This window comes from Eurosta solidaginis, chromosome 3, assembly GCF_040869045.1.
Source record: "Eurosta solidaginis isolate ZX-2024a chromosome 3, ASM4086904v1, whole genome shotgun sequence".
Taxonomy (NCBI): Eukaryota; Metazoa; Arthropoda; class Insecta; order Diptera; family Tephritidae; genus Eurosta; species Eurosta solidaginis.
The window spans coordinates 116,945,330-117,172,505 of record NC_090321.1 but is presented as its reverse complement, the minus strand read 5'-3'; the positions used below and the strand labels follow the sequence as shown (position 1 = coordinate 117,172,505).

Below are 227,176 nucleotides of genomic sequence, written 5' to 3'. Positions count from 1 at the left end.
CAAAGAAAAGCATATGGTAACTCGCCACATATTGAAACGAAATACATATATACATTAAAGTAAGAGAAAATTCTCGTAATTCTTTCTGACAGCCCCTCGTTTAAGTTAGCATACGGGGAATTCTGGTATACCATTGGCTGATTACAGATAGCTAGTATTTAACAAATAAAGAAGCAAAGAAGACACAGAGAAAGGAAAAGGGAGTTAGAAATTGTAAACGTAGCCTAAGGTTAAGTCTGTAAATGTAAACGTAGCCTGAGGTTAGTCTGTGTAAAGCTGGAGTCATTGGTGCCGTATGTCGTATCGCTGTATCCGTATCCCTAACGTAATCAGCTGTTTATCGTTACGACGGTAAACCAAAACCCAATTGGTTGGCTACGATACGGTTACGACCTTAGCGGCACCAATAATCGATTGAATTGATTCTCATAAGGTTGGTCGAATCAGCTGTTAAAAGATTACCGATACGGTTACCGATAAAGCACCAATGTCTCCAGCTTAAAATAGTTTTAAGTCAAATGTATAGCAGCTCTGTAAATCGAAACAATTCCGCCCCGATTCTAGTGTGGTAACAACATTCTTCACCACGGTAAGGAAATCATGCGGCAACTTTTACACCCTTTTGGTATTCTACCTGCGAAAAAAGCCGGATAATTTTTTACCCACAAAAGTAGGTGGTTACATCGAAATAACAGCTGTTGTTTAGAAAGAGGCAAAACTGAAAAATAAAGAATTTAAAAAAAAAATGAGTAAAGATAATAATAAAAAACTGTTTCCTCTTGCTATACATATTTGTTTACATTATGTACTTTTACAGAATAAATTACAATATACCTATGTAGAAGCTTATCATGCATAATATGCATATACATACACATCGTTCCATTTATTCGTTAACCTCGTATCTACAAGTGAGACATTTTCGGTAAAGCGAACACGGTTGCCCCATCATGTTTACATTTGGGACCAAAATTCATCGAAAAAAACGACCAAATTTTTGTTTTATTTTATTAATATTGTTACGAATATTAGCAACACTAAGGTGTACTGCCATCTGCAGGCCGATGCTAAGCAGTGACGTGAATTCACATCAATAATTCAATCATTATGTATCTACATAAACGAATCAATAATTGCGTCTACACATATGTACGTATACGAGCAGCGGAGAACCAATGCACAAACACATGCATATATCTTATCTGAGTTGTCACAAGAGAGGGCAATAATTTGTGCAAGTATTACTCAAATGAGAAGTTATAAACGTAGTTGTGGCTGGCGATTTTGTAGCTGAAACTAACTAGTAAGTTCTGGAATGGAAGAGCCTGGAAGTATGCAATGAGAAATAAGAAGTATAAAAGGCGCGACAGTAGAGGCGAAGGGAAAGTTTCATTTGAGCTATCAATCAGTTTGGTTGTTAAGCAAGCTAGTTGCAAAGTATAAGTGTTATTGTGAAGTACTTTAATAAAGGTCATTTTTCCATTATTCAATATTGGAGTTATTTATTCAACAGTTTAGTGATTCGAACTTAGCAGAAGGGCAAATAAGAGGATTTGCGAGTAAAATCGCAATATTGGAGGCACTGAAAGGATCGCAAAAGCGGAGTGAAAGAGTTATCAAATGCTTCAAATGCGGGAAGCCCGGTCACATTGCACGTCATTGCGATCTTGATCCTAGTGGTTTCAACAGCATGGGTGGTCTTACTAACAAAGCTGGAGAGCACGAGCGAGTAAGATGTAGAGATCGAGAGCTAGCTCCAGCTATTGAATGTCCTGTGATATCTGTGTTGCAAATTGGTAGAAAATCGAGCAGTCTTACCGTCAGAGGGAATGTGGATGGTAAAGAACATGTACTGACTGTAGATACGGGCGCATCTCATTCCTTGATTCGATCTGATTTGGTCTACAGGAGAGTAAAGTCATTACCTGGAGCGAGGTTGCGTACGGTCACTGGCGAGTATAACCAAATTCGGGGAGAAGTGGTCTATGAAGTCTTAATTGGGAAGGTCATGGTTTTACACAAATTCGTTGTGGCGGAGATCGTTGATGAAGTCATATTGGGAGTGGACTTCTTGGTTGACCACGACATCAAGATCGATATGCAGAAAAGGGTGATGCGTTATGAGAACCAGGATATACCACTTAACTTCAAGTTGGAGAAAGGGTTCAGCAGTAATCGGGTACTGGTGGAGAAGACTCGACAAAGGCCACGAAAGTCAAAAGGAAAGGTTGATGGATCGAATGGGTCAAATAAAGCGAAATTAAAAGTACCTGTGAGAAAAAGACCGGCATCGGCAAACCCTAATGGACGCACTAAAACGACTGAAAGAATTTTTCAGAAAGAATGCAAGGGTGGTTTCAAGCCAGCGCGCACTACTGTTGTGGAACGTCCAGACGATAATGATGATGCAAAGTCAATCCGTCAAGTGTAAGCTCTGCGAAGAAGTTCATTGGCCAAACAACAGAGTGCGAGGAAACGATCAAGAATAATGAGTAGTAAGTGGAAAAGCAGGTACAATGAGAACAAAAATTCAGAAGGTTTCTTGGAGGGAGATTTGGTACTGTTATACAACCCTCACCGGCGGGAAGGTGTTCCATCCAAGATTCGGTGCAGTTGGGAAGGCCCGTACAAAGTTGTGAAGAAGATCAGTGATACCATCTACCGCATACAAACCACTGGGAAACCACAGAGTAGAAGAGTGGTACATTTGGAAAGACTGTCAACGTTTAGATCGAGAGATTTGTCTGATCGGGACGACCAGACTTAGGTGGAGGGAAGTGTTACGAATATTGTCAACTCTAAGGGGTACTGCCATCTCCAGGCCGATGCTAAGCAGTGCCGTGAATTCACATCAATAATTCAATCATTATGTATCTACATAAACGAATCAATAATTGCGTCTACACACATGTACGTAAGACGCCCATGTGGAATTTCCACCAACTGTTACCATAGCCCAGTTACGAAATTTATTGCAACATTTAGTGGGAGGACGTAGCAACTCCGCTGCTGAAAATTATTTTACTGTCGATGATGCAAATATGGATGCTAATGCCGATGGTGCCTCAAACGTGGGCAACTACGATGCCGATCCAAATATCTCTGCGAACATAACTGGGAATAATACTGCCGTCCCAATAGCTGCTATTGCCGTCGTAAGCCATGCCGATACAATAGGTCCTGCTACTAATAGGAGTGCTCACGTTGCCACAAATGCAAGCTTTTCTTCTGCCGCTGCCACAAGTGTAACCACTTCTTCTGCCGCTGCCGTTGCCGCTTTTATAAATGCCGTCACTTTATTTTTAACGTTGCTGCTGACACTGATTATATTACCGCTGCTGCCATCAATGATTCTGCTAACGTTGCTGCCGCCATTGTCGTTCCTCGCCTTGCCGACCTAGACCAAGAAGTACTAGCACTTCAAAGGAGACTAGAGATGTTAAAGTTCATGCAGCAAATTGATGAGCTAGAAACTTGATCTATGACAAAATCTTATCGAAGACTTGACTTCGGTGACATCGAACACGTACTACCAAAATTTAATCGTGATGATGTCGCCTACCCTGTGAGACATTTCATTAGGGACTTCGAAGAGATTATGCAGTCCACTGGAGCTGACGAAATTTTTAAACTTCTTGCTAGCGACGCTCGTTAACCGGTACGGCTCATGTGTTTCTTTCAACAACAACTCCACTAAATTATTATTTACGAAAAGAAGCACTAATAAAAGAATTCGACTTCCCAGTAAGGTTTTGAAGAAGAAAGAGAACGTGGCTGCAGTCTCCACTGAGGAAGATGCAGAGACCGTAGGAGAGTACAATTACGTAAGACTAGAGTTTAAGTTATTTAGTGATTTAGTTTCTAATGTTACTTTCTCTCTTTTTGACACCGGTAACCCGGTTAGTTTCATACGAGTATCTAACGTCCCAAAACAATTTCTTAGGAAAAAAAGGAGGGAAGCATTACTACATATAGAGGTATAGGCGGAAAGCCGTTAAAAATATTTGGAATAATCCAATGTAAATTTTTTTAAAAACAAAGTAAACATTCTTGAATTAAAAGTACTTACCGATGATTGTATGTCTTTGCCAGTTATTTTGGGACGAGATTTCTTGAAACTATTTAACATAAAATTAGCTGCTATAGATGGAAAATTTTTGAAAACCATTCGCAAACGACAAGATATATTTAAATAAGTTTCTAAAGACTGTAAGTCCCCTTAAGGCTGATGGAAGCATCGCTGACTCAAGTATTGATATACCAAAACGCCGCGACAGTGCCGTAAAATACCGACGTGAAACTGTCACTCCTAGCGCCGCTGATGTTCCCGACATTTTTGCATTGATACAAGGCCTGGATATTGATTCCAAATTGCCTAGAAACCACCACTCAGACATGAATAAGCCGATAGAACATACTTATCTAAATACAGATATTAAAGTTGAACCCTTTATGTATGAAATGAAGATACACTTGACGACTGATGTGCCGTTTCATTGCCCTCCATGGCGCCTTTCCTATTTAGATCGAGGTGACGTACAATCCATAGTAGATGCAAAAGGAGGGGTAATCAGACCCAGTAACTTACCATATGCCTCTGCAATCGTACTGGTACGGAAGAAAAATTGGAAAATTCGTATGTGCATTGACTATAGGGCCCTGAATAAAATAACCGTCCGAGATAAATACGCTCTACCATTGATTGACGACTGCATTGAATTCCTAGAAGGTAAAGAGATATTTTCTATTCTAGTTTTAAAGAGCGGGTTTCATCAAGTACAGATGTCACCCGAATCAATTCTGTACACTTCTTTCGTAACTCCTAACGGTCAGTATGTGTACCTTAAAATGTCGTTTGGTTTGAGGAATGCTCCTGCCGTATTCCAGCGCTTTATTAATAATATATATCGCGATTTGATCGAGGAAAGAAAGATAATTATATATATGGATGATATTGTAGTAGCAACGAGAGGGTTAGAAGAACACAAGACCTTACTCAAGATTGTACTACAGCGGCTTTCAAAACGTGGACTGAAACTTAATCTAGATAAATCAAAGTTTGCATACAGGGAAATAGACTATTTAAGGTATGAAGTAAGTAGTTCAGGAATCCGACCCAATGGATCCCATATTAGAAGCATCCGAAATTTCCCAATACCCACAAACCAAAAGCAGTTACAGTCCTGCATAGGGTTATTCTCCTAATTCCAAAGTTTTGTACCATCGTTCTCTCAGATAGCCAAACCATTACAAAATTTACTCAAGCGACATTCTACTTTTGATTTTAACGAGACTTGTCTCAGCGCTTTTAACGAATTAAAATTCTGATTGACCGAAGCACCGGTCCTAGCAATATATAATCGTGGAAAGGAGACTGAACTCCACTGCAATGCTAGTTCTATAGGATTCGGCGCAGTGTTGTTACAGCGACAGGGTGATAACAAATTTCACCCCATTTCATATTTCTCAAAAACTGCCTCCAGTGCCGAGTACAAATGTCATAGTTTTGAGCTTGAAACATTAGCAATCATATACGCTTTAAGAAGATTCAGAACTTATCTTTAAGGTATGCCATTTAAAATAATCACTGATTGTTACTCCTTGGCTATGACCCTCGAGAGAAAACAGTTGAATCCCCGAATCGCTAGGTGGGCTTTGGAGCTAGAAAATTGCAACTATACCATTCATCTATGGCGCATGTAGATGCGCTGAGTAGAGTGGAGATTGCACATATCATTAATACCGAAGAGGTTGACGAAACAATCAGTTATCTACGGAGCCGTCTTGAGGCTAGGAGGTCCCAGATTTCAATCTAATAGATGGTTTAGTATAAAGATTGAAGTCGGACGGTAAAAAACTGCTATATGTGCCCGGTGAAATGGAATCAAGCATTATTAGGCTAATGCATGAAAAAATAGGGCACCAGTCAGTTGACAAGACTGTGGACATATTTCTCAGAAATTGCTTGAAATGCTTGATGTACCCTACACCTCCACGCATTAGAGAAAGGAATTTTCATGCCATTCCTAAGACTACATTGCCGTTCGATACTCTTCATATCGATCATTTTGGTCCTCTGCCGTCTCTTAACTCAAAGTGTAAACATATTCTAGTAGTAGTCGACTCATTCACCAAGTTTGCGAAACTTTACCCAATCAATTCTACCAGTACCCGTGAAGTTACCTCTGCTCCAGAAAAATATTTTAATTGTTACATCCACCCGAGACGAATTATAAGTGATAGAGGAACATGTTTTACATCTATGGAGTTTAGCAGTTTTCTCTCTAAGCGAAATATTGACCACGTTAAAGTGGCGGTCGCCTCCCCTCAAGCGAACGGGCAAGTCGAGCGTGTGAATAGGGTCCTAAAGGCGATGTTAGGAAAACTGACTGACCCGAGTGAGGTATCAAAAGACGTGTATTAATCTCGAGAACAATAATCCGAAGGCGCAAAAGAAAAATTTTATCTCTGTCCGGAGATATTTGCAGTTGAACTTGGCGATTTTAATGTGGATGTTGTAGTGTTGTTACCCACAAAAAAAAAATTGTGCATCAAAATGTGTCAACAAACTAAGTCTTTATTATTGGTTTCCAAAAATGAGAATGAAAGTGGACATATTTCTCAGAAATTGCTTGAAATGCTTGATGTACCTTACACCTCCACGCATTAGAGAAAGGAATTTTCATGCTATTCCTAAGACTACATTGCCGTTCGATACTCTTCATATCGATCATTTTGGTCCTCTGCCGTCTCTTAACTCAAAGCGTAAACATATTCTAGTAGTAGTCGACTCATTCACCAAGTTTGCGAAACTTTACCCAATCAATTCTACCAGTACCCGTGAAGTTACCTCTGCTCCAGAAAAATATTTTAATTGTTACAGCCGCCCGAGACGAATTATAAGTGATAGAGGAACATGTTTTACATCTATGGAGTTTAGCAGTTTTCTCTCTAAGCGAAATATTGACCACGTTAAAGTGGAGGTCGCCTCCCCTCAAGCGAACGGGCAAGTCGAGCGTGTGAATAGGGTCCTAAAGGCGATGTTAGGAAAACTGACTGACCCGATAAACCATGCTGACTGGTGCTTGAAATTGCTTGAAGTGGAGTATGCCATGAACAACTCTGTTCATAGCACTTGCCGGGACACACCCAGTAGACTTTTGTTTGGCATAGAACAACGTGGAGCAATTGTTGACGAATTCACAGAATACTTTAAGGAGAAGACGAACTCTGATGTAGGGCGAGATTTGGTATCCATAGCCAGAGTTCTTCTGACGCTATCAAAGCTAGACAATATTATGATACCAAGCGTTTAGCCATCGACAGTGGAAAACAGGAGAGTTATGAGGTTGGAGATTATATCGTAATTAGAAATGTAGACAATACTGCTGGAGTTAACAAAAATTTCATTCCCCAATACAAGGGACCATATGTAGTGCATAAAGTCTTGGGAAATGAGCGGTATGTGATTCGTGATAATAACAACTGCCAATTAACCCAACTTCCTTATGATGGGGTAATTGAGGCCCACCGTATTTGAAGGTGGTTGGATAGAACAAGTGATGATCCTGTTGAGCGGGAAGATAAAGAGCAGGATCCCTTAGAGGTTAGATAGATATAAGAGCTATTATATATATGATCGAGGTCGATCTATTGTTAGATTGGCCGAACTGTAAACGTAGCCTAAGGTTAAGTCTGTAAATGTAAACGTAGCCTAAGGTTATTCTGTGTAAAATAATTTAAGTCAAATTTTTGGCAGCTCTGTAAATCGAAAAGATTAATGTAAATTATGGCAACACTAGAGAATAAAAAGGTGTGAGACTTCCACCCTACAAGAAGGGGGTAACTAGTTCACCCACACATTCAAAGCTTTTTTCGCTCTCCACTAACACATCGACGTTTCATGCTGTCATCGAAATGACAGTTCATTAATTATTCCGGGAAACTTTGAAACGGAGAAAAAATATCATTGTTTACAACGAAAAATATCTTGTGCTTTTAGTTGTGGCATGTGACGGAAATTAAAAATTTTGTTGCAGAGACCAACTTTTTGCATTGGCGGCCTTCGCCCAAAATAATATTATGGGGAACGTTTTAAAAGACGGTGCATCACCTAATTTAAAAATATCAAATTATAATAAAAACGGAGCTCGAGGCGCGTGGTGCACCGTCTTTTAAATCTTTACCATATTAAGTTGTATAGAATCGACGGGATGGCCTACAAGGTTTCATGTCATACTAAATCGCTCCCGATATGGTCGGGCTAGTACCTTAATGGTTCCCGGAACGTACCCGATCTGCATCCGGCAAAGGACCAACAAAGTCGGTAACGGGGAGTTTCCTTATCGCTACAACAACAACAACATTATTTACTTTCTGATTTTCATTCATACTTATGTGCATTTTTAAATAATAAAAAAAAAGTTATATTATTCTAATAGATAGCATGGTAATAGTGCAGTTTACGGTACCCACCGAAATTTGGGCCAAAATTTTCGAGTGAGTTATCAAAAGCTGCGTATTCACGTCTAGATCAAGAATCCGGAAGCGGAAGTTAACTTTTTTTACCCGTTCAAAAAATATTAACGAAAAACCGAAAAAAGACCCGCGGGTCCCTCCGAAACCGGAGGTGGGATTCATAGTATTTTTGCGCAGAGCACCTTTCTGCGTCGGCGGCCTTCGGCCGCGCTTATAAAAAATAACCCTGGGCTACGCCATGCCAAGTCCGGGTGTTTGGTATAACCGTGGCTACCGCCACGGTGATGCACAATTTTTTTTTTTTTTGTGGGTACAAACACAACAACATCCACATTAAAACCGCCAAGTTCAACTGCAAATATCTCCGGACAGAGATAAAATTTTTCTTTTCCGCCTTCGGATTATTGTTCTCGAGATTAATACACGTCTTTTGATACCTCACTCGAAAATCTTGGCCCACCTTTAGGGTGGGTACCGTAAACTGCACTACTACCGATAGCATCTCCGCCGGGTTGCGATTCAGCTCAGAATATGCCAAAATCAGAGGAAATCTACAAATAAATGCAGGTTTATCATTTGCCAAGGATACAAGGTACTTTACAACCAACATGCTTTGGAATACGGTACCAAACTGGTTGGATGTATTTCCCTAAAAAAAGGTGGAACTACGCATCTTGGTTTGCCAGTATTTGCTTCGGGAATTTACATTGATTTGTATTGATTAAACATTGCAATAAATTAAAATTGAATAGGTAGCCGGAGCAAAAAAGGCAACTGATCGGCATGCAACTTTTATTTGTGTGGCGCCACCGGGAGCTGCTGCTGTTATCCTAGAAGCATTAGAAGCAGAAATGTCTTTGATTGTTTGCATCACCAAAGGTGTGCCATAACATGATATGGTTCGCGTTAAGCACGCTCTTATAAGGCAAAAAAAATCGCGTCTAGTCAGGCCCGATTGTCCAGGAATCATCGCACCAGAAAGTGTAAGTAAATTGGCTACCATATTAAATATATAAGCAACATGTATGAATTTTTTAGTGATAATTTGTCATGCTTTTGTTGATAATCAACTGAAGAATGCAAATACGACAGAGTTAGAAGTTCATGGGAAAACCAATTAATTTTTTTAATTAGCGTTTGGAGAGAAAAATACATATGTATGTATGCATAGAACTGCATAGTGTTATATATCTATACCCATACTATTTATAACAACACAACTTGTACATGCATAAGTGAACTAGGCAACCCTAGTTCAGTTATTCATTAGAAAACACATCTCTATGTACAATGGCTAATCATTAAATAAAGCACGAGGTTGAAGTCAACACGTATTTATAACATGGTGTCAGGTGTTCGAACCATTTAATTAATAATAACTAAATTAAACAAGGCAAACGGAAAAGAAGAATTGGTGGCATATTCACAAAAGCCAGCAATGACTTTTGCTTCAACCATTGGGCCAATAAATTTAGCGGCAAGTAATTTGGCAGTAGAGTGGAAAAATTGGTCTACTCAATTCAAACTTTTTTACGCGCGTCAAATTTGGAGGACCAACCAAACGCGCGAAAAGTCGCTTTATTAATACACCATCTCGGGGCAGAGTCCCTACAGATATTCAACTCATTTAATGAAGATGTGGACACGGTCGAATACAGTGAGTTGATTAAAAAATTCGAGGGCTATTTTATGCCAAAAGCCAACATAGCGATGGAGCGCCACACATTTTTCACACGTGGTCAACTTACAGGCGAATCCAGAAATGAATATGTCTTAAACAATTTAAGTTCGACGTGCGAATTTCGCAGTCTCCGTGACGACCTTGTCCGGGACATTTTTATATGTGGCCTGTCACACAAATTTTCAAAAATAAGGGAGAGGCTTCTGAGCGAATGTGACATTCGCTTGCAAAAAGCACTCGACATAGCAAAATCCATTGAGTTAGCCACAGCTCACAAAAACGTCATTGAAAACCCGGGAGAACAAGAAGTGAGCACCATTGCGGCATTGACGCGTTCAAACAGCAAGTGCAGAAAGCCCTCTAAGAAGTAGCAAACGACAACAACGAAATGTACGAAGTGTGGACAGTGTCACCAAAACAAATGTCCAGCTACAGGTGACAAATATTATGCTTGCGGCAAGCCCAACCACTTCGCCATGTATTGTCACAACAAACAACAACGGAAGAAATACATAAAAAATTGACAGAGAGATGAAAGCGAAAGTGAAAGTGAAGACGAGAGCGAGGAACTTTTTGTGGGCGTCATGAAAAAACTAAAACCACGTCAGTCAGATAGGGAGTGGAACATCACCGTGCAAATTGGCAGCAGCAAGATTATTTGTCAGATAGATACAGGAGCAAAAGCGAATGTTATGTCATTGAGTATATATAATACATTGAAGCTAAACAATTTAAAAAAACATGTCAAAACCAAAATATTAACTTTTAGTGGCGAAAATTGTCAACTGTAGGCAACTGCAACATACGATTGTTTTTTAAACAGAAAGTATATTCACTTGAATTCTATATTATAAATATGAATTGCAATAATATTATAGGTCTACAAAGCGCCATTTTGATGGATTTAGTGAAACAGGTCAATATGGTAAAGTGCCTAAACAAAAAGTTCGAAGAATATTCAAATGTGTTTGAGGGTCTAGGGTTACTTAAAGATGAATGTCATTTAAAAATCAATCCGGAGGTGGAACCAGTAACAGATCCTCCTAGGAAAATTCCATTTACACTCTATGAGCCTTTACAAAATGAACTAAATAGAATGGTGGATTTAAAAGTTATTACACCTGTTAAAGAACTAACCGAGTGGGTGAGCTCAATTGTGTTAGTTATAAAACCTAATGGCAATTTACGCTTATGTCTAGATCCACGAAATTTGAATAAAGCTATTTTGCGACCACGTTTTGCGTTTCCGAATATTGATGAATGTAAATCTAAATTAAGCGGGTCTAACGTTTTTAGTACACGGGATGCGAATTCAGGGTTTTGGATGATGAAATTGGATGAACACTCCTCCAAGCTATGTACATTTAATACACCATTCGGCAGGTATCGGTTTTTACGCTTACCCTTTGGTATCAATGCAGCGCCAGAAATATTTCATGCCGAAATGGTAAAATTATTTTGTGACATTGAAGGGTTAATAATTTACATGGATGAATTTTTGATACATGCATCTAACATCGCGGAACATGACAGAATATTGAAGAAAGTACTGGAAAGGGCTCAAAATGTAGGTTTGAAGTTTAATAAAACAAAATCACATTTTTATAGACGCGAAATTAAGTTCATAGGGCATATTTTTAATGAGCAGGGAATTAAACCAGACCCAGAAAAAGATAAAGCCATAACAGAGTTACCAGCACCACGTTCAGTGCCTGAGTTACAGAGATTCCTGGGCATGATTAACTATTTAGGGGCTTTTATAGAAAATATGTCAGCCAAAAATAAAAACTTACGCGAATTACTGAAAAAAGATATACAGTGGCATTGGAATGATGCTCATGAAAGGGAATTCATTAATCTAGAAAATGAAATTACAAGAGCACCGGTGCTGACGTATTTTGATACCCGCAAACAGCTGAGGTTGTCTGTAGAAGCCTCTAAATTTGCAGTCGGTGCTGCTATTTTTCAAGAGGAAAACCCGATTGCGTTCGCCTCAGCCTCTTTGACTAGCTCTCAAATTAATTATGCACAAATAGAAAAAGAACATTTCGCTATTCTTTTCGGCTGCGACAATACGTTTACGGGTTGAAAGTTATTGTAGAGACCGACCATAAACCTTTAGTATCGCTGTTTAATAAACCTCTTTTTAAAATTCCACCACGACTACAATGCTTTATGATGCGTTTACAACGTTACAACTTACAAGTTGTGCATAAGCCTTGCAAATATTTATTTGTAGCCGATACACTCTCTAGGGTGCCATTGAGGGAAAAAACCAACCTTGATGTGGATAAAGAATTGGATTTACAGTGCAATTTGTTAATGTCTCACATAGGACTTTCAGAAGAGTCCATAAAAGAAATAAATAATGCCACGCAAGTGGATGAAGTCTTGCAAAAAGTGAAAAAGTATGTTAAAGACGGATGGCCATCAAATAAAAAAATAGTTGATCAGGCAGCCATGCCTTACTTTAGTTACAAAGATGACCTTTCAATTGTAGACAATTTACTTTTAAAAAATAATCGCATTGTTATCCCCAAGCTACTTCGTAAAAACGTTTTATTTAACATACATGAGGGCCATATGGGCGTGCAGCGCTGTCAAAGTCTAGCTAAAGAATCAGTGTTTTGGCCTAACATAAATAATGACATCTTAAACGTAGTCTCTAGGTGCGAGCTTTGCATGAAATACAGAGTAGCAAGGTAGGTAGGTTGAACTGGCCGGTCCATGAGGACCTCACATAGACTGATCGAGTCCGTAGTGTTACCAGAAGTTTGTTTTAACGACCAAACTGAAAAACCCTATCAAAAACCAGGACCTATGTTATAAAATAACTCCGTCCTCTTGGCAAATACTAGAAGCTTCCTAGGACTTAAGCCACTTGCTGCTTCTAGATCTGACAGCTGTATCACTCCTAATAGCTGGAGTCTTAGCCTGGCAAGTGCAGGGCACGAGCACAGAACGTGCTCGATCGTTTCCTCCTCCAACCCGCACTTCCTACACCTGCTATCACTGACCAAGCCTAATTTAAAGGCATGTGACGCCAGAAGGCAGTGTCCAGTCAGAATACCCGTCATGAGTCTACAGTCCTCTCTTTTTAATGATAGAAGCAACTGTGTTAGTCTAAGGTTGTAAGACCTACACATAATCTTCGACACTTTACAGCCCCGCGCTTGAACCCACGCCTTTTCTGCTTGGTCGATCATGTGCACCTCTCGCCTTCGCTTAATCTCGCCCAATCTAATTGGGACGTCTACGGAGCAAGCTTCAAGGGATGCGCCCTTTTTAGCTAATTCGTCCGCTTTTTCATTCCCATCTATTCCCATATGCCCTGGGACCCAATATAGATGTATGCTTCTCCCTGTCCCGATTCTCTCCAGAGACTGCTTACACTCTAACACGCATTTAGATGCTGTGCTATGCGAGATTATTGCCTTAATTGCTGCTTGACTGTCAATATAAAAGTTAACACGGTTGCAGCTTAAGCTATTCTCTTCCAGGGTTTCCACTGCTTTGGTTACGGCTAATATTTCCGCTTGGAAAACGCTACAGTAATCCGGCAGCCTGTAGGATCTGCTTAATTCCAGATCAGCGCAGTATACCGCAGACCCTACTCCTTCCACTATTTTGGAACCATCGGTGTACACATGTATCGCCTCGTCCGCCATTTGCGCACCCTTGCGCCAACCGTCCACCTCTATTGTGGCCTTAAGATCTCCCTCAAAGTGCAGGTAGGGAATCATGTAGTCTGTTCGTCTTGTGACTGAGGACGCTATACTACTATGGCCATATGGTCGGCGCTCAAGCTGCCCCGAAGCATCGAGCCTGGTTGCGGTCGTTAACGCTTTGTTCTTTGCTACCAGGTCTACAGGTGGAATGTGCAGAATGGCATACAGTGCAGCCGTCGGGGTTGTTTTCAGGGCTCCCGTAATGCAAAGCATCGATAGTCTGCATACCCCCTCTAATTTTTTGTGGTATGTTGTTTTTTGTTTGGCTTTCCACCAAACAAGAACTCCATAGTATAGAATAGCGCTTACAATCGCTGTAAAAACACAATGAGAAAGATAGGGCGATAGGCCCCACGTACACCCCAGCATTCTTTTACATGCATAGAGTGCCGTTGAGGCCTTCTTGACCCTCTCCTCCACGTTGAGCTTCCATGACAGCTTACTGTCTAGGATGATTCCTAGATATTTTGTGCAAGGTTTCTCCTGTAAGGTCACCGCTCCTAACTTAGGCCTGGTCCAATTTGGGACCTTGTACCTCTTTGTAAACAAGACCATATCCGTCTTCTCCGCATTGACTTTCAGTCCGACATTAGATGCCCAGGTATGAATATCCCGAAGCGCCCGATCCATCAAAGAACTATTCGTTGGAAGGCATTTTCCACTTATGACAATTGCAACGTCATCTGCGTAAGCCGTAAGTTTTACGGGTCCCTCATCGAATTGCCTGAGCAGTTGGTTGATGACCAGTGTCCACAGCAGAGGTGATAGCACCCCTCCCTGCGGCGTGCCCCTGTCCTCTGATTTCGTGGCCTCGTACAATCCCCATTGTGATGTAATCTTCCTGCAATTTAACATGCAGCCGATCCATCTTATTAAGGCAGGATGTACTTTAATGTAATTAAGACCATCCATAATCGCCCATTTTGCAACATTATTGAAAGCCCCGGCAATGTCCAAGAAGACTCCTAGAGCATACTCCTTATATTCCAGGGATTTCTCTATGCTTATTACCACCCTATGCAATGCGGTGTCTACCGACTTGCCTTTGGTGTACGCATGCTGTGTTGTGGAGAGCAGCTTTTCATCCACGTTGGACTTTATGTACACATCTATCAGCCTCTCAAAGGTTTTGAGCAGAAATTATGTTAAGCTAATGGGTCTATAGTCTTTGGGATACACGTGACCGATCTTCCCCGCCTTTGGTAGAAAAGCTACACGAGCAGTTCTCCAAGAGTGCGGTACATGATTCAGTCTTATGCACCCATCGAATATTATTTGAAGCCATTCCACGACCGCCCTACTTGAGACTTGTAGCATGGCCGGGAATATACCATCTGGGCCCGGCGATTTAAACTTAGAAAACGTCTTCACTGCCCACTCGATCTTGGTATCGGTCACCAAGCCCGGCACCACTAGCTCCGTGATCGAAGTGTGAGTGATGTCTGCTGGTTCTTCTAAACCGTCTCCCGATGGGAAATGTGTATCGAGAAGCACCTCAAGGGATTCCTCACTATCACGTGACCATTCCCCGTTCTCTTTCTTTATTAGTCCCTGGACTATGTTTCCCTTTGCTAGGACTTTTTTCAACCGTGCTGTTTCACTGGAGCACTCTATGTCCGTACAGAAACTTTTCCATGAGTTTCTCTTCGCCCTGGTAATTTCACGCTTGTAGATCCTCAGTAGATCCCTGTACTCGTCCCGACACGCTTCGCTTTCCGCGGTCTTTGCGAGTTTAAACATTTCTTTTACCTGTCTTCTTAGAAGACTCAGCTCATTGCTCCACCATGGCGGCTTTGCTTTTCCTCTGAATATTCTTAGAGGGCAAGCTTTGTTATACGCAGTCATAAGCGTCCTTGTTAGGAATTCATTCGACTCCTCCAGTTCCTCTACATTAGCAACCTCTTTGGGTTGTCCCAGAGTAGCAAATCGAAAACAAGAATTGATGAACCATGAGGTACCAGATATACCATGGTACAAATTAGGCTGTGATTTATTTGAGTTCAACAAAAGAACGTATGTACTGGTCGTAGACTACTATTCAAAGTATATTGAAATTGAACTTCTTAACTCGGGTTTCTCAAGCTTGGCTGTAGTAACTAAATTGAAATCTATTTTTGCCCGACATGGGGTACCGGGAATCCTTGCTGCGGATAACGGTCCACCATTCAATTCTATCACTTTTATATTACAGAACAACTCCGAAAAATAGCATGCCAAGCCCAAGCGAGTTGCTCATGTCTCGAAGACTGAGAACTAAAATACCATCAATGACACAAAATTTTGAAGCAAGGCTTGTTGATAAATCGGCGTATAGAAGGGAAATCGAAAAGCAAAGTCAAAAATCAGCTAAAAAGAGAACATTATGTATAAGAAATCTCCCACTTCTGTTTGGTATCTCGGTGTAATAATTAAAAAATGTCCAGAGCCGAGGTCCTATTTAGTTCAAGATATTGAAGGCGGTTTATATAGAAGAAGCCGAGAACATATTCTCAAAAAACCTTTAAATGAAGAAAATATAAATGAAAATAGCGCAATAAGTGATGATATGGCAAAAGACCGGAATGTAATAGATTACCATACACATGTAAATGAAAAGACTAAAATCCAAGAAAACAAGACTGTAGAAAATAAAAATATGAATTTTGAAAATACTAGTATAGCTAACCAAACTGATAAACCAAATGAAATGTTGAATGTTTTGTTTTGAGTGGTAAGTGACAACGTTCATATATTTTATACTAAAAAATAAAAAACACACACCTTAATGTCACTTAAATAATAATTTTTATTTTGTAACTTAAATTACAAAAACAATACAAATTGTTTCGACACTCGCGTGGTGCCTTATTCAGTTGTTTGTGTCAACTAACCATTGTCCATCAGATGACAAATAAAGCCTAGCAATACTTAACAATAATAAACAAATAATTTCCAATATTATATCATACAGTACAAAAAAGAGCAATAAGAGAATGCGCATTGGCAACGCAACAACAATAAAAAGTAAAACAGAAAATCTAATGCAAGGCTGAAAAAAGACTAGAGTACAATGGGCCACTATCACGATTAACTGCAATATTTTTATTAACATAGATGTGTAGTGATTCTAAAATATTTAATTTATTTATATTGGATTCTGATACAATTAATTTACAGTCCTCTTCACTTAATGCATGCTTGTTCAATAAAGCGTGCTCCGCGATTCCACTCCATGGATAAATATTTTTGATGTATTTTAGATGTTCATTCATCCTAATTCGTACAGTGCGACTCGATTGGCCTATATATTTCGCGCCGCATACCGTTCCATCGTCATTCATTTGTGAGCACGTGACGGAATAAACCCCCGGTTTATCCAAACTGTCACACTTGTCCTTCGTCGATTTAAGCAACGATTTCAATTTATATTTATTTTTAGGCGCAACGTTTACGTTTACTTTATTAAACAATCTTTTAATATGTTTTAAATAATGCGTATCATAAGTTATGCTACAAAAAACTTGTTTATCTTTTTTACCCACTGTATCGAAAAACGAGCTGCATTCCCTTTTTTCTTTTTTGCTTTTATGTTTGTTGATTAGCTGCAGGATGCTGTTAGGGGAGTAGCCATTATATTCAGCTATGTTTATTACTTTCTCTTTCTCTCTCTTAAATGCGATTTCGTTTAGCGGTACATTTACAAGACGATGAGTCATGGAATTACATCCAATCGCGTCTGTAATCTGGGATTATTTATTAACCAAGTTAAGTGCAAAACTAGACCGTGTTTCTCGACAACAAAGAGATTCAAGTTACGAAAACTGAAGGTAACAAAAACGCCGAAGTTATCATCTAGCAAATTCATACCTGATCTCATCATCAATAAGTCGGATGTGACTCTTCATGAAAATGAAATTGAACTTTTGAATAAAGGTCTGAATTTTGCGTTACCACATAAATCCTCACCTATGCAGGACATAATAGTTGACTCTGAGTTGGCTGTCGGAAGATTAAAACCCGAGGAAGCTGAAAATTTACGGTACAACATAAAACAAGCTTTAACATCAAAATCGTTTCCAAATAATCGTAGACAGTGTAGTAAGTTGCATGACGCAGTAAAATCGCTAAACCAATAAAACGTTTATATAACAAAATCGGACAAGGACAACTGTGTAGTTGTAATGAACCAAGACGACTACAACAATGGTATGAGCGCACTTATTAAAGAAGGAAACTACGTGAGAGTAAATAATCCCCTTCCAAAAATGAAGAGACAAGCTACGGAACATCGAAAAAAGTATGCGCAGTTGTTCGGCCGTCACTGGGATATCAAAATGAACAAATCCTATGTACGAGTCCCCTGTTTATACGGTCTATATAAGGCGCATAAACCTGGAAATAAATTTCGGCCTATTATCTCTGGATATACTTCCCCTATTTCCAACATTGCAAGATGGCTGAGTGATTATTTCAACAAACTTAAGAGTTTCGATAATTTTTTGATAAAAGACTCATTAGAACTGATTACAAAAATTAAAGATGTTCGGTTAAATTCGAATGAATGTTTTGCGTCATTCGATATCATTTCTTACTTCTCAAGCGTACCAAAAAGCGGGGCCTTGGACGCACTACACATTTGGCTCGACAGACAAAACTTAAATCCGTCGGTCTCCAGTGCTTTATTTGATCTAACAGTTTTATGCGTTAATCAATCCTTTTTCCAATTCAGAGGTGTATTCTACGAGCAAATCGATGGCTTACTAATGGGGTTAAATATAAGCCCCTTTTTATGCAATTTATTTATGAATACTATCGAAGAACAATTGACTCAGAGCTCATTGTTCCCACGGGTATACTATCGCTATGTCGATGATTGTGTAGTAATTATTGAGAAAGACAAAATCAATAGCATGCTTGACTCATTAAATTCGATAAATAGTAAAATTCAGTTCACATATGAATCTGAGGTAAATAATGAGCTGCCTTTTCTTGATTTAAAACTAATACATGGTACTGATGGAGTTATCGAGTTCGATATTTATCGAAAACCTTCATCGACTGAGCGTTTCATCCCCATAGAATCGAACCACTACTACTCCAACAAGTTAGCAGCTTTTAATTCCATGACTCATCGTCTTGTAAATGTACCGCTCAACGAAATCGCATTTAAGAGAGAGAAAGAGAAAATAATAAACATAGCTGAATATAATGGCTACTCCCCTAACAGCATCCTGCAGCTAATCAACAAACATAAAAGCAAAAAAGAAAAAAGAGAATGCAGCTCGTTTTTCGATACAGTGGGTAAAAAAGATAAACAAGTTTTTTGTAGCATAACTTATGATACGCATTATTTCAAACATATTAAAAGATAGTTTAATAAAGTAAACGTAAACGTTGCACCTAAAAATAAATATAAATTGAAATCGTTGCTTAAATCGACGAAGGACAAGTGTGACAGTTTGGATAAACCGGGGGTTTATTCCGTCACGTGCTCACAAATGAATGACGATGGAACGGTATGCGTCGCGAAATATATAGGCCAATCGAGTCCCACTGTACGAATTAGGATGAATGAACATCTCAAATACATCAAAAATATTGATCGAAGGAGTAGAATCGCGGAGCACGCTTTATTGAACCAGCATGCATTAAGTGAAGAGGACTGTAAATCAATTGTATCAGAATCCAATATAAATAAATTAAATATTTTAGAATCACTACACATCTATGTTAATAAAAATATTGCAGTTAATCGTGATAGTGGCCCATTGTACTCTAGTCTTTTTTCAGCCTTGCATTAAATTTTCTGTTTTACTTTTTACTGTTGTTGCGTTGCCAATGCGCATTCTCTTATTGCTCTTTTTTGTACTGTATGATATTATAATATTGGAAATTATTTGATTATTATTGTTAAGTATTGCTAGGCTTTATTTGTCATCTGATGGACAATGGTTAGTTGACACAAACAACTGAAAAAGGCACCACGCTAGTGTCGAAACAATTTGTATTGTTTTTGTAATTTAAGTTACAAAATAAAAATTATTATTTAAGTGACATTAAGGTGTGTGTTTTTTATTTTTTAGTATAAAATAAACAAATGAAATGTATACAACTCAAAGAGGAAGAAAAGTTAAACCACCAGACAAACTGAACTTGTAAAGCATAATATTTTATTTATTTATTTTAAAATTGTATTGATACATATTTTATAAAGGGAAGATGTTGTATATGTATACCCATACTCTTTATAACAACACAACTTGTACATGCATAAGTGAACTAGGCAACCCTAGTTCAGTTATGTATTAGAAAACACATCTCTATGTACAATGACTAATCATTAAATAAAGCACGAGGTTGAAGTCAACACTTACTTATAACACATAGAAGGGGAGGAATTAATTAATTATTATCAGTAGATTTACAAGATTTTTGTCATTTTCCCTGCATCGCAGTTGTCATTACATTGCGTTAAGAGAGGGCATCAACACCTTACTACCCACAGCCAGTTAAAATTATTTAGTAAATTTTGCTCTTTTCATCACTGTTTCAAAACGTGGAAAATTATATATCGAGCATTCCATGGAGAATGGTACATTTTAGCAGACTTTCGCATTGCGGTCATTATTAATATTCAATCCCTAGAAGGTTTAATGTAGTCATATCAATAGTTCCCGAGATGGTGGGGCTAGTACCACAATGGTGCTTGTTAACGGAACGTAGATAGATAGATAATTTATTGAGGATTGCACAGTGACTTGCACATCTCCTTCACAGCACCTCATCCTAGCCGACTTCCTTGATGAACCCCAGCAGGGTTCTTAGCTTGAGGGATTAAATGTGGGAATGCTCTGGCCATGGTGAGCCCATAAACTTAGCTCTACGTCTTGAAATTGCGCCGCAATCTAGAAGGATATGGTCCGTCGTCTGCTGATCCATCACAAAATCGGTATGTGTTATTCGATATTATACCCAGCTTTTGCATGTGACTGTTCAGTCTACAGTGTCTTGTAAGAATAGCCGTTAGGGTTCTTAGGTTATCTTTTTGAGAGGCCTATTAATGCCCTATATCGAGTTGTGCTGTAACCCCCTAACATTAACTTAGATTGACTCAGGCCTGGCATATTGCGCCAGTGTTCTCTCTTTTCCCTCCCTACTGCTATTAATGCCCCTGTGAGCCAACTGGCAGGAACGGCTCGGGATCGATGGGTCATGCAGTTGCTGCCTCTCTTTCCGTTTGTCCGCCTGCTTTTGTTGTTTTAGCAGTGCTTCGCCCAATCCAATAGGTGCGACCGATCACAAATTGTCATCAATGTCCTCTAACGAAAGTCCAAAGAAACTCTGTTTCAACAGGAGTGGACCATAATGAGAGGAGTGTTAGAGGCGTTTGTTCCACAATACAGTTAAAGGGATGGTTGGTGTCATGTGGGGACACATTACGAGCAGGACAATGTTTTGTATGTCGGGGTTGATTCTGGATAGGTAAGAGTTTAACCTGTTACGGTATCCAGATCGAAGTTGAGAGTGACTACCGGCTGAAAATACCGAATTCCAGGGAAATTAGTTTTTGGAACTGTTTGGAGTTACAGGTGGCGACCGATTTTCTTTTCCATAGGGCCGGATGTATTGTATTTTGCTGCTTCCAATATTACCATTCCCTTTTCGCGCTCCAGTATCGGATATATAATGAAAAAAATAAGAGGAGAAAAACTTTATCTTATTGGAAGGGTTTTACGTGCTCCAATAAACTTTTTTTAAAATTATTGAAGTTATTACTACTTTTTATGTGATTAGGAAGTTCATTGAAATATTTCAGGCCCTTATATATATGACCGTCCTAAAAAGATTCTTTTCCGGCAAACGCAGCAAACTAATTTCTCAGGACCGGGGTCAGGAGAAGGACCCGGATTGGGGTCGATACCTTCCCGGAAGAGGAGAGTATGGCGCAGACCCGCTGCAAAGATCTGCTGGGAGGATGACAATTTGTGGGAGGGACGTAACAAATTAAACACTGAGTCCGCCTGCTCATTACCCTCTACTCCCTGTGGCCTAGGACCCTGGGCAACAGTACTACGTTGTGTGCTCCTAATTGATTTAGCTTTTCTACACACTGAAGGACCAGTGACTTTATTTCGAACCTGACTGTCTGACTGAGTATGGCAATTGTTTCATTGGGGTATCAGCGCTGAAGGTTCAGCTTAGCGCACTAACTTATGGCGAACACTTGCACTTGAAAAATGCTCGGATGTGCTTTTAGAGGTACTGATATTTTGGCTCTGGGTCCGAAAACTCTTTCTCCAATCCCCTCTGGCGTCTTCGAGCCATCTATGTACCATACGATCTTGAGCAGACTAGTAATACATTGCACCCGCCCATACCTATACAACCGTAACAAGAGACGGAGCAGCCCATTACATTTTGGCACAACCGGAGCACTGCTGGAAATCCAATCTATAGGAAAGCTATGCATTCAAAAGTGTTTGTACCAGTGGCTGATGCACACCGAACTGGACCAATGTATGCTATATTGATGCCTGCACAAATACCAAGCTATGTTTGTGTGAATATATTTTTTTTAAATTTATTTATTATTACGGCTGTTTAGGCCTAAAACTTAAACTACTAAGTACAATTCATTATTATATCACTTATTTCTATTGAATATGCTGTTTGAATACCATGTGATTCCGATCAGCATATTTACTGGCGTGACAAACGGACGAGTCTAGGAGCCAGCCATTTAAGGAAGGTTGGAAAGGACGCGTTTCCAATCCTACAGTGCTCCCAGCTTAAGGCAACAAAATTTGGAACTTACATTTATCATTTATATTTGTATTTTAAGCTGTCGGAATGTATTGGTCTCCGATCAACACAGCTAAATATGTCTTTGGATGTTGGAATTTGAAAATAACGTGTACCCAATCACCCCTCAACTTTGTTTAGTAAAGGCGCTGTCGGAATGCATGAAGATTCCGATCAGCACAGCTCAAAATATAATGGGAGGTTGAAAAGGACGTGTTTCCAATCCCCCCTGCTCCAACTTTTGTCTGACCTTATTTTGGTTACACATTATATTATTTTATTGTTATTTTAATGCTGTCGGAATGTGAGTGATTCCGATCAGCAACAGTAAATATAGGCTGAAAATACCGAATTCCGTCTAAATTAGTTGTTGGAACTGTCTGGAGTTACAGGTGGCGACTGATTTTCTTTTCCTTAGCATTGTATTTTGCTGCTACCAATATTACCATTCCCTTTTCGCGCTCCAGTATCGGTATGTCATGTAAAAAAATAAAAGAAAACAAACTTTATCTTATTGGAAGGGTTTTGCAATGCTCCAATAAACTTTTTTTAAAAGTATTGAAGTTATTACTACTTTTTATGTGATTTGGAAGTTCACTGAAATATTTCATGCCCTTATAAAATATATTTTGCTTGTCCACTTCTGCTTTGAAAAGAGGTAATTTAAAATTTTTGTTTACTCTGATTACGTATGAATGTGCATCATTTACATATATAAGCTTTTCGCTGAGGTAGGTTGGTAATTTACCGTGCTTAATATTAATTACAAATTTCATACTGTGGTAGAATATGAGCTGTTTTATACTCAACCAGTTTAGTGCTTCTATCATGTTATTAATGGGAGTATCATACCTCCTGTTTAATATAAATCTCATAGCTTTATTTTGCATAACTTGTAGCTTATCTACCTGAGTTACATTGGCCATAAAGAATATTGTGGGACAATATATGAAATGCGGCTCTATGATGGATTTATATGCTATCAGTTTGTATTTTCTACTGATAAATTTGCATGACCTCTTCCAAAAACCAATTTTCTTGCCTATTTTGACAACTATATAATCAATATGATCATTAAATTGTAATTTATTATCAATCTGAACCCCTAAGTACTTGAAAGTTTTAACTTCGTTAATGTTTGAGTTCATTATTTTTAGCTCGATATTACAAGATTCCTTATTCCTCGCTCTAGATATGACCATAAAATGGGTTTTATTAACATTAAGTTTAAGCTTATTGTTACAAAGCCACCTGTATAGGGTTTTCAAGTCTTCCTGCATTTTGCTCCTAGCTAACATGATATCAATTCCACTTATTTCGAGAAATGCGTCATCCGCAAACAGCCTTATTTTACTATGTTTTTTATTTACGGAGATATTTGATTTCATGAAGCGGCACAACATTCGCATTGCTGCGATTCAAGAGACTAAACTCACTGCAAGATCTGCATTGCAGACCTGCTCTGGGTATAATGTCCACAGGAAAGACCGCCTCGCGTTTATCATACACCACTCTGTGCAATATTATATATTTGATCCTGGAATCGACCGCAGGGACAATGTCTTAGAACGTCAAGGCCTATCTGTCCGGTCAGGCGATGCAAACCTAGAAATCATCAACATCTACATCCCTCCTGCCACCTGTTGCCCCAGTGGAGCCGCCCTAATATCAGAGCCTTACTCACTGGCAACAATTGCATTATCTTAGGCGATTTCAATGCCCATCACGATTTATGCCATTCAAACTTGCGGGCGGACAGTAGGGATGTTGGCGGATCAAATAGAAGAAACGACGTTCTGCACAATAAACGGAGACGCCCCCACACGTATAGTAGGAAGCTGTCACAGTTCGGCAGATATCTCAATCGTGAGCTCAGAACTCGTAAACTGCGTCAACTGGCAGCCGATGGTAACATTGGCATCCGACCACCTGCCCATACTTATTTCGTTCGAGCGTACCGCCGACTTCATCGTCACCGAAAAACGCACTTTTATAAACTTCAAAAAAGGAAAGTGTGAAGAATATAAATCTTTTACAGACAACCGCTTCGCTGCCTTCCCTATCCCGACTGATGCCCGCCATGGGGAGCGTGCCTTCCGTAATGTCATTGAATCCGCCTCGGCACGTTTCATTCCCGACGGGAGAATTCCCGAAATCCGGCCCCACTTCCCGCCGGAGGCCGCAAACTTAGCGAGAGAACGTGACCTTATAAGACAGCTTGATCCAGGCGACCCCCAAATAAGGGATATAAACCAACGCATCAGATTGCTTGTGGACGAACACAAGCGGGCGAAATGGGAGGAGCACCTAAGAGGTTGTAACCTCTCTACCGGTGTGGGTAAACTTTGGTCCACCTTAAAGTCCCTATCGAATCCGACTAAGCACAAAGACAAAGTTTCCTTCGCCTTTGGTGACAAAGTGCTGTCGGATGCGAAAAACTGCGCGAGCGCTTTCTGCCGACAATATATAATGCATCCTACGGTCGAAAAAGATAGACGGAGAGCCAATAGATGCGCACATAAACACAAATTCAGCGCGTCACCAATCACCATCACCGCTAAAGAGGTTGAGGACGCCATTGGTCGCGCTAAACCATTCAAAGCAGTGGGCCCAAACGGCATAGCCATGCCGATGCTTAAAAGCCTAGGGAAAGAGGGTTTCAAATATTTAGCGCATGTCTTCAATCTGTCTCTTTCCACCTTTATCATACCCGAGAAATGGAAAATGGCCAAGGTGGTCCCGCTACTAAAGCCTGGGAAACCAGCTAACATAGGTGAGTCGTATCGTCCGATATCTCTCCTATCGCCAGTAGCAAAGACGCTTGAAGCAATTTTGCTCCCTTACTTCCAAGCAAATTTGCAGCTAGCCTCTCATCAGCATAGCTTCAGAAAACTCCATAGCACTACCACCGCGCTAAATGCCATTAGCACCCAGATAAATTGCGGTTTAAATCAATACCCCCACCATAGAACAGTACTCGTAGCGCTAGACCTATAAAAAGCTTTTGATACGGTCAACCATGGCTCGTTACTGCAATACCTGGAAGGGTCTACCCTTCCCCATGTCTTAAAAGGTGGACCGCAAATTATCTGGGTGGTCGGCAGGCATCGGTGAAATTTAGAAACGAAACATCAAAATCAAGGAGAATTAAACAAGGGGTGCCACAGGGTGGTGTCCTATCCCCACTTTTGTTTAATTTCTACATATCTAAGCTACCTTCACCACCGGAAGGAGTCACAATCGTTTCCTACGCCGATGACTGCACAATAATGGCCACAGGCCCAGGCCCAAAGATCGATGCGCTATGTAATAAAATAAACGGCTACCTCCCTGATCTCTCCAGTTTTTTCGCCTCGGGAACCTGGCATTATCACCGACTAAATCTTCCGCGACCTTATTTACAACATGGACGTCACAAATGTCGACCATTTGAACATCCACGTCGATGGCACTACGCTACCGACTGTCCTACACCCCAAAATCTTGGGTGTGACGTTTGATCAGGATCTACATTTTGGAGAGCACGCAGCCGCAATTGTTCCGAGAATTCAGAGCCGTAACAAAATCCTCAAATCCCTCGCTGGCAGTACCTGGGGAAAAGATAAAGGAACGCTCATGACTACATACAAAGCAATTAGCCAGCCGATTACGTGCTACACGTCACCCATATGGTCGCCAAGCCTAAAAAGTACCCACTGGAAGAAACTACAGGCCTGCCAAAATACTGCTCTCAGAATCTCCACGGGCTGTCTTCTTATGTCCCCAGAAAACCATCTGCATAATGAGGCGAGAATACTCCCCATCAGGGAGAGAAATGAGATGCTGACCAAACAGTTCCTGTTGAATACCCAGACTCCTGAGCATCCCAACAGACATCTGATTGATGAACCAGCACCGCCTAGGGACTTAAGGAGTCATTTTCGTAAGCATTTTGAGGAAATACGGTACCTGAGATCCCAGCCGTATGAAGCGAAAAAACACAAGCAGGTCCTTGGTGAACTCCATATACAGGCGTCGGACCTTTATGCCGGGAATTGCCCGGTGAATCCATTACTTAAAGAAAAGTATCCACAACTCGCGGAAGAGGAACGCATACTCCCCAGGGAAACGCGTGTCACTCTTGCTCAACTTGGTTCTGGATACTGTAACATGTTAAACTCTTACCTATCCAGAATCAACCCCGACATACAAAATGTATGCCCCGCTTGCAATGTGTCCCCACATGACACCAACCATCGCTTTAATTGTAATGTGGAACCAACGCCTCTAACACCACTTTCCGTATGGTCCACCCCTGTTTAAACGGCAAGTTTCCTTGGACTTCCGTTAAAGGATATTGATGACAATTGGCGATCGGTCGCGGCTGTTAGGTGGCCGAAGATGTATCATTTATATATATGTTAAATAGGACCGGTGCCAAAATCGATCCTTGTGGCAATTCAATTCCTGTCAATACCTCATCCGAGACAACCGACTCAATGGCTGTTGTTTGTCTTCGGTTACCTAAAAAGCTCTGCAAACACTTCATCTCGTTGCCCCTAATTCCATTTTTTTTCATTTTTTAATCATTATATTTCTGTCTATAGTTTCAAATGCTCTCTTTAAGTCGATAAAAACCGCAAGTATACTTTTCTTTTGATTTAGTTCTTCTTTCCAACTCGATATTACATAATTTAAAGCCGTTTCACAAAAGTGGCCTGCTCTGAAACCGGATTGTTCTTTAATTAGTATTTTATTTATTTCCAAGTAATTTATGAGCTGATTTTTTACTACTGTTTCTAGAATTTTTTCGATGTTCGGCAACGTGTTGATCGGCCTCATATCTTCTGCATTTAATAAATTTTTTACTTTCTTTATTGGCACTATTGTTGATATTTTTCATGCGTCGGCACTATTCCCTCTACTAATGATTTATTTATGATATCCGCATAGAAATGTCCCATGTATGACACCGAATCCTTAATTACTCCTTCTGATAGTTAATTTGTTCCTCCGATTTTATTTTTTAACCTTTTAGCTAACAATATGACATCATCAACCGTAACTTCTTGGAATTTCAGACATGTGCTAACCGTGTATTGCACACTGTCGCCACTATCAAAAGTTTCGATTTCTGGATTTATGTCACCAATACTATCAACAAAGAAGGAATTCAATGCTTGAGCTATATCTTCGGGTGTTTCATATCTTATACCATTTACAATCACTGTCAGGATATTGTCACGCACCTCAGTTAAGTTTACTGCTTGCTTGAGGTGTTTCCACATTAATTTCCTATCAGAAGAATTTAAGGCGATATTTTTCTCTATATACTTAATCTTTTTAATTTTGATTAGTTTCTTATAATACTTCGCAACCGTATTATATTCCGAAAATTCACCAGATCTTCTGGCTTGTGAGTGCAATTGGATTTTTAATTTGTTAATTTCGGTCAGTTCATGATCGTACCACTTATTTCTCAACCTCCCTATCCTGTCTTGTTCTGATGTTAATAAACCCATGCAGTGTGATAAGTATTTATATATTCAGCCGAGTCGTTGAGATGCATATTTTGTAATACGCTGATATCATAGTTTCTTAATAAGTAAATGAGGTTATCAGCAGAATAATTCTTCCAACACATTGTGGGTATCATTCTCCGCAGAGGATTTGAATTACACACTTTGAAAGCAAATGAAATGGTTTCGTGATCAGAAATTCTGTGATTTTCAAGATTAGTACAGGACAGTACATCAGCATTTGCATATAATAGATCTATTCTCGTTTGGGACCTCTCAGCAATCCTTGTATTGAAATTCACCATTTGCCTCATCGCGCTACGTGAAAATATCTCATTGAGCTTAGAACTCGTTGCGGTATTAACATTCATGTTAATGTTAAAATCCCCAATTAACAAGGAGTTGTACCACTCTCCAGTTCCTCAGAAAGTATAGCTTCCAAGTGATTTAAAAATTCGATGTCACTAGACAACACACATATTTGCCATTTAATGTCGAACTTTTTTAATTTAATTATAGCACACCAAACATTTAAATCAGTAGATCCATTTTACCTGACTTTGTACTCGATACCTTTTTTAATAGTAAGGCTGCACCTCCTGTATGTCTACTATGATAATCGCAACGAACCATTGTATAATAGGAATGTTTATTTCCGCATGACTAACATCCGGTGTTATACATGCTTCTGAACATAGAACGATGTCCGGATCTAATTCTTCTATAATTCTTTCGAGTTCAGATTTGTTGGCTAGAAAACTACAAATGTGTTACTGCTAATATCCATTTGCACGGTTGAGCACATACAGTACCTATGTTCATACAAGGAGGAACACCACACTATCTACATGGCGATGTAGCCACCGATAAGGTTGTTGTAAGAGATTAATTAAAATATTGTTACGAATATTAGCAAAACTAAGGGGTGCTGCTGTCTCTAAGCCGATGCTAAGCAGTGGCGTGAATTCACATCCATATATCAATCACTATGTATCTACATAAACGAAACAATAATTGCGTCTACAAATATGTACCATGTACGTATACGAGCAGCGGAGAGTCAATGCACAAACACATGCATATATCTGAGATACTCCTGAAAGTATGCAATGAGAAAAACTATAAAATTGAGCAATTGTAGTTACAGCTGAGAAGTTGGAGAGCTGCTGGACTAGTAGATTTTGGAAGCGCCTAGAAGATGCGAACGTTGAAATCCAAGAGTATAAAAGGCGGCAATTGTAGAGGCGCTGGAATTCAGTTTGATTTGAGATTTCGATTAAGACGCTATCTAGCGAGCAAGAGCAGTATTATTTTGAATAGTAGATTTTCATTTGAGCTATCAATCAATTTGGTTATTAAGCAAGCTATTCGTTGCAAAGTTTGAGTGTTATTGTGAAGTACTTTAATAAAGGCCATTTTGCATTATTACATATTGGAGTTATTTATTCAACAGTTTAGTGATTCGAACTTAGCAGAAGGGCAAATAAGAGGATTTGCAGCAAAATCGTTACAATATGTTATTCATAAACATTGATTCTAATATTTTCATTATCATTAAACTGTAGACTGTAGGCTCATACCGGGTATTCTTACTGGACACTGCCTTCTGGCGTCACATGCCTTTAAATTAGGCTTGGTCAGTGATAGCAGATGTAGGAAGTGCGGGTTGGAGGAGGAAACGATCGATTACGTTCTGTGCTCGTGCCCTGCGCTTGCCAGGATAAGACTCCAGTTGACAGCTGTCAGATCTAGAAGCAGCAAATGGCTTAAGTTCTAGGAATCTTCTGGTATTTGTCAAGAAGACGGAGTTATTTTATAACATAGGCCCTGGTTGTTGATAGGGTTTTTAGCTTGGTCGTTAAAACATACTTCTGGTAACACTACGGACTCATTCAGTCTATGTGAGGTCCTCATGAACCCGCCAGTTCAACCATACCTATATTTTGTTTTGGTTTTTACTTTAGAATCAACCGTTTAAGTAAGCGATGTCAGCTAACCAAGCGCCTTCAAATGTAGATCCATAAGGAACATGGGGTCGCCAGAGCCTCGGCTGTTAAAGAAACAGGATTCGCCACGGGTAGGTGAGGTTCACAATTGGGTTGGAGAAGCTATATATTGCGCTGGCAACCCATTGAACGGGTTGCGCTACACAACCCCCTGAACCAATTTAGTATTTTAATCGCCTCTTACGCAGACATGCCTACCGCGGGTATACTCTAAGCCCCCTAACCCGCTGGAGCCATGAGAAGCGTGAGTGCCCTTGGGTGTCCCAAGGCAAGTTCCGTCGGGCCTGGTGTTGTTGGGTGAGTGGCCAGGTAGCAGCGAGCACCAAATGCACCATTCAGTCGGATACCCTTGCTGAGCCCAGAAAATCTGGGAAAGTTGGATGTACTGGTCGGATGCAGCAAACGAGTATATTCTGTAATAGCATATGATCAACTTAGAGACAACGAAACGTTTATTTTCCTGTCCAACAGGGAACTGGTTCTAGACTCTTCTGCTAAAGAAGGATAACGTAGTCATATCAATTCGTTCCCGCGTTACTCGGGGAAAGCAGTTTTAGCAGTACTTTGCCTTACTGCACGTCCATACAAGAACTTCGGATAATGAATTAAACAGTTGTTGTTGAATTAAACAGTCATCTGCATTTGTTTGTTTTTGTAGCGCGTCTAATTTACTTCGTAACATCTTGTTATAATGTTGTCTTCTCTATGAATGCAACAGCGAAGTACCTTCGGGTACCCCTGATTCTAGTTATCTCCTTGAGTCCCTTGTGCCTTTGGCCTCTCAGAAAAGAGCTAATTGTGGAGCCCTATTTATAGAACACTTTTCGGGTTAATATATTAAAAACTTTAATCTATCCTTACTGATATTAGTTTCTTTCTCACTCTAGGTAATATGATTTTGACGATGTGCGCATAGCAATATTCCAGCGGTGGTTGAAGGAAGAACATAAATTTGCATTTTATAAGAAAACTGCGACAACTATCCCCCCGCCTTTTTAGTACCATATATAAGGCGCTAACAAGCATATTATGTGAAAGGGTCAAGACCAAAGGCTCAATATCACCTGTAAATCGACTTTGATAGCACGAATTGCGGCTTTCGGTATTATCCCTACAAAACTCATATGGCTCTGCAAACTGATGTTGAACAACACCACCAGCGCAGGCAAAATTGGGCATCATCACTGAGCTTCCAAAGTTTCAGAAAAGCACAGCTATAAAAAGACGTTAATGTACTTAATTAGCTTATCTTTTTTGGTTGATTTTCCGACAGGGTGGATAAATGATGTATATTGGAACGATTTTCCGTCATCCCTTGTCAAATTTGGTTTTGAGACAAACCGGTTTCGGCATTGTGCCATCATCAGTGTCGATTTTCGTTGTGATCTGTTGTCGTTTGTCCTGTATTTATAGTTCGTAGGTATATGAGCAGGTATTGTCAAATTGATGCTTGTGTATATTTAGTTATGTGTATGTGCTGTGTGTTCATTCAGAACCGAGGGTGGTTTACTAATCGATTTGTGTGGCTGACTGGGGTAGGTAGAAATCTGTGATTTTAGTCGTTTGACCTTCTTTGTCGGTTTTTTGTTTTGGTGTGTTAATTGTTTTGTGTTTATTTGTTGTTGTGTGTTTGTCTGTTGTACCTGTGTGATTAAGTTGTTTCCTGTAAACAAGTTTTAAAGCCTCGAATATTGTGTCAGAAATTGTGTTTATCTGTTCGTTTATTATTCTACCGTCGAATGTTTTCTGTTTGTAGATTTCCATGTTTTCGAGTACGTTGAGACGTCGGCCCTTTTCCTGTATGTGAAGAACCCTAACTGTTTTATTGATGTTTGCTGGGGAACATTCATTCTCGACCATGTGATTCGCGAAGTTAGACTCGGGTATAATGTTGGGATTCCGTATTTTTTTTTTTTTTGTTGTAATCTCTAATATGTTCTCTGAACCTCGTTATTATTTGCCGTCCTCTTTGTCCTATGTAACTATGCTGGCATCCGCAGGTAAGCTTGTATACGCAGTGGCTGCTAAACGGATCCTCTGAGTTAATGTTAGTTCTTAGTTTTCGCCCTAGATTGTTCGATGTTTTGAATGCTGTGCTAATGTTGTATTTTTTAAAAGAAGTTTGCCAATTTATATGTTGCTTTTCCAGTATGTCATAGTCGTCCAGCTATTATTTTCCTTTTCATTATTTCTTTTTGGTTCTCCGTTTGTCCTTCTGAGCTTATCTACTAGTGCTTTTTTATATCCGTTGTTTGCAGCGATATTATATATGACCTCAAGTTCTCTCTTATATGCCTCTTGTGTAAGAGGTGTTCTTTCAAGTCTAAGTACCAAGTGCCTTAATGCTGCATTTTTATATGTACTTAATTAGCTTGTACATATCAATATACACATATGTAAAGTTCACTGGAGTAATAAGGGAATAATTTAAATTGTAAAAAAAAACATTGTATATATGAATTATTAATAATTAAATATTATGTGAACATAAAGGACGAGTTTCATTCATGGAAAAAGCGATTTGTCAGAAGGTAACAGGTACGGGTAACCGATAGGCCAGTTACCCGTGTTGTTGTTGTTGCATATGTTTTGGTTAGCGATAACGAATACATACCTAATGAAGTAACTTAAAAATGTAAATAACATCGAGCGAGAAGGAATGTCGAAACACACCATAAGTAAGAGCGACAAAGCGAGTCACACGTACACTATTTTGAGAGAGCGCTTGCGTAACCTTTTTCACGACAGCAATTTAAAAGTCATTAAGACGATAGTTGGTGACCAAGTTATTGGTGACGATTAAGTAATCGGTTAGGTAACGGGTGCCTGTCTTGTAGGGCGGTTGGACATTGAAAACGACAACACGTAGTTTTATTAAATCAACCACCCTACAAGACAGGTACCCGTTCCCTAATCGATTACTTAATCGTCATCAATAACTTGTTCACCAATTATCGTCTTAATGACTTTTACATTGCTGTCGTGAAAAAGGTAACGCATGTGCTCTCTCAAAATAGTGTACGTGTGACTCTCTTTCTCGCTCTTACCTATTGTGTTTTCGACATTCCTTCTCGCTCGATGTTATTTACATTTTTAAGTTACTTCATCAGTTATGTTTTCGTTATCGCTAACCAAAACATATGCAACAACAACAATACGGGTAACTGGTCTATCGGTTACCCGTATCGGTTACCTTGTGTCAAATCGCTTTTTCTATGAATGAAACGCGTCCTTTATGTTCAGATAATATTTAATTATAAATTATTCATATATACAATGTTTTTTTAGAATTTAAATTATTGCCTTATTAATCTAGCGAACTTTACATATGTGAATTTTTATATTTATAAACTATATAAATACATTAACGTCTATTCATAGTCGTGCCCTTTCCGAAACCTTGTTTTGAAGTTCTTATTTTTCCTGCGCTGGTAGTGTTGCTCATCAGTTTGCAGTCATATTAGTTTGGTAGGTATAGTAACATCAGACGTAGGGAAATTAGGAAGCATGTCAGGAGTATCACCAGAATCCAAAGAAGCATGGTGATTCGTCACCTCCGTTTTCTTCCATATCCGTCTTCATTCCATACTAGTAATTATAAATATCTTGTAGATGCCACATAGGTGTAACCATACCCTCAAGATATTTCCGTTCAAATCTTGTGGTGTACACGTAAACTTGTATTTGTTCTAAATTATTCACCACATTCTAAACATAGAAAAGATGTATTAAGTGTTTGCGTAAATACCATTGTGATTACAATATGGACAAACATTCAATTCTAAACTTTTCGTTGTTACATCAATTGTTTCAGCGTGTTGTACACGTAAATAAAAATTCATACTTGAATGTATTTTCGTCTTCCAATCGCATAATTTACATTTTAAATAATGACTATTAGGCATATGAGAAATCTCATGGTCCAATAATTTGTTGAAGCTTGGTGTAGCTGCTTGAATAACACAAAATTTACATTTTGCACCACGTTCGTTATATTTAAATTGTAAATGTTCTGGTTTCTCTACACGATGCATAAAGTTTAGATGCTTTTTCCAACAATGTGCTGAATTTAATTGAAATACATACATTGGGCATTGTCTCATGATAAATTTTCCATAAATATACTGAGCCTCTTTATGTAGGCTCTTTTCTTAACATCTAATTCTGGCCGTACAGGATATGACAGTTTTGCTTCAGGTTATAATCCACACTCATACTATTTTCAGATTCTGTTTCATAATTTTCATCATTTTCAACATTGGACTTTGCATCAACATCATTATCATCATCGTCATTTTTTGATAACTCTGTTTTAAGCTTCATATTTATCAAAGGTTCATCTTCCTTAGTATTAGAATTAGAAACATTGTCATCTTCGGTTAAGTTTTTATCAAGTTTAGCTTTTTTCCTAGGTTTAAATTCTTTACTATCCGTACTAGAATTAATACCATCATCAACATTTTTCGTGGTCTGTTTGAGTTTTTAAATTTGCCAATGGTTCGCCTTTATCAGTATTAGAATCAGAATGGCCTTGGCCATCTTCACCGTGTTGCAAAGTAGGCGACACATGTTGGTGTTGATGTTTGCGCATATTGCGGATATGTTGGTGGTTCACTAGTCATTAATTGTTTAGAAGTTTCAACTTGTTGCGTTTGTTGTTGTTGTTGCTGGCTGATGATGTGGTGTTAACGTTTGTTGTACAATTTATTCGGGTGATTGCACATATTGTTGGTGTGTTATAGTGCTGGAAATCCTTCCGATATTGAAAGTCCTTGATTAGTGTAATCCCCACGTAGTGAACTACTCCTGTGACCGCGTCCGCGGTAACTATTACATCTGACGGCGCTTAAGTTACAGGCATAGCTGACATCGCTTATATAACAGGTTGACTCTAAAGTAAAAACCAAAACAAAATATTAGAATCAGTGTTTATGAATAACATATTTAAAATAAGCTCTTACAACAACGTGATCGGTGGCTACATCCCCGTGAAAGTAGTGTGGTGTTCCTCCTTGTATAAACGTAGATACTGGATGTGCTCAACCGTGCAGTTTTCTTCTAATTTGAGCAAATGTATGTTCTTACAGCCACAGCTGGAATATTTGGGATATTTCTATCCTCACATCTTCAAAATCAATTACCTAGAATGAAAAAGAAACTCATATCAGTAAGAATAGATTAAAAGTTTTTAATATAAGCCGAAAAGTGTTCCATAAATAGGGCTCCACACATAGCTCTTTTCCAAAGGCACAAGAGAAATTTCAGATAACTAGAATCAGGACCTGGTAAAGTAACTTCAAAGGCGATTTAGTCGCCACTAATTCGTATGCGCATTTCTCTACGCTCCCTTTCGGCATGCATCATCAATTTCGTCATTACTATAAAGGCCATCTTGCTCACAGCAATCCAACAATCTATTTGTCCGCAAATTCGTGGAACTAAATTCCTAATGGAAGGTTCCTCTCCAAAAAGTCTGTTTACAGACAGTCTTTCGCCGTGAAAACGAGGGCAGTGAAATATTACATGTTCTGCGCCTTCCAATTCGGACGGACAGCTTGGACAGAAAGGATCCTCCTCTATCCCACGCTTATGTAGATATTCCTTGAAGCCACCGTGCCCGCTCAATATCTGTGTGAGATGGTAATTTAGTTTGCCGTGTTTTCGCTCGTACCATTCCGCTATATTCCGGACTAGCATGAAGGTTCAGCGCTCTTTTCTCGAATCTTCCCGCCGTTCTTGCCACCTAACTATTGTTCGTGACCTTGCGGTTCTCTTAGCATCTTCAGATGGTCAGCTGAATCCAATGCCATACAGATCGGCCATTTCACCTGAGAGTAGATCTACTGGGATTTTCCTGGATAAAACATGGATCGCGTCGTTGGAACAGCACATGCTATTCGTATAGCAGTAATGCGGTAGGCTGCTAGTATATCTTTTTGGTGGACCATTTTAGATCTGTGCCATACTGGTGCTGCATATAATATTATAGAGCTGGTTACGTTGGATAATCGCCGACGGGTAGCTTCGCTTGGGCCGCCGATGTTGGGCATTATTCGCGTTAGGGTTCCACTAACTCTAGAAACTTTGTCCCCCACCGCCCTGAAGTGCTCCCTAAAAGTTAGTTTTGAGTCAATGCTTGGAGCAGATCAAGTTTCTTGGCCACTGCTACTACGACAATATCATCTGCATAGCCGACAATTTCCGTGCCTCCGGGAAGGTGGTTTTGTAGCACCCCGCCATACACCGCATTCCAAAGAGTTGGACCTAGAACAGATCCCTATCTAATCTATCTATCTATCAAATTATTCGGAGCAGGTACGGAACTTGTCTTGGGACACCCAAAGTGCACCCACGCTTCTCATGGCTCCAGCGGGTTAGCGGCTTCCTAGAACTTAAGCCAATTGCTGCTTCTAGATCTGACATCTGTCAGCTGGAGTCTTAGCCCGGCAAGCGCAGGGCACGAGCACAGAATGAAATCGATCGTTTCCTCCTCCAACTCGCACTTCCTACATCTGCTATCACTGACCAAGCCTAATTTAAAGGCATGTGACGCCAGAAGGCAGTATCCAGTAAGAATACCCGTCATGAGTCTAGTATACAGTTTAATGATAATAAAAATATAAGAATCAGTGTTTATGAATAACATATTTTAATTAATCTCTTACAACAACCTGATCGGTGGCTACATCGCCATGTAGGTAGTGTGGTGTTCCACCTTGTATAAACGTAGGTACTGTATGTGCTCAACCGTGCAAATTGACATTAGCAGTAACATTATTTACATAAACATAGCTTGGTATTTGTGAAGGCCTCAATATAGCATACATTGGTCCAGTTCGGTGTGCACCAGCCACTGGTACAAACACTTTTGAATGCATAGCTTTCATATAGGATGGATGTCCAGCAGTGCTCCGGTTGTGCCAATATGTAATGGGCTGCTCCGTCTCTTGGTACGGCTGTATAGGTATAGGCGGGTGCAATGTATTACTAGGCTCAAGATCGGAAGGTACATAGATGGCTCGAAGACGCCAGAGGGGATTGGAGCCAGAGTTTTCGGACCCAGAACCAAAATATCAGTAACTCTAAAAGCACATCCGAGCATTTTCGAGCGGAAGTATTCGCCATAAGTTAGTGCGCTAAGCTGAACCTTCAGCGCTTATACCCCAAAGAAACAATTGCCATACTCAGTCAGGCAGTCAGGTTCCACTAAAGGCACTTGCGGCGTTCGAAATAAAGTCAGCACTTGTCCTTCAGTGCGTAGAAAAGCTGAATCAATTAGGAGCACACAACGTAGTACTGTTGGCCTGGGTCCTAGGCCACAGGGGAGTGGAGGGCAATGAGCAGGCGGACTCCATGTTTAATTTGTTGCGTCTCTCCCACAAATTGTCAACCCCCCAGCAGATCCTTGCAGCGAGTCTGCGCCATACTCTCCTCTTCCGGGAAGGTATCGGCCCCAATCCGGGTCCTTCTCCTGACCCCAGTACTGAGAAATGGGTTTGCTGCGTTTGCCGGAAAAGAATCTTTTTAGGACGGTCATATATATAAGGGCCTGAAATATTTCAATGAACTTCCTAATCACATAAAAAGTAGTAATAACTTCAATACTTTTAAAAAAAGTTTATTGGAGCATTGTAAACCCCTTCCAATAAGATAGTTTTTTTTTCTTTTATTTTTTTACATGATATACCGATACTGGAGCGCGAAAAGGGAATGGTAATAATGGTAGCAGCAAAATACAATGCATCCGGCCCTAAGGAAAAGAAAATCGGTCCCCACCTGTAACTCCAGACAGTTCCAACAACTAATTTCGCTGGAATTCGGTATTTCCAGCTGGTATTTACTGTTGCTGATCGGAATCATTCGCATTCCGACAGCATAAATATAACAATAAAATTATATAATGTGTAACAAAAATAACGAAAATAAGGCCAAATAAAAGTTGGAGCAAGGGGGATTGGAAACACGTCCTTTTCAACCTCCCATTATATGTTGAGCTGTGCTAATCGGAATCTTCATGCATTCCGACAGCGTCTTTACTAAACAAAGTTGAGGGGTGATTGGATACACTTATTTTCAATCTCCAACAACCAAAGATATGTTTAGCTTCATTGATCGGAGATGTCTTCAGTGAACTCCACAAACAGGCGTCGGACCTCTATGCCGGTGATTCCTGTACTCAAAGAACAAAACTAGCAGAGGAGGAACGCACTCTCCCTAGGGAAACGAGAGTAGTCACTCTAGCCCAACTTCGAGCTGGATAACGTAACAGGTTAAACTCTTACCTATCCACAATCAACCCCGACATACAAAACATTGTCCTGCTTGTAATGTGTCCCCACATGTCACCAACCATCTCTTTAACTGTATTGTGCAACCAACGCCTCTAACACTCCTCTCATTATGGCCCACCCCTGTTGAAACAGAAAGTTTCTTTGGATTCCCGTTAGAGGACATTGATGACAATTTGTGATCGGTCGCACCTATTGGATGGGGCGAAGCACTGCTACTACAACAACAACAGGCGGACAACACGGTAAGAGAGGCAGCAACTGCATGACCCATCGATCCCGAGCCGTTCCTGCCAGTTGGCCCACAGGGGCATCTATTAGTAGAAGAAAGGGAAATAGGGAAGAACACTGGCGCAATATGCCAGGCCTGAGTCAATCTAAGTTACTGTTAGGGGGTTACAGGACAACTCGATATAGGGCATTAATAGGCCTCTCAAAAAGATAACCTAAGAACCCCAACGGCTATTCTTACAAGACACTGTAGACTGAACAGTCACATGCAAAAGCTGGGTATAGTATCGAACAACACATACCGATTTTGTGATGGATCAGCAGACGGTGGACCATATCCTTCTAGATTGCGGCGCAATTTCAAGACGTAGGGCTAAGTTTATGGGCTCACCATGGCCAGAGCATTCCCACATTTAATCCCTCAAGCAAAGAACACTGCTGGGGTTCATCAAGGAAGTCGGCTAGGATGAGGTGCTGTGAAGGAGATGTGCAAGTCACTGTGCAATCCTCAATAAATGATCTATCTATCTACGTTCGGGTAACAAGCACCATTGTGGTACTAGCCCCACCATCTCGGGAACTATTGATATGACTACATTAAACCTTCTAGGGATTGAATATTAATAATGCCGGCAATGCGAAAGTCTGCTAAAATGCACCATTCTCCATGGAATGCTCGATATATAACTTTCCACGTTTTGAAACAGTGATGAAAAGAGCAAAATTTACAATAATTTTAACTGGCTGTGGGTAGTAAGGTGTTGATGTCCTCTCTTAACGCAATGTAATGACAACTGCGATGCAGGGGAAATGACAAAAATCTTGCAAATCTACTGATAATAATTCATTTTTCCTCCCCTTCTATGCAGTTCTATGCATACATACATATGTATTTTTCTCTCCAAATGCTAATTAAAAAAATTAATTGGTTTTCACATGAACTTCGAACTCTGTCGTATTTGCATTCTTCAGTTGATTATCAACAAAAGCATGACAAATTATCACTAAAAAATTCATACATGTTGCTTATATATTTAATATGGTAGCCAATTTACTTACCCTTTCTGGTGCGATGATTCCTGGACAATCGGGCCTGACTAGACGCGATTTTTTTTTGCCTTAAGAGAGCGTGCTTAACGCGAACCCTATCATGTTATGGCACAACTTTGGTGATGCAAAAAATCAAAGACATTTCTGCTTCTAATGCTTCTAGGATAGCAGCAGCAGCTCCCGGTGGCACCACATAAATAACAGTTGCAGGCCGATCAGTTGCCTTTTTTGCTCCGGCTACCTATTCAATTTTAATTCACATTACATTATCTACTATTGCAATTTTTAATCACTACAAATCAATATAAATTACCGAAGCGAATACTGGCAAACCAAGATGCGTAGTTCCAGCCTTTTTTAGGGAAATACATCCAACCAGTTTGGTACCGTATTCCAAAGCATGTTGCTTGTAAAGTACCTTGTTTTTGTAGATTTCCTTTGATTTTGGCATATTCTGAGCTGAATCGCAACCCGGCGGAGATGCTATCTATTAGAATAATATAACATTTTTTTTATTATTTAAAAATGCACATACGTATGAATGAAAATCAGAAAGTAAATAATGTTGTTGTTGTTGTAGCGATAAGGACACTCCCCGTTATGGACTTTGGTGGTCCTTTGCGGGATGCAGATCGGGTACGTTCCGGGAACCATTAAGGTACTAGCCCGACCATATCGGGAGCGATTTAGTTGACATAAAACCTTGTAGGCCATCCCGTCGATTCTATACAACTTAATATGGTAACGATTTAAAAGACGGTGCACCACCCAATTTTTATCAAAAATTATCAAACGTGGAATCAAAAGGCGCGCTTCGAGCTCCGTTTTTATTATTATTTGATATTTTTAAATTAGGTGGTGTACCGTCTTGTAAAACTTTACCCTTAATATTATTTTGGGCGAAGGCCGCCAAAGCAAAAAGATGGTCTCTGCAGCAATATTCTTAATTTCCTTCACATGTCACAACTCAAATTAACTTAATGTTATTTTGGGCGAAGGTCGCCAACGCAAAAAAGTGTTCTCTGCAACAAAATTTTTAATTTCCGTCACATGTCACAACTAAAAGCACAAGATATTTTTCGTTGTAAACAATTTATATTTTTTTTGCGTTTCAATTTTTCCGGAATAATTAATGAACTGTCATTTCGATGACAGCATGAAACGTCGATGTGTTAGTGGAGAGCGAAAAAAGCTTTGAATGTGTGGGTGAACTGGTTACCTCCGTCTTGTAGGGCAGTAGTGGAATTCACTAACTTTTTTAACGGCATTTCCCATCGCTTTATTTGCTAATCGATAACTGTAACGATTTCGTTATTCAGTAACCAATTTGTATCGATATTCGTTGATCGACTATCAGCTGTGTTGTTAAATAAACGGCAAGTAAATTGGCTGCGTTAAAAATTACGAAATTAATATTACTGGCAATATTAGTTAAAAAAGAGAATCGGAACTTTAACTAAATACTTTCAAACACGAAAAGTTACTTTATTTATAAATCAAATCGCATTTAGAACTTGGCGTACGTTTTATCACAAGATGAAGAATTACTAAGTCCATCGCCAGTGGACAGACACCTTCTTAGAGAAGTATGTAGATAACACATTCGACTTGAATGCAATGGAGTTTCAAAAGCTGTACCGACTAACCCCAGACTTGGTTTATGATATTTCTCAACTTGATGGTCAATTAAGGGGTACAAGAATAACTGCGAAATCAACAGAGAAAAAAAAAGAAATTAATACCGCATTTACTTACCTTTTGTTAAAATATGTAAAAACTTGCACAATAATGACTTTTAAAAGCAGTTAGTATACGGAATTTATTTATTTTTGCATTCCTTTTGTGCTTTTCGCATTTTTTAGGTTTCGTTAAGCTGTGCAGCCACCTTTCTACTATTAAAACGAAATTTAAGCGTCATTTATTTCGAGTCGTTAAAACTAAGTTAGTGAATAGTACAATCGATAAGCTAGCGATAAAATCGCTAATTAAAATCTCGACAAATCGCATCGTTATAAGTTAGTGAATTCCACTACAGATCTGGAAACATCCACACAAATAAATTAACAATATTACTTCATTATAAAATGAACATTTTAACAACAACAAGCTGAGATTCAGTTTAAGAGTAGTTAAAAAATTATGTTAGCTCTTTCTTGAAGTGCAGAACATTACTTAAGACTCGGAGACTTGTAGATAGGGAGTTCCAAAGACGTATTACAGTAACAAAGAATTGGCGTTCAGAGGTTAGCGTGCGGTATCTAATGTGCGTAAGAAGAAGCACTGATCTTGATGATTGCAGTGTTGAAATATGTACATTTTTATTGCTACTATATGGCAACGCCATGATATTATTATATACTTGCATACTTCCGTGGTAAGAAAAAATGTTTCCTTTTTCAGAAAATCGTGTTTGGTGAACGCGCGTTTTTTTCCACAAGCAGAAATAAAATGAAATAAAGATCAAATTGAAATCCAAAATATATAAACTTTAATTAATTATCTTTACATGGTGGCAGAGCAAGGTTGTAAAAAGACTTTAAGAGTTGTTAAGTGTTAAAATATTGGGTTGGCAGTTTATCGGAAGGTAAATTGAGGTTAAGTTAAAAAGAAGAAACAAAATGGCATCTTCTGATAGTTAATTTGTTCCTCCGATTTTATTTTTTAACCTTTTAGCTACCAATATGACATCATCAACCGTAACTTCTTGGAATTTCAGACATGTGCTAACCGTGTATTGCACACTGTCGCCACTATCAAAAGTTTCGATTTCTGGATTTATGTCACCAATACTATCAACAAAGAAGGAATTCAATGCTTGAGCTATATCTTCGGGTGTTTCATATCTTATACCATTTACAATCACTGTCAGGATATTGTCACGCACCTCAGTTAAGTTTACTGCTTGCTTGAGGTGTTTCCACATTAATTTCCTATCAGAAGAATTTAAGGCGATATTTTTCTCTATATACTTAATCTTTTTAATTTTGATTAGTTTCTTATAATACTTCGCAACCGTATTATATTCCGAAAATTCACCAGATCTTCTGGCTTGTGAGTGCAATTGGATTTTTAATTTGTTAATTTCGGTCAGTTCATGATCGTACCACTTATTTCTCAACCTCCCTATCCTGTCTTGTTCTGATGTTAATAAACCCATGCAGTGTGATAAGTATTTATATATTCAGCCGAGTCGTTGAGATGCATATTTTGTAATACGCTGAAATCATAGTTTCTTAATAAGTAAATGAGGTTATCAGCAGAATAATTCTTCCAACACATTGTGGGTATCATTCTCCGCAGAGGATTTGAATTACACACTTTGAAAGCAAATGAAATGGTTTCGTGATCAGAAATTCTGTGATTTTCAAGATTAGTACAGGACAGTACATCAGCATTTGCATATAATAGATCTATTCTCGTTTGGGACCTCTCAGCAATCCTTGTATTGAAATTCACCATTTGCCTCATCGCGCTACGTGAAAATATCTCATTGAGCTTAGAACTCGTTGCGGTATTAACATTCATGTTAATGTTAAAATCCCCAATTAACAAGGAGTTGTACCACTCTCCAGTTCCTCAGAAAGTATAGCTTCAAAGTGATTTAAAAATTCGATATCACTAGACAACACACATATTTGCCATTTAATGTCGAACTTTTTTAATTTAATTATAGCACACCAAACATTTAAATCAATAGATCTATTATACCTGACTTTGTAGTCGATACCTTTTTTAATAGTAAGGCTGCACCTCCTGTATGTCTACTATGATAATCGCAACGAACCATTGTATAATAGGAATGTTTATTTCCGCATGACTAACATCCGGTGTTATACATGCTTCTGAACATAGAACGATGTCCGGATCTAATTCTTCTATAATTCTTTCGAGTTCAGCTTTGTTGGCTAGAAAACTACAAATGTGTTACTGCTAATGTCCATTTGCACGGTTGAGCACATACAGTACCTATGTTCATACAAGGAGGAACACCACACTATCTACATGGCGATGTAGCCACCGATAAGGTTGTTGTAAGAGATTAATTAAAATATTGTTACGAATATTAGCAAAACTAAGGTGCTGCTGTCTCTAAGCCGATGCTAAGCAGTGACGTGAATTCACATCCATATATCAATCACTATGTATCTACATAAACGAAACAATAATTGCGTCTACACATATGTACCATGTACGTATACGAGCAGCGGAGAGTCAATGCACAAACACATGCATATATCTGAGATACTCCTGAAAGTATGCAATGAGAAAAACTATAAAATTGTGCAATTGTAGTTACAGCAGAGAAGTTGGAGAGCTGCTGGACTAGTAGATTTTGGAAGCGCCTAGAAGATGCGAACGTTGAAATCCAAGAGTATAAAAGGCGGCAATTGTAGAGGCGCTGGAATTCAGTTTGATTTGAGATTTCGATTAAGACGCTATCTAGCGAGCAAGAGCAGTATTATTTTGAATAGTCGATTTTCATTTGAGCTATCAATCAGTTTGGTTATTAAGCAAGCTATTCGTTGCAAAGTTTGAGTGTTATTGTGAAGTACTTTAATAAAGGCCATTTTGCATTATTACATATTGGAGTTATTTATTCAACAGTTTAGTGATTCGAACTTAGCAGAAGGGCAAATAAGAGGATTTGCAGCAAAATCGTTACAATATGTTATTCATAAGCATTGATTCTTATATTTTCATTATCATTAAACTGTAGACTGTAGACTCATACCGGGTATTCTTACTGGACACTGCCTTCTGGCGTCACATGCCTTTAAATTAGGCTTGGTCAGTGATAGCAGATGTAGGAAGTGCGGGTTGGAGGAGGAAACGATCGATTACGTTCTGTGCTCGTGCCCTGCGCTTGCCAGGATAAGACTCCAGTTGACAGCTGTCAGATCTAGAAGCAGCAAATGGTTAAGTTCTAGGAATCTTCTGGTATTTGTCAAGAGGACGGAGTTATTTTATAACATAGGCCCTGGTTGTTGATAGGGTTTTTAGCTTGGTCATTAAAACATACTTCTGGTAACACTACGGACTCATTCAGTCTATGTGAGGTCCTCATGAACCCGCCAGTTCAACCTAACCTATATTTTGTTTTGGTTTTTACTTTAGAATCAACCGTTTAAGTAAGCGATGTCAGCTAACCAAGCGCCTTCAAATGTAGACCCATAAGGAACATGGGGTCGCCAGAGCCTCGGCTGTTAAAGAAACAGGATTCGCCACGGGTAGGTGAGGTTCACAATTGGGTTGGAGAAGCTATATATTGCGCTGGCAACCCATTGAACGGGTTGCGCTACACAACCCCCTGAACCAATTTAGTATTTTAATCGCCTCTTACGCAGACATGCCTACCGCGGGTATACTCTAAGCCCCCTAACCCGCTGGAGCCATGAGAAGCGTGAGTGCCCTTGGGTGTCCCAAGGCAAGTTCCGTCGGGCCTGGTGTTGTTGGGTGAGTGGCCAGGTAGCAGCGAGGAACAAATGCACCATTCAGTCGGATACCCTTGCTGAGCCCAGAAAATCTGGGAAAGTTGGATGTACTGGTCGGATGCAGCAAACGAGTATATTCTGTAATAGCATATGATCAACTTAGAGACAACCAAACGTTTATTTTCCTGTCCAACAGGGAACTGGTTCTAGACTTCTAGAAAGAAGGATAACGTAGTCATATCAATTCGTTCCCGCGTTACTCGGGGAAAGCAGTTTTAGCAGTACTTTGCCTTACTGCACGTCCATACAAGAACTTCGGATAATGAATTAAACAGTTGTTGTTGAATTAAACAGTCATCTGCATTTGTTTGTTTTTGTAGCACGTCTAATTTACTTCGTAACATCAATCTCTTGTTATAATGTTTTCTTCTCTATGAATGCAACAGCGAAGTACCTTCGGGTACCCCTGATTCTAGTTATCTGAAATCTCCTTGAGTCCCTTGTGCTTTTGGCCTCTCAGAAAAGAGCTAATTGTGGAGCCCTATTTATAGAACACTTTTCGGGTTAATATATTAAAAACTTTAATCTATCCTTACTGATATTAGTTTCTTTCTCACTCTAGGTAATATGATTTTGACGATGTGCGCATAGCAATATTCCAGCGGTGGTTGAAGGAAGAACATAAATTTGCATTTTATAAGAAAACTGCGACAACTATCCCCCCGCCTTTTTAGTACCATATATAAGGCGCTAACAAGCATATTATGTGAAAGGGTCAAGACCAAAGGCTCAATATCACCTGTAAATCGACTTTGATAGCACGAATTGCGGCTTTCGGTATTATCCCTACAAAACTCATATGGCTCTGCAAACTGATGTTGAACAACACCACCAGCGCAGGCAAAATTGGGCATCATCACTGAGCTTCCAAAGTTTCAGAAAGGGCACAGCTATAAAAAGACGTTAATGTACTTAATTAGCTTATCTTTTTTAGTTGATTTTCCGACAGGGTGGATAAATGATGTATATTGGAACGATTTTCCGTCATCCCTTGTCAAATTTGGTTTTGAGACAAACCGGTTTCGGCATTGTGCCATCATCAGTGTCGATTTTCGTTGTGATCTATTGTCGTTTGTCCTGTATTTATAGTTCGTAGGTATATGAGCAGGTATTGTCAAATTGATGCTTGTGTATATTTAGTTATGTGTATGTGCTGTGTGTTCATTCAGAACCGAGGGTGGTTTACTAATTGATTTGTGTGGCTGACTGGGGTAGGTAGAAATTTGTGATTTTAGTCGTTTGACCTTCTTTGTCGGTTTTTTGTTTTGGTGTGTTAATTGTTTTGTGTTTATTTGTTGTTGTGTGTTTGTCTGTTGTACCTGTGTGATTAAGTTGTTTCCTGTAAACAAGTTTTAAAGCCTCGAATATTGTGTCAGAAATTGTGTTTATCTGTTCGTTTATTATTCTACCGTCGAATGTCTTCTGTTTGTAGATTTCCATGTTTTCGAGTACGTTGAGACGTCGGCCCTTTTCCTGTATGTGAAGAACCCTAACTGTTTGATTGATGTTTGCTGGGGAACATTCATTCTCGACCATGTGATTCGCGAAGTTAGACTCGGGTATAATGTTTGGATTCCGTATTTTTTTTTTTGTTGTAATCTCTAATATGTTCTCTGAACCTCGTTATTATTTGCCGTCCTCTTTGTCCTATGTAACTATGCTGGCATCCGCAGGTAAGCTTGTATACGCCGTGGCTGCTAAACGGATCCTCTGAGTTAATGTTAGTTCTTAGTTTTCGCCCTAGATTGTTCGATGTTTTGAATGCTGTGCTAATGTTGTATTTTTTAAAGGAAGTTTGCCAATTTATATGTTGCTTTTCCAGTATGTCATAGTCGGCCAGCTATTATTTTCCTTTTCATTATTTCTTTTTGGTTCTCCATTTGTCCTTCTGAGCTTATCTACTAGTGCTTTTTTATATCCGTTGTTTGCAGCGATATTATATATGACCTCAAGTTCTCTCTTATATGCCTCTTGTGTAAGAGGTGTTCTTTCAAGTCTAAGTACCAAGTGCCTTAATGCTGCATTTTTATATGTACTTGATTAGCTTGTACATATCAATATACACATATGTAAAGTTCACTGGAGTAATAAGGGAATAATTTAAATTGTAAAAAAAACATTGTATATATGAATTATTAATAATTAAATATTATGTGAACATAAAGGACGAGTTTCATTCATGGAAAAAGCGATTTGTCAGAAGGTAACAGGTACGGGTAACCGATAGGCCAGTTACCCGTGTTGTTGTTGTTGCATATGTTTTGGTTAGTGATAACGAATACATACCTAATGAAGTAACTTAAAAATGTAAATAACATCGAGCGAGAAGGAATGTCGAAACACACCATAAGTAAGAGCGACAAAGCGAGTCACACGTACACTATTTTGAGAGAGCGCATGCGTTACCTTTTTCACGACAGCAATTTAAAAGTCATTAAGACGATAGTTGGTGACCAAGTTATTGGTGACGACTAAGTAATCGGTTAGGTAACGGGTGCCTGTCTTGTAGGGCGGTTGGACATTGAAAACGACAACACGTAGTTTTATTAAATCAACCAGTAGTGGAATTCACTAACTTTTTTAACGGCATTTGCCATCGCTTTATTTGCTAATCGATAACTGTAACGATTTCGTTATTCAGTAACCAATTTGTATCGATATTCGTTGATCGACTATCAGCTGTGTTGTTAAATAAACAGCAAGTAAATTGGCTGCGTTAAATATCACGAAATTAATATTACTGGCAATATTAGTTAAAAAAGAGAATCGGAACTTTAACTAAATACTTTCAAACACGAAAAGTTGCTTTATTTATAAATCAAATCGCATTTAGTACTTGGCGTACGTTTTATCACAAGATGAAGAATTACTAAGTCCATCGCCAGTGGACAGACACCTTCTTAGAGAAGTATGTAGATAACACATTCGACTTGAATGCAATGGAGTTTCAAAAGCTGTACCGACTAACCCCAGACTTGGTTCATGATATTTCTCAACTTGATGGTCAATTAAGGGGTACAAGAATAACTGCGAAATCAACAGAGAAAAAAAAAGAAATTAATACCGCATTTACTTACCTTGTTATGGTTACGCATCTACATTGGAATCAGTAAGGAAGGCGGTCGGCATGATATGTTGGTGCACAGTGGCTAGTCATTGTCGGCTGGGGCGGGTCCTTGCCAACCTTACTGTTCCTGCGCCATAAACAGAAAAATGTTCCTATCATGCCTATCAAAACGAGCAGCTGTCAAATTCAAAACAAACCCGACAGAAGCGCAGAGACCGACTCAAAACGCTTAAAATTCAAAATTAAAACGACATCCGGTCGAACCGGATGCCACGGACAAACCGTTGACTTTCCAACATTTAAAAAAAAAAAAAATTCAAATTCAAAAAAAACTGTCAAAAAAAGAAACTAACGATCAAAAAAAACTAACCGAACCGGAAACGACCGGTTACTAAATCTGAAAAATGAAATAAAAAAAGCTGAAATACAAAGACAAATAACCAAAAGGGAAATACACAAAAAGGGCCGAATATACAGAGGGGCGCCGCGGGTGGTGTTGCGACGCCCGGTGCTTTAACCCACCCTCAAATAACCATGGCCACCGACGCACCTAAATTTCGGTGGCCCCTTACCTGTCTTACCTTATGCCTTCTAAATAATTGGCGACGCCAGCATTCCCATTTCAATTACAAATTTATTTATAATTCATTTTCATTACGGCTTATTATTTAGGATTATGATTTAATTTATATAAGTTTACAGCTAGGTACATTAAAGTGAGCGAAATGATGCCGTACAAAAAGGAGGTTCACTAGGAGTGATTAGTAAGAAAAAAAGTATGTACATATATTCATTCCTTTTGACATAAACTTGATTTAGATCCAGGTCATATTTACTTTGGTACTGAATTAAAAAAAAGTAGACCATCACAATTGGAGGGTAGGCAGGGGTATACATGGAAGCTTCCTTATACCTGCTCACTTTGTTGTGGGCATATGCCGAATAGCATTGTTTTAAATGAATATGCTTAAATATACGTAAGGACAGACCTATTTGTTCTTACAAATCTCTCGTTTTAAACCACGAACTTTCTTCAAAATACCCTGAAACATATGCAGGTTAGGATTGACCAATAAACGTTTAGCGTTTGACGCAATACTTCAACGTCTGTACTTAAGATTTACATTTTTATTTAGGTGTACGGTGTAAATTAGGCTTTTATTTAAAATTTAAAATATATAAAAAATAAATAAATACTAGGCGCGCTATACCATCGGGGAAATACAGACCGACTTTCCTAAATTAATCATCTAAAACATGTTTACTTGCGAAGTTGAAAAATACAGAAAACTCCAATATACATATGTATGTATGAATACACTAATTTTCAATAAGAACAAATAAAAATAATCTGGCACCTTTTAAATATTATATTTAACTTTTACATTTCAAGTATGTGTATATAACATACAAATTGGCATGTCTAGTCCTTTAAGGCTAAATATACATACATAGTCAAGGTATTTATCATCATGCATATGCATCTGATATCAAATCTTTAATTGTATTTATCTTGATTTTAAATTTAATAATCCGAAATTTCCAAATTGGGTATGCCTTCTTGGTTGTCTTTCGTTAATGCAAACCTTACCTAATCTTAGTCAGAAAATTCTATACGAAATTGGCATAGCCAGGACATATGCGAAATTTTATTTAGGGTTACCACAAAGCATAGCATTAGTTTTGCGTATTTAACGCAAAGGTACAATAGTGGTGGAATTCAAACGTAATACAACGGCTGGCATTCTCCAGCTGACTAAACTTAGGCAAGTATTTCATAAGGGGGGGTTGCATACATATGTGCAACCTAAGTGGTCATATGCTTATATGTACATATACCCCTACTCACTACGCACCTTGGTACATTTTCTAGGTGGCTGCACTCGACGCGCACTCTAATTGGATATATGTCTATATATGCATATAACTATACCCAATTTAGGTAGCTAATCATACGTGTAAATGGGTGGCGATTAGATGTAAATAGTGTTTGTGTCGTATATCATGTTTCGTGTGCCTACCCTTATGTACGTGTACCTAGGAGTGTATGTAAGCTCCACTCAAGGGGCTTTGGAACGGACTCACCCCTTTATGTGGTTATTGCGGTAGTTGTTCTGGTTGAGGTGGCCGGCTCTGGGTGTGCCCGGCTTATTTCGTTGGGCCTATAGGTAGCGGCCTTTGCTGCTGCGGTTGAACTTGCTGTTGTTGATGCTGCTGATACTGCCGATTCAATTCATTGGCTGTTGTTGTTGAATTTTACCATTTGTTATTTGTGCCAATACGTTCATGTTGCCAAAGACCGTTTTACGTATTCAATACAAAATCGATTTTATAAAGTTGCAATTAATTTAAAAAAATTTCCCCGGTTTGTTGTTGTTGCCGGTTCAACGGGCCCATGAGCATATAAGGTGTTTGCCACAGGTGGTTGTAATTCTACTGCATCCACATTCATGTACACATAACCGCTTGCAAATGTGTGAACAAATTTTTCAATTGTAGTGAGACTCCTCGCTGTTTTTAATGCGTTCAGCAAAATTCGTATATTTTATACTTAGTAAGGTATGATTGATTGAACATAAAATGGAAGTGCGGCTTTTTATAGTTAATAGCAAAGAAATGTATTATAAAACTATTGCCAAATGTTGTCCTTTTTGATCACTTTTATTTTCCTGCAGATTGATTGATAACGTTGCCGATATCTTTCTGTAACTTCGGTAATAATTTTTTTTCTTTTTCTGCAAAGATATAGCAAATATCACTTTTCTGGTGTGTATCGGGCGGAAACTCATGCTAGAAGAGAAAAATTTTTCTTCCTCGTGTCTATCGGGCGGAAACTTCTGGTAGCCAAAAAAATTTTTCTCCTGATGGCCGGTCTGTCTGTTCCCTTCTTTTTCGATATTTTACATCGCAACCTTTGCCACATCGCTAGGTGTGTTCCCGTGAACACGCTCCCAAGTGGATCGCAGCCATACACCGTAGCAGCAGACCGTAACAAACCTGCTTCGCTTAGAAGGCCCGACGATGGAGCGAACAGGAAACCGGATCCGCTGTGGGAAGCCACTGCCAGGGGCCTCCAATGCCAATCAACGTGGGGCACGACTCACCCCTGAGATAAGAGTCTCAAAGTCCTACTACGAAGCTAGCCGGGCAACATAGGTCCATCAAAAAAAAGTTAAGTCAAATTTGGGAATTAATTCTGTTTCCTAGTTTAAAAGGGCTTTGCGGCAATTAGACATTTGTTATGGAGAACTCGTCAAAACTCCGAAAGGTTTTAGTGGTTATCGCCCCCACAAAAGGCAAGACAAAAAAAATATAGACATTTTGATATGGAGAACTCGTCCAAACTCCGAAAGGCTAGTGGTTATCGCCCCCACAGAAGGCCAAAACAAAAAAAAAGTGTAGACATTTTGATATGGAGAACTCGTCCAAACTCCGAAAGGCTAGTGGTCATCGCCCCCACAGAAGGCCAAAAAAAAAATTTGGATACTCAATGGGAACGCTGACATCTCCTGTTCCCCGAAGGCACTCGGGCTCCAAAAAAAAATAAAAAAAACATAAACTCATTCATTCTTGTCCCTAGTGCTCCCAACCGCAACGCATAAGGGGGTCTTAAGGACCTGCCTCTGGGACTGGTTGGGACCACTAGGGTCAATTCCCTACACACACAGGTTGGTCCCAACACACCCAGCCGCAACGCAGAGGCGGTCTCTGGGACTCGCTAGTGGGACTGGCTGGGGGTGTTGAGGCCTCCCGTCCATTCACCCTGGACACCCCTCCTGCCTCCGCCGCTATGGGTGGAGCGGCTTCAATGGCCGCTCCCCAGACTGGTGGGACAGGGAAGGGTGTCACTTTGAATCCCAGCTCAACCCGTCACAGTCCAGGTGGTATTCTAAACTACCACCTGGGGCGTGGGATGAGCTGGGGTTCTTTTTCCACATACATACACGCACTCACACTAACAACACAAAATTCGGCAAAAAAAAATTTTTTTAAAAAAACTATTAACTTTAAGCAAAAAAAAATTCAAAACCCAGTTAGCGGACAAAATTATTCCTTAGCCGACTAACGGACAACATTCCGGCGACTAAAATTCCCAATTACAAAAAAAAATCAAGTGCGTGCAGCACTGCCTCATCGGGTGAAAACAAAAACCGGATAACTTGACGTTCAGTCACGTGGAACCGTTGGCCACTGCCCCCGATGACCAGCCCGGACAACCTGATCCGTCCAACCATCCCACCGCAACGGAGGTGGCAGCTACTGTGGCTGCTCACTCGGACTGGTGGGATGGTCAACTTCACGGGTTGACCCGACTGACCCTCGCGGCCAGCGCCTCAGGCGCCACGTTGGGCGCCATCTGTTATGGTATCGCATCTACATTGGAATCAGTAAGGAAGGCGGTCGGCATGATATGTTGGTGCACAGTGGCTAGTCATTGTCGGCTGGGGCGGGTCCTTGCCAACCTTACTGTTCCTGCGCCATAAACAGAAAAATGTTCCTATCATGCCTATCAAAACGAGCAGCTGTCAAATTCAAAACAAACCCGACAGAAGCGCAGAGACCGACTCAAAACGCTTAAAATTCAAAATTAAAACGACATCCGGTCGAACCGGATGCCACGGACAAACCGTTGACTTTCCAACATTTAAAAAAAAAAAAAATTCAAATTCAAAAAAAACTGTCAAAAAAAGAAACTAACGATCAAAAAAAACTAACCGAACCGGAAACGACCGGTTACTAAATCTGAAAAATGAAATAAAAAAAGCTGAAATACAAAGACAAATAACCAAAAGGGAAATACACAAAAAGGGCCGAATATACAGAGGGGCGCCGCGGGTGGTGTTGCGACGCCCGGTGCTTTAACCCACCCTCAAATAACCATGGCCACCGACGCACCTAAATTTCGGTGGCCCCTTACCTGTCTTACCTTATGCCTTCTAAATAATTGGCGACGCCAGCATTCCCATTTCAATTACAAATTTATTTATAATTCATTTTCATTACGGCTTATTATTTAGGATTATGATTTAATTTATATAAGTTTACAGCTAGGTACATTAAAGTGAGCGAAATGATGCCGTACAAAAAGGAGGTTCACTAGGAGTGATTAGTAAGAAAAAAAGTATGTACATATATTCATTCCTTTTGACATAAACTTGATTTAGATCCAGGTCATATTTACTTTGGTACTGAATTAAAAAAAAGTAGACCATCACAATTGGAGGGTAGGCAGGGGTATACATGGAAGCTTCCTTATACCTGCTCACTTTGTTGTGGGCATATGCCGAATAGCATTGTTTTAAATGAATATGCTTAAATATACGTAAGGACAGACCTATTTGTTCTTACAAATCTCTCGTTTTAAACCACGAACTTTCTTCAAAATACCCTGAAACATATGCAGGTTAGGATTGACCAATAAACGTTTAGCGTTTGACGCAATACTTCAACGTCTGTACTTAAGATTTACATTTTTATTTAGGTGTACGGTGTAAATTAGGCTTTTATTTAAAATTTAAAATATATAAAAAATAAATAAATACTAGGTGCGCTATACCATCGGGGAAATACAGACCGACTTTCCTAAATTAATCATCTAAAACATGTTTACTTGCGAAGTTGAAAAATACAGAAAACTCCAATATACATATGTATGTATGAATACACTAATTTTCAATAAGAACAAATAAAAATAATCTGGCACCTTTTAAATATTATATTTAACTTTTACATTTCAAGTATGTGTATATAACATACAAATTGGCATGTCTAGTCCTTTAAGGCTAAATATACATACATAGTCAAGGTATTTATCATCATGCATATGCATCTGATATCAAATCTTTAATTGTATTTATCTTGATTTTAAATTTAATAATCCGAAATTTCCAAATTGGGTATGCCTTCTTGGTTGTCTTTCGTTAATGCAAACCTTACCTAATCTTAGTCAGAAAATTCTATACGAAATTGGCATAGCCAGGACATATGCGAAATTTTATTTAGGGTTACCACAAAGCATAGCATTAGTTTTGCGTATTTAACGCAAAGGTACAATAGTGGTGGAATTCAAACGTAATACAACGGCTGGCATTCTCCAGCTGACTAAACTTAGGCAAGTATTTCATAAGGGGGGGTTGCATACATATGTGCAACCTAAGTGGTCATATGCTTATATGTACATATACCCCTACTCACTACGCACCTTGGTACATTTTCTAGGTGGCTGCACTCGACGCGCACTCTAATTGGATATATGTCTATATATGCATATAACTATACCCAATTTAGGTAGCTAATCATACGTGTAAATGGGTGGCGATTAGATGTAAATAGTGTTTGTGTCGTATATCATGTTTCGTGTGCCTACCCTTATGTACGTGTACCTAGGAGTGTATGTAAGCTCCACTCAAGGGGCTTTGGAACGGACTCACCCCTTTATGTGGTTATTGCGGTAGTTGTTCTGGTTGAGGTGGCCGGCTCTGGGTGTGCCCGGCTTATTTCGTTGGGCCTATAGGTAGCGGCCTTTGCTGCTGCGGTTGAACTTGCTGTTGTTGATGCTGTTGATACTGCCGATTCAATTCATTGGCTGTTGTTGTTGAATTTTACCATTTGTTATTTGTGCCAATACGTTCATGTTGCCAAAGACCGTTTTACGTATTCAATACAAAATCGATTTTATAAAGTTGCAATTAATTTAAAAAAATTTCCCCGGTTTGTTGTTGTTGCCGGTTCAACGGGCCCATGAGCATATAAGGTGTTTGCCACAGGTGGTTGTAATTCTACTGCATCCACATTCATGTACACATAACCGCTTGCAAATGTGTGAACAAATTTTTCAATTGTAGTGAGACTCCTCGCTGTTTTTAATGCGTTCAGCAAAATTCGTATATTTTATACTTAGTAAGGTATGATTGATTGAACATAAAATGGAAGTGCGGCTTTTTATAGTTAATAGCAAAGAAATGTATTATAAAACTATTGCCAAATGTTGTCCTTTTTGATCACTTTTATTTTCCTGCAGATTGATTGATAACGTTGCCGATATCTTTCTGTAACTTCGGTAATAATTTTTTTTCTTTTTCTGCAAAGATATAGCAAATATCACTTTTCTGGTGTGTATCGGGCGGAAACTCATGCTAGAAGAGAAAAATTTTTCTTCCTCGTGTCTATCGGGCGGAAACTTCTGGTAGCCAAAAAAATTTTTCTCCTGATGGCCGGTCTGTCTGTTCCCTTCTTTTTCGATATTTTACATCGCAACCTTTGCCACATCGCTAGGTGTGTTCCCGTGAACACGCTCCCAAGTGGATCGCAGCCATACACCGTAGCAGCAGACCGTAACAACCTTTTGTTAAAATATGTAAAAACTTGCACAATAATGACTTTTAAAAGCAGTTAGTATACGGAATTTATTTATTTTTGGCATTTCTTTTGTGCTTTTCGCATTTTTTAGGTTTCGTTAAGCTGTGCAGCCACCTTTCTACTATTAAAACGAAATTTAAGCGTCATTTATTTCGAGTCGTTAAAACTAATCGATAAGCTAGCGATAAAATCGCTAATTAAAATCTCGACAAATCGCATCGTTATAAGTTAGTGAATTCCACTAAAGATCTGGAAACATCCACACAAATAAATTAACAATATTACTTCATTATAAAATGAACATTTTAACAACAACAAGCTGAGATTCAGTTTAAGAGTAGTTAAAAAATTATGTTAGCTCTTTCTTGAAGTGCAGAACATTACTTAAGACTCGGAGACTTGTAGATAGGGAGTTCCAAAGACGTATTACAGTAACAAAGAATTGGCGTTCAGAGATTATCGTGCGGTATCTAATGTGCGTAAGAAGAAGCACTGATCTTGAAGAAGCACAGTGTTGAAATATGTACATTTTTATTGCTACTATATGGCAACGCCATGATATTATTATATACTTGCATACTTCCGTGGTAAGAAAAAATGTTTCCTTTTTCAGAAAATCGTGTTTGGTGAACGCGCGTTTTTTCCACAAGCAGAAATAAAATGAAATAAAGATCAAATTGAAATCCAAAATATATAAACTTTAATTAATTATCTTTACATGGTGGCAGAGCAAGGTTGTAAAAAGACTTTAAGAGTTGTTAAGTGTTAAAATATTGGGTTGGCAGTTTATCGGAAGGTAAATTGAGGTTAAGTTAAAAAGAAGAAACAAAACGGCATCAATTAAAATCAGCGAAATAATAATACCAATATTCGACGCAGCTGATTATAGCAACTGAAGGTTGTGTATTTTGAAGTTCCTACAATTTAAGAAATGTAGAGAGGTAGCAGTCAGGGAAAAGACTGATGCAGACCAAGCTAATGAGTGGCAAGAAAAGATTCACAGGCAAAAAATTACATATATAGTGCAATCTCAAATAAACAATTAGAATACATTTGTGACCTTGATTCTACGTATAAAATCATGTTAGAATTCGACGAAATGTACCTAAAGAAATCCACAACCTTGCAAATTCTGTGCACAAATAACCTTGAGAATGTTAAATTAAAAAACTACTCGGATGTCAAAAAATTTTTTGATGGCTTTGAAAAGCAGGTGAACGGGCTAAAGCAATCCGGAGCCACGATAATTGAGCAGGTGAAACTAAATAATATGCTAAAATCACTACCAAAAAATTATAGTTACATTGGAGATCTTATTGACGTTCTGCCAGAAAAGGACATAACCGTAGACTATCTCAAAAGTAAAATCAAAATGAAGTCAATGGAAGGTACTCCAAAAAGTCCACAAGATGATTTAAATAATAAATCAAATGTATTCAAGGCGGATTGCAGCGCGCGTTCAACGTCTACAGAAAAGCCAAAATGCTATAACTGCGGAAAGCCAGGACATATTAAAGGAGATTTTTGGCTTGGACCTGTTAATAGTGGACGGACCGCGGATATAAGAACCGGGAACGTGGTGTACACAGCCAACGAAATTTTCAAAGAGGACGGAAAAGTTACCAAAGCCAATCGACTCGAGAATATCAAGGCAACACCTTCCATATTACTATAGCAAATAACATCGAAAGAAAACCGAAAATTGCAATTGGAATAGAGATGAAATAATATGGCTACTAGATAGTGGATGTACCGACCACATCATCAACAGCGATAAATATTATTATGAGTATGTGATGTTCAAAAACCCTATACAAGTTAAAGTAGGTGATGGTAGAGTATTGGAACCAACTAAAGTCGGAAACATAAAAACGATATTTCCAGTTAAGGATACACAATCAGAAGTTACACTAATTAATGTGTTTTATGTCAAAGATATGAAAGCAAATCTGTTAAGATACTCTAATATCACTGAAAATCACTCCATCATATCGAAAGGTCGACTATCGAAAATATACAATGGTTATCGAAATATTGTAGCCATCGCTACGAAAGAGGAACGACTATACAAAATAAAAAGTTACATAGCGAAATCAAATGTAGAAGTGAATGCTGCCGCTAATACTAAATTAACAACAAAAGAAAAACTGTATCGTACACTTGGACACGTGAATTTTAAAAATTCAGAGATAATGTGTAAAAACGAACTTCTAAAAGGATTGCCGCAGGGTATTGAAAAAGAATATATGAAATATGCCACATGTGCAGAAAATAAAATGTGTAATTTTCCCTTTCATAACGATAGGCACAAGGCCGGAGACATTCTGGAAATTGTACATACAGACTTAAACGGGCCGCATAGAATTGCTGGAAATAATGGTGAAAAATATTTCCTGAGCTTCATAGATGACTACAGTAAATTGGAAAAAGTATTCTGTATACAAACAAAAGAACAAGTGTACGAATGTATAATGCAGTACGTAAATGAGATACAAAACAGTACAGGAAAAAACTATAAAAGAATTGCGTTGCGACAATGGAACGGAATGTATAAATAAAAGAGTACATCAGTTTTTGATTGCAAAGGGTATTCGCTTGAAAACTTGCCCACCCTATGTGCACGAGCTAAACGGAACAGCAGAAAGGTATAACAGATCGATCATGGACACGGCACGATGTCTTTTTACTGAAGCACAAGCCGAACGAAAATATTGGCCAGAAGTGATAAAAGCTGCTGCGTATTTTAAAAATTGCATTTTAACGTGCACAATAGAAAGAAAAACACCGCACGAAATATTTTTCAAAGAAAAACCATCTATTAAAAATGTAAGAATGTATGGTACCAAAGTTTATGTGCGAATTCCAGAAAGAAAGAGAATTTCTAAAAAGGCTGAGCTCGGAACCTTACTGGGTTATACAGATGTTGCGTACAACAAGCAAAACAAATGTATGTTGGGTTATTAAATTATGATGTATACGACCTAAATGCAGGAACTACTTATTCTACGTAACTTTATGCATTTGTAACGATAGCGGGTGAAAATGGAGTAAAACACACTAGTTTTGTATAAGCTTTTAATTAATTACTTCAGCGGGTTGCACTATGTAAATAACATGCGGTGATTAGCAAAGTAAGAAGAGAACTCAAAAAAATGACATTTCATATTCATGTCTTTTCTTTCATTACATTCCTTCGCATTGGAATAACAGGGTTGCCAGATGGGCACGAACATACCGGCCGCCTTGAACGACCGATAAGAGTTCGAAATTAAATTCATGTTTACAAATTGAATTCACATTTCAATTACTAAAAATATCTTAGATAGTTAAATATCTACATTTCAAATACGTATGTATTAAGAGATCAACATTACAGTACAGACTCATCTTGTGTTGGCAGCAACATTAGTTTCGCTATAGGCCGAACCAATTCACCATCGGCAGTCTTCAGTCTTACTACACGTACTAATCCGTCTGCACCAGGATGACACTGAATGACACGTCCAAGTCGCCATTTAGTAGGTGGGCTAGTTTGATCGTGAATGATAACGACGTCATCTTCCTTTAGATTTGCGGAGGAACGAAATCATTTAGCCCTTTGTTGTAGGTTGACGAGATATTCGTTTCGCCAACGGGACCAAAAATGTTGTCGCATTGCGCTAATAGCTTGCCATCTTTGACGCAACCTTCCTGAGAAATTTTCGGTATCAGGTTCAGGTAGCGCCTTGATTGGCTCACCAATCAAGAAATGACCAGGGGTGAGAATTTCCAGGTCATCAGCATTAACAGAGTGTCAAGAGAGCGGTCGAGAGTTGACGCAAGCTTCAATTTCCGTCAACAGCGTAGAAAATTCTTCGTATGTTAATAATGAGTTACCCAGAGCTCGTTTCAGGTGATATTTAACTCGCTTCACCCCTGTCTCCCAATAGCCACCCATATGTGGCGCGCTCGGCGGGTTAAAGTGCCATGTCAATTGCATATTTGCCAGATACGTGGTAAATTTTTCATCTCTCAAGCAGCGGTGGTAGGCGGCATATACCTCTTTCTCAGCACCTACGAAATTGGTGCCGTTGTACGAATAGACATGCTGGCAATAACCCCTTCTCCGACGAGTTCGATATGCATCGCCCCAGTACACATGCATATGAAACTGCATATGTATGCCTTGCATGATTTAGCTCCTCTGCCTTGAGAGAACTTGATAAAAAAGGGTCCTGCAAAGTCGACAGCGCTGTGCAAAAACATCGATAATTTGTTAGGCGGCTGCTTGGCAGATCCGACATCGCTTGACCTAGCAGTTGACGGTTTATACGTTTACATTTTACGCAGTTGTGGTAGACTGCGCGAACGAGATTCCGAGAACTCATAACCCAAAACCGACGTTGAATAACAGTTTGCATAATTTGCGGACCGGCGTGAAGCGTGCTGCGATGAATGTCGAGGACTATTAGCTTAGCCAGTACTGAGTTTTTCGGTAAGATTATAGGGTGTTTTACGTCTGCAGAGACCGAAGCACGTTTTATCCTCCCGCCAACACGGAGAATGCCCTCAGGATTCAAAAACGGTTGAAGCAGGATTAGACTACTTCGCAATGGTATAGATTTGTTTGACCTGTAAGAGACAATCTCTTTCGGAAAAGCGTTAGTTTGGATATACTTTACCAGAGTATTTTCAGCGTGACGAATTTCACCGCAGGTGAGAGCCCCAGTAGTGCGTGGACTGCTGGTTGTTTGTAGATTTTTGATGAAGCGTATAGCGTAGGCCATAACCCTCTTTAGTTTAGTGTACGAATTATGTCCTGCTAATAGGTCCCACTCTTCCGTTGCTTGAGTGAGATACGATGCGGACTTGGTATTTCGTAATTCGGAACTAGCAGTTGGATCGAATTTCATCAGTTGTTCCAAATCTTCGTTCGTCTGATGTTGCCACTGATTTTCATCTTCGGATAACCAACTTGGGCCTTGCCACCAAAGACAATGCGCGAGTAGATACGAAGGAGTTAATGCTCTAGATGCGTAGTCCGCTGGATTATCCTCTGAACGGACATGTCGCCAACACTGAGGAGCCAAAATTCCTGCACAGCGGCTACGCGGTTCGCTACGAAGACTGACCATCGACTTGGATGACTTTTTAACCAAGCTAGCGTTATAGTCGAGTCAGTCCATGCATATAACTTTTTCATATTACCACCGAAGCTTAGCTGGATCTTCTTGACAAGTTTGGAGCCTAGATCCGCTGCGCACAATTCTAAGCATGGAAGAGTCCTACTTTTTAAAGTCGCGACTTTTGCGCGTGTGGCGACTAAAACTACTTTAAATTTTCCATCGAGTATTTGTGTGCGACAGTAAAGTGCGGCAGCGTAGGCGCGTTGCGATGCGTCCGTGAAGACATGGTACTCATAACTTGATCGTAAATTTCGCCGGTGCCAATCCAACGATTTAATTTGAGTGCAGTGAGTGTAGGCAACTGCTGACGGTAAGCAAGCCATTCCTTCGCGACATCGACAGGCACTGGTTCGTCCCAATCAACATCCTCTCGCCAAATTCGCTGCAGCCAAAATTTACTCAAGCTACATTCTCCTTTTGATTTTAACGAGACCGGTCCTAGCAATATATAATCGTGGAAAGGGGACTGAACTCCACTGCAATGCTAGTGCACAATTTGGATGCAAATTTAATGTGTCAAAATTGTTATTTGATGAAAAAATGAAGTGGGCTAATTGTTCCAAACCAAATTAGTATTCCAAAAAAAAAGGAATTGAATGCAATTTTGTACTTCTTTGACCGTGAAAAGCGTAATAAACTTATTTATTTTGATTTTTTTTCCTGCTTGATACACAATTTTGAAATTAACTTTATATGGACTGTAAGCAAATATTGTCTGCTACCAGCCACTAGCCATCCAATGGTGTTTATAAGTCGCAGTGGCTTGGATATTGTGTACAAGTGTATATAAACTGAAGTGAATCTGTGACAAGTTTACAAAAAACATCAACCAGGTGGAAATAAAGGTGTTGTGTACTTCTTATCGAAATTTCGAATGAAAGGAAACTATCCCTAAGTCTTATGTTGCACAGTGCAGTGGAAGTGAAGAAAAAAAATAAAAATTTAAATCACTGCCTGTCTGCCTTGAGCTGTGTCGGAGGACTTTTACCACTGGTGGGGGAGTCAACCGATAGTCAAAAGGCGATTGGTGTGTTTAAAAAACACGAAATTTCCACCTACTCCGAATTATAAATCTATCACAAGTTCACTTCTATACGTTCACGCATTGCAAAAAAAAAAAACAAATGGTGGTGCATGAACCAATAAAACCAAACGTACCTTGTATCGCTTAAGTGATGATGTGTTTTATGATATGTGGGTAGATGTGCGGACTGTATGAGGTGTTGACTATATGATGTGATGACTATATGATATGCGGACTGTATTATGTGATGACTATATAATATGCGGACTGTATGATGTGATGACTATATAATATGCAGACTGTAAAGATGTGCTTTGGTGTGCGTATTGAATGCTCGCTAATACCACTCGTCGCTAATGGCTGATCATTGGTATTTCTCACTAATTCCAAATAATTTTTATTGCAATTTCGCACCGTGAATTTTAAATTATCTTGATGATAAACTTGCATCTTGAAATTTAATGCGCTGGCTAAATTTTGTGTTCACTTCGGTTTTTCCTGGCGCGATAGGACCAATGATTACGTTTAGTTCGGGACGATGGGGATTCGTTTGCACGTAACACCAAAAAGAAAAATAAAAAGGAACTAGTTAGTGTCTTAAGGAAAAAACAACACTTTCACTAATCTAACTAATAAGAACTTTCTTTATTCGAGAATTCAAAAGTAAGTGGAAAATTTAAGTTTGAAAGTATTTACCGAATCACACAAGCTTAATCTTATTGAATTTACACTTGAAAAAAAAAGGAATTCTTACCTTCGGTTTGGTTGCTGGAGCTCACTTGCGGACGTTCAGAGAGAAAGTGAAGTGAAAAGAAATAGTCCATGGCACCCGCCGATTACTAACTTTCGCCGAGTTTTCCCCTACTCAATTAGTTCTCGGCGGTGCAAGGACAGTTACCGGTAATAATCAAAGTACGGGGCGCATTAGGGTGACCCGAAAGTTATTTTAAAAAATATTTAGGCTGGTGACCTAAACATATAGCAAACTCCCTTTTACGCTTCTCAGCTTCAGCACGCTTACTAAAAGGACTAACAAGGGGTGATTTGTGACTCAAGCATGCAGCAACAGTCAGCACACTATCCAAATATTAAATATAGCGTCATACAACATAAGTTTACCGATCAGTCACCGACGAACCTTCGCCGCATACAGTCGCTTTTTGTTCAACCGTGTGATTTTCTCGTGTGCTTACTTAGCCTTCGTTTCAGTACCTTTTGCATACCGCTACCAATTTACCGTTTTTTCTTTGCTTCACTATTTTACAGTAAAAAAATAAACCACTCGCAACATTTTCCTGTTTCGCCATCCACAAGGGATTTCAAGCTATTAGCAAAGAAATCAACAACATTACCGAACTTCGTGATGGTAACTTCTTGCTTCTTGTTAAAAATCAAAGATCGCCGACAGATTTCTAGCTGCTACACACTTGCCTGGAGTCACCAAAATATCAGTCAATCTACACGAAACCCTCAACTGCGTCAAGGGCACAATATACGCTCCCTACCTTAGCCACCTTCCTGCAGATGAAATCGTTGATGGCCTCAAATGATTTTCGCAATACTTCTTCTCGGTCACGTCAACCAAAAGTTGCTTCCACCATCTACAAATGCGCTTCTTTCGCCAAATTCAATAGTCTGCCCATCATCTTACCTACTCAACGTTCCAGTGTGCATCCTCCCTGGACTTTTAACGAATCATGTCTAGTTAAAGATTTAACTTTCCTGCGAAAATCTAACACTTCCATAGCTGAATACAAATCCTGTTTTTTGGAGGTTGCCGATCACCTTAAATCTACCAATTGGCATTTGATTTTCACCGATGGTTGGAATAATGTTGACTATATTTCCTACGCTGTAGTTAAAGAAAACGGAGATCCAATTTCATATGGTTTATTATTTTCCTTTTGTTCCACCTTTACTGCTGAAGCTACGGCGATTCTACTTGCCACTCAGTATGCCTCCAAGGCAAATGCAAAATTTACTATATGCACAGATAGTATGTCCTGCTTTGATGCCATTAACAAAATGAATAACGCGCACCATACTATTAAAGGAATTCGTAATATTTTAATGACCCCAACACATTTGCTGATATTACTGCCAAAGATATGAAAATGGTTCCTACAATTACATCAATATCATTCTGTAAAAACGATGTTCACAGACTCATAAAGCAGCAGAGAAAAATTAAAATAGAAGCACATTGGGTCACCTATAACCAATTCCAGGGTTAATCTTACCCACAGTAAGCCTAGTTATTAAAAACATATTCCTGCCAATTATATTACGCCTTACATTCGCCTTCGAATCGGGCATACAATAATTACAAATGCAAATTTACTACAAGGACATCCGCGTAGCCAATGCCTTTTTTGCAACGACACAGTCAGCGTATTACATCTTATTTCCTTCTGTTCCGGTTTGATCCTACAGAGACAACTTCATTTCGATAACTAAGATCCGATACTTCTTCTCAAGGAACCATCAGATTCCAACATAACTATATATATAAATTTTTAAAGGATTCTTATCTACTCCGTCTAATCTAAACCAACGTTCCTCTACCAGCCAGCTGTAAGCCTCCGTTTATATATTAATTTTATTTTTATATAAGCTTTCATAAATAAATAAATAAAAATAAAGTTTACCGATACGTACATCAACCGGTAACGCAGACAAATGATGTCCGAGAGATGTTAAATTTTGTGTTTCACCCATACTCCAACACCTTGCAGACGCCGTACAGCTGATAAAATATTTTCCTCCGTTGGTGGTTCAAGTGTGCGACCTAATACTTCGAGCGTATTCTTTGCACTAAACCATGGCAGGGTTTTTATGGGCAATACTAACTGCTCTGATGGTACACGGTGTATTTCGGGTACTGGTTATGCTAGGAAGTTGTGCCTATCACGGTGTCCTGTGAATATATGTATACAAACGCCAGGCATGATACGACCGGCACGTCCTTTACATTGTAAAGCATTTGCACGTATCTGTAGCAGCTTCGGGTATCGCTTGTATTTCCTGCAGACCTTGTAGAAATACTAGGATCGTGCCTTCTTTCAGCCAATCATGCTCACCCACCACAATAAATTTAAGCACAGATTCTACCAATTCTGGATTGATTTGCATTGGCTCCATTAAATAGATACTTTGACAACTTTTCTTTTTTGTCATCAGCGCTCTAGGTGTTTAATTTTTAATAGTTAGATATGAGCAAATAATTGAAAAGAAGTGAAATTAATCGATATATTTGAAATAATTGATCAAGAATTGAAAAACGGTGTATTCGTTACCAAGTACCAGTAACAAATAACTGTAATGTAAATTTAATTTTTTAATTACTAAGTATATTCATTACTGCGCAGCTCTGGTAATAAATCATGTAAAAGAAGGAGAGTTTACTTACTGTAAACGTAGCCTAAGGTTAAGTCTGTAAATGTAAACGTAGCCTAAGATTAGTCTGTGTAAAATAGTTTAAGTCAAATTTTTGGCAGCTCTGTAAATCGAAACAATTAATGTAAATTATGGCAACACTAGAGAATAAAAAGATGAGGGACTTCCGGTTGGACATTGACAACGACAACACGTATTTTTATTAAATCAACCAGATCTGGAAACATCCACCTAAATAAATTAAAAATATTACTTCATTATAACTTCAGGTGTGGAGTAAACTCATTCTCACTAAAATATTAAAAATCGTACAAAGATGGTAAGTCCGCGCTAAGAAATAATTGATGCACTTCAAGACGCCCATGTGGAATTTCCATCAACTGCTACCATAGCCCAGTTACGAAATTTATTGCAAATTTAGTGGGCGGACGTAGCAACTCCGCTGCTGAAAATTATTTTACTGCCGATGATGCAAATATGGATGCTAATGCCGATGGTGCCTCAAACGTGGGCAACTACGATGCCGATCCAAATATCTCTGCGAACACAACTGGGAATAATACTGCCGTCCCAATAACTGCTATTGCCGTCGTAAGCCATGCCGATACTATAGGTGCTGCTACTAATACGAGTGCTCACGTTGCCACAAATGCAACCTTTTCTTCTGCCGCTGCCACAAATGTAACCTTTTCTTCCGCCGCTGCCACAAGTGTAACCACTTTTTCTGCCGCTGCCGCTGCCGCTGCCGCCTTTATAAATGCCGTCACTGACTCTGATAACGTTACTGCCGTCTTTGATTCTATTAAAGTCGCTGCCGCCACTGATTATATTAACGCTGCTGCCACCAATGATTCTGCTAACGTTGCTGCCGCCATTGCCGTTCCTCGCCTTGCCGACCTAGACCAAGAAGTACTAGCACTTCAAAAGAGACTAGAGATGTTGAAGCTCATGCAGCAAATTGATGAGCTGGAAACTCGATCTATGACAAAATCTTATCGAAGACTTGACTTCGGTGACATCGAACACGCACTACCAAAATTTAATGGTGATGAGGTCGCCTACCCTGTGAGACATTTCACTAGGGACTTCGAAGAGATTATGCAGTCCACTGGAGCTGACGAAAATTTTAAACTTCTTGCCTTGCGACGCTCTTTAACCGGTACGGCTCGTGTGTTTCTTTCAACAATAACTGCACTAAATTATTATTCACTAAAAGAAGCACTAATAAAAGAATTTGACTTGGCAGTGACCAGACAAGAGCTTTACAAGATGCTTAGCCAGCGACGGTGGAAAAAGAATGCAGAGTCTATGCATTGTTATGTCTTATCAATGCAGGCAATTGCTAAAAGAGCAACCATCTCAGAGCAGTAGGTGGTTGATTTTAATATCGACAGAATTGGGAATAGTGTTCCAAACGTTCACCTGCTCCTTTCGGCAAGAAACATCGAAGAGCTAAAACAAATTATTAGCCGATATCAAAACAAATACTTCGCTACAAAGGTAGAGCAGAAGCCACCGACTACAGTAAGGCATAAACCCGAACAAAAAACACTATGCTACAACTGCTCTCAAAGTGGGCATATAAAACCCAATTGCCCATACCCGTTGCGGTCAGAAGGGTCATGTTTCCGTTGTTGGCGGATGGGACATGATGATCGGGCTTGTCCCAATCCCAGGAAGGTTTTGAAGAAGAAGGAGGGCGTGGCTGCAGTGCAGACTATGATGCCGGACGAGGATGATGCAGAGACCGTAGGAGAGTACAATTACGTAAGACTAGAGTTTAAGTTATTTAGTGAATTAGTTTCTAATCTTGCTTTATCTCTTTTTGACACCGGTAGCCCGGTTAGTTTCATACGAGTATCTAACATTGCAAAACAACTTCTTAGGAAAACAAGGACGGGAAGCATTACTACATAAAGAGGTATACGCGGAAAGCCGTTAAAAATATTTGGAATAATCCAATGTAAATTTTTTTTTAAAAACAAAGTAAACATTCTTGAATTAAAAGTACTTACCGATGATTGTATGTCTTTGCCAGTTATTTTGGGACGAGATTTCTTGAAACTATTTAACATAAAATTAGCTGCTATAGATGGAAAATTTTTGAAAACCATTCGCAACGACAAGATATATTTAAATAAGTCTCTAGAGACTGTAAGTCCCCTTAAGGCTGATGGAAGCATCGCTGACTCGAGTATTGATATACCAAAACGCCGCGACAGTGCCGTAAAATACCGACGTATCTGTCACTCCTAGCGCCGCTGATGTTCCCTACATTTTTTGCATTGATACAAGTATAGATAAATATTGCCTGATATTGATCCCAAATTGCCTAGAAGCCACCACTCAGACATGAATAAGCTGATAGAACATACTTATCTAAATACAGATATTAAAGTTGAATCATTTATGTATGAAATGAAGATACACTTGACACGGCGCCTTTCCTATTTAGATCGAGGTGACGTACAATCCATAGTAGACGAATTGCAAAAGGAGGGGGTAATCAGACCCAGTAACTTACCACATGCCTCTGCAATCGTGCTAGTACGGAAGAAAAATGGGAAAATTCGTATGTGCATTGACTATAGAGGTCTGAATAAAATAACCGTCCGAGATAACTACCCTCTACCATTGATTGACGACTGCATTGAATTCCTAGAAGGTAAAGAGATATTTTCTATTCTAGATTTAAAGAGCGGGTTTCATCAAGTACAGATATCACCCGACCCAATTCCGTACACTTCTTTCGTAACTCCTAGCGGTCAGTATGTGTACCTTAAAATGGCGTTTGGTTTGAGGAACGCTCCTGTCGTATTCCAGCGCTTTATTAATAATATATTTCGCGATTTGATCGAGGAAAGAAAGATAATTATATATATGGATGATATTGTAGTAGCAACGAGAGGGTTAGAAGAACACAAGGCCTTAATCAAGATTGTACTACAGCGGCTTTCAAAACGTGGACTGAAACTTAATCTGGATAAATCAAAGTTTGCATACAGGGAAATAGACTATTTAGGGTATGAAGTGAGTAGTTCAGGAATCCGACCCAATAGATCCCATATTAGAAGCATCCGAAATTTCCCAATACCCACAAACCAAAAACAGTTACAGTCCTGCATAGGGATATTCTCCTACTTCCGACGTTTTGTACCATCGTTCTCTCATATAGCCAAACCATTACAAAATTTGCTCAAGCGACATTCTACTTTTGATTTTAACGAGACTTGTCTCAGTGCATTTAACAAGTTAAAATTCCGATTGACCGAAGCACCGGTCCTAGCAATATATAATCGTGGAAAAGAGACTGAACTCCACTGCGATGCTAGTTCTATAGGATTCGGCGCAGTGTTGTTACAGCGACAGGGTGATAACAATTTCCACCCCATTTCATATTTCTCAAAAAATGCCTCCAGTGCCGAGTCCAAATATCATAGTTTTGATCTTGAAACATAAGCAATCATATACGCTTTAAGAAGGTTCAGAACTTATCTTGAAGGTATGCCATTTAAAATAATCACTGATTGTAACTCCTTGGCTTTGACCCTCGAGAGAAAATAGTTGAATTCCCGAATCGCTAGGTGGGCCTTGGAGCTAGAAAATTACAACTATACCATTCAGCATAAGAATGGTACATCTATGGCGCATGTAGATGCGCTGAGTAGAGTGCAGATTGCACATATCATTAATAACGAAGAGGTTGAATTCCAAGTGCAAATTGCCCAAGAGCGTGACGAAACAGTCAGTTATCTACGGAGCCGTCTTGAGAACGAGGAGGTCCCAGATTTCAATCTAATAGATGGTTTAGTATATAGATTGAAGTCGGACGGTAAAAAACTGCTATATGTGCCCGGTGAAATGGAATCAAACATTATTAGGCTAATGCATGAAAAAATAGGACACCAGTCAGTTGATAAGACTCTCAACAAACTAAGTGTGTATTATTGGTTTCCAAAAATGAGAATGAAAGTGGGCAAATTATCAGAAATTGCCTGAAATGCTTGATGTACGCTACACCTCCACGCACTAGAGAAAGGATTTCATGCTATTCCTAAGACTCAATTGCCGTTCGATACTCTTCATATCGATCATTTTGGTCCTCTGCCGTCTCTTAACTCAAAGCGTAAACATATTCTAGTAGTAGTCGACTCTTTCACCAAGTTTGTTAAACTTTACCCAACCCGTGGATTTACCTCTGCTCTAGAAACGTTAAAGTGGCGGTCGCCTCCCCTCAAGCGAACGGACAAATCGAGCGTGTAAATAGGGTCCTAAAGGCGATGTTAGGAAAACTGACCGAAACGATAAACCATGCTGACTGGTGCTTGAAATTGTTTGAGGTGGAGTATGCCATGAACAACTCTGTTCATAGCACTTGCCGGGATACCCCCAGTAGGCCTTTGTTTGGCATAGAACAACGTGGAGCAATTGTTGACGAGTTCACAGAATACTTTCAGGAGAAGACGAACTCTGATGTAGGGCGAGATTTGGTATCCATACGCCAGAGTGCTTCTGACGCTATCAAATCTAGACAATATTATGATACCAAGCGTTTAGCAATCGGCAGTGGAAAACAGGAGAGTTATGAGGTTGGAGATTATGTCGTCGTTAGAAATGTAGACAATATTGCTGGAGTTAACAAAAAGTTCATTCCCCAATGCAAGGGACCATATGTAGTGCATAAAGTGTTGGGAAATGAGCGGTATGTCATTCGTGATATTAACAACTGCCAATTAACCCAACTTCCTAATGATGGGGTAATTGAGGCCCACCGTATTCGAGGGTGGTTGGATAGAACAAGTGATGATTCCGTTGAGCGGGAAGATAATTTGACGTTCTTAACGTTAATAAACGAAACGAAATGACTTCGTTTCGTTTATTAGTGTTGATTATCGTAACGAAATGATATCGTTTCGTTCGTTAAGCATGCCTGGTAAATGTAAACGTAGCCTAAGGTTAGTCTGTGTAAAATAGTTTAAGTCAAATTTATGGCAGCTCTGTAAATCGAGACAATTAATTTAAATTATGGCAACACTAGGGAATAAAAAGATGAGGGACTTCCGGTTGGACATTGAAACGACAACACGAAGTTTTATTAAATCAAGAAGATCTGGAAACATCCACCCAAATAAATTAACAATATTACTTCATTATACTTACATTTAGCTTTCTTTGCTGGGATTGCCGCCGGTGGGGAGTTTTAGTTTTGCGCCTCCAATTTTTTGAAAATGTGCTCAAAAAGAACAAAATGTTAGTAAGCTAATAAATAAAAGTAAGGAAGTAAATAACTACACGCAAGTATGTAAAATTGGAATTAGAAAAAGTTTATCTGTTAGAGGGATACACATCAATTTGTATTCGACATCATCCAGATAAAATTCTTCTACAATAGGTGAAGGAGCGAGGTCGGCAGTGCATATTCCAAATGTAAGAGAGTCGATAGGTTCTGTGAAAAAGCTGTTTAAATTCAAAATTTCTTTCTTTCTTTAACATTACTAGTTTGATCTTTGAATTCTACTATTTCTACATAATCTTGTGATTTCAGCGAACAATAATTATTTGGACGTTGTGTGGATAGCATATATCCGTCAAAATAAAAACTAGTTATGTAATTATCTTTAGTCTTAAATCCTGAAAATTCAGAATCAGTGACGTTTGTTTCCTGCATTACCATATTTGATATTTGTCGTAATATTTGTCTTGGTTGTCTTGGTTACGTAAGATTTCAAAACTTGTAAATAATTTTCAAAAGAATAGGCGGAATAATTTGAAGGAATACCAAGTTCTTTAACATCTTCCGCAATATGCAGTAAACCATGCACATTCTAGTTAATGCTATTTTCTCCAAACACAGCAGTCTAATTTTTAACAAATAACTTTAGAATATCACTCGCTAAATCAATATTTGAGTCAAATTTTTAGGACAGAACAATAAGCGGCAAGCACAATGTTAAAGTGTGTAAGACGAATAATATTTTATTCAGAACATTTTATAACATGTTGAACCAATGCTTATTATGATCCAAATAAATTGGTATACAAAGTTGTTCATTTGCAAGTATATAAACGCATGTCTATATAATAACTTATCGAATAAGTTCAACACCTCCCCTCAAATGACAGCTCAAAACGAAAAATTATTTGGAAATGCTCTGACCCATCATATTTTTGCAATTTTCGTGTTTCAAATGCGATATTGCCTTTGTTAATATATCCGCTGGCATATTGTTAATGTCACCGTATTCGACTTGAATATCTCCTCTTTCTATTGCTTCTCGTATCCAATGGTAACGGATGTCGATGTGTTTGGTTCTGTTATGAAAAACTGAGTTTTTACAGTCTTCCGGCACTTTGGTCGTCATTAAAAATTACAGTGGGCTCTTGGGCATTTAATATTTTTGCTATAAAATTTCTCAGGTATATAGCTTCCTTCGATGGTGATCATATATTCTACTTCGGTACTTGACATAGCAACTGTTCTTTGTTTTCGCGATTCCCAACTAACTGCTGCAATGTAAAAACGTAGCCTGTATACGATCTTCTATCGTCTATGTTGGAACCCCAATCAGCATCTGCATAGCCTGTTAAACTTTTACCGCTCTTTTGAAATAGAAGTACTTGATCCTGTGTTCCTTTTAGTTAACGTAAAACTCGTTTCGGTGCTATCCAGTGACCCTTTCCAAAATTTGAATTAAACTGGCTAAGCACGCTGACATCATGTGCAATGTCCGGTCGAGTATATACAGCTAAGTACATTAGACATCCGATTAAATTTTGATAAGTTAATTTTTCAACTTTTTCCTCCTTTTTATCCCTTTTTGGACACATATTCTTCGAAAGTTTTTCATCTATATTCATCGGAGTACTAACGGCCTTGCAGGCATTCATGCTAAAACGATTCAATATATCTTTAATGTATTTAGTTTGGGTCATTGAAATCTGGCTTCGCCAAAAATTACATTTAAATTCAATTCCTAAACAGTAGTCCAAAATTCCCAGATCTTTCATTTCAAATGATTTGGCAAGTTCGAATTTTAATTTATCAAATTCATACAAATTATCTGACGCCAATATAAGATCGTCTACGTAGATTGTTAAGATAATAATATTATTACTTGTTTTCCTAATATAAACACAAGGATCTGTTTTCTGTGGGCTCAAGCTAAGTTCTTTGAGTTTTACGTCCAACTTCTTATACCATTGTCTTCCTGATTGTTTGGGTCCATACAATGCCTTTTTATTTTACAAACGTTGTTTCCCAAGTACTCAATCTTCTCTTTTTGGTCAAGGATTTCATTTAAATTCCATTATTATTTTCATGATTATTTCTTCCTCCATTTTCCCGTTTAAATATGCGCAAACAAAATCCAATTGGTGTACATGTAGTCCAAATTCCACTGCCAGTGCCATTAACATTCGAATCGAACCTATTCTAGATTTTACAGTCTTCTTTGCTTTAGGTCGATCAATAATTTCCCAAGTTTCGTTCTTTTTCAGTGCATCAAATTCTTTTCGTATTGCTTCCTTCCATTCGTATGCATCGTTCCAAGAATTTGCTTTTTTAACAGTCAACGGCTCATTGTCTTCTGCTAAACCAGCAAAATTAAAATCAACCTAATCTGCTTCTTCGTTTGTTGTAACCATTTTAAATAACTTCCTTGGTCTACCCCGCTTGCCTGTTAACAATTTCCTTGGTCATCCAGGACCTTGATGTCTGTGGGGATTGGAATTCTTGCTCTGATTCGCTGCTTTCACTAAATACCATTTTTTCTTGGGTTTCATTTTCTTCATTACTTATTGATTTGCTTTGTGAATCGTTGCTTTCATTTAGTAACACATTTTCTTGTTTTTCGTTTTCGCCAGTATTTATTGGATTGCTTTCGCACGTTTCTTCTTTAAAATTTATATCTATCACATTTCCTTTCCAGTAATCTATATCTATTAAATCTTGTACTTCGTTACCTCGCTTCTGAAAATGTTCTGTAAATATTACGTCTCTGCTTCGAAAAATTTGTTTAATATCAGGACACCAATCTATAAGCCTTGGACTGTAAGGAATAACCAATGAATAGGCATTTTCGAGATTTGGCTTCAAATTTACCTTTATTCCCTTTCTTATCTAGCATGTAGACTGACGAATCGAACTTTTTAAAGTAACTTACCACAGGACTGCGACCTGTCCATAATGTGTATGGTATTTGTCTATCTAAACTTCGCGATGGACATCTGTTTCTGATGTAATTTGCTGTTAATATTGCCTCTGCCCAGAAACCACTCGACAAACCTGATTGTAACAACATACATCGCGCCATTTCAATTTAGAGTTCTATTTTTCCTCTCACCGACACCATTTTGCTGGGGCGTATACTCCACTGAATATTCATGTTTTATACCTTCCTCTTTTAAAAAATTCTCTAGCTTCTGTAAGGTGTAAGGTATATTCACTTCCGTTATCTGATCTCAATGTGTCATAAAAGCAGCGCCCAACTACTCTATAAAAATATGCAATTTATTTTCACTATACATTGTCAAATATGCATTGTTTCTGTAATAACCCGTTTGACTTTTTTATCTATGTACGAATTCGTCAACTATGTTTTTGTTGTAATATTCCGTTTGTTAAATTCTTTCGTTTGAGTATGTACGTATGTATGCGTGTCACGTTAGCTATAAGTATACTTATGTACAAAAATTTTCCACTTGATTCCGTTTTAAATTTGGTACTTCGAATTAATCGTTGGCCAGCATACGGAGAAGAAACAGCGAAATAAACCACCACTATCCATCCATCATTGGATTATTTTAACATAAGAAGCGCCATTTCATTTCTTTTGGTTTGTATTGGATTTTGATGCGTTAAATTCGCTCACCCTTGGCCAACGATAACAAGCTTTATTTCGTTTTCTTAAAATTTAATGAAGGCGCGCCGCCTTAGTAATTTGTTTGTCAAATTTTAATTTGTGTTTACCATATTTGCCATCGTAAAATAAATGCAACGCACGCCACCTCGTAGAAGTGCACGATTAAACGCCACGAATAATGCAAATATGAGTTTACAGCTAGGCGGATTATCATCAATTTTAGAAGATTCGCCCTAAGTGCCGTTCCAAGCAGGGACTCAGCCGCCGCCGCAGCTGCTACTATGTTTCCCCACCAGTCGGAGATGCAACAGTTGGCCTTGCAATTGGGGACTCCAACGCCGCCGGTGCCTGCAAAGACACCACCTTTAGTACACCAGTTTACGAAGCTATAGATTTAATTGGTGACACACCAACGCCGCCGGTGCCGCTAAAGAAACCACATTGGGTACGTCAATCGATCTTCGTGCAATTGAAAAGCGCATAGCCATGCTGGAGTCTCAATTGAAGGTCACACAGGTGCAGCTAAGGGATAGGGAGGTGCAAAATGGAACCCTTAGAGCTGCCCTCCAAAGCAGAGGTAGTTCTGCCGTTACTTACGCCAGCAGCGTAGTCGCAGCCAGTGCTGCCACCGTCGACGCAAGCAGAGTTTACTGCACCGCCAAGTAACGGATTGCCGTTTCGTGAGTCTCGTTTTGCGATACCATATACTGCGGTGAATACACACAATGGAACGTCACAGCCAGTGCCTCGAAGTACAGCTCCAACCGCTAGCAATTTTTATAGCACATTTGCGCCGAATAATTTTTTGCCATCACATGCGTCGTATGCGTCAATGCCTGTGCATGGTGCTAACAGTGGCAGCACCCATGGGCAGCACTCACCTCACAGCTCGTGTTATCCGAGAAAGTTGTTGGACTTGCCGGAGTTCAGTGGTCGGTCAGAAGATTGGCCGGTATTCCATACGGCATTCATGGAATCTACGGTGGCGTACGGATACAGCGATTTCGACAACAATCAACGTCTTCAAAAGTGCCTTAAAGGGGACGCCAGAGAAACGGTGAAATCATTATTAATCCATCCATGCAATGTAAGTTGCATTATTGAGCAGCTAAAATTCCGTTTCGGGTGTCCAGAGCAACTGATTAGAAGCCAGTTACAACAGGTAAAAGAAATAATGCCAATTCCGGAAAATGCGTTAAACAAGCTGATACCGTTTGCCACCAAAGTCAAGAATATTTGCGCCTTTTTACGTTCAGCTGACGCAAACCACCACCTTGCTAATCCTACATTACCCGACGAGCTGATCTCAAAGCTGCCCATGACTAAACGTATTGAGTGGGGACGCTATGCAGTGCCGTGGAACCACGTGCCACAGTGGTTCACTTTTCCGATTGGCTAACCACTCTTGCCAACGTAATATGCACAATTCACGACGAAAATCAATTTGGGGCTCGTGATCCGAAACGCCGAGTAGTTCTTCATGTGGGTGATAAGCATCAGTCGCAAAAATGCCCGATTTGCCAGGGCCAGCATAAGTCAGCCGATTGTTCTCGCCTTGTCAATGCTACAGTAGCAGGTAGGTGGTCGGAGGTAAAATCACGTCGATTATGTTTCGCATGCTTGAATGTCGGTCATACAACAAGAGAGTGTAGACAACGCAAGGTATGTCCCATAGAGGGATGTAAGAGAGTCCACCACAGACTTCTTCATGAAGCAGAGCCAATGCCTTCGCCGTCACAGTCAGCCCAGCCGTTAATGATAACCAATCGGGATGCGTTAGTACCACTTGCTCAGCCAGACCACCAACAAGCGTCGAATGGTACAGATAATACAAAATTAAGTTGCGTCCAATCACAATATGAACAAGCTTCGAATGATAAGGGTGCAGCTGTTTTGAACTGTGCATCAAGCTCTACCAAGAATAGGCTACTTTTTCGCATCCTTCCCGTAACATTATACGGACGACAACTCCGAATCGACACGTATGCTCTGCGTTATGAAGGTTCATCTATAACCATGCTGGATGACAGTATCGCCAAGGAGTTAGACTTGCGATGCCGACCGCACCACCTCAGTGTCCAATGGTTCGGAGGACATGCTGTACGCGAGCAAGCAAACCTGGTCGACCTATCCATAAGTGGTCTTGGTATGGCAAAAAACCACAAGCTGCAAAACGTCTATGCCGTGCAAAACCTACAGCTGCCTATGCAAAGCCTTAGTTCAGCCGATCTACAGTGTGAGTATAATCAAATAAGTAAACTTCCGGTAGAGCCACTTATTGACGCAGGGCCAAAAATGCTCATCGGAATAGACAATTGCCATTTAGGTCTGGCATCTACCACCATCGCAATGAAACAGTATGGTCCATTTGCAGCAAACACAGAGCTTGGTTGGGTAGTGTTTGGACCAACTGGTAAGGAGTCTCAAGTGCCATCAAAGTGCTTATTCGTTAATACCAATGTGAATAGATCGATTCACGATATTGTAGCCGACTTTTTTGAAGTCGAAAGTTTCGGTGTAAGAGCCGCACCACCTATCGAAAGTGAAGCTGATGTTCGCGCCAGAGCAATACTAGAGGCAACCACACGTCGAGTTGGTACAAAATTCGAGACCGGCCTTTTATGGCAAAAAGACAAAGTCACGCTACCCAGCAGTTATGCCATGGCGATAAAAAGATTGGTGAGTGTTGAAAAACGAATGAGTCGTGATTCAAGTTTCGCTGCGTCGTACAAGCGAATCATTCAATCATACATCACTAGTGGTTATGCACGCAAATTAACGCCATCCGCAGCCGCCCTGTTAACGCCTCGAACTTGGTACCTACCGCACTTTGCGGTGGTTAATCCGAACAAGCCTTTGAAACTGCGATTAGTATTTGATGCCGCTGCTGAAGTAAACGGTGTGTCTTTGAATCGTTATCTGCTCAAAGGGCCGCAAGAGTATAGGCCATTGCCTGCGATCCTTTTTAATTTTCGTGAGCGAGCAATAGGTGTCTGCGGCGACATCAAAGAGATGTTCCATCAAGTGTTGATACGCGAAGAAGACAGGTGTGCCCAAAGATTTCTGTGGCGAGACGGGGACTCAAGCAAACAACCCGATGTATTTGAAATGTGCGTGATGACATTTGGCGCTGCTTGCTCACCCAGTGCAGCTCACTACGTAAAGATCCGAAAAGCCATGGATCACCGCAATGACGATCCTATTACAACTCGTGCCATAAAATCGATCGTAGACAACCATTACGTTGATGACCTTGTGGACAGCTTCGATACCACAACCGAAGCAATTGCCATCGCCAAGAAAGTTAAGGCCATTCACCTGGATGCCGGGTTTGAGTTACGTGATTTCTCGTCGAGCTCACAAGAGGTATCCGCTGCACTGGATGGGATGGATCTTACAAAATTTCTCGGTAAGAAAGAAGATTTGTCCACGGAGAGAGTATTGGGTCTGCATTGGTGCCCAACTACGGATTGCTTCAGTTTCAGTCCGAAATTCAATAACGTCAGCAAAGAGGTGTTGCGAGGTGACAGGCGGCCTACTAAGCGAGAACTCTTAAGTGTGGTCATGTCAATATTTGACCCACTAGGACTTCTCGCAAATTTCGTCGTTGGTGCCAAACTCGTCATGCGTGAAGTATGGCGCCATGAAACCAGCTGGGATGATCCACTGCCCGAAAACATTGCCGATTTGTGGGAAATGTGGTATAAGCAACTAGACGCCGTAATTGAGTACGCAATTCCTCGTTTTTATTTCCGGAACGGCAGTCCAGCAAAACTACAGCTCCATGTATTGGTGGACGCCAGCGAAAATGCATTCGCAGCCGTTGCCTACTGGAGAGCAACCAATTGTCATGGTGACGTCGAAATATCCTTTATATGCGCGAAATCAAAATGCGCTCCATTAAAACCACTGTCTGTGCCACGGCTAGGGCTCCAAGCAGCCGTTCTGGGTACGCGTTTAATGCAAACTATACGCGACGAACACAATCTAAAGTTTGAAAGGTGCATACTGTGGAGCGATTCTAAAACCGTCGTCTCATGGGTTCGAAGCAAACATCGCCGATACAAACCATTTGTCCAACATAGAATCGCTGAAGTCTTGGCCGCCACAAAGGTATCTGATTGGAAGTGGATACCCACCAAGGAGAACGTAGCTGATGAGGCCACACGCTTCAACAACAAAGTCGATTTCAGCCCAGCCGCCCGTTGGTTATATGGTCCCGCATTTCTTCGCCAGAATGAGTCTATGTGGCCTTACGAAGAAACCATCACCACGACTGATCAAGACTGCGAGGAAGAACTCCGCCCACGATATGCATTGGTCACTGTAAGTTGTGAATTTATATATTTTAATCGCTTCTCTTAATTCAACAGGTTGTTGAGAACTACAGCCTGGGTCATTCGTTTTGTTGAATCATGTCGCCATTGAGAGCAAGGCAATAATCAGTATGGGCTAACCTCCGACAATCTACAAACCGCCAAGCATCTTCTTTGTCGTCTTGTACAAGCCGAGTCATTCCGAGCAGAAATTTTTAGTATTCGAAGTGGGCAAGGAGTATCATCAGACAGTACATTGTTGCAGCTGTCACCCTACCTCGATAACGACGATTTACTGCGCGTTCACGGCCGTATAGATGCTGCCAGCTGGCTTCCAGCCGATACCCGGCGCCCCATAATACTTCCGTCAACACATCTGTTCACGAAGTTACTCGTAATGCATCATCATATACTCATGTGCCACCAAAACATAGAGGCGACTATATGCTCCATACGTCAGAATTATTGGGTACCACGTTTAAGAAGCCTCTTACGTAATATCATCGCCAGTTGCCTCGTGTGTCGCATTCGCAAGACATCACCCGTTCCTCCTTTAATGGGATCACTTCTAGTCGACAGTGTTACCCCGTATGTAAGGCCATTTACGTACACGGGGCTGGACTACTTTGGGCCGATTAATGTGGCAGTGCGGCGAAGTATGGAGAAAAGATGGGTGGCCCTCTTTACGTGCCTCACAATACGAGCAGTGCACCTAGAGATAGCGCATGACTTAAGCACTGATGCCTGCATCGTCGCAATACGTAACTTCGTTAATCGTCGGGGTGTCCCCATTCGCATAAGGTCCGACAACGGGAAAAATTTTGTCGGTGTCAATAATGAGGCAAAGCGTTTCAACGAGGTGTTCGATTGTGAGCGTATACAGAGCGAGCTATCTCAAAAGGGAGTCGACTGGATTTTCAACTCGCCGTTCAACCCATCTGAAGGCGGCGCTTGGGAGTGGATGGTACAGTGTGTTAAAAGAGTGCTGCGTCACACGCTAAAAGAGATCGCGCCAAAGGAGCACACAGTGAATTGTCTGTTAATCGAGGCAGAGAACATTGTAAATTCGAGGCACTTACCGAGGCCAGTGACTGCTGATCAAGATCAGCCGCTAACACCAAATGATTTTTTACTCGGAACGCCGAATACTGCCCAAACTCCCAAAACGACTGAATCGAGGCTACATGCGCACTTCGCCAACAATGGCGTATCGCCCGACAGCTCCGAGACCACTTCTGGAAGCGTTGGGTATTAGAGTATCTACCTACGTTGACACGGCGTGTAAAGTGGTGCCAGCGTACAAATCCAATGGTTAAGGGGATCTTGTGTTTATTTGTGACCCAAACGTTCCACGAAAGGATTGGTGCCGCGGCATAGTAGAAGAGGTGTATCACGGTCGAGATGGTGAAGTGCGTCAAGCTGACGTGCGCACAAGTTCAGGTTTACGGCGGAGAGCAGTATCGAGATTGGCCATTCTTGATATTGATAATGGTGAATCGAGTCGATCCACGGGGGTGGGGATGTCATAAAAGCAGCGCCCAACTACCCTATAAAAATATGCAATTTATTTTCACTATACATTGTCAAATATGCATTGTTTCTGTAATAACCCGTTTGCCTTTTTTATCTATGTACGAATTCGCCAACTATGTTTTTGTTGTAATATTCCGTTTGTTAAATTCTTTCGTTTGAGTATGTACGTATGTATGCGTGTCACGTTAGCTATAAGTATACTTATGTACAAAAATGTTCCACTTGATTCCGTTTTAAATTTGGTACTTCGAATTAATCGTTGGCCAGCATACGGAGAAGAAACAGCGAAATAAACCACCACTATCCATCCATCATTGGATTATTTTAACATAAGAAGCGCCATTTGTCGATTCATTTCTTTTGGTTTGTATTGGATTTTGATGCGTTAAATTCGCTCACCCTTGGCCAGCGATAACACAATGTTTTGATTTTCTGCCCAGTTTGTTTCTCTACTAAGTCCTTATATTCCTTAAATTTATCTGCAACTTCGTTTTTATGCTTTATAAAATATACCTCGGACCATTTTGTTTTATCGTCAATAAATGTGACCAAATAACGTGAACCTCAACAGAGTTTTTTCGAATAGGTCCACAAACATCGCTATGTATAAGCTCTAGAATATCTTTACTTTTAGATAATGATATACCATGATGCAATTACAAGGTGACTGACATTGGCAGCTTCTCTTTCTAACCCGCTATCTTGAACTCCCACTCTGAAATTCAATTTGCCTCTTTGCGAAACTACTTTTTCATTCAGAGCAAAAATCGTAGTAAAAATCACACAAATACATTTTCCTCGAAAAATATGCAACGGCATCACTTTTTTCTCTAATTCTGTTTTGTGTTGACTTTTATATGATCAGAAGTTGCTACAATTTTCATAAAATAATTTTGTTTATCTAACAAAATTATAGAAATTTGAGCATTTTTGATAAAAAATGAAGGTTTTTTGTTTGAAATAATAATTATAATACACATTAAAATTATTCTCCTAATTTGGGTCATTTGCTTTTTCTTTCCAGGTGTTTTTTCCCTGTTTTTGCCGTTCTAAGGCGCCTTCCGAAAGCACTACTTCTTCAGCCTATCGCAACATGGCCGGAAGACGAAACTATTGCTTTGCCAATATCTCAGAGGTTGCAAAATTGAATTGCAAATTCATTGGGTGGGATACCTTTGTTAACCCTCGCGTTAAAATCGGCAAGTGCGTGGTTTTATATACAAGTAGAAGTGGCGTTATGTACCTAGAGGCACAGGTAGTGCTTGTATGTGCATTGCAAGCGCTTGTACAATGCAATATTCTTCGTCGGTAGTGCGTAGATTAATGTCATAAAGAACTACCCCCGAATCCCACACCAAATTGAAGCTTATCTACCCCGGTCTACGAGCAATAGTGTTTGATTACACATTGTAATGCGGTCCATCAGAAAACCTTCAAATAGTTTATGACTGAAACACATCTTTATACTTATGGCCAGTTTAGGTAATTCGAGTTTCATACTTGTGTGTATTTTTTATTAAGGTTCAACATTCTTTAATTTTTAGCCCCGAAGATAAGGGGTTGTTGTTGTTTTCGTGCTTCGGGGCGAATCTCAGATGGGGCAGTGAGACGTTCGCCATATGATGTTGTAGTCACATGATTCAATACTCCACCCGACATGGCAAACTGCAATGATCGTATTGGAGCCGGCTGCCTGAGTAATTTTGGTAATGCCCTCGTTACCGGGTAATTGGATAGCCGGATATTATCCCAACTTTCTGGTACTCCGTAATAACTCATGCTCGGATTAATTTACAAATACATACGGTTATCTTTATTCAGAAAGGCCCAAACAATTTGCCGTAACTACATTGGTCACAGATTTTGCGTAATGCTCGGATGTCTGAGTTTTATGGTACTCGAGTAATACCCGGGCAGTTGGATCCCGACACCTGAGTACCCGGGTACCTCATTACTCAGGTAAAATTATCAGCCCTACCTCCCATTAGACGCATGGCAAACTATAGGAGCACACTGGTATTTTCATCTTCAGCGCCTCGGTATGGAACCTTATTCTCATACGTCATCTTGAAAAGGAGCTCTCACTGCTCTTTTAAACGTCCGTGATAGCGAAAGTTATTTCGGCAGAGTAGCTGCTTATTCTACGACCAGCTAACTCTAATATTTAAACTAACCGGCAGCATTACGGCAGGAGTGTGGTCTTCATTAAGTTGCTCCATACAGTGCGCTGTTTATTCTTCTTATAATTGACTAGCAGACACGGCAGACGTTGTTCTGCTCTAAATTTGGTCTATCTGCATACATTTTTTTTTTTTTGGTATGCATTTTGTTCCAGTCCCATTCAGAGTCCCACTCCGAGTCTCAGTGCCAGTCCTAGTCATAATCCCAGTCCCAGTCCGTCGCTGGTCTACTTCCCGGAAAAAAGGATCGTAAATAATAATATACGCAAATTTATATACCAAATTTCAAGCAAATCGAATAGGAAGTATGTAAATAGGTAATTCATGTCTTTATTTCCGCTTCGCATGCATATTTATCATATATATGCATATATATCATATCGCAATGAAAATTACTTTGAAGCTCTCAGCAACAGCTTTCATTTGATATCCATATTACACACAAATTATAGGGGTATCCGGGTCCACGTTTTGGCCTATATCTCGAAACCCTAGTCACCCAGCGGTATAAAACTTACTCTGTACTAAAGCACACATCAAGCGCTTCAATTCGATACCCGTAAGGTAAAAACACATCCTAGTGTTACCCTGATCCACGTTTTCGCATATGTCTCGAGACCCTAGTCACCAAGGGGTATGAAAACCACCCTCTACTAAAGCACTCATCAACAGCTTTCATTTGTTATCCATATTCTATAAACATATTCTAGGGGTACCCGGGCCCTTTTTTTTGCCTATATCTCGAGACCCTAGTCACCAAAGGGTACGAAAAATAAACCGTATCAAAGTACTCATAAACAGCTTCCATTTGATACCCATATTGTACAAACTCATCCCAGGATTACCCAGGTCAACGTTTTGATCGCAAGACCCTAGCATTTGTGCGTCGATCGCAACCAAACCTATGTAATAACCACCGCGTGAGGTGTGCGCAACTTATGTGAAAGTTTGAACAAAATCGACTGACGCATCTCTTCAAACACCGGCGACCAACTAACCATAGTACAGGTTTACAAGTATGATATGTATGGGAAGGAAACAATTCCTTTCTCTTTCTAACACACTGCCGTTTGACACTTCGGTCAGTGTCAAACTTTTGTGGAGCTCAGTGGAACCTGCGTGGAACATGCGTTTGACACTGAACGAAGTGTCAAAATTACCGGGGTTGCTGTCGTGGAAAGCAACGCAGGGAAACAAAAAAAGGACCGGAATATCAGATATGGGTTGCTGTGATGGTACATTTTTTTGAACGAATTTAGTAGGAAAATGTAGTGCACCTATATGGGTCCTACAGAAAATTATACAAAAGCCTTGAATTGGGGTATCTGAGGACGCGTAGTTATTCCAGTATTAAGAATACAAATACGGGGACTAAGTTTTTCTACGCGTTCAAAAGTTCTCCGCGAAACACAGTTTGAAACAGAGGTCGACTGCACTAACCCGCCCAAAAATGTGGAAAGAGAAATGAAAAGACGCGTTTTGTCCTGTTATCAATAGTCCAAAGGCGAAAAATTATTCGAATTATTGGAAGCGAGGCAAAAGCGCGTCTATTAATACCTCCCCCGACGGTTTTGGTCGTGTTTAGCAATCGTGCCCGGTAATAAAGTATCACAATTTGTTAATTAAAATTGTCCAAAACATATGGATTTTAAAGAGAGATGTAATTAAGGCTCGTTTGGAAGTAAATAAGTATATTTCTTTGTAATTTTACGATAAAAATTTTAGACTTTTCTTGGACCTAAGAAGTACAACAGTGCCAAATAGCATCCACAAAAAAAACGAAAAAGAACAAGCATTTTATCAGGTGAGCGTGGCTGTGTATGTGCGTGCTGCTACATATCCTACTTGTAGACCTGTACTATGGAACTAACACACATTTTAGCCTTTCTTTATATATATATAGATTTTGCCATTCGGAACACAAACTAAGCGACGCATCTCTGGTTTTGCTATAAAAAGTTTCTGAGCGAGAACTTAGCGGCCCTAGCAGATGCAGTTTGGATTTTGCATAAAACATGCAAGGCCGGCCACATAGAGATATATCTCTATTATTTCTTCAAATGCTTCTTGTATCTAATGTTCTTGAATTCATGTGTAGTATGGCAAACTTGAAGTATATTCGGAGAACCTGTCATAAACTTGTATTAACATTTTAATTAAAAATGTACAAAAAAAATTGTTTTAGTGCTTTGATACAAAAAAGACATATTTAATACTATTTCACAAAACGGCCTTTTCTGTTCTTCCCCTTTCTCTCATCATTCGTATTGTATGGGAGTTTTCAAAATGAGCTGTCACTACATATACCACTTTGTCTTTATTACATCATGATGATATACGATATGGAGCTTGTACGCGTTTTCCTTGAATACATTTTTCACATTTTGGAACGTCTACATTATTACCAATATTTACACCACGGATTTTATCCTGCTGAATGATTTCCTTCAAATTCTTGAAATTCAAATGCCGAAACGTTCGTGCCAATCAAGTAATGTCTGTGTAGACATCCGTTCTGCTTTCTTCATTTGATTCGCTTACAAAATACAAACCTTTGTGCTTGTGAGCAATCATCATAATTTCATCTGCCTCCGGATTTTTCACCACTGCCTATTTTTTCGTAAAGATGACTTCAAAACCGTGCTCTTTTTTTCCAACTGATAACAAATTTGAACGAAGATCCGGAACGTGCAATGTTTCAGGTGCCTTCCCTCTTCTGTCTGCAATTTTACGACTCCGTTACCAGCAATATTTCTTGACTCATTATTCGCTAAATTCAAAATGTTTGATTATGGTGGTTCAATCTTTAAAAATTTAGAATTCTGCGCACACATGTGAGACGATGCGCCAGAATCTAAGCACCGTGTAAACTTGCATAGCAATTTCAGCCGTTCTAGTAGATTCTGATTTCTGCTTACCTTGACTTTGGTTTTGCTTACCCTTTGTCCGTAATCTACATTCTTTTGCTTTATGTCCGATTTTTTCACATGCATGAAATGCATATTTCAGTGAAATGCATATTTTCTTCGTGAGATTTTTCTGATTTTTGAAACGTATACCCGTTCTTATTAACAAACAATGCACCAGCGACCGCTTCTTTTCCCGCACGCTTTCTTGCTTCGTACTCTTCTAGTAATCTGACCATCAACATTTCTATTTCTGGAAGCCTTTCCTGTGTCTCTATCGCAATTCTAAACGTTTCGCACTCATCTGGAATGCTATACAGAAGCAAAAAATTGAGCAGATCTTCAACAATTTTAACGTCCATTTCTTCCAGACGATCGACAATCTCGAAACAGTTACGCAAATTATCTCCTACATCATCACCATTCTTCATCTTTGACAAAGTTAAAGACTTCAGTAACAAGGCCTTTTAAGCTGGATTGATTGATATACAGCATGCAGCTTGATCCCTATATCTCTCGACGTAGTAGAATTCTTTATTTGCCTTTATTCTGGTGGTGAAAGCGTAAGAATTAAATCCGATCGTGCTTTAGCGTCCTCTGCAGATTCTTCTGGCTTCACACATGGTCCGGCCACACATTTCCACATATCATTCTTGATGAGTTGTGTCTCCACCTGAATTTTCTAGGTATCATAATTCTCCTTCGTAAGAGGTTCCATCTTGACGCTTGCGTAGCTCATTTTTTTTTTATTCGACCGGAAGCAAAAGAAAAAACTACTTTTTATTTTTGATATTTTACTGGGCCCATAACCTGTAGGTTTAAAGTGTGTAGGTTAGGTTAAGTTGAACTGGCCGGTCCATGAGGGCCTCACATAGACTGATTGACTCCGTAGTGTTACCAGAAGTTTGTTTTAACGACCAAACTGAAAAACCCTATCAAAAACCAGGACCTATGTTATAAAATAACTCCGTCCTCTTGGCAAATACTAGAAGCTTTCTAGGACTTAAGCCACTTGCTGCTTCTAGATCTGAAAATTGTATCATTCCTAATAGCTGCAGTCTTAGCCTGGCAAGTGCAGGCCACGAGCACAAAACGTGCTCGATCCTCCTCCAACCCGCACTTCTTACATCTGCTATCACTCACCAAGCCTAATTTAAAGGCATGTGAGAAGACAGTGCCCAGGCAGAATACCCGTCATGAGTCTAAAATCCTCTCTTTTTAATGATAGAAGCAACTTAGGTTAATCTCGCCCAGTCTAATTGGGACGACTACGGAGTAAGCTTCAAGGGATGCGCTCTTTTTAGCTAGTGCATCCGCTTTTTCATTCCCATCTATTCCCATATGCCCTGGGACCCAATATAGATGTATGCTTCTCCCTGTCCCGATTCTCTCCAGATACTGCTTACACTCTAACACGCATTTAGATGCTGTGCTATGCGAGATTATTGCCTTAATTGCTGCTTGACTGTCGATATAAAAGTTAACACGGTTGCAGCTTAAGCTATTCTCTTTTAGGGTTTCTACTGCTTTCGTTACGGCTAATAATTCCGCCTAGAAAGCGCTACAGTAATCCGGCAGCCTGTAGGATCTGCTTATTTCCGTATCAGCGCAGTATACCGCAGACCCTACTCCTTCCACTACTTTGGTACCATCTGTGTACACATGTTTCGCCTCGTCCGCCATTTGCGCAACCTTGCGCCCACCGTCCACCTCTATTGTGGCCTTAAGATCTCCCTCGAAGCGCAGATAGGGAATCAAAGTATGTAAGACGAATAATATTTTATTCAGAACTTTTTATAACATGTCGAAACAATTGTTTGCTTTCGTCATTAGGTAGGATCAGTTCTAATTGTTTTATATGCGTGTTTATCGTCCAAGAGGTCTTTCATTTTTCTTTTATATTCGAATTTAAACATTATAACTGTCCTATTCCCTTTATCCGCGTTTGTTATTATAATGGAATCCTTGTGCTTCTTTATAAATTTTTTAATTTTGGTAAAGGTCACTCACGATTTTGTTGTTCTTCCTCCTTTTATATGTGTGTTTATCGTCCAAGAGGTCTTTCATTTTTCTTTTATAGTTGGATTTGTACATCATTACTGTCCTATTCCCTTTATCTGCATTTGTGATTACAATGGAATCCTTGTGTTTCTTTATAAATCTTTTAGTTTCTTCGTATATTTGTAAGATGAATTGTTATAATAAATAAACTATAACAATTCATCTTACAAATATACGAAGAAACTAAAAGATTTATAAAGAAACACAAGGATTCCATTGTAATCACAAATGCAGATAAAGGGAATAGGACAGTAATGATGTACAAATCCAACTATAAAAGAAAAATGAAAGACCTCTTGGACGATAAACACACATATAAAAGGAGGAAGAACAACAAAATCGTGAGTGACCTTTACCAAACCCAAACCATAAGTATAAAGCAAAAGCTATCCTTAGTATGCCCAGCGGCTACAGCCCCAAGACTTTATGGATTACCGAAGGTCCACAAAGAGAACATTCCGCTGCGGCCTATTTCGTCTTCGATAAATGCACCTTGCTCGAAACTATTAAAATACGTAGGAAGTATTCTTAAAAACGTTATCTCTGAAGAAGTTAATATAAAAAATTCAATGCAACTTAAAGAAAGTATTAAAAATATAACCATTGACGACGATGAAATCCTAATATCTCTAGACGTTGAATCCTTGTTCACCAATATTCCGATATACTTGGCGATAGCCACAATAATGAAAAAGTGGCAAACTCTACAAATGCATACAAAAATGTCAAAAAGCCAGTTCCTATAAATTCTAGAATTCTGTTTGAGAGAGAACAATTACTTTGTATACGATAGAACTTATTACCAACAAACTTATGGTATGCCCATGGGCAATCCTTTATCGCCAACTATAGCTGACATTGTCTTAGATAAGATTATTGACAGCATCTCCGAGCTGCCTTAACAGTGCCATATTTTGCATATATAATCTTAGGTGAATATTTCCTCCATCTAACCCAACCGATTGCCGTGGGATATCGGTTGGATTTCGTCGTTTTTAGGCTTGAATTTAAACGGGCGCACAACAATATTTGCAGGCATAGTTCAGGCCGCAACAGCATCGCATATGAGTTGACATTAACGCCTAACTTGAAATTAAGGTGTCTCAAAGAGCTCGGATCCACACTTTTCTTGCTAAGACTACTGCAAATAATGGAGTTTTCTTCTTCTTTCTATATTTTTTTAACTGATCAGCTGTTGCTGAGGTAGAAAAGGGAGATATATGGAACCATTTTCTTCTGACAACAACTCGTAACTCATTACTGGAGCTCGACCCAATAAGTAAGGGTTTAATTAATTTCCGAGCGTTTGCATTTTTTGGGCGGCTAGCGTTGATATTTGCCCTGGGATCAGCATTGTTGCCAGAATTTTTGCAACAGATTTGAATTTAAATCGCTTTGGGAAGAATTTGCTGTACTAGAACCAGAGGACTTATTTTTGCTTTTATTAGACCTCTTTTTACGCACAGTGTTCCAATCAGTTTGGTTATCAGCAGCTGCAGATGGTTCATCTAAATTAGTTGCACTCATATGGGTTGGAAACACTGGCGGCGCAGTCGGAGTACCAGTAGCGCGAGCAGCAACATGAGGGGGTGGCAGCATTGTTTTTTGGCCAGTAGAAGCATAAGAAGAGGTATAAGAAGAGGAAGTATTATTAACTACACTAGTTGACAAAGCAGCGACGAAGGCGTATGGCATATTTGTTGTTGGAACAGAAGCTGTCTCAGCTGCAGAATAAGAAGTATTGACTGCACTGAGTACGCAATTACCATCAGACACAATTATTTCCTTTCCACTCTCTTTCTCTTTGGCCAAAGGGCCACTAACAATACCACACACTTCACTGAATTCAGATAGCAAGTGCGACACAATCGATTTATTTTCAGCAAGCATAGAGCGCAATTCAATGATTTCAGTTTGAAGAGTCTCAACTTTATTGCGAAGAAATTCATTATCTTCTCTCACAGCATTAACCACACACAGAATATGAGAATTAAAAACTTTAACTTCAGCGAGCTCATCGATCAACAACGCAAGAGATTGCTTGTCAATGTTTTGGTTGCATTGGCGCTCATTACTTGTTGTATTATTTTTAAGCGGAGATCGAAGAGAACAACGGCGCACAGCTTTACACTCATCGCACAGAAATGGGGTATTTGACCTCAACAGGTACTCTAAGTCAGACTGTTGCATACCAACACAATGTAGGTGGAAAAGCTCATTACAATTAGAGCACTGCACTTTGGCCTGAGTACGTTCCACTTTCGTCCCACAACGGCAGGTCATATTTAATTAAATAAAGAGACAAATCATGCACAAATGAATAGATATAATTACTAATTGTTTGTTGTTTTCTATACACACTGTGATCACAACGAACTATTCACATTATAAGAGTCAATATCTCAAACAGTTTATTATGCACCATGCATAAAAACATTGCAAAATTTCTAGTTATTAAGACATAATTAGGGCGCGATTAAAAAACACGTCCTCTCCGAATGACGACTGTTGATCATAACAACAACGACTGTTGATAAGACAATTTTTGATGATACTCAGACAATAAAAACATTAGGGTTGATAAGGGTTACAAAATGTGATTCTTTCAGATATAGTGTTACCTTAAAAGAATTACAATCGCGCGTAACAAAACACCAGTATTGTCAGACATATCAAAGATATTTGACCCGTTAGGATGGTTGTCTCCAGTAGTAATTTCGCTGAAACTTTTTATGCAGAGGCTATGGTTGAAAGGCGTTGGCTGGGATGATGAATTTCCTCACGACATATACACAAATTGGGGCGACTTAAGATTCAGTATTCATGGTATTTGTAATGTACGCATTCCTAGATGGATGGAGTATAATAAAGGCGAATTAATTGAGCTGCACGGATTCGCTGATGCGTCTGAATTAGCATATTCACCAGCTGTGTATTTAAAGGTTTATCATTCGGATGGCTCTACATCAACGAATCTCATAGCTTCCAAGACCCGTGTAGCATCTATCAAGCAAACTTCTTTACCTAGACTTGAGTTATACGCTGCAGAACTTATAACAAAACTCATTGTCAAAATTAAAGAATCTACATCTAATAGAACAACAGTGAATTTAAGTGTATCTGAGTTTAATAATGCGCATCATGTTTTAGTTAAGAAGGCTCAAATGGAGTCATTTTCTGCAGAAATTTCAACATTGTCGCTGGGTAAATCGCTTCCAGTGAAACACAAGCTGTTTGCTCTGACAGCATTTGTAGATCTAAATCAATTGTTGCGCGTAGGTGGTATTTCAAAACGCGAATATATCGTATGATCAAAAACATCCGTTAATTCTTTGTAAAGAAAGTGTTTTTACAAAACTTTTGGTTAGATATTATCACAATAAGTATTTGCACGCAGGTAGACGGCAAATGCAATATTTACTTGGTTTGAAATATTGGATTCCAGGTATCGTAAACCTAATAAAGCAGTGTGTACTGGCGTGGATTTTGTAGGTCCAGTACAGGTAAAGTCTTGGAGAGGTATAGGTAGAAAGCTCTATAAGTGTTGGATAGAAGCTTTTGTATGTCTTGTGACAAAGGCAATACATTTAGAGTTAGTTTCCGAATTGTCAACTGCAACATTTCTTGCAACTTTTTAAAGATTTTTATCTACAAGAGCAAAACCCATACATGTATATTCAGATAACGGGACGAAGTTTGTAAGTAGCAATCATCAATTAAAGGATATTTGGAATTTTTTACAAGAAAATTCTATTAGGGATGAAATTAGTAAGTCAATGTCAGAACAACAAATCCAGTGGCATTTTATCCTCCCTAGTGGTCTTCATTTCGGCGGTATGTGGGAAGCAGGAGTGAAGAGTACTAAACATCATTTAAGGCGATTTCTTGGAGATTGTGCAGTTACTTTCGAAGAAATATACACTGTATTATGTCAGATAGAATGTTGTTTAAATTCACGACCGATTTGCCTTAAATTTGAAGGAGATACAAATCCCCTCACTCCGGGGCATTTTTTAATTTTTCGAGCTTTTTCTGCAGTTCCTGATACTGATACTACCTCAACTAAGCTAAACATGTTAAATCGCTGGAATTATATACAAGTATTAGTACAACAATTTTGGAAAAAATGGTCTTTAGAATTCATCAGTCAACTGCAAGAAAGGCCAAAATGGGCTCAAAAGCTTAAAAATATTAAAGTAGGTGATATGGTCATTATAAAAGATGAAACACCAAGCAAATGGGCTTTAGGATAAGTAGTAGAAATATATCCTGGAAAGGATGGGTTTGTAAGAGTTGTTTCAGTAAAAACGGCAACGGATATACTTAACCGACCTATAGTAATGTTGTGTCCATTATTTTTGGAACTTTGAAAGTGGATCCTTTCAAGGAGGCCGGTATGTTTGCATTCGTCGTTGTTTATAGTACATCCAATTAATTTAATATAAAATTAATCAAGTATACATGAATTAACTATTTAATTTGAATAATGAATTCAGTGTGCCTATGTTATAATACTCATCAATACAACCCTGCATCAAATAGACGCCAACAGATATATGTAAATGTACTTTTAGAATGTACGAAAGAAGAAATAAAAGATGAGTTTAAAAAAGTATCCAACCAACATTGAAACAGCGTAGTTTTGAATTTATACAGTCCACTCGTGAGTTTCAAAAAGTACAAATTATACAAACAACAATGCTTATTATGATCCAAATAAATTAGTATACAAAATTGTTCATTTGCCAGTATATACACGCAAGTCAATATAATAACTTATCGAATAAGTTCCAACAGAAATTCATAGTATACATCTCCAGAAATTTCGTCTTTAAAAACATAGATTCCATAGTAGAGAAGAAACATACGAAATTCTGTAGCTTTCCAGTTCGCTATTTCAACCAAAGTTCTTGGTTTTCGAATATGAATTCCTTTGTTATATGGGGACGTAAAGCTACTAGTTTTGAGGATATGTTAATTTTTGCTTCTCTTCTAAATTTATAGTTTGACTCATTGCTAATAATGCGCATGATACATTTTCGCATTACATCTAGATCAATTAAGTGCATGACGTTTATAGGTACTTGTTTTACCATGTAAATGCCAATATTTTCTAAAGGAGATAAATTATTTCTAAAAGCAGACGCATGTTTATCAGGGTACTTTCGTTCTAAAAAATCTGCGTTAGAAACAAGCGTTCCAGCCTCTGTGCTATAAGTTGAGTCGCCATTAATTTTGTGTCCCACTTGAGTACATTTTGGAAAACCATGTCCTCCAGTATGCCCAAGTATTCCGCAAAGAAAAGCTTTTGCAGGCGCATCACAAAAAAAGCCCTCATTGCAAATGTGATACAGCGGCCATTGAAATCGAAGCCATTTTTCCGAAGTTCTGCAACTTTTTCAGTGAATTTCGCCAAAAATTGGGTGATTGAACATGGCTTCGATTTGTCTAGATAAATGCCAGTAGCGAAAACTGCCGTATTTGGTACATTAACTAAAAAAAAAATGTAAGGCGCGATAACCTCCGAAGAGCTTTTAGGCCGAGCTTCTCTTCCTATTTGCGTCGTGCTCCTTTTTAATTTATCCTACAAATTGGCGGGACGGGACCTATTTATTTTATCCGACTCCGAACGGTATCTGCAAGGCAGATTAGTTTTCACTGAGAGCTTTTCATGGCAGAAATACACTCGGAGTGCTTGCCAACGAGGGGCGACCCCGCTTAGAAACATTTTCTTTTAATTGGAAAATCTTGTTTCTAAAATTTTTGATGTTGCTTTGCCCGGGGCGTGAACCCAGGATCCTCGGTGTGGTCGGAGCACGCTACTATCACACCACGGCGGCCGCCACAACAAAATTGGCCAAACTTATACCATCGAACTGCGATATAATAGTAACACATCAATAGCCGTGTTTTTTAACACGCGTATATCCGTTTACGCTTAAGACTGCTAAGTCGCTTTTTGTCGCTTGTGAAATAGTAGAATATAAAATCAGTACTTCCAAGTTTCAATAAGTAGTTTTTATCGACTTTTATATTCAGTTTTACCATCCCTAATTAAAAAACAAAATGTCAGCAGGAGAAATGTAAGTAATTTTGTGTAAATATTATAAAAAATTTTAAATAATGCATATTTATTCAATTTCTTCAGAAAATAATCAAGGAAACGTTGGACGAGGGAGGAGACGCTTCTTTTGTTGCAGTGGTACAGTACCCGAAAGGACGAGTTTAAGCATAGCAGGAAAAAGAAGTATGCTTACGTGAACGTGTTGGAAGATATGTTTGGACGAGGCTTTTTGGTATGTTTCTTTTAGAAAATTTTGTATTCAAAGGGTTGATTATGTTTTATGTTGATTTTGTAGGATACCACTGTAACAATAGAGGCGTTGGAGGCGAAGACGCGTACACTTTTGATAGCGTATAAAAGCGCGAAGGACAACAACACGCAGACCGGTGCGACATATTGCAAATGTCCATTTATGGAAGAAATGAATGAGATTTTTGGTCGTGAGCCAATAATCTCAAATTCTCACAGCCTGAATTTAGGCTCAAGAATTCAAAGGCCATTATCTGAGCGCTGTTCGTTGGCTGCTGTTGGTAAATAATTCACTAATTGGTTATCTATTAGTTTCTCTTAAATACAATATTTGTTTATATTTATTGATAGAGTCATGTTTACTTCGTGATACCCTGTTGTTGTCCAGTGAAGACTCATCATCGAACACAGAGTCTCAGCGCAATATAGCTTGCACATCAAGGTGCTTGTCGAGTTGTAATCACGATCCTTTAGGAGATGTGCCAGCGTCCAGTGAAAACTCATTTGCCAGCCCAGAGTCATAGTGCTATGTAGCCTCCAACCGAGTACCTTTGACTATTGGAACAAGCAATCGCCGAAAAAAAAAGAGTGCAAAGGAGAACTATTATGAAAAAAAGTTAGAGTTAAAAAGAAAATTTTACGAGGATATCAAGAATATGATTTCGGAGAAATGAAATGCTCCTTAAGCCAAGGAATTCACACTTTTGTGTACTCAGTGCGTCTGTTGTATAAACTCGGGAGAGCGTGAGCATAATGTGTTGTGAAGTACCTGAAAAATGCTGAAATACATTGAATCAAATTCATTTGCTTAAATATATTAGTAAAGAACTTGTACGTATGTTACACTTACACTTCAATATTTCTACAATCATCTTCAATTGTTGCTAAATCGTGATAAATAGCATTTTTCAGGTACTTCACAACACATTATGCTCACGCTCTCCTAAGTTTATACAACAGATGCACTGAGTATACAAAAGCGTGAATATCACGATCGAAAAAATAAGTGCTTCTTCTTAAGATTTCTGAAACTTCACAAAAATTTTCTTAAGCAAAAATTCAAGTAGAAGGTCGGAAGTCTTAAGCTGAAGCAATTGCTCAATTTTTATTAAGATGCAAATGAATTTTAAAATTAGAAAAGTAAAAAAGAAAACAATGAATTTAAAATGTGATAAGCAATGAATTTAAAAACTTAGTGATAGTCTATTTATTTCGAAATTCAGGGCTAAGGGTAAATTAAGTATTTAAAAATAAAAATAATCGTTAGTATTTTAGAATTTTAAAATTAAAAAAAAACAACATTGAATTTAAAATGTGATGAGCAATGAATTTAAAAACCTAGTGATAGTGTATTCATTTCGCAGGGCTAGGGTAAATTAAGTATTTAAAAATAATAAAAATAATCGTTAGTATTTTAGGCAAGTAAGCGAATTTATAAACTAAAATTATGTTATGAATGTGTGTAAATATGTATGTAAATTTAAAATGATTGAATTGAGGAATTTAGTATTGTGATAATTAGACAAATATATTTTGAATTTGATAATTTAATTTTGTTACAAAAAACAAGGCTATATATAGACTACTGAATGGAATACCTCGGCTGCTAGTTCGAAAACTGTTGTCTTTTCTTACCCTTTTTCTTTTCCTTTCTAACTTTGCCTCTACTACTACTGTTGCCCTTAACATCTACCTCTACCTTTTATCTCTACCCCAGTTTAGGCCAATATCTCGGGAGCAGAATAAGATATTGAAATAAAAACCATCATTTGTCATATGTTTGAAACCCATATCGTTAAATCAAAAATCCTTGGAGGTACCTCTGGTATATATATAGCTTTCTATCTCCAGAACAGAGCAAGGGTATATAAACCCTCGTTGTATGGTCTTCGGGGTCCATATTTAGGTAGATATCTCAGGGCCTTGGTTACCCAAAAGTATGAAATATATTTAGCTACGTTCTCGCATACCTACCATATATACATACAAAATTCGGTTCAGTAATTTCTGGAGGAGTTGTTCCAGTAAAACCATGACACGAGATTATTATATATAATAAATACATTTTAATTATGATTTTCAGTCATACATTAAGCCAGCAATTTTTATTAGTTATGGCATTCAACGCTGTGGTGATGCTAGAAGATAGGGGTTTTTAGTGTAGTAAGGAAGTCTCATGTTGGGACTTTTGACCTCTAAAACTCCAGGCAGTGGAGTCATTGTGTCCTTAGCGATTAGCTTGTATTCGATTCCCGGATGAACTTTCCTTCGAGACTCCCTACAAGGGATATTTATTGCTTTCATCATATCTTTGTCGCTTCAACGTTCTGGTAGGGATACGCGTGTTGAATCATAACTATTGTTACGGTGATTTGATGCTGTAATAGAAAAAAAAACTCATTTAAATAATAATATGATAATGAGTGGTAGTTTTGACTTTAGGGCACTATTAACTTCATCGTTTTCAACATCAATTAAAAACAAGTAAGGACGGGACTGTCTTCGGCTGTGTCGAAGACTTCATACCTTTCATGAATGGGGCTGAACAATAATCTTATCTCGTTCGTAATCTCCAAAAAATAATCGGATGTATAAGATAAGATATATAGTGAACAGATGTACATACCTACACGATTTTTAAGATAAATATAAAATAAAAAATAGGTGGATACTTTGTTTGAGGATGCAAAGTTTCAGGTTTTTTGTGGTCTGCGTGTAAAAACTATGACTACGAATCACGCATTTCAACAATATATGACGTAAGCGTCATATGAAATTTGAAGTTTCTAGCCGTAAAAAAGGGACAAAAATGACAGTTTATATGAGGTATATAATATATATACTACCGATCTGTATGATTTTTTTCAGACAATAATATATACTATATATGTAAGCATTTGGTGAAATTTGAAGCTTCTAGCTGTTAAAATGGGGCAGAAATTGGGCAAAGTTTCTTATCTGAACAATCGGTTGTATGAGATATATTCTATATATATCACCGATCTCAATGATTTTTTCAGACAACATTATATGCTGTACACGTAAGCATTTCGTGAAATTTGAAGCTTCTAGCTGTTAAAATGGGGCTGAAATTGCGAAAATATATATATACTATATATACCACCGACCTTTATGATTTTTTCAGACAAAAATATATGCTATATACGTAAGCATTCGTTGAAATTTTTAAGCCTCTATCTCTTAAAATAGGGCAGTAATTACGAAAAGTTTCCTATCTGAACAATCGGTTGTGGGGGATATATACTATATTGTTACGAATATTAGCAAAACTAAGGAGTGCTGCCAGCTCTAAGCCCATGCTAAGCAGTGACGTGAATGCACATCAATAATTCAATCATGATGTATCTACATAAACGAAACAATAACTGCGTCTACATATATGTACCATGTACGTATACGAGCAGCGGAGAGTCAATGCACTAACACATGCATATATCTGAGATACTCCTATAAGTATGCAATGAGAAAAACTATAAAATTGTGCAATTGTAGTTACAGCTGAGAAGTTTGAGAGCTCATGGACAATGCTAGTAGATTCTGGAAGATGCGAACGAGGAAACCAAAGAGTATAAAAGGCGACAGATGTAGAGGCGCTGTAATTCAGTTTGATTTGAGTTGTCAAGCAGTTACGACTAAGACGATATCTAGCGAGCAATAGCAGTATTATTTTGAATAGTAGAGTTTCATTTAAGCTATCAGTTTGGTATTAAGCTATTCGTTGCAAAGTTTGAGTGTTATTGTGAAGTACTTCAATAAAGGCCATTTTTCCATTATTCAATATTGGAGTTATTTATTCAACAGTTTAGTGATTCGAACTTAGCAGAGGTTTGCAAATAAGAGGATTTGCAGCAACTTCGTTACAATTGGTGTCAGAAGAGGAATTGTTGAATAAACTCAAGAGGACAACAAGGACATGGCGAAGTTCAGTGAATTGAAGATCCAGCAACTAAAGAAGGAGTTGGAGAGCCGTGGATTGAATACATGCGGCGTTAAACTCGAACTTCAGGCACGGCTACGAGAGGCAATGGAGGCAGAAGGAATTGATGTGGACGAGTATGTCTTTTATCCTGATGAGGACGAGACAACAGCAAAAATTGAAGAGAAAAATGAAACACCGCAGACAATGGCGAACACAGAACTGAACATGATGTTGGCTGCAATATCGGCACAAATGTCCGAAATGTCATCACAAATATCTACCAACATGTCGTCACAATTGGCATCCCAACTGGAATCGCAAAAGACAGAAATAACATGTCAACTGTCATCACAGATGGAATCCCAACAGACACGTATAACATCAAAGATTGAAGCACAAGAAACACGTATATCCGAAATGTCGTCGCAAATGTCATCTCAGCTGGAATCGCAGTCGATACAGATAACATCCAAGATGGAAACACAGCTCGAAGAACAGAAGACATATATGGCATCCCAACTGGAATCACAGGAGGCACGTATTTCAGAAATGACGTCGCAAGTGTCATCTCAACTGGAAGACCAAAAGACATATATGGCATCTCAATTGGAAGCGCAAGAGGCACGTATATCTGAAATGTCGGCAGAAGTTTTGGACCAGGTATCATCAAAACTGGAAGCGCAGGATGACAAAATGGCTCAATTTCAGGCAGAAGTAGATGATTTAAAAGATCGTATGGAACAGCTACAACTAAATCGCCCAGCTGTTTCAGCAAATAATCCAAAGGTAAAGACACCATCCTTTGACGGTTCTGTTCCTTTTCAGGTCTTTAAGCTACATTTTGAGAAGACCGCAGCAGTGAATCAATGGAATGCTGAAGATAAAGTTGCAGCTCTGTTCGTGGCACTGAAGGGACCAGCTGCCGAAATATTGCAGACGATTCCAGAGTACGAACGGAACACTTATGAAGCATTGATGGCTGCTGTAGAACGACGTTATGGAAGCGAGCATAGAAAACAGATATACCAAATGGAGTTGCTGAACCGTTTCCAGAGGCCTGGTGAAACATTGCAAGAGTTTGCGTGGGATATTGAAAGGCTAGCACATTTAGCGAATGCGGATGCACCCGTGGAATACACTGAAAGGGTAAAGATTCAGAGCTTTATAAATGGCATACGAGATGTGGAAACGAAGCGGGCTACATATGCGAATCCAAAACTAACATTTGCTGAAACGGTATCCATGCTCTGATTCAGGAAACAGCGTCGCTTCTGTGTAAGCCAGTTTTCAAAGCACGCCGTGTTGAAGTAGAAAGGCCAGAGTGGGTAGACACAATTTTGGAAGCACTGAAGGGATTTCAACAGAAGAATGCCGGAGTTGTTAAATGTTTCAAGTGCGGCAACCCAGGTCACATTGCACGTCATTGCGATCTTGGACCTAATAGTTCCAACAATGTGGGTGGCCGTAAACGCAAAGCTGGCGGAATGAGCAAGAGCGTGTCGGATGTAAAGAACGAAAACTTGCCCCGGCTATTGAATGTCCTGTGATATCTGTGTCGCAGATTGGAAGGAAATCAAGCAATCTTACCATCAGAGGGAATGTGGATGGTAAAGAGCGTGTACTGACTGTAGATACGGGGGCATCTCATTCCTTGATTCGATCTGATTTGGTCTACAGGAGAGTAAAGTCATTACCTGGAGCAAGGTTGCGTACGGTCACAGGCGAGTATAATCAAGTCCAAGGCGAAGTTGTATGTGAGGTATTAATTGGAAAAGTCATGGTTCTACACAAATTCGTTGTGGCGGAGATCGTTGATGAATTCATAATTGGGAGTGGACTTCTTGGTTGACCATGACATCAGGATCGATATGCGGAGAAAAATTATGCGCTATAAGAACCAGGACATACCACTTAACTTTAGTTTGGAAAAAGGGTTCAGCAGTAATCGGGTACTGGTGGAAAAGACTCGACAAAGACCACCAAAGTCAAAGGCAAAGGTTGATAGATCGAATGGGCCAAATAAATCAAAATCAAAAGTACCTGTGAGAGAAACACTGGCATTGACAAAACCTAAAAGACGCAGGAAACCGAAGCAACGAATTTCCGAGAAAAAATGCGAAGGTAGTTTCCAGCCAGAGCGCACTACTGTGGGGAAACGTGGGAACGATACTGATTATGCAAAGCAAATCCGTCCAGCGCAAGCTCTACGAAGTAGTTCATCGGCCAAACAACAGAGTGTGAAGGAACGAACCAGGGTATTGAGTGGTACGATGAAACACAGGTACCATGAGAACAATAATTCGAAAAGTTTCTTGGCGGGAGATTTGGTACTGTTATATAACCCTCACCGGCGGAAAGGTATTCCATCCAAATTTCGGTGCAGTTGGGAAGGCCCGTACAAGGTTGTGAAGAAGATCAGTGATACCATCTACCGCATACAAAGCATTGAGAAACCACGGACCAGAAGAGTGGTACATTTGGCGATGCTAGCAGCGTTTAGATCAAGAGATTTGTCTGATCGGGACGATCTCATCAATTTTTTCAGACAACAATATGTGCAATATACGAAAGTATATGGTGAAGTTTGAAGCTTCAATCTGTTAAATTGAAGAAGATATGACAAAAAATCCTCTTTTGAAAAATCGGTTATATGGAGGATATATGCTATAGTGGTCCGATCCGGCTGGTTCCGACAAATGTCTAATCGGACACCTAAGTAAACCCGCTCACCAAATTTTATCGAGATATCTTAAAAATTGAGGACTAGTTTCATACAAACAGACAGACGGACAGACATTATGGTCCGTTAGAGGACATTGATGACAATTTGTGATTGCTCGCAACTATTGGATGGGGCGAAGCACTGCTACAACAACAACATCTTTCTAGTTTCTTCACCTCGTGCAACCTGGCATTATCACCGACAAAGGAACAGATGCCGCAAATATTGGACGTTCACGTTGATGGTGCCACACTACCAACTATCAGTCACCCAAAGATCTTAGGGGTAACGTTAGATAATAGTCTGGCCTTCAAGGCGCATGCCACCAGAACTGTATCCAAAGCACAAAGCCGCAACAAAATCCTCAAGTGGCTTGTTGGGGAAAACATAAAGAAACATTTCTAACCATGTACAAAGTAATTAACCGGCTGCTTATGAGTAACGCGTCACCAGTTTGGTCGCCTGATCTTAAAAAAAAAAAGACTACAGGCCTGTCAAAATGCTGCAATCAGACCTGTCACCTGATGTCTCCTTATGACCGCCGAACACCACCTACATAACGGGGCCAAAGAGCACACCCTAGGAAACAACTGCTTGATGTAGCGCCGTCTCCGAAAGGCTTAGGGGAACATCTCCATAAGCTCTTTAACGAGATCCGGCACCTGCCAACGCAGCCGTTTAATCTAGAAAAGTATAAGGAGGCCCTAAGCAAAATCCACACAGAATCGGTAAACGCCTTTGACTGGATACGCCTGGTGAACCGATCAATATATAATATCCTACTCTCGCAGAAGGACCAAACACACTACCAAGGGAGACACGAGTCACCCTGGCCCAACTTAACGTAATACATAGTGTATGTCCTGCATGCGATGTGTCCCCACATGTCACCAACGATATTTTTAATTGTAATGTGGAACCTACCTCTAACACCAATCTCCTTATGGTCTGCTGCTGTTCCAACTGCCAGTTAGCTTAGACTCCCGATACAGGACTTTGATGACAATTTGTAAGTGGTCGTGCCCATTGAATGGTGAAGCACTGTCAATACAAAAACAACATCAACAACAATACAACACACAACCTTAAATGGGTGTAGTGCGTTCGCCAACACTTTGTATTACCATGAATCGTGACGGAATATATCCACAACATCGCCCAAATGAAAGCCAGCTACCTCAGGCAACAGCTGTCGCTCTTCATCTGTGGTGGCCGCACTGGAGTGGAGAAAGAATGATAGATATGATGTTGGATCGAAATAATTTGATAATTTTTTACCTATGCTCTTGAAAAACAAAACGATTTGCAGAGGTCTCCGAGCCTAAGAATGTATCGGTAATTCTATACGACAGCATGACACTGCTAATACGAGTCCATAAATATCGAGAGAGGTGTCAAACGACGCGCCTTGACATCAGTATTAATAATTCGAAACCGGAAAATAAAAATTTTAACTCGTTCAAAAGATATTAACAAAAACCCGCGGTCCCCTCCGAAACCGGGGGTGAAATCCATAGTATTTTTGTGCATAACACCTTTCTGCGTTGGCGGCCTTCGGCCGCGCTTATAAAAAATAACCCAGGGCTACGCCATGCCAAGTCCGAGTGTGTGGTATAATGTGGCTACCGCCACGGTGATGTCCTTCTGCGTTCACAATTTTTTTTATGGGTACAAATTACAACAACCACATGAAAAGCGCCAAGTTCACTGAAAATATCTCGGGACCGAGATAAAATTTTTATGTTCCGGTTTCAGATTATTGTTGTCGAGATTAATACGCGTCTTTTGACACCTCTTTCGATACTTTTGGACGCGTATTAGCAGTGTCATGCTGTCGTATAGAATTACCAATCGATCATCCAAAATTTCGACGGCACACATCCATTTTGGATCACAACCACGTGATATCTCAACTTGCTTGTGTTGCAGTAAAGTCATTGAACGCATTAAATCGCCCACCAGTCACCTGAATAGAATAAGGAGTGTTATATATACATATTTATACATACTTCGTGAACTTCACTGCATTATAGCACACCTTTGGCTTTTAGATACAAATCAGATATATTATTTTGTATATTACATTCCATTCGCAACTCCTTTTCATTAGTCAATTCATAAAGGGGTACAAAACTGTTTATACCAGCCACCACTTTGCCATTGAATTCCACCAGAGAATGGCAGGATCCATCAATTTTTGTTAAATGCAATTTGTTTGACTCAATCTTACAAATACTAAATCCAAAAATTACTCTTATATGATCCAGCTGGTAAATTTTTTAAAGACAGCCAGTATTTCTGTTTAGTAGATTGCTAATCTATAAATAGTAAACAATGGGTAAGTTGTGCCAAATCCACATGTCAAATAATTGAATTGATAGAGTTGCCGTGTGTAAAAGATGCGCTACTCCAAAAGAAAAGTCGATGAGCAACAAGTCCTCATATGCATTCAGTGTGATTCATTATTAACACAGTTTTTATTTGTTCTGTGATAATTAGAACTAATGATCAGTACATTTTTTAAAACATGTACTTTATCCGCCGCTGATTGAAAGGACTAGTTATTTTGGTAAAGATAGTTAAATAATTAATCTCGGCGACTTAGGTGTGAACTACCAAAATCAACTATTTCAAACCCAAAATTTAAGCCCACTTGCTCTACATTTTCTTCTTCACCAATATCGTCTTTTATTATGCATATGTTATGCATAACACAAATACTACACATTAAATTCGTGACTGCATTTATATCAGTATGCTCTGTAAACTTTAGCAATCGTCGGAACCGTGTTTTGAACAAACCGAAAGTGTTTTCTACTGTCACACGCGTTTGTGAATGCCGCTGATTAAAACTTCTCTGAAGTTCCGTGAGGTGTCCATTGTCTTTATATGGACGCACTAACCACTTTGTACTAAAATATGCCGAATCTCCAAGTAATAAAGTTGAATTCGGAAACATTCCTCATAGCTTTATTCAGCATGTGCGAAAAGCGAGGATCTTCTAAGAACACGACTGTCATGTAAAGAGCCTGGTTCACCACAGTAAATATCTATAAGCTTTTTGTCTGCATCTACAGCCGCTTGCAAAACTAAACTGTAATTTTGCTTTCTATCAAAATAGTTTTCCTTTCCCACCTTAGGCGCTTTTATGGCTATATGTGTTTAGTCTATTGCCCCAATTACGTTGGGTATTTGTCGTTTTTCGTAAAACTTGTAGCAGTTCCTTGATATTTCCGGACCTTGTGGCCCTTTGATGTACTCGTGACTTATGGTAATAAGCCATGAAGTAACGCGTCGAACAACTTGCCATGCCGTTGATTTCGTCACTCCAAATAAGTCACCAAGTTGACGATAGATAGATAGATAGATTGATATTTATTATTAATATGTTTACATATTTTTTGATTTCACAATAAATTTTAAATATCACAAATTCATTTTCAATTAACAGACGTGTATGATATATATATATATTAAGTAATAAAAAGTAATAAAAAGTATTTTAGCCTCGAATAAGATCTATACATAGCCGTTTAAAATTCATAATATTATTCTCTCGTTTGATATAATCAGGTAACGAGTTAAATATGTTAAGGCCCTTATATAATAATGTGTTTTGGGCTGCAGTAGTCCGCTGTAATCCTAGTCGAAAGTCATTCGCATTCCGCACAGCATATTGGTGTGTATCTCTAACATACTGAATGCAACTTGTTAAATACATCGGCGCCCTGTTCTGTTTAATTTTAAAAATCATTATTAGTGTATTGAGCATCAGTTTTTTCTCAATATTTAGCCATTTCAAAGTTTCAAGCATGTGACTTATTGGGGTGTATTTGTGGCATTTTATTATTGATCTCATACATTTGTTTTGTAATTTCTGTATCCTTCCTATTTGTGATTGGTTACAAGATGTGTACAGAATTGTGGAACAGTATTCAAAATGTGGCTTTATGATTGTATTGTATATTTTTATTGCTGTTAAAGTGTCTAATTTATTTCGTATTCTGCTAAAGAAGTAAATCTTTTTTGCAGCTTTTTTACACAAATGGTCCATGAGCTCATTGTCTATTATTACACCTAAGTATTTCATATTGGTTACTTGCTCAATACTAGTATTATTTATCTCTAAATTTATTTCGCTATTTGTATTTATCACCATTACTTTTGTTTTCTGTTCATTTAATTTGAGCCTATTCATTTTAAGCCATTTCATAATTTCATCTATATCACATTCTAACTTTCGTTTACATTCTTCCACTGTTTCTGCTTCTGTATATACCAATGTATCGTCTGCATACATTACCAATTTGGATTTTGATATCACTTTTTCTATATCATTTATGTAAATTATAAACAGAATTGCTCCCAGAAGAGATCCTTGGGGCACCCCTGTATTCACATATGAAAAACTTGATTTTGTGGATTTTATTTTTGTTTGCTGTCTACGATTTGTAAGGTAGTCCTTAAACCAAAGTAGCTCTTTTCCTCTTATTCCATACATATACAGCTTTTTTATTAGAATACCTCTGTCTATTGTTTCAAATGCTCTTTTAAAATCAAGAAATAGAGCTGCTATTATTGTTTTTCGTGGACGCTTCTTCCACTCACTTACGACGAAGTTTATTGCACTTTCACATGAATGATTCTTACGAAATCCGGACTGGTTTAGAGACAGTATATTATATATTTTACTAAATGTCACGTGATTAATGTCCACATCGATATTTAGTCTTTCTTTCGCACGTATGCAGTTAATACATTTATTTGTTAATTCTCGGTTGCAATCCCTTGAACTATGTTTTTCTAAACATTTCACACAGATTTCTTCATTTTTACATTGTGCGGCTTTGTGGTTGAATCATCTACATTTATAGCACTGTTGTACCTCAAGGCCATCAAAAACTCTACATTTTTCCCAACCTATATTTACTTTTTCGGCGGCGATAGTCTTTTGGAACGTTTCCGGATCTGCTTCGATTAATGCATTGTAGTATATTACATTGAACTTTTTTGTTTCATACTGTTTTAAAACTTTCAGATTTCCATCCGCAATGTAAGTATTTTGTTTTTTTAACATTTCGATTATTTTTTCATCTGCATGTTTAAAGTTCATCCTCGATATTACAAATCTATGAGACATAACTTTGGGTATTTTTACTTCATATTTTTCGCCAATACGGTCCTCGATTGCACATTTTATTTTATTTCTTTCCGTGTCGTTTTCACTTTCGATTAATATCACACCATTTGCTCTAGACTGTACATTGCTTATTTTCAGTTCTTTTGGATCAACTTTTTCATTTAAATCGGTTTTTGTTTGATTGCTGTTTTGTTTTGATTTAGGCTTTATTATTAAAGGCACTTCTTTTCTAATATCTGGCATCACTCTCTTATCTTTTTTTAGTACTTTAGCAAATGACATTTGTTTGTTGGCGGCCTTCGTTTTACCAACTAACTCTTTTATTTCTTTTTGTGCTTTCTTATTCTCTTCGCTACTATTTTTAATTTCACTGCAATTTTTCTCGCTGTCTTTCTTAAATATCTCCGCTACATCTCTTATTTTCTTTACTTCACTTATATTTACTACACATTTTTCTTGCACCTTTTGCATTTCTTTTATTCTCTCGCTAAATTTAATTTCAATCGCCTCTAATAATTTTTTTATTTCATACTCGTTATGTTTAAGCGCCAATTCGAATTCACCTTTGTACTCTTCTAATAGGGCACCATTTTTGTTTATCACTGCTTGCATGTTTCGCATTGCAGAATCTATATTATATATATATGTAACGCAGTCGTCACACATAAATCTTAACAATTTATTTTGATTTAGCACAGTAGATGCATATTCATCTAGGCCACAACACTTTGTTTTTAGGTGATAAATCTTCCCGCAAACACCATCGCACCGTATTCCAGTTTCTCTGTTAATTGCTAATTTGCACTTATCACACGACATTTTTATTTTTAAGCTTTCGTGTATATTTGAATTAAAAAACAATTCATTGCTCGCTCGCACGTATTATAGTGTCTAAGTAGAAAGGTAACTGTGTTGCTAATATACCACATGTAAATATAAACACAACATTTGGGACTTATTTTTGACCTTCCAATGTATGTGCAACAAAGCCCTGAAAGGCTCTGAGAGTATCTTTCTGTAATTTAAGATTTTCATTAGACTTCGCGAAGCGATATGCATTTTTGCAAATTACCTATTAAGAAATCCGCAGTGCCTCGCTTGATTCTCATGTGGGACTTAAAATCTTTTTCGCTCATTGCATCAATAGTTCCAACAAAGTTTTGACATCTTCCAGGCGCGTCGCTCTCGCTACCAGAGTCTTCATCTGAACTGGATGAAGTTACCTCGTCGGCTAACTCAGCTATGTCTAGAACTTCATTGATAATGCGCAACATACTTTCGGAATTCTGAAAACGATTTATATAATAAATGACCGAATGTATGAAATTGTTGTATTACTCAAGAACTTTTCTGACCGCCTCCATTTTCAATTAAAAATCATAAATAAACCAAAAAAATTTGTATACGTATACAGTTCTGCCAAGTTTTTGTGGCATTTTGACATTTGCGGGGCAGTGCTGCCAAATGTTTTATATGGCTATGCGCAACTGTCGATGACCGTTTTTTTTGTTTTACCCGTAAACGTAAACGTATATACGCGTGTTAAAAAACACGGCTAATATTAGCATCAAGAGTTATGTGGTTATAGTTTCTCCAATTCTATTTAGTTGCGTTTTAATGCTTATGTTACAGTATAATCCCGGGCTCATATTTTTAACTAAAATTCCTGACTTATTTTTTAAAAGAGGTTCCGCACTTTTGGGTACATTCATACCTTCTTCTAAAAGAATCGTTAAAAGTTCGGAAAGACTTTTATATGTTATTTTGTTACGAATGCCCCATTTATTTTTTTCAGTTTTTAACAAAGATGTACTTTCTGTGAGCAACTTGGCTCATCAGGAAGCACTTCTTCAGTATCAACCGGTCTAGAAATTTGCACGGCCGGACCAGTTTCACTTCTATCCAAACTCAATTTTGCACGACCCTTTTCCCTTTCCTTACTAACTAATCGACGCATATGGCGTTTACGTACCTTACTCATTCTGCGCTCTATTGTTGATTATTTTATTTATTTAAAAATTTATTATTTAAACACAACATTTTTGTCTGATTTTCCACTAATCACTTTTATTTGCCAAAGCTAATGACCGCCAAATACCGATTACATTTCACGTAGATTTATCGATAGAATTGTGATAGCTCATCCACTATTCCGATAATCGGAAAAACGTATTACTGAGCCGCTGTGACAAATAAATTAAAAAAGGTACATTTTGACATTTATCCTTATGAATATGCAGCCAGAAATATTATTTGCTGGTAAAGTCTGGTCGCTTCAAACCGAAGAAAATGTCAAGGCGTGTCATTGTTATCTTATAAAAAAAAAGCTTGACTGCATACCAACTATATTGCATGCAATTTTTTGTACATATTTTAAACAATGTGTAAACTTGTATAGTTGAGATCATATGTCAAATCGAAGAACTGGGAAAAGGTTTTGGCAAAGCTGACACAGTCATAACCATATTTTTACTTATCCATATCAATTGGAATCAGTTATCGGCACCTTAACCTAAAAATCGTGAAATTTTCATAAAAATTAAGAAAACGCAAAAAATTGCATATGCCACAAAGAATAAGGTTTTTAGTCAAAACGTATCCAAAACAATAAATAAAATATACAAAGAGGTTAATAAATTCTCCAACGCAAATATTTTTAGATTATGGATATGGCGAAAAACCAATTGGTTGGCTATGGTATGGTTATGGCTAGGGCGTTATGGTATGGCACCATTAACCAATTACGTTGATTTCAATAAGGTTGGTTGGATCAGCTGTTTTATATGGATATGGATACGTCAAATTTAAACGGCCCTAAAAGCGCTCTATATAAGGAAGGATTTACATTCATATGTACGTACACGCACATACGGTCTACATTACACAAGTTTATATATATATTATATAGCAGGTGAAGTAACGCAACTACGCGTTTACATACAACGCTTGACGCGCCACTTCGCTTCAATGCTTTGACAATGCCATGCTAGCAGTCTCTCAACTTTATGTGGCTCTGGGCCGAAGTTCTGTGTAGTTTTTTTTTGTCAATGGCCAATAGTCATAAACTAAATAAAATAGGTATTAAAGTTAGTTAATTTTTTTTTTTTGGCCGAAAGCTCAAAGGAAATTATGTCAAAAAGCTGCAACTAAAACAGGTTTAAATTTTTCATTTTGATTATAAATATGCGACAATATCTTTGGATAAAGCAACAGTTTTACATGCCCACCTGCCTTTTTATGCCTTAACCGAAATAAAAATGCGTTGCGACAATGTATACTGTAACGAATTTACAGCAATTCCGCTTATTCCAAATTCTCTGCTAACGTTCGAATCGCTAAACTGTTGAATAAATAACTCCAATATTGAATAATGCAAAAATGACCTTTATTAAAGTACTTCACAGTAACACCTATACTTCGCGAATAATCGCTTGTTTAAATCAAACTGATTGACGCTCCTCTACTCTCGCTGCCTTTTATACACTGTGATTTCCTCGTTGCATCTTCCAGGCGCTTCCAGAATTTACTTAGTTACTGCTATAAAATTATGGAGCGTGTCATTATTCTGTATTACAAAATTCTGGGTGACAAAATTCTGTAAATTGCAAAAAAAATCTGCCTGAACAAAATTCTGCTTTTTTAAAATTCTGCTTTTTAAAATTCTGCTTTCTAAAATTCTGCTTTTCCAAAATTCTGCATGTTTAATTCTGGAAGTCAAAATTCCGGAATCATGGCATTGCGTAGCCGGTGTTGGATCGGCTAAGTGTTATTTTTTTAAAGTGCGGTCGAAGGCCGCCTACGCAAAAGGGTATACTACGCAGAAGGACATCACCGTGGCGGTAGCCACGGTTATACCACACAGCCCAGGGTTATTTTTTATAATCGCGGCCGAAGGCCGCCTATGCAGAAAGGTGTTCTACGCAGAATTACTGTGCATGGCGCACTTTTTCAAAATAATTACATGACCTATTTAACATTGTTAACATTATAGTTTAATACAGAATTTTGTAATACAGAATATTGAAAGCAGAATTTTAAAAAAGCGGAATTTTAAAAAGCAGAATTTTGTATATACAGAATTTCAACACCAACCCATAAAATTATAACTACAGATGCACGTGTATAGGTTCTCATATGCGCGTGTATTTGTGAGCGACACTTCCACAATTATAATTGCATACTTTTGGGAGCATCTCATATAAAATATTTGTACGTCTCTTCTCCGCTGCGTGTACGTACATATGTGTAGACATAATGATTGATCTATTGATGTGCATACAAGTCACTGCTTAGCATCGCTTAGAGATGACAGTACCCCTTAGTGTTGCTAATATTCGTAACAATACAAACGTCAAACCGAAAAGTCCCTCAAAACGAAAATTTGAAAACGCGTTAGCTTTTCCGCAGAAATTCAATTTCGGTTGCCCTCATACAATTTGTATGTGCATGAGATTAGGTCAAAACGCTCATGAGGTCGAAGCGCCTTTTTTCATACCACTCGCAGCATTCGACAGTAAAAAATCGATGGTTTTCTTAAAATGGAACTTTCGATAGTGCCATCGCTAGTTTTGCAGCTCTATGGATAACAAAAAACAGCTGTTATTGCGTTTCCGTGCATAAAAAAATTAAATATTCTTGTTGTTGTTGTTGTAGCAATGCTCGCCCCACCTAATAGCCGCGACCGATCACAAATTGTCATCAATATCCTCTAACGGGAGTCCAAGGAAACTTGCCGTTTCAACAGGGGTGGACCATAAGGAAAGGGTGTTAGAGGCGTTGGTTCCACATTACAATTAAAGAGATGGTTGGTGTCATGTGGGGACACATTGCAAGCAGGGCATACATTTTGTATGTCGGGGTTGATTCTGGATAGGTAAGAGTTTAACCTGTTACAGTATCCAGAACGAAGTTGAGCAAGAGTGACACGCGTTTCCCTGGCGAGTATGCGTTCCTCTTCTGCGAGTTCTGGATATTTTTCTTCAAGTAATGGATTCACCGGGCAATTCCCGACATAAAGGTCCGACGCCTGTCTATGGAGTTCACCAAGGACCTGCTTGTGTTTTTCCGCTTCATACGGCTGGGTTCTCAGGTGCCGTATTTCCTCAAAATGCTTACGGAGATGACTCCTTAGGCCCCTAGGCGGTGCTGGTTCGTCAATCAGATGTCTGTTGGGATGCCCAGGTTTCTGGGTATTCAACAGAAACTGTTTGGTCAGCATCTCATTTCTCTCCCTGATGGGGAGTATTCTCACCTCATTATGCAGATGGTGTTCTGGGGACATAAGAAGACAGCCCGTGGCGATTCTGAGAGCAGTATTTTGGCAGGTCTGTAGTTTCTTCCAGTGGGTGGTTTTTAGGCTTGGCGACCATATGGGTGACGCGTAGCACGTAATCGGCTGGCTAATTGCTTTGTATGTGGTCATGAGCGTTTCTTTATCTTTTCCCCAGGTACTGCCAGCAAGGGATTTGAGGATTTTATTACGGCTCTGAATTCTTGGAACAGTTGCGGTTGCGTGCGCACCAAAATGTAGATCCTGATCAAACGTCACACCCAAGATTTTGGGGTGTAGGACAGTCGGTAGCGTAGTGCCATCGACGTGGATGTTCAATATGGTCGACATTTGGGGCGTCCATGTTGTAAATAAGGTCGCGGAAGATTTAGTCGGTGACAATGACAGGTTTCGCGAGGCGAAAAAACTGGAGAGATCAGAGAGATAGCCGTTTATTTTATTGCATAGCTCATCGATCTTTGGGCCTGGGCCTGTGGCCATTATTGTGCAGTCATTGGCGTAGGAAACGATTGTGACTCTTTCCGGTGGTGAAGGTAGCTTAGATATGTAGAAATTAAACAAAAGCGGGGATAGGACACCACCCTGTGGCACCCCTTGTTTAATTCTCCTTTGTTTTGATGTTTCGTTTCTGAATTGCACCGATGCCTGCCGACCACCCAGGTAATTTGCGGTCCACCTTTTAAGACATGGGGGAAGGGTAGACCCTTCCAGGTCTTGCAGTAACGAGCCATGGTTGACCGTATCAAAAGCTTTTGATAGGTCTAACGCTACGAGTACTGTTCTATGGTGGGGATATTGATTCAAACCGCAATTTATCTGGGTGCTAATGACATTTAGCGCGGAGGTAGTGCTATGGAGTTTTCTGAAGCCATGCTGATAAGGGGCTAGCTGCAAATGTGCTTGGAAATGAGGGAGCAAAATGGCTTCACGCGTCTTTGCCACTGGCGATAGGAGAGATATCGGACGATATGACTCACCTACGTTAGCTGGTTTCCCAGGCTTTAGTAGCGGGACCACCTTGGCCATTTTCCATTTCTCGGGTATGACAAAGGTGGAAAGAGACAGGTTGAAGACATGCGCTAAATATTTGAAACCCTCTTTCCCTAGGTTTTTAAGCATCGGCATGGCTATGCCGTCTGGGCCCACTGCTTTGGATGGTTTAGCGCGACCAATGGCGTCCTCAACCTCTCTAGCGGTGATGGTAATTGGTGACGCGCTGAGTTTGTGTTTATGTGCACGTCTATTGGCTCTCCGTCTATCTTTGTCGACCGTAGGATGCATTATATATTGCCGGCAGAAAGCGCTCGCGCATTTTTTCGCATCCGACAGCACCTTATCGCCAAAGGAGATGGAAACTTTGTCTTTGTGCTTAGTCGGATTCGATAGGGACTTTACGGTGGACCAAAGTTTACCTACACCGGTAGAGAGGTTACAACCTCTTAGGTGCTCTTCCCATTTCGCCCGCTTGTGTTCGTCCACAAGCGATCTGATGCGTTGGTTTATATCCCTTATTTGGGGGTCGCCTGGATCAAGCTGTCTTATAAGGTCGCGTTCCCTCGCTAAGCTCGCGGCCTCCGCCGGGAAGTGGGGCCGGATTTCGGGAATTCTCCCGGCGGGAATGAAATGTGCCGAGGCGGATTCAATGACCTTACGGAAGGCACGCTCCCCTTGGCGGGCATCAGTCGGGATAGGGAGGGCAGCAAAGCTGCTGTCTGTTGCAGATTTATATTCTTCCCACTTTCCTTTTTTGAAGTTTATGAAAGTGCGTTTTTCGGTGACGATGAAGTCGGCGGTACGCTCGAACGAAATAAGTATGGGCAGGTGGTCGGATGCCAATGTTACCATCGGCTGCCAGTTGACGCAGTTTACGAGTTCTGCGCTCACGATTGAGATATCTGGCGAGCTATGACAGCTTCCTACCATACGTGTGGGGGCGTCTCCGTTAATTGTGCAGAACGTCGTTTCGTCTATTTGATCCGCCAACATCTCACCCCTACTGTCCGCCCGCAAGTTTGAATGCCATAGGTCGTGATGGGCATTGAAATCGCCTAAGATAATGCGATTGTTGCCAGTGAGTAAGGCCTCGATATTAGGGCGGTATCCACTGGGGCAACAGGTGACAGGAGGGATGTAGATGTTGATGATTTCTAGATTTGCATCGCCTGACCGGACAGATAGGCCTTGACGTTCTAAGACATTGTCACTGCGGTCGATGCCAGGATCAAATATATGATATTGCACAGAGTGGTGTATAATAAACGCGAGGCCGCCTCCATTTCCGCTCTCGCGGTCTTTCCTGTGGACATTATAACCAGAGCAGGTCTGCAATGCAGATCTTGCTGTGAGTTTAGTCTCTTGAATCGCAGTAATGCGGATGTTGTGCCGCTTCATGAAATCGACTATCTCCGTAATCTTCCCAGTTAGTCCATTACAGTTGAACTGCAGAATTCTGAAGTGCATGAGAGGTGACACCGCCACTCTAGGGGTAAGTGAGGGGTGACTACGCCTAGGTTGTGGAAGGCCAGGACGCAATTGCTGTTGTGGCCTTGGGACTGGGCACCCTTGGGCAAGCATTGGGGTACCCGGATGATTTGGGTTTGCGACCTGGCAACATGGCGCGATGAAACCCGTCGAGGGATTGCCGTCGCGGAAACCAGAACATCTAGGAAAGTGGCACCACCCAAGGCAGGAGCTGCATTGAGCGGATGTCGCAAACCTATATATTCTGTGCTGGCAGACGGTGCAAACGGAGGCAGGGACTAAGAGTCTGTTTCCCTGACCTGCACGATTGCTGCCAGAAAAGAGGGGAGGAGAAGAAGACGGAGGCAGGGGCTGATGCTCAGCATTGCTACCAGCTCTACTACGAAGGTAGTAGTTATGAGTGGTATCAGCTGTTTGAGTTGTTGGCGCCGTGGGGCGCGAGCAGCAGCGGGTACTTGTTGTGGCTTGCTGAGCAGCGAAGCTGCTGGAAGGTAGTGGGGATACGCTTAGGCGTAGACTACGGGACGCCCTTGGGCGTGAGCAGCAAGGAGCCACAAAAGATTTATAAAAGTTACGTGGACGTCGGGTTTTGGGATCAAGCCCAGAACAACCTGTCCGATGCAACCATCCCTTGCACGAGACACACTGAACAGAGTATGACCGTCCTAAAAAGATTCTTTTCTGGCAAATGCATCAAAACCATTTCTCAGGACCGGGGTGAGGAGACGGACCCGGATTGGGTTCGATACCTTCCCGGAGTAAGAGAATATGTAGCAGTCCTGCTGCAAGGAGCTGCTGAGAGGATGACAATTTGTGGGAGGGACGAAACAAATTAAATAGGGTCACACTGAAATGACAGTCCTTGGTCGGGAAAAATCCCGAGTCGCTCCGGTACATAGAACCGACTGCCTTGGGAAGCGTCTTGTACTTTGGTCTTGTTTACATTATTTTGTTGCAATATTTAGTGGGTTTATAAAACTTTGCGTGAAAATTTGGACGCGATGAATTGATTCGGTAGACGATGATCAGCCGTCAACCGAACAAACATTTACTCAAGTTTTTGAAACCGAGAAAATACGTTTCTGTGAGTAAAAGCTCAGCAAAGGAGGAACTGGTGGCCAGTTTTTGGAAGAGCCATGAGAAACCTAATTACATGGAAGGATTATAAAAGTGCAAACACGCAGGCCTAAATGAGACATTGTTGTGATATTAAACAATGATTTACCGAGAAAGTGTTTGTTTTAGTTCTCTAATATACTAATTTTCCGAACAAAATTATATATTGTATTAACTCACCTGTTATTTATGCTATGCCAAACGAATATACAAAATGCTGTGCTTTATAATATATATATTACTGTTAAGTTCTCACAACCACACTGGTCAACTGCCGTATATCAACTAACTAACTCTACACTCGTTAATACATCAAATATCGCATACCCACATACACTTGTGTATATAGGTCTCTACAGGTCTCCACATCTCTCCCTTATTTTCGAGTCTTCCTTCCAACTCCGTGATTAAATGTAGTGAAGATTGTTGATGATACTGCCTTGGATCTATGCTGTAAACGACGTCTATGACGGCCTATTTTGTGAAGACCTGTCGCCCATGATTTGTGTGGATGGTGTTGTTATGGTCGCAGTGGTGGGGGTTGGTCCCTCGGTATACTCTTTTGAGATAGGATTTTTGTTTCCGATAACCCGCAGTCTTTTGATGTGGCTTATATTTCTCCTGGAGGTCTTTCCGTTTGCAGTTATGGTTACCTCGTTCCAATTTACTTTTTATACTTCATACTCGGTTTCGTCAAACGTCGGTGTAAGCTTGGGCAGCGATTTAGTTTAGCACCCCCCGAGTTCGGGGTTAAACTTGGTATCAAATGAAAGAGGGAGTTTTCCCGATCACAAATATATATAACTTAAAGTGCGCAGACTTATACTTTACGAGTTATTTGATGTTAAAATTTGCAAATTTAGCAAATTTCTATAGCACTTTCAGTTACAATTTACACATCTTTCAAAACCTTTATGCACATAAATATCTATATAAATTGGCAACGATACACTTAAATTTCATTTTAGTATATTTCACATATAATTCTTGCATTGTTTTTACTTAATTTAAATGTTTTTATTAAATAAATCGCGCTTTTGTAGCAACATTCACATTTATGTATGTATATATTTTATCGATGACATTACAAAGCTGTGCTGCCACATCAACAAAGAAAAAACAAATATAAATATTAACGTGCCACCTTTCAGTTAATAAAGAAAAAGGAAAATATATATTTTTACTACTATGCGGAAGGACATCACCGTGGCGGTAGCCGCGGTTATACCACGCACCCGGACTTGGCATGGCGTAGCCCAGGGTTATTTTAAATAAGCGCGGCCGAAGGCCGCCTACGCGAAAAGGTGTTCTACGCAGAATTACTGTGCATGGCGCAGCCGTTGTTGGATCGGCTAACATAACAATAAACATAAGAGTTATAAGGTAATATGCGGAAGGACATCACCGTGGCGGTAGCCACGGTTATACCACACACCCGGACTTGGCATGGCGTAGCCCAGGGTTATTTTAAATAAGCGCGGCCGAAGGCCGCCTACGCGGAAAGGTGTTCTACGCAGAATTACTGTGCATGGCGCAGCCGGTGTTGGATCGGATAACATAACAATAAACATAAGAGTTATAAGGTAATATGCGGAAGGACATCACCGTGGCGGTAGCCACGGTTTACCACGCACCCGGACTTGGCATGGCGTAGCCCAGGGTTATTTTAAATAAGCGCGGCCGAAGGCCGCCTACGCGGAAAGGTGTTCTACGCAGAATTACTGTGCATGGCGCAGCCGGTGTTGGATCGGCTAACATAACAATAAACATACGAGTTATAAGGTAATATGCGGAAGGACATCACCGTGGCGGTAGCCACGGTTATACCACACACCCGGACTTGGCATGGCGTAGCCCAGGGTTATTTTAAATAAGCGCGGCCGAAGGCCGCCTACGCGGAAAGGTGTTCTACGCAGAATTACTGTGCATGGCGCAGCCGGTGTTGGATCGGATAACATAACAATAAACATAAGAGTTATAAGGTAATATGCGGAAGGACATCACCGTGGCGGTAGCCACGGTTATACCACGCACCCGGACTTGGCATGGCGTAGCCCAGGGTTATTTTAAATAAGCGCGGCCGAAGGCCGCCTACGCGGAAAGGTGTTCTACGCAGAATTACTGTGCATGGCGCAGCCGGTGTTGGATCGGATAACATAACAATAAACATAAGAGTTATAAGGCAATATGCGGAAGGACATCACCGTGGCGGTAGCCACGGTTATACCACGCACCCGGACTTGGCATGGCGTAGCCCAGAGTTATTTTAAATAAGCGCGGCCCACCGTGAACCGGCTGATTGGACCTTATCAGTGCGGCTTCAGACCTGGTAAATCTACCATCGACCAGATTTTCACAATGCGCCAAATCTTGGAAAAAACCCGTGAAAAGAGAATCGACACACATCACCTCTTCGTCGACTTTAAAGCCGCCTTCGACAGCACGAAAAGGAGCTGCCTATATGCCGCTATGTCTGAATTTGGTTTCCCCGCAAAACTTATACGGTTGTGCAAAATGACGTTGAGCAACACCATCAGCTCAGTCAGAATTGGGAAGGACCTCTCCGAGCCGTTCGAAACTAAACGAGGTTTCAGACAGGGTGACCCCCTATCGTGCGATTTCTTTAATTTGATGCTGGAGAAAATTATACTAGCTGCAGAACTTAACCGCACTGGAACAATATACTATAAAAGCGTGCAATTACTGGCATATGCTGATGACATTGATATCATCGGCCTAAACACCCGCGCTGTTAGTTCTGCTTACTCCAAGCTGGAAAAAGAAGCGGTAAAGATGGGTTTGATGGTGAATGAGGACAAAACGAAGTACCTGCTGTCATCGAGCAAAGAGTCAGCGCATATGCGCCTTGGCAACCACGCTACTGTTGGCAGCCATAATTTCGAAATAGTAAAAGACTTCGTTTATTTGGGAACCAGCATCAACATTAGCAACAACATCAGCACTGAAATCCAGCGAAGAATCAATCTTGCCAATAAATGCTACTTTGGACTAGGTAGGCAATTGAAAAGTAAAGTCCTCTCTCGGCGAACGAAAATCATACTCTACAAGTCACTTATCGTACCCGTCCTGCTATATGGGGCAGAAGCATGGACCATGACAACAGCAGATGAAGCGGCTTTGGGAGTGTTCGAGAGAAAAGTTCTTCGAAAGATTTATGGACCTCTACGCGTTGGCGATGGCGAGTACCGAAGAAGATTTAATGATGAGCTGTACGAGCTATACGCAGACATCAACATAGTCCAGCGAATTAAAACGCAGCGGCTGCGCTGGCTAGGCCATGTTATGCGAATGAAAGATGATGCTCCGGCCAAGAAAGTGTTTCTATCGGAACCCGCCTATGGAAGCAGAGGTAGAGGGCGGCCCCCACTCCGTTGGAAGGACCAGGTGGAAAACGATTTAAACTCCCTTGGTGTGACCAATTGGCGCCGGTTGGCGGAGCGAAGGAGCGACTGGCGCGCCTTGTTGGACGGCCATAACCGTTTAGACGGTTAAGCGCCAATTAAGTAAGTAAGTAAGGCCGAAGGCCGCCTACGCGGAAAGGTGTTCTACGCAGAATTACTGTGCATGGCGCGGCCGGTGTTGGATCGGCTAACATAACAATAAACATAAGAGTTATAAGGTAATATGCGGAAGGACATCACCGTGGCGGTAGCCACGGTTATACCACGCACCCGGACTTGGCATGGCGTAGCCCAGGGTTATTTTAAATAAGCGCGGCCGAAGGCCGCCTACGCGGAAAGGTGTTCTACGCAGAATTACTGTGCTTGGCGCAGCCGTTGTTGGATCGGCTAACATAACAATAAACATAAGAGTTATAAGGTAATATCAGCTCGTTCACGAATGCAAAAAAGAGCTTTTTCAAATTTTTGGTAAATAAAGACTAGAAAAGTTAAAGATATATATACATCAGATGAAATATATTTTTATAAGTTATTTTTCGATTCTGCACTTGTTCCGTTTTTTAGATGTGGCAGCACAGCTTTGTAATGTCATCAATAAAATATATATACACATAAATGTGAATGTTGCTACAAAAGCGCGATTGATTTAATAAAAACTTTTATATTAAGTAAAAACAATGCAAGAATTATATGTGAAATATACTAAAATGAAATTTAAGTGTATCGTTGCCAATTTATATAGATATTTATGTGCATAAAGGTTTTGAAAGATGTGTAAATTGTAACTGAAAGTGCTATAGAAATTTGCTAAATTTGCAAACTTTAACATCAAATAACTCGTAAACTATAAGTCTGCGCACTTATATATATTTGTGATCGGGAGAACTCCCTCTTTCATTTGATACCAAGTTTAACCCCGAACTCGGAGGGTGCTATTCTAAAATTTTCCCTAAGCTTGTGTGGGAATACCACATTTCGCAAGAGGACTTTGTCACCCATTTCGTTGTCGCGTTCTTTTGTTCCTCGCTTCATATCTGTCTTCTCTTTCCCTTTCCAATTGTTGATCATATCCATGGTATAAATATTACCAGGTAAAACCATTTACTCTTCTTAGCGGCCATATTGGTTTTTTGATTTTTAAAAAAATTTTTAAATCACTCTCTTAAACTTTGTGGAAATGCCAAACCAAAGTAAACACAAAAAAAATTTTGATTTGACATTTTCATTTTTTTAATGCCAAAAAATAATTTAAAGTATGGGCCACACAAGAATGATGACGTTTCTGCAACAGTTCAATGACTGCTTTTTTTATATTACTGGCATTATCAATGGTAATGCATACAACTTTACCAAACATTTTCCATTCGTCTTCAAGAACTTGTCGCAGTAAACTTGCTATGTTGTCAGATGTATGACTCTCTTATTTCTCTATTGGACAATACCCGAGATTCTGACTGAACTTGATGAATGAAATGGATTGTCAAAGTCAAAAAATTCTTATTGCTGTCAGATTTCCATAAATCAGTTGTGCCTGCTACAAAATCCATCCCCTGAAACATTTCAGTTAGAGCTGCTTTTGAAATATCATATTGTTGAGGTAGTAATTTTTTGGATACAATTTTTCTAGAAGGCAAATTATAGTTGGGGTTTAGCTGGTAAGTATAGCTTCGAAAACCTTCATCTTCCACTATAGGTAGTGGTTGCAAATCTGCACATATTATATTTACAAGTTCTCTGCTGACATTACTTGAATTGACCTCTACTGCACCTTTTGATAAAAATCTCATCTGCAACTGTCTTCTCTTACTTTGAGCGACATTACTTTGACCTTGGTTTCCATTTTCATGACTTGCTCCTGCTTCTTGTGATTGACTGCTAGTGGCAACCGAATTTAAATCCGAACTACTGTTTGGGCTTTGATTTTGAGTATCGGTTCTTTCTATATATATCAAATATAGAAGTGAATGCACTTTTCTAAAATTTTTAAACAGTGTTAGAAATTAGCAAGTAAAATACGCTTCCCAAGGCAGTCGGTTCTATGTACCGGAGCGACTCGGGATTTTTCCCGACCAAGGACTGTCATTTCAGTGTGACCCCATTTAATTTGTTTCGTCCCTCCCACAAATTGTCATCCTCCCAGCAGCTCCTTGCAGCAGGACTGCTACATATTCTCTTACTCCGGGAAGGTATCGAACCCAATCCGGGTCCGTCTCCTCACCCCGGTCCTGAGAAATGGTTTTGCTGTATTTGCCAGAAAATAATCTTTTTAGGACGGTCATACTCTGTTCAGTGTGTCTCGTGCAAGGGATGGTTGCATCGGACAGGTTGTTCTGGGCTCGATCCCAAAACCCGACGTCCACGTAACTTTTATAAATCTTTTGTGGCTCCTTGCTGCTCACGCCCAAGGGCGTCCCGTAGTCTACGCCTAAGCGTATCCCCACTACCTTCCAGCAGCTTCGCTGCTCAGCAAGCCACAACAAGTACCCGCTGCTGCTCGCGCCCCACGGCGCCAACAACTCAAACAGCTGATACCACTCATAACTACTACCTTCGTAGTAGAGCTGGTAGCAATGCTGAGCATCAGCCCCTGCGCCCGTCTTCTTGTCCTCCATTCTTTTCTGGCAGCAATCGTGCAGGTCAGGGAAACAGACTCTTAGTCCCTGCCTCCGTTTGCACCGTCTGCCAGCACAGAATATATAGGTTTGCGACATCCGCTCAATGCAGCTCCTGCCTTGGGTGGTGCCACTTTCCTAGATGTTCTGGTCTCCGCGACGGCAACCCCTCGACGGGTTTCATCGCGCCATGCTGCCAGGTCGCAAACCCTATTCATCCGGGTACCCCAATACTTGCCCAAGGGCGCCCAGTCCCAAGGCCACAACAGCAATTGCGTCCTGGCCTTCCACAACCTAGGCGTAGTCACCCGTCACTTACCCCATAGAGTGGCGGCGTCACCCCTCATGCACTTCAGAATTCTGCAGTTCAACTGTAATGGACTAACTGGGAAGATTACGGAGATAGTCGATTTCATGAAGCGGCTCAACATCCGCATTGCTGCGATTCAAGAGACTAAACTCTCAGCAAGATCTGCATTGCAGACCTGCTCTGGTTATAATGTCCACAGGAAAGACCGCGGGAGCGGAAATGGAGGCGGCCTCGCGTTTATTATACACCACTCTGTGCAATATCATATATTTGGTCCTGGCATCGACCGCAGTGACAATGTCTTAGAACGTCAAGGCCTATCTGTCCGGTCAGGCGATGCAAATTTAGAAATCATCAACATCTACATCCCTCCTGTCACCTGCTGCCCCAGTGGATACCGCCCTAATATCGAGGCCTTACTCACTGGCAACAATCGCATTATCTTAGGCGATTTCAATGCCCATCACGACCTATGGCATTCAAACTTGCGGGCGGACAGTAGGGGTGAGATGTTGGCGGATCAAATAGACGAAACGACGTTCTGCACAATTAACGGAGACGCCCCCACACGTATGGTAGGAAGCTGTCATAGCTCGCCAGATATCTCAATCGTGAGCGCAGAACTCGTAAACTGCGTCAACTGGCAGCCGATGGTAACATTGGCATCCGACCACCTGCCCATACTTATTTCGTTCGAGCGTACCGCCGACTTCATCGTCACCGAAAAACGCACTTTCATAAACTTCAAAAAAGGAAAGTGGGAAGAATATAAATCTGCAACAGACAGCAGCTTTGCTGCCCTCCCTATCCCGACTGATGCCCGCCAAGGGGAGCGTGCCTTCCGTAAGGTCATTGAATCCGCCTCGGCACATTTCATACCCGCCGGGAGAATTCCCGAAATCCGGCCCCACTTCCCGGCGGAGGCCGCCAGCTTAGCGAGGGAACGCGACCTTATAAGACAGCTTGATCCAGGCGACCCCCAAATAAGGGATATAAACCAACGCATCAGATTGCTTGTGGGCGAACACAAGCGGGCGAAATGGGAAGAGCACCTAAGAGGTTGTAACCTCTCTACCGGTGTAGGTAAACTTTGGTCCACCGTAAAGTCCCTATCGAATCCGACTAAGCACAAAGACAAAGTTTCCATCGCCTTTGGCGATAAGGTGCTGTCGGATGCGAAAAAATGCGCGAGCGCTTTCTGCCGACAATATATAATGCATCCTACGGTCGACAAAGATAGACGGAGAGCCAATAGACGTGCACATAAACACAAACTCAGCGCGTCACCAATTACCATCACCGCTAGAGAGGTTGAGGACGCCATTGGTCGCGCTAAACCATCCAAAGCAGTGGGCCCAGACGGCATAGCCATGCCGATGCTTAAAAACCTAGGGAAAGAGGGTTTCAAATATTTAGCGCATGTCTTCAACCTGTCTCTTTCCACCTTTGTCATACCCGAGAAATGGAAAATGGCCAAGGTGGTCCCGCTACTAAAGCCTGGGAAACCAGCTAACGTAGGTGAGTCATATCGTCCGATATCTCTCCTATCGCCAGTGGCAAAGACGCTTGAAGCCATTTTGCTCCCTCATTTCCAAGCACATTTGCAGCTAGCCCCTCATCAGCATGGCTTCAGAAAACTCCATAGCACTACCTCCGCGCTAAATGTCATTAGCACCCAGATAAATTGCGGTTTGAATCAATATCCCCACCATAGAACAGTACTCGTAGCGTTAGACCTATCAAAAGCTTTTGATACGGTCAACCATGGCTCGTTACTGGAAGACCTGGAAGGGTCTACCCTTCCCCCATGTCTTAAAAGGTGGACCGCAAATTATCTGGGTGGTTGGCAGGCATCGGTGCAATTCAGAAACGAAACATCAAAACAAAGGAGAATTAAACAAGGGGTGCCACAGGGTGGTGTCCTATCCCCGCTTTTGTTTAATTTCTACATATCTAAGCTACCTTCACCACCGGAAGGAGTCACAATCGTTTCCTACGCCGATGACTGCACAATAATGGCCACAGGCCCAGGCCCAAAGATCGATGAGCTATGCAATAAAATAAACGGCTATCTCCCTGATCTCTCCAGTTTTTTCGCCTCGCGAAACCTGTCATTGTCACCGACTAAATCTTCCGCGACCTTATTTACAACATGGACGCCCCAAATGTCGACCATATTGAACATCCACGTCGATGGCTCTACGCTACCGACTGTCCTACACCCCAAAATCTTAGGTGTGACGTTTGATCAGGATCTACATTTTGGTGCGCACGCAACAGCAATTGTTCCGAGAATTCAGAGCCGTAATAAAATCCTCAAATCCCTTGCTGGCAGTACCTGGGGAAAAGACAAAGAAACGCTCTTGACCACATACAAAGCAATTAGCCAGCCGATTACGTGCTACGCGTCACCCATATGGTCGCCAAGCCTAAAAACCACCCACTGGAAAAAACTACAGGCCTGCCAAAATACTGCTCTCAGAATCGCCACGGGCTGTCTTCTTATGTCCCCAGAACACCATCTGCATAATGAGGCGAGAATACTCCCCATCAGGGAGAGAAATGAGATGCTGACCAAACAGTTTCTGTTGAATACCCAGAAACCTGGGCATCCCAACAGACATCTGATTGACGAACCAGCACCGCCTAGGGGCCTAAGGAGTCATCTCCGTAAGCATTTTGAGGAAATACGGCACCTGAGAACCCAGCCGTATGAAGCGGAAAAACACAAGCAGGTCCTTGGTGAACTCCATAGACAGGCGTCGGACCTTTATGTCGGGAATTGCCCGGTGAATCCAGTACTTGAAGAAAAATATCCAGAACTCGCAGAAGAGGAACGCTTACTCCCCAGGGAAACGCGTGTCACTCTTGCTCAACTTCGTTCTGGATACTGTAACAGGTTAAACTCTTACCTATCCAGAATCAACCCCGACATACAAAATGTATGCCCTGCTTGCAATGTGTCCCCACATGACACCAACCATCTCTTTAATTGTAATGTGGAACCAACGCCTCTAACACCCCTTTCCTTATGGTCCACCCCTGTTGAAACGGCAAGTTTCCTTGGACTCCCGTTAGAGGATATTGATGACAATTTGTGATCGGTCGCGGCTATTAGGTGGGGCGAGCATTGCTACAACAACAACAACAACAACAGCAAGTAAAATAATTCACGTAGCCGAAGAAAACCATTTAGAGACACACAATTTCATTCAATAATGCAAATGATTGAGCTCCAATTCTGATGATATATAAATATCGATATGATAAAAGGTAAGTTGATTTTTCTATGTCACACAGTCAATATTTATTGCGGTATTTAAAACGCGATCCGCTTTTGGCTTCTATGAGTACTCCGCTTTTGGATTCTATGAATACTCGAGTACAGGACTCGAGCGCGTGCTTCCAAATACTAAACTTTGTATACTCGAGTGCCTGAGTACTTCTACAGTACTCGAGTCAGCTTGCTCTCCCCCAGCGGGTTAGGGGGGTCAGAATATACCCGCGGTAGGTATGCCTGTCGTAAGAGGCGACTAAAATACCAGATTCAAGGGGCTGTGTAGCGCAACCCTGCAGGTTGCCAGCGCAACATATAGCTTCTCCAAACCCAATTGTCAACCTCACCTATCCGCGGCGAATCCTGTTTCACTAACAGACGAGGCTCTGGCGACCCTAAGCTCCTTATGGAACTTGGGGTTGGGGAGGGAGGGGATGGCCTGAAGGTTTAATGTGGCCACATAAATCGTTCCCGAGATGGTCGGGCCAGCACCTTAATGGTGCTGTGGTACCGGAGCGTACCGGATCTGTATCCGGCAAAGGACCATCACATCGATCGATCCCCAAAGCCTTCGGGGAGCAACCTTATCGCTACAACAACAACAACAACAACAGTCAGCTTGCTCGGCACATCACTAGCTCTCAATGAATTTGGTATACCCAACCGCCTAAATATTTCTTGCAAAATAGATATGAATACTTCTGATGTTAATCTTTTAGTGAACTTAAGCTCTTGGTATCGGGAGTAATAATCAATCAGTACCAACACATATTCATTATTTGGAAGCGGACAGAGGAGATCGGTAGGAAGTCATTGCCACGGTCAATTCGGGAATGGTGCCTGTGCATTGGGGCTGGTCTGTTCGATTGAGAAAATATTAAACAATCTACGTATTTTTACGAACGATTCCGCTCTATCTAATAGTGGCCACAACACTTTGGACCGTAATCTCCGTTTCATTGCCGATTCTCCCGGATGTCCTTCATGAGCAAGCTGTAGTGTTTTCGGTAGTAGTGCAGTTTAGGGGCCCACCCGAAAGTTGGGCCAAGATTTTCGAGCGAAGTATCAAAAGACGTGCATTTATGTCTAGATTAAGAATCGGAAAGCGCAAATCAACTTTTTTCATCCGTTTAAAAGTTATCGACGAAAAACAGGTTTGTGTGATACATATTGTTCCCGCGCGTTTACAATCTTTTAAGCACACACATCGCTTTACTTTTTATACTTAGTATATTAGCATAATCTAACTTGCACGAATTAACGAAAAATTATGTTAAATTTCACTAATCTACTTATAAAATATAAACACAAATATTGCAAAAAATTTCTGTCCAAATTAAAACACATGAAAGTGAACAGTGTTGCCAGCTCAGCAACGATGGAAATTACCTTTGCTTTTCTCTGTTAAGATTAATACAAGACAGTAGCGGCTCAACATAAATTTAAATAAACATACAATTACATTGTTTTTGAAATTTACTGAATATTTTGCAATTTAATATATTTAAAGAGGAGAATACATCTATTTATCCAAATAAAGTGATGCTGGCAAATATTTGGAATTTTCATTTGGGAGCAGTCTTTTCTCATATTCTGTTCCCTTCTTTCTTCTCTTCTTTTCCCTTTCCTTCTATTCTCCACCCTTTCCTTTTCTTCTCAACCCTTTCCTTCTCTTCTCATCCCTTTCCTTCTCTAATCTTCTCTTTCCTTCTATTTTGTTCTCTCCACCCTTCCCTTTTCTTCTCCACCCTTTCTTTTTCTTTTCCCTTTTTTTCTCTTCTCTTCACTCCTCTTCTCTCCTTCCCTTCTCTTCTATTCTCTTCTCTTCTTTTCTCTTCTCTTCTCTTCTCTTCTCTTCTCTTCTCTTCTCTTCTCTTCTCTTCTCTTCTCTTCTCTTCTCTTCTCTTCTCTCCTCTTCTCGTCTCTTCTCTTCGCTTCCCTTCTCTTCTCCTCGGGAACAATATGTATCACACAAACCTGTTTTTCGCCGATAGCTTTTAACGGATTCTTAATCTAGACGTAAATGTGCGTCTTTTGATACCTCACTCGAAAATCTTGGCCCAACTTTAGGGTGGGCCCTTAAACTGCACTACTACCGAATACACTACATGCTCATGAAGGACATCCAGGAGAATCGACAATGAAACGGAGATTACGGTCCAAAGTGTGGTGGCCACTAATATAGAGATGCGGAATCGTTCGTAAAGAAATGCGTAGATTGTTTAATAGTTCCTCAACCGAACAGACCAGCCTCAATGCACAGGCACCCATTCCCGAATGGACCGTGGCAATGGGTTGCTACATATCTCCTCGGTCCGCTTCCAAATGATGAATATGTGTTGGTACTGATTGATTATTACTCCCGATACCAAGAGGTAAAGTTCACTAAAAGAATAACATCAGAAGTAATCATAACTATTTTGCAAGAAATATTTAGCCGGTTGGGTATACCAAATTCATTGAGAGCTAGTGATGTGCCGAGTCAAGCTGACTCGAGTACTGTAGAAGTACTCAGGCACTCGAATATACAAAGTTTACCCAGAAAAAAAATCTAGTGACTGAAAATGGCGACCAACAACAAAATATCCCACATTGTTCCACAACTGTTAGTATGACAGAATGAAATGGCCTAATTGAAATGACCGATCCATATATGCTTGCCTTTTCTTACATGCTATGTACCCTCAAATACGTCACAAAAATTTTCTGCGAATCCGCCATTTGTTGTTTTAAGCTTGAAACCACAAGCGCAGCAACAGCAGAGTAATAAAAATTAATTTAAAAATAATTTCGGATATAATAAAAACTAAATTTAAATTAAGTGTTGTATTTCCAAACTGGAAAAAGAAGGGGTAAAGATGGGTTTGATGGTGAATGAGGACAAAACGAAGTACCTGCTGTCATCGAGCAAAGAGTCAGCGCATATGCGCCTTGGCAACCACTCTACTGTTGGCAGCCATAATTTCGAAATAGTAAAAGACTTCGTTTATTTGGGAACCAGTATCAACACTAGCAACAACATCAGCACTGGAATCCAGCGAAGAATCAATCTTGCCAATAAATGCTACTTTGGACTAGGTAGGCAATTGAAAAGTAAAGTCCTCTCTCGGCGAACGAAAATCATACTCTACAAGTCACTTATCGTACCCGTCCTGCTATATGGGGCAGAAACATGGACCATGACAACAGCAGATGAAGCGGCTTTGGGAGTGTTCGAGAGAAAATTTCTTCGAAATATTTATGGACCTCTACGCGTTGGCGATGGCGACTACCGAAGAAGATTTAATGATGAGCTGTACGAGCTATACGCACACATCAACATAGTCCAGCGAATTAAAACGCAGCGGCTGCGCTGGCTAGGCCATGTTATGCGAATGAAAGATGATGCTCCGGCCAAGAAAGTGTTTCTATCGGAACCCGCCTATGGAAGCAGAGGTAGAGGGCGGCCCCCACTCCGTTGGAAGGACCAGGTGGAAAACGATTTAAACTCCCTTGGTGTGACCAATTGGCGCCGGTTGGCGGAGCGACTGGCGCGCCTTGTTGGACGGCCATAACCGCTTAGACGGTTAAGCGCCAATTAAGTAAGTAAGTAAGTTGTGTGCGCTGCGGTACTTGCATTTTATATTAATAGTACATTTATATTTTCCACAAAGGAACCAAAATCAAGTAAGTTTTAATGCGATATGGGAAAAGCCATTTTCTGGGAAATCTAATATCATTTTCCCATATCGCTACACATCCATTCATTCATTTTCATTTCTGGTGTTAAAAAATCTGCATCGTTCAATCTGTTATATTGTAGGATTTGCTTTAATATAATTTGAATTAATAAAAAACTATTATTTACAGGATATCGAAAATTTGTCCCTATTATCGCCAGAGGTAATTTCGCGTCAGGCAACAATCAATATTGGCAGGATTGGACACGGTAAGTCCAATGTTGTGAAAGCTATTTCCGGAATTCAAACGAAAAGCCATTTTTTATGCAATGCCACGACAGCACCAGCAACAACCTATCTGCCAATGCTACAACAGTCGGGCTATCCACCACAACCTGGTCCACCTGGTTGCCCTCCACAACCTCAACATCCAGGCTATCCTCTACAACAACCAAGTGGTTACATGGGTCAAATGATGCCACCAACACAACCTGGACTGGCGCCAATGCCCAGTTGCCACCCATGCCGGGTCAACCCCAATACCCGGAAGCCGTGGTTATAATGTATGCTAATACAACTAATATATTTCAAATATTACTGATGATTATTTTTGTATTATTTTCTTTAGCAACCACCTGCACCTGGTACTGGTATATACCAACAGCCGCAACAGTAGCCCAACGCCGTTTAGATCCCGATCAGATGCCTAATCCAAAAAGCGTTATCGTTGAAAATCAAAATGGCGCTGGTGGTGCTTTTATTACTAATGAACAGGGTTTATTACCACCATTGGTGACCACAAAATATGTGGTACAAGATCAGTGTAACTCCTCTCCACGTTACGTTAGGTATTGATATTGGAAATTAATTTTTTGTTTGGCAATTAAATTGATCTTTCTCGTTTGCATGCATTTTTTTATTGCAAACCTGCAACAGCTGATTTATTAAAAACAACAGCTTTGTCCTTAAACTTACCATCTCACCAATGGCACGCACGGTTGAGGGTGAATATGAGCCACCCATTGTAAATTTTGGTGAAATGGGTCCAATTAGATGTAATCGTTTGCAAGGCTAAAATGCAATTTGTAGATGCTGGTCGTCGTTTCCAATGTCTAATGTGTAAAGTAACAACAGATGGTAAAAAAAATCTTTCACTTTTACTTGTGTTCATTGATACTTATTTTTTCTCAACAGTGCCAACTGAATATTTCCAACATTTGGGCCACACCGGATAGCGTGTTGATAAATATGAACGTCCTGAACTTGTATTGGGTATATGAGTTTTTGTGTAAAAAATATTTGGGTACCGATTGTAGGGTTATCTACTTTGTAAAATATACTTTAATTTTGTAAATTATTTTTATGTTATTTTACTTTTAATGTTATTTCAAAATGAAAATTTTTAAATCAGTTATTTTAGAATTTTTAAAATGTGAAAATATTTAGTTTGACTGTGAAATAAATTTTTAACAAAAATATAGTTTAACACTATACCGATGGCTCTCAAGGTAGAACCTCAACTCATATCCAACATCAATGCCACGCATTCAATTGTGGACGCTGTACGCACTACATTGGGTTCACACAGTATGGACAAATATATTGTTGATTCCAGTGGTACGGCCACAATTTCAAATGATGGGGCAACCATTATGAAACTATTGGATATTGTGCATCCAGCCGTAAAACTCTAGTCGACATCGCCAAATCTCAAAATGCTGAGGTAAGTTTTTTGTTATATTAGACTGTATATAATGAAAATGTTTCTCTTATCTGGTCGGCGATGGCACCACTTCAGTAGCACTTTAAGCATGTGAAATCTTAAAACAAGTTAATCCATATGTTGAGGAAGACGTGCATGCTCGTATCATCATTAAAGCTATACTCAAAGCATTATAATTATGCATGACCAAACTATGACATAGCTGAACATGTCGAAGCGCCAATCAAAGGAACAACAACGTGCTTTATTGGAAAAATGCGCTGCCACAGCAATGTCCTCCAAACTTATTCATAAACAAAAAGATTTCTTTTCTGGACGCTGTACTTTTCTTTGGTGGATCCAACGTCATACAAAAAATATAAAATCGCAATTTTAAATATAGAATTGGAATTCAAGGGTGAGCGTGACAATGCTGAAGTACGTGTTGATAATGTTCAAGAGTATCAGAAAATTGTTGATGCTGAATGGCGTATTCTGTACAATAAACTACTAACTTTCGAACCTCAATTGCAGCTTTCTGAACTAAAATAAAAAAGGTATAGTATTAAAATTGGCGAATTACAAGTCAACTTACTCAAATTGTGAATTGCCTACTCGCGATTTGATGGTTTACTGCAACGAATAGTTCTGTTAGTTCTTCTCTTTTGTTTTCTATATCATTAATTAATTTATTTAAGATTCCCTTACATTGTGAATGATAACTACGTGTGATATATTATCTGTCAAATGCCTGACAGGATTTTCAATATGGCAACTTTTTAGCGTTTTGACATGGTGTTCACTTTGGAATTTTGACGTCTATGCAGAAAATATCACACTTAGTTATCATTCACAATGTTCCCTTAACTTTGTATGCATACAATCGCATACAATAAAATTTGTATTTATGGCTCACCAACAAGACTGAAAAACTATTCCTTCCTTAAGACTTATAGTTAATAATTTACAACTATTATAAATAATCTAATATATTATAAAAATGTTGAATAAAAGAAATGTTAATGGATTTGAATTAAAGAAATGTTTTATTTATATAGCAGTATAATCCAAGTAAAAAAAACGGTCATAATACTAGTGAAAAGGCGGTCATATTAACGTAATAATACTGTAAAAATACTCGTAAAGTTACAGGTATATAACTTAAAAAATGACTCCCATAACGTGAATGTAAGAACAGTACAGCACTATAGTTTGTTTACATTTCGATAACCTAATACCGCATATGTGTGAGCAGTATGGACAATTACATAAATAGGGACTACTCTAACAATACTCCTTTGCAATGCGTTTGCGGACCACCATCAGCCGATCATTTCTCGTTTTTTAACGACCGTTATCACGACACGATGACGATCGAACAGAGTTTGCAAAAGTAAAATATTGCATACAAATAACTGATAATAAAATTTTACTATGGCTACTCTGATAAAATGCGCACTGGTTTTATGTATACATACTATAGTATAGAGAAATATTAGTTTCTTTATTCACGCAAATGCTAAATAACATAAGAATACTCGTAGTAAAAATATAAAAGTTGTATTGCCCCTCTTCATTTACTTTCATTTTAAGTTAAATTCACTCCGATAATTCTTTCCGACATTATTCCTCTTTAGTACTTTGGCACCGCTTCCCAAGGCAGTCGGTTCTATGTACCGGAGCGACTCGGGATTTTTCCCGACCAAGGACTGTCATTTCAGTGTAACCCTATTTAATTTGTTGCGTCCCTCCCACAAATTGTCATCCTCCCAGCAGCTCCTTGCAGCAGGACTGCTCCATATTTTCTTGCTCCGGAGAGGTATCGCATCCAATCCGGGTCCGTTTCCTGACCCCGGTCCTGAGAAATGGTTTTGCTGCATCTGCCGGAAAAGAATCTTTTTAGGACGGTCATACTCTGTTCAGTGTGCCTCGTCCAAGGAATGGTTGCATCGGACAGGTTGCTCTGGGCTTGATCCCAAAACCCGACGTCCACGTAAGTTTAATAATTCTTTTGTGTCTCCTTGCTGTTCACACACAAGGGTGCTCCGTAGTCTACGCTTAAGCGCCCCCCCCCCACTACCTTCCAGCAGCCCCGCTGCTCAGCAAGCCACAACAAGTACCCGCTGCTGCTCGCGCCCCACGGCGCCAACAACTCAAACAGCTGCTACCACTCATAACTACTATCTTCGTAGTAGAGTCGGTAGCAATGCTGAGCATCAGCCCCTGCCCCCGTCTTCTCCCCCCTCTTTTCCGCCAGCAATCGTGCAGGTCAGGGAAACAGACTCTTAGTCCCTTCCTCCGTTTGCACCGTTTGCCAGCACAGAATATATATGTTTGCGACATCCGCCCAATGCAGCTCCTGCCTTGGGTGGTGCCACTTCCCTAGATGTTAGGGTCTCCGCGACGGCAACCCCCCCGACGGGTTTCATCGCGCCATGTTGCCAGGTCGCAAACCCAAATCATCCGGGTACCCCAATGCTTGCCCAAGGACGCCCAGTCCCAGGGCCACAACAGCAATTGCGTCCTGTCCTTCCACAACCCAGGCGTAGTCACCCGTCACTTACCCCCAGAGTGGCGACGTCTCCCCCTATGCACTTCAGAATTCTGCAGTTAAACTGTAATGGACTAACTGGGAAGATTACGGAGATAGTCGATTTCATGAAGCGGCACAACATCCGAATTGCTGCGATTCAAGAGACTAAACTCACAGCAAGATTTGCATTGCAGACCTGCTCTGGGTATAATGTCCACAGAAAAGATCGCGAGAGCGGAATCATACACCACTCCGTGCAATATTATATATTTGATCCTGGCATCGACCGCAGGGCAATGTCTTAGAACGTCAAGGCCTATCTGTCCGGTCAGGCGATGCAAACCCAGAAATCATCAACATCTACATCCCTCATGCCACCAGTTGCCCCAGTGGAAACCTCCCTAATATCAGCGCCTTACTCACTGGCAACAATCGCATTATCTTAGGCGATTTCAATGCCCATTACGATCTATGGCATTCAAATTTGCGGGCGGACAGTAGGGGTGAGATGTTGGCGGATCAAATAGAAGAAACGACGTTCTGCACAATAAATGGAGACGCCCCCGCACGTATGGTAGGAAGCTGTCACAGTTCGCCAGATATCTCAATCGTGAGCGCATAACTCGTAAACTGCGTCAACGGGCAGCCAATGTTAACATTGGCATCCGACCACCTGCCTATACTTATTTCGCTCGAGCGTACCGCCGACTTCATCGTCATCGAAAAACGCACTTTCATAAACTTCAAAAAAGGAAAGTGGGAAGAATATAAATCTTTTACAGACAACCTCTTTGCTGCCCTCTTTTCATTAGACTTCGCGAAGCGATGTGCATTTTTGCAAATTACCTATTAAGAAATCCGCAGTGCCTCGCTTGATTCTCATGTGGGACTTAAAATCTTTTTCGCTCATTGCATCAATAGTTCCAACAAAGTTTTGACATCTTCCAGGCGCGTCGCTCTCGCTACCAGAGTCTTCATCTGAACTGGATGAAGTTACCTCGTCGGCTAACTCAGCTATGTCTAGAACTTCATTGATAATGCGCAACATACTTTCGGAATTCTGAAAACGATTTATATAATAAATGACCGAATGTATGAAATTGTTGTATTACTCAAGAACTTTTCTTACCGCCTCCATTTTCAATTAAAAATCATAAATAAACCAAAAAAATTTGTATACGTATACAGTTCTGCCAAGTTTTTGTGGCATTTTGACATTTGCGGGGCAGTGCTGCCAAATGTTTTATATGGCTATGCGCAACTGTCGATGACCGTTTTTTTTGTTTTACCCGTAAACTTAAACGTATATACGCGTGTTAAAAAACACGGCTAATATTAGCATCAAGAGTTATGTGGTTATAGTTATTTAATGTTTCTCCAATTCTATTTAGTTGCGTTTTAATGCTTATGTTACAGTATAATCCCGGGCTCATATTTTTAACTAAAATTCCTGACTTATTTTTTAAAAGAGGTTCCGCACTTTTGGGTACATTCATACCTTCTTCTAAAAGAATCGTTAAAAGTTCGGAGAGACTTTTATGTGTTATTTTGTTACGAATGCCCCATTTCCTTTTTTCAGTTTTTAACAAAGATGTACTTTCTGTGAGCAACTTGGCTCATCAGGAAGCACTTCTTCAATATCTACCGGTCTAGAAATTTGCACGGCCGGACCAGTTTCACTTCTATCCAAACTCAATTTTGCACGACCCTTTTCCCTTTCCTTACTAACTAATCGACGCATATGGCGTTTACGTACCGTACTCATTCTGCGCTCTATCGTTGACTATTTTATTTATTTAAAAATTTATTATTTAAACACAACATTTTTGTCTGATTTTCCACCAATCACTTTTATTTGCCAAATACCGATTACATTTCACGTAAATTTTATCGATAGAATTGTGATAGCTCATCCACTATTCCGATAATCGGAAAAACGTATTACTGAGCCGCTGTGACAAATAAATTAAAAAAGGTACATTTTGACATTTATCCTTATGAATATGCAGCCAGAAATATTATTTGCTGCTAAAGTCTGGTCGCTTCAAACCGAAGAAAATGTCAAGGCGTGTCATTGTTAGCTTATAAAAAAAAAAGCTTGACTGCATACCAACTATATTGCATGCAATTTTTTGTACATATTTTAAACAATGTGTAAACTTGTATAGTTGATATCATATGTCAAATCGAAGAACTGGGAAAAGGTTTTGGCAAAGCTGACACAGTCATAACCATATTTTTACTTATCCATATCAATTGGAATCAGTTATCGGCACCTTAACCTAAAAATCGTGAAATTTTCATAAAAATGAAGAAAACTCAAAAAATTACAAACATATACCACAAAGAATAAGGTTTTTAGTCAAAACGTATCCAAAACAATAAATAAAATATACAAAGAGGTTAATAAATTCTCCAACGCAAATATTTTTAGATTATGGATATGGCGAAAAACCAATTGGTTGGCTATGGTATGGTTATGGCTAGGTCGTTATTGTATGGCACCATTAACCAATTACGTTGATTTCAATAAGGTTGGTTGGATCAGCTGTTTTATATGGATATGGATACGTCAAATTTAAACGGCCCTAAAAGCGTTCTATATAAGGAAGGATTTACATTCATATGTACGTACACGCACATACGGTCTACATTACACAAGTTTTATATATATATTATATAGCAGGTGAAGTAACGCAACTACGCGTTTACATACAACGCCTGACGCGCCACTTCGCTTCAATGCTTTGACAATGCCATGCTAGCACTATCTCAACTTTATGTGGCTCTGGGCCGAAGTTCTCTGTAGTTTTTTTTTGTCAATGGCCAATAGTCATAAACTAAATAAAATAGGTATTAAAGTTAGTAAATTTTTTTTTTTTTGACAGAAAGCTCAAAGGAAATTATGTCAAAAAGCTGCAACTAAAACAGGTTTAAATTTTTCATTTTGATTATAAATATGCGACAATATCTTTGGATAAAGCAACAGTTTTACATGCCCACCTGCCTTTTTATGCCTTAACCGAAATAAAAATGCGTTGCGACAATGTATACTGTAACGAATTTACAGCAATTCCGCTTATTCCAAATTCTCTGCTAACGTTCGAATCGCTAAACTGTTGAATAAATAACTCCAATATTGAATAATGCAAAAATGGCCTTTATTAAAGTACTTCACAGTAACACCTATACTTCGCGACTAATCGCTTGTTTAAATCAAACTGATTGACGCGCCTCTACTCTCGCTGCCTACACTGTGATTTCCTCGTTGCATCTTCCAGGCGCTTCCAGAATTTACTTAGTTTCTGCTATAAAATTATGGAGCGTGTCATTATTCTGTATTACAAAATTCTGGGTGACAAAATTCTGTAAATTGCAAAAAAAATATGCCTGAACAAAATTCTGCTTTTTAAAATTCTGCTTTTTAAAATTCTGCTTTCTAAAATTCTGCTTTTTCAAAATTCTGCATGTTTAATTCTGGAAGTCAAAATTCCGGAATCATGGCATTGCGTAGCCGGTGTTGGATCGGCTAAGTGTTATTTTTTTAAAGTGTGGTCGAAGGCCGCCTACGCAAAAGGGTATACTACGCAGAAGGACATCACCGTGGCGGTAGCCACGGTTATACCACACAGCCCAGGGTTAGTTTTTATAATCGCGGCCGAAGGCCGCCTATGCAGAAAGGTGTTCTACGCAGAATTACTGTGCATGGCGCACTTTTTCAAAATAATTACATGACCTATTTAACATTGTTAACATTATAGTTTAATACAGAATTTTGTAATACAGAATATTGAAAGCAGAATTTTAAAAAGCAGAATTTTGTTTTTAGAATTTTGTATATACAGAATTTCGACACCAACCCATAAAATTATAACTACAGATGCACGTGTATAGGTTCTCATATGCGCGTGTATTTGTGAGCGACACTTCCACAATTATAATTGCATACTTTTGGGAGCATCTCATATAAAATATTTGTACGTCTCTTCTCCGCTGCGTGTACGTACATATGTGTAGACATAATGATTGATCTATTGATGTGCATACAAGTCACTGCTTAGCATCGCTTAGAGATGACAGTACCCCTTAGTGTTGCTAATATTCATAACAATACAAACGTCAAACCGAAAAGTCCCTCAAAACGAAAATTGGAAAACGCGTTAGCTTTTCCGCAGAAATTCAATTTCGGTTGCTCTCATACAATTTGTATGTGCATGAGATTAGGTCAAAACGCTCATGAGGTCGAAGCGCCTTTTTTCATACCACTCCCAGCATTCGACAGTAAAAAATCGATGGTTTTCCTAAAATAGAATTTTCGATAGTGCCATCGTTAGTTTTGCAGCTCTATGGATAACAAAAAACAGCTGTTATTTCGTTTCCGTGCATAAAAAAATTAAATATTCTTGTACTTTGGTCTTCTTTACATTATTTTGTTGCAATATTTAGTGGGTTTATAAAACTTTGCGTGAAAATTTGGACGCGATGAATTGATTCGGTTGACGAACAAACATTTACTCAAGTTTTTGAAACCGAGAAAATACGTTTCTGTGAGTAAAAGCTCAGCAAAGGAGGAACTGGTGGCCAGTTTTTGGAAGAGCCATGAGAAACCTAATTACATGGAAGGATTATAAAAGTGCAAACACGCAGGCCTAAATGAGACATTGTTGTGATATTAAACAATGATTTACCGAAAAAGTGTCTTTGGTTTAGTTCTCTAATATACTAATTTTCTGAACAAAATTATATACTGTATTAACTCACCTGTTATTTATGCTATGCCAAACGAATATACAAAATGCTGTGCTTTATAATATATATATTAAACGTATGTCAATAAAATGTATGTTCAGATATTACTGTTAAGTTCTCACAACCACACTGGTCAACTGCCGTATATCAACTAACTAACTCTACACTCGTTAATACATCAAATATCGCACACCCACATACACATGTGTATATAGGTCTCTACAGGTCTCCACATCTCTCCCTTATTTTCGAGTCTTCCTTCCAACTCCGTGATTAAATGTAGTGAAGATTGTTGATGATACTGCCTTGAATCTATGCTGTAAACGACGTCTATGACGGCCCATTTTGTGAAGACCTGTCGCCCATAATTTGTGTGGATGGTGTTGTTATGGTCGCAGTGGTGGGGGTTGGTCCCTCGGTATACTCTTTTGAGATAGAAGGATTTTTGTTTCCGATAACCCGCAGTCTTTTGATGTGGCTTATATTTCTCCTGGAGGTCTTTCCGTTTGCAGTTATGGTTACCTCGTTCCAATTTACTTTTATACTTCATACTCGGTTTGGTCAAACGTCGGTGTAAGCTTGTGTGGGAATACCACATTTCGCAAAAGGACTTTGTCACCCACTTCGATGTCGCGTTCATATCTCCTCGCTTCATATCTGCCTTCTCTTTCCCTTTCCAATTGTTGATCATATCCATGGTATAAATATTACCAGGTAAAACCATTTACTCTTCTTGGCGGCCATATTGGTTTTTTGATTTTTAAAAAAATTTTTAAATCACTCTCTTAAACTTTGTGGAAATGCCAAACCAAAGTAAACACAAAAAAAAATTTTGGTTTAACATTTTCATTTTTTTAATGCCAAAAAATAATTTAAAAAAAACAATTTAAAGCATAGGCCACACAGGAATGATGACGTTTCTGCAACAGTTCAATGACTGCTTTTTTCATATTACTGGCATTATCAATGGTAATGCATACAACTTTATCAAAAATTTTCCATTCGTCTTCAAGAACTTGTCGCAGTAAACTTGCTTTGTTGTCAGATGTATGACTCTCTTATTTCTCTATTGGACAATACCCTAGATTCTGACTGAACTTGATGAATGAAATGGATTGTCAAAGTCAAAAATTCTTATTGCTGTCAGATGTCCATAAATCAGTTGTGCCTGCTACAAAATCCATCCCCTGAAACATTTCAGTTAGAGCTGCTTTTGAAATATCATATTGTTGAGGTAGTAATTTTTTGGATACAACTTTTCTAGAAGGCAAATTATAGTTGGGGTTTAGCTGGTAATTATAGCTTCGAAAACCTTCATCTTCCACTATAGATAGTGGTTGCAAATCTGCACATATTATATTTACAAGTTCTCTGCTGACATTACTTGAATTGACCTCTACTGCACCTTTTGATAAAAATCTCATCTGCAACTGTCTTCTCTTACTTTGAGCGACATTACTTTGACCTTGGTTTCCATTTTCATGACTTGCTCCTGCTTCTTGTGATTGACTGCTAGAGGCAACCGAATTTAAATCCGAACTACTGTTTGGGCTTTGATTTTGTGTATCGTTTCTTTCTATATATATCAAATATAGAAGTGAATGCACTTTTCAAAAATGTTTAAACAAATTTGTTGTATTTCCAAGATCTACAAAAGTTTTTTTTTACATTCCACTTTATTATTTTCAAGTTTGTTATAAAACCTCCAAATATCTGACAAACGTTTGGGGCCATGATTTTCTAAACTCAATCGCATGTGAAGCGTGTTAGAAATTAGCAAGTAAAATAATTCACGTAGCCGAAGAAAACAATTTAGAGACACACAATTTCTTTTTTTTTTTTTTTTTGATTTTGATACTCCTTGTTGCGGAGTTGAAATGGCCAATTGTTTAAGCCTTCTTAAACAGCCAGGTTGTCATGCGATTATTTGTGTTGTTGCCAGATCATTTTATATTATTGTTATCTTTTTCCCGTTTTTTTTTTTTTTTTTTTTTTTTAAAGAGAATTCAGTGTTTCAACTTGTTTAGAAATGCCTCAAACGAGGAATTATTGAGAAAAACTTTAAATCATTAAATCAAAAAGTGTAAAAACTTCATTGAGACTAATTTAATTTACCTTTAACCGGATTTATAATTCTAATTCGATGTATTTTACCTTGCTTAATTTTTTTACATTTTTATTGTGGAGAATAGCTGCATCACAAGTTTTCTATGAGGAGAGTTTCATCTAGAAACCCAATAAGTTCCTCATATTCTGACAAACTCTTTATTTTTAGTAAGTCTTTTAGTTCACCATATTTACTGAATATTTTGTAGCTGACTCTTTTCTGGCTGTATTTTGGGCAGTGAAATATAATATGGTCCGCAGTCTCACTTTCATTGCATTGTGAGCAAACACCTGAAATTCCTACATTAAATTTACTTAGATAATAAGGACAGTATGTGTGACCTAACAAAAGCCGATTTAGAATTTTAATTTCTCTGCATCCTAAGTTACATTTTTTGTTTTTGAACCACGGAACCCTCACTACTTCATCCATAATTTCTGCAAAATATTTACCTTTCGTCTGGCTTATTCCTTTATATTCTAAAATCCACTTATTCCATATCGATCTTTTAATCCTATTTTCAGCCTCATAAGTCGTCAGATCTGCATTAATTATTTTTCCAATCTTTGCAGCCGTTTTAGCTGCAATGTCTGCTTTCTCATTTAATGTAATTCCAATATGACTTGGAACCCATATTACTTTAATCCTTTCTATTGTTTCTTTATTTGTATATAATATATTATGAATGTCTGTAACAATATGATTATTTGTTACATTAGTGTCAAGTGCATTAAGTGCTGAAAGACTATCTGAAAAAATTGCAATTTTATTCATTTTGCCTTTTATTGCATATTTTACTGCTTCACAGATTGCAATTAGTTCACCAGTCATTGAAGTTAATTTTTCTTGTATCTTAAATAACAATGAAATATTCCTCTTTACATCATAAACCCCACAACCTACGCTGTGCTCAGTACACGACGCATCAGTTGCAATCAAGAAAAATTCATCATTTAACAATTCCTCTTTGACGGCATTGTATGTAGCTAAAAGTTGAACTTTTGAATAATTTTGTTTTGATCTGGTAAGGTCTGATTTTACAATTGTCATATTAGGATGTTTACAAAAACTTACATTTGTGTTGATTCTATCAAAAATAGTTTTATGTTTTTGATATGTTACATTGTAACTTGTATTTATATACGGTCCATTTTGAATTTTCAACTTTAAGGTAGAGTTCACAAACCATTGCTTCATCAGTTCCTTAGCAGTGAGCCACTCAGCCCTGAATAAGGGTGGCAGCTCACCAGCCAGAGCAAACATTGAGTGTACCGGTGCACTTGGAGGTACTCCTATACATCTTCTAATACTATTGTTTAAGCATACTTGGAGCTTATTATTATACCCGTATGGAGCATTTGACCACGTTGTGCATCCATATTCAGCCTTTGACCTTACAAAAGATTTGTATGTATTTAAAGCCACTTTTGGAGTAATTCCACCTTTAACCGTGGTAAGCCTTTTTATGAGATTAGAAGCTGGCACAATGTCTTTTTTGATTTTCAAAACCTGATCCTTTAATATGCCACTTGCATTAATAATCCTACCAAGAAACCGTAATTGACCGACTTGTTTTACTCTGTCTAGACCTATGTTAAATGAAAAGGAGTTTTTGCAACCCCTAGCCATGTACATTAAACTTGTCTTTTCAAAATTTATATTAAGGCACAGTTCAATACATTTTGCTTTAAAATCTGTTATTTTATTCTTTAGGTTATCAAGTGCCTTAGCAGCAGTTTTATCATTTGACACAATTAAAAAATCGTCAGCAAACTGAAAAATGTTAGTATGGCTGTCTTCCAACTCATGTTACTGAGCTGTATATACATTAAATAAAATTGGCGATAAAACGTTGCTCTGTGGCAAACCATTTTCTATAAGAACTCTACTCTCTCCTAACATTAACGTCCTTCTGTGTAGAAAGTTATAAATCCACATAAAAATATTAGGATGAACGTCCAACCCTTGAAGCATTTTGGTGAGACTTACAATTTCAACACAATTATATGAATTGGACAAATCCAAAGCACAAACAAGTACCTTGTACTTATTGCTTTTCAATGTTTGTATGACATGTAAACTTTCATTCAGACACATTGGAGCTGACTTATTTTTCCTATAGGCAAAGCTTCTTGCAGGTATCATTTCATTTGTTTCCAAATACGTAGTCAATGTGTCTTTTATACACATATTAATGCTTTTAACTAAAACTAAAATGAGTGATATTGGTCTAAAGTTCTCAATATTTTCATTATTTCCACTTCTCTTGGGAATGGGCACCACTCTTATTCTGCGCCATTCATCTAAAATAATGTTAGACCTAAAATGTTGTTCCAGAATTTTCTCAAGATTTATAAATGTGTCAGAAGATAACATCTTCAACATTTTGTACGTAATGTGATCATCTCCCCCCGCTGTGTTTTGTTTTTTACAAATTAGGCCTTGTAATTTACTTTCTACTATTGCACAAGGAAATTGTGTAACTTCTGGATGTATTGATAGCTTAGTGCACATTTCTTCAAAAGAGGGTGAGTTAGGAATCATCACCTGCTGTTTCAGAAAATTCAAGTAGTCTGAATTGTCCTCTGCACACCATTGAGTGTCACTGACCTTTTGAAAGTTTTTCATGTTATTTATGAAACACCACGCTTTTTTTGTGTTTGGAGCTTGATTTAAATTTTCTATGGCTAAATTAAAATTTTCCCTTTTAGCTTTTTTTACAGCTTCCTTCCATTCGTCTTGAAGTACACAGGCACTTTCAAGATCCTCAATTTTATTAGTTTTCTTTGCTTTTGCTCTAGCAGCATTCAAAAGTCTATATTTCCTTTCAAGATCTTTACTCCACCACGCTTTTGGGGTATGTTGCAAGTCATTTAAGTCCATTGTGGCCTTCTTCTTTGCATTTTTAAAAGCATCTACCAGATCTTTCACATTACTAATATTTGGAATTTCTCCAATGTTTTTAGCTAGAGCTTTCTTGGATATGAACTTGATTGGCTTTTTTGAAATTTCTTTCACATCTATTACTATTGGACAGTGATGACTGTGTCCGACGAATGAATTTTTGCATTGCCATGTTACTTCACTCCTAAAACCAATAAATGACAGGTCTAAAACACTGGCCTGGCTAGTACCCATTACGTCCGAGTTCCTAAAAAAAGTCTTTGTACCATCATTTATACAACTAAGATTTGAATTATTGATAAGAGAAAGTAGAGCCCTTCCTTTGGGTGTGTCAATCGTGTCACCCCAAACACTCATTCTGGCATTGAAATCACCGAGCAAAATTACATTGGTTTGACCATTTAAAAAAGAAATCAACCTGGCCATTTCATTATTAAATGTTTCCAAATTCATGGATGGCTGCAAGTAAACCGAGCAAATTGTTAAGTTTTTATTTAAATTTCTGGTTTTTGCAATAACAATATCAAATGGAGTCCTATACTTTATTTTGCTAAATAAGATATTTTTCTTAAAGCCTATCGCTACTCCTCCATACCCATCTGATCTGGTTTTTTTGATCATCTTAAAATTTGTTAATTTATGGTTAACATTCTCCTCATCATGGGAGAAAACCTCTTGCAAACATATACTATCTATTAAATTTTGTTGATTAAATATATCAATATTGAATTTGTTTGTCTTTAAACTTTGACAATTATATTGTGCTAATCTTACCATTAGGATTACGAAATCTTTCCACCCTCTCTTCCAACAACTCCCCCATTGCATTTTTTTCACACATGTTGTATAATACTGAGACTAGTGGATCATCTCTTGTTATTGAAAACCTACTTTGTAACTGATCTATTACTCTTTCTAACTCCGAAACCCTTGTCCATCCTGGCCTATCATAGCAAGGTATGACTTCAGCCCGACTCCTTTTTTCCCTCATTGGGTTTACTTTCTTTTCAGTAGTGCTGGCTTTACGAGCCACTAAATTATATGACTTTGTCACAAATCTTTTATTTTTTTCTAGATTTGCATTTATTGTTCTTGCGCTGTTTGAATTTAGCAGCGGAAACTCTTCTTCGTATTCTGTTAGCAAACTGAACCTATTTTGTCGCTCTGGACTGTGCAATTGCGAGTATGTATCATACGCCTCTTTTTTGCTAATTTTTTTAATTGTCATAACTTCAATTACTTGTTTCTCCTTTTGCCATGCTGGGCATACATTTCGATTTAGAGACACATGATTTTTATCACCACACAGGATACATTTTTTGTTTTTGCAATCCTCACCACATTTACCCTCATATCCACATAGAATGCATCTAGTCTTTGCTCTACAGCTGGCCTTCGTATGACCCAACCTTCCACAATTATAACCTTGCTTGGCAGGGGGGAAGTAATGCCTTACCTTACAATTTGTAAACCATAGTTGTACCTTCTCTGGCAGTTCTCCACCAGCAAATGCAATCTTTACTGTCTGTGTGTTTATGAATTTTAGTTTGTCTTCTTTGTCCCTACGTTTAATCCTAGACACAGCCGTCACTTTAACCTCAGATACCAAGTTATTGAAAATTTCCTCTTCTGAAAATTCTTCAGGTACATACTTTATTACCCCATGCGTCTCTACAAAAGATCTCTGAATAAATGGCTTTACCTCCATTTCTAAAAGTTTTTTATTTATTACGCACATGTTCGCAGTTACCGCAGTCTCAAAAAAAATTTTATATAGTGATTTTCCTAGAGCCTTTACCTCTTTGATTCCTTCTATTTGTAGGTTTCTAATTTTGGACCATAAGACAAGCCCACTCTTCATAGTCAGATTTTCAAAGTGTTTTGACTTGGATGTGTCAACTAAAACAGCATACACTCCTTTGTATCCTTTATCAAAAAAAATTGTTTCCCTGTCCTTATTTTCCTTTTTGTTTTCCTGCAACTTTTCATTATTCTCCTCACTTACTCCAGACATGTTGCCACCAATGGCCTGATTTTCTTCACTTTCCTCCTCCATACTATCTGTTTGCACATTTTTATTGCCTTCCAGTGAATTTGTATTGTCAATACTGTCTGCCTTCGGGATCGCCCCTAATGTCTTACCATTAGCATCTACCTTTGCTTTGACTGTACCTTTTTTCACTAATATTCCTTGCATCGGAGGCATTTCCTTTGCAGGTTTGTTTGGATGAGCTAACATAGATTTGTTTGCTACCCTATGCCTGTTACCTTTTAACCTACGTATTTTCGGTTCCCAATCTTCTCTTATTTCTCCTAATTCCAATAAGGAATCCTTCACAATGCCCTCAATTACATCCATAGCGTTCCCAGTATCGCCCGACGCCGAAGCGTCCGCCATTTTGTAGAAGTTCCGGGAAACTTCTACAGATTATTCCTCAAAAATCACACAAAAAAGAGTCAGCTACCTTACCCAGTATAATATAAATACTTACAGTACTCGTATCCAACAATTCTCCACTTCTGTTTAATTATTTCAATGTTTAATAATTTTAATGAAATTCACAAAATAAATACAATTTTATTTGGTACAAAACCAGTCTCAAAATAGAAAGAACAACTTTCAAAATGGCCGCCAAGAAGAATCACAAAAGCCAAAAAGTATCGCACTTCTTTTCTCTTGTAATTCTCAAAACGAAGTCACACAGTCAATATTTATTGCGGTATTTAAATCGCGATCCGCTTTTGGCTTCTATGAGTACTCCGCTTTTGGATTCTATGAATACTCGAGTACAGGACTCGAGTGCGTGCTTCCAAATACTAAACTTTATATATTCGAGTACCTGAGTACTTCTACAGTACTCGAGTCAGCTTGCTCGGCACATCACTAGCTCTCAATGAATTTGGTATACCCAACCGCCTGAATATTTCTTGCAAAATAGATATGAATACTACTCTTGGTATCGGGAGTAATAATTAATCAGTACCAACACATATTCATTATTTGGAAGCGGACAGAGGAGATCGGTAGGAACTCATTGCCACGATCCATTCGGGAATGGTGCCTGTGCATTGGGGCTGGTCTGTTCGGTTGAGAAACTATTAAACAATCTACGTATTTTTACGAACGATTCCGCTCTATCTAATAGTGGCCACAACACTTTGGACCGTAATCTCCGTTTCATTGCCGATTCTCCCGGATGTCCTTCATAAGCAAGCTGTAGTGTTTTCGGTAGTAGTGCAGTTTAGGGGCCCACCCTAAAGTTGGGCCAAGATTTTCGAGTGAAGTATCAAAAGACGTGCATTTATGTCTAAATTAAGAATCGGAAAGTTCAAATCAAATTTTCTCATCCGTTTAAAAGTTATCGACGAAAAACAGGTTTGTGTGATACATATTGTTCCCGCGCGTTTACAATCTTTTAAGCACGCACATCACTTTACTTTTTATACTTAGTATATTAGCATAATCTAACTTGCACGAATTAACGAAAAATTATGTTAAATTTCACTAATCTACTTATAAAATATAAACACAAATATTGCAAAAAATTTCTGTCCAAATTAAAACACATGAAAGTGAACAGTGTTGCCAGCTCAGCAACGATGGAAATTACCTTTGTTTTTCTCTGTTAAGATTAATACAAGACAGTAGCGGCTCAACATAAATTTAAATAAAAATACAATTACATTGTTTTTGAAATTTACTGAATATTTTGCAATTTAATATATTTAAAGAGGAGAATACATCTATTTATCCAAATAAAGTGATGCTGGCAAATATTTGGAATTTTCATTTGGGAGCAGTCTTTTCTCATATTCTCTTCCATTCTTTGTTCTCTTCTTTTCCCTTTCCTTCTATTCTCCACCCTTTCCTTTTCTTCTCAACCCTTTCCTTCTCTTCTCATCCCTTTCCTTCTCTAATCTTCTCTTTCCTTCTATTTTGTTCTCTCCACCCTTCCCTTTTCTTCTCCACCCTTTCTTTTTCTTTTCCCTTTTTTTCTCTTCTCTTCACTCCTCTTCTCTCCCTTCCCTTCTCTTCTATTCTCTTCTCTTCTTTTCTCTTCTCATCTCTTCTCTTCTCGTCTCTTCTCTTCTCTTCTCTTCTCTTCTCCTCGGGAACAATATGTATCACACAAACCTGTTTTTCGCCGATAGCTTTTAACGGATTCTTAATCTAGACGTAAATGTGCGTCTTTTGATACCTCACTCGAAAATCTTGGCCCAACTTTAGGGTGGGCCCTTAAACTGCACTACTACCGAATACACTACATGCTCATGAAGGACATCCAGGAGAATCGACAATGAAACGGAGATTACGGTCCAAAGTGTGGTGGCCACTAATATAGAGATGCGGAATCGTTCGTAAAGAAATGCGTAGATTGTTCAATAGTTCCTCAACCGAACAGACCAGCCTCAATGCACAGGCACCCATTCCCGAATGGACCGTGGCAATGGGTTGCTACATATCTCCTCGGTCCGCTTCCAAATGATGAATATGTGTTGGTACTGATTGATTATTACTCCCGATACCAAGAGGTAAAGTTCACTAAAAGAATAACATCAGAAGTAATCATAACTATTTTGCAAGAAATATTTAGCCGGTTGGGTATACCAAATTCATTGAGAGCTAGTGATGTGCCGAGTCAAGCTGACTCGAGTACCGTAGAAGTACTTAGGCACTCGAATATACAAAGTTTACCCAGAAAAAAATCTAGTGATTGAAAATGGCGACCAACAACAAAATATCCCACATTGTTCCACAATTGTTAGTATGACAGAATGAGATGGCCTAATTGAAATGACCGATCCATATATGCTTGCCTTTTCTTACATGCTATGTACCCTCAAATACGTCACAAAAATTTTCTGCGAATCCGCCATTTGTTGTTTTAAGCTTGAAACCACAAGCGCAGCAACAGCAGAGTAATAAAAATTAATTTAAAAATAATTTCGGATATAATAAAAACTAAATTTAAATTAAGTGTTGTATTTCCAAACTGGAAAAAGAAGGGGTAAAGATGGGTTTGAGGGTGAATGAGGACAAAACGAAGTACCTGCTGTCATCGAGCAAAGAGTCAGCGGATATGCGCCTTGGCAACCACTCTACTGTTGGCAGCCATAATTTCGAAATACTAAAAGACTTCGTTTATTTGGGAAATTCACAAAATAAATACAATTTTTTTTGGTACAAAACCAGTCTCAAAATAGAAAGAACAACTTTCAAAATGGCCGCCAAGAAGAATCACAAAAACCAACAAGTATCGCACGTCTTTTCTCTTGTAATTCTCAAAACGAAGTCACACAGTCAATATTTATTGCGGTATTTAAATCGCGATCCGCTTTTGGCTTCTATGAGTACTCCGCTTTTGGATTCTATGAATACTCGAGTACAGGACTCGAGTGCGTGCTTCCAAATACTAAACTTTATATATTCGAGTACCTGAGTACTTCTACAGTACTCGAGTCAGCTTGCTCGGCACATCACTAGCTCTCAATGAATTTGGTATACCCAACCGCCTAAATATTTCATGCAAAATAGATATGAATACTACTCTTGGTATCGGGAGTAATAATCAATCAGTACCAACACATATTCATTATTTGGAAGCGGACAGAGGAGATCGGTAGGAACTCATTGCCACGATCCATTCGGGAATGGTGCCTGTGCATTGGGGCTGGTCTGTTCGGTTGAGAAACTATTAAACAATCTACGTATTTTTACGAACGATTCCGATCTATCTAATAGTGGCCACAACACTTTGGACCGTAATCTCCGTTTCATTGCCGATTCTCCCGGATGTCCTTCATAAGCAAGCTGTAGTGTTTTCGGTAGTAGTGCAGTTTAGGGGCCCACCCTAAAGTTGGGCCAAGATTTTCGAGTGAAGTATCAAAAGACGTGCATTTATGTCTAGATTAAGAATCGGAAAGTTCAAATCAACTTTTCTCATCCGTTTAAAAGTTATCGACGAAAAACAGGTTTGTGTGATACATATTGTTCCCGCGCGTTTTCAATCTTTTAAGCACACACATCACTTTACTTTTTATACTTAGTATATTAGCATAATCTAACTTGCACGAATTAACGAAAAATTATGTTAAATTTCACTAATCTACTTATAAAATATAAACACAAATATTGCAAAAAATGTCTGTACAAATTAAAACACATGAAAGTGAGCAGTGTTGCCAGCTCAGCAACGATGGAAATTACCTTTGTTTTTCTCTGTTAAGATTAATACAAGACAGTAGCGGCTCAACATAAATTTAAATAAACATACAATTACATTGTTTTTGAAATTTACTGAATATTTTGCAATTTAATATATTTAAAGAGGAGAATACATCTATTTATCCAAATAAAGTGATGCTGGCAAATATTTGGAATTTTCATTTGGGAGCAGTCTTTTCTCATATTCTCTTCCATTCTTTGTTCTCTTCTTTTCCCTTTCCTTCTATTCTCCACCCTTTCCTTTTCTTCTCAACCCTTTCCTTCTCTTCTCATCCCTTTCCTTCTCTAATCTTCTCTTTCCTTCTATTTTGTTCTCTCCACCCTTCCCTTTTCTTCTCCACCCTTTCTTTTTCTTTTCCCTTTTTTCTCTTCTCTTCACTCCTCTTCCCTCCCTTCCCTTCTCTTCTATTCTCTTCTCTTCTTTTCTCTTCTCTTCTCCTCGGGAACAATATGTATCACACAAACCTGTTTTTCGCCGATAGCTTTTAACGGATTCTTAATCTAGACGTAAATGTGCGTCTTTTGATACCTCACTCGAAAATCTTGGCCCAACTTTAGGGTGGGCCCTTAAACTGCACTACTACCGAATACACTACATGCTCATGAAGGACATCCAGGAGAATCGACAATGAAACGGAGATTACGGTCCAAAGTGTGGTGGCCACTAATATAGAGATGCGGAATCGTTCGTAAAGAAATGCGTAGATTGTTCAATAGTTCCTCAACCGAACAGACCAGCCTCAATGCACAGGCACCCATTCCCGAATGGACCGTGGCAATGGGTTGCTACATATCTCCTCGGTCCGCTTCCAAATGATGAATATGTGTTGGTACTGATTGATTATTACTCCCGATACCAAGAGGTAAAGTTCACTAAAAGAATAACATCAGAAGTAATCATAACTATTTTGCAAGAAATATTTAGCCGGTTGGGTATACCAAATTCATTGAGAGCTAGTGATGTGCCGAGTCAAGCTGACTCGAGTACCGTAGAAGTACTCAGGCACTCGAATATACTGTAGCGTCATGTAGTGCCAGCCAACTAAAAACTAAAAATAAAACTAAAAACTAAAATACCTGGCATCACCCCCACATGCAACCATGCATGTATGTACTTGGTGTTACTGGGTGAAAGAGTCGAATGACGGAGAGAATTCTGATTGGCTGAATCTTCCGTTACTCGACTCTATCACGCCACTGCATCATGCGATTTTACGGCTATGCACTTTTGGCATATCGGCAGGGCCGCTTTGAAGCTTCAGAATTTTTCTATAGTTTTGAGTTTGAATTGAGCCGGCGGCTGGTATAACACGCGTTAATAGTAAATACGTTAAACTAAATTATTAATACTGAGACTAAAGAAACTGATGTGTTAATACTAAATTAGAGACGCATAATACTAAATCTATAGTGTAAAAGTGCAAATATACATGAGAAACCAAAATGTGTGAGAACTTATAAATAGCTTTTAAATAAAGACTTTTAATACAACTAAAAATAACAATTTTTTATTAAAAGAAATTAAAGAGGTGAGCTAGCGGCATATGTGCACCCAAAAGTGAGTGGCAATTAAAATGCCACTTTACATGGCGACCGTGACACAATCTGCAGATTGTAATATAGTGGGAAAACTGGACAGTCTAAAATTTTACATATGTTAAATGCGTGAAGATTGTAATAAATGTGCTGAAAAAAAAAAACACTATGAAGTGCCGTAGAGTGAAACCCAAAATGTGTGGGTATATGCCTCATCATTGGACTCCTTTATTTGACCATTTTGACAAAATTCTGTAAGAAGCAGCATAAGTGTGAAAAGGCAAAAGTCTATAGTGCATGGGTCGTTCTAAATAAAGGAAAAATATAAAAATGTTAAAACGAAGAAAAAACTACAAAAAGTACAAAATGAAAAAATTACATAAAAATTCAAAGTCTAAAATTCTTTAAACACAAATTTTTTTCAAAAAAAAAAACTTTCAAAGTGAAGAACCATAACTGTATGGACAAATTTAGTAAACACCATTAATTCTGAACAAAAAAAATACCACAAACAATTTTAAGCTAAGTATTTGCAAAACAAATCTTTACGAAATACACACATTAAATTCAAACATTTTTTTCAACTAATTCAAAAAATTACTACAAAAGCATAAAATCAATAAATTACAAAAATTGTTCAAGTTCGAAATACTGGCGAAAACAAATCAAAATTTCTACTCAAACTAAGAAAATTTACTACATTACTTAATATTAAATCCTAACAAATTTCGATATTTTCAACTAAATACATGGAAACTTAACCCTACGCAAAAAAAATGCAAATATGTCATAAATATCACGAAATTTATACAAACTACTTAAAAAATTATCTACAAACAAATTTTCGTAAAACTTTTAAATATAATAAAGCCACGGCAGTTTTGGCTTATATACATATACATATATGCTGGTGTGTACAGCTAACAAAAGCGCTAAAGCCAATCGCATGGTTAACGGCACATAATCACGCCAGAAACAATTTAATATAACGGCGAATAAATAATGGCGCTAAAGCCGTGAAATCAACTTTATCAGCAGAGAAAGAAAAAGTCCGGAATAGCAAACGCCGACAGAGGCATCTCCAACAAAAAAAAGCAGCAGCGGAGGGTATATTGGCAGCAGTGCAGCACCATGAAAAAGCAGTACCAGAACGGCAGCAGAAAGGGGTAACTGCCGTAAATGTATGTATGTAACCATTTATTTCTATTTCTAATTATTCTTACATATATTTCTACCAACATTGATTAAAATTTGAATAATAATTCAAAGTAAACTAAATTTTAAATTTCGAGTTTTGCCATAAGGCCGTTCATAGCAATAAACAACTATATATTTTAAGGTGCCTACTAATAAATTTCAAATGCCCTAACGATACAAATATTCAGCTATTGATTTGCGTTGCAAATTTACTTGAAACTTTAGTGTTTTGGCAATATATATGAATTACTTTTCGGAAATATTTGAAATTTAGTGGTTATAATAATATGGAAATTGCATTAAGCTTATAAAACCGTGAATTTTTGTTTATAAATCATTTAGAAACGCCTACGAAATGGTTTTGAGAAAAATTAAAATAATATTGAATTTATCACAGCAAATCCGTTTCTAAGCCTCTTTAAATCAAAAATTTATTATTTTATAATAAAATCGTCCTCTGACATGCTAGGAAATGAAATTTTTGCCTTCATATACAAAAACTGATTTTAACTTGGAAACAATAAAATATTTTCATTCACTTTGTTCGATTGCTATGGGAATTATAGAAACATTTTGGAAATTTTATTAGAAGCGGTGCGTTCGTGACATAATAAACGTCATACTTTTCATACCTTCAATATAAAGCGATGTGGTCGTAAACATCGCCGTATATTCGGAAAAATTTTGGTTAGGCTTGTGAAAACAAGTGCGGTTTTTTTATATTTTTTTCCAATAGTCCGAAAAAATATACCAGCCTGTTTCGGTTTTCACTAAATAAATTTCGAAAAACCGGAACACGCTTGCCTATTTCCTTTTGCAAAGCCCATTCTGGGGGGCGAGAAACCACAGACCAAGTGTCCTTTTTAGGACAGCCTGTCCAGTGGTTAGCTAGCGGGGCTAACCTAGTGGGGGACAGTCGGTAAGTCCGACTAAGTTCGGCACGGAAGGGGGGTAGGCATTTCTCTAGCCTATAATTTAGAGAAAATCCGCAGACCGGATGTTCCTTTGTTTTCAAAAAAAAAAACAAATTATATAATTTTCTTAACCAGACTTACATTTTATAAAATTCATACCAAACGCGCCAAATATTAACCGGATTTTCAAATAATATTTACAAAATATTTACCTGATTTACAAAATTTTTTCTCTTAAAATAATTTTCAATAAAATTACCCTGTTTCAAACACATGTCCGATTCTGAGGGCAATTCCAGCGATAAATCAAGCTCTAAAGGAAGGTGCTCATTAGCTCGTCAAGAAGATTTTTTAGGATTTAATGACTCAGATATCGCAGAAAATAATAATTCACATTTTCAGTCAGTAACTAATATTATAAACACTCAGCCTTCAGCAAATTCGTCTAATAATTCAGACAACCTACTAACTAGCACTTCCAATTTTCAGTCAGGAACTGACTTTTCCAATTCTCACTCTACTTCAAATTCTTCTAATTTGCCTTTAACAAATAATTCTTCAGATTTACAATCGAATAACAATATTTCAATCATGGCAACCTCAGAACAGAAAAAGGTGTTCATTACCAGTTGCGCCTCAATTATTAGGGACAACTACAGCGGCGATCCACTGGCATTAGAATCTTTTATCGACAAAGTAAAATTAATTGAAGTCTTCTCAGATGAAAATTTAAATAGTACTTTTATTGCATTTTTGAAATCCAAACTTGAGGAAAAAGCACGCGAAGCATTACCAACCGTAATAAATTCAGTCGATGACATAAAGACTGCCTTGAGAAATAGAATAAAACCCGACAACTCGAAAGTTGTTTCTGGTAAAATCGCGTCTTTACATGTCATCAATAATAACTACTCAGACTTTGCTAAGCGCGTTGAAGAACTATCCGACGCATTGGAACGTTCTTTGATTATTGAAGGTATGACACAAGCCAAGGCACATGAAATGGCCGTAGAGCAAACAGTGAATGTGTGCAGGTTGAACACTCGTTCAGAATTGGTCAAATCCATCCTGGCTTCAACTACCTTCAGTGATTCAAAAGACGTAGTTGCAAAAATGATAGTCGAACGTAATAATGAGGTAAAAGAAAGACAAGTACTAGCATTCCGTACTCGTGGTAATTGGCGAAATAGTTTTCGAGGAAATTATAGAGGTAATAATTTCAATAATAGGTACAACAATCCAAATGCAAAATTCAACAATAACAATAGAAATAATTACAACAATAATAATTACGGTTACAATAATTCTAATAGAGGTAATAATGACAGATATAGCACTAATAGAAACAATCAGCCTAGTAGTAGTAACAATAATGCTAATAATAATAGACGTTCAAATTCGCGAAGTAATGCCAATGTACGCGCTTTAAACGTGAACGACCCTCAGGAGCGAACACTGGGGGATCGGGATCACCACTTAGACAATTAAACGAATCTTCTTCAAAAATATTAAAATCCATCTACTGCTTGAACCTTAATTATTCAGATTTTATTGAACTTCAATGTAGCGATTCCTACAAACCATGTACTTTTCTAGTAGATTCTCAAGCAGATATTTCTTTAATCAAAATTTCAAGTTTATCTCAAAATTGTAACTTTAATACTAACGAAATAACAAACATAACAGGCGTAACGCCTGAAACAATTTCAACTTTAGGAACCTTAAAAACCAACTTAATTGCATATAAATTCTTAATACCGCATACTTTACATGTAGTTAACGACGATTTCAATATACCTTCAGACGGAATACTCGGCAAAGACTTTTTAAAATTTAATAAATGCATTATTAATTACGCAAGCGATAGCATAACTATTAATACCGGATTAGATAACGCAAATATACCAATTTTACACGGCACAAGTACCGATTCTTTAGTTATTCCTCCGAGATATGAAGTTTATCGGTTATTTAAATTACCAAAATGCGATAATCCTGTTTTTGTAGACTCGCAAGAAATCTGTAATGGTGTTTTTACGGCAAAGTGCATTGTTGACACAAATAATCCAGTTATAAAAATTTTAAATATTACTGACGAAGTAAAACATGTCAACAATTGCAATATCGTAACGGAAGGTATCACCAACTACAATGTCTACAAAATCAATGAAACTTCAAAAGATCAAAAACGCTTAGAGGAATTAACGAAAATTTTGAAAAATCAAATGCCGGGTTATGCTCAAAAACAATTACTAGATTTATGCTTAAAATATGCCGATGTATTCGCTTTAAAAACTGATCGTATGACTTTAAATAACTTTTACGAACAAAAGCTACGTTTAACTGATAAAAATCCAGTCTATATAAAAAATTATCGTTTACCATATACACAACGTGAAGAAATTAATAAACAAGTCGAAAATTTAATGCGAAATGATTTAATAGAACCCAGCTTTTCTAATTATAACAGCCCTTTAATCTTGGTGCCGAAAAAGGATCCTACAGGCCAAAAGTCTTACCGTATGTGCGTTGATTTCAGAGCAGTCAACAAAAAGCTTATCGCAGACAAATTTCCGTTGGCACGCGTAGACGACATACTCGACAATCTTGGCAGAGCCAAATATTTTTCGACTTTAGATCTTTTTTCTGGTTTTCACCAAATACCACTTCATGTTAATTCTAGAGACGTTACATCTTTCAGTACAGATCGAGGAGCTTTTCGTTGGAAAGTTTTACCTTTCGGTTTAAATATAGCACCAAACTCTTTTTCACGTATGATGTCATTAGCATTTTCAGGCATTTCGCCAAATCAAGCTTTTATGTACATTGACGATGTTATCGTCATCGGATGTAGCGAGACACATCACCTCAAAAATTTAGAAAAAGTTTTCGAAACTTGTAGAAAATTCAATTTAAAGTTAAATCCCAACAAATGCAATTTCCTTCGTTCTGAAGTAACTTTTTTAGGCCATAAATGCACCTCCAAAGGCCTGCTGCCAGATGACTCAAAAATAGACGCAATTAAAAAATACACTAAGCCTAAAGACAAGGACGCCGTTAGGCGGTTCGTTGCATTTGCAAATTATTATAGGCGTTTTATACCTAACTTTGCGTCACTGGCAGCCCCTAAAATTAAGATTATCATTAATGTCTCCTCAATTTTTACAATACCCTGATTTTTCAAAGGAATTTATTATCACTGTAGATGCATCTAAGAGTGGTTGTGGCGCTATATTAAGCCAAAAGCATGGATATAATGACTTACCGATTTGCTTTGCATCAAAATCTTTCAATAAAGCCGAACAGAAAAAGGCAATCATAGAATTAGAACTTTTAGCAATACATTTTGCTATAAAACATTTTCGGCCGTATGTCTACGGTACACATTTCACGGTAAAATCAGACCATAGACCATTAGTTTATCTATTCAATATGAAAGATCCTTCCTCGAAACTCTCTAGAATCAGATTAGATTTATCAGAATACAATTTTACAATTGAATATATTAAAGGAAAATCGAATGTTGTGGCTGATGCTCTTTCGCGTATAAGAATAGACGAGATTAAAGATTCGACAAAACACGTTTTAGCCGTTAAAACGCGATTACAAACTAAACAACAAGAATTACAAAATGAAAAAATAAGTTTAAATGATACGACCTCTAACGATAATAAAGTACAAGTTTATGATAAATTTTCATACGATTTTTCAAAAAAGATACCGCGAGTAAAATCAACAATACAATATAATAAACATAAGGAGATCTCCAATTTACAAATTTATGCGCATTTAAAACATAAAAAATATAATTTACTTAATATCGTGACTGCTAACGAAATAACGAATTTAGATGAGTTACTTTCGAGGCTGGAAAAAGCAGCCGACAATCACAATATTAAACAATTAGAATGGCCAAAAAATGATATCTTTTTCAATAAATTTTCAATTACGAATTTTAAAATCCGCGGAAATGAAATTTTAAAATCATTACAAATAATATTGACGGACCCTGTAGAGACCGTAACAGACAATGAACAGAAACAAAAACTTATGACAATTTATCACGAAGATCCACTGTTAGGAGGTCATTGCGGAACAAAAAGGTTATATGCCAAATTAAGAACTAAATATTACTGGAAAAACATGACACGTGATATAGCGAAATTCGTGAAAAATTGCAATAAATGTCTTTCAAATAAAGTGAGACCAAAAACAAAAGAAAATCTTGTCCTTACTCCAACACCCTGCAAACCATTTGACATAGTGATTATCGACACAATAGGTCCACTTCCAGAATCAAACTATGGTAACAAGTTCGCTGTTACTATGATTTGTGACTTTTCTAAATATCTGGTAACAGTAGCTGTACCAGATAAATCAGCAAAAACTATCGCATGTGCTATTTTTGAGACCTTTATACTAACATATGGTACAATGAAAGCCATTAGATCCGATTTAGGGACGGAATACAAAAATGAATTATTCTCGGAATTAACAAAACTTTTAAAAATTAATCATGATTTCTCAACAGCTTATCACCACGAAACTGTTGGTACTGTTGAAAGAAACCATAGAGTCTTTAACGAATACTTACGTGCATATCTAGATGAAACGTATTCAGATTGGGATACATATTTGAAATACTTTACATTTTTACATAATACTACAAGCAGTTCGGTTTTTGATAATAATTTACTCCTTTCGAATTAATATTTGGCAGAAAATCTACAATGCCACATGAATTACAAAAGGAACAAATCGATCCGATCTATAATGTAGAAAATTATACAAAAGAACTAAAATATAGAATGCAAAAATCTCATAAAATGGCAAGAAATTTGATTAATAAACATAAAATTAGAAATAAAGAATTATACGATAAAACGGCTAAGCCTTTAGAAATTAAAATTAATGATAGGGTTTTAGTAGAAACAGAACCGAGAAATAAACATAGAAATATATATCAAGGTCCCTACATAATAAATCATATCGACGGACCAAATGTAACAATTTATGATGAAATTAATAAAATTGAAAAAACTGTACATAAAAACCGTATCCAAAAATTTTATTAAAATTTATAGTACTTTTAAATTTTACTAATTAATCTTTAAATATGAATATATTTTAAGAATGCGCCAAGGAATGTAACACAAAAAAAAAAAAAAAAAATTTATGTTAATTTCGATACGAGCTAATTTACTAAATATATGTCACCTAAATAATATAAAAAGATAGCAACTTACTTACGTTAAGTAGTAGTAATAGTAGTAGCTTATACAATAAGCTTACCATACAAGATAAAAAATCGGCTCACTTCAAACTAAACTAAATTATCAAAATCTAAAAATTAACTTTTCCTTTTTCTTTTTGCAAATTTCAATTTTAACTCTTTTTGATATAGCCTAAAGAAGAATGTGGCAAGACTGATCACCTTGCCAAATTCTTCTTTTCCAAAGGGGGATGATGTAGCGTCATGTAGTGCCAGCCAACTAAAAACTAAAAATAAAACTAAAAACTAAAATACCTGGCATCACCCCCACATGCAACCATGCATGTATGTACTTGGTGTTACTGGGTGAAAGAGTCGAATGACGGAGAGAATTCTGATTGGCTGAATCTTCCGTTACTCGACTCTATCACGCCACTGCATCATGCGATTTTACCGCTATGCACTTTTGGCATAGCGGCAGGGCCGCTTTGAAGCTTCAGAATTTTTCTATAGTTTTGAGTTTGAATTGAGCCGGCGGCTGGTATAACACGCGATAATAGTAAATACGTAAAACTAAATTATTAATACTGAGACTAAAGAAACTGATGTGTTAATACTAAATTAGAGACGCATAATACTAAATCTAAAGTGTAAAAGTGCAAATATACATGAGAAACCAAAATGTGTGAGAACTTATAAATAGCTTTTAAATAAAGACTTTTAATACAACTAAAAATAACAATTTTTTATTAAAAGAAATTAAAGAGGTGAGCTCGCGGCATATGTGCACCCAAAAGTGAGTGGCAATTAAAATGCCACTTTACAATACAAAGTTTACCCAGAAAAAAATCTAGTGATTGAAAATGGCGACCAACAACAAAATATCCCACATTGTTCCACAATTGTTAGTATGACAGAATGAGATGGCCTAATTGAAATGACCGATCCATATATGCTTGCCTTTTCTTACATGCTATGTACCCTCAAATACGTCACAAAAATTTTCTGCGAATCCGCCATTTGTTGTTTTAAGCTTGAAACCACAAGCGCAGCAACAGCAGAGTAATAAAAATTAATTTAAAAATAATTTCGGATATAATAAAAACTAAATTTAAATTAAGTGTTGTATTTCCAAACTGGAAAAAGAAGGGGTAAAGATGGGTTTGAGGGTGAATGAGGACAAAACGAAGTACCTGCTGTCATCGAGCAAAGAGTCAGCGGATATGCGCCTTGGCAACCACTCTACTGTTGGCAGCCATAATTTCGAAATAGTAAAAGACTTCGTTTATTTGGGAAATTCACAAAATAAATACAATTTTTTTTGGTACAAAACCAGTCTCAAAATAGAAAGAACAACTTTCAAAATGGCCGCCAAGAAGAATCACAAAAACCAACAATTATCGCACGTCTTTTCTCTTGTAATTCTCAAAACGAAGTCACACAGTCAATATTTATTGCGGTATTTAAATCGCGATCCGCTTTTGGCTTCTATGAGTACTCCGCTTTTGGATTCTATGAATACTCGATTACAGGACTCGAGTGCGTGCTTCCAAATACTAAACTTTATATATTCGAGTACCTGAGTACTTCTACAGTACTCGAGTCAGCTTGCTCGGCACATCACTAGCTCTCAATGAATTTGGTATACCCAACCGCCTAAATATTTCATGCAAAATAGATATGAATACTACTCTTGGTATCGGGAGTAATAATCAATCAGTACCAACACATATTCATTATTTGGAAGCGGACAGAGGAGATCGGTAGGAACTCATTGCCACGATCCATTCGGGAATGGTGCCGTTGCATTGGGACTGGTCTGTTCGGTTGAGAAACTATTAAACAATCTACGTATTTTTACGAACGATTCCGATCTATCTAATAGTGGCCACAACACTTTGGACCGTAATCTCCGTTTCATTGCCGATTCTCCCGGATGTCCTTCATAAGCAAGCTGTAGTGTTTTCGGTAGTAGTGCAGTTTAGGGGCCCACCCTAAAGTTGGGCCAAGATTGTCGAGTGAAGTATCAAAAGGCGTGCATTTATGTCTAGATTAAGAATCGGAAAGTTCAAATCAACTTTTCTCATCCGTTTAAAAGTTATCGACGAAAAACAGGTTTGTGTGATACATATTGTTCCCGCGCGTTTACAATCTTTTAAGCACACACATCACTTTACTTTCTATACTTAGTATATTAGCATAATCTAACTTGCACGAATTAACGAAAAATTATGTTAAATTTCACTAATCTACTTATAAAATATAAACACAAATATTGCAAAAAATTTCTGTACAAATTAAAACACATGAAAGTGAACAGTGTTGCCACCTCAGCAACGATGGAAATTACCTTTGTTTTTCTCTGTTAAGATTAATACAAGACAGTAGCGGCTCAACATAAATTTAAATAAACATACAATTACATTGTTTTTGAAATTTACTGAATATTTTGCAATTTAATATATTTAAAGAGGAGAATACATCTATTTATCCAAATAAAGTGATGCTGGCAAATATTTGGAATTTTCATTTGGGAGCAGTCTTTTCTCATATTCTCTTCCATTCTTTGTTCTCTTCTTTTCCCTTTCCTTCTATTCTCCACCCTTTCCTTTTCTTCTCAACCCTTTCCTTCTCTTCTCATCCCTTTCCTTCTCTAATCTTCTCTTTCCTTCTATTTTGTTCTCTCCACCCTTCCCTTTTCTTCTCCACCCTTTCTTTTTCTTTTCCCTTTTTTTCTCTTCTCTTCACTCCTCTTCTCTCCCTTCCCTTCTCTTCTATTCTCTTCTCTTCTTTTCTCTTCTCATCTCTTCTCTTCTCCTCGGGAACAATATGTATCACACAAACCTGTTTTTCGCCGATAGCTTTTAACGGATTCTTAATCTAGACGTAAATGTGCGTCTTTTGATACCTCACTCGAAAATCTTGGCCCAACTTTAGGGTGGGCCCTTAAACTGCACTACTACCGAATACACTACATGCTCATGAAGGACATCCAGGAGAATCGACAATGAAACGGAGATTACGGTCCAAAGTGTGGTGGCCACTAATATAGAGATGCGGAATCGTTCGTAAAGAAATGCGTAGATTGTTCAATAGTTCCTCAACCGAACAGACCAGCCTCAATGCACAGGCACTCATTCCCGAATGGACCGTGGCAATGGGTTGCTACATATCTCCTCGCTCCGCTTCCAAATGATGAATATGTGTTGGTACTGATTGATTATTACTCCCGATACCAAGAGGTAAAGTTCACTAAAAGAATAACATCAGAAGTAATCATAACTATTTTGCAAGAAATATTTAGCCGGTTGGGTATACCAAATTCATTGAGAGCTAGTGATGTGCCGAGTCAAGCTGACTCGAGTACCGTAGAAGTACTCAGGCACTCGAATATACAAAGTTTACCCAGAAAAAAATCTAGTGATTGAAAATGGCGACCAACAACAAAATATCCCACATTGTTCCACAATTGTTAGTATGACAGAATGAGATGGCCTAATTGAAATGACCGATCCATATATGCTTGCCTTTTCTTACATGCTATGTACCCTCAAATACGTCACAAAAATTTTCTGCGAATCCGCCATTTGTTGTTTTAAGCTTGAAACCACAAGCGCAGCAACAGCAGAGTAACAAAAATTAATTTTAAAATAATTTCGGATATAATAAAAACTAAATTTAAATTAAGTGTTGTATTTCCAAACTGGAAAAAGAAGGGGTAAAGATGGGTTTGATGGTGAATGAGGACAAAACGAAGTACCTGCTGTCATCGAGCAAAGAGTCAGCGGATATGCGCCTTGGCAACCACTCTACTGTTGGCAGCCATAATTTCGAAATAGTAAAAGACTTCGTTTATTTGGGAACCAGTATCAACACTAGCAACAACATCAGCACTGGAATCCAGCGAAGAATCAATCTTGCCAATAAATTCTACTTTGGACTAGGTAGGCAATTGAAAAGTAAAGTCCTCTCTCGGCGAACGAAAATCATACTCTACAAGTCACTTATCGTATCCGTCCTGCTATATGGGGCAGAAACATGGACCATGACAACAGCAGATGAAGCGGCTTTGGGAGTGTTCGAGAGAAAAGTTCTTCGAAATATTTATGGACCTCTACGCGTTGGCGATGGCGACTACCGAAGAAGATTTAATGATGAGCTGTACGAGCTATACGCAGACATCAACATAGTCCAGCGAATTAAAACGCAGCGGCTGCGCTGGCTAGGCCATGTTATGCGAATGAAAGATGATGCTCCGGCCAAGAAAGTGTTTCTATCGGAACCCGCCTATGGAAGCAGAGGTAGAGGGCGGCCCCACTCCGTTGGAAGGACCAGGTGGAAAACGATTTAAACTCCCTTGGTGTGACCAATTGGCGCCGGTTGGCGGAGCGACTGGCGCGCCTTGTTGGACGGCCATAACCGCTTAGACGGTTAAGCGCCAATTAAGTAAGTAAGTAAGTTGTGTGCGCTGCGGTATTTGCATTTTATATTAATAGTACATTTATATTTTCCACAAAGGAACCAAAATCAAGTAAGTTTTAATGCGATATGGGAAAAGCCATTTTCTGGGAAATCTAACATCATTTTCCCATATCGCTACACATCCATTCATTCATTTTCATTTCTGGTGTTAAAAAATATGCATCGTTCAATCTGTTATATTGTAGGATTTGCTTTAATATAATTTGAATTAATAAAAAACTATTATTTACAGGATATCGAAAATTTGCCCCTATTATCGCCAGAGGTAATTTCGCGTCAGGCAACAATCAATATTGTCAGGATTGGACACGGTAAGTCCAATGTTGTGAAAGCTATTTCCGGAATTCAAACGAAAAGCCATTTTATATGCAATGCCACGACAGCACCAGCAACAACCTATATGCCAATGCTACAACAGTCGGGCTATCCACCACAACCTGGTCCACCTGGTTGCCCTCCACAACCTCAACATCCAGGCTATCCTCTACAACAACCAAGTGGTTACATGGGTCAAATGATGCCACCAACACAACCTGGACTGGCGCCAATGCCCAGTTGCCATCCATGCCGGGTCAACCCCAATACCCGGAAGCCGTGGTTATAATGTATGCTAATACAACTAATATATTTCAAATATTACTGATGCTTATTTTTGTATTATTTTCTTTAGCAACCACCTGCACCTGGTACTGGTATATATCAACAGCCGCAACAGTAGCCCAACGCCGTTTATATCCCGATCAGATGCCTAATCCAAAAAGCGTTATCGTTGAAAATCAAAATGGCGCTGGTGGTGCTTTTATTACTAATGAACAGGGTTTATTACCACCATTGGTGACCACAAAATATGTGGTACAAGATCAGTGTAACTCCTCTCCACGTTACGTTAGGTATTGATATTGGAAATTAATTTTTTGTTTGGCAATTAAATTGATCTTTCTCGTTTGCATGCCTTTTTTATTACAAACCTGCAACAGCTGATTTATTAAAAACAACAGCTTTGTCCTTTACACTTACAATCTCACCAATGGCACGAACGGTTGAGGGTGAATATGAGCCACCCATTGTAAATTTTGGTGAAATGGGTCCAATTAGATGTAATCGTTTGCAAGGCTAAAATGCAATTTGTAGATGCTGGTCGTGGTTTCCAGTGTCTAATGTGTAAAGTAACAACAGATGGTAAAAAAAATCTTTCACTTTTACTTGTGTTCATTGATACTTATTTTTTCTCAACAGTGCCAACTGAATATTTCCAACATTTGGGCCACACCGGATAGCGTGTTGATAAATATGAACGTCCTGAACTTGTATTGGGTACATAAGTTTTTGTGTAAACAATATTTGGGTACCGATTGTAGGGTTATCTACTTTGTAAAATATACTTTAATTTTGTAAATTATTTTTATGTTATTTTACTTTTAATGTTATTTCAAAATGAAAATTTTCAAATCAGTTATTTTAGAATTTTTAAAATGTGAAAATATTTAGTTTGACTGTGAAATAAATTTTTAATAAAAATATTGTTTAACACTATACCGATAGCTCTCAAAGTAGAACCTCAACTCATATCCAACATCAATGCCACGCATTCAATTGTGCACGCTGTACGCACTACATTGGGTTCACACAGTATGGACAAATATATTGTTGATTCCAGTGGTACGGCCACAATTTCAAATGATGGGGCAACCATTATGAAACTATTGGATATTGTGCATCCAGCCGTAAAACTCTAGTCGACATCGTCAAATCTCAAAATGCTGAGGTAAGTTTTTTGTTATATTAGACTGTATATAATGAAAATGTTTCTCTTATCTGGTCGGCGATGGCACCACTTCAGTAGCACTTTAAGCATGTGAAATCTTAAAACAAGTTAATCCATATGTTGAGGAAGGCGTGCATGCTCGTATCATCATTAAAGCTATACGCAAAGCATTACAATTATGCATGACCAAAATATGACATGTCGAAGCGCCAATCAAAGGAACAACAACGTGTTTTATTGGAAAAATGCGCTGCCACAGCAATGTCCTCCAAACTTATTCATAAACAAAAAGATTTCTTTTCTGGACGCTGTACTTTTCTTTGGTGGATCCAACGTCATACAAAAAATATAAAATCGCAATTTTAAATATAGAATTGGAATTCAAGGGTGAGCGTGACAATGCTGAAGTACGTGTTGATAATGTTCAAGAGTATCAGAAAATTGTTGATGCTGAATGGCGTATTCTGTACAATAAACTACTAACTTTCGAACCTCAATTGCAGCTTTCTGAACTAAAATAAAAAAGGTATAGTATTAAAATTGGCGAATTACAAGTAAACTTACTCAAATTGTGAATTGCCTACTCGCGATTTGATGGTTTACTGCAACGAATAGTTCTGTTAGTTCTTCTCTTTTGTTTTCTATATCATTAATTAATTTATTTAAGATTCCCTTACATTGTGAATGATAACTACGTGTGATATCTTATCTGTCAAATGCCTGACAGGATGTTCAATATGGCAACTTTTTAGCATTTTGACAAGGTGTTCACTTTGGAATATTGACGTCTATGCAGAAAATATCACACTTAGTTATCATTCACAATGTTCCCTTAACTTTGTATGCATACAATCGCATACAATAAAATTTGTATTTATGGCTCACCAACAAGACTGAAAAACTATTCCTTCCTTAAGACTTATAGTTAATAATTTACAACTATTATAAATAATCTAATATATTATAAAAATGTTGAATAACAGAAATGTTAATGGATTTGAATTAAAGAAATGTTTTATTTATATAGCAGTATATTCGAAGTAAAAAAACGGTCATAATACTAGTGAAAAGGCGGTTATATTAACGTAATAATACTGTAAAAATACTCGTAAAATCACAGGTATATAACTTAAAAAATGACTCCCATAACGTGAATGTAAGAACAGTACAGCACTATAGTTTGTTTACATTTCGATAACCTAATACCGCATATGTGTGAGCAGTATGGATAATTACATAAATAGGGACTACTTTAACAATACTCCTTTGCAATGCGTTTGCGGACCACCATCAGCCGATCATTTCTCGTTTTTTAACGACCGTTATCACGACACGATGACGATCGAACAGAGTTTGCAAAAGTAAAATATTGCATACAAATAACTGATAATAAAATTTTACAATGGCTACTCTGATAAAATGCGCACTGGTTTTATGTATACATACTAGAGTATAGAGAAATATTAGTTTCTTTATTCACGCAAATGCTAAATAACATAAGAATATTCGTAGTAAAAATATAAAAAAAAAAATAAATATGTATTGCCCCTCTTCATTTACTTTCATTTTAAATTAAATTCACTCCGATAATTCTTTGCGACACAATTCCTCTTTAGTACTTTGGCACCGCTTCCCAAGGCAGTCGGTTCTATGTACCGGAGCGACTCGGGATTTTTCCCGACCAAGGACTGTCATTTCAGTGTAACCCTATTTAATTTGTTGCGTCCCTTCCACAAATTGTCATCCTCCAAGCAGCTCCTTGCAGCAGGACTGCTCCATATTCTCTTGCTCCGGAGAGGTATCGCATCCAATCCGGGTCCGTTTCCTGACCCCGGTCCTGAGAAATGGTTTTGCTGCATCTGCCGGAAAAGAATCTTTTTAGGACGGTCATACTCTGTTCAGTGTGTCTCGTGCAAGGAATGGTTGCATCGGACAGGTTGCTCTGGGCTTGATCCCAAAACCCGACGTCCACGTAACTTTAATAATTCTTTTGTGGCTCCTTGCTGTTCACACACAAGGGTGCCCCGTAGTCTACGCTTAAGCATCCGGGTACCCCAATGCTTGCCCAAGGACGCCCAGTCCCAGGGCCACAACAGCAATTGCGTCCTGGCCTTCCACAACCCAGGCGTAGTCACCCGTCACTTACCCCCAGAGTGGCGACGTCTCCCCCTATGCACTTCAGAATTCTGCAGTTAAACTGTAATGGACTAACTGGGAAGATTACGGAGATAGTCGATTTCATGAAGCGGCACAACATCCGAATTGCTGCGATTCAAGAGACTAAACTCACAGCAATATTTGCATTGCAGACCTGCTCTGGGTATAATGTCCACAGAAAAGATCGCGAGAGCGGAATCATACACCACTCCGTGCAATATTATATATTTGATCCTGGCATCGACCGCAGGGCAATGTCTTAGAACGTCAAGGCCTATCTGTCCGGTCAGGCGATGCAAACCCAGAAATCATCAACATCTACATCCCTCATGCCACCAGTTGCCCCAGTGGAAACCTCCCTAATATCAGCGCCTTACTCACTGGCAACAATCGCATTATCTTAGGCGATTTCAATGCCCATTACGATCTATGGCATTCAAATTTGCGGGCGGACAGTAGGGGTGAGATGTTGGCGGATCAAATAGAAGAAACGACGTTCTGCACAATAAATGGAGACGCCCCCACACGTATGGTAGGAAGCTGTCACAGTTCGCCAGATATCTCAATCGTGATCGCATAACTCGTAAACTGCGTCAACTGGCAGCCGATGGTAACATTGGCATACGACCACCTGCCTATACTTATTTCGCTCGAGCGTACCGCCGACTTCATCGTCACCGAAAAACGCACTTTCATAAACTTCAAAAAAGGAAAGTGGGAATAATATAAATCTTTTACAGACAACCTCTTTGATGCCCGCCAAGGGGAGCGTGCCTTCCGCAAGGTTATTGAATCCGCCTCGGCACGTTTCATTCCCGCCCGAAGAATTCCCGAAATTCGGCCCCACTTCCCGGCGGAGGCCGCAAACTTAGCGAGAGAACGTGACCTTATAAGACAGCTTGATCCAGGCGACCCCCAAATAAGGGATATAAACCAACGCATCAGATTGCCTGTGGATGAACACAAGCGGGCAAAATGGGAGGAGCACCTAAGACGTTGTAACCTCTCTACCGGTGTAGGTAAACTTTGGTCCACCGTAAAGTCCCTATCGAATCCGACTAAGCACAAAGACAAAGTTTCCATCGCCTTTGGCGACAAAGTGCTGTCGGATGCGAAAAAATGCGCGAGCGCATTCTGCCGACAATATATAATGCATTCTACGGTCGACAAAGATAGACGGAGGGCCAACAGACACGCACATAAACACAAATTCAGCGCGTCACCAATCACTATCACCGCTAAAGAGGTTGAGGACGCCATTGGTCGCGCTAAACCATCCAAAGCAGTGGGCCCAGACGGGATAGCCATGCCGATGCTTCAAAGCCTAGGGAAAGAGGGTTTCAAATATTTAGCGCATGTCTTCAACCTGTCTCTTTCCACCTTTGTCATACCCGAGAAATGGAAAATGGCCAAGGTGGTCCCGCTACTAAAGCCTGGGAAACCAGCTAACATTGGAGAGACGTATCCTCCGATATCTCTCTTATCGCCAGTGGCAAAGACGCTTGAAGCCATTGTAGCATTATGCGCCATGGCCACCTATGCAATACATTTACGGCCTTACGCATCATGAACTTCTATGCCAATACATTTTAATAGCATAATCATATTACAATATCATAAGGCATAAATTACCTTGAACTCACACAGCGGTTAGCTAACATCAATGGAATGCCGAATATGAATCCCTTGTCAGTTCACACATCACAAATTGCGCTTATGTTAGTTTGTCACCAAAATATTTACATACAACCAATAATATGAATTAACCAAAAATTCGGATTTCACATGAATATCGATCTGCTGACTTTGCATACAAATCTACATGCATGCATATTAATACAAATCTACATGCATGCATAGTAATACAAATATGCATAGCAATACAAATCTACATAGCAATACAAATCTACATATACCACATATAGGCATATTAATACAAATCTACATATATGCTCAGTAATACAAATGTACTTATTTTTAGTTGTTACTACTAGGATATTTATAAATGTGTAGGTTAAGTAATTAGCTATAAAAAGGAAAGAATTTTTGTAATAAAGACAATCTTGATCTGACTACCAAAGTCAATAGATTTCTCATTTATATTAACTTTTCATGGCGATCCTGCCAGCCTGATCTTAAATTAGCTGAAAATTTGCTCTTAAGCAAAATTAGCTAGATCTTACTGGAGGAAGATCCTGCCAGTCCGATACTTAATAAGCATAAAAATTTGCTGAACAAGCAAATATTGCTAAGACGATCTGACTGGAGGAAATTCTGCCAGTTTGAAAAGCAGGACAATAAATAAAAAAAAAAGCCTGCCAAATTGGAAAAACTTATACTTTGAAAGGAAAAACCGATAACGCATCGGCAAAAGCAATCACAAACACAAACCAAGGAACTATTTTCAAACAACCAACGGACAAGAAATGCTGACATATTTACATATTTACATCCTTCATACATATATGGCTACGTATTTCATGGTATCCTCTACAACGCATAAAAGGGTGGAATAAATTGGACAATTTAATAGCAAAACGGGACCGGAAGATATCTTATCAATTGGCGGCGTACCATTTGAGGCGACAGCAAAACTGGCAGCAATATAAAGTATAAGTATAAAATTTAGAAACAAATTGGGCGGCCTTTATAGACGCTAAACCATTAGCAAAAACGAAAGTTTTTGCCTAGGATTTTTTTTAAATATGGTAGGATAAACACATTTTTTTCAAAAGTTTGATGTCAGCTTTGAAAATGACACAAACTGAACCGAAAAAAAGAAGCATAAAAACTAAGTTTAGACAAAACTTTGTAAAGTAAATTCAAAAAAAATAATCGATTTCAATTTTAGTAAAACCAAAAATGTTAAAATATTAACTTTAGGAAAATTTTTTTTTAAGAAAATCGAAATTTTAGAAAATTTTGAACAGTGGTTTTTATAATATTAATTAAATCTTTATAAGGTCAAATAAAACAGGAAAAAATAGCATAAAAATTTATTTTTAAAATACTGTGTAAAATGAAAAAAAAAATTTTACATTAAAATGCTAAAATTAAACAAATTTTTCCAACGAAATCTTTCTTAGACTTTTATGTCAACTAAATAAGGAAAAATAATAAAAGTAAAATGGAATGCATAGGATAAAGAATAAAATCAAAAATTTTGTTAAAACTTAAATTTAGTTCATTTCTCACAAAAGCAGAAAAATAATTATAGGAAAATTTGAACATGGCAAAAATAGCCCAAGGCATTATGATAGCCATAGCTGGCTATGAGGTAGGAAAAGGAAACTCTGAAACGTCAGAGAACAGGATAACAAAATATGAACCGAGGTAGCCGAGGTAGAAACAAAAATCACCCCCCAAAAATTCCAGATGTTTGGCTAGCCGCAATGATTTGCGTAATCGGGCTATTGATCATTGCAATGGCCACAATACTAAGAAAATATATGAAAATCAGATATAGGAAAATGGATAACGTGCAACAGCGCATCTAAAATTTTTTTTTCTTCTACCCAAGTTTCCAAACTCAAAGCAGAGGAAGAGCAATAAACAATTCAAGTAAACCTCAAATAGTAAACCTAAAAATGTCACAATCGACAGTAAAGGTAGCTCTGCCTAATGCGAACAGCAAATCCAAAATTCGCATAATTCCTTCGATTGCTCCTGACAAAGATGGTCAGGAAGCAATAGGAAATTCTAGGACAGTGGAAGTAAGCAAAACCTAACGAAAAAAAAAATACAAATATTTTACAACCAGCCCATAACAACAAGCATAAAGAAAAAGTCACAAAGAGAACCTATATATATGTATATATTAATGCGCTATATAAATTTGCAATAAAAGACTAGTCTCGCTCGTTTTCATCTTAGGATAGAAAAATGGTAGCGTAGAAAGTTTTCAAGCAACCAGATTGTTGAGGAAGTTATTGACTTAGGACAATATTCGACCAGGCATAAAAGAAATGCCGGCAATTCAGGACTTGAAACTTATAAGGAAAACACAGTTGTCCTGAGGGACAAATTGGTGAAAATAATTGAATATTTACTGCAGTAGGCGAATTTATAAAATACTAATTGGTACCCAAGTTCTCTAAGATCAAATAATTGCACTAACCAAAGAGGTTGTGCATGTGACAATCCCGGTATAAAAATAAAAATAATTCTTCATAAAAGTCATAACGATTCTGTCTTGGTGGCCGCCGCAGAAATCTCATGACACATAAGATCAAATATATTGCTGGAAAATAGGGAAATTATCGAAAATATAAAAATAACATTTAAAAGATACGAAACATTTGTCTTTGCACCCACTGTACCTTCCACTCATCCATTAACAGAACTACTATCAATACATAGCTACCCCGCTCTTCCATCAGTAACCCCTCTATTGTATACAGTTTATTACAGATTTACCTTATTATGAATGAAAAAAGAAAAAATGCCAAGTGAAAAAAAAATCTTTTTCCTTGAATAATAAACAGAATTAGTTTAATAAAATAAAATAAATACAATCATTTATTGCCTAGGTCCAAGGTCATATTTTTACATATTAGGAAAATACTTCACTTTAACCCCAATAGATATAATAGAAAAATAGTTTGCATAATTAACTACATAATGATAGGACAATAAAGATAAGGAAATAATAGTCCATAAGAATAGGCTTAAACCCACTTAAAACTTAATCGTAAAATAAGCATTCCAATTTACTCGGTTATTTAATAAAAATATCTAAAGACAAGCGGATTTTAAGTGAGTTCACACATTTAAAATCCGGCTGTAAAATAAAAACAATAAATAAAATAAAATATATAAATAAGTAAAATAATTGTTAAATTTAAAATTTTTTCCTATACGTAAAATAATCGTTAAATTTAAAATTTTGGAAAAAAAAAGATTAGTACAAAATATTGAAAAAAATATATATATAAAATGTAAAAATAATAAAAGTATCAAGGTCAGCAAATTAAAAACAAATTACACAACCTCTTTCACTACAATATCAAGTTAAGGTAAAATACCAAAATCATTTAAAACGCGAAAAAAGAGTCTTATACAATTGTTCACAAAACAATTATATAATACTCTTTTTCTAAGGCGGATGGTGTAGCATTATGCGCCATGCCCACCTATGCAATACATTTACGGCCTTACGCATTGTATAATTTTTGCACTATGAAGTTGGTGCACTGAGGGATTAAGGGGCGGTAGTACGTCACTTTATCAAATAAAAAACGCGATAACTTTCAGGTTAAACGTATAAAAAATATAAACTTTATTTTTACTTGTTGAATTATTTAATTTAACAATTTTCACGTTTTCGTAGTTATTATATTTAGCGGCGTGATTAGTTAGGTTGATGGCGAATAACTAACTTTACAACGGCCCAGCACATTCCACTGGACCGTTTACTTCTTTTACTGAGAGCGTACATATGTATGTGGGTATACATAGATATGTGTACGCTAAACAGTAATTATGTTTCTTATTTACAGGGTTCTTCAAACAGGTAAATATACATGGTATTCCAAAAAGGGTGAGTACAGAATAAAGGTAAGTAATTTTAAGCAAATATTTCATATAGGTAAATATTTCAAAGGTAAGTAAAAGGTAAATATTTATAATATAAGTATTAGAAATTAATTCATTTCAATATAATTATAATTTTTCTTTTCAGATAATATGTATGTATTATATATATAAATTTATTTTAATCCTCAAACTCTATAAGGTTATAGCTCATGTCTTCAACATGCCGGCGGGCCTGGGGCGAGGTGATCTGCATGAGATCCTGCAGCTCCTCCAGCGTTTCCTTGGCTTGATTGAATAAGCCGCGAAGGCGCCTTTGGAGGATAGGACGACGTGGTTGGCGCGGCTTCTCTACACGACTGCGCTGGGACTGAGTAGTGGACTCGGAGGTCGATTTGTTTCGCGGTCATGATTTGGCGAGCATTTTGATAGAGCGCGGGGGGGCCTGTGAAGCAGAGTATGGTGTGCTAGCCCGCAGCGACGACAACTTGTTGGAGAGTCACAGGCGCCCGTTACATGTGAGGTGGCTAAACAATTTATGCAGTAACGGTGCGCCTTTGCAGATTCATAGCGCTCGTCTGGAGTCATAGCCAGAAAAGCGCGGCAAAATCGAAGTGAGTGAATGCGGCAGCAGAGGCGGCACTTCCGATAATCCTTGGATCTGGAAAGAAACGTCGAAACCTTATTAGAAGGGGGTATGTGTGATGAGGAGAGATTACATTCGGGTATCATGAGGGGTCCTATAAAAACTGAGGAATACGATTAGGCGGGGGGTAACAGACAGAGTTTCGTTATGTTGCGAGTAACAGTTCCGCCCTCGGTTCGGATATCTACTACGCGAACACTTTGATCACGAGCAGTATAAAGTTTTGTGATTCGGCCTAACCGCCATTCGTTGGGTGGTAAGAGATCGTCTTTAATGACGACGAAGTCACCTTCCTTAATGTTGGCTTCTTGGCGTTGCCATTTGTATCGCTTGTGGAGTTCCTGAAGGTATTCGGTTTTCCAGCGTTTGCTGAATTGGTGATGCAGTACCTTTAGCTTTTGCCATTTGTTCACTAAAGAGAGGTTCTCACAGTTAGGCTCAGGAATAGACAGAAGGGGAGCACCGCGTATAAAATGAACTGGAGTTAAAGCTTTTAGGTCGTCGGGGTCTTGTGACATTGGTGAAAGCGGTCTGGAGTTGAGGACCGCTTCTATGCGAATGAGGAGAGTGTTGAACTCCTCAAAGGTAAACTTCTGATTTCCGGCAACCTTGGTTAAGTGAATTTTAAAGCTTCTCACTGCTGCTTCCCACAATCCTCCCATGCGGGGGGCGTACGGAGGGATAAACTGCCATGAGAGTCCGTGGAGAGCATATTTGCTTACGATGTCTTCGGCAGCTTCCTGGAGAAATGTGGTAAACTCGCGTTGCAGGCTGCGTTGGGCTCCTACAAATGTTTTACCATTATCGGACATAATCTTTGAGGGGATGCCTCGACGGCCCACAAAACGGGCGAATGCTGCTTTGAAAGCTTCAGTGGTGAGGTCTGAGCAGACTTCGAGATGTATGGCTTTGGTGGAAAAGCATACGAAAACGCAGACGTATGCTTTGGCGTATGATGCACGTCGGAGAGTTGACGTTTTGACGAGGAAAGGCCCTGCAAAATCTACTCCAGTGGTATGAAAGGGCAGTGAGTAAGTTACGCGCTCTGGTGGTAGAGCGGCCATCACTTGAGATTTCATTTTTTGCTTATAGATAGTGCATTTCTTGCACTGAAATATGCATTTTTTCACCCTTTGTTTCAGGCGGGGAATATAATATTCTTGTTGGACCATGCGGATCATAAGTTGTGCATCGGCATGGAGTAAGGTTGCATGGAGGAAGTCCAAAAGGAGAGCGCAGTACCGTGAGTTGTCGGGTATGATTATAGGGTGCTTTTCGTTGTGACTCATGTCTGCATAGGCGAGGCGTCCATTTACGCGTAATAGTCCCATTTCGTCCAAGACCGGGTTGAGCGGGAGCAACGCACTTCCTTTTCCGAGAGACTTTGCGGCTTTGAGGTCTGCAATCACTTTTCCATACTGGTTTTTCTGAGCGTTCGCAATGAGCTGCACCTTTGCATGACGAATCCCTTCTTGGGTGAGATGAATTGTGGAGGGTATCAGCTGTTTCCTGGACTTCGAGACAAATCGGCGAATGTAAGCGAGGACTCTCAATGCTCGAGCAAATGACGAAAACCGGTCCAGAAAGTCATGATTTTCCAGTGAGTGCAGGGCTTCTATCCGTCGTTGTTCTGGGGGTGAGTCATTATGATGGCTATCTTTCGGCCAGTCAGGAAGGGAGTGTACGAGCCACCTTGGGCCGTTCCACCAGAGTGAACAGTCGACCAAGTCCTGGGGTCGACATCCCCGAGTGCCCATATCGGCTGGATTTTCTCCACTGGGTACATGTCGCCACGTTGCGTTACTGACATTGTCGAGTATCTGGGATACGCGGTTTGCTACATAGGTTTTCCATGTATGTGGTGGCTTTTCGAGCCAAGCCAGCACTATGGAGGAGTCTGTCCACAGAGTCAAGTTGCTCTCTGTGAGTTTAAGCGAAGTTCGAATATGCTTTACTAATTTTGAGAGGAGTAACGCTCCGCAGAGCTCTAATCGGGGAAGGCTCACTGTTTGTAGGGGTGCAACTTTACTTTTTGCTACGAGTAAGTGAGAAGATATAGAGTTATCGCTGTGTTGAACTCTTAAATAGACGCAGGCACAATATGCCTTTTCAGAGGCGTCGGAGAAACCATGTATCTGAGTGGGCACGTTGGGGGTGAATTGAACCCAACGTGGAATTTTTATATCTCCAATTGCTGAGAGGTCTTCCGTAAAGTATTTCCATTTGAGAAGTGAACCGGGTTTGACGTGCTCATCCCAATCCGTTCCTTCCATCCAGAGCTGTTGCAGGAGAGTTTTTGCTACTATCATTATAGGCGATAGCCATCCTGCCGGGTCGAAAAGTTTCGCGACGGACGAGAGAATATGTCGCTTGGTTGCCGAGTGTGCGTCTGATATGGGGTTGTAAGAATAAGAGAAGGAGTCTTCGAGTGCGTTCCAGCATACTCCAAGAGTTTTTGTGGAGCTTGAGTCGTGGAATTTTAGAAAGTCCGCATCGAGAAGATCAGATTCGGGGATTGATTCCAATATTTCTGGGAGGTTCGCTGTCATTTTTTTGAGTGGGAAGCCTGCTGACTTTAGTGCTTCGATCAACTGAGTAATTGTTTCCCGAATGGACTGTATGTTATGTCCGCCTGAGAGAATATCATCCACGTAGGTCTCTCGCAGGAGAACGTTGGTAGCGAGGGGGAGTTCGGCTTTGCAGTCTTCTGCGAGCTGCTGCAGGGTGCGAATCGCAAAGTAGGGAGCACAGTTAACACCGAAGGTTACTGTTTTTAATTTAAAATCTTCTACTTGGCCTTGAGGAAATTGACGAAAGAGTATTCGTTGGAAGTCTTCATCTTCCTTGTGGACATATATTTGCCGATACATCTTCTTAATGTCGCCGTTAAATACATATTTGTAGAGTCGCCAGTTGAGTATAACGACGATTAAATCATTTTGTAAAACGGGACCTGTATGAAGCTCGTCGTTGAGTGAGATGCCGGAGTGAGATAGTTTGGATGCATTGAAAACTACTCGGACTTTAGTAGTTTTACTATCGGGTTTGAGTACGGCATGATGTGGTAAGTAAAACGAGAAATACTTTCCATCACGTATAATTTCCCGAGGGGTTGTGGGCTCCATATGATCTAGGGTTAAGTATTCCGCTAAGACGTTGGAGTAGGTCGTTCGAAGCTCTGGTTTTTTCTCAATGCTTCGTTCTACGCTGAGGTATTGTTGCTGAGCAGCGGGCTAGAGTGCCCTAAAGCTATTGAGTTGGGAAACGAGTCTTTAAATGGGAGTTTTACTACGTAGCGGCCATCATTTCTTCGGATTGTGGTACTTTTGTAGAGCTCTTTCATATTAGATCATCGTCTTTGAGAGAGGAAGCCGATGGCACTCCTTCTTGTTCCCAAAACCTTTTGAGTTGGTCTTCGAGGAACTCCTTTTGCGTTTCAACTACTTGAGTTGAGAATGTTGAGATCTGTTCCTTAAGTGGCCCGCTTAATATCCACCCGAAGATTGTGTTCTGGGCTATTAAACTTCCAGCTACATTGGTTTTGAGGCCCGGAATCAGTATTTGAGGGAGTATGTCGCTACCTAGTACCATATCTATCTTGGCAGGCGCGAAACAGTTGGGGTCTGCTAGAGAGAGTGTTGAGTACTCTTTGAGGTCTATATAAGAGACTTTAAACGTTGGCAAGAATTGCGTCAGTTGAGGGAGTATGATCGCATTAGTTGCGATTTTAATATTGAGATCTGGAGAACATATGGTGATTGAGCACACCTTATCTGCTTTCTGGACTGTTCGTCCGCCCATTCCCAATATTTCGTAATTGGTCTTTTGAACGGGTAGACCAAGTAGCTTTTGTATTCTAGAGGTTACAAAAGTTTTTTGGGATCCTTGGTCCAGAAGAGCACGAATATTAAAGGTTTCTCCTTTGTGTAACACGGGAATGTTTGCTGTAGGGAGCAAGGTTCGCTCTCTACTACTAGAGAAGTGTGAGAGTACGTTCTTCGTGCTGTTTTGAGGAGCTAGCTCAGAGTTCGTCGATGCCGCTTGTTGAGAGGTACAAGGCTTTTCTTCATCGATGGTCACGTGAGATGTGACGAGATTTTTCTTCTGTTTTGAGCTGTTTTGCGTTTGGTTGTTGGCTGAGTAGTGTAGGAGGGAGTGGTGTCGCTTTTGGCAGTAAACGCAAGTGAAACTGCTTCCGCATTGTCTTTCTGAGTGGGAGTAAGCCAAACAGTTCTGGCAATACCTGTTTTCCCTTACGAATTTGTTTCTATCTTGAACTGAGAGCTCTTTAAATTTGACACAATTCATCAGCGAGTGATTACTGTTGCACAATTTGCACGAAGCCTGCCTTTTTGGGTCAGTGTGCAATGAGTGTGTCTTGTTCCTTGAGTGGAACGAGTTATTAGTAGGAGTAGAAGACCGCGGGGTGAAATTCGATTGATTAGGCTTTGGTTTGTTAGGCCTATATGTGGTTAGGCGTTCAACCACCTCATACCGAGTAGTCAGAAACTGGACCAATTCGGACCAAAGAGGTAACTCCTTACGAGAGTTGAGGGATTGCTCCCATAAAGCTAGGGTTTCGTCTGGCAATTTGGAGGAGCAGAGATATACTAGCATCGGGTCCCAATTAGCTGTGGATACTCCGTTTGCCTGAAGGGTTGAGAGGCAATTATTGATTGTGGTTTGCACATATTGTATGCGTTCACCATTTTCGCTGGTTACGGGTTGGATATTAAAGAGGGTTTTGAGCTGGTTGTCGACGAGAATTCTGCGGTTTTCATATCGATGCTTTAATGCATTCCACGCAAGCTCAAAACTTTGGTCATTAAGCGGGTAATTTTTAATAAGGAGGGCTGCTTTACCTCGGGTTTTTTGCCTCAAATGGTAAAGTTTTTGGGCAGGAGAGAGTTTGGGGTGACTAATGTACACTGCAGTGAACATGTCCCTAAAGGATGGCCAGTCTTCATATCCTCCGTAGAAGACCTCTGTGTCACATGCAGGTACCTTTAAATAATTGGGTTGATTAGAAGGGGGGAGCGTTGCCAGCGGAGTCGGATCGGTTCTGCTAGCTTCTTCTGGGGCTGGCCTAATACTACTGAGGATCTCATTTATCCGTAGTCTCGTATTTAATCCTGAATCGTTGATGTGGTCGTATCTTTCTTCACTCGATTTCCTTATTGTCTCTTCAATGTTGCTCATCTGAAGGTTTTCATTCGCCATGTCCACCAAAGCCATGTGTTTGTTTAGTTGCTCCAGATAGGTCTTGAGGCCAGCTTCCGAGTGGTCAGTTTCCGCGATGTTCCACCACTTGTCGCAAAATTTCTCTAATCTTGTGGCTTCAAACATGAATTTTTTATTAAAGATTGCTGCTTCCTCTTCGTCACTCTGAGATTTCGCTCTTGTTTTCTTTGGTGCTTGGGGTAGAAGGGATTGTGGTTTTTCTTCACCTGTGCCGCCCATTGTGAATTTAATTCAATAGGAAGAAATTGATTTAGGGGTTCTAAAATTGTATCAAAAGTTTCAGGGTGATTTGAGTTCTTTTGACCTACTGTATTTTAAGTTGTTTTTTATAAGTTGAGGGCCACTGTACTTTTGCCTAGCGGGATTTGCATAAACAAGTGAGGGTGGGAAATACTTGTCTTAGCGCATCTAAGTCCAAGTATGTTTATGTGCATACAAATATATATATTCAGCGAACAGAAATAAATAGTGGTGGGCGGAGTTAATTTGCAAATTACCTAAATTAAATGGTGTTATAATAAGTACACCTAAAAGGAATTGAGAGAGTCAATAATGCGCTGATTAACTTTGAATGTTTCAGGGACCGAAACAGCATTAAATATTTTGCAGTTTTAAGGCGGAGTTTGCCTTTTGATTTGGGACGAATACATATGTGTATATATGTAACTTTTGTACTTTTGTAAGTCGCAACCAATATCTAAAGTAATTTATTCTAGGAGAGCAAATTTCTTGTGGTGGCTGTGAGAAACGGTATACGGTAAAATTTTAAGGGGAAATTCTAGTATAAGACCCGGGTTGGTATATAAGTAAATATGTGATATGGGTATGAGTATATATGGATATATGTAAGAATCACAAATTTGAGAGTATTACCAATATACCTATGTATATATAAGAAGAGCTTAGCGGAATTTTATTAAATGAGAGAGATTTGCGCAAAACGGTGTTTTGTACGGATTCTTTCCAAGATCCTGTCAACTTTACCGTAGATGAGTGCGATTATTTGCTTAGGGGAATTCCGCTGCACTTATATATGCATATGTTTTGGGCAAGGTGTACTTACTTTGGCATATTTGCTTTTACCACCTGATTTTTCTGTTGCTGGATTGTTGTTGTTGTTGTCGCTCGGTGTCGCTGATGCTGTTGCGCTAGCGGCAGTACTGCTTCGTTGTTGTTGCGTCGGTTTTGCTGCCGGGTACCACTTTTGCAGGTCTACTGCTCGTGGTTTAAAAATTAAAAACTTTGTGGATGCGTTTCCAAACCACTTTGAAAATCGTTTTTTTTTTTTTATTTTTATTTTTTGGTTTTATTTTTATTTTTTTCAACAAGCGCTCCACGTTTTTTTTTTTTATTATAAAAATTCTTTTATTTTCCTACGTTCTTTCCTTTTTTAATATTTTCAAACTTTTGTTTTTCTTCCTGTTTTTCGACAACTTTTTCTATATAATATCTCTTCTTTTTCTTTTTAATAATTTCTAGGTTTTTATTCCTTTTTTATTTTCACCGTCTTTTTTTCAGAACTTGGCCACTGTAGCTTCACCGTTTGCGTTCTTCACTTCACCTCACTCACTTTCTCAGTAAAATTGGATGCACTTTTGTTGCTTTTACTTTTTCTGTACTTGTATATTTGTATTCTTTAATATTTCTCACTTAATTTGTATTTTTATTTTATTTCTAATAATTTTTAATATAATGTATATATCGTAGGTATTTTGAAACTTTTGTTTGTCTTTCTATGTTTTCAGCACTTGTAATGTATTTTTTAAGTATTTTAAAAATTTTGTTTCTTTTTATATTTTCAGCACTTTGTATTAGATTAATATGTTAGCGCGTCGCGTCTACCGGTTTTTAGTGTTTTAATATATTGTTTTCAATGTAATTAATATTTAATTATTATTTTCACTATTTCCTAGGTCGCTAGTTCACTGTATGGTACCAAAGGACCATGTATAATTTTTGCACTATGAAGTTGGTGCACTGAGGGATTAAGGGGCGGTAGTACGTCACTTTATCAAATAAAAAATAACTTTCAGGTTAAACGTATAAAAAATATAAACTTTATTTTTACTTGTTGAATTATTTAATTTAACAATTTTCACGTTTTCGTAGTTATTATATTTAGCGGCGTGATTAGTTAGGTTGATGGCGAATAACTAACTTTACAACGGCCCAGCACATTCCACTGGACCGTTTACTTCTTTTACTGAGAGCATACATATGTATGTGGGTATACATAGATATGTATGTGTACGCTAAACAGTAATTATGTTTCTTATTTACAGGGTTCTTCAAACAGGTAAATATACATGGTATTCCAAAAAGGGTGAGTATAGAATAAAGGTAAGTAATTTTAAGCAAATATTTCATATAGGTAAATATTTCAAAGGTAAGTAAAAGGTAAATATTTATAATATAAGTATTAGAAATTAATTCATTTCAATATAATTATAATTTTTCTTTTCAGATAATATGTATGTATTATATATATAAATTTATTTTAATCCTCAAACTCTATAAGGTTATCGCTCATGTCTTCAACACGCATCATGAATTTATATGCCAATACATTTTAACAGCATAATCGTATTACAATATCATAAGACATAAATTACCTTGAACTCACACAGCGGTTAGCTAACATCAATGGAATGCCGAATATGAATCCCTTGTCAGTTCACACATCACAAATTACGCTTATGTTAGTTTGTCACCAAAATATTTACATACAACCAATAATATGAATTAACCAAATATTCACATTTCACATGAATATCGATCTGCTGACTTTGCATACAAATCTACATGCATGCATAGTAATACAAATATACATATATGCATAGCAATACAAATATACATATATGCATAGCAATACAAATCTATATAGCAATACAAATCTATATATACCACATATAGGCATATTAATACAAATCTACATATATGCATAACAATACAAATCTACATATATGCTCAGTAATACAAATGTACTTATTTTTAGTTGTGAGTATTAGGATATTTATAAATGTGTAGGTTAAGTAATTAGCTATAAAAAGGGAAAGAATTTTTGTAATAAAGACAATCTTGATCTGACTACCAAAGTCAATAGATTTCTTATTATTTTAACTTTTCACCATTTTGCTCCCTTATTTCCAAGCAAATTTGCAGCTAGCCTCTCATCAACACGGCTTCAGAAAACTCCATAGCACTACCACCGCGCTAAATGCCATTAGCACCCAGATAAATTGCGGTTTAAATCAAAACCCCCACCATAGAACAGTACTCCTAGCGCTAGACCTATCAAAAGCTTTTGATACGGTCAACCATGGCTCGTTACTGCGAGACCTGGAAGGGTCTACCCTTCCCCCATATCTTAAAAGGTGGACCGCAAATTATCTGGGTGGTCGGCAGGCATCGGTGCAATTTAGAAACGAAACATCAAAACCAAGGGGTGAATTAAACAAGGGGTGCCACAGGGTGGTGTCCTATCCCCCCTTTTGTTTAATTTCTACATATCTAAGCTACCTTCACCACCGGAAGGAGTCACAATTGTTTCCTACGCCGATGACTGTACAATAATGGCCACAGGCCCAGGCCCACAGATCGATGAGCTATGCAATAAAATAAACGGCTACCTCCCTAATCTCTCCAGTTTTTTCGCCTCGCGAAACCTGGCATTATCACCGACTAAATCTTCCGCGACCTTATTTACAACATGGACGTCCCAAATGTCGACCATTTTGAACGTCCACGTCGATGGCACTACGCTACCGACTGTCCTAAACCCCAAAATCTTGGGTGTGACGTTTGATCAGGATCTACATTTTGGTGAGCACGCAGCCGCAATTGTTCCGAGAATTCAGAGCCGTAACAAAATCCTCAAGTCCCTCGCTGGCAGTATCTGGGGAAAAGATAAAGAAACGCTCATGACTACATACAAAGCAATCAGCCAGCCGATTACGTGCTACGCGTCACCCATATGGTCGCCAAGCCTAAAAATTACCCACTGGAAGAAGCTACATGCCTGCCAAAATACTGCTCTTAGAATTGCCGCGGGCTGTCTTCTTATGTCCCCAGAACACCATCTGCATAATGAGGCGAGTATACTCCCCATCAGTGAGAGAAATGAGATGCTGACCAAACAGTTCCTGTTGAATACCCAGAAACCTGAGCATCCCAACAGACATCTGATTGATGAACCAGCACCGCCTAGGGGCTTAAGGAGTCATTTCCGGAATTATTTTGAGGAAATACGGCACCTGAGAGCTCAGCCGTATGAAGCGAAAAAACACAAGCAGGTCCTTGGTGAACTCCACAAACAGGCGTCGGACCTTTATGCGGGGAATTTCCCGGTGAATCCAGTACTCAAAGAAAAGTATCCAAAACTTGCGAAAGAGGAACGCATACTCCCCAGGGAAACCCGTGTTACTCTTGCTCAACTTCGTTCTGGATACTGTTACAGGTTAAACTCTTACCTATCCAGAATCAACCCCGACATACAAAATGTATGCCCCGCTTGCAATGTGTCCCCACATGACACCAACCATCTCTTTAATTGTAATGTGGAACCAACGCCTCTAACACCCCTTTCCTTATGGTCCACCCCTGTTGAAACAGGAAGTTTCCTTGGACTCCCGTTAGAGGATATTGATGACAATTTGTGATTGGTCGCGGCTGTTAGGTGGGGCGAAGCACTGCTACAACAACAACAACAACAATACTTTGGCATATGCTCCTCTGTGGGTGCTCCATGGAGTACTACAGTGAAAGTACTTTGGAAAATACTCTCACGTATGTACTCTATGGAATACTCACAAACAAAGCGAGAGTGGGATCACCTACTCCTCTCCTAGGACATCGCAATGTTAATTGGAGCACATTTTTCGTATGAATACAGATTAGTTTTCGAACACTCCTATACTCCCAAAGGCGTATTCCTTACATTATTTATGGGTATTCGCGTTTTTTGAAGGGTTACCTTTTATCATATCAATATTTATGTATTATCAGAATTGGAGATCAATAGAGTTGGGATTTTTCGTTCATTTCAGAGATTCGGTTCTTACGTTGTTTTTCTGATGAACGAACAAGTTGTTCTTTTGTTCATCTGTTCTTTTTTTCAAGCAAATTTGTTCACTGCTGTGTAGATTGGGGGGGGGGGGGGGGGGGGGGGGGGGTTATGTAGCACTGCTTTGTGTGGGTATATTTAAATGTGTTATGAATAAAAAAGTTAATATATATATGTATAATTAACTTCAAACAACGTTAAAAATTTCGCAGGATCCGGGAAATTGAAAGAGGACAGACACAAATTGTAAATATGAACTTTTCAAGTTTAATAAATGTAATAATTAGTTTCTTACAAAACATGTTTTTCATAAATAGTTCATACATATATTGTTGCAGCAGTGCCACACACAAAGATGACCACACATATCTTTAGTGTATGTGGCATTATCGACATTCGTGCTCACTTTGAATTTCTGCGTATGTATGTATGAATTTACAATGTTCGCGAACGAGAAGAGAGAAAGAATAACATTAGATAAAACGAACTAAAAGAACAAATAGAACCGAAATCGAAGATCTAGTTCACTTGTTCAGTTGAGAGACCCGGTCAATTGAACAAGTTCAGAACGAAACGAACCAACTCTAGAGCTCAATCATTTGCATTATTGACTGCAATTGTGTGTTTAATAGTTTCTCAACCGAACAGACCAGCCCCAATGCACAGGCACCCATTCCCGAATGGACCGTGGCAATGCGTTGCTACCGATCTCCTCGGTCCGCTCGCAAATGATGAATATGTGTTGGTACTGATTGATTATAACTCCCGATACCAAGAGGTTACGTTAACTAAAAGAATAACATCAGAAGTAAACATATCTATTTTGCAGAAATATTTAGCCGCCCAGCAAAAATGTACCCGTAAATTGGTTAGTAAATGACTAAAATCTGTGTCGATGGGACACGTAAATCGTTAAGTAGCATTTGTACAGGGCAGGGTCAAGTTTTGTGACCAGTCCATTCCGTTGTTGTTTTTGTTGTAGCAATGCTCGCCCCACCTAATAGCCGCGACCGATCACAAATTGTCATCAATATCCTCTAACGGGAGTCCAAGGAAACTTGCCGTTTCAACAGGGGTGGACCATAAGGAAAGGGGTGTTAGAGGCGTTGGTTCCATATTACAATTAAAGAGATGGTTGGTGTCATGTGGGGACACCTTGCAAGCGGGGCATACATTTTGTATGTCGGAATTGATTCTGGATAGGTAAGAGTTTAACCTGTTACAGTATCCAGAACGAAGTTGAGCAAGCGTGACACGCGTTTCCCTGGGGAGTATGCGTTCCTCTTCCGCGAGTTTTGGATACTTTTCTTTAAGTACTGGATTCACCGGGCAATTCCCGGCATAAAGGTCCGACGCCTGTTTATGGAGTTCACCAAGGACCTGCTTGTGTACTTTCACTTCATACGGCTGGGTTCTCAGGTGCCGTATTTCCTCAAAATGCTTACGGAGATGACTCCTTAAGCCCCTAGGCAGTGCTGGTTCATCAATCAGATGTCTGTTGGCATGCCCAGGTTTCTGGGTATTCAACAGGAACTGTTTGGTCAGCATCTCATTTCTCTCCCTGATGGGGAGTATTCTCGCCTCATTAGTCCATTCCGTCGTACCTATTTATGTGATTGTCCATACTGCTCACACATATACGGTATTAGGTTATCGATATGTAAACAAACTATAGTGCTGTATTGTTCTTATATTCACGTTATGGCAGTAATTTTTTAAGTTATAAACCTTTAGCTTTACGAGTATTTTTACAGTATTTTTACGTTAATATGGCCGCCTTTTCACTAGTATTATGACCCTTTTTTTACTTGGATTATACTGCTATATAAATAAAACATTTCTTTAATTCAAATCCATTAACATTTCTTTTATTCAACATTTTTATAATATATTAGATTATTTATAAAAGTTGTAAATTATTAACTATAAGTCTTAAGGAAGGAATAGTTTTTCAGTCTTGTTGGTGAGCCATAAATACAAATTTTATTGTATGCGATTGTATGCATACAAAGTCAAGGGAAACTTAAATAAATTAATTAATGATATAGAAAACAAAAGAGAAGAACTAAAGAACTATTGGCTGCAGTAAACCATCAAATCACGAGTAGGCAATTCACAATTTGAGTAAGTTGACTTGTAATTCGCACAATTTTAAAAATTTACCTTTTTTATTTTAGTTCAGAAAGCTGCAATTGAGGTTCGAAAGTTACAATTGAAGTTCAAAAATTTCAATTCAAGTTCAGAAAATTTAAATTCAAGCTCAGAATATCTATTTATAGTTAAGAAAATTATAATTGAACTTAAATTGCAATTTTCTGAACTTCAGTTGTAATTTGCAGTTGAAAATCCTGACCTTCAGTTATAATTTACTGAACTTCTATTGAAAATTGTGAACTTCAATTGTAATTTTTTGAACTTCAATTGAAATTCCCGAGCTTTCAGAACTTCAATTGCAACTTTCAAAATTTGCTTACATAAAATGAAAAATTTAACATTTTTTCTGACACTAAAAGTGGTGAATTGCGTACCAGAGGTTTGAAACCACTTGCATTCGTGTTGGCGCTTCTCTATATCATTAATATAACAATATCTTTTTAATAATTTAATTAATAGACAAATATAAATTGTGTTCCTTCACATTTTAGAACTGTGTACAAAAATATGTAATTTTACATATCGCAACCTAAACCAAAAAGTATTTCAACTAATAATCAGAGTAACTTGGTGTTGAATGTTGATTTATACCACAAAAATAACAAAATTCTTAACAAAACCAGGCTAAACGATAACGTTAACTACCAAAAAAACATAAGTTATTTTACGATGCTTTCACGGATCGATTTACACTTAAATACCGATTTAATTTTTTTTTAAGTTTTCACATTTTTTGGTTTAAAATGCGATATATACATTCAGTGGAATAATTTTAGATTGAGGGTACTTCATGCAATTTTTTTCTTCGTGATTTTGCAATAATAAACGTAGGTACTTATAGTAATTTTTTTTTTTGAATTATGTGATTACAATATTTATAAGGATCATTTAGTTGATGATATTGGTACTGTTAGTTAAATTCATCAGCAATTAGTTATATTCAAAATATTTTTTGTTATACATCTATTTTATAAATTTTGGTTAAAAATGATTGACAAATTCGTTGCAATTAAATTGCTTTAAAAATCTTTGCAAACTTTCCGAGATTGTTGAATAATATTTTAAATAGAGAATTAAAAAGATTAGATTATTAACGTAGTAAAAAACTTAGAATTATTTCAGGTAAGTTCATCACAAATATTTATATTTAAAATGCTTTTTTGTTATACATTGCAATTAAATTGCTTAAAAAATCTTTGCAAACTTTACGAGATTGTTGAATATTATTTTAATTACATAAATAAACTTAGAATTATTTCAGTTAAGTTCATCACAAATATTTATATCCAAAATACTTTTTTGTTATACATTGCAATTAAATTGCTTTAAAAATCTTTTCAAACTTTACGAGATTGTTGAATATTATTTTCATTAGAGCATAAAAAGCTTAGATTAGTAACGTAGGAAAAAACTTTGAATTATTTCATTTGATAATTTTGATTGAGCTTTCGGCCACATTATTGAATAAAACTTCTTTTTTTAGTAGTATTCAAAATATATTTATTTGTTCGATATTTCGACGTCAACCTGAAGTCATCATCAAGAATCTACGAAAAGAAAACAATTAACATTTTTAAACATACACTTCCGTAGCAAAAATACGACTTACAGATGTGGATATGTATGATCGACTAAACAGAAATTATGACAACATTATTTCAGTTAAGTTCATCACAAATATTTCTATTCAAAATACTTTTTTGTTATACATTGCAATTAAATTGCTTTAAAAATCATTGCAAACTTTGTGCGATTGTTGAACATTGTTTTAATTAGAGCATAAAAAGCTTAGATTAGTAATATAGGAAAAAACTTGGAACTATTTCAGGTAAGTTCATCAGAAATATTTATATTCAAAATACTTTTTTGTTATACATTGCAATTAAATTGCTTTAAAAATCTTTGCAAACTTTACGAGATTATTTTAATTAGAGCATAAAAAGCTTAGATTAGTAACGTAGGAAAAAACTTAGAATTATTTCAGGTAAGTTCATCACAAATATTTATATTCAAAATACTTTTTTGTTATACATTGCAATTAAATTGCTTTAAAAATCATTGCACACTTTCTGCGATTGTTGAATATTGTTTTAATTAGAGCATAAAAAGCTTAGATTAGTAATGTAGGAAAAAACTTAGAATTATTTCAGGTAAGTTCATCACAAATATTTATATTCAAAATACTTTTTTGTTATACATTGCAATTAAATTGCTTTAAAAATCTTTGCAAACTTTACGAGATTATTGTATATTATTTTAATTAGAGCATAAAAAGCTTAGATTAGTAACGTAGGAAAAACTTAGAATTATTTCAGGTAAGTTCATCACAAATATTTATATTCAAAATACTTTTTTTTTATACATTGCAATTAAATTGCTTTAAAAATCTTTGCAAACTTTACGAGATTGTTGTATATTATTTTAATTAGAGCATAAAAAGCTTAGATTAGTAACGTAGGCAAATACTTAGAATTATTTCAGTTAAGTTCATCACAAATATTTATGTTCAAAATACTTTTTTGTTATACATTGCATTTAAATTGCTTTAAACATCTTTGCAAACTTTGTGCAATTGTTGAATATTATTTTAATTAGGCATAAAAAGCGTAAAATAGGAACGTAGGAAAAAACTTAGAATTATTAGGTTCTTATATAGTTTTTAATCAAGATTATTTCAGTGTATTTTGTTCGTTTGTTGTATGTAGGTTTATGTTGTTGCAGAGCTGGATTTATTGGTCAGATACCGCCTTTGTTTATGCCGGTTGTGGCTCAGCGTTAAACACCGCCTCATGTTGTCTTCGAAGTCGATCCTGCCTTGCAGTTTGAAAACGTCTAAATTAATAGGAATGAACAATGTAAGTAATGACATTTTAAAACAATTTAAATTACACTACCAAAAAGTACGCTGTTCACGAGTTTCAGTTTAGATAAAGATCGTTTGCCATGTACTCCGTCCGAGTTAAAATTGAAAAGAACGTTGTCAGAGAAAAGTTTTATCATTACTCCAATAATGTCTGATGCTACACCTTTCAAACCACCGTTTTAAGATATGAAACACAATTAAAAATATTCAAAAATACCATTGATTCTTGATAATCATCTGAGTCCAACTTTTTCTCAATGTCATAAACTGAGTCCAACGATGTTAGTGGCATAACGATAGAGAGCTCGGTGTGAGTATCGTTTTCCGTTTCTCCGCTGATACGGCATACTATTTTGTATATTTTCTTATTCAGAACTTTTGAGTCACGCATGACTTTGTGTTGAGCCATGACTTCTGCCAATTCTGGAAGCTGAAATGATAGCATAAATAATAATTATTAGAATCAAGGTATTGCGGCTACAATTACTAGGGTTTCACAAGTAACAGTTCAATATTTCACTATGCATCTTTTCTTCAATCTTAGTCAATCTAAATTCCAGGTCGATATGTTTCTGTAATATTGTTTGTAGTATCGCCATTATATTTTCGTTTGTTTAAGGGAATGTTCCTTCGTTGGTTAAGGAAGTAGCCGCATTATTTAAAACGGTACTCGTTGTATTTAAGTTGGAGTGAAAGGACGCGCTGTGTTGTGCTACATCGATGAAATCGGTGTTTGCTGAATCGGATTTGGAGGGAGGTACCTCAATCAATTGGTTGTGTGTTTGGTTGGTACTAGAGCTGGATGAATTATTGATATTGTTGTTTATAGCTTTTGAGCTAGATGGAAACGGTTCGCTGTGTAGTACTACATCGACCAAATTGGCATTTGTTGCATTGAAGCCCTTTGACAAGTAAAACTTTTGGAATTTTGGCGTGTATGGTTCGCTGGTTGTAGCGCTAGAGGGATTACGGAGATTGGCGTTCTTTGCGTATGATCTGGATGAAATTGGCTCACTCATGTGTGCTACATCGAGGAAATGGGGATTTGTTACATTAGAATTGGAAGGAAATTTATCGACCAAATTGGCATTTTCTTTGCCCTTTACCAGCTTAAACTTTTTAATTCTTCGTTGGTTGGCTGTAGAGCCAGACGAATTATGCAAATTGGTGTTATTTGCACATAATTTAGATGGAAACGGTTCGCTGTGTTGTGCTACATCCACGAAATGGGGGTTTGTTGCAATAGAATTCGAAGCAAATTCATCGACCAAATTGGCATTTACTTTGCCTTTCACCAGCTTTATCTTTTAAATTCTTAGTTGGTTGGCTGTAGAGCCAGACGAATTATGCAAACTGGCGTTATTTACATATAATGCAGATGGAAACGGTTCGCTGTGTTGTGCTACATCCACGAAATGGGGTTTGTTGCAATAGAATTCGAAGCAAATTCATCGACCAAATTGGCATTTACTTTGCACTTCACCAGCTTTATCTTTTAAATTCTTAGTTGGTTGGCTGTAGAGCCAGACGAATTATGCAAATTGGCATTATTTGCATATAATGTAGATGGAAACGGTTCGCTGTGTTGTGCTACATCCACGAAATAGGGGTCCGTTGCATTGGGAGCGGAGGGAAGTACATCTACCATATCCTTCGATGTTTGGTTGGTAGTAGAGCTGGAGATATTTAAAAAGGCGTTGCTTTTCCTATTCGGAGTAGAGGTATACATATCTATGTCTTCTTCAAATATGTCCTGGCTCGCCATTCTTTCTGATCATATGTTCTCCATGCAAAATAAGAAATACAATTACGAGTAGCATTTATAGTAATTTGTTTCAAAATATATGAGGAGGTCGTCACTGTAGGGTTGTTAATGTTTTTATTTAACTTTGTGTTTAAGTTACTTTGAACTTTCTAATTTTAATATGTTTTATCAACATTTTAATTTTCAATATTGATTTTTTAATTTTCAAAAATTTTCATTATGATTAGATTTTTACATCAAGAAGATATTATCTATGTGAATAGCCATATTAATAAAAAATAATAAAGCATACTACACTCACCAAAACGTAACATTTCATTCATATGTGAATTCGAGTAAATTGATAAAGTTAATTTTACCATTGATGCCTTATGAAAGCTTCTTACGAATATAATATATTTTCCAAAATAAACATTCTGGAAATGTTACGTTTTGGTGTGGACATCCGCATGTCATCAAATTGGAGCAAGCGATAATATAAGAATATTAGTTTGAAAATTTGTGAAAAAGGTTATGAAGTAAGGGTATGAGAAGGTATTTATTTTCAAAAGGAATACAAAAATACTTATGTTCAATATCTTCCCAGGAAATTTCAAGTCTCATTTCATCCAACCTACTTCCCACCAATATACCAAGGGCTGAAAGTGTCTCAAGTGGTGCTTCGTAATAATTATCGACTTTTAGAAATGCGTTTGTTACTACCACGTCCTTTCCCGATTCGTTTATTGTTTCTATTATTTTTATTGGGCCTGTCCCCTTACTAAAGAAATATGAGTCCTTCTCTTTTTTTGGATCAATAATAAGAGAACCATATTTTGATGTTTTTTTTATTTCTAGGCATTTTCTCTCCTGAAGGCGAAAATAAAGTTGCTGCAAAATTTGATTGGGCTTTTTTGTCAACTTTTTCAGGAATTGCATAAAATTTTCAAATTTGTATGCAGAGAATTGATCCAAAGTCCTATTATCCCTGGCACACGCAGGCAAATGCAACAAATAGTGGATGTTAAAGCTAATTAAATCCTCGCCGTAAATTCCACCAAAGAGGTTGACAAACTCGTCTAACATTGCTTGTGCAACATTGGTTTCGGTTTCGCAAAATTTTCCACAAGAAAGTATTCGTATGCTGGCATGTAAAAGAAGGAAATGATAATACAAATTATCATCAACGCAACCTTCTAAAACAAATATCCCAGAATAAAGTAAAAACTGTCTGTACTCTGTTGATTTCCAGTTCTTATTTTCTTCTAAATTTCTGCAAACTCTTCCGGATTCTGAAGGGACGTAGGAAGATATACATATAGTGAAACCTTGTATTCATTTCAGCAATGTTTCCGTTGTTAACTAATTGCTGAAGCAGTTTTTTTGTCACGCCTAGATCAACAAGATTCATTGGATCTAGGGGGAATTGTGATACCATACGAAAGTTTGCTGACTCGAGCATACTTTGTTGTTCTAAGTTATGGTGCTCCTTGTCAAGTCTGTTCTTAAAGAACAAGTCGGTTCGCAACTCACATACCTATTTTGAGAATGATAATCTAGTTCCTATACCTTCTCCCACCTGGCAACACTTAGGACAACTGTGTTTTCCGCTATGTCTTGTACTCCAGAAATAAAAGCTCGTGCGGGTGAATCGCATATAAATAGATGAACATCAAACCGTTTCAAATCGGGGAATGAGCCTACTTTCAAGCCATTTAACTTTAATTGACTAACTTCCTCCGCGAAGTTTTTCAAAAAGCCGTTTGCGTTTGTGGGTTTTTGTTTTCCTGAAAAACACGCAATCAAAAAAGGACGCTCAACTGGATCACCGACAATTGATCCTAGAATCGGCCATAGCACTCTCCTCGAACTTTGAATTGGTTTGAGACCATCAACTCCCACATCTATTAATACTTGTGTAGTGTTTTTTAGACAAGGAAACAACCTTGACTCGAAGTAGGACTGAATGCCATAGTATGCAAACTCACCACCGAGAATATTCTGTACTTCCACACTATTTTTGGGTGTTTCAAGAATTGTCTGTGCCGACAGCGGCAGATCTTTCACCCCAATAATTAATAAAGTCCGAACGAGATCATTTAAGTCTTCTTGGGTACTATTATGTCGCCTGGCCCATGACTTTATATAATAACATTTTTCTGTAGTCGTAGGTTCAGAAGGGAAGCTGTCGAATGTACTCTCAGCATCTGTTGCACATTCAGAAGATTCCTCACGGCAGAAAGAGCTTTCGGAGGTGGTGTCCCACACATCTGTCGCAACTGCATTAAAATCAGCATCTGCCCGGGCAAATTTTGAAATATTGGCGTAGTCGTCTACACTGCGCTTAAATTCTTGATTTTCTTTACTGCAAAGCTTATAAAAGGTTCCTCTCTTCATATTTCTTACCTGATATAGGACACATTCAGAAACACCAAAATATCGTGGACCCAAACACGCGAGCGTAAAAATTCTGCTTCCACTGCTGATATACTTAACCTTTTCCAAAGTATATGCTTGCCTAAATATTGAATAAAAAATGTAAATGTTAGCCAAATCACTGTCTAGGGGCGACCCTGCTTAGAAAAACTTTTGAAACTAATTGGAAAAACTTTTTTCTAAATTTTTGACTTTTGCCCGGGAATTCAACACAGAAGCTTCGGTACGGAAGGCGATGCTGGGCCTACATATCATATTCAAGCGTGGAAGATTTGCGCATTTCAGATACAAAAAACTGAATATTCAACAATTGAATTGAGGGCGGCATGCTTAAGGTTGCATTGAATGCATCAATATAAAAAACTTTATTGTGGCTTGGCCTTAAAAGTCGATGCACAAATTTCACTAACGACTATTATCCAGTTCTACTCAGCTGTCAATTGCATACACTGTAACTAAAAAAATGCTTTTAATTGTGAACCTTAAAACAATGAAGTATTTTTGTTAGCGGGCGTCGGTGGAAGTCATACAGATGATTGGAAAGTCATAGGATTGCAGTGAAATAAGGAAACAGGCTTCAAGTGTGTACTAGCAATAGGAAAGGTATCGGACATGAGCCTCCTACGTTGTGGTTTTTAATTCAGTTCAAGCTAATCATCTCAAATTTGTTAAATCATTACATTTTAGATAATGCGATTCGATTACGAGGATTCTGTTGAGAAACAGCTGTCGCCACTCCGAGAACCAACACCTACGGTATGCGTAACAACATACAAACATTTAACTTTAGCTGAAATTAAAACCCTCTTCTGATTTACAGAAAATTCCAAATGATACAAGTCCTTCACCCATAGATCGACATACATCACAAATAACAACGGCATCAGAAGATTCAGTAGAATTTAGTAAAGATCAAACTTTATGTACAATACTTTGTAGCGAACTTAAACTGTTGAATTCTGAAAATGTGTACGACAATATAATAGCGGACATTTTTTCAATTGTTAAAAATGCTAAGATTCCAGGATGCCAAATAATTTATCAACCAGAAGAAGATGGCAAACTCGCAATCGAATGAACGCGAAGAGATAAACATCCATTACATGTTAAGGATTAAATATAAAAAATAGTTTTATAATTAAACTGGATGGTTATTTTATAATTAAAAGTATACATGTTCAGTTTATACTTATTTATACGCAGTTATATAAAATATAATTATATAAGAAAAAAATGTTCATTCAGATAATGGTTGAAAACTAAAATTTTTTTTTTTAGAATACGCCATAACCTTTAATGGCTTGTTTTTCACACATCAGAATTGCCACCAAAGTTTGGATCATAAAAAGATTGCTCTAGGTGGGGATGGTTCCTCAATATAATTGATTAGACGATTTGTGCCATGAGGTGTTGATTGCATGCTGGACATATATCAGGTACTTCAGTTCAGCCTGGATAAGTAAGTGTTTAATCTGTTACAGTACCCACGGGTTAAGCCAGTGCGGAGCTTACTGACTTTTTATAGATGAGGTGGGAAGGTCATTAGCTTTTCCAGCCCTAACCCGCCGGGGCTGGACATGCCGAGTGTCAGCAATATTCAGGAGCGGATGTACATAGGGGCAACATGGGCAGCTGCCTAGGGCGCCGTTTCAATAGGGGCGCCAAAACTAAGACAAGGAAACAAAATTTTTTGAATATTACAACAAGAATGAAAGATTTTTTCAATTTTTTACAGAGAAAAAATGAATCAAAGTACATTTCAGAACATTGGTACAGTTCTTAACCTTCGCCCCATCGGGACTTACATATCGCTCATTTGCTGCATTTGCACTTTTCAAAATACACACGTTTTTTGATTTATGCCGGTCTTGCAGCAAATGAGCGATATGTAAATACTAAGTTTTAGCAGCTTGTGTGCAGTAAATGACGTGAAAAGCCCGGCCCACATTCAAAACGACTACTGCGAGCGACAACGGCGAAAAACTGAAGCTTGACGATATTTGCCGCCAAGCACCGACGACTGATTATAATGAAAGCGACAACGACAGTTCTGCATTAGCTCAAACAACAACAAAAAATTTAGAAAAAAAGTATTGCATGTGTTAAAAAAATGTATAACTAATAAATTTCAACACATTTTTAAGGCTATTTGCATTTATTCTGTTTTCTATTCACAAAAAGAAAAAAGGACGCCACGACCGTCGCCTGTCAAAATAGAAATAGATCTAATCTAGCGACAGCGGCATTCATGATTGATTGCCGCTTTGTCGTGTCGTGCCCAAAAAATTCCTCCCCATAAGAACCTGTGTAAAAATAACTTGACAGATGCCGCACCGTCGTTGTCGTCTTGAATCTGTTTTCCCTAAAATATTCAAATTTAATTGAAATTTCAAATTTAAAAATCAAGTAGTCATTGACGTATTTTTTCGGGGAAATGCGCGAGCTCACTTTTTCAAACGAAACTAAGATCTGAATATTTTCTGTTTCTGGTTAATTTGAATAGTTCGCGCCTCTATACAATGCGCTGCGTACATTTTATGTAATCTTAAAAGTCGTTCCGAGTTAAAAACATCAAAAAAGTGTCATTGAATTAATGTTTTTGTGAAAAATAGAAGAATGAGTGCAAATATGAAAAAGTTAAGTGGCGCAGCAAACAAAAAACGTGCAGCCGAGAAAGTGCAGAAAGACAAAGATTTACTGTCGAAAATCCCTAAACTTGATTGTTTTTCTCAAACTCCTCGAAAAGAAAATGACTCCGTTGTTGATCATAACCAAAAAGGTAAAAATGCATAAGTCAATTGATCGACAGCTAGGTTAGCCCAGGTAGATTCTGGACCAGAAAGCCAGATTTCGCTACCTGGGAGGCACCCTACTGTCAAAAATTGTGTTTGGTTTCAGTAAGAAACATTTTCACTATAAAATTGTTTTTCAGATTCGAATGGTGAACTGCAATTTAATGATATTGCGAAATCTGTGCCACCTAATAATGAGGGTTTAAGATCAGATCATTTTGAAGGTTAGAATATGGAAAAAAAAATGTGGTACCTATATAAGAGTTTTAATTATATGTTTTATACATTATAGGTCAAAGTCTCGAAAGTGGAGAAGTCACATCAAATCCTCCTACAAGTGACATACCTATTCAGGAAAATAAAGATTTGAATTCCCCACAAGACCCTAGTGGACTGGATCAATTTATTTTGAGCGATGATCCCTCCAAATGGACAATTAATGATGCAATTCGTGATCATATAGTAATACATGGATGCAAACAGAATTCTGAAGCTGATTTCAGTCTATCTAAATGAATTTATCTTGATGGAAGCGTAAGATACCTATCAAAAAATCTCTTTCATAGAAATCTTCAAAATGGAGAGACAAGTTTTCGCACTTGGATTATTTATTCTGCTAGCAAAGGAAGTGGGTTTTGTGTACCATGTATTTTGCTCGATCCTGCTTCTTATTTCAACTGCAAAATGGGATTCAATGATTGGAAACATTCGACTCAACGGGTAAAAGAGCAAGAACATTTTCCAAGCCACAAAAACAACGTATTGAAACTGAAACAAAGGAGTCATCAGGAATCAAGGATTGATAAAACGCTCGTTATTCAATTGAATGAAGAAATAGATTACTGGAGGAAAGTTTTAAACCGAGTTGTTTCTGTAATGAAAGCTTTAGCATCCCATGGACTTCCATTCAGGGGCAGTGACGAAAAACTGGGATCTCCAAATAATGGGAATAATTTGATGTTTCTGGAAGTTGTTGCAGAATATGACCCCTTCTTGGCTGAACACATAAAACAATTTGGCAACAAACGAAGTGGCAGCACAAGTTATTTATCCAAAACGATTTGTGAGGAGTTCATAAGTTTGATGGCGAAAAAAGTTATAGCTACCATTTCAGAGGAGATAAAAGCAGCAAAATATTTTTTTATCGTAGTAGATTCGACCCCTGATATATCCCACGTTGACCAGCTATTGTTCGTTTTTAGATATGTCCAGTAAAATGGTGTCCCCGTTAAACGATTTCTAAAATTCATGGAGAATACGAGGCACAAGGCGATAGAATTAGCTGATGCTATTTTAAAAACTCTGACTGACCTCGGACTAGACATTGCTGACTGTCGCGGTCAATCATACGATAATGCGAAAAATATGTCTGGAGTTTATAATAGTCTTCAAGCTCGGATAAAAACATCAAATCCTGCAGCAGAATACGTACCTTGCGCTGCTCATTCGCTGAATTTAGTGGGTGTTCATGCAGTGGAGAATTGTCCAGAAGCAGCGGCATTTTTTTTTACAATTCAAAGCTTGTACAACTTTTTTACTGCATCAACGAAACGTTGGACTGAAATCATCTGCCTCAAAACCCATCACTTTGAAATCATAATCTACAACTAGATGGTCAGCTCGATACGACAAAGTTAAAATTCTGAATGATAATTATGTTAAAATTATTGAAGTTTTGATAGCGAATGAAGAAGATTTGACAGAAAAAGCAATTTGTCGGCAAGAAGCGAAGGGCATTCGAATTCAATTGTAGAAGCTGAAACTTCATTTCTGACTATTTTGTGGCACTTTTTGCTTGCAAGATTCAATGCAGTGAGTCAAAAATTACAAGCTGTTGAATGCAGTATTGCCGAAATCATTGACATTACAAGGGACTGCAAAAGATTGTCTCTGACTGTCGGGATGAATTTGCTGAATACGAGAAACTAGCCCTCGAGTTATCAGAAGATCCAGAGTACCATTCCAGTAAGACACGAAAACGGAAACGTAAATTGAGAACAGATGAATCGGTTCGTGGAGAAGTGACACTGTGCGGAAGAGAAAATTTCAAAGTAAATATCGTCAATGTTATTCTATATAATTTGACTGTGGAATTAGAAGAGAGACGCAAGGCATACGATAAAATCAACAAAAAATTTATGATTACCCTCAAGGCAAGCGAATTGTCTTCTAACGAAGAAATCAGAATGGAATCGAAGGCTCTGATATCTACGTTCTCGTCTGATTTGGAACCGACAACTGATGACGATTTCGTCCATTTTTTTTTCTTATTGCAAAGAAAATAATATTAAGACGAAATCTCCACTGAATGTTATGAAGCTTAATCGGTCCGATGATTTGAACACAATTTTTCCGAACGTTGACATCGCATATCGCATGTTTGCTACCATGGCAGTGACTAATTGCAGCAGCGAAAGATCTTTTTCTTGTTTGAAAAGGATAAAAAATTACCTTCGCTCCAAAATGATTGAAGATCGACTCAACCGTTTAGCACTGCTTTGTATTGAATCTGATATTCTTCTCTCTTTGAATTTTGAACATTTGATTACAGATTTTTCCTCCCAAAAAGTAAGACGCAAGTGTTTTTGAATAATCTTTTCCATATGTCTGTGTTATTAGTTTTCTGACAATCTATAAGTTTCTTCAAACTAAAAATATTTTGTGATACGCTTCATTATATAAATAAAAATGAAATAAATATTCGTTCTAAGAAAACTCGAATCAAATTTTTTCAATCCGTAAAATATATCAGTAATGAAATATCACCACACGAAGGCAAGTACGGTTTTTTTTTGGAAATATTGGAGCGCGGCTTGATTTGTTTGCCCAGGGCGCTTCTAGAGATAAATCCGCCCCTGGAAATATTGGACATCCATGAAATTACGCTACCGATTGTCCCACACCCAAAAATACTGGATGTGACGTTCTATCAGTACCTACATTTAATCGAAGTTTTTAGGGCAACACAACAAAGCAAGAATTAAGTATTTAGTAATACCAACGATAAATCCTTTATAAGCTCTTATTTCAAGCAATAAAGAATGCGAAACCATGACTCAAAGAGCTAAAGATTGGCATTGAAAAATGCCCGACATAGATATCTTGTACTTATTGTTTAATGAGGAAACAATTGTTGCTTATAAATGGATTTCGAAAAATATGTGCAATTATCACACCTATTCAGATTTGCATGAATGTTTTATATTTACCTTCAAAAATTATATATATTCGGCAATATTTGATGCTACAACCTTAGTCTGCAGCTAAATTCGCGGAAAAAGTTTTAGGCCAGGGAATGTACACGATATACACTCAAAGTTTAGCTAATGAAAGCCAACCACGACAGCACAATAATTTGTTTAGCTAATGGAAGCCAACCAGGTAATTGTTTACTTTAGTTCACAACTGCTAAAGCCCGACCAAAAATATCGGGAGAGGTGTCAAAAGACGCGTTTTGATCCCAGGACCACGAACGCGAGAGCGGAAATTTGAAATTGTATTTGTCAGAAGTCTCCGAAACGAAATACTGATGCTATTTCAATTTTTATTCCACTACTAAATCATCATATTAATAGAAATGTAGTACTAATTACCTGATTTGCTCATTTTAAAATAAAGTTTAATCAATTTAATCAATTTATAAAGGATTTACTAAAAAACACTTTAATATTTTCACACAATGAAAGCTCCGTTAGTTTAAAGCGCGAAACGATATCAACTATTAAATTATATAACGGACGTAGCCAAGGAAAGATCTTCACAATTAAGTAACGAGTAAACAGAGTACTTATTCCGGACTTGCATAGAACGCTTGGTAGCGTTGCTTCGCTTTAACGCTTTGGCAGCGCCATAAGAAATTAGTTAGTGAGTGAATAAGCTAATAAGTAAACATTAGATATCTCCATTATACCATCAATAACCGTTTCACAACTAATATTTCCAATTAATATTTAAAATTATTTAAAATATTTAAGAAAATTTTCATGACGTAGTTTTCCATAATATTCTTACCTTCAGGTCTGGCAGCCCCTTAACACATAAACGAAAAAAAAAAAAATTTAAAAAAAAAAAAATTTTGAATTTCCGCTTTAACTTAGAATAGGAACCATCCCAGCAAAAATCTAGTGACCGAAAATGGCGACCAACAACAACAGCTTGGATAAGCTATATATTTTGCGTTGGCAACCCCTTGAATCAATTTGGTATTTTAATCACCTATTTCGACAAGCATACCTGCCGCGGGTATATTCTTAGCCCCTAACCCACTGGGGGTATACTTCGCGTATCTCGGCCGGCGGTGGAGAGTCAGAACGAACTCCTCGAAATAAACAAGTAGGCGGAAGAACAGTTTTTATTTGGATTGAGGGGTCGACTGCTAATACGCGTCCAAAAATATCGAGAGAAATGTCAAACGACCGGTCTTGATATCAGTATTAATAATCCGAATACCCGTCTTTGCACACCTCTCTCGATATTTTTTGCCGCGTATTAGCATTTGACCCCTCAAATAGACTTTTACCGTTGAAGTTGATGGTTCTTTTTACAAGCTCGACCATGCCGTAAACGATTTAATATGACCACATTGAACCTTCTATGCCATACTGTCCCCGCCCCTAGTTCCTTGAAACTTGGAGTCGCCAGAGCCTCGCCTGCCAAATAAACATTTACATCATAAATGGTTTCGATAAAATTGGGAAACTTTATTTTACCATGGATACCTAACGAAAGTTGTTTTTTTTAGTAAGTTGGAGTAAGTTCTTCTTAATAAGCACAAAACGAAGGAGCTACTTGTATTTTAAATTAATATGTCACTTTAATAATGGCTAATCGCGCATGTAAAACAGTATCCAACGTTATTGACTTGTAGGTTTGTGCAAATCTTTTTCGAAAATCTAAAAAAAATTGCAATACGTTGAAAGTCTGCACTTACCAAGCTATTAAGATCCTGATTTTGCAAGTATTATTAACACTTCTTTGGTATTTCTTGTTCAGTTTAATAATTGTACTTAATTTAATAATTATAATAAATTAGATCCACGCTTGTCTGCTCAAAATTTACTTCTCAATAGCAATGGCGGCTTCGCAGAATTGGTTCTAGATACAAACACACGTTACAGCACCAAATTTAGAGATTGCTTTACTGATAATGTTGTGAATTATGTTTCTTTATGAAAAATGTACACTTTTAACTTTTGTACAGACGTAAACACTTTTTCTTCTATTTATTTGGAAATTTGCAACTTTTTCACTGCGGTACGTCTGCGGCGTTTCAAGCTGAAAACAACAAATGGCGGATTCGCAGAAAATTTTTGTGACGTATTTGAGGGTACATAGCATGTAAGAAAAGGCAAGCATATATGGATCGGAAATTTCAATTAGGCCATCTCATTCTGTCATACTAACAATTGTGGAACAATGTGGGATATTTTGTTGTTGGTCGCCATTTTCAGTCACTAGATTTTTGCTGGGCGGTTGGGTATACCAAATGAGGGCTAGTGATGTGCGAGTCAAGCTGACTCGAGTACTGTAGAAGTACTCAGGCACTACAATATATACAATGTTTAGTATTCGGATACACGGACTCGAGTCCTGTACACGAGTACTCATAGAATCCAAAAGCGGAGTACTCATACCCTACAAGACGGAGGTAACCAGTTCACCCACACATTCAAAGCTTTTTTCGCTCTCCACTAACACATCGACGTTTCATGCTGTCATCGAAATGTCAGTTCATTAATTATTCCGGAAAAATTGAAACGCAAAAAAAATATAAATTGTTTACAACGAAAAATATCTTGTGCTTTTAGTTGTGACATGTGACGGAAATTAAAAATTTTGTTGCAGAGAACACCTTTTTGCGTTGGCGACCTTCGCCCAAAATAACATTAAGTTAATTTGAGTTGTGACATGTGACGGAAATTAAGAATATTGCTGCAGAGACCATCTTTTTTCGTTGGCGGCCTTCGCCCAAAATAATATTAAGGGTAAAGTTTTACAAGACGGTACACCACCTAATTTAAAAATATCAAATAATAATAAAAACGGAGCTCGAAGCGCGCCTTTTGATTCCACGTTTGATAATTTTTGATAAAAATTGGGTGATGCACCGTCTTTTAAATCGTTACCATATTAAGTTGTATAGAATCGACGGGATGGCCTACAAGGTTTTATGTCAACTAAATCGCTCCCGATATGGTCGGGCTAGTACCTTAATGGTTCCCGGAACGTACCCGATCTGCATCCGGCAAAGGACCACCAAAGTCCATAACGGGGAGTGTCCTTATCGCTACAACAACAACAACATTATTTACTTTCTGATTTTCATTCATACGTATGTGCATTTTTAAATAATAAAAAAAATGTTATATTATTCTAATAGATAGCATCTCCGCCGGGTTGCGATTCAGCTCAGAATATGCCAAAATCAAAGGAAATCTACAAAAACAAGGTACTTTACAAGCAACATGCTTTGGAATACGGTACCAAACTGGTTGGATGTATTTCCCTAAAAAAGGCTGGAACTACGCATCTTGGTTTGCCAGTATTTGCTTCGGTAATTTATATTGATTTGTAGTGATTAAAAATTGCAATAGTAGATAATGTAATGTGAATTAAAATTGAATAGGTAGCCGGAGCAAAAAAGGCAACTGATCGGCCTGCAACTGTTATTTATGTGGTGCCACCGGGAGCTGCTGCTGCTATCCTAGAAGCATTAGAAGCAGAAATGTCTTTAATTTTTTGCATCACCAAAGTTGTGCCATAACATGATAGGGTTCGCGTTAAGCACGCTCTCTTAAGGCAAAAAAAAATCGCGTCTAGTCAGGCCCGATTGTCCAGGAATCATCGCACCAGAAAGGGTAAGTAAATTGGCTACCATATTAAATATATAAGCAACATGTATGAATTTTTTAGTGATAATTTGTCATGCTTTTGTTGATAATCAACTGAAGAATGCAAATACGACAGAGTTCGAAGTTCATGTGAAAACCAATTAATTTTTTTAATTAGCATTTGGAGAGAAAAATACATATGTATGTATGCATAGAACTGCATAGAAGGGGAGGAAAAATGAATTATTATCAGTAGATTTGCAAGATTTTTGTCATTTCCCCTGCATCGCAGTTGTCATTACATTGCGTTAAGAGAGGACATCAACACCTTACTACCCACAGCCAGTTAAAATTATTGTAAATTTTGCTTTTTTCATCACTGTTTCAAAACGTGGAAAGTTATATATCGAGCATTCCATGGAGAATGGTGCATTTTAGCAGACTTTCGCATTGCCGGCATTATTAATATTCAATCCCTAGAAGGTTTAATGTAGTCATATCAATAGTTCCCGAGATGGTGGGGCTAGTACCACAATGGTGCTTGTTACCGGAACGTAGATAGATAGATCATTTATTGAGGATTGCACAGTGACTTGCACATCTCCTTCACAGCACCTCATCCTAGCCGACTTCCTTGATGAACCCCAGCAGTGTTCTTTGCTTGAGGGATTAAATGTGGGAATGCTCTGGCCATGGTGAGCCCATAAACTTAGCCCTACGTCTTGAAATTGCGCCGCAATCTAGAAGGATATGGTCCACCGTCTGCTGATCCATCACAAAATCGGTATGTGTTGTTCGATACTATACCCAGCTTTTGCATGTGACTGTTCAGTCTACAGTGTCTTGTAAGAATAGCCGTTGGGGTTCTTAGGTTATCTTTTTGAGAGGCCTATTAATGCCCTATATCGAGTTGTCCTGTAACCCCCTAACAGTAACTTAGATTGACTCAGGCCTGGCATATTGCGCCAGTGTTCTTCCCTATTTCCCTTTCTTCTACTAATAGATGCCCCTGTGGGCCAACTGGCAGGAACGGCTCGGGATCGATGGGTCATGCAGTTGCTGCCTCTCTTACCGTGTTGTCCGCCTGTTGTTGTTGTAGTAGCAGTGCTTCGCCCCATCCAATAGGTGCGACCGATCACAAATTGTCATCAATGTCCTCTAACGGGAGTCCAAAGAAACTTTCTGTTTCAACAGGGGTGGGCCATAATGAGAGGAGTGTTAGAGGCGTTGGTTGCACAATACAGTTAAAGAGATGGTTGGTGACATGTGGGGACACATTACAAGCAGGACAATGTTTTGTATGTCGGGGTTGATTGTGGATAGGTAAGAGTTTAACCTGTTACGTTATCCAGCTCGAAGTTGGGCTAGAGTGACTACTCTCGTTTCCCTAGGGAGAGTGCGTTCCTCCTCTGCTAGTTTTGTTCTTTGAGTACAGGAATCACCGGCATAGAGGTCCGACGCCTGTTTGTGGAGTTCACTGAAGACATGCTTGTGTTTTTTAGCTTCAAACGGCTGTGTTCTCAGGTGCCGTATTTCCTCATAATGTAATGAGGCCGTGAACAACAAGAGCCACAAAAGATTTATAAAAGTTACGAGGACGCTGGATTTTGGAATCTAGCCCAGAGCAACCTGTCCGATGCAACCATCCCTTGCACGTGAAACACTGACAAGAGTATTTATTTTTTTAATTTAATTTATTTATTATTACGGCTGTTTAGGCCCAAAACTTAAACTACTAAGTACAATTCATTGTTATAATCACTTATTTCTATTGAATATGCTGTTGGAATGCCATGTGATTCCGATCAGCATATTTACTAGCGTGACAGAGGGACGAGTCAGTGCTCCCAGCTTAAGGCAACAAAATTTGGAACTTATATTTTTCAATTATATGTGTATTTTAAGCTTTCGGAATGTATTAGTCTCCGATCAATGAAGCTAAACATGTCTTTGGATGTTGGAAATTGAAAATAAGTGTATCCAATCACCCCTCAACTTTGTTTAGTAAAGACGCTGTCGGAATGCATGAAGATTCCGATTAGCACAGCTCAACATATAATGGGAGGTTGAAAAGGACGTGTTTCCAATCCCCCTTGCTCCAACTTTTATTTGGCCTTATTTTCGTTAATTTTGTTACACATTATATAATTTTATTGTTATATTTATGCTGTCGGAATGCGAATGATTCCGATCAGCAACAGTAAATACCAGCTGGAAATACCGAATTCCAGCGAAATTAGTTGTTGGAACTGTCTGGAGTTACAGGTGGCGACCGATTTTCTTTTCCTTAGGGCCGGATGCATTGTATTTTGCTGCTACCATTATTACCATTCCCTTTTCGCGCTCCAGTATCGGTATATCATGTAAAAAAATAAAAGAAAAAAAAACTATCTTATTGAAGGGTTTTACAATGCTCCAATAAACTTTTTTTAAAAGTATTGAAGTTATTACTACTTTTTATGTGATTAGGAAGTTCATTGAAATATTTCAGGCCCTTATATATATGACCGTCCTAAAAAGATTCTTTTCCGGCAAACGCAGCAAACCCATTTCTCAGTACTGGGGTCAGGAGAAGGACCCGGATTGGGGTCGATACCTTCCCGGAAGAGGAGAGTATGGCGCAGACCCGCTGCAAGGATCTGCTGGGGGGGGGTTGGGAGAGACGCAACAAATTAAACATGGAGTCCGCCTGCTCATTGCCCTCCACTCCCCTGTGGCCTAGGACCCAGGCCAACAGTACTACGTTGTGTGCTCCTAATTGATTCAGCTTTTCTACGCACTGAAGGACAAGTGCTGACTTTATTTCGAACGCCGCAAGTGCCTTTAGTGGAACCTGACTGCCTGACTGAGTATGGCAATTGTTTCTTTGGGGTATCAGCGCTGAAGGTTCAGCTTAGCGCACTAACTTATGGCGAATACTTTCGCTCGAAAATGCTCGGATGTGCTTTTAGAGTTACTGATATTTTGGTTCTGGGTCCGAAAACTCTGGCTCCAATCCCCTCTGGCGTTTTCGAGCCATCTATGTACCTTCCGATCTTGAGCCTAGTAATACATTGCACCCGCCTATACCTATACAGCCGTACCAAGAGACGGAGCAGCCCATTACATATTGGCACAACCGGAGCACTGCTGGACATCCATCCTATATGAAAGCTATGCATTCAAAAGTGTTTGTACCAGTGGCTGGTGCACACCGAACTGGACCAATGTATGCTATATTGAGGCCTTCACAAATACCAAGCTATGTTTATGTAAATAATGTTACTGCTAATGTCAATTTGCACGGTTGAGCACATACAGTACCTACGTTTATACAAGGTGGAACACCACACTACCTACATGGCGATGTAGCCACCGATCAGGTTGTTGTAAGAGATTAATTAAAATATGTTATTCATAAACACTGATTCTTATATTTTTATTATCATTAAACTGTAGACTAGACTCATGACGGGTATTCTTACTGGATACTGCCTTCTGGCGTCACATGCCTTTAAATTAGGCTTGGTCAGTGATAGCACATGTAGGAAGTGCGAGTTGGAGGAGGAAACGATCGATTTCATTCTGTGCTCGTGCCCTGCGCTTGCCGGGCTAAGACTCCAGCTGACAGATGTCAGATCTAGAAGCAGCAAGTGGCTTAAGTTCTAGGAAGCCGCTAACCCGCTGGAGCCATGAGAAGCGTAGGTGCACTTTGGGTGTCCCAAGACAAGTTCCGTACCTGCTCCGAATAATTTGATAGATAGATAGATTAGATAGGGATCTGTTCTAGGTCCAACTCTTTGGAATGCGGTGTATGGCGGGGTGCTACAAAACCACCTTCCCGGAACCACGGAAATTGTCGGCTATGCAGATGATATTGTCGTAGTAGCAGTGACCAAGAAACTTGATCTGCTCCAAGCATTATGTAATGACGCCATGGGAAGAATAGAGGAATGGTTGACGAACACGGGGCTGGAGATGGCTAGCAATAAGACAGAAGTGGTTCTGATGAGCTCAAAGCGGACTGTGGATGAGTTGGTCCTAACCATAGGAGATTTTCAAATAAATTCAAAGCCCTCCTTGAAATATCTAGGAGTAATCATTGACTCAAAACTAACTTTTAGGGAGCACTTCAGGGCGGTGGGGGACAAAGTTTCTAGAGTTAGTGGAACCCTAACGCGAATAATGCCCAACATCGGCGGCCCAAGCGAAGCTACCCGTCAGCGATTATCCAACGTAACCAGCTCTATAATATTATATGCAGCACCAGTATGGCACAGATCTAAAATGGTCCACCAAAAAGATATACTAGCAGCCTACCATTACTGCTATACGAATAGCATGTGCTGTTCCGACGACGCGATCCATGTTTTATCCAGGAAAATCCCAGTAGATCTACTCTCAGGTGAAATGGCCGATCTGTATGGCATTGGATTCAGCCGACCATCTGAAGATGCTAAGAAAACCGCAAGGTCACGAACAATAGTTAGGTGGCAAGAACGGCGGGAAGATTCGAGAAAAGAGTTCTGAACCTTCATGCTAGTCCGGAATATAGCGGAATGGTACGAGCGAAAACACGGCAAACTAAATTACCATCTCACACAGATATTGAGCGGGCACGGTGGCTTGAAGGAATATCTACATAAGCGTGGGATAGAGGAGGATCCTTTCTGTCCAAGCTGTCCGTCCGAATTGGAAGGCGCAGAACATGTAATATTTCACTGCCCTCGTTTTCACGGCGAAAGACTGTCTGTAAACAGAGTTTTTGGAGAGGAACCTTCCATTAGGAATTTAGTTCCACGAATTTGCGGACAAATAGATTGTTGGATTGCTGTGAGCAAGATGGCCTTTATAGTAATGACGAAATTGATGATGCATGCAGAAAGGGAGCGTAGAGAAATGCGCATACGAAGTAGTGGCGACTAAATCGCCTTTGAAGTTACTTTACCAGGTCCTGATTCTAGTTATCTGAAATTTCTCTTGTGTCTTTGGAAAAGAGCTATGTGTGGAGCCCTATTTATGGAACACGTTTCGGCTTATATTAAAAACTTTTAATCTATTCTTACTGATATGAGTTTCTTTTTCATTCTAGGTAATTTGATTTTGACGATGTGAGGATAGAAATATCCCAAATATTCCAGCTGTGGCTGTAAGAACATACATTTGCTCAAATTAGAAGAAAACTGCACGGTTGAGCACATCCAGTATCTACGTTTATACAAGGAGGAACACCACACTACTTTCACGGGGATGTAGCCACCGATCACGTTGTTGTAAGAGCTTATTTTAAATATGTTATTCATAAACACTGATTCTAATATTTTGTTTTGGTTTTTACTTTAGAGTCAACCTGTTATATAAGCGATGTCAGCTATGCCTGTAACTTAAGCGCCTTCAGATGTAATAGTTACCGCGGACGCGGTCACAGGAGTAGTTCACTACGTGGGGATTACACTAATCAAGGACTTTCAATATCGGAAGGATTTCCAGCACTATAACACACCAACAATATGTGCAATCACCCGAATAAATTGTACAACAAACGTTAACACCACATCATCAGCCAGCAACAACAACAACAAACGCAACAAGTTGAAACTTCTAAACAATTAATGACTAGTGAACCACCAACATATCCGCAATATGCGCAAACATCAACACCAACATGTGTCGCCTACTTTGCAACACGGTGAAGATGGCCAAGGCCATTCTGATTCTAATACTGATAAAGGCGAACCATTGGCAAATTTAAAAACCCAAACACACCACGAAAAATGTTGATGATGGTATTAATTCTAGTACGGATAGTAAAGAATTTAAACCCAGGAAAAAAGCTAAACTTGATAAAAACTTAACCGAAGATGACAATGTTTCTAATTCTAATACTAAGGAAGATGAACCTTTGATAAATATGAAGCTTAAAACAGAGTTATCAAAAAATGACGATGATGATAATGATGTTGATGCAAAGTCCAATGTTGAAAATGATGAAAATTATGAAACAGAATCTGAAAATAGTATGAGTGTGGATTATAACCTGAAGCAAAACTGTCATATCCTGTACGGCCAGAATTAGATGTTAAGAAAAGAGCCTACATAAAGAGGCTCAGTATATTTATGGAAAATTTATCATGAGACAATGCCCAATGTATGTATTTCAATTAAATTCAGCACATTGTTGGAAAAAGCATCTAAACTTTATGCATCGTGTAGAGAAACCAGAACATTTACAATTTAAATATAACGAACGTGGTGCAAAATGTAAATTTTGTGTTATTCAAGCAGCTACACCAAGCTTCAACAAATTATTGGACCATGAGATTTTTCATATGCCTAATAGTCATTATTTAAAATGTAAATTATGCGATTGGAAGACGAAAATACACTCAAGTATGAATTTTTATTTACGTGTACAACACGCTGAAACAATTGATGTAACAACGAAAAGTTTAGAATTGAATGTTTGTCCATATTGTAATCACAATGGTATTTACGCAAACACTTAATACATCTTTTCTATGTTTAGAATGTGGTGAATAATTTAGAACAAATACAAGTTTACGTGTACACCACAAGATTTGAACGGAAATATCTTGAGGGTATGGTTACACCTATGTGGCATCTACAAGATATTTATAATTACTAGTATGGAATGAATCCGGATATGGAAGAAAACGGAGGTGACGAATCACCATGCTTCTTTGGATTCTGGTGATACTCCTGACATGTTTCCTAATTTCCCTACGTCTGATGTTACTATACCTACCAAACTAATATGACTGCAAACTGATGAGCAACACTACCAGCGCAGGAAAAATAAGAACTTCAAAACAAGGTTTCGGAAAGGGCACGACTATGAATAGACGTTAATGTATTTATATAGTTTATAAATATAAAAATTCACATATGTAAAGTTCGCTAGAGTAATAAGTAATAATTAAATTCTAAAAAAACATTGTATATATGAATAATTTATAATTAAATATTATCTGAACATAAAGGACGCGTTTCGTTCATAGAAAAAGCGATTTGACAGAAGGTAACCGATACGGGTAACCGATAGACCAGTTACCCGTATTGTTGTTGTTGCATATGTTTTGGTTAGCGATAACGAAAACATAACTGATGAAGTAACTTAAAAATGTAAATAACATCGAGCGAGAAGGAATGTCGAAAACACAATAGGTAAGAGCGAGAAAGAGAGTCACACGTACACTATTTTGAGAGAGCACATGCGTTACCTTTTTCACGACACCAATGTAAAAGTCATTAAGACGATAATTGGTGAACAAGTTATTGATGACGATTAAGTAATCGATTAGGGAACGGGTACCTGTCTTGTAGGGTAGAAGCCAAGAGCGGATCGCGATTTAACTATCGCAATAAATATTGACTGTGTAGCATAGAAAAATCAACTTACCTTTTATCATATCGATATTTTTGTATCATCAGAATTGGAGCTCAAACATTTGCATTATTGACTGCAATTGTGTCTTTTCGCGTGCGGCGTTTTTTTCGTTAACTGAAAAAATGTCTTATTTTTGTACTACCGACTGTTTTCTTTGTTTATTGTAAATTTGTTTTTTGGTTTCGGGTTTACAGTCCAATAAACGAGGGTTTGCAATGCAAGGCCTTATATACTAAGTTTTATATTTTTGTCATTAGGCCCTGAAGAAGACCAAAATAAAAGGTCGAAACTATGGCGAGAAAATAAAAAAGGCGTTTTTCTGATTTATTGGACTCTAAACCCGAAACCAAAAAACAAATTTACAATGAAAAAATCTCTGTACTTCTTTTCATTTCGTACCATAAAATATGAAAATTTAGAATAAAAAATCGCGCGGTTTTTTATTGCACATTTTTGCCTGCGGCGCGGGTTGGATTTTATATAAGGTGCCACGATTTTCAAACTTTTGTTGATTTGTAGGGGTAGAGGGGGTTCTAAAAATCTTAAAATTATCATCCGCAACTCTAGGAAATTCTTAGTTTATGAAATATAAGCGTTTAAATATGTAAATTTCGCCGAACAAACTTAATGCGTTCTGACCAATTTCTTTAAAATACCGCACTTGGAGTAAGTTCATATCATTAAACTGAGTTATTTTAGCCACTGCCGATGTTAACAACTAAGCCACAACGCGTTTTAATTTAATAATTAACGAAACTTAAAACTGAACAAATACACCAGCGTCGACGAGTTTGTTTTTTTTATAATCGTATTGTCATCTGCAACCGAAGCGAGCGAGTGTATTTTGAACGAGTAGACTGTTCGTTTATGTGTTAAGGGGCTGCCAGACCTGAAGGTAAGAATATTATAGAAAACTACGTCATGAAAATTTTCTTAAATATTTTAAATAATTTTAAATATTACTTGGAAATATTAGTTGTGAAACAGTTATTGATGGTATAATGGAGATATCTAATGTTTACTTATTAGCTTATTCACTCACTAACTAATTTCTTTTGGCGCTGCCAAAGCGTTAAAGCAAAGCAACGCTACAAAGCGTTCTATGCAAGTCCGGAATAAGTACTCTGTTTACTCGTTACTTAATTGTGAAGATCTTTCCTTGGCTACGTCCGTTATATAATTTAATAGTTGATATCGTTTGGCGCTTTAAACTACCGGAGCTTTCATTGTGTGAAAATATTAAAGTGTTTTTTAGTAAATCCTTTATAAATTGATTAAACTTTATTTTAAAATGAGATAATCAGGTAATTAGTACTACATTTCTATTAATATGATGATTTAGTAGTGGAATACAAATTGTATATTTGTTTCAGGGAATACTTTGCACTGGTCAGAATATGAGGACCGTATTGCCGTTATAGCATTACATAAGTGCTATATGGATGAAAATGATATTTTAAAAACCCTCCGCCCTCTGGCCATAAATATCAACTTCGTGTCCCGATGCGTCAGGGAGTATGAAGAAAATAATTTTGAACTTGTTGTTGCTAGTGCTCCAACTGCTCTTGCCCCTGTTGTTGATGAAGGTACTGTTGTCGCTTGTTTTGAAGGTTAGATATATTTTCGTATAAAATATTAGAAATTATATGAAAGAAATTTCAATTACAGATGTTTCTTTTATGAGTGGGGATTTTTTTGTTGCTGGTGCTTAAGATGCTACAACTACTGATAGTTATACTATTGCTTGTTATGAAGGTAATATTTGTAAGCATTTAAAATACACACTACACTACAAAAAATTTGGTCACAAAACGTTTCCACGCCCATGCAAATGTGACTATGAATATAACCTATGACCGTAAAATGGCTAGTCATATGACGTGGAATGAGGTATCACATTACCCTGCAAAAACGCTTTCGTCATTTGACTGGTCATTTTACGGTCATAGGTTATATTCATAGTCACATTTGCATGGGCGTGGATAAGTTTTGTGACCAAATTTTTTGTAGGGTAGGCTCTTCATTCAGTGAGTGATATAAATTAGCATTCAAGAAACATAACAGTTGATCAACTGTTTGGTGACAACTTAATCGAGTTTTACACTTTGCTATCATATTAGTCCGAACTTATTTAATACGCGGAAATACTAAATGGTGCATTCAGATGGTAATCACTAAACAGTTGTGTTAACGTTTTCTGGTGCGCAGTTTGTAAACAATGTATATTAAAGAAGTCTAATTGCAGATGTTTCCACTACTAATGCAGATCGTCACATTGTCGATATTGCAGTTACTGATGATAATGCGGTTGCTTATTTGGGAGATTAGATTCATTTTGCTATATCAGAATTTGAATGGATATTAAGATAATTTAAATTTCAGATGTTTTTAGTTCAAACGTCAATTGTGCTACAGCTTCTGTTGACAGTGCCGCTGATGATAATGTTGCAGGTGGTTATTTTCAAGGTTAGATATTTATTTATTTATTCAAAAGCTAAAATTATAATATGAAATTATAACATAAATATAAAGCAAGTTTAGATATATATTTGCATATTTCTATAGAGAAGTTTTGGAAATTGTTGCGTTGGTTGAAATCGAGGGGAATTCAGTCGAAGGTGTTGTTATCTTATTAGCTGATTGCTTTTCATGATAAAACCTATACAAAGCCATCGTACACCGACATGCCAGTTAATTTTTTAGTTAATTTGCGATACAGAATCAGTTTTAAACATTTTTTTCGTTTAAGTGCAGAATACATACATTTGTCAAATTAAAAAAATATATATATGAGTATGGTAGTGGTGTTTATGGTGAGTTCAACCGTATAATTTTTTTGGTGCAAATAATAACTATAGGGCTAATTCCACGTCAAAAGGTAAATTTTATATTTTTTTTAAAACAAAATATCTTTGAAACTATTGAGACAATCTTGAAAGTTGCAATGTCTTTAGATAGGTAATAAAACAAGGTTTGTTTGATATATAAAACATCTATATTTAGAAGAAATTTCTATAATAAAATTATATTTTTATGGGGAAATGATTGCTAACTTATCATAAATCGAATAATAAGTCGAAAAAATGTGTTATTGACAAAATACTTTAATACTATCGAGTTGAAGATAATTTCATTACCTTTAATTTGGTATATATATCTTTATATTAGAAGGGATAACTTGATTATTTAGGGGCGAAAACAAAGAAGGTGTCATATGAGTTCAATTATTTTTATCGATGTAGGTATATTTATTTATTTGTTTTTTAAATATACGTCAAGGGTGTACTACGCAGAAGGACATCACCGTGGCGGTATCCACGGTTATACCACACACCCGGACTTGGCATGGCGTAGCCCAGGGTTATTTTTTATAAGCGCGGCCGAAGGCCGCCTATGCAGAAAGGTGTTCTACGCAGAATTACTGTGCATGGCGCTGCCGGTGCTGGATGGGCTAACATAACAATAAACATAAAAGTTATAAGGTAATATCAGCTCGTTCACGAATGCAAAAAAGAGTTTTTTCAAATTTTTGATAAATACAGACTAGAAAAGTTAAAGATATGTATACATCAGATCAAAGGTATTTTTATAAGTTATTTTTCGATTTTTTAATTTTTGAAATCCATTCACTAGTGTCGGAGATATTTTGATTTGAAAAATTCATAATTTCGCTTTTTGACATGGAATTACCCCCAAACCTTTCATTTGCACCAAAAAAGAAATCAGCATAAAAACCTTCTGCACTTGTTCCATTTTTTTCGGAAATAGAAGTTGGATGGGAGTATGAGTGGTATTGAGGAAGGAAGAGGGGAAAGGAGAGGGAGACTCAGAATTAGAATGACAGATGAACACGGAGGAATTTGGGAAAGAGAAAGAAAGAAAGGAAGAGTGGGCAGAGTCTAATGCAACAAAAGAATTTATTATTATTTTGATTGCAGACGCTTCGTTTACAACGGTCAAATTTTTTGAAGCTTCTGCTGTTAACGATGCAACTAAAATACATATTATTGCTGAGGATAATGTTGCTTTTGACACTGATAATGGTTAGATTTCGTTTATATTTATATTATACTTAAAACCCGAATTTTTTAACTGATTTCGATTGCAGAATCAGAGGTTTGTTTCACGAGCGATTGGGATTTCGTTAAGGATACTGGTGATTCTTTCGAAGGTATGTTCTACCATTCTTAACATTTTTTTTGACGATTCTCACTTGCAAAGGATGAAAGCACTCTTAGTCTAAGCACATGCACATCTGTATGAAAATGTCACATCTATATGAAAAAAGATGGTTGTGACGCGGCCATTAAGTGTGAATTGCTCCATATAAATATATGTATTTTTCCCTCAATTTTTTGTCGCAACATCTACACATAAATTTCACGAGTTCTGTTACTTATTCATGTAATTCATTTTACAGATTCTAATATACCTTCTATCAGTAGCAGAGCTACCATTTCTGCTTCAAACATACGCTTTCCCAATTTATTCATCCTTCTGCCGAAAATCAGGCTATGCTGAATCTGGCAAAAGTTATAAAGGGGTTTGAGTCCATTGAAAAATGTATTTATTTTGCAGAAGAAAACGGACTTATTTTGAAATCAAAAGCCTGCAAAATACATAAAGTTAATATGCCATTAGTTTGTAAACGTAACAACTCTTTGGGTACCTTTCAGTGTCGCAAAGGCTCCTGTCGGGCCAATTCTGGGTTGTCACGTGCAAAGGTAACTTGGTTTGAAAAATCAAAGATATCTCTACCCCAAATTTTCTACCTTATGTACGCCTATGCACGCCGTTGGCCAACTGCCGACACAAGGCTGGAGAATTTTGTAGAAGGTACCACGCTTTCCTCGTGTACAATAACCGATTGGTTTAACTACTGTCGCGAGGTGGTTGTTACTTTCCAATTAGACCAGCAGAAGCAGAAAGGGAAGATTGGTGGACCTGGGAAAGTTGTTCAAATCGACGAAAGCAAGTTCGGCAAAAGGAAATACAACAAAGGTACTTTTTTAAACAATAAACAAGCTTTAAATAAAATCTATATAAACGTATTGTATTTAGGTAGAAGTGTGGAAGGTCACTGGGTCCTAGGTATGATTGAAGATGGCAGTGACGACCTAAGGCTAGAAGTGTGCCCAAAGAATGATCGGTCAGCGGATGCGCTTATACCGCTAATTAAAAAACATGTGGTGGAAGGTACGACGATTCGTACATACTTTTGGAAGGCATACGATTGCTTACCCAAACATTGGTATTTGCATTCCAAAGTCAACCACAGCGACCCAGGCAACCCGTTTGTTGCACCTGATGACACACATACACAGAGAATAGAATCTCAATGGCGCGTTGTGAAGAAATATTTTTACAAAGAAAATTATAACCATCCTGCAAATTTCGAAGATATTCTTGTAGAGTTTTTGTGGCGCCGATCAGTTTTGTGGAAACATGAAGACCCCTTCAAGAAGCTGATGGAGGCTATAGAACATATATATGTTCTTCAGGAATAGACATGGGTAGTTACTTTGATGGTTTGATTTGTTTTTCTTTGTCATATTTAAATATATAATAAAACATTTTTTATAGGCGTTGATATGTCTCTAAAGTACGCTTGTCAGAGACGGAAAGTAGCAGCTAACCAACAAACAGAGAGCAGAAATATTAAATGTACATATAATAGCATCATTATAAATAAAAAAGGGTTTTTTCTGACTTATGTCTTTTTCCCTTAATGGTTTTTTTGTTATTTTGTGAATGGTTGGGTACTTGTTTGCGGACGCGCATACATATTTGTATATGTAAGTATCCTTTTCTCGTTTTTTTGTGGGATTTTCATAGAACGCTTTGTTGCATTTTGTTTGTTGTTAATTTGCTTTGCAGATAAGTTCAATGTAGGGCACCACATATACTATTCTACACAAAGCTTAACATATGTGAAGCGAGTCTAAAAGTTGAGATATTTTTAGAATATGGCGCTTTTGAAGCTTTAAAGCTTTCCATCTAAATTTGCCATTAGATGCGTCAATAGTCAAGGGTCCTCGGAAACCCCTTTCTCATCTAAAGTGAAACTTTGTGAGATTTTCCCACTTCATGTCCTAAAAATAGAAAACTTGGATTAGAACATCGCGCGATTTTAACCGATTTAACTGATTAAGACTCTTCGCATGAACCGTTAATGATAAAACCTTGAATCAACTTGTGGATTAATCTACACGTGAATACCTACAATATGCAAAAACAAAATCGATTCCATCTTGCTTGGTTCAAGAGATATGCACACTCATCGGTTTTAATCAGCACTGATCGATTTACCCATCAGTATGCGGTAGAAATTGAACCGTTATAGATAGAAGATTGAATCAAATTGTGAATGGTGCTAAACGGGGATGGCTATCTAATGGAAAAATAAAATTTAGAAAATCTTGCGTAGTTCAAGAGATATGGCGCCAAATCAAGTTTCGGGGTCATATGTGTACCGATAAACTCCATTTTTTCATTGAAGGGTTAATTTTGGAACTCTCAATCAAATTGTCATTTAATCTACAAATGGATACCCACATATTGCCCAAAAAAAATTTCTTATCCTGCTTGGCTCAAGAGATATGCACACTAATCGGTTTCTAATCAGCACTGATCGACTAACCCATCAGTGTGCGGTAGAAATTGAACCGTTATAGATAGAACATTGGATCAAATTGTGAATGGTGCTAAACGGGGATGGCGTGAATCTTTAAAGCTTTCCATTTAAACTTGGCTATAGATGCGTCAATCTACAAGGGTCCGAGGAAACCCCTTTCTTTCCTAAAGTTAAAATTTGTGAGATTTCCCACTTCATGTACGAAACATAGACAAATTTCCGCCTGCGCCGCTTTTCTTTTATAAAATTCAAATTTGTGAGGTTTCCCTATTTCATGTCCAAAAAATGCGACGCTTTTCTTTAATAAGCTTTAAATTCCAGATGTTTTCGATTTCATGTAAAAAAAAATTTAAAGCTAACAAAATCAATGTGGTAAACAGAATGAAATGAAAAAGCATTAGGTCTGAGACTTATGGCAGGATTTTGTAGCCTTTGACAGACATAGAGGAAGATTTGCAGATATGCTTTGGTTATTTCAAAGCGAAGTAAGTAAAGTTGTATTGTTTATTTTATGGCGGTGTCAAAGCGAAGTAGCGCAGAAAAAGCACTTATGTCAGCCTGCGTTAATATTACAACAGAACGGCTTGCAGTTTTATTCGCTTTGATCAGCAAAATTGTTCTATAACAGAGTAACTTTTCGTTACGTGTTGAAGTCGAAGCATTGCCAAAGTTGAAGTCGTACGCGAAGCCAATGGCAAAAATAGTTATATCGTACACATCTGGCACTATCAAATACTCGTTGATAGTTTAACGAATACGCATGTATGCATTCCTTGTTTTCGTTTGTTTAATTTCAACAACGAAAAAAAAGCGACAATTGTACCGGCCGGTTTTTCGCGAATAACTTTAAAAATGTTTAAAAAAAAATAGTTTCCGCTAATGAATTCTGAATCTTGACGAAATTACGCGTCTTTGGATACTAGTTTCGACAAGTTCGACGCGAATTTTAAGTGCAATAATTAAGTCGTAATATTACCAAATTTCGGTATTTAAAAGCTATTTTTTCATAAACCAAGAGTTTCCTAGAGTTGCGGATGATAATTTTGTGATTTTTAGGCCTCCCCCCACCCCCCGAAAAAAAAAGTTGGAAAATCGTGGCACCTTATATAAAATATTCCCCTTTTTTATTCCAAATTTTCGCCTGCGCCGCTTTTTTTGTTAAATGAAAAAATCTCTGTGCTTTTCATTTCGTATCAATAGCCGTGTTTTTTTGCACGCGCATACGTTTCGTTTGCGCGTGAAAAAAACGCCTATCCTCGCTTAGATAATGCTTAGGAGACCCATCTAGCGGCAGTGGTTAAACAACTAGCTACAGCATAGGGTGGGGTTGGATTTTATATAAGGTGCCACGATTTTCAAACTTTTGTTGATTTGTAGGGGAAGAGAGGGTCCTAGAAATCACAAAAATCCGCAGCTCTAGGAAACTCTTAGTTTATGAAATATAAGCGTTTAAATTTCCAAAATTAGTAACATTGCATCTTAAGGCGCCTAAAATTCGGGTGGAACATGTCGATAGTGGTATCATAAGACGCGTATTTGTCAAGATTCGGAATGCGAAAGCAGAAACTATATTTTTTTTGCCGTTTAAAAGTTATTCGCGGAAAACCCGTCGGTACTATTGTCGCTTTTTTCGTTTCAATGAAACAAACGAAAACACATGAAGGTGGTGAATAGTGTTGCCAGCTCCTCAACAATATCTTGTTTATCTTGGTAGAACATTATAAGGTCGTGGCACGGCGACATTAATGCAAACAAACATAACTACCAATGTATCTTCTTTTTGTAATTCTTTGAATAATTTGTAGTCTAATATTAATTGGGGTGTTGACATTGCTTGGGTTTATAATCAGATTCAGTTGTATGCATAAAATTGCTTGCAAATAATTGATGCATTCACTTTTTTGACCATTGAAATGTCACTGAAAATTAACTTCTCTTTTCTTCTCTTCTTTTCTCTTCTCTTCTCTTCTCTTCTCTTCTCTTCTCTTGTATTGTCTTGACTGGTCTTGTCTTGTCTTGTTTTGTCTAGTCTTGCCGTGACTTGTCTTGACTTGTCTTGTCTTCACTTTCGCCTGCTGCGCTTTTGTTTAACACATACAAAAACATTTTATTTTTAAATTCGTATGATAAAAAAAACATGAAATTTTTTAATAAAAATCGCGCGTTTGTTATTAACAATTTTCGCCTGCGGCGCTTTTGTTCAACAAATACAAAAACATTTTGTTTTTAAATTCGTTGATGGTATAATAGTCAGAGTAGAAAGGTTGGAGTTGTTGTACCGAGAGTATGAAAGTATACAAGACGGTATAGACACTCTTACAAGCCCAGATAACATATTTGTGGAAGAGGGCTATCGCAGTGATATTGAAAACAAATATTTTTCTATTAAAGCAATATATTCAGCAAAAGTTCGTGAGGAGCAAAGTGAAAATACAGTAATTGATAACCAAAACCAAAATGATCAAATTGCAAATGTATCTAATGCCATTCAGGCACCATTGGAGCATCAAGGCACATTGGGTGTTTTGGTTGAGCGATTGGTGGTACCACAGGGTAACGTTAGCTCCACACCAATCAATCGTTAAGAGTCCGGACAAGAAATTAGACTTCCTCGCATTCGAAATCCAGAATTTGATGGAACATACATAAATTGATTGCATTTTCGTGATTTGTTGAAGGTTATGGTAAATTCTAAAAGTAATTTAGCAGACATAGAAAAGTTTGAATATCTATTAACGAAATTAAAGGGAGAAGCATTGTCGTTGGTGAAACATTTGAAACCAAGAAATGATAATTATAAAATAGCGTGGGAGCTTTTACAAAAGAAATATAACGAAAGTGATAAGGTTAAAAAGGCATATTTGAGTTTATTGCTTGATCAGCCGACAATACATGTAGCAAGTTTGGTCGATAACAAACGGCTTTACAACAACACTGAGGAGGGCATCAAGGCGTTGAAAGGTTTAGGAGAGGCAGTTGACCAATGGCATACAATGCTGCTGTATTTGTTTGAAAAGAAACTTGACCCTGACACTTTAACTCTTTGGTTCAGGTTTAGGAATTCCGAAAAGGGTGGCACATTTAAGCAACTAATTCAATTTTTAGAGCAGCGCATTTTTGAATTAGAAAGTAACTATACAACAAACTTAAATAAAACGCAAGCAAGATTCATTAATCGTCGGCAATCACAGCCAAAAGTTTATTCGTCACAATTTAGGCAATGTATTGCGTGTGGAAAAAATCATGCTATATATCAATGTGACAAATTTAAGCAAAAGCCGGTTGCAGAGAGAATCAAATTAATTAGAAATAGTGAGCTTTGTTTTAATTGTCTTAAAAAGTATCATCGAGCATTTGAGTGCAAATCCTCTGCATGTGAGATGTGTAATCTAAAGCACAACACATTGTTACATTTAGAACAAGACAATTAAAAAGAAATCCATACAAATATACAAAATCAAGAAGTAACCACAAATTCAGTCAGTTTTACTAAAACGATTGATGAATCAATTGTACTACTACCAACTGCATTAGTTAATGTATTAGATAATAACAATAAATATCAAAAATGTCGCATTTTGTTGGATTCAGGTACGGAAGTATCGCTTATGAGAGAAGCATGCATTCAAAGGTTAGGTTTGAAAAGAAATAATACGTTAACTCACGGTATAGGCAAGGGTGGTAGTAGCAAATGTAGAGGTGAAGTTCAAATCAAAGTAGCATCATCCAGAGGCAATATAGCAATAACAACAACTGCATATTGTTTGCCTAACCTAACACACAATTTACCAGGAACAGCAGTACGTAGTGATTTAGCAGATGAAGGTTATGATACACCAGGTAGTGTTGACATTATTTTAGGTGCAGATTGTGTTCTGAGTGGTAAGGAAGTTCATCCAAACGCATCACCTACAGCAATCGAAAACAATATTTGGTTGGGTTTTGCTTGGAAAGGTTGAATCAAGTCACCCGTTTAAAATATTTGTTGCTCATGCATCTGTTGATTTAGGTAAGCAATTGCAAAAATTCTGGGAAGTTGAAGAAATTCTGCCACCAAATTAGGTTTTAACAAGTGAAGAACAACTGGCAGAAGAGCATTATTTACAAAATACTAAACGAGAAACTAATGGTAGGCATGTAGTTCGATTACTTTTAAGGAATCAAATATCGAGTTTGGTAACTCGAAATCAGCAGCATTGAAGAGGTTGTGTTTAATGGAATCAAGGTTTTGTAAGAATGGAAAATTAGAGGAAGATTACAAACAATTCATGAATGAATATGTTATGATGAATCATATGGAAATAGTTTCAGAAAAGGATATATAAAATGAATACTATTTGCCATATCATGCAGTCTTTAACCCATGTATTACAACAACCAAAATTAGAGAAGTGTTTGATGCGTCATGCAAATCAAATAATGGCAACTCATTTAATGATCAGTTGCTGGTAGGATATCCGGTACAAAAATATTTATTTCATTTATTAGTACAATTTCGTAAATACAAGGCAGGTGTCACTAGTAATATAGAAAAAATATATATGCAAATACTGGTCCATGAAGATGATAGATGTTATCAGCGCATATTTTGGAGGAATAATATTAACAATGAAATAGAAGCATACAATTTGAAGACAGTTACATATGGTACATCCTGTCCACATTTTCTAGCAATTAGAACTCTGAAGCAAATTGGTATTGAAAATACAGATTTGCATCCAAAGGCGAGCCAAGCAATAATAAATTGTTTTATGTGGACGATTTCATGTTTTGTGCAGAAGATCTAGACTCGGCTATTGAAGTTAAGGATGATGTTTGCAGATTACTAATGCAAGCAGGTTTTCATTTACGCAAGTGGTGTTCAAACTCGGATGAATTTATGGCAAGCATCAACCCAATTGATAGGGAATTATCAGAAGAGACAATTATTGATGATACTCAGACAATAAAAACATTAGGGTTGTTATGGAATACAAAATGTGATTCTTTCAGATATAGTGTTACCTTAAATGAATTACAACCGCGCATAACAAAACGCACAGTATTTCCAGACATATCAAAGATATTTGATCCGTTAGGATGGTTGTCTCCAGGAGTAATTTCGCGGAAACTTTTTATGCAGAGCCTATAGTTGAAAGGCGTTGGCTGGGATGATGAATTGCCTCATGACATATACACAAATTGGTGCGAGTTCAGATTCAGTATTCAAGGTATTTGTAATATACGCATTCCTAGATGGATGGAGTATAATAAAGGCGAATTAATTGAGCTGCACGGATTCGCTGATGCGTCTGAATTAGCGTATTCAGCAGCTGTGTATTTAAGGGTGTATCATTCGGATGGCTCTACATCAACGAATCTCATAACTCCCAAGACCCGTGTAGCATATATCAAACAAATTTCTTTACCTAGACTTGAATTATGCGCTGCACAACTTATGACAAAACTCATTGTCAAAATTAAACAAATTCTTGATGTTGACCAAGTTACTATGTATGGTTATACAGATTCAACCATTGTGTTAGCGTGGTTAAGCGATTTTTCTCGGCGTTGGAAAACCTTTATAGCTAATCGTACTTTATATATTATTGACCTCATACCTCGCAATACGAGGTATTAATGTTGTTAAATTACGAATTTTCCGTTATGAGTAAAAAACAACTTTTTCTTAGTAGTGACTTTATTCCGTACAACTTATGCACAAAGACGATATAACCTTCTCCAGCTTGAAAAATATTCGACGTTCATAGAAAGTTTTCTCTCGTCTGATTTCCGGATATGTAGCAGATGATTTTTTAATTCACTGTTATCTAATAGTCCCAAGTCGCGGCGGTATGGCCATTCGTTCTCGTCGTCGTACAAGAAGGGAGGCCCCTTAAACCAGAGGTCAGCCTCAGCTTTGGAGTCAACCTTAGTTGCAAGGTCAGCAGGATTTGATAGTGAAGGTACCCGTTTCCACTGGTTTAAACTCGTCCGATCTAAGATATCAGTAACTCGGAACATTACAAATTGGCGAAATTGTCGAGGGTCCATACAAAGCCATTTCAGAACGGTGGTAGAATCGGTCCAGAATAATTTCCTTTTTATTTGTAGTCGTGGTACGGCGCATATCTTTGATGCCAGCCTTGCGCCCAGTACTGCAGCTTGAAGCTCCAGCCGAGGAATCGAAACTGGGTTCAGAGGTGCTACTTTCGATTTCGCAGCTACGACAGAGATGCTTATATGGGCTCCGCTTTTGACGCGTAAATAACATACTGCTGCGTATCCTAACTCGCCAGCATCCACAAAGGTATGCAGTTGAACATCTTCAGCAATGTAAAGATAAAGGGAGTAGCACCTGGGTATTTCTTTTGCGGCTATGGCTACTAGGGCGGTCTTCCAATTGCACCATTTTGACTTCATTGCGGCGTCGATCTCATCATCCCAGCCTATACCTGATCGCCATATCTCTTGGAGTAAAATCTTCAACGTCATTGTGTATTGAGATAAAAAACCAAGTGGGTCGAATATCGACATTAAGACTTGGAGGATTTCGCGCTTCGTCGGTGTGGTATCACCAACTACAACGTTTCGCTTTAGTCTCGTGAACCTGAATGTGTATTTGAACACATCCTTATTGGGATCCCAGAATATTCCAAGAATCTTTTCGTCGGAGCTCAACTCTAATGGCACTTGGGTTTTTACGGTGTTACCCTCTACGGATTTTAAGACATTTGCAGAGTTGGATGCCCAATTGCGCATATGGAACCCAGCGGAAGCATGTACATCCTTGACTGTTGATGCTATTTCTATGACGGTATCTTCGCTATCTCCGCTGTAAATGAAATCGTCGACATAATGATAATTCTTAATAGCTTCGACAGCTTCCGGAAATTGTTGCTCAAAGGTAGTCGCATTTTTGTCGCGTACATAGTGCGCGATGCACGGAGCGCAGCTGATGCCAAAAGAGAGAGCGCGCATCACGTAAATGCTAGGGGTATTAATGTGATCGTCTTTGTCGAGCCAGAGAAATCTTTGGACGTGCATGTCGTTGGCGACCACGTTAATTTGGTGGAACATTTCAGCAATATCACCGCAGATGGCAACCTTCCCCACACGAAATTCCAATAAGATGTCCACTAAAGGAATTAAGAGGTCGGGTCCGGCTAATATAACATCGTTAAGCGCCACCCCTTTGCTCCTAGCTGCGGCGTCCCAAACTAAACGTACTTTATGTAGCTTATTCGGATTGTGCGTTACGAATATGGGCAGATACCAGACACGTCCCTTGTGATTTTCAATTTCTGTTGTGCTCAACTTTTTCGCGTAACCCTTAGCTAGGAGATTGTCGACCTGCATCTGCATAGCTAACTTAAGTGATGAATCCTTTTGGAACTTTTTATTGAGGCATATAAGACGCTTGTGCGCCATTTTGTAGCTATCAGGCAGACTGACTTCTTTGTGCCGCCATAGTAATCCAACTTCATATCTGTCGTCAACTTTTTACACGTGGATTCGAGAATATCTAGTGCCTTTTGGTCATCATGTGACAGCAGCGTCGTTGGTTGGACGTCATCTAATTTGAAGTGATCTTTAACTAGGTCATGCAGCTGTTCATATTCGCTGTCGCATGCACATGTATGTATATTTAAGCATGCGTCCAACGAAGAGCCACCACACTGCCCTTGTAAAGCCCATCCCAATCTTGTTTTTGTTGCTATTAGCTGGCGTGACCTACCTTCTCGAATTTTTAGTGGTACGGCTACTTGCCAATTATCGGAGCCTATGAGTATTGTTGGCTTTGCATTAATGTAGGATTGTACAGGGAGACCAGCCAAGTATGGGTAGTCCTTGCTTATTTTTGCCATATCAATGGATTGCATGGGCAGTCCAAGATGGTTCACTGTGTGGACCCCGGTAATAGTGAACGCTTTCTCATGCTGTGTGCCACTTATCTTGATAGAAGACTTTACGGATGAGTTTTCATTTCGAGTTCTGTGATCTGTCCAGCGAAGACATAACGGGTCAGGGACACCTTTCAAGTTAAGCTGTTTGAACACTTCTTCCTCGATTAGGGTCACCGATGAACCTTCATCTAAAAAGGCAAACGTATCAATACAACTATTGTTACCATATATACGAACCGGTAAGATGCGAAAGTAGGTAGAGAGCTTTTGTCTAGCATCATTATGAGAGTTAACGCTGCCACTTGCAGCCAGGCCGGGGTGTACTTCACCATTTTGGGCGTTCGAAGTTGTGCTTCCGTGCAAGAGTGGATGGTGTTTGGCGTTGCAACCGTTAAAATCACATTTCTTGGTTACGAAGCATCTGCGTCGGTGGGCATTAAGGCATTGGTGACATAGCTTTAATGCACGAACAACATCCCGTCTGCTATTTACGCTCAGCTTTTTAAACTCTTCACACTGTGTTATTCGGTGTCCATCAGCCTTACAGTGGCAGCAGCTTGTACCTCGTTTGGCAGTTGATGTTTGCAAATGTGTGTTGACTATCCCGCTCTTTTTCGTGTTTGCGTATCCCACTACTTGACTCGCTGCCTCAGCAAGTGCGTATAGCCAATCACTAAAAACCTTTACTATCGGCATGTTTGGTAATTTTGGATGCATGGCCCAGGAAAGTTTATGATTGCTCGGCAATTTGTCTACCAATTCCTTTACTAACATAGGGTTGTTCATGTAGTCGCCCATGCGGCAGGATTCCATAGTGGAATATACATTCCGTACACAGAGTGCAAAGTCTATGAGGGCATCTAGTCTATCTTTTACAGGTGGAACCTTTTGTACCTTTTCGATCAGATTTTCGATAATTAGCTCTGGCCTGCCAAAACACATGCGCAGAGTGGCGATAACTTCCGGAACCATTGTTGGCAATAGTAGTTTGCACCGGACCATTTCTCGTGCCTTACCTTTTAAACAGGCCTGCAAACGTATTAAGTTCTCAGCGTTGGTATAGCCTGCGACTTCCGTACTGGTTTCAAAGCTACTAATGAACAAAGGCCATTCCTCCGGGCTACCATGAAAATGAGGGAGCTCCTTTGGAATGGCTTGTCGTGCTGCTATCTGAGAAGGTGTAGGTGAAGTCTTTAGGTTGTGAGCATAAGTACTCTTCGTTGGGACACCATGTGAGTGTGATAGTAAGTCATATTTCTTTTCAAGATAGCTTTGATTAATAAGCCTTTCTTCCTCAAGCATAGCTAGGCGTAGCTCTAACTCTTTTTCGCTTTCCGCGTGGTGATTACCTGTTTCGGTGCGTAAACGAGAGTATGGTGGCACTGAAGTTGTTACTGCCACGTCGTTCGTTAGATGAGCATTCGACGATATTGGGAAGCATAGATGAGATTAGCGGCGTGGGGAAGTGTGAACGTATGTCAAGTGTAGGTGAAGAAATTGATTGTGGGCAACTTGGGTGAGGGGCTGATACCATCACGGATTGCTGGTTGTTCGGGGGAGCTGCAGCACTCGTTCTTGCGGTAGAAGCTAAAGGGTTGCATTTATTGCAGTTCCAGTTTACGTCTTCTATTCCGCTGTTGACCACGACACAATCGAAGTGGTACCACCTATCGCATTGGTCACATTGTACCATCCGGCTACAATCTTTTCCGTTGCATGCGGAGCAATTAAACTCCTCACTTGATTCACCGTTATTTATCATTTTTAATGATTTTAATATTTAGATTTTATCGCTAACCGCGGTAGAAAATGTTTTTAAAGACTTTGTTAAATTACGAATTTTCCGTTATGAGTAAAAAACAACTTTTTCTTAGTAGTGACTTTATTCCGTACAACTTATGCACAAAGATGATTTTATACACAACTTTAAAAACATTTGTTTGCTACTAACTTTGCGTTGTCGACCCAACCTCTTCATAGCTTTGAATTTATGTTATTTTTTATCATCACGCCACCTAATTTACCGCAAGTCTCTTAAATATGTTTAGAGAAGGATGAGTACATAAATAAATAGGTATACATTGAATTATACCGTACCATGGTACAATTACCAGGTAGAAGCATTAGCGAAAATGCAACCCTCCCGTGTATTTTGTTGTTGCCGATTGTACATAAACTGTCAATCGTTCTTTCAGTTTCTTGTGTCAAAAGTGATGGAAAAAATGGAGTTTATCGGTACACATATAACCCCGAAACCCGATTTGGAGCCATATCTCTTGAACTACGCAATATTTTCTAAATTTTATTTTTGCATTAAATAGCCATCCCCGTTTAGCACCATTCGCAATTTGATCCAATGTTCTATCTATAACGGCTCAATTTCTACCGCACACTGATGGGTTAGTCGATCAGTGCTGATTAGACACCGATTAGTGTGCATATCTCTTGAACCAAGCAGGATAGAAAATTTTTTTTTGGGCAATATGTGGGTATCCATTTGTAGATTAAACGACAATTTGATTGAGAGTTCCATAATTAACCCTTCAATGAAAAAATGGAGTTTATCGGTACACATATAACCCCGAAACCCGATTTGGAGCCATATCTCTTGAACTACGCAATATTTTCTAAATTTTATTTTTGCATTAAATAGCCATCCCCGTTTAGCACCATTCGCAATTTGATCCAATGTTCTATCTATGACGGCTCAATTTCTACCGCACACTGATGGGTTAGTCGATCAGTGCTGATTAGACACCGATTAGTGTGCATATCTCTTGAACCAAGCAGGATAGGAAATTTTGTTTTGGGCAATATGTGGGTATCCATTTGTAGATTAAACGACAATTTGATTGAGAGTTCCATAATTAACCCTTCAATGAAAAAATGGAGTTTATCGGTACACATATGACCCCGAAACCCGATTTGGAGCCATATCTCTTGAACTACGCAATATTTTCTAAATTTTATTTTTGCATTAGATAGCCATCCCCGTTTAGCACCATTCGCAATTTGATCCAATGTTCTATCTATAACGGCTCAATTTCTACCGCACACTGATGGGTTAGTCGATCAGTGCTGATTAGACACCGATTAGTGTGCATATCTCTTGAACCAAGCAGGATAGGACATTTTTTTTTTGGGCAATATGTGGGTATCCATTTGTAGATTAAACGACAATTCGATTGAGAGTTCCATAATTAACCCTTCAATGAAAAAGTGAAGTTTATCTGTACACATATGACCCCGAAACCCGATTTGGCGCCATATCTCTTGAACTGCGCAAGATTTTCTAAATTATATTTTTGCATTAGATAGCCATCCCCGTTTAGCACCATTCACAATTTGATCCAATGTTCTATCTATAACGGCTCAATTTCTACCGCACACTGATGGGTTAGTCGATCAGTGCTGATTAGACACCGATTAGTGTGCATATCTCTTGAACCAAGCAGGATAGGAAATTTTTTTTTGGGCAATATGTGGGTATCCATTTGTAGATTAAACGACAATTTGATTGAGAGTTCCATAATTAACCCTTCAATGAAAAAATGGAGTTTATCGGTACACATATGACCCCGAAACCAGATTTGGAGCCATATTTCTTGAACTACGCAAGATTTTCTAAATTTTATGTTTGCATTAGATAGCCATCCCCGTTTAGCACCATTCACAATTTGATCCAATGTTCTATCTATACCGGTTCAATTTCTACCGCACACTGATGGGTTAGTCGATCAGTGCTGATTAGAAACCGATTAGTGTGCATATCTCTTGAACCAAGCAGGATAGGAAATTTTTTTTTGGGCAATATGTGGGTATCCATTTGTAGATTAAACGACAATTTGATTGAGAGTTCCATAATTAACCCTTCAATGAAAAAATGGAGTTTACCGGTACACATATGACCCCGAAACCCGATTGGCGCCATCTCTTGAACTGCGCAAGATTTTCCAAATTATATTTTTGCATTAGATAGCCATCCCCGTTTAGCACCATTCACAATTTTATCCAATGTTCTATCTATAACGGCCCAATTTCTACCGCACACTGATGGGTTAGTCGATCAGTGCTGATTAGAAACCGATTAGTGTGCGTAGAACACCTTTCCTCGTAGGCGGCCTTCGGCCGCGCTTATTTAAAATAACCCTGGGCTACGCTATGCCAAGTCCGGGTGTGTGGTATAACCGTGGCTACCGCCACGGTGATGCCCTCCGCATATTACCTTATAACTCTTATGTTTATTGTTATGTTAGCCGATCCAATACCGGCTGCGCCATGCACAGTAATTCTGCGTAGAACACCTTTCCGCGTAGGCGGCCTTCGGCCGCGCTTATTTAAAATAACCCTGGGCTACGCCATGCCAAGTCCGGGTGTGTGGTATAACCGCGGCTACCGCCACGGTGATGTCCTTCCGCATATTACCTTATAACTCTTATGCTTATTACTATGTTAGCCGATCCAACACCGGCTGCGCCATGCACAGTAATTCTGCGTAGAACACCTTTCCGCGTAGGCGGCTTCGGCCGCGCTTATTTAAAATAACCCTGGGCTACGCCATGCCAAGTCCGGGTGTGTGGTATAACCGTGGCTACCGCCACTATGATGTCCTTCCGCATATTACCTTATAACTCTTATGTTTATTGTTATGTTAGCCGATCCAACACCGGCTGCGCCATGCACAGTAATTCTGCGTAGAACACCTTTCCGCGTAGGCGGCCTTCGGCCGCGCTTATTTAAAATAACCCTGGGCTACGCCATGCCAAGTCCGGGTGTGTGGTATAACCGTGGCTACCGCCACGGTGATGTCCTTCCGCATATTACCTTATAACTCTTATATTTATTGTTATGTTAGCCGATCCAACACCGGCTGCGCCATGCACAGTAATTCTGCGTAGAACACCTTTCCGCGTAGGCGGCCTTCGGCCGCGCTTATTTAAAATAACCCTGGGCTACGCCATGCCAAGTCCGGGTGTGTGGTATAACCGTGGCTACCGCCACGGTGATGTCCTTCCGCATAGTAGTAAAAATATATATTTTCCTTTTTCTTTATTAACTGAAAGGTGGCACGTTAATATTTATATTTGTTTTTTCTTTGTTGA

At 38.5% G+C, this 227,176-nt stretch overlaps 4 protein-coding genes and 1 long non-coding RNA gene across 9 annotated transcripts; 3 read left to right on the top strand and 2 right to left on the bottom strand.

Annotated features, from left to right (window-relative positions):
- Nucleotides 1-34,003: 34,003 nt before the first annotated feature.
- LOC137244251 (succinate--CoA ligase [ADP/GDP-forming] subunit alpha, mitochondrial-like) lies at nt 34,004-197,377 on the bottom strand. Its single transcript, XM_067772981.1, has 5 exons — nt 197,349-197,377; nt 40,055-40,228; nt 39,751-39,982; nt 35,134-35,313; nt 34,004-35,063 (listed from the first exon to the last, which is right to left on the bottom strand). Exons 2-3 carry the CDS (start codon nt 40,190-40,192, stop codon nt 39,845-39,847), a joined length of 276 nt encoding a protein of 91 aa, XP_067629082.1. The 5' UTR covers nt 40,193-40,228; nt 197,349-197,377; the 3' UTR covers nt 34,004-35,063; nt 35,134-35,313; nt 39,751-39,844.
- LOC137246619 (uncharacterized) lies at nt 93,152-94,872 on the top strand. Its single transcript, XM_067777672.1, has 4 exons — nt 93,152-93,184; nt 93,250-93,397; nt 93,461-93,695; nt 93,766-94,872. The coding sequence occupies exons 2-4, from the start codon at nt 93,377-93,379 to the stop codon at nt 93,936-93,938; spliced, it is 429 nt and encodes a 142-aa protein (XP_067633773.1). The 5' UTR covers nt 93,152-93,184; nt 93,250-93,376; the 3' UTR covers nt 93,939-94,872.
- Nucleotides 105,944-107,272, bottom strand: LOC137246617 (uncharacterized). The gene is made up of 3 exons (XR_010951601.1): nt 107,189-107,272; nt 106,289-106,502; nt 105,944-106,231 (listed from the first exon to the last, which is right to left on the bottom strand). It is a non-coding gene; the product is annotated as an uncharacterized lncRNA (long non-coding RNA).
- Nucleotides 118,149-206,301, top strand: LOC137244249 (succinate--CoA ligase [ADP/GDP-forming] subunit alpha, mitochondrial-like). 5 transcript variants are annotated; one of them, XM_067772980.1, is made up of 6 exons: nt 118,149-118,306; nt 199,717-199,890; nt 199,963-200,067; nt 200,155-200,194; nt 205,239-205,419; nt 205,490-206,301. In XM_067772980.1, the coding sequence occupies exons 2-5, from the start codon at nt 199,753-199,755 to the stop codon at nt 205,259-205,261; spliced, it is 306 nt and encodes a 101-aa protein (XP_067629081.1). In that variant the 5' UTR covers nt 118,149-118,306; nt 199,717-199,752; the 3' UTR covers nt 205,262-205,419; nt 205,490-206,301. The 5 variants fall into 5 exon arrangements, with proteins under 5 accessions (XP_067629081.1, XP_067629077.1, XP_067629078.1 ...); XM_067772976.1 differs by lacking the exon at nt 118,149-118,306 and adding an exon at nt 196,651-196,718 and having other exon boundaries at nt 199,967-200,067; XM_067772977.1 differs by lacking the exon at nt 118,149-118,306 and adding an exon at nt 196,689-196,718.
- A 5,767-nt stretch (nt 206,302-212,068) lies between these two features.
- Nucleotides 212,069-213,061, top strand: LOC137245982 (uncharacterized). Its single transcript, XM_067777138.1, has 2 exons — nt 212,069-212,555; nt 212,616-213,061. The coding sequence occupies exons 1-2, from the start codon at nt 212,069-212,071 to the stop codon at nt 213,059-213,061; spliced, it is 933 nt and encodes a 310-aa protein (XP_067633239.1).
- Nucleotides 213,062-227,176: the final 14,115 nt, after the last annotated feature.

Bases quoted from the DNA above. Each gene is read 5' to 3' on its own strand.
- LOC137245982 (XM_067777138.1), top strand. From the start codon at position 212,069: ATGCTGAATCTGGCAAAAGTTATAAAGGGGTTTGAGTCCATTGAAAAA. The intron at 212,556-212,615 runs GTACTTTTTTAA...TATTGTATTTAG, and splicing joins CAAAAGGAAATACAACAAAG to GTAGAAGTGTGGAAGGTCAC.
- LOC137246619 (XM_067777672.1), top strand. From the start codon at position 93,377: ATGTTTGGACGAGGCTTTTTG. The intron at 93,398-93,460 runs GTATGTTTCTTT...TTGATTTTGTAG, and splicing joins TGTTTGGACGAGGCTTTTTG to GATACCACTGTAACAATAGA. The intron at 93,696-93,765 runs GTAAATAATTCA...ATTTATTGATAG, and splicing joins CTGTTCGTTGGCTGCTGTTG to AGTCATGTTTACTTCGTGAT.
- LOC137244251 (XM_067772981.1), bottom strand. From the start codon at position 40,192: ATGCCAAAATCAAAGGAAATCTACAAAAACAAGGTACTTTACAAGCAA. The intron at 39,983-40,054 runs GTAATTTATATT...AAAATTGAATAG, and splicing joins GTTTGCCAGTATTCGCTTCG to GTAGCCGGAGCAAAAAAGGC.
- LOC137244249 (XM_067772976.1), top strand. From the start codon at position 196,664: ATGAAAGCCAACCACGACAGCACAATAATTTGTTTAGCTAATGGAAGC. The intron at 196,719-199,716 runs GTAATTGTTTAC...TTATTCTAATAG, and splicing joins AGCTAATGGAAGCCAACCAG to ATAGCATCTCCGCCGGGTTG. The intron at 200,195-205,238 runs GTAAGTAAATTG...TTTTCATTCTAG, and splicing joins GAATCATCGCACCAGAAAGG to GTAATTTGATTTTGACGATG.